Below are 288,358 nucleotides of genomic sequence, written 5' to 3'. Positions count from 1 at the left end.
CTGCCATAGTTTCATTTCTGAAGTGATGTCGCCATCCCCATCTCTCTTATCACTTAGTTGGGACAGAACATGATTTTACCTAAACTTAAAAGAGTGGGGGTCCTACAGGGCTGTAGGTGAATTTGTAACCAAACCAATTCATAGCCATGGAGAATTCGTAGACACTCCCATCTTGTAGAGAAAATTCATAATGAACTTGTAGACGAAACAGATACAGTAGAGAAATAGAACTGAATGATGATTTATTACTGATTACATATAAATATTGATATTACGCAGCAAATATATTTCAAATCTTAAATTTTAAATTAAGAAAAATACTTGATGCAAGATGACCTATGGTGATATGATGTGCTAGTTCTGCCAGTCATCTTTGTTAGAGATAGATATGGAAGTTCTAATTAATGTCCTTTTCAACTTTAATCTTGAATCGTCCTTGAATCTCTTATTCCCTGCTAGTTATCTGAAAACAAAATAACAATACAGTAATCCACCCCACTCACCATTTGTCCTCAATTGGATACACTTACCTGATGATTTATTTATAGTATTAGTCACAAAGACTCCTGCAAATCCTATCAAAACAAGATAAGAATAACACAGTAATCCACTCCACCCACAACTTACGGAATGAACCTCATGTCCATACTACTGTTGTCGAGGTACATGAAAGACTTAGATAGGAATCATTAGTAATTATCATCTTTCATTTCCAAAATAAAAAAAGTGTCTACGAATTCATTCCGGGTTTGCCAACAAATTCACCTTGAATTGTGTCTACAATGGGGAGTGGCTTCCAATTCACCCTTCCTGTTTTTGGGAGCCCCTATATCGATCTCGGTATCTACATTCCAAATTATGTCCTCGTCCGATTGTTTCAACTGTGAAAGGACAGTGGATCGTGCTTGGGCCAGCATTTGTGGCATCATGTCATTTGATCTGGACTCAAAACAGAGCCATGGTCAAGGATATGTATTATAATAGAATTGAGATTCAAAACACTTGATAATCGAGGATGGCAAATACGTCATCAGACCCTTATGACCCTTCGACGTGACCATGTGTTACCATGGTTACTGGATAAAAATAACTCAGTACAACACATTGCAGTTATTATACATCCAGTTTCAAATCATCATTCAGTGAAAAAAAGTGTTGTTCTGAAGATTATTATTTAATTATTACATTTATCGACAATAATAATGATGATAATAATAATAATATTAATAACAATAATAATATATGCATTTGTATAGCACAGCATTCACTGTGTCATAAGACATTGACACTTTTGGACATTATCAGTTTCATGGATAGAGATCAACGGTAAATAATCTATATAAGGAAACAACCTGCTAAACATGCAATATAACCACAATAACGTATCATGTGTTGCACTGTAACAGGAAATAAATGATTTATCCTTCAGGATATTTTCATATTATATTTTTGTAGTGATCATGAATAGTTTATTTTATCATGAATATATTAGGTACTTGTTTACCCACGCTTTAACAAAAAGAAGAAACCAAACATCAAAAAGTGATATCGGGCTATAATAAACTCCCCAATAAATTTCAATGGATGGAAAATTGTAAGATTGGGACAGATTTTTATTAAATGTAGGGAATTTAAGTTCTTAGTTTCCCTAATTCAGAGGTAGTTTGACATTGAATTTTAACATTTCATTCAATGCAGTGATGTCAAACTAAGCACTTTGGCTTTTATGCAAAACATGCTAAAAATGATATGTTATAACTGAAATAGTATGATATAGACCTGTGAAGACCCAGGGTAGAATAGGTCTTCAGCAACCCATGATTGCCGAATTTGCCGTCAAAGGCGACTATGCTTGTTGTGAGAAGCGACTAATGGGATTGGGTGGTCCGGCTTGCTGACTTGGTGGATACATGTCATCATATCCCAATTGCATGGATCGATGCTCATGATGTCAATCACTGGGTTGTCTGGTCCAGAATCAATTATTTAGAGACCACTGATATAACTGAAATACTGTTCAAAATTGTGTTAATCCAAACTCACTCACTAGTCTAGGCCATTAGGGGGTAGGGGTGTTATGATAATCGAAATATCGATATATTGCTATTGGTAAGCACTTAAAGTCAATACATCGATTGTTAAATCAGTTTCCGATCAATAGTATCGATTCCAGTTAGGAATGTCGATAGTTTCGATTGTTATTTACCACAGTTTTTCAGTTTCAATAAAATACATGTAAAGCTGTTCAAATTTGTTTTTCTTTTGATCATGAGTGGTAGTAATTGACACATGGTAATGTGGAAGTTTCTTTTTCTTACGTTATTAGGGTAAGGAAGAAACAAATCAGTCATATCTCAAACTTTACTTTTTATTTGTTGTTATGGTTTGTTACATTCAAAGGAAACCCCAGTTCCAAGGTTTTATTCAACTCTAAAATCCATCTTAAATGATACACTGAAAACTATCGATATTTATCGCAATAGTTGCTTGCAATATCAATAGTTATCGCAATAGTTTCTTTCAAAATCAATAGTTATGGCAAATTCCAAGATGGCCGCCAGTCTCTGTTTGATTTTGTCCTAATTTTATCACCAAAAGTCATATAATCATGAATGAAGGCTCTTTTAATAGGTTTTGGACCTCAATGATTCCAAATCTGAGCTTTGTTTTTACATAGCAGTGCATTTTGGCTAATTCAGCGGTTGAAAATGTCAGAGAGTGAAGATGGGATATTGTAGGACAGAAACATATAGGCTAGAGGGCACTGTGAATGTTATGCTATTTAGTGCCAACCTTGAAATACTACAGAATCTGTGTAAGTTGGTTCTTAAACATGTTGAACAGTTTCTATTATTATCATGTTTTTACAACAATATGACTTGAATCGTATGAAAATCAATGTTATGCCTTGTGAGCCTCGTATCGCAATACAATACTGTATTGCTGTATCGTTACACTACTGGTAGACTGTATACAAAAATCACCTTAGGCCACATTCATTTTATTTTATGTTTCACAGATTTATATCAGCTTTTCCACACAAGGTCGGTCGAAATAAAAATAAATAGCTATGTCAATCATTTATTTATTTATTTATTTATTTATTTATTTATTTATTTATTTATTTATTTATTTATTTATTTATTTATTTATTTATTTATTTATTTATTTATTTATTTATTTGAAAGTCTTTCTGTGGCGTTAAAACTGCAGCTGGCTTCTTGAAACACTGTCAGTTGTGTAGACAAGGAATATATATACACAACATTTTATAGCAGGAGATATGATAAAAAAATGTTTAATTTATTTCTTGGACTGGCTGCTTTTTAGTAGGAATGGAAGGCCCATGAATCGAAAGATAAAAAAAACGGAGGCCCTACTAGTGTGGTCAGCTGACCCTCTTCACTCAATGAAGAGAAGACAGAGTTTTTAATCCTTGGTTGAGGACAGCAATTCAGAAAGCTTCACCCTAACTCTGTATATCTTCATATTGGTGATACCACTGTGTACCCAACTGCCAGTGCCCGTAATCTGGGAATCACCTTTGATTCAACAATGGCCATGGACACTCATATTTCACTAACCAGCAGAGCATGCTACCATAGCATCTATAACACCAGTAAAGTCCGCCATCTTCTTGATACTCCAACAGTTAAATTGTTGATGCAATGTCCTGTGACCTCCAAACTGGATTACTGCAATGCATTGTATGCTAATCTTCCCATGAAAGCCATATCAAAGCTACAACGCATTCAGAACTCTGCAGCTAGATGCATCTCTAAAGTTCCAAGATCCAATCACATCAGTCCTGTCTCCTTTCGTAGTACAGTATCATCACTCACGACTGCGTCAACAATAGCGACTACTAGTATCCAGACTATCTCAAAGATCTCCAGAGCGTGCTCTGCGATCCTCAGGTGGAACTCTACTGTATCAGCCTCTGTCTACTTCTGCTATGTCTGACCGTGCCTTCTCCTTTTACAGTCCACAGTTATGGAACTCTTTGCCTTTGAATCTGAGAAACTCTACTTCTAAGGAAACATTTAAGTCTCTCCTCAAAACCCACTTCTTCACTTCAGCTTTTAAATAGATCTCCTGATTGTTGGCATATGTACATAGACATTACATTTTAACTTTGTCACAGCGCCAGTGAGCAACTGTCGATGGATATTAGGCGCTTTACAAACCAATTATTATTATCATTATAACATGTATGTTTTCTGTGTTCAGGGGGTCAATGTCTGGAGCGCTGATGCCTGCCGCTTACCTCTACCTCAATGCATTTGTCCTAGCCTTTGGTTTCTGGGCCATTGTCAACCCTGAATCTCCGGAACCAGTCATGATGGTAAAGTTTGTTGTATAACATGTTTAACGCCACACTCGGTACTGATGCTTCAGACTGTGGAAAGGAGTAAGCATATACTCCAAAAATTTATTCTCCTCATAATAAAGAAGTTGACATCCATAAGTTCTCTTCCTTTGTGTATCACTTCTAAATGCCTTTCAAAGATTTGATTAATGTTTCTCTCTTTCATAACCATGAAAAATATATAAATCAACAAAATAAATTAATTTGTAAAAGTAGAATGAGAATTTTTGTTGTTGTTGCTGATAGAATTTGAATTATGTTGTTGATGCAGATTAAGAAGCATTAATGAAATGCATTTGCGTGTTAAATTTTTGTGAAATATTCCTGATTTAATGCAGAGAGTATTTGAATGTCAGTGCTGACAGCAGCCTTTGTACGTCCCAACATCTCATTGAGGAAATGACCCAAATGATCTGAGATCTTCAGCAACCCATGCTTGCCGTGAAAGGCGAAGATGCTTGTCGTAAGAGGCGACTAACGGGATCGGGTGGTCAGGCTCGCTGACTTGGTTGATGCATGTCATCATATCCCAATTGCATGATCGATGCTCATGATGTCAATCACTTGATTTTCTGGTCCGGACTCGATTATTTACAGACCGCCGTCATATAGCTTGATTATTGCTGAGTGCGACATTAAACAAAAAAAACAAAAAAACAACCCAAACATTGGTAATTTTTAATTTCGACACAGATTCGTCTCTCTACAACATGTACAAGTAATAATCATCTGATGTTTACGGAAAACCTTTCTTTCTCCACCAGTACCTCATCATGCACGCCATCAGCGTTGTACAAGATATAGTACTGCTGGGGATATATGCACCCAGGGGATACGATTTATGTAAGTACTTCAGCAGTTGTGTCATGGTGATTTTTATATATTTTTATCCCCAGCCCAACGAAGCTGGCCATGTTGGTGGGGGATATAAAATCGGGCTCCATCTGTCACGTTTCGTTTCTGGAGCATATCTCAGAAACCGTTCAATATTTTTTCATGAAACTTTGCATGTCTGTCAGGTACATGCTGAACTGGTGCCTTTTGCTACTGAGAAATTTTAGAAATTTTTATATTTTACGTTTCCATGGCAACAAGATGGACTTAGGTTCCAAACTCATCTTTTTTTTACAATTTCCATGACAAGTTCCACCTCGGTTAAAAAAGGTAAGGGTTTGTTTAGATTCAATTATGTCAAAAATTCTGCGACAGGGGCGAGGGGATATAGCCACGTTAGTGGCAAACTCTTGTTTTTATCGTATTTGCCATGTTCTACAAATATAAGGGCGCAACAAAATAATAATTTGTTTTTCCAAATCCTCTTTTTGATTTGTTTTATTTCATCATCCAAAAGGGATGTCACTTTTCATCAATGCATATTATTAATAATATTCTCCGGTGGTATGATATGCGATAAACACTTACCTGTATTGATTGATGTTTCAATCCTGCATAATTTCACACATAGAATGTTAAATACAATTACATACATGGGTATTGTAGCTCATTTTGTTGGGCAACGTCTCTTACTTGAAACGATTAGCAATCATTTCGGACAAATTTTATCCATATTCGATATGCAGCCACATTTCAGTCTGGTTAAGCGAGTTGCAACACACTTGTTACATGCAATTTCATTGGCCAATAATTTTATGCTATCCAATCAACTATCATGTACAAGGAAGAGGAATTAAAATGTCAACCAGGAAAAGACAATGAAATATTAAAATTCACTCAAAATTGTGGTGAATTAAGTATTTCGAGTGTATCATATTGTGTATCACATCAGGAGATAATTGTATCATGACATCCCTATAGTCCAAGATTTGCCCTGACAAAGATCTATGGTGTGGCAGCACCAAATCAATGCTGGTTGTACAACATGTCTCAAATGTACAGGGGGCACGGGTGGCCCAGTCGTTTAAGGCGCCGTGATTCGCTGTGCAGAGTTGCGTCCCTTGGGCATGCCAGAAACCTATGATTGTGGGTTCGATTATAGATCTAGGTTTGTCAGCACCATACCCGTGCCTGTGGGTTTCACCGAAGTGGTAAACGTCTGAGACCTGCATGGCTTCGGGCTTTCCTCCCACATTAAGCTGACACGCCGCGATATAACTGGAATACTGTTAAAAAAGCGGCGTTAAACCCAACTCACTCACTCACTCAAATGTACGATGTGTCTCAATATCTGTAAAACCCAACAAGACAGTCGGGCAGGTGACCCGTTAATGTTGCCTGCCCATCTTCAAAGTTATCGTGGGCGGTCGGGTAGCCTTGTGGTTAGAGTGTTCGCTCGTCACGCTGAAGACCCAGCTTCGATTCCCACATGGGTACAAGGTGTGAAGCCCATTTCTGTGTCCCCTGCCGTGATATTGCTGGAATATTGCTAAAAGCGACGTAAAACCATACTCACTCACTCAAATGCTCTGTACATGCATATGGGGCCGATGTCACCTTTGTGTCGTGGTTAAAGCGTTCGCTCGTCACGCCGAAGTCCCGGGTTCGATTCCCGACATGGGTACAATGTGTGAAGCCCAAACTCACTCACTCACTCAATGTTATCTGCCTGCATTCAGACATCAGAGATATTGAAAATTCACGCAAAATAAGATTCAGTTGAAATAATGCTAACAATTACTTGAGAGTCTACCAGGAGTTATAATAGAGCTGAATACATAAGTTGGCTTAAAATTAACTCGTAGTGGAAAATTTCATGCAGCCCGACAGAAAATGTACCAGTCGCGGGCAGGTAGTTATCTCGGACACTGGTCTCCACAGAGTTTTACCTTGACTTACATTTGTGCGTCACGTAAAACCCGGCCTCCATTTTGGGTTCCCTCCCACATTAAGCCGACAAGCCGTGATATAACATCATATGACACCGTGTTAGAAGGGGCAGTAAACCAACACACTCATGGCCTTGCTTGTCATTAGCGGCGACTAACGGGATCGGGTGGTCAGGCTCACTGACCTGGTTGATGCATGTCATCGCACCCCAATTGCGTGGATCGGTGTCCATGATATCAATAACTGTATTGTCTGGTCCAGACTCGATTATTTAGAGACCACTGATATAACTGAAATACTGTTCAAAATTGTGTTAATCCAAACTCACTCACTAGTCTAGGCCATTAGGGGGTAGGGATGTTATGATAAATCGAAATATCGATATATTGCTATTGGTAAGCACTTAAAGTCAATAAATCGATTGTTAAATCAGTTTCCGATCAATAGTTTCGATTTCAGTTAGGAATATCGATAGTTTTGAATGTCCATCACCTTGCTGGAATATTGCAGAGTGTGGTGTTAAACAACAAACCCACACACTCACATTTATGACCCTGTTTCTGATCAAATATTTTGGTAAATACATTTTTATTTTATCGCAGCTGGGTGACTGTGTTGAGTTACAATGGACTGATGGACTGAGTATGGTTTTATGCCGCTTTTAGCAATATTCCAGCAATATCACGGCGGGGGACACCAGAAATGGGCTTCACACATTGTACCCATGTCGGAAATCGAACCCGGTTCTCCGGAGTTACAATGGAGTATGGCCAGAGAGATAATACTGCCCTGTCTGTTTCCTTCCACAGCACGTGCCACTCGTAATCAGGGCACCATCGACGAGTACAGATTCAGTTTGGGGTATCCTTTGCTTGGATAGGTTCTCAGGGTGTGCAGGATTTACCCAGGCCGATCACAGAAAACTCACTGACATGGCTTGTGTAGCATACACCTTCAGTGTGTCCTGAGATGGAATAGCCCCCCCAAATGTTTGTAATTTTATAAGGCCTTAGGATACATTTAACATTACCTAAACTGGTCTGGGTTTGCCGGCTAGTGCTACATTCCATTATGTGGGGATTCCCCATTAGAATAGGTCCCCAGCAACCTATGCTTGTCTATCCGTGGGGATTCCGGGTTAGAATAGGTCCCCAGCAACCTATGCTTGTATCCCTGTGGGCATTCTGGGTTAGAATAGGTCCCCAACAACCTATGCTTGTCTCCCTTTGGGCATTCTGGGTTAGAATAGGTCCCCAGCAACCTATGCTTGTCTCCCTGTGGGCATTCTGGGTTAGAATAGGTCCCCAGCAACCCATACTTGTCTCCCCTGTGGGGGTTCTGGGTTAGAATAGGTCCCCAGCAACCTATACTTGTTCCCCCTGTGGGGGTTCTAGGGCAGAATAGGTCCCCAGCAACCTATGCTTGCCTCCCCTGTGGGCATTCTAGGGCAGAATAGTCCCCAGCATCCCGTGCTTGTCTGCCTGTGGGGATTCTACGTTAGAGTAGGTCCCCAGCATCCAATTCTTGTCTCCCTGTGGGCATTCTACATTAGAGTAGGTCCCCAGCATCCCATACTTGTCTCCCTGTGGGCATTCTACGTTAGAGTAGGTCCCCAGCATCCCATACTTGTCTCCCTGTGGGGATTCCAGGTTAGAATAGGTCCCCAGCAACCTATGCTTGTCTCCCTGTGGACATTCTAGGTTAGAATTGGTCCCCAGCAACCCATACTTGCCTCCCCTGTGGGGATTCTAGGTAAGAATAGGTCCCCAGCATCCCATACTTGTCTCCCTGTGGGCATTCTACGTTAGAGTAGGTCCCCAGCATCCCATACTTGTCTCCCTGTGGGGATTCCAGGTTAGAATAGGTCCCCAGCAACCTATGCTTGTCTCCCTGTGGACATTCTAGGTTAGAATTGGTCCCCAGCAACCCATACTTGCCTCCCCTGTGGGGATTCTAGGTAAGAATAGGTCCCCAGCAACCTATGCTTGTCTCCCTGTGGACATTCTAGGTTATAATTGGTCCCCAGCAACCCATGCTTGTCTCCCTGTGGGGATTCTACGTTAGAGTAGGTCCCCAGCATCCCATACTTGTCTCCCTGTGGGGATTCTAGGTAAGAATAGGTCCCCAGCATCCCATGCTTGTCTCCCTGTGGGGATTCTAGGTAAGAATAGGTCCCCAGCAACCCATACTTGCCTCCCCTGTGGGGATTCTAGGTAAGAATAGGTCCCCAGCATCCCATGCTTGTCTCCCTGTGGGGATTCTAGGTAAGAATAGGTCCCCAGCATCCCATGCTTGTCTCCCTGTGGGGATTCTAGGTAAGAATAGGTCCCCAGCAACCCATACTTGCCTCCCCTGTGGGGATTCTAGGTAAGAATAGGTCCCCAGCATCCCATGCTTGTCTCCCTGTGGGCATTCTACGTTAGAGTAGGTCCCCAGCATCCCATACTTGTCTCCCTGTGGGGATTCCAGGTTAGAATTGGTCCCCAGCAACCTATGCTTGCCTCCCCTGTGGGCATTCTAGGTTAGAATAGGTCCCCAGCAACCTATGCTTGTCTCCCTGTGGACATTCCAGGTTAGAATTGGTCCCCAGCAACCTATGCTTGTCTCCCTGTGGACATTCTAGGTTAGAATTGGTCCCCAGCAACCCATACTTGCCTCCCCTGTGGGCATTCTAGGTTAGAATAGGTCCCCAGCAACCTATGCTTGTCTCCCCTGTGGGGATTCTAGGTAAGAATAGGTCCCCAGCAACCCATACTTGCCTCCCCTGTGGGCATTCTACGTTAGAGTAGGTCCCCAGCATCCCATACTTGTCTCCCTGTGGGGATTCTAGGGCAGAATAGGTCCCCAGCAACCCATGCTTGTCTCCCTGTGGGGATTCCAGGGCAGAATAGGTCCCCAGCATCCCATACTTGTCTGCCTGTGGGGATTAGACAATCAGTAGGTTGTCTGGGTCCGACTCAATTATTTAATGTATCTGGAAATTGGAATGTTGCCGGATGGCTATAAACACACTCACACTTCCTCCTTAACCCTCTGCAAGCATGGCCATTGTTGACTTGTTAATAAAACCAGTCACAGGATTTCTTCTCTTCCGGATTCTCCGATCACGGAGCGGAGAGTACTCCGAGTTCACCATTCCAGGAGTCAGCAATTTCCCAGGATTTGGTAAGTCCAACAGTATTCTTATATTTTTGCAGGTGTATCCCTAGTAACCAGAGTTTGAAATTCAGCATAAAAGTTGAAGGATCTTTCAGGGATTTACCTAGGATTCCAAACTAAGTGCATTTGGCAGGCAACTTTGGAAAGATAAAATTGCATTTTGACATTGCTTTCAGTATATTTATGGGAACAAGCCTGCTCCTCTCTTTTTGTTCTGAATATCAGTCCCCTTGACGAGCCATGACACTAGTTCTAGCTATATTTACGTGAATTACCCCCAGTAGATGTTTTTAATTTCCATTTTGGTATTTTTAGCAGAAATAGGTCTGAATGTCAACCTCGGATCATGTATTCATGTGGTTTGGATAAGTCCCTGTAAGAGGCAACTAACGGGATCTGGTGGTCAGGCTTGCTGACTTGGTTGATGCATGACGTTGAATCCCAATTATGTAGACTGATGCTCATGATGTCAATCACTGGATTGTCTGGTCCAGACTCATTTATTTACAGACTGCCATCATACAGCTGGAATATTGCTGAGTGTGGCGTTAAACAACAATCAATTAATCAACCAATTTCACTGAAAAATATGTCACTGAAAGTGTAATTTAATGTCCAGCAATTTCACCTATATTTTATCCTGTTGTCAGGAAACTAGGAATAAGATTAGTAGGGGACAGTGATCCATAGTGTGTTGTTCTTTTTCAGATTAGGTTTGGATGCTGTAGTAAAATCCTTGTGTTTAGATTAATACATTGCCTCTATCATATCTATGCAACAAGCTATCACTAGATCCGTGAAGATCAGGGGTAGAATAGATCTTCAGCAACCCATTCTTGCTGTAAAAGGTGACTATGCTTGTCGTAAGAGGCGACTAATGGGCGACTAATGGGATCGGGTGGTCAGGCTCGCTGACTTGGTTGAAGCATGTCATTGTATCCCAATTGCGTGGATCGATGCTCATGATGTCAATCACTGGATTGTCTGGTCCATACTCGATTATTTACAGACTGCCGTCATATAGCTGGAATATTGCTGAGTGCGACGTTAAACAACAAACCAAACAAAACCAAGAAGCTATCAATAACTGTCAAATTTAACAAATGTTATATTTGGGATAACACTTTCTTTGTAAATTACAAATTCTAGATGTAGTTCTGGTTGGGTCCCATCCTGTATTCGAACTCATGGTGAACCATGGCAACCGTGCCAATTTATGCTTATCAGAGGGGTGCACAAACTATGTGATCTAGACCACCAGTTGTCAAACTTTCATTTTGCGGAAGCCTCGGTGGCTGAGTGGGTTAGATTGCTGACTTTGTGTGCTGGCGATTAGGTGCCTCACTCTCGCAGTGTGGGTACGAATCCTGGACGGGACACAACCCCAAAAAGTAGTAGAATTTGTACTTTACTTAGAAAGTGTTATACCAAATATAACATTTGTTACATTTGACCACTCTCTAAATGGCATTGTGTATTTATAGCTTTCGGCCATGGGAGCCGTGCCAATTTACACTTGTCAGAGGGGTACACAAAGTATGTGATCTACTAGTTGTCGAACTTTCATTTTGCGGAAGCCTCGGTGGCTGTGTGGGTTAGATCGCTGACTTTGTGTGCTGGCGATTAGGTGCCTTACTCAGAGAGTGGGTTCAAATCCGGAGCTGACACAACCCCAAAAAGTACAATGTGGCATTGTGTATTCATATCTATAAATCGATATTTACCCCAGAAGTGAGTTGCCCTACAGTGGTTTAAAATGATGTTTTTGTGTATACCACAGCTGGCAATCTTGATGGAGGAACAAGTATGTATGACAGAGACTTGATTATTGATGTGGGGATAAAGTGTTTGTTTTCATTTGTTTTCTGTTAAGTTTCATTTGCTTGGTACCCTTTTTTTGTTTTTGCACAAAGAAAATGCATCACTTGTCATAATTACAGGTAGTTCAAGGGCTTCTGGTATGTATTTAGTCTATCATATATCACCTGGCAACCCATCTTGTGTCAATCATATATCATATGACAACCCATCTTGTGTCAATCATATATCACCTGGCAACCCATCTTGTGTCAATCATATATCACATGGCAACCCCATCTTGTGTCAATCATATATCACCTGGCAATCCCATCTTGTGTCAATCATATATCACCTGGAAACACCATCTTGTGTTAATCATATATCACATGACAACCCCATCTTGTGTCAATCATATATCACATGACAATCCCATCTTGTGTCAATCATATATCACATGACAACCCATTGTATGTCAATCATATATCACCTGGTAACACCATCTTGTGTCAATCATATATCACATGACAACCCATCTTGTGTTAATCATATATCACCTGGCAGCCCCATCTTGTGAATTGAATCTCATGTGACCATCCAATATGAATAGACAATCACATCTCAATTACAGTCCTGTTTCATGTAGCAATCCCATCTCACATTCTGGTCAAACAGCTTTCCTACACTACTTCTCAAGCCACCTTGTGCCTACTTCATTCTCGCTTACAAGGTTGCTGTGCTATGTACTTTCAGTGTCTGTTTTATATGCAAGTGAAGTATTAGGAGTAAGTAACAAGGTTTGAGCATAACATTCATATATACTGTGCAAAAGAAGTTAAAGAACATCTGATGACAGATTAACTACAGTCGTAAAAAACAAATTAGCTGCATACCATAATATGCAGCAACAGACTTTGTTTAAGGGCTAGTATCAGTGTTTAACATTTGCAAACTCACGCTGAGCGTTGGTTCCAAATTCAATTTAGCACGGTTAAATCTACATAGTAAAGATAAGAATGTATGGATAATGCCTATCAAAGAATTTAAATCTACAGTTAATCTAGTTCTACATTAGAAACACAGCATGGTTATCTCCTGAATAACTCTCTGGCTAGTGGCGATGAGGTAGCCTAGTGCTTAAAGCATTCCCGTGCCATTTACCTTTTCTTCATGGCTACAAAGTCCTGCAACAAAGCTACACTGCAGAATCAGAGTCCCAGGCGAATTCTGCGTTTCCGTGATCGCGGAAAGATTTGCAGAAAATGTAACTTATTGCAGAAAAATCACAGAATTTTCTTTTCTTATCAGTCAATACACTAATTTTCATTATTTTTAAGCTTTTCTATCAAATTTTCCCCTCAAATGATGCTCAAAGACTTTCTGTATAACATGTAATTCAAATATACAAAATAAGAATCGACAATTAAACGAAATTTGTAATATATAATTCTGTTTTAAGCATTTTTGTGGTATCATGACTTCATGATCTATGTTTATATCTAACGATAAATAATATCAGTAACATTATTTACTTTATTACATGTTTGTATTCATTTCTGACAGGGGAATGGTTGTTTTTGTTGCAGAATTTACTGCAGGATATGCATTTTAAGCGGCAGATTTAAAAAAATAAATTACCACAGAATTTTCGTAAAATTTACTGCAAATTTTGTCTGGGACTGGAACACAATACTTCATTTTTATTGTGCTTCCTCTGATTTAGGCTGCACTACTTGACAATAGATAAACTTTAACATGTTAGTTCAAAAATCATTTGAGTTGAGCAGTCATCACAGAATCATGACAGCAGTCAATGCTACATTTTATCCATTGTACGGGAATCAATAACTGAGGTGTTTTTTTTAGTGAAATAATTCGGTGCCATGTTAAACATTTCCAAACATATTTTTACTAAACATGATAAATTTGGTACTTTATCTGATATTTCTGATAGTTTCTAGGCTACTTTCGGTACATTATCAAATTAATTTGGATATTATTTAATTAAAAAATGAAAAGGTGTTTAGATTAGATTCTTTCAACATTAGTTCAGAAATGCAATTTGGACTTTTGACACTATCCCTCTGCTTGACTTTGCTATGCTTGCACCATCTGTTACTGTCAATCCATTGCTACATCACCTGTACAGGCGTGGAGTTGTTGCAGTTCAAACATGTTTCACTGTAGAGTAGAAAATTTGTTTTCCTTTATTGTAGTTCAATCAATCATTTTATTTCCAATACATAACGGCCACAGGCCTTTGTGTACACAAGGTGAGTACAGACAGGTTTTAAGCTTTCAGTTTCGCATTTCTCACTTCATTTGCATAATATAGATATTTTGCTAGATTTGTAATAATATATGTATCTGGTGATGACAGAAGCATATTAAATTTATGAATGTTAGGATAACAATAGAACTTTGCTTTGAGATATAGTTGCCGTAACTTGACATACGATGGACAAATAAGCAGGAAGTGGTACTCGGTTTCAACATAGTCTAATTTACAAAGTTTGCATTTTCTTAAATTTCTTGGGATTTTATAATGACGTCCATTCTCAATTTCCAAAATTGACAACTCAGTCTGAATCTCGTGAGGGTTGTTCTCATATTTTGCGAATTTAAGAATGACAGATAAGGTTCACATTTAACATAAGTTTTACAACAAGCATAAAATGACTTTTTTGAACTTGCAAGAATTTCGCTATGCCAGATCTGCTGAAAATTGTCTTTCAACCGTTGTTTAAACATATTGAGAAACACCTTTTGGTTTCCATACATTTGGAACCTCCATACATCTCCGAACCCAAGTTTACAAAGACAATTGCTTAATTCAGTTACCCAATTGACACGACCATGTTCATCATACAGGTACAACATATTGTAGCACTTTCTTGGTAAACGGAAGTCTGGCATCTTTAGTATGTTCAGCCAATATTTCAGACATCTGGTCAAAGCATATACACGAACAGGGTATCTGCCACACTCGCCCAATACAGCGTTGTTTGATGCGGATAATTTTAAACCCAAAAAGCGTTTACAAGCATATAACTGCACAGTTTCCAATTTGTCAACATTTTCAAACCCCCAGACCTCGGCACCATACAGAAGCACTGGCATGATCTTCGCATCGAAAATTTGGAAGTAGAAATTTGGTGAAAAAGGTTGTAGCGAATGTATGCCTCTGAGGATAGTTATCCATACCCTTTTCGCCTGCAGGGTATCTTATCAAGAGTTTTAGACCAGTTAAGCCTGTTATTAAAATACAAACCCAAGTAAGTATAACCGCAAGTAACTTCAACCCTTTTCCCTTTGTAAAACCACTTTTCGAAACGTGACAAACCACCACCATTTTTAAATACAACAACTTTGGTCTTGGACATATCAACTGACATATACCGAGTGTTACAAAAGTTCTCAAGGATGCTTAGTTTCTTCTGAAGGTTAGAAACACTATCACCAACGAGTATCAAATAGAAGTAATAGAAGTAATTGTTGTTCAATACTTCACAATTTACCGTGCTCTATTTGTAGAATAGGTCTTCAGCAACCCATGCTTGCCGTAAAAGGCGACTATGCATGTTGTAAAAGGCGACTAATGGGATCGGGTGGTCAGACTCGCTGACTTGTTTGATGCATGTCATCGATCCCAATTGCGTGGATCGATGCTCATAATGTCAATCACTGGATCGTCTGGTCCAGACTCGATTATTATTTACAGACCGCCGTCATATAGCTGGGATATTGCTGAGTGTGGCGTTAAACAAGAAACCAACAAACCAACCTGGCTCTATTCTATCTGCTTAAAATCAAGTACTTTATGTCTAAGGCGCCATGATTCGCTGTGCAGAGTTGCATCAATGGGGCACGCCAGAAACCTATGATTTTGGGTTCAAATCCCCGTTCGCCCCGATTATGTCTCTTGGTTTGTCGGCACCATGCCTGTGCTCGTGGGTTTCACCGAAGTGGTAAACGTCTGAGACCTGCATCACTTGGGGCTTTCCTCCCACATTAAGCTGACACGCCACGAGTCAACGTAATAAGCGCCCAGGGCACCCTCATAATTAGAAATAGGGGGCTCTTATTAGAATATAATTTTGGTGAGATAAAAAACAGAGTTGAAAGATTGTAAATTTTGTGGTTTATTCTAAAAGCCTGAATGGATAATAAAGAAGATTCTGTCCTTATTATAACGATAGATAATTTGATGAATTTGATTGCTCATCATTAAGGATAAATATAACACATGAGTGCGTATCATACATGAATAAAAAAGTCTTTGGGCTTTTGGCACTTATTAGAACAGACCGCTTATTACGTCGAATACGGTATGTGGTTTGAGGAATACAATATTATTCGATCATTAAATATGTATGGTTTGACCAAAGTATCAGCTTTGACATACATTAAAACTGTTTCACTGTGTCACATCTCCTTGAAACCTCAGCAGTGATTCCATAAGCTGCTCACTGAATGCAGATTCAAGTTTAGACATGGCCACTGGGCAGCCATATTGGAAATGTGGATTTCACACCACACCTAAAACCTGCCTCAGTTCAGGTTCCCTCCCACATCAAGTTGACATGACTAGAAAACTGAAATACCGCTCAAAGCGGTGTTAAACCTAACTCACTCACTCACTCTAAGTGTATCTTTTTGTTGCTGTAGGGGGCACGGGTGGCCCAGTCGCCTAAGGCGCCGCGATTCGCTGTGCAGAGTTGCGTCCCTTGGTCACGCAAGAAACCTATGATTGTGGGTTCGAATCCCGGTTCGCCCCGATTATAGTTCTAGGTTTGTCAGCACCATACCCGTGCTCATGGGTTTCACCGAAGTGGTAAACATCTGAGACCTGCATCACTTTGGGCTTTCCTCCCACATTAAGCTGACACGCCGCAATGTAACTGGAATACTGTTCAAAGCGGCGTTAAACTCAACTCACTCACTCACTCACTCACTCTTGTTGCTGTATTGCTAAAAGCCAAGAAGATACAAAAGACTATTGTACCATCTCTGTAGTCTATTGGTTTGAGCATCTGCTCCCCGGATGTTAAGCTAGGAATGTAGGATTCTGGAGCGTATTTTATAAACTTGATTTCATGTTGCATGAAATGAAGTGAAAATTTAATTCCAATGAAATTTAAATTTTGTCTGTTGCAGCTCCCCCTGGTGGCTATGAAAATATTGACCATCCATCACCGTACCGAAATAACGTGGAAACAGCCACTGGCCATGATACGATGGACAAACCACCGCTGCAGCAGTAGAGCATCGCCGAGGAGGATGCAGTTGGTAGACACTGACAAAACAACAGCTGTGTTTTTTGTGTGTATTTAAATCAAACAATTGTATCTGTCCAAGATTTGTGTTGAGTACGAGGTTTTAAAGGGACAGGACGTCGACCGTTCGGAAGCTTTGTTTGACTTCAATAGACGATAACGCCCTAGCTTACTCTGCTTTGCTCTGCTCTGCTCTGCTCTGCTCGCCTAATTCCATGTGTGTTCCAGTGACCGCAGGGGTGGTCGGGTAGCCTAGTGGTTCAAGCGTTCGCTCGTCGCGCTGAAGACCCGGGTTCGATTCCCGACATGGGTACAATGTGTGAAGCCCGTTTCTGGTGTCCCCCGCTGTGATATTGCTGGAATATTGCTAAAAACCATACTCACTCACCCACTCACTCCAGTGACCGCACGGGGCTTTAGGCTTTTCTCTTGTTTGATAACAAATGCATTGAAATGAGAACAGACAGGCCTAATGTAAGCCTTTCATATTGTGCTTTAACTATCGTTTTGCATAATAATATAGATATATTACTATAACCGCAACAGCGAGGTGCATGACAATATAACTTCACACATCAAAGTGTCCGTATATCGCTAGCGTTAATGACCATGATGACAGATATATATACTTAAAATGAAAACAGTTTTTCACGTTTTAGGATATTTTCTCAATGTAAGTTAAACATTTCATGACTTATGTTTATTTAGACGTGTAGACCCATCCAAAATGAAACGGATGAAAACAGATGAATGGACTGTGTAAGATGTGACAATGTGACGATGTGACAATGTGACATGTATTCAGCAAGCCTCCAAGGAACTTTGTGATTGGCTTCATACGTTTGAGGCTTTGATAAACACTGACTTCAAATCTATACAAGGTGGCAATTAGTATTTTGTAAATCAGCTGTAAGAAAAAAACATGAGCTTTCTCTTCAGTTTGCCTCTAATAAAAAACAAGACTGAAGCCAGTTTACTTTGTGCAGTGCTTGCGTTGTCGGCTACACTGTGCAGAGCTCTATTGTTTTTTGTTTCCGAATTGAATGAGGCATGTGACGGAAATTATTTCATGCATGATTTGATAACACTCAGAACTGTCAACGTGCTGTCCCTTTAAGCTAGCACACAAACTGTTCAGGATTAGGGTTTAAAGGATTACATTTCATAATGTGTGAAACTCCACAGTAGGCTTATAAAACAGCTTTGGGCTGTTTCCGTTTTTAAATATTTTGGGGGACTAACGAACATGTTTAATGTAACTGGTACTATTGAAATATACAGCTGTTGAGATAATATTGATACCACTGGTATTAGTTTTCAGTACCATTTGTAGGAATGATATGGAAATTCAGGTTTCAGGAAAACATCTTTTTAGGCAATAAATACAAATGTCATTTATTTCAAATATAAATACCGTATATATATATATATTTGAATCATTGTTTGGATGACCATTCCAATGAAGTTACCATGGTAACTGCAATATTCCACATCATTCCATCTGTCAAACTGTATTATTGTGTCACCTAGTGTGAAGTTGCAGTTAGAATATAACAATTAATATAACCACATAATTGTTCTGCGTTTTGCTTCATGTGTTCTGCGTTTACAGGTTCATGTAGATGGTGCATAAGCAGTAATGGCTTCAATTTTATTAAACACTTTTTTGTTTCCTGGTCAAGTTTAGTGTACACATGTTTGACGAAATGATAGAATCAAAGTTTCTTTTAGTCGCTCATTATCAGTACCGTATTCAACGTAATAAGCTCCCAGGGCGCTCTCAAAATTAGAAATAGGGGGCTCTTATTATAATATTATTTTGGGGAAAAAAACAGAGTTGAAAGATAAATTTTGTGGTTTATGCTGACAGCTTGAAATGTTTATGTACGACAGATGTATTTTTCCAGAATTTAATTGCCCATAATTAAGGGTGAATATAACACACGAGTGCGTATTATACTGGAATAAATAAGTCTTGTGTACATTGATCAATTGGAAGGGGTGATAATTGGGATTGTTCACTAGCCAATATATCAGCAAATGTTGCTGTGGGCGCTTATTACAGTTGGGCGCTTATTATGTCGAATACGGTAAACCTAAGGAAAACCTTTTGTAATTAGCGAGGTGAATTTTCAAAAGGGATGTTGTTTATTTTGGAATTTTATTGTTGCCAGACCGATCACATGTTATCTTCAAGATACAGGGTGGGGTTGGTTGCAGGATACAGCTAGGTTCCTGTGTTGTATTTGCTCGTGTCATCTTTAACCTTTCAAGCGATGCAGTGACTAATATGTACAAGTGCTGTCAGTGTTTGAAATCAGTTTAAGACCCAACAATACAGTGACCCATAAGTGCTGCCTGCCCCTCTTCAAAGTTACCTGCCCGTCTTCACAGTTACCTGCCCCTCTTCAAAGTTACCTGCCCGTCTTCAAAGTTACCTGCCCAACTTCAAAGTTACCTGCCCGTCTTCACAGTTACCTGCCCCTCTTCAAAGTTGCCTGCCCGTCTTCAAAGTTACCTGCCCAACTTCAAAGTTACCTGCCCGTCTTCACAGTTACCTGCCCCTCTTCAAAGTTACCTGCCCCTCTTCACAGTTACCTGCCCCTCTTCAAAGTTACCTGCCCGTCTTCACAGTTACCTGCCCGTCTTCAAAGTTACCAGCCCCTCTTCAAAGTTACCTGCCCGTCTTCAAAGTTACCTGCCCGTCTTCAAAGTTACCAGCCCCTCTTCACAGTTACCTGCCCAACTTCACAGTTACCTGCCCGTCTTCACAGTTACCTGCCCGTCTTCACAGTTACCTGCTCCTCTTCACAGTTACCTGCTCCTCTTCACAGTTACCTGCCCGTCTTCACAGTTACCTGCTCCTCTTCACAGTTACCTGCCCCTCTTCACAGTTACCTGCCCGTCTTCACAGTTACCTGCCCCTCTTCACAGTTACCTGCCCGTCTTCACAGTTACCTGCCCGTCTTCACAGTTACCTGCCCGTCTTCACAGTTACCTGCCTCTCTTCACAGTTACCTGCCCGTCTTCACAGTTACCTGCCCGTCTTCACAGTTACCTGCTCCTCTTCACAGTTACCTGCTCCTCTTCATACATTAGCACCATACCCGTGCTCGTAGGTTTCAGCGAAGTGGTAAACGTCTGAGACCTGCATCACTTCGGGCTTTCCTCCCACAATAAGCTCACTCACTCACCCATACTTTATTAATTTTGAAACATCGTCAGCCTTAGAGATATATCGTGTCTCAGCGTTAGAAATTGATACTAGTCCTATAGTCCTTACCAAACTGCCCAATAGTAAAGGTATCCTAAGGACTAGTAGAAATTGGCCCATTTTAAGGGTTTTGCTACATGTTATCATTATAAGGACTAGTGGACAAAAACTGTTAGTTTCAAACCCTGTGTCTTTATTCAGTTGAAATAATTCAAACAATTACTTCTACAATCTACAAGGAGTTACGATGAAACGAACTAAATAAGTAGTCTTAACATTATATGAAAGACAGTTGGGCAGGTGGAAGAAACTTTGCAGCCCGACAGACAAAAGAACAGCCGCGGGGAGTCCCTTATTTCGGACACTGGGTGCCGTTGTTTGTTCTCTGCATGTTAATGCATGTTTTGAATTACAGCATTTTTTTTATATGAGACCATGGATAGTTTGATGGTTGTATCTTTTGTTGACTTTTGTTAAATTACATTGGTTCATGTTGTTTGTTCGGACAGCAATCTAATCTTCTCCTGTGTTGCAGACACCATTTCTGAACGAAGGTTTTTCTGTAGCATTGGTTGCCAATGTCTCTTTTCATTTGACCTTTGCTATTACAGCATTCAAAACTGGCACTAGTCCTATATTCCTTATAATTAAGGTAATATAGTAGAAATTTGCCCTTTTGAGTGAGTGAGCGAGTGAGTTGGGTTTAACGCTGCTTTTAACAGTATTCCAGTCATATCGCAGCGTGTCAGCTTAATGTGGGAGGAAAGCCCGAAGTGATGCAGGTTATAGACGTTTACCACTTCGGTGAAACCCACGAGCACGGGTATAGTGCTGACAAACCTAGAAACATAATTGGGGCGAAACCGGGATTCGAACTCACAATCATAGGTTTCTGGTGTGCCCAAGGGATGCAACTCTGCACAGCGAATCGCGGCGCCTTAGACGACTGAGCCACCCATACCCTCTGCCCTTTTGAAGGACTAAACATTTTTCTATTGCTGCTATTTTTTACGGGTTTGTTTTTGTTTGCGATAATCTATGTATCAGTTATCCAAAAAACTGATCAATTCTATCTGACAGCATCAACATCAACGGGAACCAGTTCATTCCACTGGATAATCATTTCATGAATAAAATGAAACTCAGTACATTTATAGTGGCTTGTTTACACTGGTTTATTATGTACATGTTATGTAATGAAAATTATGGACGTGATTAACTTGGATTGGATGTTGGGACTTGTTTCGTTGTACCCTGATAGCTTGGCATGCTGCTCATGATATCAATCACTGGTTTGTATGTATCAGGTTCAGTTATGTACAGACTGCCGTCATATTGCTGGAATATTGCCGACGGTGACGTAACACAAGTATTATTATTATTATTATTATGATTGTGTAACAGTATAGACATGATTGATTCAAGATTTTCAAGATTCTACAAATTGTAGACATAAAAGTTGTGTGTTGATTTTATTAAGTTTAATATAGTTAATAACAGTTATTGCATTTGTCTCTATGTGAGTGAGTGAGTATGGTTTTACGCAGCTTTTAGCAATATTCCAGCAACATCGCGGCGGGGGACACCAGAAATGGGCTTCACACATTGTACCCATGTCGGGAATCGAACCCGGGTCTTCGGTATGGCGAGCGAACGCTTTAACCTCTTGGCTACCCGACCGCCCCTTGTCTCTATGTACGCGGTAGTACCTTTAGTGGACATCTAGATGCTGTGTACCCTGTAGTGGACATGCAGGTCTAATGTTTAGAGGAAGGCCGACTTTTTGTACCTTTGCTTCTGTAAACATGGTAAATAAATAATTAAAAAACTGGGGATATTTCCAGGTAAGGATAGGTCCCCACTATAAGAGGTAACCAAATGGATCAGTGACATGGCTGATTGCGTGTCATTGTTGTGTGGATTGTTTCTCGAAGTATTGGTCACTTGATTGTCTGGTCCAGACTAGACTATTTACAGGCCGCCATCATATAGCTGTAATATTGCGAGTGTGGTGATAAACAATAAACAAAAGTAAATAAAATGAAAAATATATGATTATCATTATTTTGACCTTCTTAAAACTGCCAATAGCTGTTATACAGTGTCTGAATCCTTTTATTCCTGTTTTTGTTTCTATTATTATTATTGATGTTTAATGGAGAACATGGTAATCCTGTTACCATGGTTTCTGGCTCTCTCAGAGCTTCTATCTTGTGTTCTCATATGCATCCATCCTGTATCACGTGCCTTCATGTTCGTGTATATATCATTTGTGATATTTTTACACCTCGTTGTCTCCTAGTGCAATATATACCAATCACCAATGTACAGCGCATTGATATATTATGTATAAATAAATATATATATATATATATATATATATATATATATATAATTGATTCCTCAATTTATCCAAAATTCATTTCATATAGTCTTGGTGATAAATTGGGAAATGTCTCTACATGATAGTCAGAAATGTCTTTGTGGTAGCATGAGCTTTGATACTTGGGGAGGGAATAAAATATAAGCAGCACATTTTGCAAAATATTCAAGGATGACTTTGTGGTCAAATTTTTAAGGAAACTTCATAAAGGTAGGTGCGAAATGTTGAAATTATTCAGTAATAATAATGGTGACTGGGTGATCGAGCTGTCTTTATATATATGCAAATACTGTTAAATTGAGGCTTCCGTCTGAAGTTAGGCCTAAGATTTGCTTAGTTGCACTTTTTCACATTTTCATTTATTCTGAGGTCAAGAGTTTCTATTTTGGTGTTTTTCATTATTTGTCAGAGCCTAATGTGTCAGCATGGGTGATGGGCGATTTTCAAGATGATTGTTATACTTTCATGTATTGATTCCAATATTTAAGATTTATTTACTCACTCAGTGCAAATTTTAGTAGAATTTTGCTAAAACTTAAACTTTCTTACAGATTGTTTGCAAGGGTATGCCTTCATTACTGAGATATGATTTCATCTGTGCATGTTTTTCATTCCATTTGTGTACATGAAGTAAATACTTTCACAACTTCAGATGTTGTCTTGTCATGCTTAGATGTATACCACTCAAAAGAAGTTAAAGAACACCCGATATGACTATCGTTATTCTGTAATGGCCTGGGTTAGAATAGGTGTTCAGCAACCCATGCTTGCCGTAAAAGGCGACTAACGGGATCGGGTGGTCAGGGTCGCTGAGTTGTTTGATACATGTCATCGATTCCATTTGCGCCGTTAGATGCTCATGATATTGATCACTGGATTGTCTGGTCCAGACTGGATTTTTTACAGACCGCTGTCATATAGCTGGAATATTGCTGAGTGCGGCGTTAAACAACAAACCAACCAACCAACTGTAATGGCCATGTAGCTAAGAGGTCTTTGTTGCAACAACTCAATCATGTTCCACTTGTCATTGGGTTTGAATCCCTTCTTTGCCAGTCTTCTGGGCACAATGTGAAGTGGTAGAAATATTCAACCTCCATCTGTTTTTAATTTTTGCGAGAATGAAGCAATATTGCAAGAAAAGGACTTCACACATTGTACCAACTTGGGACATGATGAGTGAGTGAGTGAGAAGGTTTTACGCCGCTTTTAGCAATATTCCAGAAACATCAAGACAGGGACACCAGAAATGGGCTTCACACATTGTACCCATGTCGGGAATCGAACCCGGGTTTTCGGCGTGATGAGGGAACGCTTTAACCACTAGGCTACCCGACCACCCCTGGGGCATGGAGAAGACTTTTACCACTGGGCTACCCCACTGTTGACCTGTGAAGATCTTTTAAAACAGATGTCTGTGCTTGCCGCAACTAACGGGATCGGATAGTCACGCTAGCTGACTAGGTTGAGGCGTGTCATCATATCCCAATTGCTGTGATCGATGCCCATGATGTCAATCACTGGATTGTCTGGGCAAGATTTGATTATTTACAGACAGCTGTCATATAGCTGGAATATTGCTGAGTGAGGCGTTTAACAACAAACTAACACCACTACCATCCTGAAGTGGAGTTAGTCTAAAATGGAGTTAGAAACCTCAATCCATTATTTTGTAATGAAAACAACACAATTGTTACAATTTCATTTGCATTCATTCATTTTTACATATGTACACATTCACACAGACAGAAAATTATCTGTGATATAGAGGAAATCCCACTTACGGAACCACAATACGTTCTGCTTTACAAAACCATAGAGATGTCTATGGGAAGGAATATTTTGAGAGAAGTCTTACTGCATTCCAAAACTGAAGTTAAATTCTGCTTATGTTGGTAACAAAAATCACAAGGGTCACATTATGTAACTCCGAATATAAAAAACGCACTTATATTTAGGATTACACTTTCTTAGTACACTGCAGTAAGTACAAAGCTTTTTTGGGTTGAGTCCTGTCCTGGATTGGAACCCAAACTCAAAAGTGTAATCCGAAACGTTTTACATTAGACCACTTTCTGAAAAAAGCATTGTATATTCCTAAACTTAGAAATCATTTCAATTAGGTTGTAGTCAGTGACATCGTTATACAAACAATTGTGTATTGAAACAAGAAACATTGTGTTGCCAAAATAAATAGAACAGATTCAATTGTCTTCAGGCACTTCCAGATAACAACTTGTCACATGACATCATCTTCTAAAGGTGAGCTTCAGTTCCTGGGTACTATTCTTGAAGCTTTCAATGGACAAGAAGTTCTATAGTAATCATATTAGTAATTTACTGCTGTGTTACATATTTTTAATAAACATAAATATTTGTACAAATACATGATTGGAAGCCTCAGTCGCCAGTCACATTATCACAAGTCTAATCGGCGACTAATCGGGTGGTCAGACTCGCTGACTTGGTTGATCAATGTCATCGTATCCCAATTTTGTGGATCGATGCTCATGATGTCAATCACTGGATTGTCTGGTCCAGATTCGATTTTTTACAGACTGCCGTCATATAGCTGGAATATTGCTGAGTGAGGCTTTAAACAACAAATAAACAAACAAACAAGTCTAATCGTGAGACGGGTTCGTGGATGATGAACATCCATGGCAGCAGCTTTTGATATGTCCCTTTTTCTCACATGATTACAGACAACTGTTGAGTGAGTGAGGTTTAACAGTATTCCAGTTATATCACTGTGTCAGCTCAATGTGGGAGGAAAGCCTGAAGTGATTCAGAATCTTAGACGTGAAACCCACGGGCATGGCGCTGACAGACCTAGAAACATTTTCAGGGTGAACCAGGATTCAAACCCACAGCAAAAGGTTTCGGGCATGCCAAAGGGACATAACTCTGCACAGCGAATTGTGTTGCCTTCGACTGCCTTGGCCATCCCTGCCCCCACAGACTACAGGGGCAGACACCATAGGTCATATCCACAGCTTGTTTCTGAGTAGTGGTTCCTGTAAAATACTAGATTCTTTGACCAAACAACTTAATCCTACAGACTATCACTTGCCTCTGACCAACAGACAAGTTTCTGTGTCTATCCCTGTGCCGTCTGGAATAACAGTCTGCATACATAGGTCTCAACTTTTATCAAGTAAAGCTGGTAAATCTCTATTTTGACGAAGTCGTGAGGGAGCAAGTATGTTTTTACTGTTGTTTAACGCCGCACTCAGCAATATTCCAGCTAAGACGGCGGTCTGTAAATAATCGAGTCTGGACCAGACAATCCAGTGATTGATATCATGAGCATCGATCCACACAATTGGGATCGATGACATGCATCAACCAAGTCAGCGAGCCTGACCACCCGATCCCGTTAGTCGCCTCTTACGACAAGCATAGTCGCCTTTTACGGCAAGCATGGGTTGCTGAAGACCTTTTCTATCCCGGCTCTTCACAGGCCTAATGCCAAAATAAGACAGTGAAGGCCCAGTTGCTGGACACTGCATTGCAATTCACCTTGCCAGAAACTTTGGATTCCCAGATTCACCCAGACCATGTTTCTTGCTTTGTCAGCACCACGCCCATGCTTGGTAAATGTCTAAAGCCTGCATGACTTTGGGCCGTAACATAACAATACTATTCGAAGAGGGGTTAATACCAACCCAATCACAATTGCAACAGTATCACAAGTCGTTTTTTACCAAACACAAAACAATTGCAACAGTAACAATGCCCTCCAGAGTCACCCCTTCCTTTTAGACAGAAAGGCACTATTAATCAATTCAATCAACTCGGATCGTGCATCTTCATAAACAGTGACTTTTAGCCCTTCTCTGTTTCTGACAGTTAGTTCTCCGTGGAATCATGTTCATCAGAAGTCATTAATCTCAGCAGAAGATAAGCCGAAGCACTCCTGGTAAATTATCCACATCAGAAAGTAGTTCCGGCAGTGACTGAGTTTCCTGTTCGGCAATTTGACAGTCGGTGGTAGCACTCTCCTGCAACTGTAAGTTGGGTCATGACTGCATCTTGAACTCTTTGTTCAGTGCGTCCAGACTGTTTGAGTCACAGGCGTTGTAGAGGTCAGGTCGGCCGAGCATAGAGAGGGTCATTCGAAGAGTTGACCAGATGTTGGTGGACATGACAGACTCTGGGCCGTTTGGGCCTCGACTCTGCTGCTGCATGTTCAGAGCTGTTAAAAAATGCTCAGCTGCCTCTCTGAAAAAAGAAAAAGGATTAGGAATTACCGTATTCGACAAAATAAGCGCCCTGGGAATTTCCTTGTGAATTTATAATTTTCTCGGTAATGAACAACTGGAAAATATCTCTCACTTTTAAAAGGCAACATGACCCTCCTTAATCAAGCCATCATCTGAATACACAACCCTTGTTAAAGCAGTACACTCGATAAACATGACCCTCGTTAAAGCAGGAGTACACTCGATAAACATGACCCTTGTTAAAGCGGGAGCACACTCGATAAACATGACCATTGTTACAGCAGGAGAACACTCGATAAACATGACCCTTGTTAAAGCGGGAGCACACTCGATAAACATGACCCTCGTTAAAGCAGGAGTGCACTGGATAAACATGACCCTCGTTAAAGCAGGAGTACACTCGATAAACATGACCCTCGTTAAAGCAGGAGTACACTCGATAAACATGACCCTTGTGAAAGCGGGAGTACACTGGATAAACATGACCCTCATTAAAGCGGGAGTACACTCGATAAACATGACCTTCGTTAAAGGAGGAGTACACTGGATAAACATGACCCTCGTTAAAGCAGGAGTACACTCGATAAACACAACCCTCGTAAAAGGAGGAGTACACTCGATAAACATGACCCTCGTTAAAGCAGGAGTACACTCGATAAACATGACCTTCGTTAAAGGAGGAGTACACTCGATAAACATGACCCTCGTTAAAGCAGAGTACACTCGGTAAACATGACCCTCGTTAAAGCAGGAGTACACTCGATAAACATGGCCCTCGTTAAAGCAGAAGTACACTTGATAAACATGACCCACCTTAAAGCAGGAGTACACTCGATAAACATGACCCTCGTTAAAGCGGGAGTACACTCCATAAACATGACTGTCCGAAAACAACTAATCGGCCGATATATTCTCACTTCGACAATGTCAAGGAAGGCTACAATTGAATCTAGCATAAGGATGTCTGATAATGAATAGCCATTAACGTTCAATCGTGTCAGGCAGCCACAGTGAGTGAGTGGGTATGGTTTTACGCCGCTTTTAACAATATTCCAGCAATATCACGGCGGGGGACACCAGAAATGGGCTTCACACATTGTACCCATGTCGGGAATCGAACCCGAGTCTTCAGCGTGACGAGCAAACGCTTTAACCACTAGGCTACCCGAACGCCCCCAGGCAGCCACAGAGCAATGTTTTTTGTTATTACTTCTTCCCGTGGAAGACATGCATTCCTTGTGTCAAAATCAATGACTTATCATTAGACAGTCCTGAGTATTTTTCATATCAACCTGAGCAAACAGAAAATTTGTGTTCAAACCCTTCAGACCTACCTGTGAGCACCAAGGTTTATACAGGCGATGCCAAGATTATACCGAGATCGGATAAACCCGGGTGACAGCTGCAATGCATTGTGGTACGCTTCTACCGCCTCCTCGCTCCTGTTGCCGTTAGCCAGAGTAGCCCCCAGCTTGTTCCACAGCAAGGCATCCTGGGATACAAGAGTGAGTGAAAAACACGACAGAAATCAACAAAGGGAATGTATTTACGGTTTGGAGACAACAGAGAGCTTGAAATTTAGGCGCTTTTCTATATACGACTGTGACGTCATATCTTTTGCATCACAATCAGCGATATGACGTCATAATGGTGATGTGTGATGTAGAGGGAAAGCCTTGCAAAGCTTGCTTTGTTTTCTTTAGGGATGCCCACCTCATGTTAGCTTACCATGTTGCCGTGCTTATATGCTTTCAATGCCTGTCATATGTTCGAGTGAAGTAGTACGGTGTAAACAAACTGCTTGAGTATGTACAGCACCATATTTTGTTCGGTGATTCCGTCATTCAGATCGATAACCCACTCAAAACACTGAACTCAACCCATGCCGCTTCACTCAGTATATTTGCTAACACCAAAGAGTTCGCGTTTTATTTTATCATGGTAGAATGGAGATAAACATACTGTGTTTTCAATGTAGAGCTAGGTTACCTGTAGATTTAACCGCGCTAAATTTAACATTTGAAACCTCACGCTGTGCGTTCGGTTCCAAATTCAATTTAGCGGGGTTAAATCTACAGGTAACCTAGCTCTACATTGAAAACACAGTATGTTTATCTCCTAAATATCATACCTCAAAAAGCCTGGTGTAAGCTTGGAGTAAGTATTGTGAAAATATATTAGTCTGGACCCAGTAATGGCTGAAAAATAACTCCTTGGTTACAATTACTGATATTAAGTCGTGATTGGTAAGCTAGAATTTGAGTTAATCCTGAAATTTGTTTAGCATATTTGACCAGGAATGGTTCTGTCCATTCTAAAGGGCGCCACAGTATTCTAAACTGTTATAGGGAGTGACTGAGTTGGGAAGAACGCCTGTTTGAATAGCGTCTTAGTCATAACACAGGTGTCAGCTTATTGTGGGAAGAAAACCTGAAGTGATGCCGGTCTAAGTTGTTTACCACTTTGGTGAAACCATGACAGGCACTGACAAACCAAGACACATAATCAGGGCGAATCTGGGATCTGAATTGACGAAAACATGTTCCTGGCATGTGTAAGGGATGCAACTCTGCACACAACTCTGACTGTGCTAACTGTTATAGAGAACATGGTTGTTTTATATCTGACCTTGGGTTTGACTTGCAGCGCCGCCTGGAAGCAGTCCACAGCCTTGTTGTATTCTCCACTGAGGTTGAACAGGACGCCCAAGGCACACTGGAACACGGAATACTTGGTACATGGACAGTGTGAATGTTGTAACTAGGGCTGGGACGAGTCCAACTTTACTACCCGGGTACCTGACCCTCTATTACTCGACCCTACCTGGGTACCAAAGCCCCTATCATCCAACCCTACCCGGGTACCAAAGCCCCTATCATCCAACCCTACCCGGGTACCAAAGACCCTATCATCCGACCCTGCCCTGGTACCAAAGCCCCTATCATCCGACCCTACCTGGGTACCACAGCCCCTATCATCCGACCCTACCAGGGTACCAAATCCCCTATCATCCGGCCATACCAGGGCACCAAAGCCCCTATCATTCGACCCTACCTGGGTACCAAACCCCCTATCATCCAGCCCTACCCAGGTACCAAAACCCCTATCATCTGGCCATAGCAGGGCACCAAAGCCCCTATCATCCGGCCCTACCCAGGTACCAAATCCCCTATCATCTGACCCTACCCGGGTACCAAAGCCCCTATCATCCGGCCATACCAGGGCACCAAAGCCCCTATCATCCGACCCTACCCAGGTACCAAACCCCCTATCATCCGGCCCTACCCAGGTACCAAAGCCCCTATCATCCAACCCTACCCGGGTACCAAATCCCCTATCATCCAACCCTACCCGGGTACCAAAGACCCTATCATCCGGCCATACCAGGGCACCAAAGCCCCTATCATCCGACCCTTCCTGGGTACCACAGCCCCTATCATCCGACCCTACCAGGGTACCAAATCCCCTATCATCCGGCCATACCAGGGCACCAAAGCCCCTATCATCTGACCCTACCCAGGTACCAAACCCCCTATCATCCAACCCTACCCGGGTACCCACTGCAGGCCTTAAGAGTTGGGAACAAAATGTCTGATTGGAAATTGTTTTACCGCAGTCCTGGCCAAAACTAGTTAGATACATGTATCAAACGATCAAATCATGGGTACACAGAAGTTGACTGAAGTGTTATCTTTACTCAAACAAATACAAGCCGAAAGGAATGTGTGCATCGTCAGAAAGAAATGCAAACGTTTGCGACTTGTAGTGTAACCACTGAGCTCTGATGAGTTTTTGTCATTAAACAATATATCATGTGACTAACCACGGGTCCGGGTGGTCGAGTGGGTCCCGGGGTCCTACTCACGGCCCACCTGACCCGAGTTACCCGTCCTAGCCCGAGTTGTAATGTCACAGTCAGCATTTTTTCAACAATATCATGGGATCCTGCATATAATCGAGTCTGGACAGTTACTGACAGTCTGACAGGGAGAACAAAATTGAACTTGTGTATACTTCTATCAAAACTCGACACCTAGACATGTTTGTAATCCAATATATTACTTCTCTCCAAGATTTCATTCAATTTTGTTTACATTGATTTTGGCAAAATTGTGTATGATCTGATTGGCAAATAACATCAACTGACAATGAACTCGCCTTTGAACGAACATTAGTAGTAATAGCTACGTCTTTAGTCTTACTATCAATTCCTATGAAATTTCTTTTCAGTTATAATGGCCATTTTTTAAACAGAATCACCCTTAGAGCGGGATAAAATGTGTAAACAGCTAGGAAATTGCTATTTCCGGCTTAATTCCCGAGACAAATGCACATGTAATTTAAATATCTGCATATGAAACATTGTCTGGCATCCAGAACACAATACCATTGATTTTGTAAATCATCATGTCTGGTGATGTTTTATTGTAAATTTCATGTTTTCATTGACCAAATTAGCAAACGGCAAAATAAGCACACAAACTCCTATTGCTGCCATGACGATAACATATAACACGACATGCGCAGGAAAGCAGTGTGCAGTTAAAGGGAAGTAACTGCACGCTACATTGGATAGCATTGTTTTTATGAATTTGTAGCATTTCACTGCCAGGGTGGTGTGTTCAAGACTTGGATATTTAAGGACTTTATTTTTTGGAAAACGGAAATATAAATGAAACGTGTGGCAGAGTCTTGTGCCTGAGAACCAAGACTTTCTTTTTTTTAGCCTAATCTTTATTTTAGTCAGCCTTTAAGGTGGCCTACTCTGACCTGGACTCCCCACACATGTGTATGATTTTACGTCGCTTTAGGCAATATTCCAACAATATCACGGCGGGGGACACCAGAAATAGGCTTCACACATTGTACCCATGTCAGGAATCGAACCCAGGTTTTCCGCGTGACAAGCGAACGCTTTAACCTCTAGGCTACCTGACCGCTCCTTTCTTCATCATATGTATCACATAGATGCTTGTTTCTATAAAATCAAACTCCCATATGATAAACTGGAGCAAGCCTATTCAACTAAGAATTGGCTCTCACTTTGTTAGATTTCATCAGAGTATGAACGACAGAGACAAACCATGGTAAGCCGTCACTCCAAGTGTGTTCATACTCCAGCAAACTCTCACAAAGTGAAGGTCAATTCTTACTATGGTTTGATCTTGTGATTGTGAGTAAGATAGCGTCACCTGTACATCGGCGTCTATCCTGCCGCGGTCCTCCATGCGGACAGCCTTCAGGTACAGATCCTTCACTTCCTCGTAGTCTTGGCTGCAGAGACAGGGCAGTGTGCATGAGATGAGCACCACGTCATTTCAGATTGAGATTGTACATACAAACAGTCCATGTAATGTCTGGTAGTGCTCTCTTGTTTGGGGCAAAAATTATATATCATCCACAACTAGCTCCCACAGGAGATAATCGCTTGGGTGAAATCAAGAAATGATCCACACATTGTACCCATGTCGGGAATCAAACCAGGGTCTTTGAAGTGACGAGTGAAGGCTTTAACCACGAAGCTACCCGACCGCCCCGTGTTTCCGGAGATCAGAGAAAAATCTCACCTTAACGCACCCTTGGAATGCGCATGCGATCCACAAGCATCACTCTCTTGGTTTCAACTAGATTTCGGATTGAGTGAGTATTTTTAAACGCCGCTTTTAGCAATATTCCAGCAAAGTCACGGCTTGGGACACCAGAAATCGGCTTCACACATTCTACCCATGTCAGGAATCGAACCCGGGTCTTTGGTGTGACAAGTGAACGCTTTAACCACTAGGCTACCTGACCGCCCCCATACATTTTCGAAATGAGTAGAGATAAGTAACAAGTATGAGTCAGCACTATTCCAGCTACATGACCCCGGTCTGTAAATAATTGAGTCTGGACCAGACAGTCCAGTGACTGACATTCTGAGCATCGATCCACGCAATTGGGATATGATGACATGCATCAACCAAGTTGGCGAGCCTGACCACCCACTTTAACCACTAGGCTACCCAACCGCCCCCAACTTCTTAATGACTCTACCCAGGTAGAGGTAAAAATGAACCCGGCCTACTTCCACCCTCCACCCCACCCCCCCATCCCCCCTATATGCAGGTGACTCACCTTGACATGAAGGACGAGGTGACTGGCTTCTCCCCCAGAGGCCCTGGCACCAGACTGGCATACTTGGGGCTGTGTTTCAGCCAGGACTTGAGGGCGTGGCAGGCGTAGGACCCCAGGGACTCGTTGGTGTAACTCACAGCCAGTGACAGCCAGGCGGTCAGGTTAGTGGGAGATAACTCTAAACACCTGATCAGCACAAACAGGAAGTGGGTGACATTGAGGTCAACAACTTTCACAACAGTATGTCACTCTTAACACATGTCAGATGGAGAATCAAGTCCAAAGACAAAAGTTCCCAATCTCACTAAAGTTCTAATCAGGCAGTCAGCATCAAGTCTTTGAAATTCTTATCTCATTCCTGTACCTCATTAATGAATATAAACAGTCAGTTCTGAATGCAAAAAAATATAATCGTTCTGTAATATTGTTGTGAATATTTCACACATCCTATCATTTCTGAGCACCATGGCATCCACACCCAAATGAGTGAGTGAGTGAGTGAGTTGGGTTTAACGCCGCTTTTAACAGTATTCCAGTTATTTCACGGCATGTCAGCTTAATGTGGGAGGAAAGCCCAAAGTGTTGCAGGTCTCAGACGTTTACCACTTCGGTGAAACCCACGAGCACAGGTATGGTGCTGACAAACCTAGAAACATAATTGGGGCGAACCGGGATTCGAACCCACAATCATAGGTTTCTGGCGTGTCCAAGGGACGCAACTCTGAACAGCAAATCGCGGCGCCTTAGACGACTGGGCCACCCGTGCCCCCCACACCCAAATGAGTGTACTAAGGAGGGTATAATTTTGTGTATTTATGTGTTCTCTTTTGCTAAGATCAAATTTTCAAATCAAGGTGGTAAAGAAATCAAACCAAATCATTATAGAAAGCTGACATCTGATTGGCTCAAGAACCCACACATTCATCAAATAGACTGGTCAAAGGTCAAAGTTCACTCAGGGTTAACCTGAGGTGACCTTCCATGGAGGTGTTGTCATATCTTCACACAGAAAGGTATTGTATCGGCGTAAAGGATATGAGATTGGCGCTATTCCACATAGATATGTTAGCACCATGATTCTATGTTAAAGTATGGAAGTTGAGTCTTAGTGTTGAGACTGCATTGTGAGATAGCACTATGTCTTGTACTGGGAAATACAGTAGATCCATCAATTACTGTTGATTTTGTAGCATCATCCAAGTACCATCAAGTAAGTGAGTGAGTGAGTTGGGTTAAACGTCGCTTTTAACATTATTCCAGTTATATCACGGCGTGTCAGCTTAATGTGGGAGGAAAGTCCGAAGAGATGCAGGTCTAAGACGTTAACACTTCGGTGAAACCCACGAGCACGGGTATGGTGCTGATAAACCTAGAAAGATAAGTTGGGTAACCAGGATTCAAACCCACAATCATAGGTTTCTGGTGTGCCCAAGGGACACAACTCTGCACACAGAATTAGAAGACTGGGCCACCAAGCATCAAGTATGTCAATTGGGACAGCGGCGCCCCCAACCCCTCCACACACACAAATAGTTGGCTATTCTCACCTTTTGAGAGCTGCTATGGCCGCAGGTTCATTTTCATTCTCAGCCTGTGACGTTCCCAGGTACTGCCAGGCCTGAAACACATGAACATACAGTGATGCAGGAAGCACTTGGAATGAAGCTCATTAAATGTGCCAATCTTACGTTCAGAAAATGTAACACAACATATGTGACCCACCAGGAGAAATAGGAACTTATTGGTACTGGGATCCAATTGTGCCATGACGTCATAAAGACATTTGATGTCAACTTACTTCAGTGAAGATTGATATATGTGATGTCATGTATCTCTGTAATAAATATGAATCGAAGATTGTGAGTTGCATTTTTGTGTTCGGAAGATGCAATAGTATTAAAATATAACAAGTATTTGTCACAGAGTGACGAAATATCCCCCCCCCGTACACCATAGTACCAAATATGAAGACAATCCAGCGATTAGTTCTTGAGATATTGTGGCAACACCGTTTTCCAACTCCAAAAACAGATTTGCCTGCTGTGACCTTGAAAATGGGGTCAAGGTCACCAAATCTGACAGGTGTATGCGGTGTCTGTATATACACTATAGTTCCAAATATGAAGACAATCCAGAGATTAGTTCTTGAGATATCGCGGCAACACTGTTTTCTAACTCCAAAAGCAGATTTGCCTGCTGTGACCTTGAAAATGGGATCAAGGTGACCAAAACCGACTGGTGTCTGCGGAGTCTGTATATACACCATAGTTCCAAATATGAAGACAATCCAGTGTTTAGTTCTTGAGATATCGCGGCAACACTGTTTTCTAACTCCAAAAGCAGATTTGCCTGCTGTGACCTTGAAAATGGGATCAAGGTGACCAAAACCGACTGGTGTCTGCGGAGTCTGTATATACACCATAGTTCCAAATATGAAGACAATCCAGTGTTTAGTTCTTGAGATATCGCGGCAACACCGTTTTCCAACTCTAAAAGCAGATTTGTCTGCTGTGACCTTGAAAATGGGGTCAAGGTCACCAAAACCGACTGGTGTCTGCGGAGTCTGTATATACACCATAGTTCCAAATATGAAGACATTCCAGAGATTAGTTCTTGAGATATTGCGGCAACACCGTTTTCCAACTCCAAAAGCAGATATGCCTGCTGTGACCTTGAAAATGGGGTCAAGGTCACCAAAACCGACTGGTGTCTGCAGAGTCTGTATATACACCATAGTTCCAAATATGAAGACAATCCAGTGTTTAGTTCTTGAGATATCGCGGCAACAAACAGGTGGGACGTACGGACGGACGTACGGACAGTCGTGAATACTATATCCCCCGCTTCGCGCTTTCGCGCGGCGGGGGATAATGAGTGAGTGAGTTTGATTTTACGCCACTTTTAGCAATATTCCAGCAATATCACGGCGGGGGACACCTGAAATGAGCTTCACACATTGGACACATGTCGCGAATTGAACCCGGGTCTTCAGCGTGACGAGCGAACGCTTTAACCATTAGGCTACCTGAACACCCCTAAAATAGAAAGTAAAGTCAAAATGTGATTTTTCACCCATAAGGTCCCTTATCTCATGGTTGGTCACTATATCGAATCACAGTTCAGGATCAGTAGCAGGATTATGTAAAGTTGTTAACAAATCAAAGAATGCAATGGAGAACTGAGGATTTGGCCCCCACAGATGACCCCAATGGAGGGGGATGGACCAGAGACCCTGGGTGTAACAGTGTGTCATGAGAGCTGGATGCCTGACCTTCCCGGAATACCCCAGGGGAGGGGCCAGGAACCCTGGGTGTAACTGTGTGTAAGAGAGTTAGTGTTATGAGAGCTGGCGACCTAGACTTCCATGAATACCCCCAGGGGAGGGGCCAGAGACCCTGGGTGTAACAGTGTGTCATGAGACCTGGAGACCTAGACTCCCCGGAATACCCCCAGGGGAGGGGCCAGAGACCCTGGGTGTAACAGTGTGTCATGAGAGCTGGCGACCTAGACTTCCATGAATACCCCCAGGGGAGGGGCCAGAGACCCTGGGTGTAACAGTGTGTCATGAGACCTGGAGACCTAGACTCCCCGGAATACCCCCAGGGGAGGGGCCAGGGAACATATGTGACAACAGCATGTCTCCTCTACCTCCATGTGGGAGTCATCCTTCCTGACGGCGGCTTCAAACAGCAGCACGGCGTTGGGGATGTCTCCCTGCTCCAGCTTCTCCAGCCCGGCTGTGAAGGGGTTCGGATGCTCCAGCAGAGGGTTTTCCGACTCAAAACTGTAGTTCTGGAACATTCCAATTACAGTTACAATAAAAAGGTGTTAAATGTGATTTTTTATGACCTGTTTTTCAGATCCTCATACTAAACATTATTATATGTTTTCTTATCCTAACTATTGAAAATTATTTTGACCCCAAAATTTAAAGTACATGTACATTCACATGAAAAAGGAGGTAACTATTTACCCTACATTACTTATATACCATATTTTATCCAAAGCTTATCAATCCTACTTTTTACCTGTGATGCTTTAAAGAGTGAGTGAGTCTGGTTTTACGCTGCTTTTAGCAATATTCCAGCAAAATCACGGCGGGGGACACCAGAAATGGGCTTCACACATTGTACCCATGTCGGGAATCGAACCCACGTCTTCGGCGTGACGAGCAAACGCTTTAACCACTAGGCTACCTGAACGCCCCGATGCTTTAAAGATATGACTTAACAAACATTATATTTTTATTTTCATTTTGAAAACCAATCCTGTGTAATTTTAAGTAAACATTATGTAAACCATAAATATTTTGATGTAGAATGCAAAAATAAGAACTTGAATTAACTGAAAGGATGGACAACACATACAGTGATTGCCTCAACAGCCGTATCCCCAGTAAATACAAGTATGAAATTTTAACTTCAACAAAATGTAATTTGATAATCATGCCTTCAGGATACGTAGTTTCGTAACCAAATCTTCCAGTCTCCTACCTTGTATGGCTCAGTCTGCTCAAACTCTGTCAACCAGGGCTGACTGTCATTCCTGCAACATGCAACAATGATGAGTGAGTGAGTGAGTGAGCACGGTTTTACGCCGCTTTTAGCAATATTCCAGCAATATCACGGCTTCAGAAATGGGCTTCACACACTGTACCCATGTCGGGAATCGAACCTGGGTCTTCGGCATGACGAGCGAACGCTTTAACCACTAGGCTACCCGACCGCCCCGCAACAACGATGATGATGATGATGATGATGATGATGATGATACCTACATGCATTTATAGATGCTTAGCTTGTTTAGTAACCTTCGTCAAATTCATTAAATAGTTCTGTGAAAGTAGACGAGTTAAATGTGAACGAGAGGCTCATTACCAATAATATGGCATCAGCCATTTTCAAGTTTTCAAGATGGCTGTTGTGGCATACTTGAAATGATCCAGTCTCTATATAATTTCATCTTTCACACAGGTTAATTTAAACATCAATTCACCCGCTATCATAAAATGAAATTCCTAAGAAAATAAAAATGTTGATCCCTAATGATGCTATCCATCACACAGTTAAGGGCGCCAAGTCCCTCCTCCCTTTAATCCTGAATACCATCAAGTTTTTCACTGAGTTTCAATGTCTGCCCATAAATCGAGAATACTACTTAACACCAATCTAAAAAGCATTAAGAAAAGGTGCAATATGAGGTGAGGTGAGGTGAAATGGGGTTTAACGTCGCGTCCAAGATTATTGCTCTTATATAGCGACGTGCATGTACGTGTGTGTGTTTGTGTGGCTGCTTGGACTAGTCCTGACTGATGCCGATTTATAGTGCTAGCTCACTGAGATACCATGCTGCAGTTTAACATGAATACCCCACTCAGACACAGTATACTGACTCCGAGCCGACCAGTCCTTGTTTTAGCCCCTTAATGCCGAGCGCCAGACAGGGTAACAACAAGTACCATCTTTTAACGTCTTTTGGTATGACGCGGCCAGGGATCGAACACTGGACCTTCCACTCTCCGGGCGGACGCTCTACCATTAGGCCACCTGAGGCGGTCAGGTGCAATATGAAGATAAATTAGTGAAACAATATTATTTTGGGAACTTTTATGTACTGCGTTAATTGTACCACAATAATGAGTCCTGATTACCCTGTAAAGAGAGCCCTGAATCCCCCGTACCAAAAGGGAGTTCGCAGCCTCCAGTCATTCAAGCAGCTTGTTTGCAAAAGACGTTTGGAATAAAGAGATGACTCATTTGGCAGTGATGACTGGGGTCTTACAGCGTACACTGATATGCCACTTGTTTACAAATCAAGCGCAGCCTATAACTTGCTACCTGTCAACGTCTTCCCAGTGTTTTTGAAGGTTATCCCAGAAGGCCTCAGGCTCAGCATGAGTGGCTGAAAATTCCGCAAACTCCTCGGCCCACTTGTCAGTCACTGAAGCACCTGCCTGGAGAATAGAACAGCCAATAAAAACAACTGTTGCAATCAGAACAAATATGACACCACACACTGACAAGAAGAAAACTTTGGGACATCCCGTCACCATGGTAACAGTGTAAATAGAGGATCAATAATGGTAGACACATCGTAGCAGTCAAGTATTGTGCTAGCAGAGAAAGCATGTGTAAGTCTTATCTTATCAATATCTTTATTTATTATGAAGGTAATAGGCCCACTTCAAATAACAATTTACCATGTTTACAAACCGAGGATGGTGACACATCTAAAGTCATGTTTTTTTCTTATTTCAAATGAATAGTATATGTACAATGGAAGGAGTTTGAGTTGTATTGAGTCTCTGGATGAAAGAATATGTCTACAGTTAATAACATATACATTAACAATAAATTTTGTTGCAATGTACCTGGTTCTAAATTCATTATACACAGGACACGACAACAAGAAATAAATTTAAACTCTCTTCCTAATAACATAATGGACAATTCCATTTTTTGATATTTGTCTGGGTCAGGCATGTTTTTAATTCTCTATATTCTCTACAGGCACTTCTGGCATATAGTGCCCAACTTTGGAAAGGGATATTCCTGGTATTCAACCGAACACCAAGCTGATCATTCATAATTTCAAGATTTCGCCCTCATGAGGAAATCTCTGATAAAAGACAAAATGTGCGATATGGGTACCAGAAAGTGTAAACTTTTCGGCATAATAAATTTGTTATGACGCCTCGCCCAATATTTTTCTGCTAACCTAATATGACACCGTATACGGCAACTAAAGACTCTATAACTAATAGTAAATGACTGAGTTATGGGACACAAAGACATTTTGACTTGTTTGAAATCGGCTGTGTATTCTGAGTAATCTTAAGACACAATAGCTGGGAATATTCAAGCAAAGATTCAGCATCACCACATGATTACAGGCCTTGTAGTTTCAGAGACTGCGAAATGTAAGCTTTAAAGACAGACAGACATATTATGAAATAGGCTCCCTTTGCTTTCAGTCAGGTGAGCTAAAACATAGATGGAAATTTAAATACCCGGTACTGTAAATCTTGAAAGTAACTCGAGCGTGAATTAAATGTGAAAAATGCGAGTGGTCTTGCTCTCATTAATTAACTTCGCATTTATGTCTCCAAAACGACACTCAACAATAAGACGGCCTCACTGCACACTTTGGATAGCGTAAATAGAAACTTGAATATAAACACAAACACGGTTTATTGAGCAGCAGTTGTAACAATGTCAGTCAAATAATAGGAATTACTCTCAGATTCATGCTACCTGTGAAGATCCAGGCTAGGATAGGTCTTCGAAAGTGTCAAAGGCCAAATTGTCTTTTTTGTTTTTTTCTATAATCCAAGGTAAATATTTCGTTTTTTCCAATTCCCACTTTTAGCTTTTTGTGTGTGAACCATGTGCTCCCAGCAGAAGACAACAAAACATTCAACCTTGACCATTTTCAGCGTCTTAAAGTATTCTGGAGCTGATTTCTGAACCGATGTTGAGTCCTACTTGTCTAAAGAGGTTACTAACGGGACTCGCCGACTTGGTTGACGCGTGTCATCTAATCCCAATTCGGTAGATCGATGCTCACGATGTCAATTACTGGATTGTCTGGAGCAGACTTGATTATTTACAGACCTCTGTCATATAGCTTGAATATTGATGAGTGAGGTATTAAATAACAAACAAACAAACAAACAGACTCAAGCCATTCCCAAAGTTCACATTGAGGACAAACTGAAAACAAAACATACTGTCCACATAACACCAACCCAATCCTTAACGCAGCCTAAAACCAGGAAGAGAGACTAGTCTTTCATAGACCAATCTTACAGAGACAAGCTTTACCGAGGCCAGCCCTGCCGTGACGAGACATCTCCAGCTACCACACAACAGCCAAAGAAAAGCCAGAAGCTGAACAAATACTGGGTCAATCAATGCATGTCCACTTCTTGATCTGAAACAAGCTGACAGAATTTGACCCATGGCCCCATGCTAGATCTCCCTACCTGCCCTGCTGAGAATTCTTGCGCCCAGTCATCTGACCTTTGACCTGGTGTTTTCTGTAGCACTTTATTATCCTCTATTGTAATTTCCCCATCACCAATACGCTTCACAAACTTCATGAACTGGAAGTAGATCAGTTAAACTTACAGAAAACTCAAGAATATTGGTAAAATCCTTAAAACAAGTCCTAAAAGATTCAAGGAAAATTTAAAACTTTGGTCAGTTGTGAAATCCGTCGACCTTCTTCTTTTACCACGCTGTATATTAAATAATATTCTATGTTTATTATCAAACCATCAATATGTACACAAAAATAGGACGGATCCAAACAGATAACCAAAATCCTACATTGTGTATCTTCCGATCAGAGAGTGCTTATGAATGACTGAAAGTTAATTCTGCATGTAAAAATGTCCTTCAGCGTCATTAAAAAGATTTGACCTCTTGACATGAGGTATAAAACAAGTCGCAGTGAAACAAAACACCACCAATGAAATAATAAATCAACGTGTTCCGTTCGGTTAACATGGGGCAAGTATTGACTTAGGTGAAAGGGAGATAACTCCTCACAAACATAGGCTACAAATTAGGGCTCGATAATGGTAGGAATGAGAAGTTTATAAGTGAGAAAAATGTACACATTTTTTGTTCAAGCAACCACAAAATGTTGTCCTACAACTGGTAGAGGGGTACACAAAGTATGTGATCTATAACACCAGTTGTCAGACTTTCATTCTTGTGGAAGCCTCAGTGGCTGAGTGGGTTAAATTGCTGAATTTGTGTGCTGGCGATAAGGTGCCTCAGTGAGAGCGTGGATTCGAAACCCAGATGGGACTAGAATTTGTACTTCACTAAGAAAGCGTTATCCTAAATATTACATTTGTTACATTTGACCACTTTCTAAATGGCATTGTGTATGCATAACATTCACTCACACTCTCACCAAACACTGGGGTGATTAATATGTTAGTACAATCTTTACCTCAGAGTTACTAAACTTGGGGTCATCAACAGAGCCGATCAGATCGTTGGCTGTCTTCTCTAAATCAGCGCCCTGACTGTTGGCAGACTGATACTCATCAATCCACTTGGTGTCGTCAAGCTGCTCTCGCTCGTACTGCTCCGACCTGGCCACACAACAAACAGACAGTTGGAGAACTGAATACTCGGGCTGTTACGATTCACTCGCATATTCGGTGAATCGAACCGTATCCATTCATGAATTGAATTCGTTATTTGTGACCAATAGAATTGAATATTCATGAATATGCAGTCACGTTCATTTACATACCCTGTATCTAAAAATATCCATAAGAACATATTATATTCATAGATTTCGTGAAAGACAACACTCTTATAACATTTCATTTGACAGTATTGTGGTCACTGGTCATTGTTGCATTTGAGCAGATACTAGTACCTGGATAAGTGCAGTATATGAATGTATAATATGTTAATAATTAACAAACCATGTCAAATAATTTGTGTTGCTTTTGTTTTTCTGAATATAACAAATAATACATCAACTGCTGACTTGTTATTGTATTCGCGAATTAATATTCGTATTCGTTACTCTATATTCGTGATACGAATCACATTCGCCTCATAGTGTATTCGTTGCAGCCCTACTGAATACTATAATCAGAAATCTTTACACTGTGTCATAGCAAGGGCCGGGACGAAACACCAACTGTGAGATCCGATATTTATCACGATACCTTGTGCTCTTATCTGTTGTTCCTAAGCCATCTTTTTCATAGACAGGATGGCCAAATACCTGGCACCCTGACGATTTACAGTTGGCAGTGTCATATGGCGCAATTGAGAAAATATTTCACTACTCGTTTTCACTAGTAATTAGAGTTTGATGTAACATTTCTTGAAAAATACATTTAAGGTAAGAATCGATGCTTTATACTTAGTGTGCAATTGTGATCGATACTTGTATCGAGAAATAAGAAATTGCGATGCATCGGCGTATCGACCCACTACTAATCATAGCTGACTGTAAAAAACTGTTCCACCAAACCAGGGGATGATAGAGTGAGGAGAAATCTGGGTATGATGTGAAGAGGTGGGGTTTAACAAAAATATTGTTGATATGTGTGCAGACCTTATTGACACTACTTCAGGTTTATCCCAAAGGAGGGCACAATAATGGTTAAGGGTTTGTGTTGGCAATTTTAGGACCACTTGCAGCTATGTCTGATTGAGCACATTTTCATTACCGTATTTGACGTAATAAGCGCCTCAATCTAATAAGTGCCACAGTGATATTTGCTAATATTTTGGCTGGTGAACAATCCCAATTAACACGTCTTCCAATTGATAAATGTACACAAGACTTATTTATTCGTGTATGATACACACTCGTGTGTTATATGCACCCTTAATTATGGGCAATTAAGTTCTGGAAAAATATCTGTTGTGTATAATATGCACAGAATTTTCTTTTGTATCATTTCAGGTACATAAACCTAGAAATTTACGATATTTCAACTCTGTTTTTTTTCACCAAAATTATATTCTAATAAGAGCACCGTTTTTCTAATTTTGAGAGTGCCCTGGACGCTTATTACGTTGAATACGGTATGTCAGTTTTATGTTGTTTCTTTCTTGTTCTTAAATGTCGCTGTCAGCCACTGGATTGAAGAACTGTTCATGGGTTGTGTAGTTTTAATACAAGAACAATGTCATTTACTTTGCGGACTCAACTTTACGGAGCACGTGATTTCAACGTGTATCGGAGGAATGTTTAGGATAACTGTTCAGTGACTGTTTCTAAATTAGTTTTCAGGAAATGAACTTTGTCGTGAGCGAACATTAAAATGCACATGCTTTCCCTGAATGTTTGTCCAGCTTCAACCATTGTGGTGACTAGACATTCGAACACAAGGGTAGACTGACGGTGTTCATCATTGTCGGCATGGCATCGTTGTTTGTAGTTTAACCTTCAGTCATGTTCAGACTGATTTTGAAAAGGAAATACTACTATTTTTGTGTCGTGTTCTGCCTTTAATTCAAGTATGTAACAAGAGTTTGCCACCAACGTGGCTAGATCCCCTGCCCCTGTTGCAGAATTTATGACATAATTAAATCGAAACATACCCTAACCTTTTTTAACCGAGGTGGAACTTGTCATGGAAATTGTAAAAAAAAGAAGAAATTTCTAAAATGTCTTAATAGCAAAAGGCACCAGTTCAGCATGTACTTGACAGACCTGCAAAGTTTGATGATAAAATATTGAATGGTTTCTGAGTTATTCCTCGGATACGAAAGGTGACAGACGGACGTACGGACGGACGGAGCCTGTTTCTATATCCCCCACCAACTTTGTTGGGCGGGGGATAAAAATGCAATTGTGGGATATTTAAAGGTGACTAGAAAACTTTAGCATTTATTTTCATTCCACTTTGAAACAGCCATCTTCCACCCATATGGCAGAAGCCTGTAAATAATTGAGTCTGGACCAATCCAGTTTTGATATTATTAACTGACATATTACATACATATGTTGACATTTTATCCACCAAATCACCAAGCCCAAAGATCCACTAAGTCATCGCAGATGACAAGCACGTGATGTTCGGGACCAAACCTAACCTGGAATACCCACGAGGTCAGTTTGACGTACCATGTTTTATCTTGTGTGGGTTCAAGGTACTCCTCAGCCCACTTGGTATCGGCCGCCGCCGCCGCCTGTTGCCCCGCCTGGAAGTCCCTCACCCAATCACCACCTGATGCCGCCATGTTCTCCGTCGACAGGAATTCCTCTGCCCAGTTGGCGTCAGATGCCAACTCAGCTATTCCAGGAGCTTAATGGAAATGAAAGTCAAGCTTCAACAACAACAACATGTTTGTTTGTTGTATAATGCTGCACTCAGGTATATTCCAACTATATCTCAGCGCTTTGTAAATAATCCAGTCTTTACCAGACAATCCAGTGATTGACATCATGAGCATCGATCTACCCAACTGGGATACAATGACATGCATCAACCAAGTCAGCGAACCTGACCACCGGATCCTGTTAGTCGCCTCTTACGACAAGCATGGGTTGCTGAAGACCTATTCAAACCCTACCTGCTTCATCTGATTGCTAGAGTCCTGTACTCAGCCAATATTTTTCAGCTTGTAAGGAGGCTTTAGAAGCTTGTTTCAAGTATTTATTAATGGCATAAAATGGTTTCCTTTTTTCTGCTTCACATTAAAAGAAATCATACAACTAAAATATCACATCAGTTAAGTAGCGCATCTTGTCATTCAACAACGACGTATACTATGTAGCATGTGCAGTACCTGTTTGCATTGCTTCACCTACTGTTGTGGCTCAATCTGTTCAAGATGTCAACTTGTCACAAAACAACTTTGGGAATACATATAACAAACAATAGATATTGTTGGGTACAGGGTATTCATTGCTGTGTACCGTGTTGACATTTAATAGACTTTTCCCCATTTTGAGGTATTTTGCAATACATCATTCTCATTTGGAGCCAAATGGAGGGTAGTCTTCCCTGGAATCTCCACAGGGAGACAAGCATTGGGTACAGGAGACCTAGTCTTCCCTGGAATCTCCACAGGGAGACAAGCATGGGGTACTTGGGACCTAGTCGGCCCTGGAATCCCCACAAGGAGATGAGCATGGGGTACAGGGGCCCAAGTCTGGCCTGGAATCCCCACAAGGAGACAGGCATGGGGTACTTGGGACCTAGTCTTCCCTGGAATCCCCACAAGGCTCAATCTGTTCAAGATGTCAACTTGTCACAAAACAACTTTGGGAATACATATAACAAACAATAGATAGCAGGGTCCCACAGGGAGACAAGCATTGGGTACAGGAGACCTAGTCTGCCCCGAATCCCCGTGAGTGACCTGACTCACACCTCGGGGGGACCTAGTCTGGCCCCGAATCCCTGTGAGTGACCTGACTCACACCTCGGGGGGACATAGTCTGCCCCGAATCCCTGTGAGTGACCTGACTCACACCTCGGGGGGACCTAGTCTGGCCCCGAATCCCTGTGAGTGACCTGACTCACACCTCGGGGGGACCTAGTCTGCCCCGAATCCCTGTGAGTGACCTGACTCACACCTCGGGGGGACCTAGTCTGGCCCCGAATCCCTGTGAGTGACCTGACTCACACCTCGGGGGGACATAGTCTGCCCCGAATCCCCGTGAGTGACCTGACTCTCACCTCGGGGGGACCTAGTCTGCCCCGAATCCCTGTGAGTGACCTGACTCACACCTCGGGGGGACCTAGTCTGCCCCCGAATCCCTGTGAGTGACCTGACTCACACCTCGGGGGGACCTAGTCTGGCCCCGAATCCCTGTGAGTGACCTGACTCACACCTCGGGGGGACCTAGTCTGGCCCCGAATCCCTGTGAGTGACCTGACTCACACCTCGGGGGGACCTAGTCTGGCCCCGAATCCCTGTGAGTGACCTGACTCACACCTCGGGGGGACATAGTCTGCCCCGAATCCCCGTGAGTGACCTGACTCTCACCTCGGGGGGACCTAGTCTGCCCCGAATCCCTGTGAGTGACCTGACTCACACCTCGGGGGGACCTAGTCTGCCCCGGTATCCCCGTGAGTGACCTCACCCTCACCTCTGTGTGGCATGTGCTTCATCTCCGACTCCTCGATCTCCCTCATCTCCTGCAGCAGGCTGCTCATGTGGAACGTCTGGGGGGCGATCGCCGTCTGATGCCCCATCATGAACTCATTCACCAGCTGAAACACATGACGTGCACTAGATCTACCTGCTTTTGGGGCGGTGGGGTAGCTGAGTGGTTAAAGCATTTGCTCGTCACACCGAAGACCCAGGTTCGAGTCCCGATGTGGGTACAATGTGTGAAACCCATTTCTGGCGTCCCCTGCAGTGATATTGCTGGAATATTGCTTAAATCGTCATAAGACCATACTCACTCTCTCACTCACTCACGCCACACTCAGCAATATTCCAGCTATATGGCGGCAGTTTGTAAATAATCAAGTCTGGACCAGACAATTATTATTATAAATTCATATACCACAGGTAGATAGATACTAGTATCTACTCAAATGTGGTTTTATATGTTCCCTGACCAGTGGATGCGTTCGCATTCAAGTTATCATTCTCAACTCCCTGGGGAGTATACAACCCAAACTGCCCACGGGTGCTAAAGGTCTTTTATATCCACCTCACATATCGGGTACCCATTCCCTGCTGGGTGAACAGAGGCACATTTGAACGAAGTCACTTGCCCAGGGTGACACCACACGTTTTGACACTTGTGTTTCGGGTGTATGTACGTATTCGTGTTTCCACAATCTGGTCATCTACCATTGGACAAGTGGTGCTTTTGAAAGCACAGGGTGTATGTACTGTACACTAGGGGTAGAGACAACACTGTAAAGACTTGTAAACATTGTTGGTCCCAAGGCTGAATAACAACTCAGTCACTAGGGGGATACGATTCCAGCACCTGTAAACTAATCTGAACTTAATGTCAATTACAAACCTGGAGAAGTACAGGCCTCAAAGTCAATTTTTTTTACAAAGAAGCCCTATGGCTACAAGTATTTTTTTCCAGGTAGCCAGTGGTGAAATCAAGAAGTCAAGACAATATTGTAGGTAGCCAAAAGCGTTTGAAATTACCTTTTGTCAAATAACTGTTATAATATGTACATGTCATAACACTAGTCTATCCAATGAGCTAAAATACTAATTAACATTTATTAAAATATATGTATTTCTGTATATTGTCGACTATAGGAGGTATTATACGCGAGTACAATTATCAGCAGACATGTTTTTGTGTCTTCAAATGCAAAGCAATAGAATTTTGTCGCCACTAGATATTTTTCAAGGTAGTCATTTGGCTACCTCTGAATTTTAGACAGCAGACAAATTGAAATTTAGGTCGAGTTGGCGACCGTTTTAGTCGCTTTGAAGCCTGAAGTAGCCTCATGAACATGATGTATCAGAAAATAAAATAATGCAGGCATTTAAAATCTGTCAAGCAAACAGTATTGACAGCAGTTTTAATCCAGAAGGGTCTTGAGTACATTGCTCGGTATATTCAGATTACTCACCTCATCTGGACTTATTTGAGTTAAGGGTTTCCCAGCCTGAAAACAATCACAGAATCCATGTTAGTTGTCACCACATCTCGATATATTACACAGTGGGGTGGGTTAGCATTGAGTGAGTGAGTGAGTATGGTTTTATGCCGCTTTTAGCAATATTCCAGCAATATCACAGCGGGGGACACCAGAAATGGGCTTCACACATTCTACCCATGTAGGGAATCGAACCCGGGTCTTCTGCATGACGAGTGAACGCTTTAACCACTAGGCTACCCGACCGCCTGGTTTAGCATTGATATGAGGCGAGGTGAAATGGGGTTTAACATGGCGTCCAAGATCATTACATTTATACAGCGACGTGTATGCACGTGTGAGCGAGTATAGTTTTACGCCGCTTTTAGCATTATTCCTGCAATAACACGGTTGGGGACACTGGAAAATTGGCTCCACACTATGAACCCATGTGGGGAATCGCACCCGGGTATTCGGCGTGACGAGCCAACGCCTCAACCATGAGGCTATGCTGCCTCTTTATCCACATGTGTGTTGCTGCTTGATCTAGTCTGGTCAAATACCTGTTTTACAGTGCTAGCCCACTGAGATACCATGCTGAGTTTGACATGGATACCCCACTCAGACACAGTATACTGACTACGAGGCAACTATTCCTTGTTTTAGCCCCTAAATGCCAAGTGCCAGGCAGGGTAACAACAAGTACGTCTTTTGGTATGACGTGGCTGGGTATCAAACCACTGCTGTCCAGACAGACACTCTATCCACCAGACCATGGAGGTGGTCACATTGCCTTGAACTCTGTGAGTATGGCTTCATGCCGCTTTTAGCAATATTTCAGCAATATTTCAGCAATATCACAGCAAGGGACACCAGAAATGGGCTTCACACATTAAACCCATGCAGGGAATCCAACCCGGGTCTTCGGCCGGACGAGCGAACGCTTTAACCACTAGGCTACCCGACCGCGTGATTTGAACTCCTATGTCAGTGTGTGTCAGCTTAATGAGAGGGGAACACCCAATGTGGTGCAGATCGTAGATGTTTACTGTTTGCACAAAGAATTCATGCTGTAGTCCTAGGATCATAATCAGGTTACTATGTAATTTGAAGCCGTTGGCCAGCAGATCCTGGCAACTAAGGGGCACAACTCTGCACAGCAACTTGCAGCACTACAGATCATGTGTCCCCAAATAACACAAATGATAAAAGACACATCATACATTTGATACCTGTTTCATAACCATTAACATTCCTTCTTTTATTCATAGTGAGGGCGGTCTTGTAGTCTAGCGGTTTAAGCGTTTGCTCGTCACGCTGAAAACCCGAGTTCTATTCCCAACATGGGTACAATGTGTGATGCCCATTTCTGGTGTCCCCTGCCAGGATATGGCTGGGATATTGCTAAAAGCGGCGTAAAACCAAACTCACTCACTCACTCATTCACATATTTATAGTGCCAAGAGGGAATATCAACTGGAAATATTCACATTTTGTAGGACTTTAATAAAATGAATCAAGGACCATTATTTGTTTGTTGTTTGAGCCACAGACAGCAGTATTCCTGATATATATATGACGCCATACTGTCAATAACTGGATCAGGATCACACAAACCAGTGATTGACATCATGAGCATTGATCTACGCAATTGGGATACGACTACATGCATCTACCAAATCAGCAAGCCTGACCACCCGATTCTGTTAGTCGCCTCTTATGACAAGCATAGTCGCCTTTGCTTAGAATGGTAACTAATGTTTAAAGGCGACTATTTGTCATAAGAGGTGACTAACGGGATTGGGTGGTCAGGCTTGCTGACTTGGTTGATGCATGTCATCGTATCCCAATTGGGTAGATGTCAATCACTGGATTGTCTGGTCCAGACTCGATTATGTACAGACCGCCGTCACATAGCTGGACTATTGCTGAGTGCGGCGGGAAACAACAAATAAACATAAACAAAGTGATGAAATCTGAGAATAGTACAAGACTATTTGGTATGGTTTGGGTTAACACAGCTTAGGACAATTGTTATGTTATATCACAGCATGTCAGCTAAAAGACCTAAATCCACAAACAGCACATCCTGACACTACTAAGGGACACAACTCTCAGCATCTTGTGGCACCTTAACTGGGCAATATACCTGGATTCCAACTGGAAGCCCCTGCCCTGGTGGTCGAAAGCCTTCCTGAAAAAAATAAACATATTGGGGATAGAAATAAATCATATTTTCATCAGTCTGCTACGGTGTTGCTATCTACTTAACTGTAAAGGTGGTAGTCCTCAAGGAAAATCACTAATTCAATGCTATTTATATCTTTATCCTATCTCAAAATATGCATTTCTTACTTCTTCTTTGGATCCTTATTTGGAAACGGGTTTGAACAAAGTTTCCAGCTTCTTAAAACATTTCACCTGAACACATCACAGCATCACCACACACTGTAATCCCGTACACGAACGTCTGCATAGCTTGAATAGAAATTGATTCAGCGTACAAGGCCGTAGTTAACTTTTTTCTACAGGGGGGGCAAATAAGATTATTCATTTTCTATTCAAGTTAACTTTCATAAGGTAAAAATGTTTTCTATAAAAAATCCATTGGGGGCAGCTGGTTACGGCACTGGCCTACGACTTGTAACTGATCTGGAAGGGATCTCCAGACAATCAGTCCTTCAAGACAAATCACACCACTATCTCTGATGAACAGTAGGTTGAGCTAGCTTGGCATCTCTTTTAACGCCTCGTCGAAGCTATCAACCATGCCTGAGGGATTGAAGCATGCTAGCACAAGAAAAGGAACGATCAATAATATCCACAAGAGAATCATTGCACCAATAACGTGCACAAGGCAGTGGTGAGCGGGTAAGGACTTGGGACACCACCAAAACGGCCACGCCTTGTGGCGACATAGACGTTAAAGATCAGAGTCTCCATACATGTCACTTCCTCCTCTGCTGGGTATTTAATATGGGAAGATTCCGGGGTAGAATAGGTCTTCAGCAACCCATGCTTGCCGTGAAAGGTGACTATGCTTGTCGTAAAAAGCGACTAACGGGATCAGGTGATCAGGCTCGCTGACTTGGTTGATGCATGTCATCGATCCCAATTGCGTGGGTCGATGCTCATGATATTAATCACTGGATTGTCTGGTCCAGACTCGATTATTTACAGACCGCCGTCATATAGCTGGAATATTGCTGGTTGCAGCATTAAACAACAAACCAACTCCACAGGATATTCAATCTGGGAACAAACAAAGGAGCAACAATTGCAATATTTATTCTGTACATACAGGATCCGGAGCAACGGTATCACCTATCTGCTCTGATGTGCAATTGTTGCGCTTGGACCAAGGGACCAACCTGGCAGCGGCCCTGAAATGTCATTGATGGAGATGTCATAGAGAAAGTGGGAAGCGAAGACAGAATCGGACTTTCAAAGCCTCCTTCCACGATGGCAGACAGTGTGCCTCGTCTCAGGTGGATTGGACGTCACAGGAGGAGGCAATCCAGCGATTGTGTCGGCTCGCAGGATAGTCGAACGCAGCCAAAAGGAGTCTCTTGTAGGTGTGATGAAGCGACTGCCCAGCCTTAACGTACAGTAAACTATGACAAACTCTATCTTAGTCCCGGCCATTTATATACAACACGTATGCTGAAAATATGCTCATAACGAACTATTGTTATTATGAACTAAAATTAGTTATCCCTTTGAGTTCGTTATAAACGTAGTTACTGTAGATATGAATTGTAGAACTGAATAAGGGACTGTAGCTCAGAGAGCGTGGAGACATTCGATCATGGTATTGTGGTAATGACGGAGTTGATCGTAGCGAGATTGGGAGCCACAGTAGATCCCTTAGGCTTACGAGAAGATCGCAGATGTAGCAGATACTCTAAAGCAGTCGAAGGTGGTTGGTGGACGCCACCTTCTGAATGACCTGTGGTAGAATGCCTGTCAGGGGAAATGGGTAGCCATTGAGGTGAGTGTCGGGGTCCAATGCCTGAGGATTCGGGACGGAGAGACGAACCGAGTATTGAACCTGTTTGGGAAGAAGTTGACGTCTGGGCTTTGGAAACGTTGGCAAATCCACTGGAAAATCATTGGTGGTAACGCCATTGTTGGTGACAGTTGGTCTGGTTGGGAGAGGGAGTCGGCTATAAGATTGTTGATCTGGGGAATGTGCCTAACTTGGACCTGAATTTCTGGGAGGCCATCAACGGGAAGAAGTCGAGTGTCAGCGACGGGAGCAACATCGAGTTCGCGGAGCCCATCCTATTGACATACCAGATGACCGATAGATTGTCTGACTTGATCACGAGATGTGACGTATAAAGGAGCTCGGCCCAGTGTGACACTGACAGATTGACCACCTTGAATTTCGAGGTTGTTGATATGGAGTTCCTTTCTTTGATGGACCTGTGCCCTGCCACCTGAAGATCATGGAGTGGCACATTGCCTGGAGGAGAATGGGACAAGAGACGACTGGCAGCTGACAGTCAGGAAGTGCTAGGAAGGTTGAGTTCGTCGAAGCTTGCAGTGGTGGATCTTGGAGAAAACCATGCGGAGTTCTGAGGCTGCTGGCTGCTCCAACGTAGGCTCCAACACGGGCATACCGAGTGAGGAAACTGTCCGAGACGCCATCATCTTCGACTGACAAGGAGGAGATGGCAGATGCCAGGGAGAGAACTGGTGGAAGCAGCCATACTAAGCTAAAACTTTAAATGGTAGTCAGTGTAAATGGCAGTTTTCTTGTGTACAGACACCACAGCTGTGGTGTAGAATGGTATGTATTTGCCTAGTTACCATGACAAAAATGTTTGACTATCAACATTTGAGTTTTTCTAAACACCCAGAGCGTTTATTACAGTGAATACAGTACCATAAACGACTGAAAGGACTCTACGATGCCCTAATTTCAAACACTGTATCACGTCAAAAGTGATTCCCTGGTACCTAACCTTACTTTTTGTTTTATCACATGACTACAAATGTACTTACTTGTTTAAATGCCCGATCCCGAGTGAAATGGGAGTTTAACTTCATGAGGGAGTTGCTTCCGCCACATTCCCCATCAACCAGTCCACGTCCAGCCATCTTTCTTCAGTTTGAAATTAAAAACCCTGCAATTAGAAAAAGTAATTTCTCAAATGACATGAAAAGTCAAGAAAACATAAATGGTTTCATTAATAATTCTAAACAATATTAAAATATTAGGTTAGATAATAATATTTCTTGTTGCTAATTAATTACAAAAATGAAAAATAGTAGGTTTGATTTCCAGACCAAACCGGCCTTGATACAAATTGTACTAAATGAAAACTATGATTTCAAGACTAAGGGAATTTTTTGGCCTTTATAAAGAAACATCACGAAAATGTCATTGCTGGTCGGATAAGTTACATCAAAATGTGCAAGTTCAAAAGGAAAAAGAAGTCCATACATGTGGCACCTGAGTCAAATTTGAGCATGTAAAAAAACATTGTAAAAAATATTTATGGCAGAGCCAATTTTTTTAGGGCCAGGTGAGGGTCAGGGAAATAAGAAATATTTTTATGGGGCCTCAGAGGGTTAGAGGTTAGAGATTACAAGTTATCTGCTAGATGTGTGCAATGAGTATACATGCGTGTGAAGATCCTGGGTAGAATAGGTCTTCATCAACCAATGCTTGCCATTAACGCCGCACTCAGCAATATTTCTGCGATATGACGGTGGTCTGTAAATGGAGTCTGGACCAGACAATCCAGTGATTGACATCATGAGCAACTGGGATACAATGACATGCATCTATCATGTCAGCGAGCCTGACCACCCGATCCATTAGTCGCCTCTTATGACAAACATAGTCGCCTTACATGGCAAGCAAGGGTTACCGAAGACCTATTCTACCCCGATCTTCACAGGTCCATCCATCCATTGGGATCATAAATGAGTTTTGGAATAGCAAAATAAATGGAACCACAATAATTATCGGGGACACCTTCACTGTAACATACGGCAACGTGCATGCATCGGGACAATACAATTCTGGTTACTGCTTCTCCGTTATTCTTCCACAATCCGACCAAAGCAGTCTGATCATGATCAGGCCAGTTTGTCGTGCCCTTTGGAAGAAATCGGTTTTATGACGACATTTCGTTTATTTGCTTTTCAAAACAGTTTCACTAAATCACCTACTTAAAATCAAGGTCTCGATTTCGAAAGCTATGAATGTTATGCCTTGCGTTTGGGATAATTACGTGTTTTGACGACTTTGTACCTTGTGAGTTGATGTTTGTATTTTAGCCGAAGTACATCCCTGACTTATGATGTTTACTATTTCCGGTGTCCTTCACCTTTAAATTAAAATAGTCCCAATGTTTTTTTTCTACTGTTGAAGCGCATTTGCAGTAATTACCAGAGTGGTTATTGAGTTGTCTTAAATGCTTAATTTTGATAAGTATGTTGAAGTAGCAAAGGTGTGGTCCGCCTAAAAGGTTGGCCAATTTGCAACATCATAATGAAATACTTTTTTCCATACCACTTATTTTATGATTATCGGCGTCTGCTGACATACATTTGAAATAAACCGCTGCCCTTGGATGACAAAATAGAAAATACACATGGACTTAGTGGAAAGTACATGGTTGTCAACGTGAGTCACTCCAAATTACCCTGTCGAAAATCCGGATAGAACTATATGTACCGAATATCAAATGCTTGTCGCAAGGAGAGACTTAAGATAAGAAAGTGTTCGTTCCAAGCACTGCTTATTTGACGTCGGTTGGTTTATTTACACGGAAGTCCTACCTGGTAGTTATAACACTGGTGTTGTTGGAAGGATGGGAATATCATTGGAACAGTTTAGGTCACGTGTTTCTTTCTTCAAACCTTCGGGGATCGCTGGATGTTATCTTTAGACGATGATCTGGATCACTGTGTGTTATAGCTGGCTGATTGTGCTCCTGGACTAGTATTTTTGGTTCATACTCAATTATCCACTGGCGGTCGTGATATAAATGCGGTGAAAAACAACATCCACTCACTCTCCCCAAGAAGTCATATCCCCCCCCCCCCCTCCCCTCCCCCCGGCTGGACATCTGAGGACATCCCAGTAGGGGTGACGTCAGAGCGTCCTTTCATCCGACCAATCAGAGCGTCGCTTACCAGATCATGAAATTGACAGTCGGAGCGTCGCTTACCAGATCATGAAATTGACAGTCAGAATGTGACTTCTAATCATGCAACCTCGAAAACGTTTTACACGGGGTATTCCGAACGATAGTTACGGGGTTAACGACTGAATCCATACAATCTATCATATATTAGCCATTCCAGAATGTTCTTTTGTTCAGGTTTCAATTTTATAATCGAAAATCTGTCCAAATATGTTTCGAAGCGTAGTCGCCAATTTGAAATTAGTGCCTTAAAGCACGAGAAAGCTCCCTTCTGACTGGCTAATGTCGACTTCTTGTCAGTAATTCCATTGGTCGATCAAAGTTCCCGCAAGGTCGGTCTTTCGTGACCCCTAATGGGATGTCTCCAGATCTTTGTTTAGCGATAGCGAGAACTAAGATCTGATTTAATGAGATTGTATGTTAACGAATGTTTGCACTGTCTTTCAACTACCGCTTCTAACAGGCTCAGCTTGGGTCTCAGATGTACTCATGTTCAAATAATTTCAAACTCCTGGGAAAAAAAACCCCTCTAAAATCAACCTTTTCGATCCATTTAGGGTTGTTATTCAAAACCTACATGAGTTGAAATGAACAAAGTATTGTTCTCATTCATATGAAAGTCTCTCATATTTTTTTCAACCCATTTTTTTCTTCCAAAAAAGATCATTTCTTAAATTATGTCGATCTCTGGGCCAAAAAGGAACCTTAAACATACATCGTCTTTTGTAGACTCAGCTCTGTTGAAAAAACGTCATGTTTGTATGATTTTGTATCAGAAAAAGCTAAAGCATGAGATATGTATTGCACAGTGTAATGTAATTTTCCTTCAACCACTATTTCATGTAATTGCACCTCTCCTAACTTCAGATAAAATGTGTTGTTTGTTTATCATTTCAGCTGATTACTAGGCTTGGTGATACATTCCTTAACATCGCTACCGACAACCCCAGGGCTCAGTATTACCGTGATACTCTGACAGCAGAAATCCGTCAAAATGATGTTACCGGTGATTCGAGTATGATGAGCCTCTTTATTCATCCGCAACTAAAGTTTGCCGTTTTGATTCACGTGCGTCTGAAACAACTTTACAAATGAGAGATATATAAAGTTACGTTCGTCTATCATAGTTCGCGCCGATGCTCCCCGTTTATACTTGTATGTGAGTGAATTACAAGGGGTACGCAACTGCGGTTTGTGTGAATGCGACAGACGTTCTCTCGTTTTGAGAACTAAACAAGGATTAGTCGTAGGTTAGTATTATATATGCGTATGAATATTCGTGACGTGATCGGAACTTGCCAAAACGCCATATTGGATTGTTGACTGGTTCTCTGGAAACCGATAGCCGAGGATTTCCAAGCTAACCACAACATAACAGACCCAACAACATGCCAGCTAAAGCAGAAGATATTCTCAAGGGATTCAGGCTGTATCCTTCACTGACCTTCATTAATCATCAACAATTTCATTAGTTTAAACTGACAGGAGTTTGGAAACTGCAATTAGGCCAAATTGGTCGATATACAATCGTTTTGCTGTTTTCAGTCCCTGATTCATTTCTAGCATTGACAAATACAGGTGATTTGTGGGATTATGCTTTTCCGTCTGTGTTATCACTACAATGTTAAGCGCATGTAAGAACAGTTTTATGTTGAAACTCGTGAAATACGCAAGCAAAGACTGAACTAACGTGACATCGCGTGTTAGAAAACGGTGTCTGTCATTATCATGCTGTAGCAGTAACAGCATAATTGAACGTATTAATTAGGTTGATATTCATGTTATGCTAAGATGAGGTGAGATACTGCTGCCTTTAGTGCAACCATGTGTACACTTAGGCTTAGGCAGTGAAATGTGATCAGAGTAGGGAAGATGAAATCTATTCTATTCATGTCAATATATCATGTTTGTCATTGTTTATTATGGTCACCAGGAGGTCACTGTTTTGTGTAACGTCCGAAGATATTGATCATGTTGATAATAACAGTTTCACAAAATATTCAAGTACAGACATGATAGATGATAAAGAATAAAATGGGAAAGAAGGGCTAAGTTTGTATTCCTTGTAAGAGCCATAAATGAAAGATTTCTTAAAATTCTGGAGTCATAGTGATTCATCAAACAGTTTCATTTTTTAAATTAAAATTTCTATGTAGTATATGGAGTTGGCTATGCAGTAATCTATTTCAATACAAGGTCCTTGATAAAACTACTGTACAGTGGTCCCTGACACATCAAAATTAGACATCGACTCATAAAAATTATGAATTGAAAGTATGATGCCTTACCTGTTTATTTTATTGATGTGCAGCGATTCAGTGTGTAGAGTTGCGTCCCTTGGGCATGCCAGAAACCTATGAATGTGGGTTCGAATCCCGATTCACCCTGATTATGTTTTAACGTTTGTTGGCACCATATCCGTGCTTGTTTATTTCACCGAAGTGGTAAACGTCTGAGACCTGCATCACTTCAGGCTTTCCTCCCACATTAAGCTGACAGGCCGCGATATAACTGGAATACTGTTAAAAGCATCGTTAAACCCAACTCACTCACTCTAACTGTATGACGGCGGTCTGTAAAAAATTGAGTGTGGACCAGACATCAGGTGATCGACATCATGAGCATCGTTCTACGCAATTGGGATACGATGACATACATCAGCAAAGTCGGTGAGTCAGTGAGCCTGACCACCCTATCCCATTAGTCACCTCTTACAACATGTGGGTTGCTGAAGATCAATTCTAATTCATGAGAGTGATTGCGTGCCATCGTACCATCATGGGGTGGGACATTGCTCATAATATCAGCCATTGGTTTCCTGGTCCAGATGCAGGTCATGGTGATGAGGTTGATAATGCTGACTGCTTTGTTACAACAAATAAACACTGTTGTTGGTTATGTTCATTGAGAGATCTATTTGTTCCTTAACATTCACCAGCAACTGGATGAACTTGAGAGATGCTGACAACGGGAAGATCATGTGGCAGTCAAGTGATGACCTGTAAGTTCTTTGTTGTTGTTCTCGCTAAATGTTGAATGACGTTGGCAATAGGCATTGATTGGTCGGTTGGTTGGTTGTTTAACGCCGCACTCAGCAATATTCCAGCTATATGACGGCGGTCTTTAAATAATTGAGCCTGGACCAGACAATCCAGTGATTAATATCATGAGCATCGATCCACGCAATTGGGATCAATGACGTTGGCAATAGGGGTGAAACGATAAATCGGTGCACTGGTAGGTCATATGTTTTCTTGCGACAATACAATATGCGATACTTTATCTGTGTCGATACAAGACAAAAAATTTGCTAAATTAAATAACTTGCTACTCCACCCCCACCTCAGCGTTTTTGTCAGCAATGGTCAGTCAAATATTGCAATTACATTTTCAAGTTGACTGCTAAGATAGCACAATGAACATGCGTCTACAGCCAGCTTTTCCTTTGGAACCTGCTCTGAGATATTCATAGTCAAGAAATTTCCACGCGATTTGGCGTGATTATCATGATTATACGTATCAGTTGTGACCTTGCTGAATTGTTTCACCCCTAGCTCTAGTTGGCATGATACTTATAGGCAGGGGGGGCACGGGTGACCCAGTTTTCTAAGCAGCCGCGATTTGCTGTGCAGAGTTCCGTCCCTTGGGCAAGCCAGAAACCTATGATTGTGGGTTCGAATCCCGGTTTGCCCTGATTATGTTTCTAGGTTTGTCAGCACCATACCCGTACTCGTGGGTTTCACAGAAGTGGTAAACGTCTGAGACCTGCATCACTTTGGGCTTTCTTCCGACATTAAGCTGACACGCCGCGATATAACTGGAATACTTTTAAAAGCGGCATTAAACCCATTTCACTCACTCACTGATAGGCAGACAGGAAGGATGTAAGCTGAGGTTTTCTCATTTTTAGAGGAACGGTGAAAGGGTAACAACAGTTGCCCAAATGACCAGCTTCAACATTGTTAAAGATTGTGTTTGCATTACCTGAATTACTTAACACTGTTTTACCATGTGTATCACGGCAAACTATTGCATGTGCATACATAGTGAAAATGGTTGCAGATAATATGCCCTGCAAGTCCAATGAGATGCTTAATGTTAAACATGTTAAAAGGCTGTTTGAATCATTTAATGGTTAACTAATTCAATTGTAGCATGTTTTAGAATCGAAAGATTCTTCATGTTAAAAGTTCAGACCATCCATTGGTGATTTTCTTCACTCAATCACTAACTTTCATTTCAAACAAGACAGTCCTCTTTTAGGACTACTTATCTACATGACCCGTGAAGATCCGGGGTAGAATAGGTCTTCAGCAACCCATTCTTGCCGTAAAAGGTGACTATGCTTTTCGTAAAAGGCGACTAAAGGGATCGTGTGGTCAGGTTTGCTGACTTGGTTGATGCATGTCATCAATACCAATTGTGTGGATCGATGCTCATGATATCAATCACTGGATTGTCTGGTCCAGACTCAATTATTTACAGACCTCTTTCATATAGCTGGAATATTGCTGAGTACGGCATGAAACAATAAACCGAACAACCAACCAAATAATCATTGCTAATCGACGTGACAAGTTGGTCGAGGGGGATATGTTTTATATATCTTATGTCTAAAGGCTTCAGTCAGGGAGCCCTCTTTATCCTGCTTTATGATGGTATGCAAGTATTGAATTGATTTCCATTTTGCATGTTAAGGGTGTGGTTTTGTGCTTGTCATTGAAGCACACATTCAATACCTTCTATTCTTCTCAGTGAACGTCAGATTGATTTTTGTCTGTAGTTGTTTCAGTGATTGAGGCTTTTGTGTTTTTCTAGTTGATGGAGGTGATCTAGACATTTCATTGCTAAAAAATTTACAAATCTACATGCGGATGGGTGTCTCAAGCTATCAACTGTTGGTCGTGTAAGGGGCGATTAACAGGATAATGGATTAGGTGGTCGGGCATGCTGACTTGGTTCCGTCATAGAATATTGCTGAGTGTGGCAAAAACAAACAAAACACCCAAATTATATCCATCCATCCATCCATCCATCCATCCATCCATCCGGGAAATACAAATTTCAGAAAAAATATGTTTACTCATTCAGCAGGTCCAGTGTGAAGTTATGTGCTTTTTTCTTTTTTGATAATCGTGATGTGCTTTTATAAGTTTTAAAGTTTGATATTGTTTGCATGTTTTATGAGTATTCTTTTCATATCTATGGTAAAATTGTTTTTCAGATCTGCTCCTGATTCTGAACATGAAGGTAAGAGACATGACTGTTGTGTCTGAGAATATGTCGCCTCAAGCGTGGCAGGCTAGGTTAGAAAGTAATTTTTGATCTGCTATGAAGTTGCTATCTACTTGATGCTAAAAGTTGTAGTTCCCTGGGATATCAACTGAACAATCCTTTATTAATTTTACTAGCTTTGGACTCAACCCTGATCAAGCTGACCTTGTGCACAGAATTGATGTTTAGATTTGCTGTGGTCTATTAATAATTATAGCTTTAATTCTGAAGTGTGAACAATAAAATATTCCTTGAGAGATGAAAGATCTTGAAGTTTCGTAAAGAAACAAAGATAAGATCAGTAGAATGACAACACTTCAGATCCCTCTCTTTTATTTGTCGGACAGCCACTGTATCTGTTAACAGTTCACATTGCAGTTTTTAAACATGTCTCCTATTAATATTACAGCTCGAGTCCCCAAGAAAATCCTAAAATGCAGAGCAGTGTCAAGGGAATTAAATTTCTCTTCCCAAGAAGCCATGGAGAAATTCCGACTTGAACAGAGGGTTCTCTTCAAAGGGAAATGTTTAGAAGGTACAAGTCTCCCCATGTTCCCTTGACTGTTTGCTTGTGGTAACATTGGTAGAAACAATTTTAGTCCATTAGTCCTTATAATGATATCATATGGCAAAGCCCTTCAAAATGGCAAATTTCTACTGGTCCCTCTGATACCTTAGAGGGCACAGGTGGCCCAGTTGTCTAAGGCGCCGTGATTCGCTTATCAGAGTTGCGTCCCTTGGCACGCCAGAAACCTATGATTGTGGGTTCGAATCCCAGATCGCCCCAATTATGTTTCCAGGTTTGTCAGCGCCATACCCGTGCTCATGGGTTTCACCGAAGTGGTAAACGTCTGAGAGGCGTTAAACCCAACTCACTCACTATGAAACCTGAACTATTGGGCACTTTGGCAAGGACTACAGGACTAGTGGCAATTCATAACACTGTGGTAATAGCTGGAAAGTTAAACACCATTCACTTCTCCCACTGGTCAAGCTGATAGCCTGGTTTGTTTTGTTCCAGAGTGGTATTTTGAGTTTGGTTTTGTCATCCCTGGTTCCACAAACACATGGCAGTCTGTTATAGAGGCAGCCCCGGAGAGTCAGATGATGCCAGCTAATGTACTCAAGTAAGTTGTTTATCTCGACATGGCATACTGTATTTCTTGTGTATACTGCACCCCCCTCCCCCTAAATACAGCTGTGTAGAGGGTGCACATGATATATATGCAGCAAGTAAACTGGATATACATGTCAACAAACCAATACTGAAGCCTGCAAAAGTTAATGCTGTTGTTACACTATCTTGGAATAAAACATGTTCATTGTATATTTGTAATATATTTTAATCATTTTTTCATAATTTCTTTCAATGTTGTTAACATTAATTTTGACAAAATCATCTGTGAACTGACCGGCAGATTGCACACCTCACCAATTATACACAACCTCGATCAGATTACAGCAACTATGCTTGTCATGAGAGGCGGCTAACAGGATTGGGTGGTCAGGCTCGCTGATTTGGTTGATGCCTGTAATCTTATCCCAATTGCATAGATCGATGCTCATTATCTCAGTCACTTGATTGTCTGGTCCAGGCTCAATTATTTACAGACCGCCGTCATATAGCTGGAATATTGCTGAGTGCTGTGTTAAACAACAAACAAACAAACAAACAATATCTGACTAAGACAAGAATTAAGCAATGGCCAAGGTTGTTTGCAGGTTACACACAACCCCATAGACTTTTAGTAATGTTAGAATTGTTTCAAAATAACTAAACATTCAAAAGCTAACACATATACATGTGTGCACAGTCTGGCCTTAAAGCAGCAATAAAAATATAATGGACTAGCTTAGCCAGCTTTTCTGAGTTCAGGAAGCTAAACACACCAGCCCTAGTTCCACACCTAAATGTATTCCTTGAAAGTATCTGTTGTCACATCCAGCATAAGTCATCATTTAAAAAAGGACAGCATTAAGTATAGAAAAACATGGTCAGTTTTAATTATTGAATGGATGTACATTAAAAAAACCATTAAAGCAAAATCATCCAATCACAGCTGCCATTTGAACAATCTCATTAAAATCAGATCTTAGTTCTCACTGCCGCTAAACAAAGATCTGAGGACATCCCATTACGGGTCACGTCAGACCGACCTTTCGCAAATTCTGACCGACCAATGGAATTACTGACAAGAAGTCAACATTTGCCAATCCGAAGGCAGCTTTCTCGTGCTTTATGGCACTAATTTCAAATTGGCGACTACGCTTCGAAACATATTTTGACAAATTCTCGCTTAAAAATTTGAAACCTGAACAAAAGAACATTCTGTAATGGCTAATATATGATCTAGATTGTATAGCTTCAGGCGTTAAGCCCGTAACTATCGTTCGGAATACCCCGTTTTAAAGTTTTCGAGGCTGCATGATGAGAAATCACATTCCGACTGTCACTTTCATGATCTGGTAAGAGACGCTCTGATTGGTCGGATGAAAGGTCATTCTGATGTGACCCCAAATGGGATGTCCTCAGATCTTTGTTTAGCGGTAGGGAGAACTAAGATCTGATTATAGTGAGATTGCCATATGAATCAATCTGCACTGAAGGCTTGCAACGTAAACTTGTTGGAACGACTTTTTCTGATTTGGTGTAGTTGAACCTGCTGGCCACAGCAGTAAATGGCTTGAATATTTGTGACTGTGGTTTAAAATAACATTGACCTATATGAGCCGTTTAATGGCTGGAATAATGCTGATAGGATGTAAAATATGAACTCTAAGTTTGTCATGTATGTAAGAGTATATTGATAACATTACTTTCTTGTGTTGCAGTGGCAATGTAGTCATAGAAACCAACTTCTTCGACGGCGATATGATGGTCAGCACATCAAAAGTGAGGATATTCTATGTCTAGCATTTCCATGGCGACGCTGCTGAGGGGAAATGTCTGTCATTCACTGCTTGGGGTGGGGGGTGGGGAGCTCTCAGTGTAGAAGAGGAGGAAACGCAGTCCAGATCGGCCATCTTGACATGTGAGCTTGTCAAGTGGCTACTTTTTGTTCATTGTGAGATTTTCTCATTTCCTCCGATTTCTCCTGAACAGAAAATGCTGCTTGACTGGAAACATTTCTATTCGTTTGTAAAGCATGGTTTTAACAAATATTTGTCTTGGAAAGTTGATAATTAATGAGAAACTATAAGTTACATTGTCGAATATGTCATGCACATGATGGATTATAGTATATAGTGATTATTAAGCTGTTTCTGTAACCCTGTTCTTGGACATAGGAATAAGAATTTTCCTGCATATTTAACAGTGTTTATTTTATTCCATTAAACTTAAATTGAAAATTTACAGAATGATATCCTGTCTGAAAGATCTGTGATATTTGTTGCCATGAAGGTTTTCGAAAGTTTGTATGTTTTGTCCAAACAGTACCACACTGATTTATGTAGAAGTTTTACAAGCACTTGATAAGCGACAAAGGGTAAATACCATGGCAACATGTCAACGTTTGGAGAGCTCACCCCTGGAATTTTATTTTGTTCCAACATTCTGCACCTCATCATGATATTGTGCCTAGCATTGTGTTTAGTGTGATATGCACATGTTCTATAAACATTCCATCCACCTTGTCATGGGGACTATGTCCACCTTGTCATGGGGACTGTGTCCATCTTGTCATGGGGACTGTGTCCACCTTGTCATGGGGACTGGTCCCACCTTGTCATGGGGACTGTGTCCACCTTGTCATAGGGACTGTGTCCACCTTGTCATAGGGACTGTGTCCACCTTGTCATAGGGACTGTGTCCACCTTGTCATGGTGTCCATCTTGTCATGGGGACTGTGTCCATCTTGTCATGGGGACTGTCCACCTTGTCATGGGGACTGTGTCCACCCTGTCATGGGGACTGTGTCCACCTTGTCATGGGGACTGTGTCCACCTTGTCATGGTGTCCAACTTGTCATGGGGACTGTGTCCATCTTATCATAGGGACTGTGTCCACCTTGTCATGGGGACTGTGTCCATCTTGTCATAGGGACTGTGTCCACCTTGTCATGGGGACTGTCCTACTTGTCATGGGGAATGTGTCCACCTTGTCATGGGGACTGTGTCCACCTTGTCATAGGGACTGTCTTCATTCAGAAAGTAATTATAACAATGGTAGATAATCATGCTGGACATTATTTTAAGGGTAACGCTTTTTTTCAGGGCATTATCATTTGAAGAAGCCTGAGGTCTTCTATTAACTGCCCGACGAAGGAAAGACCAAGGGCTTCTTCAAATGATAATGCCCTGAAAAATAGCGTGATATATATCTAATAACAATAAACAATATCAGTTTTGAAACATTTACTGCGATCAACACACAAGGATTGTTACTGCCCCACGTTTACAAATATGGAAACATCATAGAACAAACCAGATGACATCACTATTGAATGTCATATGACGTCGCCTGACAACGGCCGTGATAATGGCCTGTCGTCGAGCAGTGTGAGGGCATTATCAAGTCACAGTGGCCGCTCATTTCTGAAAACATGCGGGCAGTTTAGTGATAATTCTAGGTATAGTATGTTGTATTGAATGTGGTCAGGTACTGAAATAAAGCGTCACTAAAGAAATGAGACGACACCTCCTAGGATAACATTGTTATACACAGACAGGATATACATGTATATTGACGCGGTAAACGATGGTTAAACACAAATAGGTGCTTCCTTCTTTAACTGTCTTGGTGGGTTTGCCAGTTTGTAATCTCATTCACTTATGGTCAAAGGTTGTTGCAATTTGGCATCCTGAGTTGTGTCCCTTTGTCATACCAGGAATTGCTGATTTGGGGTTCAAATTTCCAGATTCACCTTGATTGTGATTCTTCGTAAGCACCCTGTTTGATTTACCAATGTGGGGAACGTCTATCACCTACATCTCTTGAGGATTTTCTACAATATGCTTGTACTCTGCGAATTAGAAAAGCTATAGAAGTTGTCATCAAAACGACATTGATGATTCCCCACACATAGAGATGAGTCGTCAGTTTGCAACGATATTTAAAACAAATATAAAATGCGGACATGTTCAACTTGTGACTTAACCTCATTGCTAGCTCATCTTCTGTCTCTAACATTCGGCACAGTCCCTTAATATGTTGTTAAATAATGTCACTTTTAGTAGAGATGTCAATCGTATTTGTCCGATTGTTGAATTATTTTTGATTTTTATATATTTTTCCTACCATATTCTCTGCCTAACTTTCACCTATATCCTATCTCCCCTTTCATTCATACACTTTGTGCTTTGATGTATTTTGTTTAATGGCACATGGTTTACATAAACCACTTTATCAGTGCATTATTTATGATTATTAATTGAAGCTACGATTGACTCTGTTATTGCCCCCCACTTAGTCACTACCCCTGCCCCTTTTGCGCCCATATCAGATTATATTTATTATATGGTATTTTTTCTTCTTTTTTTATTTTTATTTTTGTTATAAATTATGCATATTTGTCTTTTTTCACTCATTAATTACCATGGTTACTATGTGCCTTTATAAGCAAATTGTGTTGCCTTTTCCTAAAAGCTCTGGAGTCAAAATAATATGATCAAACTACTTTCAATGGTTTCTCCCCTGTTGTAGTCTGCCATTTTTGTGTGTGATATTTCCTGAAATAAGGCCTGTGTTTTTTCTAAATTTCTGCATGTATTTTATGAACACGTATTGATAAGCAAATACCTAACATTGAGTCAGGTCAATGGCCACAGAAAATAACATATAATAATGACAAAGTTTGATCTGCTTTAAGACATTGCATTGTTTTTGTAACTGCGACCGTGTTGTCATATTCCCACCCCCGACCCCCACCCCACAAAAAATTCAAATGTAATTACTAATTAATTGTAGATAGTTAAATATGAATAGAGACATGAATAGAGACATGAATTCATGCATGACCCTTTGATGATCCTGGTCTTTTGGCTCTTACCAGAGTGGGGCGGTCGGGTAGCCTAGTGGTAAAAGTGTTTGCTCATCACGCCGAAGATCCGGGTTCGATTCCTGACATGGGTACAATGTGTGAAACCCATTTCTGGTGTCCCCCGCTGTGATATTGCTGGAAAATTGCTAAAAGCGGCGTAAAACCATAGTCACTCACTCACTCTTACCAGAGTGGTGAGGGTTTAAGACCTGTGTCACGAGGGGATTCCTCTATTAATCTGATCCATGAAATAACAGATATTGTCCAAAACAACGCTATGTCAACTCAACAGTAGCCATTGTTTATCATGTTTACTTTAGTATGCTTTGGTTTGTAGCAAAGAATGTGAGAATAATATATTCACTTAGATGTCCATTAAAAAATTGTTAAAAATCTTGACATGTTCGTTACAATGTAAAAGTTGTTGCATTTATGTAAAATAGTTTACAAATTATGGTATGTAATGTTTTGTGACCATATGAACAATGGCAGTTTTCAATCTAGACTATTTCTGACTGTTGATGTTTTCTTGCTGCCCAATACTGGCTGTCATCAATCCTGTTTATCTTCATGTTCAAGGTTCAGCATTCATAACAATAGGTCATTTATGTTTGGATCTGATTCAATTTAATTGTTAAAAGTCATTGTTCCATTTGCCTGTTTCATGCAAACAACTTGTAAGTGGTACTCATTTATTGTATATAAGACTCTGAAAATCATTAACTTATTGAGAAACAAATGTACTTATTTTTCAATGTGCTGTGATGCTTGTGAAAGAAATAGTTTTGTATAGATTTATCCTCTGGGCTACATTTGTGCTTTTAGGTGGCAATTTTGTGTTGAAAATGATGAATGACTCTCATTATTGGTGTAAATGTTTGTGTTATTAACGAAATATAGCTAGTATTCTGTGTATTTCAGATGGCATTTCTTACATTTTGTAAATGTGAACTTATTCAGTCCTCATGTTAGGAAACAATTAAAATTATTTTCCTGCAAAATTTGTGGTAGGAAATCTCTAACACCGTATTAGATCTTTATAAGTAAAGATTAGCCACAATTTTCTTATATATATGTATGTAAGATGCTTTGTTTAGTGTTTTTAGTTAATTTCTATCATGTCCATAGCTTTGGTGATCAAAATGCATTAGAAATGTAGAAAGTCAGATTCAACAACAAACTTTCTCTTCAGACAAGTGGGGGCGGTCGGGTAGCCTGGTGGTTAAAGCTTTCGCTCGTCACGCCTAAGACCCGGGTTCGATTCTCGACATGGGTACAATGTGTGAAGCCCATTTCTGGTGTTCCCCGCCGTGATGTTGCTGGAATATTGCTAAAAGCGGCGTAAAAGCATACTCACTCTCTCACTCCAGATAAGTGAGTAGCGGTGAGGTATGTGAAGCATATTTCCTGTTTCACATACACCCAGCTTTGGTTTACCAGCAACATTCCTTGGGTTTCACAAAGACAAAGATTTCATTTTTCCAAAATCCTGAACTAGACCCTTAGCCACATTTTCGTGATCTGGTAGTAGTGATAGTAGTAGGCATGTTGGAAACTGTTTGTGCCAATATCTGAAACACCTTGCTCAGACACTTCAAACGTCCAGACAGATATTCAATTTGAAAACCCCTTTTCCTCCCTGATACCCTCAAACTTTGATATGAGTGGGGGTATGCATTCCATTGTAGCAACGTCATGACTACAGTCTCACCAGGTCGCTGATGTGTACATATAATGGTATGTATGTGTTCTTCAATACCTGGAGATGTCAGCTGTGACTAGAGTTTGGTGATTTATCCTTGTGATGGTGCATTGCCAATTTACATCTTCTCTATCAGCTGTGACTAGAGTTTGGTGAGTTATCCTTGTGATGGTGCATTGCCAATTTATATCTTCTCTATCAGCTGTGACTAGAGTTTGGTGATTTATCCTTGTGATGGTGCATTGCCAATTTACAACTTCTCTATCAGATGTGACTAGAGTTTGGTGATGTATCCTTGTGATGGTGCATTGCCAATTTACAACTTCTCTATCAGATGTGACTAGAGTTTGGTGATGTATCCTTGTGATGGTGCATTGCCAATTTACAACTTCTCTATCAGATGTGACTAGAGTTTGGTGATTTATCCTTGTGATGGTGCATTGCCAATTTACAACTTCTCTATCAGATGTGACTAGAGTTTGGTGATTTATCCTTGTGATGGTGCATTGCCAATTTACAACTTCTCTATCAGCTATGACTAGAGTTTGGTGATTATCCTTGTGATGGTGCATTACCAAACCGCCAATTTACAACTTCTCTAATGTACTAGTCAGAAAGTCATTTTATGGAGTAACTTTTTTCAGATATGCCAATCCTATGTTAAAGCAAATAGGAATATCTGTGATCTTGGCATCTGATATTAGAAATGTTCAGAAGAAGTTGGTGATCATTATTACCATGTCTGCATTTGTGGTTTTGATGAAAATAATTATGCTTTTGCATTATGTTTTATCACACAAACTTATCAAATCTTGTAAACCTTCACATCCCAAGGTACACACAGTTGTTTTTTTTAGCTGCTATTAATTGTTAGTAGATGTGGCCATGACTCTAGCAGGGTCAGTGTCTAGTTTAGATTATAGGCAACATTTTTGGGACAGAATTTGAAATATTTCACTTGATCATATTGATAGAATTAACTTAAAAATTTTGTAATGATTCCACCAATATCATAATGGTTGGCACCTTTTTGGTGGTAAATACAACAGAAATGTTTCTTAATTAGTTGTACATAGTCTTTACGTAGTTTGTTTTCCGGCAAAAAATGTTTTTGTCTAAAGCTTCATGCAGAATGTACAATACTGGGAAAACTTGTTCAGGTGTCATTGCTGATGAATGATCCTGATAAACTGGACTAACCCATCCAGGGTACATGGTAATGGTCATATATTTCTACAGGGAGATACCTTGGATTCCAAGATACTCCCATGGTAGGCAGATTGGGAAAACATGGTTAATTTGTTGAAATTTTTAATTCTTTGAAAATTGTATGTACCTTAATTCAGAGGTATTTTAAAGCTAGTATTTAAACATTGCATTTAATGCAATAATGTGGCACATAACAGTCTCTCTGTATATATTGGTCTTGTTATCAGTAAGGGGCAGTTGGGTAGCCTAGTGGTTAAAGCGTTCGCTTGTCACACCCAAGACCTGGGTTTGATTCCCAACATGGGTACAATGTGTAAAGCTCATTTTTGGTATCCCCCAGCCTTGATATTGCAGGAATATTGCTAAAAGTGACGTGAAACCATACTCACTTGCTCACTGTTATCAGTGAACTACAAGTTGACCAAGCCATCACTTTAGTCATAACTATAATCAGATTATAACATGAATTGGGAAATAAATGTTAAGTATCAAATTGGGAATTCTAACTGATGTTTTTTGGAGACCTAGGGCCGAGTGTCGGTCTCTGATCATTCCATTTTGTCATTATCAACAGGAATTATCCACATTGTGGGTTCCAGATGATCCAGCTTTCGTTATATCACTTTCCAGCATATGAACTCATTCCATGTTGTTTCTTTGTTGGTCTACATGAACCACTGCGTACCTCATTCAGCTGATAAACAAGACAAGTCTTCAGATGAGAAGAGATACAATTAACATGATGGTTCTGTATGTGTGTGAAGCAGCAACTACAAGCACATTGTAATCCAAGACTGAAAGGTCTGGGACTAACTTGTGTGGTAGTATTGCTGGCCTGTCTGGTGTGTCCCGAGTCCAGGGCCCACTTGCACACAGCGATCTTAGCGCTAAGATGATCGCAACTCACACACTTTAACATTGGCTTACAATAGTCGTAGCACTAAGATCGATTTGTGCAAGTGGGCCCAGGTCTGTAGTTGTACATAGTGTTGCCTATTTAGTGAGGAGTCTATTGCCAGTGTTATGTCAACTGTGTTTAAGTTTGATGTATTTGAGATCCGTCCAGCTTTCACAATGTGTCACAACGTACTTCAGGTCGTAATATCGGCTTGGGGTACACCACTATCAAAATAAACAAAACCAGATATCTTCTCCAGTTTCCTTGTTTGTTTAAGATGCTGTGGCTAGCAACTGAGGACAGCATTTGCTCGATTGGTCAAAGGGTTAGGGTTAGGTATTTCCTCCTAGAAGCATCAGGGTGCTTATTTTTTCAGCCAGGGCAAGGATGGCCCAGCTAGCCCAGTCATCTGAATATTCACTGTGCATTATTTATGTTGCATCCCTTTGGCGTGCCAGAAACTTATGATCGTGGGTTCAAATCCCAGATTCGCCCTGATTATGATTCAAGGTTTGTCAGCACCATCCCTGTGCTAGTAGTGAAGTGGTAATACCATATCTAAGACTAAACTGAATTAAATCACTTAGGATGGGCGGTGGGGTAGCCTGGTGGTTAATGCATTTGGTTGTCATGCCAAAGACCTGGGTTCGATTCCACACATGGGCACATTGTGTGAAGCCCATTTCTGGTTTTCCCCTATATTTTGCTGGAATATTGCTAAAAGCGGAGTAAAACCAAACCCACTCACCACTTCATTTAGGGCATCTGTCCACCCTCAAAGTGAACCAACCTGATTTGACTGGATTTTTTGTGAAAAAACACTCTAGCCCAGGGGAATTTGAGACATCAATTGGTCATGTCAGGGTCACAGCATAAAGAAATGTTTACTGTTGGGTCATTGGAGTTAGTTGTTTAAGGCAGCACTCAGCAATATTCCAGCTATATAACGGTGGTCTGTAATTAATCGAGTCTGGACCAGACAGCCCAGTTATTGACATCATGAGCATCGATCTCTGCAGTTGGGATACGATGACGTGCATCAACTAAGTCAGCCAGCCTGACCAACCGATCCTGTTAGTTGCCTCTAACGACAAGCATGGGTCTTCAGCAACCCTTACTTGCCGTAAAAGGTGACTATGCTTGTCGTAAAAGGCGACTAACGGGATCGGGTGGTCAGGCTCGCTGACTTGGTTGATACATGTCATCGATCCCAATTGCGTTGATTGATGCTCATGATATTAATAACTGGATTGTGTGGTCCAGACTCGATTATTTACAGACCGCCGCCATATAGCTGGAATATTGCTGAGTGCAGCGTTAAACAACAAACCAACCAACCGGATCTTTACCGGTCAATTGGAGTTGGTACCTGTCATACCTTGGGCAGGGTGTTGATCAGAAAAGTGGTAAGTTCCAATGCTAATGATATAAATCACAGTAGTGTCTAGTTCAGACTCGATTATTTACTATACATCATATAGCTGGAATATTGCTGAGAGCGGTGTAAAACAACAAACCAACCAACCGTTTGCTGCCAAATTGTACCAATGAAATGCAAATTCCAAAGCAACAACTCTTCACAGCATTAAAGTTATTTATTTGTCAAAACCAAATCATCAACATAATTTCAGACACTGTCATGAAGCAAAGAAAAAAATGAAAAATCATGTAATTGTTGGTGTTTCAATTCCTATTGTTTCAAGGGGACTGCACTGGGTTTTTTTTACATTAGCACTGGCACATAGGGAAACTAACCTCTCTACTTTTTTGGGAACATTATACAACAGATTTCGCACACTCTCAACAACTCCTACTAGCTGACCTCATTTGTATATTCAACGGCAGCAAAAAACCCAACCCAAAACCAACAAACCCGGAAGTTGTACATGAAATGCGGAAAAGGTTGAAACCATACTGATATGTAGATAGTATTAGGAATTATTAACAGAAAACGTTTGATAACAATGGGCGTTGATTGTTCGATAACAACTATCCGTTTACTGAAAAATCCCCCCGAAAACAGGGTACCCCCCCAAGCCGAAAAATGACAAGTGTCTGTCGTGTCCAACTAAAGTATGTGTGGCCGCACATCCTGTCTCATTGAGTCGACAAGTCTTTGGAAGAATGCGTGAGGAATCCAGAGTGTGGAATGCTTGGTGTTCTTTTACATGAGGTGGCTTCTAAAGTATGGACAATAAAATCCCCCCCCCCACATTGCATGTGATTTGCGCTGATTTGTTAAACAAATGCTTTTGATAACAGCCGCTTGCTTTTCGCTTCATGACCTCCTCACTTTGTATAAAGGAGACATTACACTATTTCCACGAGGTAATACGCACTTTGGGGAATGAATGTAACTCGGCTTCGGCTCAATATAAATGGGAAATAAATTGGGAATGAATATAAAATCCATGTATATTCTATGTATGAATCATTTCACATGCAACCATACCGGCTGACGTTGGAAAACTTATTTGTCTGATATTTATTTTAATTCAAAACATCCAGCCTCCCTTTCCGGCCCCAATAAGCTGCATCACACTGTGAAAAGAGAGGGGAAGTATGATATCAGTTTACATCATATTTTGAAGTGGTTATTTTCTCAAGATGGCTCTTCTCTGCAGCGACCTTTAAGGTACAAATTCAAGCGGAACAGAGTGGTGGTTGATGTCTCCAATATTGCTTCGGACATTGATGGCCTTAAATACCTGATAGAGCTATAAATGTGTTTACCGGGGATCTGTGGGTTGAACCATTGACCAATAAAAACCCAGTTTCTGTTATTAAATCTTTAATAAAAATATTTTCTCATGCAACTCTGCCAAAGATCATACGATCAGACAAACGATCAGAAAGTGAAAGCTTTCTTACAAAGTAAAGGAATTACCTAACCTAAGAAACAAACAAGTTTCTAGTCCATAACAAAACAGACGCACAATTTAGTAAGTTGATATTTTAATGTGTTTAAAAAAAACAAAAAACAATTATTCAAAAACGGTATTCGAAAATGACAAGATCAAAAAACGTGAACTGAAAGTTCTGCACACAGCTTTATCGTGCCGGGTGCACTGTTCAGTATTCGATCACACCCGCAGAATCGACGTCGATCTCTTTTAAAGTCCTGTGCTGCACACATGGCACAGTATCGGATGTGAGCCCAGCAATGATGCAGGCCCTAACACGATGTCGAACAGAGAACACGAGACTCCTGAATCCTGATTAGGGATCCGACGCCATTCTTCCTGCAGGGCAATTGCCAAGGCATTCCTCGCCAATGGCAGCTGTTGACGTTTCCGAATCCTGCGTCCATGTTGGTCCCAGAGGTGCTTTTTGGGCAACAGATCCGGTGATCTGGCTGGCCACTGTAATACGGTCACGATGTTGGCGCCAGAAAGTCGCTAGTGACTCGAGCTGTGTGAGGGGTGGCGTTGTCCTGCTGAAACAGTATCCGTGGGTGTTGTAACAGTACCACAAGCCGCAAAACCTCATCAATGTAACGACGTGCAGTGAGATTTCCGTTGATGATGACCAGATCTGTATTGTGGTCCCCGCAGATGCCACCATGACACTGCCACCTCCATAAGGCTCAACTTCTTGGACGCAACAACGTGCCGTCCGTTCACCACGTCGTCGGTAGATTTGAACCCGTCCATCAGACTTGAAGGGCTGGCACCTTCTCTCGTGGCTGAAGAGCACTCTTCGCCAATTTCTCTGCTGCCACTGCAGTACAGTCCTGGCCCATCTCAGTCTGTGACGTCGGTAATATGTTGAAAATTGACAACCAGAATTTGGTGGTGTTTCTTTTGCCCGCTAGTGTTTTCTGCGAAACCAAAACATCTCGTGCTGAGAGAGTCATACGAGCCCTCAAGACAACTATGTACAGATATTTCATCTGCAAACAAACGTATCGATATTTGGATATTTTGCCAGATCCCACCCGGGATTATAACCACAGACCTCATAGATCATTGAATGAACGATCACCCTCAGATATTAATCAAACTAAAGAACTTTAGTATGGAGAGAACAATACGTTGACACATTGATGAAACCAGTCAAATCGAAAGTTGAAACACACCCAAGTCTGTGAAAAAAAGCCTCTAAGTTTAAAGTAGGAGATCAAGTGAGACTGTCTCATTTGAGATTTACATTTGAAAGAGACTATCAAGAAAAATGGAGTGAGGAAATCTTTGTTACTAGCCGACGATACTACAGAGATGGTATAGAATCTATCCGTTGAAAGATATGGCACATGATCCGGTTCAAGGCAGTTTCTACGCAAATGAACTACAGAGAGTAGAGAAGCCTGCAGACACTATGTGGAAAGTGGAGGAGGTTTTGCAGAAAAGGAAACGAGCTGGTTGAAAGAGGTGTTTGTGAAATGGATGGTCTATCGTAAAAGGTTCAACAGTTGGATCCCAGAGGCAGACCTGGGGATTACATAAGGCTCTTCCTCTTGTCTCAAAGTCAGTTGAACGTCAATCGTCATGGAGTTTTCTACTTTGCGTCCAGAGTGTGAGAAACAGTTTTCGAGGAAAGATGCTTTGCTGACACACAGAAGGAATAAGAATACACCAAAACCACCAGCAACACCACCACAATTTACTCCACCACCACCACCACCACCACCACAATTTACTCCACCACCACCACCACCACCACCACCACAATTAACTCCACCACCACCACCACCACCTCAGGACACAGAACAGTTTACTTTGACCATTCCTGGTAATGCAGTGGTCGTAGGTCCACCCTGTTGTGGCAAGACTATGTATGGCTTTAACATACTGCAGATAGGACTAATCAATCCACCACCGAACAATATCATTACACTGAGTGGCAACCTCTCCATGACACCATCTATAAAACCATACCCTATGTTTAGTTTGTTGGAGTGATTCCACACAACCTGCAAGATGAAAACTATTTGGATGCTCGGAATAACAATATGATTGTACTGGATGACCTTATGTCAGAGGCTAAATATAATAAACGCATCTCACAAATGTTTAACCGAACCTCTCACCATAAGAATGTCATTATCTTCCTATAAATGCAAAATCTGTTTCCCAGAGGCACGTGACATTGCTCTGACACCTTTTAATTCTCCAGTCGATAGACAACAGGTTAATTTATTTGCCAGGCGCATCTATCCCAACAATACTGACCGGTTTATGTCAGTGTATAAAGAGTGAGTGAGTGAGTGAGTGAGTGAGTTGGGTTTAACGCCGCTTTTAACAGTATTCCAGTCATATCGCGGCGTGACAGCTTAATGTGGGAGGAAAGCCCGAAGTGATGCAGGTCTCAGCGAATCGCGGCGCCTCAGACGACTGGGCCACCCGTGCCCCCCCCCCCCCCCCCCCCCCCCCCCCAGTGTATAAAGAAGCTGTTGAAAAAATTATGGCAATCTGACAATCGACTTGCGTCCTACTACCTAGGAATCAGGGAGACTACAACCTAATGTCCTTGACATAGTCAACACCACACAGTCTATAAAAGAGGAGCTGACAATCGGTATCATTTTAAGCCAGTCCTTAGAACAGACCACATCTCAGAAGTAGCTGCCCAATAGGACAGTGAATCAGACGACGACACTAGTGATATATCTATGCCTTCCTGTGACGAGTGTGGTATTGTGTTTGAAAATAATCATGACCTTCAACGTCATGTGAGAACCTGGTGCCCTGAGAATGGAGGAGAGTCTTTAAGGACACGACTTAAAATGGAGACAGTTGATGCAACTTGTGACAGTAGTAGTGCGCTACAGCCTACAGTGACCTCCAAAGTCACCGAAGCAGATAAAGAGACATCTTCGCGGGGCAAGTGAGTTAACTGACTATAAAAGTCCAGTTTCCACCCTTGCTGAACTAGGCTGGTATTATGGAGTTACATTTTGGCTGGACTAACGAGTCTATGCATAGTCCAATCAAAATCGCGCACTGAAATCGAAATCCGGTTCGTAAAGTGTCTCGCAGATTTCGGTCGATTGATTATTTGCAAAGAAGGTGCACCACCAACTCGTTGTCAACAGATATTTTCCAAATCTTTTCATGTTTTTAATTAAGGTGCTCACGTGAACTGATGCACTTCTCGATGTAAGACCCGTTTTATCACAATGTAGATCTTGATTATCGATCAGATCGTCCTGACTGGGCGCCACAATTTTGTGTGAAGCAAACGCAAGTGATACGGGAGGTGAAATCTCATTGGTCCATAGGAGAGGCTAAGAGGGGACATAACTGGTAATAGCCACTGGTGGCGCTACGATCGAGCCCAGTAATTCCAGCTTAGTTCGGCAAGGGTGGGAACTGGACTTTTAAAGTCAGTTAACTCTCTTACCCCGGGAAGATGATAAAGAGAGGGAGGTGAAAGGCTTAGAATACATATGGGGAAAAAACTCTAAAATATTGTCAAGATGATGTCTTTAAGAAAAAAGAAGAGTAGGGAGATCAGGGGAAGAGTGAGAGATGGATTGAAAACAAGCTCAAGAAATGCAACACACACCCTGTATTCATCAAACCAGGTCGCACGCTATAGCGAGCGCGGGTTATTTGAAACGACGAGGCCACGTGAGTTGTCAAGCGCGCTCAATTCAAACTGGGCTGACGGGTGCGGTCTGTCTATTTAGGACAGCACGCTATACACATAGCTCTATTCATAACCCTTTACTTTTGTTTTCTTATGAATTCTTTTCTGCCTTATAAACACACCCCTTTCATTCCCCCTCACCTGTGACGCGCTGTCATCCTATCCGATCACGTGACTTGGATCAGCCAATCACCTTCCCTATTTTCCTCAACCTCCCTCAACCAAAACTACCTTCTGCTCACTTAGACTATACTACTCAAGTGTGGGTTGCTGAAGACCTATTCTACCCCGGAATCTTCACGGGTCTGACGGGGTCAGGGATGGCCCAGTCGTCTAAGGCGCCGCAATTCGCTGTGCAGAGTTGCGTCCCTTGGGAACGCCAGAAACCTATGATTGTGGGTTCGAATCCCGGTTCGCCCTGATTATGTTTCTAGGTTTGTCAGCACCAAACCCGTGCTCGTGGGTTTCACCGAAGTGGTAAACGTCTGAGACCTGCATCACTTCGGGCTTTCTTCCCACATTAAGCGGACACGCCGTGATATGACTGGAATACACAACTCACTCACGGGTCTGACCCCTATAAAGACCCGAAGGAACTCTCCATTAAAATCAGCCAGTGGATGAAACCTGTTGTCAAAGAGATTTAAGCTCACATAGATCTTTCTGAGGCTGAATATCTATAGCGTGAATGTCAGATGTTGATGATGATATAGACACTGAGCAATAACCTGCCGTGTACACTGTTGTGAGATACTATTGTCTTGAAATTTGATTCCATGTTTTTTATGAAATTAAATTTGTGTTGACAGTTTTGTGGTAAAGGAATTGATTGAGATAGCTGAGTCATAATTTAACATTGGTCAAGATCTAGAATCAACCCTTGCGGTTATGTAAACCTGTGAATGATACTGTTTCAACCTCGAGGAACTTCAAAATTGTAGGATTAAATGCACTCCCTTTCAGAAATAAATAACAGATCATGTTTAATACATTTATTGACAATAAATCATTCAAATAAATATATTTCACACATATTCAAAACAGTCGAGTACACACAGCAATAACATTGACCAATCATTAAATACAAACAAAATGTAGATCAGCTCAATTGGAAAACTAGTTTATACTTAACATCTGTTTCTGTACCCATGAGTAAAGCATTAATACACGGTATAAACTCAGTGAAAGGTATGGAATGGTTTCACCAGACTGAATGAGACTGGATTTTATAGTGACCATGAGGTAAAGGATGTATCTTATCGTCCAACACCCAACGCTTACCATCGAATGGACTCAAACTGACCTCTGTATTCCAACATTCTAGAGTTGATGATTTTGATTCTGAATTTCTTTCATGTTGTTTCTAAATTGTTTTGACAAAACAAACACTCTTTGTACATGCAATGTCTCAATTGTTTTTTTATGAAGGTTTTGCTGACCCCCTTGGCTGTTTTTCCTTTACCGCATAAGAGTGTGAATAAAGTTTGGGTTTAAGTCCTACAAAAGATTCCAAAAGACAGTCTCCTACTTATTCTTTTCAAGTACCATTGGCCTTTGAAAATAGAGGATTGCTTGTGTCAAACAAGTTCTGATAGTTCTGAGCCATATCGGCATAAAAATCAGACGTTTCAATCAGATAACACAGGGTGAGGTGAGGTGAAATGGAGTTTAACGTCGCGTCCAAGATTATTGTACTTATATAGCGACGTGCATATACGTGTGTGTGTGTGTGTGTGTATATGTGTGTGTGTGGCTGCTTGTACTAGTCCGGACTGATGCGATTTATAGTGCTATCTCACTGAGATACCATGCCACAGTTTAACATGAATACCCCACTCAGACACAGTATATTGACTTCGAGCCGACCAGTCCTTGTTTTAGCCCCTTAATGCCGAGCGCCAGACAGGGTAACAACAAGTACAATCTTTTAACGTCTTTTTGTATGACGCGGCCGGGGATCGAACTCCGGACCTGCCGTTCTCCGGGCGGACGCTCTACCACAAGACCACGGAGGCGGTCACAGTAACATTTAAAGGAATTCGGCGTTGACTGCCGTCGAGGACGAACGCATTTAGCTTCTGAGAAACTTGACCAGGGTTAAAAATAACACACTTGATTGTTTATGGTACTTCCTTTTTGGTTGCTTTTGCTTTAAAACTTTAAAAAAAATCAACCAATAAGATTAAAAAATGGGGATGCTTACCCCCGCACTCCTGGTTTGCGCATGTCATGTGACCTGTTAGTCTCTCTTATGCCCCGTGAAGATTCCGGGGTAGATTCTTCAGCAACCCATGCCGTAGAAGGCGACTATGCTTGTCGTAAGAGGCGACTAACGGGGTCGGGTGGTCAGGCTACTTAACTTGGTTGATGCATGTCATCGTATCCCAAAGAGCGTGGGACCCGTGAAGATCCGGGGTAGAAAAGGTCTGCAGCAACTCATTCTTGTCGTAAAAGGTGACTGCTTGTCCCAAGAGTCGACTAACGGGATCGGGTGGTCAGGCTCACTGACTTGATTGATGAATGTCATCGTATCCCAATTACGTGGATCGATGCTCATGATATTAATCACTGGATTGTCTGGTCCAGACTCGATTATTTACAGACCGCCGTCATATAGCTGGAATATTGCTTAGTGGCGGTAAAAAACAAACACATTTAAATCAGATATTTTACTCTGATACATATCTCTTGGATCTGAGAACAGTATGATTACCCGTGAAAGATCTTTGACCCCCTAATCTTAAAGAAGACAGCGCCACCAGTGGTTATTACGAGTTATGTCCCTTTTAAGCCTCTTCATGGACCAATCAGATTTCATCACTTGCATTTGTTTCTAACAAAACGGTGGCGCCCAGTCAAGACGATGTGATCGATAATCAAGTTCTATGTTGTGATAAAACGGGTCTTACATCGAGAAGTGCATCCGATCACGCTGGTACCTTTATTAAAAACATGTAAAAGTTTGGAAAGTATCTGTTGACAACGAGTTGGTGGTGCACCTTCTTTGCAAATAATCAATCGACCGAAATCTGCGAGACAGTTTACGAACCGGATTTCGATTTCGGTGCGCGATTTTGATTGGACTATGCATAGACTCGTTAGTCCAGCCAAAATGTAACTCCATAATACCAGCCTAGTTCGGCAAGGGTGGAAACTGGACTTTTATAGTCAGTTAACTCCCTTGCCTCGGGAGGATGACATAATACAAACGCAAACGATTTCCTTCATGCGAGTATGATTTATTCAAGAAAATAACTTTGAGATTCCTTCCCCAGCATTAAAAATATTTATGACAGAAAATAGGAACTGTGATACAAACACGTAGTTTGTACAAATATGTTGCGTAGATTTAGAAATACATCACCGTTTGTCCTCTTTTTTCACGAACGTAAAAACACACATCCGATAATCCTGACGAATTGAATAGACACCCCGCGATATAATTTGAATACTGTTAAAAGCTGCTTTAAACCCGACTCACTCACTAAACATGCAATTATCAGCTAGGTGGCTTTGGCGCAAACAAACATTTCCATTTATAGGGAAACGATATAAACCATGTTAATGGATAGCGAATCTTGAGCAAGTCTAGTGGTTTGTTAGGAATCTTCATCTTTTCGCCATATACAGTTAGCTCACCTATTGGAAATATGACGTCATAAGGTATCTCGGAAGGCATGAGGTAATTGGCTATTCTTTCAACCATGCCAAAGTGTTCGACAAACGGATACCACTTTCTTAGCATCTTTGTGCTGCCGTTTCCATATGTCTCCCATCTAAATAAATCTGCTACGCTTCCTTTATATTTGGCTTGAAAGTCGTCAATTGTTACACTGAATTGATTCAGTAGTTTCTGTGTCTCTTGAATCATGTGTGCGTCGGCTGTGATTCCTGTGAAATATCTACCAATATCTATATCTCCGTCATATCGAATTATCTCCCCTGTTTTCCAGACCCCCAACAGCGTACCAAAGTCCAACCAGTACGTCACGTTTTGCCTATTGAAAGCTGCAGTGACTTCTGTAAGGAGGTGCTTCATGTTGTTGATCTCCTCTCGACTGAGGTAACATCGGTTGTTGTAGTACCCCATGGATCGTGGTAAGACTGTAAAATGTAGGTAAAAGAGTGTGAAAATGCATAGCACTGCGAATATCTTTCGTGACCTCGCCCGTAACCATAGAAACAGCCACTTGACAGGGGTACATTGAATTCTGACGACTTGATGCTTCTTCTGTTTGACGTGTCTTAGGTACTTTAGGCATTGTCGGTACACCATTCTTATACATGCAATAGAAAAGAAAGCAAAGATACAACACACTGGAGCAACACATATTAAGGTGGAATAATAACCCTCAACAAATCAGCAATATTCCAGCTATATAACGGCTTCGTGTTAATAACTGAATCCGAACAATACAAAACCAGTGACTGATAGTATGAGCAACAGATTAGGGTGCAATATTAACCCTCAACAAATCAGCAATATTCCAGCTATATAACGGCTTCGTGTTAATAACTGAGTCCGAACAATACAAACCAGTGATTGATAGTATGAGCAACAGGTTAGGGTGCAATATTAACCCTCAACAAATCAGCAATAGTCCAGCTATATCACGGCTTCGTGTTATTAACTGAGTCCGAACAATACAAAACCAGTGATTGATAGTATGAGCAACAGGTTAGGGTGAAATATTAACCCTCAACAAATCAGCAATATTCCAGCTATATTACGGCTTCGTGTTAATAACTGAGTCCGAACAATATAAACAAGTGATTGATAGTATGAGCAACAGGTTAGGGTGGAATATTAACCCTCAACAAATCAGCAATATTCCAGCTATATAACGGCTTCGTGTTAATAACTGAATCCGAACAATACAAAACCAGTGACTGATAGTATGAGCAACAGATTAGGGTGCAATATTAACCCTCAACAAATCAGCAATATTCCAGCTACATAACGGCTTCGTGTTAATAACTGAGTCCGAACAATACAAACCAGTGATTGATAGTATGAGCAACAGGTTAGGGTGGAATAATAACCCTCAACAAATCAGCAATATTCCAGCTATATAACGGCTTCGTGTTAATAACTGAGTCCGAACAATACAAAACCAGTGACTGATAGTATGAGCAACAGATTAGGGTGGAATATTAACCCTCAACAAATCAGCAATATTCCAGCTATATAACGGCTTCGTGTTAATAACTGAGTCCGAACAATAGAAACAAGTGATTGATAGTATGAGCAACAGATTAGGGTGGAATGATAACCCTCAACAAATCAGCAATCTTCCAGCTATATAACGGCTTCGTTTTAATAACTGAGTCCGAACAATACAAAACCAGTGACTGATAGTATGAGCAACAGGTTAGGGTGCAATATTAACCCTCACAAATCAGCAATTCCAGCTATACCACGATTTCAAGTTAATAATTGAGACAAACAGGTGATTGACAACATGAACACCAAATAAAAAAACATCAATCAAATTACCCATCGCAATCACCCGACCCCCTTTCTATTTGGGTACTTTGGGCCTATTAGGAGTGAGTGAGTGAGTGAGTGAGCGAGTGAGTGAGTGTGTGATTGGGTGAATGAATTAGTGAGTGAAGACAGGTGTAGAAATGACAATAAAAATCAATCTCTTGAGATCATATGCATGCATGGCTCGTCACCTAACATGTTTCATTTAAATCGTATCATTTATGCCGTAAGAGTGAGTGGGTATGGTTTTACGCCGCTTTTAGCAATATTCAAGCAAAATCGCGGCGGGGGACACCAGAAATGGGCTCTCCACATTGTACCCATGTCGGGAATGGGACGAGTAAACGCTTTAACTACTGGGCTACCTGACCGCCCCTACTCGTAAGAGGTCGTGTCAATGTTCTTATCAGAGTCGACGCTCCTAAATTAGTGAGCGAAGCATTCGGACTAGCATATCTCGACAAAAAAAACGTGAAAACGACCAGTTCCGAATATAAATAGTTAAGGCCGGGAGATCTAAAAATAGAGAAAGGTTGGTTCTTTACTCTTTCAAGTCTATATTTATTACATCAATCCCCCACACCGTACCATCATTCTTCGCCAGCTCTACCATTCCTTAGTTTAGAGGCTCTCGTGTTGCTTTTTGAACCTTATATATACTGAACAAGAAAAATAGGGATCGTAAATATGTCTGGGTATATTTTTATAAAATTATGTGCTCAATCTTCACTACCAAAACAATAAAAATATCCCAAAACAAATCCATGATCCCTAACTATTTTTGTGCAGTATATGTACCCAACTTTATTTCAAGACTATATGTTAGTCTAAACCCGCCACTTTCTTCGATGTTTCCCGGAAAAGGAATGCGACATTGTCATATGATGTGATAGTCACTTGAACTAGAAAAACTAGAAAGTGAACACAGTTTCAATATGGATTTTTTCCCAATGCATACCGAGATAATCTGGAGGTTTTAGTTGGGATGAGTGGTTTGGGCCATCATGATAAGCCCAACAACATGCAAACAGGTCTGTTGTGCTAGCAATGTACAAAGTATTATTTACAGTGAACCATGATCCCGGTATATACGCCCAAGACATACCCACAAAGCAAACACAGCGATGAGAAGACAAGCGCACATCTTGTGGATACATGTATGAAAATGTATCTTGAATTCATTGATTTTGACAGTTGATATTAACACTATATTGAATGGTAATGCTAATTTTACAAAAACTAATAATCTAGATATCTTAAAATCAGTACATTCATACATACTTCAGTCCAAACGATTTAAGCTAACGTGAGGCTATAAATCCCACTTATTTATTATTTTTCTACTCATTACACCAAACTGTTGTCCATGACCACTTGCGTTTATTAACATATTTTGTTTATCATCATGTATTGTTTTATACAATGCCTCCATGAACGTAACTTGTACTGGAGAGGTATTAACAGTCATAAGCATTCTTGATTTGTTTAGATTCATTGAATAAAAATATGTTTTAATCAGATGATCGTAACTCCCATACTTTAACGTAGGCTTAGTTGTAGCGCTAAGGTCGCTTTGTTTGTTTGTTTATTTGTTTGTTGTTTAACGCCGCACTCGGCAATATTCCAACAATATGACGCCAGTCTATAAATAGTTGGGATACGATGACATGCATCAACCAAGTCAGCGAGCCTGACATCCGATCTCCCTACAGTCGTATCTTGCGACAAGCATGGGTAGGTCACACTTTGGAAGGGACCCAAGCAACATTTCCGGATTCTGACCTTCGTACACTCAGGCTGGTTCCCTGGGTATGCTGCGCTGGCGCTATACCCTGACCCAGGTAATGACTGCACAATGACCTCCACCAGACGAACAAACATGGCTGACACGATATGTTTTTACTGTAAAAAAATGCTTCAGTGATATGTGCGGTATTATGTCGTGTCATCTCATTGCTGTCGCGAAACTGTACGCATAATACATGGAATTTAACGACCATGTAAGTGAAATACCGTTAGCATCTTTATTTTAGTAAATTTGATGACGCATATGTCGCCGATTTCCCCCCGTTTTCTTCCATGATTGTAAAATGGTGGGTTTAACGGAATTATTGAACGCCCAGTATAATAAAGATAAAAAACAAACACTTTTGATCCATAATAATGGTATTTAATGACAGTGTCTGTCATTAGTTCTGATATTTTATGCATAATGTGTACAATTTCGTGACAACAGTGAGCTGACACGACATATCAACGCTTATATCACTGTTGAAAATGGGTTGTGTGTCATTGTCTATCGTGCATTGAAGAATTTCCCAACCAAGACGTTGAGAAACAAGAACGAATCGGTTCAAATGAAGGAAAACAAAATGTAAATACCATAATTGCAACCTACCAAATTTATGTGTATAAATATTAGGAGCTTCCTTGTTCGAGGAATGTATCCGTGAATATCCACTCAAAGGAACAATATCCCACTCGTCAGCAGCTGTACAAAGAAACTTATTCGATGTCACGTGTCTCTGTAACAATCAAATATTTTAAAAGATATATATCGTTTCCGGATATTATAACCCGTGTTCGTTTCTCAACTGATCACTTGGATTGTTTCAGGCGTTCACATAGGTGTCAGGTCTCAAGGGTCGGCTGAGAAAGCCCACGTGACAACTATTTTCATAACGTCCACGATTCCTAAAAAATCCATTGAGTGATAGATAACAATGATCAATCAATCAACGTATTATCAGTTATACAAATAGTACTTACCCGAATGGTTATGTTTCGAAGTGACGGGACTCGGCCGCATTAAGATGATCTCACTGTATGTTTTACCCCAAGTACACTTTGCCCACTCTGTATTTCAAGGACATTTGTCATTGACTGAAACACCCTGTTCACATGTATGGGGACTCGGGTATCAAGATCGGATCAGTTAGATAATACGGGCCACGTAATCTGTAAATATTTCCTTTGAAAAATGCTGTTCTCAGACATTGGATCATTAATACAAGAATACTGTGAAGCCACTCTCTGTTGCTTCAATTATCTGTCATGGTGGCATTTTACTGACAAACCGGGTTTGATTAAATGCAAAACCGTTACCCGTGTTGCTATGGAAATGATCACAACTCGCGTGGGGCGAAAACACGTCCTTCTATATCGCAGGCAAGTTGTCAAAGGACGTTGATACGTGTGTTTTTTTATTTTTGTGTGGCATCAACAACCTGTCTCTAGTAGTAATCAATACAACATACGATCGTTCTTATTTCAACCTCGTTTTGCCTTATCCGTGCGCATACGAGGGCAGCCTAGATTCTAAGGTGTGATATCCTTCTTATGGCGCTGATAGCGGTCTGAGTGTTAATACAGCTCACTTCATGTCATTTCGGGTCACAAAACTTAGGTTTTAGCCTGATTCGACTGATACGATGCTAAATATAGCCATCCAATCAAGTTTAACTCAAGGGCGAGAGACATTTTGTGCTGAATTTGTCATAGGTGAGATTGGATGGTGACGTCACGTCCCAAATGAAAATCCAGGGTATTATAGATAATGTAGATTTAATACACTGGACAACCGAGGATGTGACTCGTCATTGCGAAAACATATTTCAGTAAAATTACAACTACCTAAGCATTCTCAGTGATACAAATCGTACTTAAAATTGTATTGACTTGATACAAAAATCTAATTTGTATGTAGTTAGTGCTAGCTACAGCCTTAGCAATACGAGACAGCCTCCGTGGTCTAGTGGTAGAGCGTCCGCCCGGACAGCGGAAGGTCCGGGGTTCGATCCCCGACCGCGTCATACCAAAAGACGTTAAAAGATGGTACTTGTTGTTACCTTGTCTGGCGCTCGGCATTATGGGGCTAAAACAAGGACTGGTTTGGCTCGGAGTCAGTATACTGTGTCTGAGTGGGGTATTCATGTTAAACTGCGTCATGGTATCTCAGTGGGCTAGCATATAAATCGGCATCAGTCCGGACTAGTCGGACTTGTCGATTTCAGTCATGTGATCACGCAGACACCAGCCAGCGTGACCGTGATGCACGTGTAAAGAGTAGCAGCTGTCGCTTTTGTTGGAATTACAGCAAAGAAACTATCTTCAGAGACAATTTGCTATCGACAGACTCGTCATCTATGTTTGAGAAATGGGTTGAATTTCTGTACACTAGTGAAATTGATAATGCTGTCGACGTGTTAACAAATATTTTATGGAAACCTGCAGAATGTATGAAACAAACAAAATACTATATTGCTTGTAATCAACCTTGGTTTGATAAGATATGCCGTTTTTATCGGTCTGAGCAATTACGTTTACTTAAGGTTTTCAGGCATTGTAAAACCCAGTTTAATTTGAATAATTACATAAAAGCAAGAAATTTGTACACCTCTGTCATACGGGAGAAACGGTTGTCATATCAAGAGGAGATTCGCAGGGTTATTATTGATAAAATTGATAACAGTAAAAAAATTTGGTCATCACTAAAGCGTTTGTCCAGCAGGTCTGTTGTGTCTAGACATACAATTGGTATGGAAAGTGGTTCAGTTACTTCAAGGACATATTCAGTTCTTTTGATGATGATGATGATGATGATGATGATGATGATGATACTGCAGCTGATAATTTCGATTCATTGTCTCAGACTATTCTTAATGCCCCTATTCAACAACAAGAGATCATTGACGCTATTGCTGGTTTGAAAATGGGTAAGTCTTCCGGTAATGATGGTCTGATGTCTGAAATGTTTATGACTCTATTGTTTAATGTTATGTTCGATTCAGCTTACTTTCCTTCTAGTTGGTCTCAAGGTGTGATAGTTCCCTTGTACAAGAAAGGTGATATGGACACCCCATCCAACTATAGAGGCATAACGATTTGGAGTATTTTCAGAAGAGCTTACATTTCCATTCTAAATACAAGATTACGGTTTTGGACCGAGGCGTATGATAAATTAGTTGAATCACAGGCATGGTTTCGCACTGGTTACTCTACAACAGATAATATGTTTATCCTCCAGTCAGTTGTTCAACGATACTTGGGTAAGAAAAGGGGTAAGATCTATGTTTTATTTGTAGACTTCGCCAAAGCATTTGATAGTATTAACAGATCTAAACTATGGAATGTTCTATATGAAAATGGAGTTTCACCTACAATGTTTAATAGTATTCGGTCTATCAATAAATGTTGTTTTTTCTTGTGTCAAATATGATAACCATTTATCAGAATGTTTTGAATGTAAGCGTGGTGTCCGTCAGGGATGTATCCTCAGTCCTTTCTATTTAATCTATTCATAATGACTTAGCAAAAGAAATTGACTCAGGCTGTTTACCAGGAGTTCAGTTCCATCCAGGGTTGTTTCAGTTGTTGCTCTTGTTGTTTGCTGATGACGTCACTCTTATTGCTGATACTGTCTATGGTTTACAGAAACATTAATTTTCTCAAAGATTATTGTAATAGGTATTCATTAACTGTAAATCTTGATAAAAAAAATTGTTGTGTTTAAAAAGGCTGGAGTTTTGTCTAAATATGAAAAATGGTATTGTGGAGATAGTCCTATAGAATGTCTATCTTCTTCTAAATATTTAGGTGTTACGTTTACTAAGAATGTAAATTGGACTAAACATGTATCTAATGCATCATTACAGGCTATAAAAGTGTTGTTTTGTGTGTTAAAATCACTAAGGAATGTGAAACCCTATGATTATAATGTATTTTTTAGGATATTTGATGCTAAAGTGGCCCCGATTCTGTTATATGGATCAGAAACTTGGGGAGTAGATAATTACAAGGAAATTGAACCATTTGTTAGCCTGTTAACAGTTTTTAGGTGTTAAAGCTTCCACATCAGACCATACTGTCCGTGGTGAATGTGGACGATATCCTTTATATATCTCAATTTATCAACGCTGCATTTCATATTGGTGTAAGATTTCAAATGTGCCCGATTCCCGTTACTCTAAAAAGAGCTACAATATGTTGTTTCTTGAAGCCTCTAATGGTAAATGTAATTGGGTGTCTAAAATCAAGTTGCTCTTGTATAAATTTGGGTTTGGTTATGTTTGCTAAAATCAGGGTGTTGATTTCCCAAACTTGTTTATTACTGAATTTGTATCACGTCTAAAATGTATTTATGAACAGGATTGGCATTCATCAATTTTCGGAAGCTCTAAAATATATCATTATTCATTATTTCAAATGTTGGTGAACCATACATATCTGCTGTAACTATTGGTAAATTTAGATCGGCAATAGCTCGTTTTCGTTGCAGTTCGCATTCCTTATATATTGAAACGGGAAGATATAACAATGTACCTAGAAACTTGAGGATTTGTAAATTATGTAATATTGGTTATTTGGAAAATGAATACCATTGCAAAGCCAATGATAATTTAAGACAACAATTTAATCCATGAAAAGTTTGATGTCCATCTTACCCTGGATAAATTTAACATGTGAATGTCTGACTGTAACCAAACTACAATTCTAAATACCGCAATGTATTTTTATTATGCCTTTATCTACCGTGAGTCAATAATTGATACTGTGGACCAGTATATGTACAATGGCCTAAACAAGTACGAAATAAAGAAACTTGAAACAACTCAAATGTTATACTTTAAGGCTGCTTGGGTTGTTTGTTTGAAAGTCAAAGTGTTACTTCCTTTCTCATTCGGAACAGATATTTAGGACGTATGTGTGGAACACCGAGTGAAGCTATTTATAATATACAATAACGTGAGCCTCGTTTTGGGGACTAAACAGGGCCCGCTGGCCACCATTAACGAGCTCTGCTTACAGATTTAATTTTGATATTGTATCAGAAAGTGATTGATTTCGGCCTTAAACGTAAACCTCTGATTAATGGAGAAGAATGGTTGCCCCTGGTAACTGCCTCTTACTCTCTGAAGTATTTTTTCTGAGAAAGCAAAAATTCCCGAAACTATTTAGAAAGGTAAAATAAACTATATCGACATAGGTTGACAGACGGATAGACAAAAGAATAAAGACGGACAGTCACTATTAGGCAGTGAGTGAGTGAGTATGGTTTTACGCCGCTTTTAGCAATATTCCAGCAATATCATGTCGGGGGACACCAGAAATGGGCTTCACACATTGTACCCATGTCGGGAATCGAACCCGGGTCTTCGGCGTGACGAGCGAACGCTTTAACCACTAGGCTACCCGACCGCCCCTACACTATTAGGCGGGGGATAGACAGACAGATAGACAATGGTAGACAGGAGGACAAACGGGCGGACAGACAAAAGGCGAAAGACAGGTGAGACAGACAATGGTAATTGTTTGGACAGTCAATTGTAGATAGATAGATATATACAGAATCTAACCTGGGTGTCTTTTGATATCAAATATATCAACACGAGTTGATAAAAGTGGGAAAACTCCGAGGCTTGCCGAGGATTTTTTCCACTTTTATCAACGAGTGTTGATATATTTGATATCAATAGACACAAGGGTGAGATTTTATTTATCATCCAACATAATTCTTCCAACTTTTTCAGCTTCTAGACAGTAATAAGCAGTGTCTGAAGTGTAAAAAGTACTGCTAACAGCTTTAGTAGTAGAGCAATTAGTGATGTCATTTGATTGTGAAATCATGGTAACCAATGACGCCACAATGGTCTGCAGGAACTGTAGATCTCGCACAAGCGATATCTCCTGTAGGAACCAGTTTTGGATGATTAATAGTGATTTAAAAAGCAGACGGAGAACAGTAGACAGTAGACAGGCAGACTTTGTACTTTGTTTGTTTAACGCCGCACTCAACAATATTCCAGCTATAATATGTGACGACGGTTGAAATCATCGAGTCTCGACCAGACAATTTTATCAACAAATAAACAGATAGACAACAGACAAAAGTAGGCGTTAACAAGTAAACAGACAACAGTTGTACTGACATCCGGGACGCTGTTGAATAAACAGACACACCCCTAAGCACATAGGAACATAGAAGACAGACAGACATTGTTCAGCAAAATCATTTTGATTTTATTTTTTGTATTTTGAAGATATATATTTTTTGATTTGATAAATTTATTGCTTGGACGTAATGTCGCATAACCTTGACCAACAACGTTAAAGTCCTGTGCAATACTCACAGCACTGCAGGCATTTTGAATCTGTTCCATTAGGCCTAGATGGCATTAGACTATATTTGGCTAAAGGCTTTGTCAGTCACGGCACGGGTGAAGTGTTTACTATCCATAATCTTTCCCTGCCCTACTAACAGGGCCTAGATTTTTGAAACTATCGTAGCCCTGAGATATCTTAAGTTTGCCGTAAATCTAAGATAGATGTCCACAACAAGACCTATTCTACCCCGGATCTTCACGGGTTTGTAAGTCTGTCTTACAGACCCTGATACAAATATATATCAAATACAGCCCATGCAAGTCTATAATGTTTGGCCAGTCTAGATTACTGCAGTGTCCGAAAATGAAGAGAGTCACGGGGCTCCTCTTTTATATTTTTATTAAGATAACTGAACAACTGTTTGTTTTAATGTACGATATGTTCATTTCAGAGACTAGATGTTAAACTACGGGTTTGTCTCTTGTCGGTAAATAATAGTCTGGTATAGGTAAACATGTACAAGACTCCACGCTGTCGAGTCACGATGACATGCAATCAGGTAAGTCCAACCACTTGACTAACTGATCCAATCTAGTCGCCTATTTCCACCGTAGTGCAGCAGGTAGTGCATCTCCTCGGAGAGCGGAAGGTCGGTGGTTCGATCCCCGGTGGAGTTATACCAAAAGAAGTTAAAATGATATTGTGGTACTGGCTGTTACCCTATCATTAAGGGGATACAACTAGGATAAGTCTCCTCGGTGTTCTGTGTCTGAGTGAGGTACCCTGGTAAAAAGTGCGGCAAGGTACTTCGGTTTGCTGGCACTATCGCACCGACTTCAGCACTCATGCTTGCCGTAAAAGGTGACTATGCTTGCCGTAAAAGGCGACTAACGGGATCGGGTGGTCAGGCTCGCTGAATTGGTTAATACATGTCATCGATCCCAATAGCGTGGATCGATGCTCATATCAATCACTTGTTTGTCTGGTCCAGACTCGATTATTTACAGACCGCTATCATAGAGCTGGAACATTGCTGAGTGTGGTGTAAAACAACCAACCAACATCGACATTAATCAGGACTAGTACAAGCAGTCGACGCGTGAAGATTCCGGGGTAGAATAGGTCTTCAGTAACCCATGCTTGCCGTAAAAGGTGACTATGCTTGTCGTAAAAGGTGACTATTCTTGTCGTAAAAGGCGACTAACGGGATCGGGTGGTCAGGCTCGCTGAATTGGTTGATACATGTCATCGCCCGCATGTATGCAGCCCACCTATTACGACCAGAAATAGAGGTTAAAACCCTAAGAACGCGGTTTATATTACTCAGTTGCACTAGTGTGCACATCAAATAAGCGTGGTGTATGAAGAGAATCGACACAATATTAAATTTATTTCAACGTCTAATTTCAAGTCAGTGAGTATGGTTTTACGCGGCGTCTAGCAATATTCCAGATTTAGCAGTGGGAATAACAAGAATGGCTCAACACATTGAACTCACGGAGAATCGATACTGGGCGTATTGCGTTACGAGTGAAAGATCTGACCATTGTGCTACCACACCCCACCACACCTAATCTATGTTAACGTTACGAAACCTATTGCAACGTCCTGTTGAATTGTTTGAAGACATTGCACATGTGAAAGTATGTCATAAATATTATTATGTGAATAAGAATTATGAGCACAAATCATCCACGAAACTATTAACGTCAAGGTTTATAAGAGCCCTGAATTATGTTGTGGTAATAAAATCCAAATTTTGAATGCTAGATAATAACAAGCGTTTAGAAGATTGAAATGATATCGGTATAGATATCTTTTATATCATGCCGTTATTTTGGCAAAAATAAATATACACGACATGAGGGAGTTCTGCTTACACGTATAGTAATATCGATCACATGTAGAATTCGCTGAAGCGTCCATGATTAATCACTGCATTGGAAACTGGAAAAATGATTCGGGGCTATACCCTTGTTGGTTTCAACCTCTAGTTCGGGTGAATTTGTGTACCGACTAGTTCTAAAAATCTACACATTCGAAAAAGTATCAATGGTACATTACTGTGAAAATTAACCTTGTATATATATACTATTCTTACCTTGCAGACACATATCTTTGGCAATGTATTTGAAATACTAGATCTTTGACGATAGTATCATAACTGTATACAGAATACGCATGTATGTATTGCCAGTTGTCATGCCTACGTTGAAACTCCGAACACTGCATTGCGCGTCCCTTTCCTGGCCTCAATGCCTACTCTCACGCGAAGTCGGAAGTATTGATCGTTACAAACAACATCGATCACTGCAGCTGTCTCATAGCCAGGTACTGTGTGCTCAGTATGTATATTTATTAGTGCTTGTGAATTTAACATCTCCAGATGTGACGTCGTCCTTTTTATAAATTCTGGCACTGAATAACTTATGTCACCATTAGAGACGTATCGATCTTAAACTATAGGTATTGTGTGATGGACGTTGACACGCCATCACCCTTGACAACACATCATCGAGCGAGAGAGAGAGAGAAAGAGAGAGAGAGAGAGAGAGAGGGGGGAGGTAGAGAGAGAGGTAGAGAGAGCGGTAGAGGTAGATATATATAGATAGAGTGAGAGATAGATAGATAGAGAGATAAAGAGGTGTGAGTGGGTCTTTCTCAAATTCTGTAGTCTGTCCCCTTAAACTCATACTGACACTCAGCACTATAACCACAGTGTCTATACATGCACTAAAAAACATTCAAAAGGAGACATGTCAACCAGGTAGCAACAACACCGACGGGGAACGCCATCTGTGGACAAATAGCTACAACGCACGACCCCGTGACGGTGACTACCACAGCAAGCGAATTCAGAAATTAGAACATGTGACAGATAATAGATCAACTCAGTAATAAGGTAACATACCTACTGGCAGGGGTATCGCCAACTGCGTGATGTTTCGAAGTATTTCGCGATGTTACTGAGTATACGGGATTCGTCACTATAGTACTTCTGTCGCGTGTTCACACCGCCCGACCTTAATATGCCTCGACATGTTCCGGTGGAGGAAGCGTCATGTTTACTGAACCGTGGCCTATCGCCTAAAATAGAACTGTGTCATAAAGACCCGACATTGGATATGACTTTGTTATCAAACAATACTTCAAGCTTCATTCGTGTGTGAGACATTGTCATCCGAAGGATAACACTGCTTGGACTTTTACATACATCTGTATAGGGTGTCGCCTGTCAAAATAGGCCCTCAGTATCCAGTGGTCCGTGAGGTGAGTGAGTGAGAGTGAGTGAGTGAGTGGGTGGGTGGGTGGGTGAGTGAGTGAGTGAGTGAGTGAGTGAGTGAGTGAGTGAGTGGGTGGGTGAGTGAGTGAGTAAGTGAGTGAGTGAGTGGGTGGGTGTGTGAGCGAGTGAGTGAGTGGGTGGGTGGGTGAGTGAGTGAGTGAGTGGGTGGGTGGGTGTGTGAGCGAGTGAGTGAGTGAGTGAGTGAGTAAGTGAGTGAGTGGGTGGGTGGGTGGGTGGGTGGGTGGGTGGGTGAGTGAGTGAGTGAGTGAGTGAGTGAGTGGGTGGGTGGGTGGGTGGGTGGGTGAGTGAGTGAGTGAGTGGGTGAGTGAGTTTTCTACGGCTTTAAACTGCATTCCAGTTATATCATGGCATGTCATCTTAATGTTGGCGAAAAGCCTGAGGTGGTGCAGGTCTCGGACGTTTACCACTTCAGCGAAATCCCCGAGCATGGTGCTGACAAACCTGGAAACATAATCAGGGTGAACTGGGATCATAGGTTTCTGGTGTGCCCAAGGGACGCAACTCTGTACATCGTATTGCGGCGCCTTAGACGACTGTGCCACCCGTGTTTCCCCTGTTATAAGAGCAGAGTGAACATTTCGAACACAAATAAAACTTTCAATAACTACTTGCACTACTTGTCTCGTATGTCTTTGGTAGAGTCTCGGAGTTACGTAACGCTAAGACCGCTTTGTGCAAATGAAACCAGGTCACCCCCCCATGACTATTTCACTGCACACACACACATTATTCACAACGGCACTCCTACACAATGTTTTCAGTCGATTATGCTGAATAAAATCTTTTATCCAATGTTTTTGAATAAGTGCACAAAAGGCCCCTCTCGGTGTTAGAAAGAGCATTGAAAAAGAGATATTCAAATCTTGCTGATAAACACGACTGAATTTATTATAATATTCAATCAAACGCAGATCGCCCATAGTTCTGGTCCGTATTATATTACGAATCCATAACATTATTGATATTGTGAGTGAGCTAGTGGGGTTTAACTTAGGACAGTATTTCAGGCATATTTCGAGTGTCAGTTTGGTGTGGGGGGAAATCCAAGTTATGTGAAAGTGATGTAGGTCTTGGACGTTAACAATGAAGACAGAAATTAAGCCCAAACATCCAACAAATCGTTGTCCACTTGACCCGACGTTCAGGTTACTGTTCAGGGCGCCCTTGGTCAACAACCCAAGTTGCTGTTCAATGTGTCCCAGTCTGTGATTTGCAGACTTTGGAACAGGTTTCTGCAGACACGAAATGTTAAAGATCGGCCCCGCACAGGGCGCCCTTGATCAACAACCCAAGTTGCTGTTCAGTGTGTCCCAGTCTGTGATTTGCAGACTTTGGAACAGGTTTCTGCAGACACAAAATGTTAAAGATCGGCCCCGCACAGGACGCCCTTGGTCAACAACCCAAGTCCATGATCCATTAATCAAGCCCAAACAGTAAATTACTGCTCATTTGCGCCGGACCATCGGAGTCCGAGTTACTGACCGGACGACTAGAAATCATCTACATGCAGTTAAACCCGTGATGATCCGGGTTAGAATAGGTCTTCAGCAACCCATGCTTGCCGTAACAGGGATCCTTTGCGTGGATCGATGTCAATCACTAGATTGTCTGGTCTAAACTCGATCATTGACAGACCGCCGTCATATATTGCTGAGTACGGCGTTAAACAAGAGAAAAGTTTGGTCACGTGATATGCAAATTAGCCTATGATAGTGGTGTTAAGCTGTAACCACTTCGACACCCCCCCCCCCCCCCCCCCCCCCCCCCCTAAGGGAAAGGATTGTTGTTTCAATCGTGTCTTACCAACTACCGAGAAGAGGTAGTGAGGTGAGGTGAAATGGGTTAACGTCGCGTTCAAGATTATTACACTTATATAACCGTTGCATCAGATAGATCATCAACATCTACATCAGATATCTCATCGTATTTCTGTAATCATCTGTTATCTTCGAATACCCACTTCCATTTAGAGAGTATATATCATCACCCGGCACAACGGAGTCAGAATCAGCGTCGGGGCGTCGAATCCAGCGGATTCTGGCACGATCAAGGGACACAACTCTGTATGGCGCTTTTCATGAGTGCGCCACCCATGCCCAGCAGAAACTAAATATGGGATTTTCAGTTGCTCTTGTCTAAGGAGTAGGTGAGTAAATGTTCTTTTGTGCCACAGTCAAGTCAACTGTTGCTATAGCATGACAACCGTTAAATCGTCTGTTTTTAAACACCCCTCACCCCCCACCCCCCCCCCCCCCCAACGGGCGCGCGCACGCGCATACACACACACACACACACACACACACACACACACACACACACACACACACACACACACACACAGAGTCAAGTCAACTCTATTGTTGCTATAGCATGACAACCGCGTGCTGAGTGCGGCGTTAAACAACAGCTAAACCAAAACATGATAACCATATTTTAATGGCGTTTCTAGACCTCCGTAGCGTTTAGTCCCACGTTCAAAAGCAAACGAGTGCACAAACGGGTTTCTTACCTCGCACAGCCGAATTTCTCCGCTGTCACTCTGCGTGCGTCGGTCGAGTAAAAGAGTTCAGGGTGTAATCCAATATACGTGTCAATTTGAGGCTGTTAATCACGTTCACTGGAACATGTACACATTATGTGGAATTCTACTTCCGTTGGTGACATTCTAGTTCCTCGATGAGAACAATGCTGTCGACGGTAGAGACCACTTTGAACGGGATTCTATCTTTTTGATACGGTATGTAAACACTGACTCAGGTGAATAGGTAACCTCTACCTGGCCGACTGCTTCTAGCCTAGACATGAGGCAAGGCTTATTTTGGTGATTTAAGCGAATCCCTCAAGAGTAACTGTTCTTCCGGGTGCACGGGTGGCCCAGTGTCCCGGAGGCACGGGTAGCCCAGTCTTTCGGGGACACGTGTGGCCCAGTCTTTAGGGGACACGGGTGGCCAAGTCTTTCGGGGACACGGGTGGTCCAGTCTTTAGGGGACACGGGTGGCCAAGTCTTTAGGGGACACGGGTGGTCCAGTCTTTAGGGGACACGGGTGGCCAAGTCTTTAGGGGACACGGGTGGTCCAGTCTTTCGGGGACACGGGTGGCCCAGTCTTTCGGGGACACGGGTGGTCCAGTCTTTCGGGGACACGGGTGGTCCAGTCTTTCGGGGACACGGGTGGCCCAGGCTTTCGGGGCAACGGGTGGCCAAGTCTTTCAGGGACACGGGTGGCCCAGTCTTCCGGGGAACGGGTATCCATTATTGTCCTCGTCACCTGAAATAGAATCACCAAATATCGCAATGGTTACTTAATTAATATAGCTTGTGCTTGTAAAGTGAAATATGCAGGATTCATGATTGAAGCACCCTACGTCGTTGTTGGGTGACGTTAAATCGTCTGTTTTTAAACAAAGTACTTCGAATGATGTTGTCTGACGTACCCTCTCAAGGGGACAGCTGTTTTACGATACTTCAACCCCCTTGGAGAATACAGCCACTAACAATCATAGCTATTAATAGAAGCCAGGTATTTAATCGTGTTGAACAATAAGTTGCAATAGCAGTGTGAAGGGAGAACAACCGAGTGCGCGTTACATGCTTGATCTGAATTCCTCCCTGGAACCATTTTAACTGGCTGCCTGAATAGCATAAGTTACATTGCAAAGGTGGTGCGCAGTAGAGCTATTCGGGTAAGGCAGATAATCACCCACTTTCAGTGATACAGCTTGAATAAGATACGATGTACAGCAATTGCAAGGTCACGCGTGATAAAGCTCTATACTATGCATATAGCTAAAGGAGATAATCGCTCAATGCCCAATAGTTTATTCTTACAAAAAATAGACCGGTCAACTTTAGCGAAAGAAGATATGAACAGGTAGATTTGTAGTAAATTTATTGTACCTAATAAAGTCGATATATTTAATTGAATATCATAGATGCAAATATGAAATTTTGGAGTCCGATAGTCACATGTTGTCGTTGTACAAAGGCATTGAACTGTCTATTGTCATGTCACATAAGTCCACAAAGGTGCGCTGTAAGGCAGTTTCAGGGAACAGGATAAAAAACTTTTTACAAGATGTGCAGGCTGGTCATCATCGAACTCTAGTCTCACCAGTCTAAGATGTATTGAAAAAAACCACAATTAATTCTCAACCTTATCTAATGTTAATTCGACAATTTATTATATACTTAGCAGTGGGATATTCTGTTATAAATCTCTCATAATTCTATTGAATGGTTCTGTACATTCTATCAATGTTTATTTGTACAAAGCTGTTTTATGCATGTACAGAAGTGAGACGCTAATGAATTATTATCTGTCTGTCTACAATGTATGCCGTACAATTAAACCGATTACACACAGATGCTTCACTCTGAACTCCTTGTTTTCCTTAAATATCGCAATCTGAGACACTATAAAGTGGTATTTAGGTAGATATAATACTAGTGGCGACTAGTTAAAAAATATCTTCAAACGTCAAGAAAACGTAGTCGCCAGTACCCCCCCCCCCCCCCCCCCCCCCCTCCCCCTCCATAGAACAGGACAGAGTGCTACATGAGGACGATCTTGATAAAGCTAATGTTCCTAATGATTATTTCGTAGAGCAAGCATCAGTTCCAGACTTAGATGACGTCATTGATGATAACGCATTTTCCGTTAATGTTTTTCCCCCTACAGCAAATATGTTCATCTCAGAAAGAAATAGAGGATGTATTATTGTCCCTTGACACATCGAAATCTACTGGTCCTGATATGATAAGTAATCGTATATCAAAGACCTTGGCTATTGTTTTATCGAAACCAGTTGTAAAGTTATTTAATTTATCCCTGTCCCAACATATATTTCCTATGCCGTGGAAACAGTCGTCAGTAATTCCAATTTATAAAAAATGACATCCATGCTTGTTGTAATTACAGACCAATCGCGCTCACAAGTTGCCCATCGAAAGTATTTGAAAAGTGTGTTCTTAAACATGTGCACAAACATTTTCTGAATAATCAAGTTATTTCTTGTTAGCAATCAGGGTTTACCGAGGATGACTCAACTGTTTACCAACTGACCAATCTTTATGGTTTCATAGGCAAAGCCTTAGATGATGGAAAGAAAGTAAAGGCAATATTCTCTGACATTAGTAAAGCTGTCGATCGTATTTGGCACAAAGGATTGTTACATAAATTAAGCAAGTGTGGGATAAAAGGGACTCTCTTAAAATGGTTCCAAAGTAAATTAACTGATAGAAAGCAACATACAGTTATTAATGGACACAAATCGAATGTTAAACCTGTACCTGCTGGTGTTCCTCAAGGTTCAGTGTTAGGACCCTTGTTACTTTTAGTATTCATTAATGATATCGTCTGTGACATCCAATGTAATGTAAAATTGTTTGCTGACGATACTTCACTATATGTCATTGTTGATGATCCATTACCAACACGTATTTCAATTAATCATGACTTATTTCTCAATGGGCTAAAACTTGGAAAGTAAAATTTAATCCCGATAAAACAGAAGCAATTCAATTTTCAAGAAAACGTAACGTCACTGTCCTGCCTGATCTGTTCGTGAATAATGTAAAAGTAAGGAATATTCATAGCCACAAACACCTCGGGCTAACTTAACAAAGGGATGGGCGTTGGTATAGCCATATTGAAAATCTAACTGCCAAGGTTAGCCCATTGATAAATTGCTCTTGTAGTCTGAATTATCGTTTGAACAGACACAGTTTACATACGCTCTAGTGTACACTCATATTACCCCTGTTTGATGACTGTGACCATATATGGAATAATTGCACCAAGGGTCAAGAATTGTCCCTAGAAATGTTACAGCTGGATGCACTCAGGACAATATGTGGTGCCGTGAGGGGCATACAAAAATATATAACGAAACCGGACTATCCTCCTTTGCTGAAAGACGACACTTTAAAAAATTATGCATTTTTTTTATAAAACGAAAATTGGGACAGCGCCAAGTAATTTATGTGATATGGTACCTATAAAAACCTTGGATCTCCCACACTATGAAACACGTAACACTAACGGATATTATGAGCCTAACTGCCGAACTGTGCTAGATTCTACTTTGGGAGAAGCCGCTTCATTATCTCAGTTTAAAAAAACTTTATAACAGTAGTAAATCAAAAGTGCCTGACATATTTAAAAATATTGGTTCACGCGTTAATCAGATAATCCACTGTAAGTTAAGACTGGGATGTAGTGATCTAAAATCAGAAACCGTAATTATTGATACCCACCGGATGTAACATCTAAAAGCAGGGTCAGAAGTGGCGCACAGATTTGTTGAGTGCTGCCGTTGCAGCAGCATCGGCCGTTGTGTTACCAATGATTCCAACCTGGCTGGGTAACCAACAGAAAAAGATGTCGTAATGGCCAGTAGCTTGATGATTATGCACTTGAACAATGCAGACACGTCATAGTTTTGATAGCCTGAAGACACGAAAAAGTCTGAAAATATTATGAACAGATTATGCCTAGATTGATGATTGATGTATCTGAGAGCTGTGAAAATGACATTTGATTGTGCAGTGTAAATTGAACTACTAGTATCATCTGGATATCTGGACGATGTGGTTCTGGATTCAATGATAGTAGCGCTAGCAACTGCGTCACCACCCTTGGATCCATCTGTAATATAGTTTGTATGTATCACATCCATCCTTGGATCCATCTGTAATATAGTTTGTATGTATCACATCCATCCTTGGATCCATCTGTAATATAGTTTGTATGTATCACATCCATCCTTGGATCCTTCTGTAATATAGTTTGTATGTATCACATCCATCCTTGGATCCTTCTGTAATATAGTTTGTATGTATCACATCCATCCTTGGATCCATCTGTAATATAGTTTGTATGTATCACATCCATCCTTTGATCCATCTGTAATATAGTTTGTATGTATCACATCCATCCTTGGATCCATCTGTAATATAGTTTGTATGTATCATATTTATTTTTCAGTTGATTATATTCCTGTTGATATATTAGTTTGATATCTGATTTCTTTAGTTTTGTCAGGTCTACCTCTTGCTTTACCAGTTGCCAAGAAGGTGAATATAAAAGGCGGAAAAGAGAAATATTTTCAAGGTTTATATTTGCAACAGAAATATTAGTTTTTTATCCTTATTCCAAGAGGGTAAAAAAAGAGAAGATTCGTTTAGGTAACGTTCCCCATAAAAGGGATTAAAACGCTGTTGTAGACAGGATAAGATTGATTTGAAGAAAATGTGGTGATGTAATGTAAAGATAATGTCATATACGTATACTCCCCGGGGAGTTGAGAATGATAAAGGAACGAAGGATTCTGAACGTAGTAAATGATCGATTGTACTTCTATTTCCAGGGAAACCACATTGGATATTTGTATTAGATTATAGATTATAAGTACCAAGCTAGTCGATTATTGATCATACGTTCCATGGCGTTGCAAACGCAACTAGTCTCTGAAATTTGAAGGTTCAGTATGATCACGTCCAGGTTTAGGTAATGAAACAACTTTAGCATGGAAAGATGGAAAATTTACTGACGACCACATTTCATCAAAAATATTCAACAGTGTTTCTAAACATGATTCAGAAGTTGATAATGTATGTTATCAGCCCCTGCTGCAGTACCCTGAGCTTGGCCCAAGGGCAGTATGGAGCTTATGAATGGAAAATATTTGATTATAATCTTCCCCATTATCTGAATTAAAATGAATAATTTTCTTGCTGTTTTCAGAATTTGGTATTTAATTTGAAGAGGAAGAATGTTTAGCCAAAGTGTTTATGGGCAATATCCGATTTATCAGTCAATAGTTCAACCCCGTTTGTAAGATGGTGGATGCTGGATTTTGAACCCTTACCTTCAAATTTCTGAATCATGTTCCATACTTTAGACGTGGGCGTGCGTGAATATATTTTTGAAAAAAATAACATTTAAAATCATGAATCTCGAGATTCAGATTATATACCATTGGATAGTGACGGAAATGATTTCCATGATTGACATTTGTAGTACAAAATTAGTTCCAAAACGTTTATCTTGCACAAGGCTTGGGTTGACCAGCCAACTGACCAGCAAACAGGTTGCCCAAGTCTGCAGCCATTTTACGACCAGCAATGGGGTGCTACGGACACATTCAACTCGGACACATTCTAACTTGGACACATTCTAACTCGGACACATTCTAACTCGGACACATTCTAACTCGGTCACATTCTAACTCGGACACATTCTAACTCGAGTCACCGCGGGTTATTCGAACATGAAATATTACAAAACTGACATTTCTTGTTAGGTTAATGATTATTATTTGATAATGACCGACTTTCGCCGCGTGATTGTGTATTTAATGGAAAATAATTGTGGAAAAACAGGGTGCCAAAATGAGGGTTGAGGGACTTCAGAACACGGGTATTCAATATTCGAATATGCGTATTAGTTTTCCACGCCAAACTGTCTATGTTATTTAGCTGAATATCACACTGATCTAAATATTAAAATAGGTAGTTATTACTCTGTGTGGAAACAAATGCGCCTAACAATTATGCAATCATGATCAGTAAACACTGAAATGAATTCGCTGGTATAGTCGCTCATACTGACTGATTTTCAAAAAGCTCTGCGTCACCCCGGCGCATTCGTCACCACTCGCCCCTTTCCGTAACTGCTGTTCGGCTTGTCCCGGAATAACACGAGTTGGTCACGTGACCCGGGGCATTCGTCACCACTCGCCCCTTTCCGTAACCTGCAAGAAGACTCGTCTCCCTATCGATGAATGTTATGTGTGATAATACGACAAACCAATCAGATTGTGCGTATGATTTCAAGTTCGTCAAAGAATCCCTCAGAAATAACTTTTGATTTTACATATGTCTTGCATCTAAAAATATACCCAAGTCACAGTTAAATGTGTTCAATCATACTGTATAATTCCGCACGTCCAGATGTGGTTTAAATTGGGGGGTGTCCGGAAGCGTCCGGGAGAATGAAGTGTATTCTACATAATTGTGTTCTTGTATTAATCATAAAAATAGCATATAGCTAGAAAATAAATTACATACACCACTATTATTTTTAAATGGTGAATCTGCGACGCAAATACGATTTCATTTTATTCGAATTGACGTAGTGGTCGTTAATTAGTCTTTGAAAGATATAGAGTAATTTGCTTATGGAACAAAAATAATGCACATTTAAAGAGGCATATTCTGTATGCTATTTCATAAGTAATATTGAAAGACAAACGTTTTCAAACGTTCAAAATGTACAGGGTGAATCTGGACTTATCTGAAAGCATTTCATGTCACAATCAGCGATTATTCCGGTTTCTAAGCTCTAAACATGATTGAGGTCTGGCTAGAATGCTTCGAGTTGTTAGCGGTGGTACGAAACCTGGTCGCTGAGCATCAACTGAATTCAGGCCATTTCTTATCGGCTGGTCAGAAACTTGAACTCATGTGGCCTAGCGCAAGTGAGCAGCGATTTGATTGGCTGTCTGGGCTAGATTACTTAAAGCATGGTTTCTGAATAATCGATCCTGGACCTACTGGCTACTGAGATCGACCAGTTTGAAGCATGCCAATGGATCTTACACGTTCATCGCATAGGCGACACAAATGCTGCATTAAAGCAAGAAGGGCTGTGTTCCCTTCCCTGTGGGTAATGAAAATTAACAATAGTAATGGCTCAGAACGTGCCAAAATCATGACTGTCCTCTACCCACGTGCACGGAGGAGGTGGTGAGTGAGTGAGTTGGGTTTAACACCGCTTTTAACATTATTCCAGTTATATCGCGGCGTGTCAGCTTAATGTGGGAGGAAAGCCCGAAGTGATGCAGGTCTCAGACGTTTACCACTTCGGTAAAACCCACGAGCACGGGTATGGTGCTGACACACCCAGAAACATAATCGGGGCGAACCGGGATTCGAACCCACAATCATAGGTTTCTGGCGTGCCCAAGGGACGCAACTCTGCACAGCGAATCGTGGCGCCTTAGACGGCTGGGTCCCCCGTGCCCCCGTGCACAGAGGAATGACATCGTCCACAATGTTTCAGTTGTGTTGGTGTGTTTGGTTCCGAAGCCTTTTAATCTCTGGCAGTCATTTTCCAAGCTGATTTTTCTCCTTATGATCGATCATAACATTAATATTTCATGATCCACTACTTAATTTTGTATATGGTTATATTTGAGTATATATCTGAAATGGAACACGGTCAGAGAAACTTGATATAAAAATTATGCTTTACCAATGATATGCTAGTCAACACTAAAAACTATGGGAAAATAATAATATCTTATTTAAAGACGTGTTTACGAAGAAAACAATATACATCGTGAATAAGAAGCTGGTCATTAAAGGTTCTTTGCCTGCGGGTTCAAAGCACACAATTTATTTCTCTAAAAGTGGAAGTCAAACCAAACCAAACTCGGATCAATAGAACATTAGTTTTGAAAACATTCAGGACGATTTTTTTTCTTTCTATAACCTGAGACCTGTGAAGATCCGGGGTAGAATAGGTCTTCAACAACCCATGCTTGCCGTAAAAGGCGAGTAACGGGATCGGTAGTCAGGCTCGCTGACTTGGTTAAAGCGTGTCATCGATCCGAATTGCGTGGATAGATGCTCATGATATTAATCACAGGATTGTCTGGTCCAGACTGGATTGTTTACAGACCGCCGTCATATAGCTGGAATATTGCTGAGTGCGGCGTTAAAGAACAAACAAACAAAATCTATAACCTGAGGGCAATTTTTTTATGCAGCGTTTTCATGAAAATATGAGAATAAATAATATTTTGTTTTCAACTAAAAAATAAATATAACTACGATACCCAAATTTCGAGTTACAAAAAGCATTTCTACAGAGGAATGAAAACAGGTGTTTATTTAAAAACTCGCATTATGATATTGTACCCAAACTAGGTCAAACCTCTATGCTGTGGTGAGGAATTTCCTTCCCATTCACTTACACAGCTGAGCAAATTTACCTTGTGCAGCAGTTGACACCCACCCCGTCTCGTTATTCAAACGCTATGTTAGTTTCCATAGCAACGTTCAATATGTTGGTGTATTTGTTTGTGTTTAGGTATCATGTGCTTGATGCATTGAGTGAGTGAGTGAGTGAGCTGGGTTTAACGCCGCTTTTAACAGTATTACAGTTATATCACGGTAGTGGAAAGCCCGAAGTGATACAGGTATCAGAAAGTTACCACTTCGGTAAAACCACGAGCACGGGAATGGTGCTGACAAACCTAGAAACATAATCGGGGCGAACCGGGATTCGAACCCACAAATCATAGGTTTCTGGCATGCCCAAGGGACGCAACTCTGCACAGCGAATCGCGGCGCCTTAGACGACTGGGCCACCCGTGCCCCCGCTTGATGCATTGAACGTCCCTCGATTATCCAGAATATTCTATCCCCGTCATATTATACAGGGACAGTTAACACCCATAGCTTTGTTTTAAGCCCGATTCGCATAGGACGACGCTAAAAATAGCCATCCAATAAAATTACTCACACGAGCGAGAGAAATTCTCTGCAAGGACAGACACAGCGATGAAAACATCCGAAACGAGGCTATGACAGTGAATGGTTCTAGGACATATTATCAAGCTAGATTTGAGATACAATGCACAGGACAATCGAGGTTATATTTAGTTTTAATCAGTGGGTGTGTGATTAAAATTGTTTAACCTTGCAGGCACAAATACTCCAGTATATACCACAAAGACCTTTGATAGAGTCTCGGCCAGATAAACCCAACACCACCTTCATGTCAGGCCTTGTCACCCTTAATTGTTTGTTGTTTCTGTTTCGGTTCATTTCTTTACAGGGGGCACGGGTGGCCAAGCCGTCTAAGGCGCCGCGACTCGCTGTGCAGAGTTGCGTCCCTTGGGCACACCAGAAACCTATGATTGTGGTTTGTCATACTTTACCCGTGCCCGTGGGTTTCACCGAAGTGGTAAACGTCTGAGAGCTGCACCACTTCGGGCTTTCCTCCCACATTAAGCTGACACGCCGTGATATAACTGGAATACTGTTAAAAGCGGCGTTAAACCCGACTCACTCACTCATCTCTTTATATGTAATTCTTATTAAGCTATATAACTATGCCCTACTCAGTTGTTGATCGCTTCATGAAGGTAGCAATTGTACAGAAGCGTCTCGCATGTGTTGAATAAAGAAGTTGAAATTTATGAAAAAAAGGAAACAAAAGTGATTCATTTCTGTCAGCTCAGTTGACAAGCGCTGAATGCTGGGGAACTGATATGAATACCTTTGGCACTGTCAAGTGAAATGTTTGATGTTCCTTGACAAAAGTTTTGACATATATTGTCTATGATGTATTTTTTCAAAGTTATTCAGTACCTGTCACAACGTAGTGAAGTACGAGTAAACAAAATTCATTGACTGAAAACCAAACAGAATAAACTTGGACATGTACGAAAATTGCTTTATCACGAAGAATGTATATACATTGACCAAAAATCACTATATTTACGGGCTGGGAATTTGTTGAAAAGAACAATTTCAATCAGAACAAAATGAAAACAAATATACTTGAAAAAAATAATGAGTTGTGAATTTAATTTTTTTTTATTTCTCCACCCCCCTCCTTTCACTGAACAAAATGCGTGTTTTGAAGCACTGTACGAGCAAATATCCCGTCTCTAACAAAAGGCGAGGCTTCAACCCCCACCCCACCCCATGTGGGCCCCTTAAGACAATTTTGTGTATGTAAATAGAGGTATCAAATCAAAATAAATAAGGTTTGTTGCCCGACTCTCCAGAGAAGTGTTAGCTTGGTTTACACACACTGTTGATCTGTGCATTGCCAAATAGAGTTGCCATGGCGTTGAGACACTACAGTGTTTGCAGGGTTCTCAAGTTCCATACACGCATTCAAATGTGTGTGTGTTTTGTGGTTTGAAACTTATTTTTTAAATCGTAAGTAAAGACAAATCACCAGAACAGCATATGTCAAGTTGGTGACGTTTTACTGTAGAAACTTGGTTCTTTGTTTACATGACAAACACCCTTTAAACATGACACGGTTGTATTCCTGTAAAGCGAGTCATCGGGTACAGACTTCTGGATGGAAAAAAATGACGCGAAACTATATGTCCTATCCTCCCAAGTTTGTGAGTGAGTGAATACTGTTTTACGCCACAATAAGCAGCGTTACAGCCACCATACAGCCTCGTTTCGGAAGTGTCTTCAGCCCGCCATCGCTCCTATCAGTAGCTGAGCACATTTTTCCTCTCGCTCTTGACAGTAACTTGATTGGGTGGACAATTTAACCATGGTGTCATTCGTAATCAGGCTTAAAAACGAAGCTATGGTAGCTATTGGGTCGCTATCAAAATAGAGCGGAGATATACTACCGTGACTGGATAATCGAGGGTGCATCACGTCCAACTGTAAGTCATAGAGTCTAGGCAGGGCAAGGGAGTGGTTGATAGCAAGAACACCGATCCGGGGTACGGTGTAAGTCAATCATCCAGGTCACACATTGTGATCAGCCGATTCCCAGTGACACCCTCTGTGGTATAGAGGATAGAACGTCTGCCCGGCGAGCGGTGGTTCGATCCCCTGGCCACGTCATACCAAAAGACATTAAGGATGGTACTTGTTATTACCCTGCCTGGCGCTCGGCATAAGGGCGTAGAACAATAACTGGTTGGCTCGGAGTCGGTATACTGTCTGAGTGGGGTATTTATGTTAAACTGCGGAATTTTGTCTTAGTGGGCTGGCACTTATTATCCGGAATAAGTCCGGACGGGTGAAAAATAACCACACACACACGTGCATGTACGTCGCTATATTATAAGGGTAACGCTATTTTTCAGGGCATTATCATTTGCAGAAGCCCGAGGTCTTCCATTAACTGCCCGACGAAGGAGGGCAGTTGAAAAGACCGAGGGCTTCTGCAAATGATAATGCCCTGAAAAATAGCGTTACCGTTATTATAGCTAAAATGGATGGAATTTGTTATCAAATAAAAAGAAACAACAATGTCGATTTTGAAACATTTACTGCAATCAACACGAATGTCACTGACTCACTTTCACAAATATGGAAACGTCATAGAACAAACCAGATGACGTCACTATTGAACGTTACGTCACCTATCCCTATCCTATGACGTCACCTAACAACGGGCGTGATAATGGCCTGTCGTCAAGTTATATGAGGGCATTATCAAGTTATAATGGCCCGCTCATTTCTGATAACATGCGGGCGTTTTATCCATTCTATCCATTTTAGCTATAAAAAAAATACTGTTGAACGCGACGTTAAACCGCATTTCACCTCTCCTCACTCCTTATTCTCGGTAGTCGGTAGGACAAGATTGGGGTTCAAGGGTCCGACGCATTGTGCTCGTGGGTTTCCCCTACGTCGTTAAGGCCTCTGACATCTCCTCGGGGGTCCTTCAAGCCTAAAGCTGATACATCGTCATATGACTGAAATATTAAACCCAACTCACTCACTCACTCACTCACTCATTGATGGGTTTTGTTTGCAAGTCGTTGAACGCCACACTCCACACTAAGGCGGTCCTTAAATAAGTGAATCTAAACCCGACAATCCGGTGATTGTGTATAGACGCCCGATCCACGCAACTGGGTTACGATGACATGTAATTGTCAAAGTCATTCAGCAGGACCTCCCGGTTCATTTGGTTGCGTCTCACGACCAAGATAGGTTTCCACGCCTATATGCTAATGCCTACTTGAATCGTCTAAAAGTTATATACATCTTATTAAAAAAACTTGTAAATGCCTAATTATTCACCCTTACAAGAACTAGCGTTATTTATATAAGACAAACAACCCATTTGACAATGCCGAGATTTTATGGCAGCTTCTGAGCTCGACTCGACATAATGCAAGCATTTTTTTTTATCAAAAACAATTTTATTATTAAAACTAATTTGTTGTGAACTTATAGTACACGTGCACTGACGGTAACATTAAGTGAAGCGTTCGGACCCGAGAAGATCCGGGTTGGAATGGGTCTTCAGCAACCCATGTTGGCCGTAAAAGGCGACTGTGCTTGTCGTCAGAGGCAACTAACGAGATCAGGTGGTCAGACTCGCTGACTTGGTTGATGTATGTCATTATATCCTAATTGCGTAGATAGATGATTATGATGTCAATCACTGGATTGTCTGGTACAGACTTAATTATTGACAGACCACCGTCATATAGCTGTAATATTGCTGAGTGAATGAATATGATTTTACGCCGCTTTTAGCAATATTCCAGCAATATCACAGCGGTGGACAGCAGATATGAGCTTCACATATTGTACCCATGTCGGGAATCGAACCCGGGCTTTCAGCCTTAACCACAAGGCTACCCGACCGCCCCTACTATTGCTGAGTGCGGCGTTAAACAAGAAACAAACAAAGAAACAAAGAAACAAACAAATCTCGGAAGAAAAAAAGTAATTAAGTGGCATTTTGTGCTGTGCTGCCAACATTATTCCCGCTTTGTAAATATCCGACTTTAAGCCAAAGAAAGCAGTGGTCGATAGCATGAACCACAAACCACGCCCGCTGTAAAAGGTAATGTGTCACTTTTCACTGTTCCGGCCAGTATACGTTTGTGGTAATAGTCCAAAGTTGATGCCGAGCTTAAGTCATTTACAGATGTGCCTTACATGTAGCCTTGGAATGTACGTATATACACTGCACAACTCAGAGTTCGATAAGATTTGGAGTCAGTTATCAACATTTCACATGAAAAAGTTATAAATGTTATTTCTATGAATGCTCCCTGTCAGCCTATTCGAATTCGACTGTCTGTGCAAGAATTGTACGTGTAAGCATTTACGTTGAAAGCGTAGTGTGTGATGTGGATTTTGTGATACAGGCTAATTTGAGTGAGTGAGTGAATGAGTGAGTGAGTGAGTGAGATAGAGCACTTATGCACAGTGAATGCTGCGCTATACAAATTCATATATTATTATCGTCATCATCATTATGATGATGATGATGAGTATTCTTATCTACGCCGCTTTTAGCAATATTCCAGCAATATCACAGCGGGTGACACCAGAAATGGACTTCACACATTGTACCCATGTCGGGAATCGAACCCGGGTCTTCGGCGTGACTATCCGACCACCCCTGAGGCTAATTTGAACGTTGTTATAACTTTATCTAATACATTTATAAATCTCCCAATAGATAGTAATATGTAGAGGAAATCGATATGACATCATTGTTTCTAACATTAAAATCATTAGAATTTCAACGGAACAGGTCACATGTTGGTTTGGGCGTTTTGATATTTTTTATCAAGCTAATACTTTCACTTTAGTGTTATTTCTCAGAAGATTTAGCTACAGGGTAATTTAATAAACATTTCGTAAGTGACTTTCTAATATGTAACGCTTCTCTCGCATTCGGGCACATGGGTCTTCACCCGTTTATCACATGATGAGTGTCGCACATTGAACAGCGCAACGACGTGAGCTGCATGTAAGGGGGCATAACTCTGTTGAGCTTATTGTTATTTGACTTTGGCCCTGCTTCGTAGCACTGAGACGATCGTATCTCCCATACTTTAACATAAACGTACGATCGCTTTCTGAAACGGATCAGCCCTGCTCTTTAATCTCGGTATTTTAACTCGACGCATATTTATCGATATAGAGTCCTGGTGTTATTCCTCATGAAAATTCGATGGCAGGATATGCCCTCATTGAGTGAGTTGTGTTTTACGTTTTTAGCAATATTCCAGCAGTATCCCGGTGGGGGACACCAGAAATGGGCTTCTCGCATTGTACCCATGTGGGGAATCGAACCCGGCTTTTGGCGTGACGAATGCTTTTACCCCACCGCCCCATAGGCCCCCAGGACTACTAATGAGGATCGGATGTCACCATGCCCCGATTGTTTGCATCGTAGCTCATCCTTTCAATCACCGGTTGCCACATCCAGAGTTATCATATACAGGTTGTCGTGAGTGACACCAACGGAATATTACTGAATATTAAGCGGCGGCTTAAAGCAGCATTCACTCACTCCATTCGTGACCAACTCGTGTTATTCCGGGACAATCCGAATAGCGACTCGTGCCTCTCTCGTGGCCATTTTTGCGACCGGGTTCCGTCTTAGCGCAAACGGGCATACCCAACACAATAGTCAACTCGTTGCGTAATGGTTCACATATATTTCCCATACATTATATATATTTCAGATGCAATTTAAAGCACATCGGAACATGCGGAAATACACAGTATGATTGAACACATTTAACTGTGTCTTGGGTATATTTTTAAACGCAAGACATAAGTAAAATCAAAAAATATTTCTGAGGGATTCTTTGACGAAGAACTTGAAATTATACGCGCATTCTGATTGGTTTGTCGTATTTTCGCACATAACATGCATAGATAGGGAGACGAGTCTTCTTGCAGGTGACGGAAAGGCGCGAGTGGTGACGAATGACGAAATAGAAAATAAGGGGGGCATTGAGTATACATTTTTAAAATAAGGAAGGTAGGTATTTTGGGTATTATATTTGATAATAAAGATTTCGTTTTTTTCTTCTGTTTAGCATACAACTAATTTGCCGTGGAATTAAATATAAAAAGTTTTCTTTTTTCGCCCCTTTTAGCAATATTCCAGCAATATCACGGCGGGGAACACCACAAATTTAACATAATGATGTTGGGAATCGAACTCGGAACTTCAGCGTGAACCACTTGGCTACTCCAGCGACCCCCGATGTTTTGAAACATATCAATGTCAAATGCATGGGTATTAAGTTCTATTATTGAGTCTTATTTGTGAAGACACTTCAGACACCATTCTCGGTCATTGCATAACAATGGAAGGAATGACACAAAATGAGTCTCGTTTCAGCAATAATGAAGTGGATATTGACCTGTTATCGATCTGCAAACAGCCAAAAGGCTATACAATCATCTAATTACTTCGTCTGATAGAGTCGACAGGGCCCGACGTTGATTTGGCTTCCATAACATAAGGGTCTTCATAGAACCACGACAACGAAAACAACGAGGGTACTTGTCAAAATTTCAATTGCGCTTTCCTTGCCTTTTCAGAAATCATCAATGTAAAAGGTTATTCGGTTAACAATTTGATATAGCGTTTGGGTTATTGATATAATAATCGTAATACAAATATATGGGTGTTTATGCCCCAGAAACGAATTATGAAAAAAAAAAAATTAACGCTTTACTTTTGACACCTGCCACGGCTATCGCGCGTGGAATTCTAGCTTGTGTTACCCGCGCGTACATATTCCACCGATTTTTCGCGCCATATATATGACCCTGACTTCGGCAGGGCTTATGGCTATGGCTTATAATCTATAGGTGAAAGTGAACACCACGTAAGCGAGGCTGGAATGGCTATGCTATAGTTGGTGATCGGTTGTCAAGGAAACGTATATTTATACTTCTAAACAGTGTTGTTTGCATTAGGAGTTCGCGATCACTTTGCATCTACATGCTTTCATTTGCCCTTCGAATGCCCCGTCTAATGCGTCGCGAGTTCGAATCAAGGGGAATTCTTGTAAATTCCAATGCAGACCGTTGAAACTCAGGAACAGGAATAGTTCACATAAATGTACAACTTGCGTTATATCAGATCCACGTCAAACTGATTAGGTTGGTTGGTTGGTTGTTTTACGCCGCGCTCTCAGCAATATTCCAGCTATATGACGGCAGTCTGTAAATAATCGAGTCTGGACCAGACAATCCAATGATTGATATCATGAGCATCGGTCAACAAAATTGGGATCGATAACATGTATCAACCAAGTCAACGAGCCTGACCACCCGATCCCGTTAGTCGCCTCTTACGACAAGCATAGTCGCCTTTTACGGCAAGCATGGGTTGCTGAAGACTATTCTACCCTGGATCCTCACGGGTCAAACTTATCAGGATACACTGGGCTCGCTGCTTGGAATTCGCTGTGCAGAGTTGCGTCCCTTGGGCGAACCAGAAACCTATGATCATCAGTTCGAATCCTGATTCGACCAGATTTCGACGCCTCTTTTTCACAAGGTCGTGATTTAGTCATTCAGTGTAAAAACTGAAAATAAATGTTGTTTTAAAAAATTGGAATAACATATTCAGAAACATATATCAAATACATGTGTGCAATTTTGTGTCAAGTGAAAGAACATATATAAACACTATATGATATAAGAACGGCAACAGTGTCTCAGTCATAAATACGCCAGCAGCCATAGGTCAACATACAATTTGTCATAAGCAGTGATCTAAAACCTTACTTGAATAATATCAGGTCATTCAAAACAACAACACAAAAAAAAATGTTTCATTATCGTACAAGATTGCATATTGCTGACGTTTTCTCTGGGGTGAGAAAAGAAAAGTACAGAAAGCACTGTTACAGGTAGAAAAGAAAAGTACAGAGAGCACTGTTACAGGTTAGGAATGAAAAGTATAGAGAGAACTGCTATAGGTTAGAAAAGAAAAGTACAGAGAGCACTGTTACAAGTAGAAAAGAAAAGTACAGAAAGCACTGTTACAGGTAGAAAAGAAAAGTACAGAGAGCACTGTTACAGGTTAGAAAAGAAAAGTACAGAGACCACTGTTACAGGTTAGAAATGAAAAGTACAGAGAAGACTGTTACAGGTTGGAAATGAAAAGTACAGAGAAGACTGTTACAAGTAGAAAAAAGTACAGCGAACACTATTACAGGTTAGAAAAGAAAAGTACAGAGAGCACTATTACAGGTTGGAAAAGAAAAGTACAGAAAGCACTGTTATAGGTTATAAAAGAAAAGTACAGAAAGCACTGTTAAAGGTTAGAAAAGAAAAGTACAGAGACCACTGTTACAGGTTAGAAAAGAAAAGTACAGAGAGCACTGTTACAGGTTAGAAAAGAAAAGTACAGAGAGCACTGTTACAGGTTAGAAAGGAAAAGTACAGAGACCACTGTTACAGGTTAGAAAAGAAAAGTACAGAAAGCACTGTTACAGGTAGAAAAGAAAAGAGCAGAAACCACTGTCACATCAAGATAACATACTGCTTGTCTGAGACAGTTCAGTGTCTTGGGGCCAACTTTAGCTGATAGGGATACCTGCTTATGCAAAACATAAGCTAATAGACTGTTCTGTCATTGACTTTTGAAAACCAAAGATGTAATGAAGCTGGCTCAAGGTATGGGTTGCTCAGTGCACGACAAATCATGCATGTTCCGGGAATGCAACCATTGGGACTCAAAGTTTCTGGCGTGCCCAAGGAACGCAACTCTGCACAGCGAATTGCGGCGCCTTAGACGACTGGGCCACCCGTGCCCCCTGTGACTCAAAGACACTAACATCAAATACATACAATGAAGGATCTCTCTCTCTCTCTCTCTCTCTCTCTCTCTCTCTCTCTCTCTCTCTCTCTCTCTCTCTCTCTATATATATATATATATATATATACACACCAATTTTCAGCTGTGCGGAAGCTAAAGAAGAATCGCAAGAAAATATATTCCTGCTGAATTTTGACTTTTCAGAAAACTATAGCTGTAAGTATTCTACAGAAAGTTAAAGTGTACGTGTCCGGTTGCCGTTTTACAAAGTGATCTTAGCGCTAAGGTGGTTGTAACTCCCATACCTTAACATAGACTTACGACCATCGTAGCGCTAAGGTTGTTTTGTACAACGGCACCCAGGGCATCAAACCAGCAAGTGTCTCTGCAAACAAGAGATATGTATACCTATGAAAACAAATCTTACTTTTCTACATTCTACTGGCAAAAAAAGATGTTTACTCTGTGAAACTCGCTCTATGAAACTGCAGTAGTCATGACCAGTACATCCATATACATGAATGAAAAGATTGTATTTCCGTCACAGCTAGTCACTACCGTCACTGCTTATCAATTTTCAAAATGATAAAATTATTAAGTGATAAAATCAAATTAACCAAGACACAAATGTTAACAGGATGCTCAAATAAATATTCAGTGCAAAATGATGCATTTTTTAAAAATAATTTGAAGAAGGGACCGATTAAATCTTTTTTCGAATATTTGCTAATTTTTTTGCTTTTAAAATGTAAATGCGATATTTTGTTGTTCCAGTAAATGAATATGTATGTGTTTGGGCTGAATTGTCATCCACGCATTTTCGTGGAAAATATTTTTGTTGTGTGACGGTAATGACAATAAAGAACCTACCTGAATGTGAATTTTATCAGAAATCAACAAAACTACAAAGTTAGATGTGCTCATTGGTCTTTTTCGAACAATGACACCCCATTCTATCAATTCCCTAAGCAGAACAACCTGTTCAACCTTATTTGTGCCTCTAGTTGTGAGACCTCCGCATGTCCTTCATTCATCCCAGCTTCAGCGAGGAGGAAGGTCATGTCACAGTGATCCCACAACAGAATAAATTAACTCTTCCAGCGGACGCAGAGGGCATACATGTTTAGAGTCACGAAGCGGGGACGCAAGATGGAGACCCATTCGCTGCAAGCTATCGAACGCTAATTGAATAGTGGATCAATTTCATCATCTCCAGCAACGCCTTGTCTGATCGATGCTTCCCAAGCTGTTGACAAATTCGCGCTTCTGCGTCTGTATACTATTTGTCTGTTTTACCATGTTATTCTCGATTGGGGCTTTAAAGAAAACCCATACGGCCCCAGACGGAGATATGTATATTGGTATAGGTCTGCTGTATATACTCTACAAGAAAAAAGAAACGCTAAAGTGATTTTAGTGAGGGAGCGAGTTTGGTTTTACGCCGCTTAAATTTTAGCAATATTCCAGCAATATCACGGCCAGGGGACACCAGAAATGTATATTTTCTATATCATATAAATAATCAACAGATGGTAATCGATTGGTCAAAATTGTACACATCCTTATCATCGACCGAGGATCCATATGGCACACATGGAACAGTAGATCTTCAAGGTGAAGGGGGCGGTTGGGTAGCCTAGTGGTTCAAGCGTTAGCTCTTCACGCCGAAGACCCGGGTTCGATTCCCGACATGGGTACAATGTGTGAAGCCCATTTCTGGTGTCCCCCGCCGTGATATTGCTGGAATATTGCTAAAAGCGGCGTAAAACCATACTCACTTCACTTCAAGGTGAAGGTCATCTTAAATGGCCTCCAAACGGACTGGCACCGTCGTCCCATGGACGCAATCAGATCCCGAATTGAGGCTTGGGGAATGTTCACCCAGTCTGTCTGCAGTGCTTGTGCCAACTGTCGCAGGTTCTGTGGTTCTTGCTGATGTGCTAGCAGTCATTGATCCAGCGCATCCCATAAATTTTCAATTGGGTTCAGATCTGACCTGGAGGGCCATAGCAGTACATGGATGTTGTTATTCCTGAAAAAGGCTGTTGTCAGTCTTGCTGTGTGACGTAGGGTGTTGTCATGTTGGAAACTGGCGTTCACTTGTTGCATAGTGGGAAGGACGTGTGGTCGAAGAACCTAATCCGTGTAACGTGGTGCCGTTAAATTCGCAAGCACTTTCACCAAGTCTGTTCTATCAGTGTAGGAGATGGCTGCCCACATCATCACACTGCCACCACCAAATCTGTCCACTTCCTGCATGCAGTTCCCCGCGAAGTTCCACGGCGAAGCATAAAACTTGACTGGTCACTAAATCAAACTTAAACTTGTCTCCATCGGAGTTGTAGCCATACTCTGTAATCTTGACACCACTGCCTCAGTGTCTGGGTTGATATCCTAAGCAATCCTGATATTGCTGTAGTTGTGGAGGTAGCCATGTTGGTTCTTTCAATTAAGTGAGTGAGTGAGTTGGGTTTAAAGCCGCTTTTAACAGTATTCCAGTTATATCACAGCGTGTCAGCTTAATGTGGAAGGAATGCCCGAAGTGATGCAGGCCTCAGACGTTTACCACTTCGGTGAAACCCACGAGTACGGGTATGTTGCTGACAAATCTAGAAACATAATCGGGGCGAACCGGGATTCGAACCCACAATCATAGGCCTCTTGCGTGCCCAAGGGACGCAACTCTGGACAGCGAATCGCGGCGCCTTAGACGACTGGGCCAGCAGTGCCCCCAAAACATCTGAAATGGCACGTGACATTAATAACGTGTTTGACCGCCCCTGCATCAAGACACGCAAAAGCCCTCCGGCGCACAGAAAAAGGCAGTCGTCTGATGACGACATGTGAGCTTCGTCGCCTTTCTTCTTTTAGACCCTGGATCAGTTCTGGTCGGTTGGCTGAAGGATGTGGTGGCTGTCGAACAGGACGACCCATAACATCCCAGAAGTGTTCTATTAGGGACATGTCTTGGGAGCCACAGCAACACGTTGACGTTGTTGGCTGCACGGACGTCCTGTGCGATTCTGGCTGCATGGGGTTCACGTACCACGTGACAGTTGTTGTACAAAAAGTAGGACACTCGAACGAAGAATGTCATCCATGTGACGCTTATCTGTCAGATTTCGTTAACGATGACCAGTGGTGTTCCCTCCTCCCCACACCATAACGCTCCCTCCATCATACGGCACGACCTTCTGAAAGCAACATGCCACTGCTCGTTCTCCCCTTCGATGGTAAACGCGCTGTCTTCCATCAGATCTGAACAGACAGAACCGGCTTTCAATAGTAAAGACGACCCACTGTCAGTCACGTCGCTGCCAACGACGTACAGTCCGGGCCCATCTCGATGCCTGACGTGCCAGAAACCTTTGGTCGTTGTTTCGAATGCCGATTATATCTCAAGGCTTGTCAGCACCATACCAGAGCTCGTGGGTTTCACCAAAGTGGTAAGACGCACATCACTTCGAGCATTCCTCCCACATCAGGCTGGAAGGCCGTGATAAAACTGAACATGTTTACATCATCCTGGCCACTATTCTTTTGTTTCGCCTTCCCGCGTTTTTAGGCTCTGACCCCCCCCCAAAATACGACCTACATAATGCATAACCGGATCTTTTAGAACAATTGAAGTGGATATGAATTGCAACACCCGTGACGTAAGTTTCAAGCGTTGCAATAATCATGTAGAAAAATAATAGCATTATGTGAAAGGAAACACATTAACAGAGCTTGTTTTAGGGTTAAGATTTACGTCAGAAGTGTTTATCTCATAGCCACCTCATATATCATGACCTTGTCGAGATCCGTGTCGAACGTTTATTGTTTCCCTTGAATAGTATCTCATTGAAACCTGGATCACATGGGGAGAATATGTCTGTGAATAGCATGACGTCTTGTATCGCGAGAGGTGATTAAAATGAGCACCTGGAGCTCTGATCCCCCGAAGACGTTCCTGTCTCTCGAACACGCCCCAGACAGTGTCGAAGTGTTCAACCATGTACGCCGATTTATCGTCTAAATCTTAAAGGCTCATTTCCTTGACGTGCTTCCTACCTGGTCGTAACATCGAATTCCAAAAACAGCAAACACAGTTCAATAACAGTTCACCATTACCATCACTTGCCTTGTCGCATTTGTGATATACGTATGGCGCAGGTCAAGGTCGTTGACTTGCGTCCCAGAAGACGCACATCGCTAGCTTGTTTTTGATTGGCAGAATAATACACACAGGTAACCTCGGGAGTGTAAATAACGGCCTTGACATTTATAGATACATGTGACGGTACTGTAAAACAAACTAGTGTTGGTTGCACTTTATTTATTAGTAATTTGGCGAAAGAGTCACATCCCGGAAATTCGAACCCTTTTGGATATTAATGATACCTAAATAATAAATAAACTGTTGGAATACCCAACAAGTGAGTGAGTGAGTTTTGTTTCTGACATCTTTTGAACAGTATAACAGTTTTGGGAGGAAAGCCCGAAGTGATGCAAGTCTCAGACGTTTACCACTTCGGCGAAACCAACGAGCACTGGTGTGGTGCTGACAAACCTAGAAACATTAGGTCGAACCGGGATTCGAATCCACAATCATAGGTTTCTAGCGTTCCTAAGGGACGCAACTCTGCTCAGCGAATTGCGGCGCTTTAGACGACTGGTCCAACCGTTACCCACGAGCAGGGGCATATGCTTCCACAATCCAGATATAATTATCAGCACGAAAACTGAGTTCGATCACACAATCAGCGGATCCTGACTAGGAGCGTGTTGGCGTACCTGTGCCCTATCACTCTCTTTAAGGTATTGACCGCCTACGTGGTCTGGTGGTAGAGCGTCCGCCCGGAGAGCGGAAGGTCAGGGGTTCGATCCCGGGCCGCGTCATACCAAAAGACATTTAAAGATGGTACTTGCTGTTACCCTGTCTGGCGCTCGGCATCAAGGGGCTAGAACAAGGACTGGTCGGATCGGAGTCAGTATACTGTGTCTGAGTGGGGTATTCATGTTAAACTTCGGCATGGTATCTCAGTGAGCTAGCACTATAAATCGGCATCAGTCCGGACTAGCACACACACACACACACACACACACACACACACACACACACTCATGGATGCACGTCGCTATATAAGTGCAATAATCTTGGACTCGACGTTAAACCCAATTTCACCTCACCTCACCTCACCTCACCTTTAAGGTAAAAGTAGAAACTGAATGAGACAGAATAAAAAATATGTGCCATTATTGAATCGAAGAATCTTACAAGTGAAATTCCGATCTCGTAAACAACCGTTGTTATTTATTGTATGCAGAGACCCTAAAGTTGAAGCGTTATTTCATGTGTCGCTGTCCGTGATAAACTCGACGCAAAGAACATCCTTATCTAATCTATCTGGGCATTCACATGATTTTGAGAGAGACGTCCACCTACACTCTCATCTATCCTTCATTGATCGACACACAACTGTTCCGGAGAACCATGGCTGGCCGGGCGGGAGAGGTTTATTAATAGCTTCACCTGAAGTAAACAGAACACTTTGGATATTGCGTCCGCTGTGAAGGTCAGTCATGTTACGGACAATGTACTTGCTGTGACCTTGCTTCAAGGTCGAATTGTCGTCTGCTTCAAAACCGGTAGGTAAGTGTCGTCTGCTCGCTTCTCACTGGTTTATTTTGATTGGGACTAGGTCAACTGTGATGTGATATGGCTATACCAATGTACCCATGTCTAAAGCCGTGTCTGTCACGTGATCCCCTTTTTTGTAATGAGACGGCGTCGTTTGTAGACGCAGCACACAGCGATGATGCGATAAAAAATGTGTGTAACCAAATCCTCGTGGTTCCCAAGTCGTTGCGTCATCAAACCCCATGCAGGTGACGATTCAGTGAACTTGTATGTGCATGTCTTGTCTCTGTGTAGCTGATTGATATACTGACGTAAAGCTTGTAAACTTATATTGAAGAATATGACACTTGTGCTGATGCACTGGTGTTTGGACTGTTGTCTTTGGGTGAGAGTGTATTGTTTTACGCCTGTTTTAGAAATGTTCCAGCAATATCACGGCGGTGGGGATGGGGTTGGGTTGGGGTTTGGGTTGGGGGTGTGGGGGTTGGGGGTTGTGGGGGGGGGGGGGGGGGGGGGGGGGGGCACCAGAAATGGGCTTCAGACATTGAACCCTTGTTGGAAATTGAACAAAGGTCTTCGGCGTGACGAGCGAACACTTTAACTTCTAGGCTACATGTTGTCTTTGAAGAGCAGGAACGTAAAACCTTACCTACTCATTAAAGAGAGCACATGTACAACAGTATGCTGCCTTATTAACTCGCGTGTTCATTAATATACATTCCGAAACAAGATTTAGGCTGGTAAGCTCTGTTTCCGCTCTACGTGATGGGGTATATATTTTAGTGCCCTCAACTAGTTCGGTACTTTAGTTATCTAAATTTATTATCCCTCACACAGACGTAGACAAAATATCAGGAGGGTCCCTTACACACATAAATATCGAAATAGGAAATATGCTTTTGTTAGCGGCACTAGTATTACCTTTTTTTTCTAGTAAGCGCTCGGGGACGTGACTTACTTGACAAAAGAGGTGAGGTGAAATTGGTTTTAACGTCGCGTACAAGATTCTTGCAGTTATATATAGCGACGTGCATGTACGCGTGTGTGTGTGTGTGTGTGTGTGTGTGTGTGGCTGCTTGTACTAGTCCGGACTGATGCCGATTTATAGTGCTAGCTCACTTAGATACCATGCCGCAGTTTAACATGAATACCCCACTCAGACACAGTATACTGACTCCTAGCCGACCAGTCCTTTTTTTGGCCCTAAATGCCGAGCGCCAGACAGGGTAACAACAAGTACCATCTTTTAACGTCTTTTGGTATGACGCGGCCGGGGATCGAACCTCGGACCTTCCGCTCTCCGGGCGGACGCTCTACCACTAGACCAGGTAGGCGGTCATAAGAGGACAACAATATATTTCCATAATCAATGCACTGTATCAACGTTATCCCAGTCACGGTGTGGCAGCTTGATGTGGTTGGGAAGTGATGTAGGTCTCACACGTTTACCCACGAGACGGATATGGTGCAGACAAACCTTAAAACACAATCGGGGCGAACCGGGATTCGAACCCATGACTTTGGTTTCTGACGTGTCCAAGGGACGCAACTCTGTATAACGGATTGCTGCGCCTTTGACGACTGGGTCACCCGTACCTCCTGACTGGGTCACCCGTCGGCGCTCTTGCCTTGCCAGGGACACGGGTGGCCCACTGTCGTCTGAGGCGCCGCGATTCGCTGTGCAGAGTTACGTCCCTTGGGCACGCCAGAAACCTATGATTGTGGGTTCGAATCCCGGTTCGCCCAGATTATGTTTCTAGGTTTGTAAGCACCATACCCGTGCTCGTGGGTTTCACCGAAGTGATAAACGTCTGAGGCCTGCATCACTTGGGGCTTTGCTCCCACATTAAGCTGACACGCCGCGTTATAATTGGATAAACTGTTAAAAAGCGGCGTTAAACCCAGCTCACTCACTCACTCGATCTTGCATTGCCATGTCCCACGACAGGAACCCCTACCGTCACTTGCTTCCATCGGCTCGGCTCAACCCAAGGGCTCAGCAAGAAACCTTTCTGTAACTAGTTTCGTGAACTTGACTATCACATGATTAGACACAATCTGGCGGCAACCGTGACTGGTGAAGATGATATAACCGTTCACAATATTCCGTTACTTTAATTTTCAAATCTAGGTGTACCTAATTTCTGTTATACAGAGGATAACCTGTCTTCAAAAACGGCCGTTATGTGATCATGATATACAATCACTGACAGACCGCCGTCACGTAGCTGGAATATGGCTGAGAACGGCGTTAAGCAATAATCACACAAACAAACATTGTACGAATTATGTGGAGTTACTCGCTTTATATAGTGAAGTTAGTGAAGCTGTGTGGGAGTAAGACGCGGACCTTTAGTCCAGTCAATGTGGCATCATTTGCCCTGTGAATGCGGCATCTGTAGCCCTGTCAAGGCGGCATCTGTAGCCCTGTCAATGCGGCATCTGTATCCCTGTCAATGTGGCATCTGTACCCGTCAATGCGGCATCTCTATCCCTGTCAAGGCGGCATCTGTATCCCTGTCAATGCGGCATCTGTATCCCTGTCATCGCGGCATCATTTCCTGTCAATGCGGCATCTGTATCCCTGTCAAGGCGGCATCTGTATCCCTGTGAATGCGGCATCTGTATCCCTGTCAATGTGGCATCTGTACCCGTCAATGCGGCATCTGTAGCCCTGTCAAGGCGGCGTCTGTAGCCCTGTCAAGGCGGCATCTGTATCCCTGTCAATGCGGCATCTGTACCCGTCAATGCGGCATCTGTATCCCTGTCAAGGCGGCATCTGTATCCCTGTCAATGCGGCATCTGTATCCCTGTCATCGCGGCATCATTTGCCCTGTCAATGCGGCATCTGTATCCCTGTCAATGCGGCATCTGTATCCCTGTCATCGCGGCATCATTTGCCCTGTCAATGCGGTATCTGTATCCCTGTCAAGGCGGCATCTCTATCCCTGTCAAGGCGGCATCTGTATCCCTGTCAATGCGGCATCTGTAGTCCAGTCAATGCGGCATCATTTGCCCTGTGAATGCAGCATCTGTAGTCCAGTCAATGCGGCATCATTTGCCCTGTGAATGCGGGCATCTGTAGCCCTGTCAAGGCGGCATCTGTAGCCCTGTCAATGCGGCATCTGTATCCCTGTCAATGTGGCATCTGTACCCGTCAATGCGGCATCTCTATCCCTGTCAAGGCAGCATCTGTATCCCTGTGAATGCGGCATCTGTAGTCCAGTCAATGCGGCATCATTTGCCCTGTGAATGCGGTATCTGTAGTCCAGTCAATGCAGCATCATTTGCCCTGTGAATGCGGCATCTGTAGCCCTGTCAATGCGGCATCTGTATCCCTGTCAGTGTGGCATCTGTACCCGTCAATGCGGCATCTCTATCCCTGTCAAGGCAGCATCTGTATCCCTGTGAATGCGGCATCTGTAGTCCAGTCAATTGCGGCATCATTTGCCCTGTGAATGCGGCATCTGTAGTCCAGTCAATGCGGCATCATTGCCCTGTGAATGCGGCATCTGTAGCCCTGTCAAGGCGGCATCTGTAGCCCGTCAATGCGGCATCTCTATCCCTGTCAAGGCGGGCATCTGTATCCCTGTCAATGTGGCATCTGTAGCCTGTCAATGCGGCATCTGTAGCCTGTCACTGCGGCATCTGTAGCCTGTCAATGCGGCATCTGTGGCCTGTCAATGTGGCATCTGTGGCCTGTCAATGCGGCATCTGTAGCCTGTCAATGCGGCATCTGTAGCCTGTCAATGCGGCATCTGTAGCCTGTCAATGCGGCATCTGTAGCCTGTCAATGTGGCATCTGTAGCCTGTCAATGCGGCATCTGTAGCCTGTCAATGTGGCATCTGTAGCCTGTCAATGCGGCATCTGTAGCCTGTCAATGTGGCATCTGTAGCCTGTCAATGTGGCATCTGTAGCCTGTCAATGCGGCATCTGTAGCCTGTCAATGTGGCATCTGTAGCCTGTCAATGTGGCATCTGTAGCCTGTCAATGTGGCATCTGTAGCCCTTCAATGTGGCATCTGTACCCGTCAATGCGGCATCTGTATCCCTGTCAATGCAGCATCTGTATCCCTGTCAATGTGGCATCTGTACCCGTCAATGCGGCATCTGTAGCCCTGTCAATGCGGCATCTGTAGCCCTGTCAATGCGGCATCTGTAGCCCTGTCAAGGCGGCATCTGTACCCCTGTCAATGCGGCATCTGTACCCTGTCAATGCGGCATCTGTAGCCTGTCAATGCGGCATCTGTAGCCTGTCACTGCGGCATCTGTATCCCTGTCACTGCAGCGTCTGTAACCCTGTCAAGGCGGCATCTGTACCCCTGTCAATGCGGCATCTGTAGCCTGTCAATGTGGCATCTGTAGCCTGTCAATGTGGCATCTGTAGCCTGTCAATGTTGCATCTGTAGCCTGTCAATGTGGCATCTGTAGCCTGTCAATGCGGCATCTGTATCCCTGTCAATGCGGCATCTGTAGCCCTGTCAAGGCGGCATCTGTATCCCTGTCAATGTGGCATCTGTAGCCTGTCAATGTGGCAAATGTAGCCTGTCACTGCGGCATCTGTAGCCTGTCAATGTGGCATCTGTAGCCTGTCAATGTGGCATCTGTAGCCTGTCAATGTGGCATCTGTAGCCTGTCAATGTGGCATCTGTAGCCTGTCAATGTTGCATCTGTAGCCTGTCAATGTGGCATCTGTAGCCTGTCACTGCGGCATCTGTAGCCTGTCAATGTGGCATCTGTAGCCTGTCAATGTGGCATCTGTAGCCTGTCAATGCGGCGTCTGTAGCCTGTCAATGTGGCATCTGTAGCCTGTCAATGTGGCACCTGTAGCCTGTCAGTGCGGCATCTGTAGCCTGTCAATGTGGCATCTGTACTCCTGTCAATGCGGCATCTGTACTCCTGTCAATGTGGCATCTGTAGCCTGTCAATGTGGCATCTGTAGCCTGTCAATGTGGCACCTGTAGCCTGTCAATGCGGCGTCTGTAGCCTGTCAATGTGGCATCTGTAGCCTGTCAATGTGGCACCTGTAGCCTGTCAGTGCGGCATCTGTAGCCTGTCAATGTGGCATCTGTAGCCTGTCAATGTGGCACCTGTAGCCTGTCAATGCGGCGTCTGTACTCCTGTCAATGTGGCATCTGTACTCCTGTCAATGTGGCATCTGTACTCCTGTCAATGTGGCATCTGTAGACCTGTCAATGCGGCATCTGTAGCCTGTCAATGTGGCACCTGTAGCCTGTCAATGCGGCATCTGTACTCCTGTGAATGCAGCATCTGTAGCCCTGTGAATGCGGCATCTGTAGCCCTGTCAATGCAGCATCTGTAGCCTGTCAATGCAGCATCTGTAGCCTGTCAATGTGGCACCTGTACTCCTGTCAATGCAGCATCTGTAGCCCTGTCAATACGGCATCTGTAGCCCTGTCAATGCAGCATCTGTAGCCCTGTCAATGCGGCATCTGTACCCGTCAATGCGGCATCTGTAGCCTGTCAATGCGGCATCTGTACCCCTGTCTATGCGTCATCTGTAGCCTGTCAATGTAGCATCTTTAGCTGAAACAGATCTGGTAATTTGGGACAGAAAACATCACTGGATAGCGATACATTGACCAGTCTCTCTACTCTGCAGTACTACATGTCTTGCAGCAGGATCCCAGTACCCTAGTTCAGCAAGATAGCACAACGAGGCCCCATACACCATCTCGTAACATCACCAGGTTTTTCTATACATAACCTCCAGATAGTAGTGATAACACTGTTGTCGGATGCAGATAGGGGATATTACCCTTGACGTGTGAGGTCCAATGTTACATTACCTTTCGATGATTTCTTTTAACATCAGTGAAGTACGAGCCACATCTGGCCGTCGATGAGCTTGTCTTTTAAGAGACCGCCTCCGTGGTCTAATAGGAGAGCGTCCGCCCGGAGAGCGGAAGGTCCGGGGTTCGATCCCCAGCCGCATCATACCAAAAAGACGTTAAAAGATGGTACTTGTTGTTACCCTGTCTGGCGCTCGGCATTAAGGGGCTAGAACAAGGACTGGTCGGCTCGGAGTCAGTATACTGTGTCTGAGTGGGGTATTCATGTTAAACTGCGGCATGGTATCTCAGAGTGCTAGCACTATAAATCGGCATCAGTCCGGACTAGTACAAGCAGCCACACACACACATATACACGTGCATGCACGTCGCTATATAAGTGCAATAATCTTAGACGCGATGTGGTTGGGAAGTGATGTAGGTCTCACACGTTTACCCACGAGACGGATATGGTGCAGACAAACCTTAAAACACAATCGGGGCGAACCGGGATTCGAACCTACGACTTTGGTTTCTGACGTGTCCAATGACGCAACTCTGTATAACGGATTGCTGCGCCTTTGATGACTGGGTCACCCGTACCCCCTGACTGGGTCATCCGTCGGCGCCCTTGCCTTGCCAGGGACACGGGTGGCCCACGGTCGTCTGAGGCGCTGCGATTCGCTGTGCAGAGTTACGTCCCTTGGGCACGCCAGAAACCTATGATTGTGGGTTCGAATCCCGGTTTGTAAGCACCGGGGTTCGATCCCCAGCCGCATCATACCAAAAAGACGTTAAAAGATGGTACTTGTTGTTACCCTGTCTGGCGCTCGGCATTAAGGGGCTTAAACAAGGACTGGTCGGCTCGGAGTCACTATACTGTGTCTGAGTGGGGTATTCATGTTAAACTGCGGCATGGTATCTCAGAGTGCTAGCACTATAAATCGGCATCAGTCCGGACTAGTACAAGCAGCCACACACACACATATACACGTGCATGCACGTCGCTATATAAGTGCAATAATCTTAGACGCGACGTTAAACCCCATTTCACCTCACCTCACCTTGTCTTTAAAGAGGCCCGATGCGTAGGACGTCCGGCGCTTATTAGATGAAACACGGTGATAGGCGCCTGTATAAGTACGGCAATGCCACCATTCTGTCCTGACATCAAACACCGTTCTACTGTTGACCCGGCAGGGATAATCCCGTTGATAAGCTCTATCAGCTGACTTTGTGGTAGATTGTGACACGCACATACCATACTCCATACAATGAAGATCCTTAATGTTCCAAGCCGTGAACAATTGAGATGCGCATCTGATAGGTAAGACCATACTGAATTAATTCCGATTCCGATCGATATTTGTCACGCGCTAAGGGTTCCTGTGGGGAGGTTTTAGTAATACCTTTGGCAAATTGATTCTTGGTCGTTTTTGCTTCGACGTAACCTTTTGAGCTATGACAGAATCGCGGCGGAAAATATTAACTGAATGTGTAAAGACACACAGCTCATCACAGGATAAACATCCCTGAAACAAACATCCCTGAAACAAGACATATGACCAAATAAAGACATGAGCAACTACAAAAGCAACAACAAAGAAACAAAACATCTACGACGAAAACACATACAAAGTAACTCATACGAAAATAATTCAAAAACATAAACCCTAAACAAAGTGCAACAAAAATACTTGATGGTTTCTTCTTAGAATTATTTTTATTTGACCTTTAAACATAATTTTATTTCTTGGACTATACGTTTGTCAAGTAGGCATATACGCGATGCATGTACATTGAAATGCAAAATGTGCTATTTCACTCGTGATTATCGGGTCTTCAATGTACGGCCGCACACAAGACCATTTTTCATCGTCTGTGTAGACGGGTTTAGAATACAGGATAGATTTTCCACGATGGCGTCATTTTGTTTGTTTGTTGTTTAGCGCCGTATGGACCAGGCACCCAGTGGTTGATATTATGAGTTACGACGCAAGCCGTCGGATTACGATGACATGCATTCAAATAAGTCAGCGTGTTTGACTACCAGGGCCTAATTCACAAAGCGAACGTAGCTACGACCTCTCCCATACTTTAACATATGCTTACGACAGTCGTAGCGCTACGATCGCTTTGTGAAACGGCCCCTGTTACATGAAGTCGCCTCTGGTGGCAAGTGACCGCCTCCGTGGTGTAGTGGATAGAGCCGGAGGGCGGGGGGTCGGGGTTCGATCCTCTGGTCGCATCATACCATATGACGTTAAAATTGGGTATTTGTTGTTACCCTGTCTGACGTTTTGCATGTAGGCAATAACAAGGACTGGGCATGGTATTTTAGTGTGCTGGGACTTTTAAACTGGCACAAGTCCGGCACGTCGATATATAACTGCAATTACAGTAATCTACGGTTATAACGAACTCAAAGGGACTACTAATTTTAGTTCGTTATAACCGTAATTCGTTATAAGCACATATACAGTATAACTACAGCAAATAGTCGGGACTAAAAAGTTAGTTCGTTATATCCGTTAGTTCGTTATAAGCGTGTTCGTTATAACCGTAGTTTACTGTACTTTGAACGCGACGTTAACCCCCATTTCACCTCTCCCCACCTTACGGCAAATAAAGGTTGCCGGGGGGACCTAGTACGACCCGGAATCGCTACGGTTCGCTCCTCTTGTCTGGAACCCGCCCTAAAATAAACGTTTCAGAAGAAGTGAGTGAGTGAGTTGGGTTTAACGCCGCTTTTAACAGTAGTCCAGTTATATCGCGGCGTGTCAGTTTAATGTGGGAGGAAAGCCCGAAGTGATGCAGGTCTCAGACGTTTACCACTTCGGTGAAACCCACGAGCACGGGTATGGTGCTGACAAACCTAGAAACATAATCGAGCCGAACCGGGATTCGAACCCACAATCATAGGTTTCTGGCGCATCCAAGGGACGCAACTCTGCACAGCGAATCGCGTCGCCTTAGACGACCGTTGGCCACCCGTGCCCCCTTCAGAAGAAGTGATGAATGACTTAGACAAGTACACTCCTGACAGACCAGAGATGATAATCGTTATGAATGTTGGTCTCGAAGCAATGACTAGAAGATCCCTATCAGGTAAGGGAAACAACCCTGTACAGTAGCCGTGGCGCTGTACACAAAAGAGCACCTGGTGTCTCCCAAATTTGTACTTGCGTATGAACTTAACAAACAGTTTATAAAATAAATACTAATAAAATAATAACTAAGTATCCAAGTTGTATTCTTCTAAATGACTTCTTACAGACAGTAAGGTGTCTTGTTAGAGCAATGTGAAATTGTTCCCTAATATGCGTAATAGAAGGCTGATGCCTGGGGGTGAAATGCTCAGTTGAAATTTTATGGGAAAGTGGGCGTGCATGAGTGAACGGCGACAATTCCAAAGCAGATTTTATGAGTTGAAAAACTTGATAATTATCTTCCTTGTCGGAACATAGCAGAGTGTGTGGGTGGGTGTGTTTTATGTGTGTTGAGGGGAGAGCTGGGTGGTGGGAGTGGGGGGTGGTGGGGGTATATATCGCCTAAGTGTAAATTTTATGGTTGGAAGCCAAATGGGGATTCGGGGTAATAATAATACTCAACTTTGGTCTCCGAACATATCCCCCCCCCCCCCCATGAGCTTTGAGTGATTGTAGGTCACCGAAACCCAATGTTCACGACTGGGGAAATGAATAAACAGCATTTGGAATGACTTGTTTGTTGCTAACACCCACTCGGCGATATTTCAGCTATATGACGGCGGCCTGTAAATAATCGAGTCTGGACTACGAAATCTAGTGATTCATAGCATGCGCATCGATCTACGCAACTGGGATACGATGACATGCATCAACCAAGTCCTGTAGCCTGACCACCCGATCCCGTCAGTCGCCTTTTACGACCAGCACAGTCGCCTTTTGCGCAAGCTTTGGCTGCTGAAGACCTATTCTAACCTTGTCATTAATAGCCAAATGTGTAAAGGTAATAGAATGAAAAGGCAGCTGTCCTGACCACCTGATCGCCTTTAACGACAAGAATGGGTTGCTGAAGACAAATTCTAACCCGGATCTTCACGGATCTCATTTGGATTGAGCTTTTGATGGAAACCTCTATAAATGTGGCGTGTAAATAATTTTGGCAGCATTTGTGTCAAGTATATAAACAATATTAAAAAACGACCATGAAAAATCAAATTCACTCCAATATGAACAGGAAATGAACAAAACGACCTCGCAAAATAAAATAATTTGAAGACAATATGACTTTGGTGACCTGACGGAGGACATTAAGCTTTAAGGGCCAAATGTCACGTCGTTTAACTTTGAACGGCTGCACGCGATTACGTCGCGACGCGATCGGTAATCTGTCTGTTTTGCATGCCTGGGTTGTCCAGAATTGTAGTATTAGGCGCAACGTCTATTTAACTGTCGGTGACATGCACATCCCTCGACTAAACAAAGCAATAACTGTCCTTGACATTTCTAGTGCTCCCGCTTTACCGTGCGAAGTCTCACGGGACGCCACCCGTGACCTTCACCTTGGTATGTGGTGACCACGTGTTCTTGAACAATTGCAGGAAATACATTTCTTGTAGGATGAGTTTACTGTTGGGTTAAGTTTAAACGTATGTGGTTAGGCTGGTAACATTGAGTCATTGTTATACATGATGTGGGACTTGAAATTGAGCCGCGTGGTAGGGTTCCCACTGTAGTGACAAAATTCAAAGATGATATTTTCTCATGAGCAAGTTTTCGCTTATTTTTTCTATTTTATGGTCTCTGTTCTCGATTTTTCATAGCAGTTATCTTCATTCTATCATGATAAATACCATGGGAAACAAAGTAAGTCAAATATAAACCAGTATTGAAAGATCACGAATGAACAAGGCTTAGGAAATGGATGTGGTGTTTTGTGAGGGCACTGCCAGGAGTCATGAGTGAGTGAGTGAGTTGGGTTTAGCACTGCTTTTAACAGTATTCCAGCTTATGTGGGAGGAAAGCCCGAAGTGATGCAGGTCTCAGACGTTTACCACTTCGGTGAAACCCACGAGCATGGGTATGGTGCTGACAAACCTAGACACAATCGGGGCGAATCGGGATTCGAACCCACAATCGTTGCTTTCTGTGCCTAAGTGGCGCAACTCTGCACAGCGCCAAGAGCCATGACGAGGAGCCATATGTAGGCTTCGCACTACACCATCGACCCCCCCCCCCTCATCCCCTATCCCCCCTCCGCATATTACTTCATGGACTACCCCATCCCACCCCACCCCACCCCCCAAAAAACACACACACACACACACACACACACACACACACACACACACACACACACACACACACACACACACACACACACACACACACACACTGGATCCGATGTTACATTGCGCTGATACGTGTGCAGTTCTGTGAATGCGAATAGCGCTAAAAGCGGAATTAATCCAAATTCACACAAATTGCGCATATGTTTTGGTGCTGCTTCCAAACTCCGAAAGTCCAAGTTTCACTGAAAACTCTTCAGCTATGTTGACCAAAGTGTTTTGGCCAAGCCCTGTGTGCCATCGAACAGCACATTTGCCTGCCGCTAGTCCTGTGGCTCTATAAATCCAGACCGCCTCCGCGGTCTAGTGGTAGAGCGTCCGAAAAGGAGAGCGGAAGGTCCGGGGTTCGATCCCCGGCCGCGTCATACCAAAAGACGTTAAAAGATGTTACCCTGTCTGGCGCTCGACATTAAGAACCTAAAACAAGGACTGGTCGGCTCGGAGTCAGTATACTGTGTCTGAGTGGGGTGTTCATGTTAAACTTCGGCATGGTATCTCAGTGTGCTAACACTATAAATCGGCATCAGTCCGGACTAGTACAAGCAGCCACACACACACACACACACACACACACACACCATTTCACCTCACCTCACCTCACCTCTATAAATCCCTACGCCTGACAAGGAAGTCGTAGGCAGCCCATCTTAGGCGGTTGTACGGCTTTTATTTCTGGAAATAACAGAACTGAGAAATCGCCCAGTGTACTTAAATTAAATTTGGATAAATAGGCTTGTTTACATAGGTTAAGTTGTTTATATAAAAACCAAGGTCACATTCTTGATTAACTATATTTTATTCTTTACTTTAAGGTTTTATTTGTCTACGGTTATATCGAACTCAAAGGGACCTCTTATTTTAGTTCGTTATAACCGTAGTTCGTTATAAGCATATATATAGCAAATGGACGGGTCCAAAAAGCATTTCGTAATATCCTCAGTTCGTAATAAGCGCGTTCGTTATGTATGTATGTACTCAAATCGTGAAATGCTATATAGATATTTGAGAACAATATTCTAAACATGTTATGAATTTAATGTTTTTAATTGAATGCTATTAAGTCAATGCTTCTTTTATGTGTATTGTGTTTTGCTTTAGCCAAGATGGCGAACGTGTCCGAGCGAAACGTATATAACGAACAACGTATATAACGAACTGATTTCTCCCGTCCCATGTAGTTCGTTGTATCCATATTCTACTGTATTCTTTAAAATATGCAGATTGCACGTTTTGTTTTCATTGAATGACGTTAGGGTTACTTTTTTTATCCTGTCGTGCATCGCTATTCCAGCTTGCCTGTACATTATCGAGCTTTGGGAGGACAGCCCAGTGGTTGATATCACGAACAAACGGCCCATCAGCCAGATGAAACATTGTAACCACCCGACCTTCAATGTATCGACACTTGGTGGCACGTGGTCCTGTGCACAGCGCACAAGTCACAAATCAGGTGCAGTTAAGCACCGTTGGTCTCGGACAGTAGTTGGATGGGTGACCGCGTTCGGCAGCTCGACTCCTCAGAGTTTCTAGGGCTTCGGTCCTGCCCCACACTGAAGCTCGTGTACCACATGTGATGTCTCCTTAGGCAAACGACTTTGTTCGAAATGCACCTCTGTTCACCCAGCAGTGAGTGGGTACCCGGTTGGATGAGATGGTAATGTGTCTGTTAACCTTCACAGACAGATTGTGTTGTATACTTCCCAGGGAGCTGAGAATTATCATTATTATTATTGGTAATACCGCAAGTATGGGATACTGGGTACTTATTCTACCCCGACATCTTCAGAGGGAGAGTTCTTATCACATGACAGTGCGGTTAACAGGACAAACCCCATTAATATGTAAGGCACATTATTTGAAACTGAATATATATATTACGATCCATAACGGGGCGGTCGGGTAGCCCAGTTGCTAAAGCGTTCGCTCGTCACGCTGAAGACCCGGGTTCAATTCCCGACATGGGTACTATGTGTGGAGCCCATTTCTGGTGTCCCCCGCCGTGATATTGCTGTAATATTGCTAAAAGCGGCGTAAAACCATACTCACTCACTACGATACATAACTGCTACAGTCATATAATGGGAGACTACATTCCGCGGTCTGGGGGCCTTTTTCTGCCGAGGCCTTGACAATGTAATAATTTCATGTGTTTTAGTAAAATGTCGCTTTTCCAGCCAAAGTGGTAAAGGTAGAACAATATGAACGAGCATGCTTAGAAAACTCATTGAGGTAGGCCTGGCAATTAACCGAACCGACTACCCCTTAAAAGTAGTTATTGTGTTGTTGAATATATAGAATTAAACTCAATTATTTAAAAGCACCAGGTTTATCTGATTGGCTCATTGCATCTGAACTGTATCATGTGATACAGTTTGTACATCGATAGCCAGTTCGAGTTGAAGAGTCGCATCCTTTAGACTTGTCAAGATCCTATAATCGCGTGTTGAAATCAGTTACGTTCTCACCAAAGTGGTAAACAATAATGACCTGCGTCACTTCAGGCTACCCTCCCACGTTAAGCTGACACGAGGGGCGGTCGGGTAGCCTAGTGGTTAAAGCGTTCGCTCGTCACGCTGAAGACCCGGGTTCGATTCCCGACATGGGTCCAATTTGTGAAGCCAATTTCTGGTGTCCCCCGGCGTGATATTGCTGGAATATTGGTAAAAGCGGGGTAAAAGCATACTCACTCACTCACAGGCTGACACGACGGGATTTAACTGACATACTGGTGAAACCCGTGTTTTAATTTGCGCCCTTGTTGGGATCCAACCCGCGCCTGTTTTGTGACGAGCGAATGTTTTAACCACTCGGCTACCTCACCGCCCTGAACACTCTGGTAAACATTAGGAGAATATAGTATGTATGTCGTAAGAACCGCCTAAACAGATGGCTATATTTTTTTGACTTGGATGATTTTATGTCATCGTGGTGAGGTGAGATGAGGTAAGGTTTAACGGGGTTTACGTCGTCGATTGTTGCACTTATATAGCGACGTGCACGTGTGTGTGTGTGTGTGTGTGTGTGTGTGTTGCTGCTTGTACTAGTCCGGACTGATGCCTATTTTATAGTGCTAGCCCACTGAGATACCATGCCGCAGTTTAAAATGATTACCCCACTCAGACACAGTATACTGACTCCGAGCCGACCAGTCCTTGTTTTAGCCCCTTAATGCCGAGCGCCAGACAGGGTAACAACAAGTACCATCTTTTAACGTCTTTTCGTATGACGCGGTCGGGATAGAACCCCGGACCTTCCTCTCTCCAGGCAGACGCTCTCCCACTAGACCACCGAGAGCGATAGGACACATATAGGTTCTACTACACCAAATCAGAACCAGTTGGGACAGTGCGGTTTTCGTAGGATATCTGCAGGCTGTGATTAGAGGATATTGTGTAAGATTTTTATGTCTTTCAAATATACATCCATCCAGGTATTAAAACTTGCCATATTTTTCTTGATTTTGTACTGTCTTTTTCAACATGATGATTTATGCTGAATGTGACCACAGATATTTTCAAGTAGGTGATATTTGGTGTGAAACTGGGGGCAGTAATTTTGTTGTTGTTGTTGTTGTTATTGCTGCTCTAAGGCCCGACTATGCACACACGTACAGGTAATAGCTGTTGAATGCTTAGTTATTTAAAATATATATATATATAACGTTACTATAGAAGTTTATGGGAAAACATTTGGTTGAGTGTAACCTGTACGCCCAACACGCCCACTTTGCAGTGCAGAGTTGCGTCCCCTAGTCTACCACACGACCACAGAGGATGTCACGTGTCAGCGTACCCCGAGGACTTGAACTGTTGACCATGATACCAGTCTCATCATGGCAGAAAGTATCGTAGATGTACCGAGACTTTGGTTAGTCGTTGCAGCCCTAGTCTGAACTAATTTGTGAACCAGACAAAACATGTGACCGGAAGTCCACTCGCGCTCCTGTTGTTATATCAGATTACACCCAAGTACCATTGAGTAAATGGAACAAACAAAGTTTTGGAGCTTCACCCACACCTCCATTTTCACGCCATGCAAGGGAGGTTTGCGAACTGAAACCATCTAGCTTTAATTTAATCTCGTTCAAAGTCGACCCAACCTCGAGTTTTGACTGATATCGACATTGTTAACTGCTCTGTAACTTAAGTCAAGTCACTTGATGGGCGGGAAAAGGGACCGGAAGCCTAGCCTCCTTAAGTAGACAGCACACATCCTTCCGTTCAGTCTCTCATAGACTAACATCTAGTCTCTGAAATGAACATATCGTACAGAAAAAAAACCCAGTTGTTCAATTATCTAAAATGGGAGCCCAGAGACTCTCTTCATTTTTGATACTGCAGTAATCTAGACTTGCCAAACATTATTGACTAGCATGGGCTGTGTTGGATATATTTGTATCAGGGTGTGTGTGTGTGTGTTTGTGTGCGTGCGTGCGTGTGTGTGTGTGTGTGTGCTTGTACTAGTCCGGACTGATGCCGATTTACAGTGCTAGCACACTGAGATACCATACCGCAGTTTAACATGGATACCCCGCTCTGACACAGTATACTGACTCCGATCCGACCAGTCCTTGTTTAAGCCCCTATGCCGAGCGCCAGACAGGGAATCAACAAGTACCATCTTTTAACGTCTTTTGGTATGACGCGACCGGGATCGAACCTCGAACCTTCCGCTCTCCGGGGGGACGCTTTACCACTAGACCACGGAGGCGGTCTGAGGTTAACAAAAGAGTTCTATTATTTAGATCAAGAAATAATTTTGCACGTCTAGAGTTCTCAAGTAAATGAAGATTCTCTGGGAACGTTTCTAGTATATGAATATAAAAAAATAACGTAAACATTTGAAACATTTTCATTTCTGAAACTAAATGCTAGTCTATTTACTGTTTCTGTTCATTGTGGCCATTGACAAACACGCGGGTATAGACAAAGCGTAAGTGAGTGAGTGAGTTGGGTTTAACGACGCTTTTAACATTATAACAGTTATATCACGGCGATGCAGGTGTCAGACGTTTACCACTTCGGGGAAACCCAAGAGCACGGGTATGGTGCTGACAAACCTAGAAACCGGGGCGAACCGGGATTCGAACCCACAAACATAGGTGTCTGGCGTGCCCAAGGGACATAACTCCGCACAGCGAATTGCAACCCGTGCCCCTGACAAAGTGTACGACAACAGATGGCGGCAGGCTCCCCGTGATGTGAATGGAAGCCCTTTTTCCACTTCCCATGGAGCTGAGAATACGATTTGAACGGAGGACCGAAAGTTACTTTCACATGATCTATATTAAAAATACAGTCTCCAAGAGAAAGAGACATTGTTCATCAACATAATTATTTCAAACAATTAATGTCTCCGCTTTTTATACGTACACATTAAGCAAGTATGGATATACTAAAAATCTTGAAATTAACTCTAGCGTGAATTAAATGCGAGTAATGCGAGTGATCTTTGTTCGTATTGATGAAAGTTCGCATTTATGTCTCCAAAATAACTATCAAGAATAAGACGGCCTCATTGCACACTTAGGTCAACATAAGATATGATATGGGGTGTCTGTGATGATATATCTCGGTACATGTCGAGTCAACGTGACAGGGTTTAAAGCCCCAGTCGATGTCTTGCTAGATACGACCTGTAAATTCCTAAGCTGAATGCGGACAAGCAACTTACTTTCTCGAGATTTTGTAATGATAGTTGCCAAGTTTGATAGTCCTCTGTAGGAAAACGTATTGAAATGCATGTAAATTGACTATGGCAGCCGAGTGCTTCGTCCCCGTGATCAAAGCCACCGCGTGCCACTGCCGAACCTCACGAACTGCTAGTATAACCCAGGGGCGTGACGCTATCAGGTGGTAACACAGATTTATATTACAAGGTCAATAGTAGTGTCGGTAGGTGGGAGGTAATTGGTCCTCAGGTTGCAAGTCCCAGACCACAGGGTTTGAATAGAACCAAACTCTAGCTACCTCAGTCGACAAGGGACGAATTCTATCCCGGAATTCCCCCCAGGATCAGGTAATAAAAGAAAGGTGTGTTTTAAAATCCTCCTTGAAATTTTGCATTATCTGAAATTGGTTTTGAGCTGCTCTTGATGACGAGTGAACTTAAAGGGGGACTTGGTTCAAGCAAATTGGCAGTCCCGGCAAGTTTGATTCAAGTCCTCTTGTGTTATGATGCTTAATCTGACTTCTGTTATTTACTCTAGGTATACAGTAAGAATGTCTAAGCACAACACACCTATTACACGTCTAGACTTGAAATGACCACCAGATATATGTGCATAGTCCCCCTTTAAATAAGAACTTATTGGCTGATTGACTCTTGGTCAGAGTGATTGTTGTAGTACGGATGTACGGAAGCTTTTTAGGGCCATTTGTTTTTAAAATTATGTTGTTGAAATTGCAAGATGCTAAGTTCAAATTTCAAGGTAATAAGTTGAAATTTCAAGTTATAATCTTAATCTTTCAACTTATTTTATTGAAATTTCAACTTAGTTTGTATCTTGAAAAATTTCAACAGATCATCCTGAAGTTTCAAGAAAATTAAAAAAGCAAACCAAATGGCCCTAAAAGGCTTCCGTACGGATGCCACTTCTTGTCATTCCTTTCTCATATGTACGGCATGAAATGACCTCTCTTGACGGAATGGGGAGCGGTCGGGTAGCCTAGTGGTTAAAGCGTTCGCTCGTCACGCCGAAGACCCGGGTTCGATTCCCGACGTGGGTACAATGTGTGAAGCCCATTTCTGGTGTCCCCCGCCGTGATATTGCTGAAATATTGCGAAAAGCGGCGTAAAACAATACTGACTCACTCACTCACTTGACGGAATGTCAAACTACCAGACATCGTTCTTCAGTGGACGACCCCCAGGGAACACACAATTCGGTTTTCGGCAGCTGGTGTATGTGGATACGTTCTCAAAACAAAAAAACATGTTAACACATACACCAGGACGGCCAGCCAGGGACCAGTTCAACAAAGCGATCTGAACAACCGTAAGCCTTTGTTAAACTATGGGAGTTACGATATCCTTAGCGCTGAGAAAGCTTTGTGCAACGGGTCCCTGTTCGTCTTCCGTGATAGCCAATCGTGTAATGTACCCCTTTAACTACTTTAAAGGCATTGTCTCATTGTCGCGCCACAAATCCTGGGGTTTTAATGCAGGGCACAATTATATTACACTTGAAATTCGATTTGAACAAATATTACAAACCTTAACATATTTTACTAGGCTGAAAACAATCGCCGAAACACTGCAACCTTAAGGTCCAAAACACAAAACACGAATTCCTTATGACGTCATCAGGCAGTTGACGTCATCCATGAGACGGTGAGTCTGGACGTGCGGTGGTGCTCGTGGTGGTCATATTCGCTGTAGGGAATGTCTGGTATCTGTGGCACCGCCTCCGTGGTCTAATGGTAAAGCGTCCGCCCGGAGAGCGGAAGGTCAGGGGTTCGATCCCCGGCCGCGTCATACCAAAAGACGTCAAAAGATGGTACTTGTTGTCACCCTGTCTGGCGCTCGGCATTAAGGGGCTTAAACAAGGACTGGTCGGCTCGGAGTCAGTATACTGTGTCTGAGTGGGGTATTCATGTTAAACTGCGGCATGGTATCTCAGTGTTCTAGCACTATAAATCGGCATCAGTCCGGACTAGTACAAGCAGCCACACACACATACACGTGCATGCACGTCGTTATATAAGTGCAATAATCTTAGACGCGACGTTAAACACCATTTCACCTCACCTCCGGTATCCGTGAACAAACTCACACTGATCTGACAAGACCCGCTTCACCCTGCTCATGACCGTGTACCGTGAAATTGCCACCCCTGTGTTCCTTAAGACGTCATGTGTACGTCACCTGTCACCTGTCACCTCTATTGATGATACAGTAAACTACGGTTATAACGAACACGCTTATAACGAACTGACGGATATAACGAACATACTTTTTTGGTCCCGACTATTTGCTGTAGTTATGCTGCATATGTGCTTACAACGAACTACGGTTATAACGAACTAAAATTAGCAGTCCCTTTGAGTTCGTTATAACCGTACTTTACTGTGCTCTTATTGCCTATGCTACCCTTATCAAATACATTCCGGTCGAATAACAGTTGCTTGTTTGTTTCACTTCTAGCCATGATCAAACATCTATGTATACCTTCTTTTGCCCAGCAGTATATATTGCTTAGTTGGCTGCTTGTTCAATGGGTCAAATGAGAGAAGGCCTTGAACTAAAGATGGTTAGTTTATGACAGTACGTATCTTTGTCATTCCCACCTCGACTGTGCTAAGGTCATGTTCGTGGCGAGGAAAGAACTCGGTAACATTGTTGATAAGGGAGCGGGTCAAGACCATCTTGGTTTACTGTCACGCATCCAATCCTTCCGTGTTCATGTTGTGGAGTGGGAATGCATCAGCTGAGAGTTGAAAGTCTACGGGTGTTTGCGAGTGCATACCTTGGTATATGCGTGTGGTTTACAGAACGTGTGGGCATGGCGTAGGTAAGTGTATGCCTTGATATATGCGTGGGGTTTACAGAACGTGTAGGCATGGCGTACGTAAGTGTATACTTTGATATGTTAGCGTACTGACATCTGAAATGGGCTTCACACATTGTACCATGTGTGGATTTGAACCCGGGTCTTCGGCGTGACGAGCAAACGCCTTATCCACTTGACTACCCCACCATTGGATAGACACTTAAACAGATATATCCAATACAGCACATGCAAGTCTATAATAGTTAGAAAGTCTTGACCACTGTAGTTTCAGAAAAAGAAGAGAGTCTCCGCGATCCTTTTTATTCTATTGTATTTAGATAATATAACAACGTTTTTCCATGTAATTAGCAAGCGCCAGGGTTCACACAAGTCACTAAATAGTCAGATGATCGGAGATAGTCTCTCTAAACTGTTTCACAGTCTTGTCATTCTTTCAAACATCTGTACGATGACCTTATCAATGCGAAATCGATTTCCAAGGGCAGCAATCAAATTAGGGTTTCATTGATTCTGTAGAAATCACAATTGTCTCTCCACTCACACCAATATTCATCCAGCCCCGATAGACTGGTCGGGGTTAAGACAGCATGAATTACGGTTTGTTTGTTTGTTTGTTTGTTTGTTTGTTGTTTAACGCCACACTCAGCAATATTCCAGCTGTATGACGGTGGTCTGTAAATAATCGAGTCTGGACCAGACAATCCAGTAATTAATATCATGAGCATCGATCCACGCGATTGGGATCAATGGCATGCATCAACCAAGTCACCGAGCCTGACCACCCGATCCCGTTAGTCGCTCTTACGACATTGTTGCCTTTTACAGCAAGTATGGGTTGCTGAAGATCTACTGTACCCCGGATCTATGAATTACGGTAAAATGCAAGCCAGACGTTAAGGTGCCCGTTGTTTCAATATGTTTAATACTGCTTCTCTGTTCGTTTAAACATGTTTACTGTTTTAGTTAATGTTGCGCTGTGATGTCTCGAGACCCGCCTCTGCACCTCCTTTACCCTATGCTTGCTGTGTTCATCAAACTGACAGACAGACGGACGGACATACAGACAGATTATACAGTAAAAAGGCCATAGGCCCATAATGCAGAGAGTGTTTGATTGCATGAACTATAGATGCCAATGAAGGAGTCGAAAAAGCTTCTCTCAGCCGTTGGACTTTATAAAATGCGTTATATCAAAAGTAAATTTCAGTAAAAGGTATTACAATTCTAGACTTAATATGCTGTTTACGAAACATACTTCTTAGAACTGATGACACATACAAACAATACAAGGAATTCATCTTCAATAAACGATCTACAATGTTCTATACACTATTAACATAATCGGTTAAACGATTATCTTAATCACCTTGGCTTCTTTTTTATAGACAAAAAACTTATTTTTGTCATGAAAATACAAGTTGGGGACAAGTGATACTTGTACAAAAATTTGCCCCCACCCCCCACCCCCTGTCAAAAAAAGGTTAACTACGGCCTTGGATTGACATCAGCAGCAGCGTTCTTCGCAACTGGGATACGATGACATGCATTAGACAGCTGGAATATTACTGAGTGCGGTGTTAAGCAACGAACAACAACGTTTAATGTCAGTTTTTTTGTATATCAGTACTCTAACTGACTACTCTAGAACAGTTACAAAAATGGACCTTCTTTGTACTATTCATATACTGAAAAAGCAAGCTCCGCAGACTATTGGATCAGACACTGTAATTCCAGCTATGTATGACTCATACTCGTTGTCTGTAACTGAATATATGTAACAAGGTTAATCATACACTGACAGATTGCAAGATAGCATTACATTTCATTGCTTAAAACTTGCTGGGACTGCCAAATTCCTTGAACCTTTACCCTTTAAAGAAGGGGATCGGAAACTTAAGCACCAAACCTCCCCCCCCCCCCCCCCCCACCCCCGACCCCCGACCTTCCCTCCACCCACACCCGACAACAAGTTCCCCCTGTAATTAATGACCAGTTTCCAGTTCCATTTTTCAAACAAGTCACAGACGAGAGAACATGGTCTTAAAGTCGACCCTGCCGTTATTTACGTCGGAGGGTACCTTTAAGTACACAGCCAACTATGAACCCCACACCAAGCACTTGTAGTATTCATGCCGGGTGCATGCGTCTGGGTGGGGAGGGGGTGACGTATCAAGGTCATGTCGAGCTACTCACGTGCTTGTCACTGCCAGAACACTCATTGTAGTTGTAGTAGACTCACAGAGGTCAGGGTGACACCCGACAGACAAGAGTGCACGATCACATATATCTAACGACCGGATTTGTACAGAAAATACTTGTGTCGAATCAGCAAGTTTCACGTGCAGATATTAAATACATAATATTGAATGTCCAATAATAATTTAGAGGGCACGGGTGCCCCAGTCGTCTAAGGCGCCGCAATTCGCTCTGCGGGGTTGCGTCTCTTGGGCACGCCAGAAACCTATGATTGTGGGTTCGAATCCCGGTTCGCCCTAATTATGTTTCTAGGTTTGTCAGCACCATACCCGTGCTCTTGGGTTTCACCGTAGTGGTAAACGTCTGAGACCTGCATGGCTTCGGGCTTTCCTCCCACATTAAGCTGACACGCCGCGATATAACTGGAATACTGTTAAAAGCGGCTTTAAACCCAACTCACTCACTCACTGACTCCAATAATATATCTTCACACACATAACACAACGGGGGAACATCACAGAACTAATTATGCCTAATCAGCATTACTACGCCGCAATAGCTGATATTTATACACATACAAAATTCAATATTCTTCAGATCAGATCATATTTGTATCCATATGTATAACAGTAAGTTATGCAATATGTTTAACTACAGCTGAATTACCATTCGTCACCACTCGCCTCTTCCCGTAACCTGCAAGAAGACTCGTCCCCGTATCGATGAATGTTATGTGCGAAAATACGACAAACCAATCAGAATGCGCGCATGATTTCAAGTTCTTCGTCAAAGAATCCCTCAGAAATAATTTTTGATTTTACATATGTCTTGCATCTAAAAATATACCCAAGACACAGTTACATGTGTTCACTCATACTGTATAATTCCGCATGACCCGATGTGCTTTAAATTGCATTTGAAATATATATAATATATGGGGAAATATATGTTAACCATTTGGCAACGAGATGACAATTATTTTAGGTATGCCCGTTTGCGCTAAGACAGAACCCGGTCGCAAGAATGGCCATGAGAGGGACACGAGTCGCTATTCGGCTTGTCCCGGAATAACACGAGTTGGTCACGAATGCTGAATTACATACCAGCTGATTGTGCCATGTAAGCATTTTGTACTCCGCATTTCGTAATATCATTACATTCACATATTTCAAAATTTTATATTCTCAAGATTCAGCAATATTTATCAACTTACTTTTTCCGACATTCAACAGTTAAATTACAAAATCGTGTCCCATCAAATCCTGACTTTGTTTGAGATATGTTATCTGTAAAAAAAAAAATCAGAACTCTGTGAATGGTTGAATTATCATAATTATTGATTTGCAGGTGCGAGGATTCTTGAACGTAATACCGAGTTATCGATGAAGACAGGCAGAATTTGCCGGGAATAACACTCATTAATCTCTCTGCTTGGCGCTCGTGTCAGCTGATCACTGCCCCAGTTTTAATCGGGAAGTCGGTCAAGCTCAGCAGCAGTGTGCAGTGTAAGGACTTAGGTGAGGAGTTACCTCTACCCTCCAGCTGCGACTTATTCGGGAAGAAAGGTAGGCGGCGCACCTCATGTTATAATTTGTGTATTTAAATGAATTCCATACTATAATATTCATTTCAGGGTATTATAATTAGACGGTATGTCTTTTTAGCTTATCGTGTGGCGTGGGGACAAAGTGCAGTCTTTTTCGTATAACACGTGTTGTGTTGAGTGAAACCGTTCCTTGACGGCATTGTATCCTCGGACAGGGCTTACTTACCAAACTCTTGAGCCCTGATGATGCACAATTATTGTTTAGGTCTGATAGTGTATTATTCCTGTTGGCTACATTTATAATTTTTCATTTATATTTTGCATCAGTTGGATAAATGTCATCATATTTGGATTATTGAGATAATAATGTATTTTATACATTACTTCTCAAAAGATAATAACAAATATAGATTGTTATATGTGTAATCTTGACTAAACACGTCGTGACTTATGATAATGACGGTACAAAGATACAAATAACACTATTACCTTAGAAGATAATTAGGCCTAGATGGCATTAGACTATATTTGGATAAAGGCTTTGTCGGCACAGGTGAAGCGTTTGCTATCCCTAATCTTTCCCTGCCCTACTAACAGGGCCTAGATTTTTGAAACTATCGTAGCCCTGAGATATCTTAAGTTGCCGTAAATCTAAGATAGATATCACCATGTAATGTCCACAATAAAACAGACCGTCTCCGTGGTCTAGTGGGAGAGCGTCCGCCCGGAGAGCGGAAGGTCAGGGGTTCGATCCCCGGCCGCGTCATACCAAAAGACGTCAAAAGATGGTACTTGTTTGTTACCCTGTCTGGCGCTCGGCATTAAGGGGCTAAAACAAGGACTGGTCGGCTCGGAGTCAGTATACTGTGTCTGAGTGGGGTATTCATGTAAACTGCAGCATGGTATCTCAGTGTTCTAGCACTATAAATCGGCATCAGTCCGGACTAGTACAAGCAGCCACACAAACACACACACGTACGTGCACGTCGCTATATAAGTGCAATAATCTTGGACGCGACGTTAAACCCAATTTACTCCACACACCTCACCTCACCTATTACCTTAGAAGGAAAGTGGACATTAACTGGAAGATCTCTTTCTACCGTTGACATGGTAACAGAAAAAACAGGTAGTAAACAACTAATAAATCACATTTCCTCCAAAATAGATGCTTCAAGTACGACGTCTTCCAATCATTCTGAGTAATGCACGACTCGTCTCCAAATTCCGTATTGTGTGTTAACGTGAGCCCCCCTGTGACGTAGATATTACACGAGGGACAGATAAGATACGGTAACCGCAGAAAATGTGACCAAAGCGGAAACGGAAATGAGATTCGACCAATCAAATTCCATCTCTCAGACGCAAAGTCTGTAGGTCACTGCAGCATGGTAACGAATTTGTTCAGTTGGTAAACGGACATTTTTCAGTGAAAAAATTAACCGATCAGAACAGAGTTATTTTGCAAACTTAGTGGGCTATCAATACATGACACTCTTTTATAGATAACAACTTCTGTCTTTCTACTTCTTGCCTCTTTATCAGGGGAAGGATGTGGGCTATCACTGTCTCTGTCCACAATCAGGTTCGCATTTACATTTATGCGAAACCCAACCTGATAACACGCGCCGTGGTATGGCTATAGTAAGTACATGTCGTGTCCGCAATGTTTGTTCGTCTAGTGGAGGCGGCCATTGTGCAGTCATCGCCTGGGTCAGTGTAGCGCCAGCGCAGTATACCTAGGGAACCAGGCTGAATTACAAGGGACTGTAACATTGCTTCAATCAGAGACCATATACCGATATGGTCTCTGCTTCAATGGTGCATTTACATTCATATATTCTAAAACCACGATGCACCATAATAGTTTCAGCAAACCCGTTTTTTGAATTTACCGATATCCCGATTACATTATGTGCTGTTCTATCACGTGACCTATTTTACATGTGTCACGTGGCTATCACTTACCTGTTTAACATTGTCGTGCCACAGTTGGCACCCTAGATCAGAGATAGGTGCAGGAATTATAAATGACAAACGCGAATATTGCAAAGGTCGGTTTGACTATTGCCTGACGCGTCACGTCACTTCACGAGAAGTGTGTAAGAGTTGACGTTGTAATTGGCCTGCAGAAAAGACCCCCCCCCCCCCCCCCAAAAAAAAAAAGGAAAAAAAAGAAAAGAAAAAATATATTAAAAAAAGGAAAAAAAATAAGAAAATGAAACAAAACAAATATTAACAAATAAAAAACAAGACAAACTCATTAATAAATGAAAATAACAGAATCATAAAACCCAGCAAACCATTGATTTATATCGTGAGGGGCAGCGATCGACAGGACCATACAACAAAGTTACACATTGCGTCAACCCGATCCTAACATTATTCCCCAGCAGACAAAAACAAATAAACAACAAACAAACAAACAAACAAATTCCACAAAATAAATCCCGACCAAAACTGGACAGAAGCAAAGGAGTCAGAAAGTAGTAGCCCTTCCCTGCATAAACAAGACACTATCCAAAAACGCAACAAGAAGTCTCCACCACTCCAGTAAGTCTGGATCTCTGCAATTTAAACAATCCTGTTTATAATATATTCCAATAATTATTCAACTAAAAACGAATCTTAATATATTGTCATATCAGCGATGAATGTAAGTCAAACGCTTAGTAGAAGTCTTGGTGATATTTAATCTAACTTAGCCTAATTTTGACCATATGTAACCGTGCCTTTTTTTTCGTGAACAATTGACTTACCTTTGCGTGTGTTTGTGACGGGTGCCCCTGGTGGAGCAGGATACGCTTACCGTTTCGCGACCACCTGATGTCGTCACTATTTGATATTGACTCTTATAGACACATGCTCGTGATAAAGTTGGAATCTTTAAATCAACTCTGCTTTTAGCAGAGATTTCTTAAGAATATGGAAAGGGTTTTGTCGCTTTTATTTACGGATTGCCCTCCCTTGTCTATTTCCCGTCCAGCTCTTGACGTTGTAATTGGCGTGACGATGTCCTGTCACATTTGAAGATACAGGTATTGCTACCACCAACTAGATTGCTGCTGTCGACATCAGTCTCCACTTAAAAACACTTCTAGGACAGATGTCGTGATATCAAATTCGTTGCCTTGGATGGGTCAAACTAGTCAAACAATAACTAGATGATACTTCTTGTTACCAAGCCTGGCGCCCGACATTAAGTGAGTGAGTGAATGAGTGAGTGAGAGGGCATGGTTTTACGCCTTTTTAGTAATATTCCAGCAATATCACGACGGGGGACACCAGAAATAGGCTTGACACATTGTACCCATGTGGGGAGTGAAACCCAGTTTTTCGGCATGACGAGCGAACGCTTTAACCACTAGGCTACCCACCGCCCGCGACGAGACGCGGCTAAAAGACGGAAACAAGACACGGGTTCATTATAGCTTGTCTGAGTGGGGTATCCATGTTAAACTGCGGCATGGTATCTCAGTGAGCCATAAAACCGGCATTAGTTTCTACTAGTACTAGCGCGCGCACACGCACACGCAACCGCACTCGGACACACACACCGTGGCATCTGAATAATTTAGTCAACCACCACCACCACACGTCTACAAAACTCACTCATTCATGTGACCCGTGTAGATCCGGTTTAGAACTGATCTTCAGCAACCCACGCTTGTCGTAGGAGGCGACTAACGGGATCGGGTGGTCAGGCTCGCAGACTCGGTTGATGCATGTCATCGTATCCCAATTGAGTAGATCGATGCTCATGATGTCAATCACTGGATTGTCAGGCCCAGACTCGATTATTTGCTGACCGCCGTCATAGAGCAGGAATATTGCTGAGTGCGGCGTTGAACAACAAACATACAAACAAACAAACAAACATGTTAATAACTGTAATAAAACACTTATCAAGTACATCTTCTATGTAACGAGGCACTGAATGACGTCACTGCGCTGACCAACACTCCTCGCATAGGCCTAGGTGACGGGTACGTACTGCTGAGCAAATGTAGAAAACTCGGCGTGAACACCATTTTTTGGAACAGTAGGCGTTCCGCGTGCAAGGGTACAAACCAATTCCATTGAACAGGGGAATGATGTAGAGTGTGACACGGTGCACGTGGAGATATTACTCAATTAGACTAACATCTTGTCTCTGAAATGAGTGAGTGAGTGAGTATGGTTTGACGCCGCTTTTAGCAATATTCCAGCAATATCACCTGGGGACACCAGAAATGGGCTTCACGCATTGTACCCATGTCGGGAATCGAACCCGGGTCTTCGGCGTGACGAGCGAACGCTTTAACCACTGGGCTACCAGACCGCCCCTCACTGAAATGAACATACCTTACAGAAAAAACAGTTGTTCAATTATCTTACTTAAAGTATAATTAAAAGGAGCCCAGAGACTCTCTTCATTTTCAGACTGCAGTAATGTAGACGTGCCCACTATTATAGACTTGCATGGGCTTTGTTGGATATATTTGTTTCAGGGTCAGTATGCCAGTATGCTCTATGTGTATTCGTCATTGGGCCCACGAGCCAACCTTCCACCCCTGCTGTTGTTATCGACTGAACGGATTATGCAGATCCGCGGGTTCACGTAGTAGGTCGTGACCTTTCTCCATGTGTGACAGTTCAGAGTCCGCGTGGTCCAAGCATGACCTGTCACTCTACACGTAACCGGGCCACCTACAGTGAACATCTGTCTGTCATGCCATGATACTGACGTGTTTGTTTAGAGGACTTAAATGTCGACCACCCCAAAAAAAACAACAACAAAAAAAACACACACACACCCACACCCACACACACACACACCCACACCCACACACACCTCTCAATCTGGATCAGCCTATGATGTATCTCACCTTGAACGTCAGTACATTTGGTCATGGGCAAGTTATTTTGAATATTGATATCGTTTTCGAATGACATTATGTTTATGAGACTAGCTACGACAAAGTGAATTTTTAAGTGAAAATTCAAGAAAAATGGTAGACTATCATTTAGTCTCTGAAATCTTATATGTATTACACAATATCCTTCTTGACTCTAAAAAACCCAAACAGAATTCCCTATTCTGATTTCAGAGACTATGGAATAGAGCTAGCTTGAGCTGACTAGACTTGCTTTTGTATGCATTTCTAGATTATTTTCTTTTTCATGAAATAAATATATTCCACGGTCACGGTGCAGGACTAGAAAAAAGGCTGTGACGGCAATCATCAAAAATAGTAAGTGTATTAGCACCTTCTATCACACGTGTATATTTCATGTCAGACGGGGCGGTCGGGTAGCCTAAAGGTTAAAGCGTACGCTCGTCACGCCGAAGACCCGGGTTCGATTCCCGACTTGGGTACAATGTGTGAAGCCCATTTCTGGTGTACCCCGCCGTGATGTTGCTGGAATATTGCTAAAAACGGCGTAAAACCATACTCACTCACTCACTCATATGTCAGACAAACCTGTTTATTTCTAATGTCGGACGTTTGGTAGCCCACTGATGAAAAACGTTCGCGTCATGCTGAAGCCCTGGCCTCGAATTCCCACGTGGTTAACACGTGAGACGCTGTGTTGACACTGGGATATCTTAGAGCGGCGTAAAACAATTTCGTTTATCAGTCAGTATATATGTTTCGTAAGTAAATTACATTCAGTGGTGACTTATAGCTCTAGTTATCAAGTAGTTTGTTATTTAGTCAATATAAATTTTGAAATATACATGTAGTGTCTCATTTAAAAAATATATATTCACCAAATATAAAAGAAATCCAAATGGAGCCCCGGACAATCCTTAATTGTGGGTCTGGGGGTCATCTAGACTTGCCAAATCATTCTTGACTTGAGTTGGACTCTTTTTTAATTTATTCTCTAGGGAGTTATTACCATGGAAACATGTTTGTTATGTAGAACACTAGCAGATTGGATTTATCACAAACGTCGATTTCGTTTAATGTTTAAGCAGATGCTTTTTATTCGAGCTCAAATCAATACGTTAATGCCCCGAAATGATTATCGATCACCTATTTCGATTTTTGTGCAATACCGGGATTAACCTGACAATTGAAGTATGTCACTGTGTGTACTGTGTTACAAAACATCGCTAGAATAGTTACCAGAATATCCAAGTGGTCACACTTTAAGACGCCATGATCCACTTTCAGCTGGTCTTGCACAGTCATACCTTAGTGAACCTACTTTACTTACAGACCTCGGCGACCCGTGAAGATTCCGGGGTAGAATAGGTCTTCAGCAATCCATGCTTGCCGTAAAAGGCGACTATGCTTGTCGTAAAAGGCGACTAACGGGATCGGGTGGTCAGGCTCGCTGACTTGGTTGATGCATGTCATCGATCCCAATTGCCTGGATCGATGCTCATGATATTAATCACTGGATTGTCTGGTCCAGACTCGATCACTTTACAGACCGCCGTCATATAGCTGGAATTTTGCTGAGTGCGGCGTTAAACAACAAACCAACCAACCAAGCAACAGACCTCGGCCCCGTTCAACAAAGTGAGCGTAACCCCAAGATGATCGTAACTCCCATATCTTACAACAGACTTACGACAGTCGTTGCGCTAAGGTCGTTGTTATTATTACAAAACAACCTTAGCGCTACGACTGTCGCAAGTCTATATTACGGTATGGGAGTTACGAACACCTTAGCGCAACGACTGTCGCAAGTCTATATTACGGTATGGGAGTTACGAACACCTTAGCGCAACGACTGTCGCAAGTCTATATTACGGTATGGGAGTTACGAACACCTTAGCGCAACGACTGTCGCAAGTCTATATTACGGTATGGGAGTTACGATCATCTTAGCGCTACGACTGTCGCAAGTCTATATTACGGTATGGGAGTTACGATCACCATAGCGCTACGACTGTCGCAAGTCTATATTACGGTATGGGAGTTACGATCACCTTAGCGCTACGACTGTCGCAAGTCTATATTACGGTATGGGAGTAACGATCACCTTAGCGCTACGACTGTCGCAAGTCTATATTACGGTATGGGAGTTGCGATCACCTTAGCGCTGCGACTGTCGCAAGTCTATATTGCGGAATGGGAGTTGCGATCACCTTAGCGCTACGACTGTCGCAAGTCTTTATTACGATATGGGAGTTACGATCACCTTAGCGCTACGACTGTCGCAAGTCTATATTACGGTATGGGAGTTACGAACACCTTAGCGCAACGACTGTCGCAAGTCTATATTACGGTATGGGAGTTACGATCATCTTAGCGCTAACATCGCTTTGTACAACATCATCCGGGTCGCAGCATCGGATCTAAAAACCTTAACATTTTGTCTGTCCCTCGAGCCAAGCTCAAACAGTTTGGTCAAAGATCTTTTGGTGTTGCGGCGCTCACATTGTGGACCAGGCCACCGACTCTCTTAAGGAATGCTCCATCCTTGGACTCCTTTCAACAGATCCATGATGCGGCGATTTTTTTCAGCCTAGTTATGATAACGTTTTTGATTTTTTGGTCAAACAGAATTTTCAGCTGTGTACTTTCTCTTGCCCGGGTCAAATTATTTCAAAGAAAGACAGAGAAACAAAGCAAATAAAAATATAAATTACCCAAAAAACGTTGACTTTAGTCTACCAAATTATCTATGAAAAGGGTGCATTAAATATTTCGGTGTCGGTTTTGTCTGTAAGCCACGTGACATTGTGATAACCTAGCCTCACTAGAGAGAGCCGAGAAACATACGAAACATGTCACAGAATATGAATATTTGAAATGATATACGTTATGTAAACGCTATTTATGCATAATTATGATATATGAGACAAATGCATAATACTGTTATAATAACATGGACAAATAGGCTCACGCTGGCAGTTGTCGACCTCGATGAACAAAACATTCAGGAGGAAAATGGTCGCCATGAGTTATCAACGTACCTTGAAGGTGACAGTGTGCCACTTGAACTATCTTCAGCAATACCAGGGAGGGGACTTCATAATGGGTTCATAACTCATACCTGTATGGGGCGCAAACCCAGGCGTCCCCCATGACGAACGAACGCTACTACTACTACTACTACTACTTCTACAACAACAATAGCAGCACCACCAACAACTACTAATACTGCTACTGGTACTACTACTACCACTACTATTACTATTACTGCTACCACTGCCACTACTACTACTACTGCTTCTACTACTGCTGCTACTGCTACTACTCTTCCCACAACAAGCTGACGGGTGTTGATTTAAGTGGAGTTGTTGAGAGCTGCGTTAAACCCAACTCACTCACCCTACTACTACTACTACTACTACTACTACTACTACTACTACTAGTAGTAGTACTACTACCACTACTGCTGCCGCTGCTGCTACTACTACTACTGCTACTACTATATTATACTGCTACCACTGCTTCTACTACTGCTTCTACCACTACAGCTACTGCTACTGCTACAGCTACTACCACTACAACTACATGCTACAGCTACTACTGCTACAACTACTGCTATTACTACTACAGCTACTGCGTATACTACTACTACTGCTGCTGCTACTACTACTACTGCTACTACTTTTACTATACTACTACGACTACTTCTACTACTGCTACTACGACTACTACTACACAGCTACTACAGCTACTGCGTATACTACTACTACTGCTGCTCCTACTACTACTACTATTACCACTATTATATACTATTACCACTGCTTCTACTACGACTAGGTTCCAATCCCGGTTCGCCCTGATTATGTTTCTAGGTTTGTCAGCACCATATCCGTGCTCGTGGGTTTCACAGAAGTGGTAAACGTCTAAGACCTGCATCACTTGGGGCTTTCCCCCACATTAAACTGACACGCCGTGATATAACTGGAATACAGTTAAAAGCGGCGTTAAACCCAACTCACTCACTCGCTCTTCTCTTAACATAACCACTACAGGTACGACGACAAGGATGACGATGACGATGTTGGAGATGATGACGCCATACCGTGTATGGTAGTACCAAGACGAAAGACGTGGAACCCTATCTGACATACATATTTGTATTATGTTTGACGGAATACACCAGAAAACAAACCATCCGCGACCCTTGTACTCTTGTACCGTAGTGTATATTTCCCCTGCTTTCAATAACACATGGCCGGGGATAAACTAACCATCAACAGCCACTAGAGGCAACAGGGGGAATGAATAAGATATATTGTACCACTGAGGGTGGGCGTGCAAGTAGTGATCACATTTGTGGGTCAAGGTCACTGGGTCAAGGACGTCGGGTCAAGGTCGTCCATACAACGTTATGAGGGAGGGTTATCAGAATCGTTTGTTTTGAATACACCGGGCAAGGAGCTCAGGACGATGTACGATGTGTGTGGATTTCTTAAAATACATTTTGCAATGTTCGTTTAAGAGACTATTGGCGTCTCATGCAATGTTTGATGCCATATAACATAATGTTATAACGTAGTGGTCATAACGTACGGATGCCTTACTGTTGGGTATGCTATGTAAGGTGTGAGGGTATAAGTCATTGCGTGACATGTGGAATTATTTGAGCTGTCTATGGGTTATGCCATGCGGTCAGTGACCTTTATTTCGTCCTTCACCTGATGGAATCACCAAGAATTCTTGTAAATCAGATACTATTTTCAAGTAAAACTTGTAATTTCGATAAGGATAGTTGGATTGTATATACACTCAACAGGGTTCTCATGAACATTTAAAAAGACATCTTGATCAAAAAGACTTAATGCAACTTTCCATGGACTCGGTGTTATAAACAGTTATGCATATAATCGAAATTAGCAGCTGGCGGGTGAGCAAGAGGAGATGAATGTATTACGTGTGAAACATATAGTTGACAAAATATCTTTGAGCAAGGTTTCATCATGTCAGACCGGGGTCATCACCTTGTGACAGCTGTTGGCGACAGCAGGCGCCCTGAATGCCGTCTTTGTGGAGAGCGTACACTTAGTATTATCTAGGTAAAATCTATTTCTGTATGTGCGTATAATTACGGGGTAAGGTTGCCTGGTCAGTGTGGTGGTATGCGGTGTTGGGTTACAGTTTGTGATCGGTGTGAAAGCCGCCTTGACCGCCATGTCAGTTACTCATCATTCCAATAGTGAGTGAGTGAGTGAGTTAAAATTTAACGTCACATTGGCATTATTTCAGCCATATAGCGACCATCATTCCAATAAACTGGTCAGGAAAGCCTGAAGTGATGCATGTCTTAGATGGTACAAAACTGGAGAGCGTGTGTATGGGTGTTATGCTGGAATAACTGGCGAATAGATCCTGGCACAACCAAGGGACGCAACTCTCCGTAGTGAATTTTGGGGCGTCAGCCCACGTATTGGACCATCAGTTACAAATTCAGTCACAAATCCAATTAACAATCTAACGGTTTCAAACGATCGGTAGTGTTGCTAGATAATATTTAATTTAGTCACGGTTCGCCAGCTGACACCGCTTATCGAGGGCGCATGTTGCTTCAGCAACCCTTGGATTGTTTGACCAGCAGGCGGATATTGTATAGTCGATATGCACACAAGTACATATTGACAATTTTATGAATAACGTCCAAGTGTACACATGGAGACATGGTTGCAGGGATCAGTTACTGCGTAAACGTGCAACAAATGCGGCAAATCTATGCAATCTTAGGATGTCACGAACGTCTCCAGTAGATAGTGGAGGTCAATGTCAAGGTCACCCGTCGGTGTAAAGAACACGCGTCCTTGGGACCAGCATGCGTAAGCGTATCAGCTGCTGATCGTAAATCCTTCACACATGCGCAAAACATAGTTTGTCTATAGGCTTATGATGGGCCGTGGTATGTGCTTGTTGGTGGTTTGAGTGGGAAAGGGTAGAGGTTGTGTTAAAACGCACAACAGCATAAATAGATGCATTGTGCCGAGGTTGTTATATTTCTTATGCGAGTCCTTCTCCAACATATCCGATCCCTCCATCAAAGCTTTCCGTCAGTCCCATCCCTATTTCGAGCCTTAATCCTGCAGATCCTATCCCATCTTGGAGCTTTAATCCTGCAGATTCTATCCCATCTTGGAGTCTTAATCTTTCAGATTATATCCCATCTAGGAGCCTTAATCCTTCAGATCATATCCCATCCTCGAGCCTTACTCCTTCAGATCATATCCATCTTGGAGCCTTAATCCTGCAGATCCTACCCCATCTGGAGCTTTAATCCTGCAGATTCTATCCCATCTTGGAGCTTTAATCTGCAGATTCTATCCGTTGTCGACCCTTAATACTACAAATCATATACCATCTTTGAGCCTTAATCTTTCAGATCATATCCCATTTTGGAGCCTTAATCCTTCAGATCATATCCCATCTTCGAGCCTTAATCCTTCAGCTTATATCTCATCTTGGAGCCTTAATCCTGCAGATAATACCCCATTCTTCAAGCTCTATCCTTCAGCTAATATCGACATTCTGTCGTGGTACAGATTTCCCTTCTCACCTGTATCGTTGGATATAGTGTTCCCGAGGGTGAGTTTGCGTCACCTCTTGACTCAGTTCCAGCTGTCACAACGGTGACACGTGTGCAGATAGCACGAAGAAGAAGATAGTGATGGATAGGGACAGACGGGCAGGGACAGGTGCAGGGCCGGAACAACAGCTGGAGTGGATCAGCTGGGGGAAGCAAAGGGGGTGGGGGGGGTGGGGGTGTTGGGGGGTGTTGGGGGGGGGGGGGGGGGGAAGTGGGTGGTTCGTCAATTTGAAGATAAGATTTAGTATTTCAGTCACGACATTTGAATGTATGCGAGAAGCGATGTTAATAACGAGGATGGGTTTCAGTGAGTGAGTGAGTGAGTGAGTGAATGAGTGAGTGAGTTGTGGTTCAGGCCGCTCTTGCGATATTCCAGCAGCGTCAAACAGACGTGGGTTTCGCGCATTGTAGTGAGTGAGGGAGTGAGTGAGTTGGGTTAACGCCGCTTTTAACAGTGTTCCAGTTATATCGCGGCGTGTCAGCTTAATGTGGGAGGAAAGCCCGAAGTGATGCAGGTCTCAGACATTGACCCTTCGGTGAAACCCACAAGCACGGGTATGGTGTTGACAAACCTAGAAACATCATTGGGGCGAACCGGGATTCGAACCCACAATCATAGGCTCCTGGCGTGCCCAAGGGCCGCAATTCAGCACAGCACGGCGCCTTAGGGGACTGGGCTACCCGTGCCCCCTTCACGCAGTGTACCCGTGATGGACTCGAACGCTTACCTCCGGCATGACGCGAACGCTTAGCCACAGACCGATCCACCACCCGCAAGGTTTTCGAGGTTTAATGGTATTGTACGTGTTAATGGTATAAATCTCGCTATTGCCTATGGTACTACAAGTGTCTAAGGCTATTTCAGGACAGAAACATCTTGAAGCACCGCCGCTGTCAGATAGCAATTTCCGTGGTACACAAGATTGAGTTCAGTCGTCTATCACAGCAAGCAGAAGGAGAGCAATGTCCACACTCTGTCCTCTGAAAGTGGACAGATTCAACTGGTTACCAGTATCGCTGTGTTTGCTTAGACACCCCGATTGTAACAATGGCGCAGGTTGCCATGGCGATTAATTCATTCCGAATACGCGTGACAACAATCCGAGCGCCCCTTACCACCCCCGCCCCAACCAAATACTTCCCTTCTCGTAAATATTGACCGGAACTACACGAGTGAGTGCGTGGGTGAAATGCTGAATGAGTGAGTAGTGTGCCCATGTGGGGAATCGAACCCGGGTCTTCGGCGTAAGGAGCGAACGCTTTAACCACAAGCCTACCCGACCGCCCCCCCCCCCCCCCCCCCCCCCCCCCCCCGGACCTACACGAATCCTCGCCAATGAATTACCATGGTAAACTGTCAGAAAGCCCATCTCCTACTTATCAGTGTACTACCGGTCTTGTGTTTGTCATTATTGATAATCCACATCTCACTTCCTATTATACAGAGAGCGGAAGGTCCCGGGTTCGATCCCCGGCCGCGTTGTACCAAAAGACGTTAAAAGATGATACTTGTTGTTACCTTGTCTGGCGCTCTGCACAAAGGGGCTAAAACAAGGACTGGTCGACTTGGAGTCGGCATACTGTGTCTGAGTAGGGTATTCATGTTAACTGCGGCAAGGTATCTCAGTGGGCTATAAAATCGGCATCAGTCCGGACTAGTACAAGCAGCCACACACACACCGATACACAGACGCGCGCACACAGACGCACGCACCGCTCTCTCTCTCCTCTCTCTCTCTCCTCTCTCTCTCTCTCTCTCTCTCTCTCTCTCTCTCTCTCTCTCTCTCACACACACACACGCGCGCGCGCGCGTTCATGCATGTCGCTATGTAAGTGCAATAATATTGGACTCAACGTTAAACAAACCCCTTTTGGGGGCACGGGTGGCCCAGGCGTCTAAGCGCCGCGATTCGCTGTGCAGAGTTGCGTCCCTTGGGGATGCCAGAAAACCTATGATTGTGGGTTCGAATCCCGGTTCGCCCAGATTATGTTTCTAGGTTTGTCAGGCACCATACCCGTGCTCGTGGGTTTCACCGAAGTGGTAAACGTCTAAAACCTGCATCACTTCGGGCTTTCCTCCCACATTAGCTGACACGCCCCCGCGATATAACTGGAATACTGATAAAAGCGGCGTTAAAACCCAACTCACTCACTCACTCACTCAATTAAACCCCTTTTCACCTCAACTACTATCTTACATCGGGCAGTGGGGTAGCTTTGTGCTTAAAGCTTTGGCTCATCACGCCGAAAACCCGGGTTCGCGGATCGATTCCCCACAATGTGCGAAGCCGATTTCTTGTGTCCCCTGCCCTGATATGGCTGGAATATTGATAAAATCGTGTAAAATTTTTCTCACTCACACGCCATGGTTGTCTCTCAGTAGTAATTGTGTTATTCTTCACCAGAAGCGCTCATAATATAATCTCACAGCCTGTCAATCTGGTCAATAATTACTTGCGGTCAGGGAAGAACAGTGGGTTTGGGTGATATAGAAGTTATAACGCCAGCTGCGTGATGAAAGCTACACGTTTACCACGTGTATCTTGTGCAAACAAGCCAGGAGCCATAGTCGATGCGAATGTTGGATCCCAGTGTTGTAAGAGAGCAAACAGAGCAAACCCACTCAACACAAACCCCCAACATCGCCTAAAGGAAACAGACACCCCCCTCTCACCCCCACCGGTCACCAAACCAAACCAAACAACAACAACAAAACAAACCCAAGCAAACAAAACAAAAACACCCCCCCCCAAAAAAAAACAAAAAACAAAAGACAAAAAAAACAACCCAAAAACAAAAAAACAACAAAAAAACAAGAAAATAAAAATAAAGAAAATAACAAAACAAATAAAATACAAAACAAAAATCATCAAACTTAATGAATGAACGTTTGTCATAAATAGATATGTACCTGTACCCACAAAAATAGAAAAAAATGAATGCAAAAAAATAAACTGCGAGACATAAGAAAGCATACACTTGAAAATTTGATTTAACCTAAAAATGATACAAAACACAACTCTATGATACTCGTATAAAACACGTGGGTTTATACTCTCTTTTGCCCGGCGTTAACCATACAAACAACGAAAGAACTTGTTATTTACCAAACATTTCTTGTAAACTAAAATATTTCACCAACCGCAAACGTACTAATCTATGCCATCTCGGAAACAGATATATTAAGCTTTGTGAAAAGACATGTGACGTAATATCACCACAGCTGTCGCCACCAGGTGGCGCGGCGGGAATGTTTGATGTAGTGGCTAGACAAGTGGTTTATGATATAACGAATGTCTAATGTCCTTCGGAATTGGAACTCGATCCTTCAGTAATTGCAGCTGTCCTGTATGGTAGACAAAAAGCTGATTACATAAACGACAAAACCATCTGGTGGAGCCAGACTTGTATATGTTTATGGTTGCCGGTCATAATACTCCGAGGTAGCAGAACACGCCATCAGTTAATCCGATTTAATAATCGGAATGACTGCTTCCGGTTGTGCCATTTCGTCATAAATTCGACCAGTAGAAATGAATTGATATTAAAGAAATTGAAAGCACCGGGCAACGAAGACATGGTGTTAATTGACCTGGGTGCGTCATTCATTCTGTGTGCACCACGGACATGTAGCCAATACCCGTTAAGATTAGGGTATGAATAGGTCTACAGCAAACCATGCTTGCAAACAAATAAAAAAACAGGTAGCCGAGTTTTGCGTAGCCTCTTTGTATGGGACACGAAGTCATTTTGGGGTAGGTTCAGTTCGTAAAGCGTCGATCATTTCAACTCGCGCAGACCCTGGAGAAGTTGAAATTGGGGAACCTAAATGGAGACAATCATGGGATACTGGGGACCTTTCTGTCCCGGATCACCACGAGAGACAACCATGGGATACTGGGGACCTTTTTTGACCCGGATCACCACGAGAGACAACCATGGGATATTGGGGACCTTTTCTGTCCCGGATCACCACGCGAGACAACCATGGGATTTGGGGACCTTTCTGTCCCGGATCACCACGAGAGACAACCATGGGATACTGGGGACCTTTCTGTCCCGGATCACCACGAGAGACAACCATGGGATACAGGGACCTTTTCTGACCCGGATCACCAAGGGAGACAACCATGGGATATTGGGGACCTTTTTTTGACCCGGATCACCACGAGAGACAACCATGGGATACTGGGGACCTATTCTTCCCCGGAATCTCCAAAGACATTTTAGCACTAAGACGATCGTAACTCCCATAGTTATAACATGGTGGCACCTGTCAAGACAATAAAACGTCCGAATGATAAATGGATCTGGCAGTGGAGAGACAACGTCATACTAAATGTTCTATTATTTAAGTGTGACAAAGTTTTTAAGACACATACAATGCATTAGTCGCATGAAAGGAGAAGAGACGTCATTTCCGAATCAAAGCATTTTGTTGAATCTTTAATGGAATCCACGAAAGGCATTGAAAGATTTAATTATGGTCGGTCATAGAATCCATAAGACGCCGACTTGCCCGTTGATGTTCTAAGCTCAACTAGAATAGCCTTATAAAGTGCATCAAGGGTCCTAAAGTCTGAAATAGAACCAATAGTCTGTTGCTATAGTAACGAGTGTGTCTTACCTTCAAAATCGATTTTCACATTTGATGGCAGGTATCAGTCTGCTTTTGACGTCACGAAATTGAGTGCGGTGTAAAGTTGTCTATTCAAAGAAAATATATCGAGATATCAGTAATTCGAGACAAGCGAAGTATCGATATTTGACCTTAGGCCCAATAGAGAGTTTACAATACAATAAGATAGCCTGTCTCTCAGTCCCTGAACCATATTAGTTTCCCTTCCGCCCAACCTTTAGTTTATGTTATAGCCCTAAATGAAGCAAGTCTAGGCGTTCAACAGGTTCCGAAGCTCCCATCTGACTGGGCTCCTTTTCACTTAAATTGCAGTACGTTATCTGTTTCTATCAATTGTAGGTATTTTCAGAGACTAAGCGTTAGTCTATATCATAAAGTTACTTCGGGGAATTTGAGAGTGATGGGGTTCGTGGAGTTTCACTTAATTGCATGTTCATTCACATACACAGAAACCTCGTTAATCCGAACGGTGATTTTTGTCTTGATTATCGGAACATAGTTTAGTTGTAATGTCCCTTTATTTCTGTTGTGTCGCTCCCCCCAGTGGTTCTCCGAAATGTGTGTTTTCCGGACTAACGGGGGTCGTACTGACGAGGTTTCACGTAAACGTCTTTGATGTGTCAAGGAAGATTTGGTTTGCGTTTCATACATAGTGTAGTTTGTTGTGAAGGAGAAGTTGCGAGGTGAGGTGAGGTGAGGTGAGGTGAGGTGAGGCGAGGTGAGGTGAGGTGAGGTGAGGTGAGGTGAGGTGAGGTGAGGCGAGGTTAAAAGGGGTTTTAACGTCGCGTTCAAAATTATTGCACTTATTTACCGACGTGCATGCACGTGTGTGTGATTGGCTACTTGTACTAGCCCGGGTTAATGCGGGTTTTTAGCCCACTGAGATACCATGCCGCATTTTAACATGAATACCCTACTTAGACGTAGTATAATGACTCTGAGCCGAGTAAGTCCTTGTTTTAGCCCCTAAATGCCGACCGCCAGGCAGGGTAACAATAAGTACCATCTCCGGGCGGACGCTCTACCACTGGACTATATGACGGCGGTCTGTAAATAATCGAGTCTGGACCAGACAAACCAGCCATTGACATCATGAGCATCGATCTACACAGTTGGGAAACGATGACATGCATCAACCAAGTCAGCAAGTCTGACCACCCGATCCTGTTGGTCGCCTGTTACGACAAGCATAGTCGCCTTTTACGGCAAGAATGGGTTGCTGAAGACCAATTCTAACCCGGAATCATCACGGGACTGCAGCCTTATGCAAAACAAATTACCAAGACTTTAGGCTGTATACGGGTAAAGATTAACATTGCTTAAAGTAGTGGAACACACGACCAACTCCCGATGCGTGGGGTTCTAACAAAGGGTTCTTAGCGTTACGGCTGCCATACTTTAACACTTACGCCAGTCGTATCGTTACGATAGCTTTGTGAACCCGACCTTCGTCGACATTCAGTGAATCATCGTGCCTTTATGTTTAGACATATGTTAAATTTGACATCAAACATTAGGGAAAGCATTAAAATATTGTATTTCAGACTTCTACCATTGGAAATGATTCATACCGGCGTGAAACTGCATAATGTCCCGTGAAAAATAATCAGTTCTAGTTTTGGCATGCTTGCAGTGTGTGTTTAAAAGTACTCAATTCAGAAGCATGGTACTTAAGACGCCCTTTTTACCATTGTTGATGGTATCACGTTCTAGGAAAGAGCCCTTGAATTTTTTCAGTATTATTCAAAAGTCAGTTAACGACTATATTGAGTATCAGGATATCATCTTTGGGGAACAGGATATCGTTTTTTATAGTTTTTGAAGTAGCTGTTATGTTACACTTAATCGCAGCTTGTTGCTTAAAGGCATGTCGGCAAAAACTGTGTGATGCGCGTTACTGATTGTGCATGTGGCGTTATAATGAGGTAAGTAAAGCTTCTTATGGGTAAGTAGTTGTTTGTTACATGTGGCGTTATAACGAGTTGAGTAAAACCTCATACGGGGTGAGTGGTTGTTCGAACATTTGGCGTTATAACGAAATAAGTAAAGCTTCATATGGGTTAGTAGTTGTTGGAACATGTGGCGTTATAACGAATTAAGCAAAGCTTCATATGGGTAAGTGGTTGCTGGAACATGTGGCATTATAACGAGTTGAGTAAAACCTTATACGGGGTGAGTGGTTGTTCGAACATTTGGCGTTATAACGAATTAAGCAAAGCTTCATATGGGTAAGTGGTTGTTGGAACATGTGGCGTTATAACGAGAAATAAAATATACCTAGTTTCGAAATATGTATATATTTAGTATGTAAAGGAGGAGAATCATCAGTGTGCCAACCATCACTATAACTCAATAAAATAATGACAACAAAACAATAAAATTTAGTGACAAGTGTTCGGAATAAAAGTAAAAGGTATATTTATTTGGATGGACGAAACCCATGCGATCAAGTGAATAATTAGAAGCACTCAACTTCAAACGTGACTGGTTTTATGAGCTCCACGCGATTTTAGCTCGGTGATTTCCAGCGTGATCGTCACACAGTAATAGCCGTAGCTTGTCAATACACGTTGGGCAATCACACGTTACCGTCAGATAAACGTGATAAGCCGAGTCATACAACTAATAATATCAAGATAGCGTCTCCGTCTGGTCATATCCTTATGTAAATATAGAGCAGCGTCAAATGTATTCATACACCTTCGTCACAAAAAGGAATAATCAATTACAGTCACTGCATGATTTATTGTTTTTTTTTTTAGCGATCCTTCATAAGATTCAGTGTACCCAAGTCGCCCGATAATATCAAGCCTCACACGACAGATCTAATTACGTTGTCTTGTTTTTTATAAGGTGGACATTTTAATTTCGTTTTTCTTTTCGCTTTAGTTTTTTGGTCACCTGACTGAAAGTTAAGTGTCCGTTGTCGTTAACGTTTGCGTCTTCGACATGCCCTCTGGGATAACAAGGTTTGAGATGCTGAGATTTGTATGAAAGAGTGAGTGAGTATGGGTTGACGCCGCTTTTAGCAATATTCCAGCAATATCACGGCGGGGGACACCAGAAATGGGCTTCAAACATTGTACCCATGTCGGGAATCGAACCCGGGTCTTCGGCGTGACGAGCGAACGCTTTAACCACTAGGCAACCCGACCTCCCTTTGTATGAATGATCCCAGATCCGGTGTCACTAAAACTGCTCACAGTATTCCGATCCGATATTCAATATGTCGGTCATTTGTCTGTTACTCAGCCAATTCGGCATGTATCATTATGGAAGTTGTGGTTTGTGAGGTGAGGTGAAATGGGGTTTAACTTCGCGTCCAAGATTATTGCACTTATATAGCGACGTGCATGCACTTGTGTGTGTACGGCTGCTTGTACAAGCCCACTGAGATACAATGCCGCAGTTTAACAGGAATACCCCACTCAGCCCCTTAATGCCGAGCGCAAGACAGGGTAACAACAAGTACCATCTTTTAACGTCTTTTGGTATGACGGGGCCGGGGATCGAACCCCAGACCTTCCGCTCTCCGGTCGGACGCTCTACCACTAGACCACAGAGGCGGTCTGTGGTATGTCGTATAACATATGATACGCTTTGTGGTATTTTTTATTTTTGATCAACTATGACTATGATTGTCTCAGAGGTGACTGACGGGATCGGGTGGTCAGGTTCGCTGACTTGATTGATGCATGTCATCGGATCCCGATTGTGTGGATCGATGCTCATGATATCAATCACTGGATTGTGTGGCCCAGACTCGATTCTTTACAGACCGCCATCATAGAGCTGGAATATTACTGAGTGCGGCGTTAAACAACAGCCAAACATGGTGAGGGACATTGTCAACCTTGAGTCTAGCGTTGTCAACTATTGATATCTCACTCATCAATGCAATCGGGGCCAGAACAATCGCAATGCACAGTTCGATCAGTCGTAACACCACCCGCCATGATAACAATTCGTCGGGGATTTAATCATGACGCGTAACTGAGAAAAAACTTTCCATACCAAATTCCTTCCTGATTAGTTTACTAATAACATGATGAGAACACATAATGGTCGTTGTGCTGTTTGACGTGGCGATATAATGTCTCGGTATGCTGGCGTGTTGTTTTGTCATGCTTGGAACATTTAGTTTTTGTATTGATGGCCTTCAAATAGATTTATGGTCTATCACGTAAGTCTAAAGGATTAATCGCCAAATCGTGTTTCCAGGAATATTAACTTGGCAAAGTTTCAGACATTTTCTTGTATATATATCAACAGCCGACATGTGTTCACGTGTCGTGTTAATCTGTAATACCGTGATGATATTCAATGGCCTTTACACTCCATACACGCAAATATGTCTTTGAAGTAGGCATGACTGAAACATTATTCTTAGTTGCGTCTATTATATTAGCGTCATGGTTTCGGGATCTGCGGTGACAGTTCTCTCACGAATGCCATAAATTCAGTAACACTATGTCGTGGAAAGTTGTCTCTACCATGCTGATATATGTGGCCCCTTGATGTCTCGCGGTGACCCAACCGTGATGTCTCACTGACCTAACCGTGATGTCTCGCTGTGACCCAACCGTGATGTCTCACTGACCTAACCGTGATGTCTCGCTGTGACCCAACCGTGATGTCTCACTGTGACCTAACCGTGATGTCTAGCTGTGACCTAACCGTGATGTCTAGCTGTGACCTAACCGTGATGTCTCGCTGTGACCAACAGTGCCCCCCCGCACCAGTCTCTGTAGATATGGAGCGCTGTTAGTTCCGTCTCTGTTAATGTGGGACACTGTTTGTCCCGTCTCTGTAAATGTGGGACACTGTTGGTCCAGTTTCTGTAAATATGGGACGCTGTTGGTCCCGTCTCTGTAAATATGGGGCACTGTTGGTCCCGTCTCTTTAAATATGGGGCACTGTTGGTCACGTCTCTGTAAATATGGGGCACTGTTGGTCCCGTCTCTGTAAATATGGGGCACTGTTGGTCCCGTCTCTGTAAATATGGGGCACTGTTGGTCACGTCTCTGTAAATGTGGGGAACTGTTGGTCCCGTCTCTGTAAATATGGGGAACTGTTGGTCACGTCTCTGTAAATGTGGGAGACTGTTGGTCCAGTCTCTGTAAATATGGGGCACTGTTGGTCTAGTCTCTGTAAATATGGGACGCTGTTGATCCAGTCTCTGTAAATGTGGGACGCTGTTGATCCAGTCTCTGTAAATGTGGGACGCTGTTGGTCCAGTCTCTGTAAATATGGGACGCTGTTGGTCCAGTCTCTGTAAATATGGGACACTGTTGGTCCCGTCTCTGTAAATATGGGGCACTGTTGGTCCCGTCTCTGTAAATATGGGGCACTGTTGGTCTAGTCTCTGTAAATATGGGGCACTGTTGGTCCCGTCTCTGTAAATATGGGGCACTGTTGGTCCCGTCTCTGTAAATATGGGACGCTGTTGATCCAGTCTCTGTAAATGTGGGACGCTGTTGATCCAGTCTCTGTAAATATGGGACGCTGTTGGTCCAGTCTCTGTAAATATTGGACACTGTTGGTCCCGTCTCTGTAAATATGGGGCACTGTTGGTCCCGTCTCTGTAAATATGGGGCACTGTTGGTCACGTCTCTGTAAATATGGGGCACTGTTGGTCCCGTCTCTGTAAATATGGGGCACTGTTGGTCCCGTCTCTGTAAATATGGGGCACTGTTGGTCACGTCTCTGTAAATGTGGGGAACTGTTGGTCCCGTCTCTGTAAATATGGGGAACTGTTGGTCACGTCTCTGTAAATATGGGGCACTGTTGGTCCCGTCTCTGTAAATATGGGGAACTGTTGGTCACGTCTCTGTAAATGTGGGAGACTGTTGGTCCAGTCTCTGTAGATATGGGGCACTGTTGGTCTAGTCTCTGTAAATATGGGGCACTGTTGGTCCCGTCTCTGTAAATATGGGGAACTGTTGGTCACGTCTCTGTAAATGTGGGAGACTGTTGGTCCAGTCTCTGTAAATATGGGGCACTGTTGGTCTAGTCTCTGTAAATATGGGGAACTGTTGGTCACGTCTCTGTAAATGTGGGAGACTGTTGGTCCAGTCTCTGTAAATATGTCCTACCAGAAACCTGTGAATGTGGGTTCGAATCCCGGTTCGCCACGATTATGATTCTAGGTTTGTCAGCGCCATGCCCGTGCTCGTATGTTTCACCGAAGTGGTAAACGTCTAAGACCTGCATCACTTCGGGCTTTCCTCCCACATTAAGCTGACACGCCGCGATATTCTGAGGGAAAGGAATAAGGGAAAACTTAGTTTTAGACACAGTAAAGTGATAAACTACCATAGATTCCCAGCCATGGCGTTCAAATACGCGTTAGAAACAATGCACACAAACACATCTCAACATTTGATTCTGACAAGTGTTGAATTTGTATGCGCGCTATTTCAAATGTACTAACAGTAAAGCTTATGTCAATATATTTTCATTGTTCCCTTACTGTTTCTATCAGTATATAAATAAATACTGTTGAAATCGGATTTCAACAGACTCACTCAATGCGGCCAACTGACAGCGCGGTATATCTCCAGTGACACCTAAACCTGCGTCAATCATAGCACATATATCACATATCACCTAATGTTATTACACGTAAAAATCCTTTGATTTCGGCTAACCACCTGAACGTGAGGATCGAGCTTCACGGTGAGCGTGGTATGATTATGAATCATCGCCATATGTACATTACCTCACTGTGAACCTCACAAAGTCATCTTCATCTTCTTATTTATTCCGAACTGGCATGTGAGTGAGTGAGTATGGTTTTACGCCGCTTTTAGCAATATTCCAGCAATATCGCGGCGGGGGACACCAGAAATGGGCTTCACACATTGTACCCATGTCGGGAATCGAACCCGGGTCTTCGGCGTGACGAGCCAACGCTTTAACCACTAGGCAATCCGACCGCCCCCCGAATTGGCATGTGGAAATAAGAGATAAATATCTTTGTGTAAGACTGTACCTTCCCATATTTCTCGTACGTCTCACGAAATATAATACATGTGTACACGTGTTTATGGAATAAAAAAAGGTTTGAAAATTGACTGCATCCTCTAACAATTCAACCAGCCATTCCTGCATTATGTCTAGACAAAGCTAATAGTTTACATACAGGAGCACTGTGACTTGACACTGTTGAAAGGGGCGATATCCCAGTTTGTTTGTTTGTTTGTTGTTTAACGCCGCACACAGTAATATTACAGCTATGTGACGGCGGTCTGTGAAGAATCAAGTCTGGACTAGGCAATCCAGTGATTAACATTGTGAGCATCGATCCACACAGCTGGGATACTATGACGTACTGTAAACTACGGTTAAAACGAACTCAAAGGGACCACTAATTTTAGTTTGTAATAACCGCAGTGTAACTACCACAAATAGTCGGGACAATAAAGTAAGTTCATTATATCCGTCAGTTCGTTATAAGCGTGTTCGTTATAAACGTAGTTTATTGTACATACATCAACCAAGTCAGCGAGCCTGACAACCCGATCCCATTAGTCGTTTCTTTCGACAAACATGGGCTGCAGAAGACCAATTCTTACCCGGACCTTCACGGATCTATCCGAGACACTGTAGGCCTTCAGTTCAGCAATGTGGGATTGTCAACACATCCTAGAATGATCTATATTACGATCCACTCTGACCTATAACGCTTACGTACGTCCGGCAACCATTCAAACATCCTGTGGTTTCGGATTCCATCCTTGCCGACGGAATATGTCGTGTATGACATCGCAAACACATGGAGGCCAGCACGTAGGATAAGTCTACTCACAGGAACTCGTAACTGTACACAAACAAACATATATTTATTGACCCGTGTATATTACAAGGCCTAGGGATACATGGGTCAATACAAATATGTATGTATGTACAGCTACGAATTCCTGTGGTCTACCGAGTGGTTAATGTGTTTACTCTTCACGACGCAAGTCCGGGTTTGATTCCCGACATGGCTCCTATGCATGAAACTAATTTCTGAAAATTGAATAGACTTTCTGGCACCTCTCTATAATAAAAACAAAAAATGGGAAACTGTCACAAAAGTGTCTTTAAATATTTTCATTTAGGACAATAAATGTTAGTCTAACACGAACCGTATCGTAAACACCACCATCTCCGCCGACACAGTTCACTAATGGCGTTGATGTCATGCTCAATATTCAGCTACATATTGAACAACCTTGCCATCCATGACCACAGATACACCGCCAAATGTTACCGATTCAAAGGCATCCTCGTGGCCGTGTTTTAGCTATGAGAGAGTAATTGATTTTCATGTCCACGCATGATGAATAGTGTGGTTAACATGAGACACATACATAATGTATGCATGTATGAAAACGTGGCGGGGTCACATCACCGTGTCTGTTGTACATACATCACAACGCACTGGGTCACATCACCGTGTCTGTTGTACATACATCACAACGTGTTGGGATCACATCACCGTGTCTGTTGTACATCTATACATTCATCACAACGTGTTGGGATCACATCACCGTGTCTGCTGTACATCTGTCTATACATGCATCACAACGCGTTTGGATCACATCACCGTGTCTGTTGTACATCTATACATGCATCACAACGTGTTGAGATCACATCACCGTGTCTGTTGTACATCTATACATGCATCACAACGTGTTGGGATCACATCACTGTGTCTGTTGTACATCTATACATGCATCACAACGTGTTGGGGTCACATCACCGTGTCTGTTGTACATCTATACGTACATCACAACGTGTTGGGATCACATCACCGTGTCTGTTGTACATCTATACATACATCACAACGTGTTGTGATCACATCACCGTGTCTGTTGTACATCTATGCATTCATCACAACGTGTCGGGATCACATCACTGTGTCTGTTGTACATCTATGAATACATCACAACGTGTTGGGATCACATCACCGTGTCTGTTGTACATCTATACATACATCACAACGTGTTGGGATCACATCACCGTGTCTGTTGTACATCTATACATGCATCACAACGTGTTGGGATCACATCACCGTGTCTGTTGTACATCTATACATGCATCACAACGTGTTGGGATCACATCACCGTGTCTGTTGTACATACATCACAACGCGCTGGGATCACATCACCGTGTCTGTTGTACATATATACATGCATCACAACGTGTTGGGATCACATCACCGTGTCTGTTGTACATACATCACAACGTGTCGGGATCACATCACCGTGTCTGTTGTACATCTATACATGCATCACAACGTGTTGGGATCACATCACCGTGTCTGTTGTACATACATCACAACGTGTTGGGATCACATCACCGTGTCTGTTGTACATCTATACATGCATCACAACGTGTTGGGATCACATCACCGTGTCTGTTGTACATCTATACATACATCACAACGTGTTGGGATCACATCACCGTGTCTGTTGTACATCTATACATGCATCACAACGCACTGGGTCACATCACCGTGTCTGTTGTACATACATCACAACGCGCTGGGATCACATCACCGTGTCTGTTGTACATACATCACAACGCACTGGGTCACATCACCGTGTCTGTTGTACATATATACAGTAAACTACGGTTATAACGAACTCAAAGGGACTACTAATTTTAGTACGTTATAACCGTAATTCGTTACAAGCATATATACATCATACTACATACTACAGCACATGGTCGGGACTATAAAGTTAGTTCGTTATAAGCGTGTTCGTTATAACCGTAGTTTACTGTACATGCATCACAACGTGTCGGGATCACATCACTGTGTCTCTTGTACATCTATACATACATCACAACGTGTTGGGATCACATCACCGTGTCTGTTGTACATCTATACATACATCACAACGTGCTGGGATCACATCACCTTGTCTGTTGTACATATATACATGCATCACAACGTGCTGGGATCGCATTACCGTGTCTGTTGTACATATATACATACATCACAACGTGTTGAGATCACATCACCGTGTCTGTTGTACATATATACATGCATCACAACGTGCTGGGATCGCATTACCGTGTCTGTTGTACATATATACATACATCACAACGTGCTGGGATCACATCACCGTGTCTGTTGTACATATATACATACATCACAACGTGTTGAGATCACATCACCGTGTCTGTTGTACATATATACATGCATCGCAACGTGCTGGGATCGCATTACCGTGTCTGTTGTACATATATACATACATCACAACGTGTTGGGATCACATCACTGTGTCTGTTGTACATCTATACATTCATCACAACGTGTTGGGATCACATCACCGTGTCTGTTGTACATCTATACATTCATCACAACGTGTTGGGATCACATCACTGTGTCTGTTGTACATCTATACATTCATCACAACGTGCCGGAATCGCATCACCGTGTCTGTTGTACATCTATACATTCATCACAACGTGTTGGGATCACATCACCGTGTCTGTTGTACATCTATACATACATCACAACGTGTTGGGATCACATCACCGTGTCTGTTGTACATCTTTATACATACATCACAACGTGTTGGGATCACATCACCGTGTCTGTTGTACATCTATACATACATCACAACGTGTCGGGATCACATCACCGTGTCTGTTGTACATCTATACATTCATCACAACGTGTTAGGATCACATCACCGTGTCTGTTGTACATCTATACATGTATCACAACGTGTCGGGATCACATCACCGTGTCTGTTGTACATCTATACATACATCACAACGTGTTGGGATCACATCACCGTGTCTGTTGTACATCTATACAAGCATCACAACGTGCTGGGATCACATCACCGTGTCTGTTGTACATCTTTATACATACATCACAACGTGTTGGGATCACATCACTGTGTCTGTTGTACATCTATACATTCATCACAACGTGTTGGGATCACATCACCGTGTCTGTTGTACATCTATACATTCATCACAACGTGTTGGGATCACATCACTGTGTCTGTTGTACATCTATACATTCATCACAACGTGCCGGAATCGCATCACCGTGTCTGTTGTACATCTATACATGCATCACAACGTGTTGGGATCACATCACCGTGTCTGTTGTACATCTATACATACATCACAACGTGTTGGGATCACATCACCGTGTCTGTTGTACATCTTTATACATACATCACAACGTGTTGGGATCACATCACCGTGTCTGTTGTACATCTATACATGCATCACAACGTGTTGGGATCACATCACCGTGTCTGTTGTACATCTTTATACATACATCACAACGTGTTGAGATCACATCACCGTGTCTGTTGTACATCTATACATACATCACAACGTGGCAGGATCACATCGATGTGTCTGTTGTACATCTATACATGCATCACAACGTGTTGGGATCACATCACCGTGTCTGTTGTACATCTATACATACATCACAACGTGTTGGAATCACATCGATGTGTCTGTTGTACATCTATACATGCATCACAACGTGTTGGGATCACATCACCGTGTCTGTTGTACATCTATACATGCATCACAACGTGTTGGGATCACATCGATGTGTCTGTTGTACATCTATACATGCATCACAACGTGTTGGGATCACATCACCGTGTCTGTTGTACATCTGTCTATACATACATCACAACGTGTTGGGATCACATCGATGTGTCTGTTGTACATCTATACATGCATCACAACGTGCCGGAATCACATCACCGTGTATGTTGTACATCTATACATACATCACAACGTGCTGGGATCACATCACCGTGTCTGTTGTACATCTATACATACATCACAACGTGTTGGGATCACATCGATGTGTCTGTTGTACATCTATACATGCATCACAACGTGCCGGAATCACATCACCGTGTCTGTTGTACATCTATACATTCATCACAACGTGTTGGGATCACATCACCGTGTCTGTTGTACATCTATACAAGCATCACAACGTGTTGGGATCACATCACCGTGTCTGTTGTACATCTATACATGCATCACAACGTGTTGGGATCACATCACCGTGTCTGTTGTACATCTATACAAGCATCACAACGTGTTGAGATCACATCACCGTGTCTGTTGTACATCTATACATGCATCACAACGCGCTGGGGTATAGAGACTACAGCTTTTGTTTGCAAACCACCAGATAATGTATCAAGTTGAAATTATGAGCCTAAACTGCATTTCTCAGTAATCTCCCGAACCCCCATCCCCGAATACCAAAAGGTCGGTGTAATCCATTTTACCCTTCCCTACCGTAACTAATAGCATTCGGCTCACCCTGTATTGACATTGCTGGTAACAAATTTAACATAAACTTTTTATTGTTCAATCAACCTGACAAGACTGCTTGCATATCAGCATCTTTTGTTAGTTTGTTCAAATGTGACTTGTGTTTTCCAAATTCCTGGAATGCCACAGTTGACATGCGCATGCCCGAGTCACATATTCACACAATGTGTGACCCATGCTTAGTCTTAAACGATATGTCATAACATATGTATATCCCATCTGTCTGGGAGATCACGTGACCGAGGTCAAAGGTCAAGGTAAATGATTGTTAGTGCTAGTAGTTTGTATGGAGAACACATGTGGTTTGTTTTCATAACCAGCGCGTACTGGTTGAACCGACTTGATAAAGTGAGCTGCAACTCAGAGAATAATCACATGATGTCGAACGGTTCCCTAACTGTTTGGTAGTAATTCTCCGGTTATAAATGATTCTGACTTTCTACATCTAGATAGTTTATCTACACCCGCAAACTCAGAAACAATATAATGTCCTTTTTAAAAAAAATCAGAAATAAAACGAAACGAATAAATAGATAATAAATATTTTAAAATTTGAATAAATTAAAACAAATAATACAAAATCAATACAAAGTTAATCAATTTACTCAATTAAAAAATAAACACATATACATACACATTGATTATGAAAACAAAACAACAACTAACAATGATATGGATAAGAAGGAAAGACAGTCATTACGAAACTATAACCAACAGTAATTAATCATTTGAAATAATGAACGGACATTCTCGGGCAAAAAGCGCCCCCTATTTCTAGCATAGCTTTCTCATGTCACGAATAATCCCATGAAATCTGATTATTCTAGCGCTCAATATCGCCAGTTAGGTCACTGACCTCATGCGTTGTTTTTTTCGAACCTACTAAACGGACAGAGCAATTTCCACTCCACAACCTTCGAAACTTCATCTGACATATAAATGGCGACTGTACCTGAAAACGCGAGGTAAAAATGTTTCAGAATGTATGATGAATGACACCCAAGAGGATTTTGACGTGTCTGTCACATTAAGTCACAACATAAACACGCCTTTCCAGACAGTGTCAAGGTTGAATGAGAGCGTGGCAACGTTCTGGAATTACCGCGCATGTCTCAGTAGCCAGGTGCTTTGTTACCTTTTCATGCTTGACTTACAGCAGAGTTCTTGCGGTTGAACGCATTGTCTCACAGGCCACAGAGGACATATTATTATAAAACAACCACCCCTTTTCCATTCTACCCTTCTCAACTCTAGCAGCCTTTACTGAACCCCTTCTCAGATCTGGCAATATATACTCAACCCCTTCTCCTTCTCAGATCTAGCAATCTATACTCAACCCCTTCTCAGACCTAGCAATCTATACTCAACCCCTTCTCAGCTCTAGCAGCCTATACTCAACCCCTTCTCAGATCTAGCAATCTTTACTCAACCCCTTCTCAGATCAAGCAATCTGCGTTAAACGTCTCTCCTGCTTTCAACTACCGATTTGATTCGCCCTCTTGTTTGTTTTTTTGTTTGTTGTTTAAAGCCGCACTCAGCAATATTCCAGCTGTACGACGGCGGACTGTAAATAATCGAGTCGGGACCAGACAATCCAGTGATTGACATCATGAGCATCGATCTACGCATTTGGATACAATGACATGCACCAACAAGGTCAGTGAGCCTGACCACCCGATCCCGTTAGTCGCCTCTTACGACAAGCCTAGTCGCCTTTTACGGCAAGCATGGGTTGCTGAAGACCTATTCTAACCCGGATCTTCACGGGTCTGCTTGGTCCTGATTTGATTAGTTTTACAGATCGCGTCATGCAGGTAGGACATTGCCGACCGCGGCCTAAACAAACTTCACTTACTCACCTCGTACAAACATTATATGTACTTCATTAACCCGGGAGCAAACATATGTTACACAATATTATTCTTCGGGATTCGGCACCAATCGATCTATTCCGTTATCCGTTCCCGAATGTTCGTGGTCACGAGTTGGACGCATTCGTCACCACTAGCCCCTTTCCGTTACCTGCATGAAGACTCGTCCCCCTATCTATGAATGTTATGCGCGAAAATACGACAAACCAATCAGAATGCGCGTATGATTTCAAGTTCTTCGTCACAGAATCCCTCAGAAATAATTTTTGATTTACATATGTCTTGCATCTTAAAATATAACAAAGACACAGTTAAATGTGTTTCATCATACTGCATATTTCCGCACACTACGAACAACACGCAACGAGGTGACAATTGTTTTAGGTATGCCCGTTTAGGATAAGACGGAACCCGGTCGCTAAAATGGCCACGAGATAGGCACGAGTCGTTATTCGGCTTGTCCCGGAATAACACGAGTTGGTCACGAATGTAGTTGGACGCATTGTACCAAGCGGATTGATGAATACTCAATACTGACGTGCCTCTGAACATATCCCACCCCTTGGACACGCCACATACAATTACATGGTCATCTGTTGCATAATTCATAATGTGACCTATCGATTGTTTTGTTGATTGCATGTCAGCCATTTGAAGACCCCACAAAGAAATACATCGTGTGCTCACGTGCCACTTGAGTGCATTGTGCAACATGTCCTGATTCTTGATTTATTTTGTGTAAGTTTATATTGGGTTGATTGTTGTTTTCGACGCGCTTTTCCAAAAGGGTCGATTGGTTGCGACTGACCTTGACGTTAGAAGGTCAAACTCAGTGCATTTCTATTTCGAACCCCTAGGCAGACCTACGTTGATCTGATATCTCGTACATTTATGATGTTTAGTTTAACACGACCCCACGCCATTGCACGTTTCCCACGCTATCAGCCGCTTGTTTTCCATATGCAGATTTAATGATTAGGTTTGGTTTGGTTTGTTGTTTTACGCCGCACTCAGCAATATTACAGCTATATGACGGCGGTCTGTAAATAATCGAGTCTGGACCAGACAATCCAGTGATCTACATCATGAACATCGATCCACGCAATTGGGACCGATGATATCCATCAACCAAGTCAGCGAGCCTGACCACCCGATCCCGTTAGTCGCCTTTTACGACAAGCATAGTCGCCTTTTATGGCAAGGTTTGGTTGCTGAAGATCTATTCTACCCCGGAATCTTCACGGGTCCCAGATTTAATGAAGCTCCGGGATATAATTATTGGTTTTTAGCAACCCATGCTTGTAAGAGGCGACTATGCTTGTCATTAGAGGCGACTAACGGGATCGGGTGGTCAGGCTCGCTGACATGGTTGATACATGTCATCGTATCACGATTGCGTGGATCGATGCTCTTGATATCAATCACTGGATTATGTGGTCCAGACTCGATTCTTTACAGACCGCCATCATATAGCTGTAATATTACTGAGTGCAGCGTTAAACAACAAACAAACAAACATGACGGGGAACATAGCCTAGACTAACATATAGTCTCTGAAATGAACATATCATACAGAAAATAAAAATCTAATAAAAAGGGAGCCCAGTGATCCTCTTCATTTACTGCAGTAATCTAGACTTGCCAAACATTATAGACTTGCATGGGCTGTAGTTGATATAAATGTATCAGGGTCTGTAAGACAGACTAAACATAGCCATGCGGAGATCAATCCGATTGCTCAATCACTGGATTGTCTGTTCGAGACTTGATTATTTACTGAGCGTCGTCATAAACCACAAAATTATTCGCTTAATAACGGATGAAGTGATATTGCTGAAATATTGGTGGCATCGGAGTACAATACTCCTTTACGCAATTGATGAGCAGATTAAACGATGCTGTTGTTAGTTAACGGTATTAACTTAAAAATGGCAGTATTTTGTCAACGAATATATAAGCCATGTAATATCACGGCCCCTTATGAGTATAGTGTGGACGATCCCTTGTGCCCAAGGACCCGTGAAGATCCGGAGCAACCCATGCTTGCCGTAAAAGGTGGCTAAGCTTGTGGTAAGAGACGACTAACGGGATCAGGTGGTCAGGCTCGCTGACTTGGTTGATGCGTGGATCGATGCTCATGATATTATTCACTGGATTGCCTGGTCCACACGCGATTATTTACAGACCGCTGTCATATAGCTGGACTATTGCTGAGTGCGGCGTTTAACAACCAACCAACCAAGGAGAACGTCTAAGACCTGCATTGTTTCAGGCTTCCTCCCACATCAAGTGATATAATTGTTACAAACGGTTCAAAGCGGCGGACCGCCTCCGTGGTCTAGTGGTAGAGCGTCCGCCCGGAGAGCGGAAGGTCCGGAGTTCCATCCCCGGCCGCGTCATACCAAAAGACGTTAAAAGATGGTACTTGTTGTTACCCTGTCTGGGGCTCGGCATTAAGGGGCTAAAACAAGGACTGGTCGGCTCGGAGTCAGTACACTGTGTCTGAGTGGGGTATTCATGTTAAACTGCGGCATGGTATCTCAGTGAGCTAGCACTATAAATCGGCACCAGTCCGGACTAGTACAAGCAGCCACACAAACACAAACACGTACATGCACGTCGCTATATAAGTGCAATAATCTTGGACGCGACGTTAAACCCCATTTCACCTCACCACCTTTAAAGCGGCGTCAAAAACAAACTCATTCAAATTCGTCCGAAGAACGAGTAAATATTGATATAACTTCGAGTCTGAAATATTTCTCCCGTGTCAAGACTGGTTTAATATCGGAAGAACATTCCATGCCTAAGGGACGGAACACGACGGAAGTGCTCGCTGAAGCTGGCGGAAGTAGAAATAGCCGACTCACGAGTTGACTCTCGCCCGAATGCCTCCATATCTGCAAATACATTATAATGCCTTATTTGGTAGCGACATCTCCGTGTCTACAGTTTAAACATAGTTTATTCAGCGTAATAGCAAGGGATCAGTAAACAGGTCTAAATGGCTTATGTAAATACCACTCCTTGTTACATAATTACATTTATACGGTCATATTGCTGGAATATTGCTAAAAGCGGCGTAAAACCATATTCACTCACTCACTTAAAATATATTTATACTGAACGACAAACCTACCACTATTTTCTATAAAATGGTCAGGCATAAGTTCGTTGTGGTTTAAATCTCTTGTTAAATTCTTGTTACCATACTATGATGTTTTCAGATCAAAAGCCTTTGTGTAATAGTGCATAGCGCTTCTAATGTTATGACAGGTAGGACATGCGTATGCCCACTCCCAAGCCATTAGGACATGAATGACACCTGCCGTATAATATTGTTCACACCGACATAACACTTAACCACACTCTCACACACGCTCCGTATGTAATACTAAAACAACGATAGGTCCCAGCGATTGCTAGCGTTGACAGCATGTGGCGGGCGTGAATCGGCACATTGTTCACGAGATGGGTGTGTATGAACTGATATCGGCCGCATTCCGGGAAATAATGAAGATCTGTAGTCCACCGACCTCTTATAGTTGTTTGTTTGTTTGTTTTTTGTTAAACGCACATTCAGCAATATTCCAGCTGTACGACGGCGGTCTGTAAATAATCGAGTCCGGACCAGACAATCCAGTGAAGAACGTCATGAGCATCGATCTTCGCAGTTGGGATACGAGTAAGCGAGCCTGACCACCCGATCCCTTTTGTCGCCTCTTACGACCTCTAATACGCTCAGGTGATACAACCGACCTCAATTAAACACAGGTAGTGCAACTGACCTGGAATAAACATAGGTAGTGCAACTGACCTGGAATAAACATAGGTAGTGCAACTGACCTGGAATAAACATAGGTAGTGCAACTGACCTGGAATAAACATAGGTAGTGCAACTGACCTGGAATAAACATAGGTAGTGCAACTGACCTCTAATAAACATAGGTAGTGCAACTGACCTGGAATAAACATGGAGTACACCTGACTTCTAGTAAACATATAATACAACCTCCCTATAATTAACAACCGACTTCGGATATCCTCCGGTAATACAATCGACTTCTTTAAACACACATTTTATTGACATTTGATAGAAGCGGGTCTGAGAGGGGTTTTAAAGAATAAACAGAGGGGCGTTTAATAATAGAAAAAAACCCTTTTCCTTGAAAACCGACACTCGCTGTTGTCTGCACCTCTGGATAATGAAGTTTAAAAAAGGCATGTCAAGCACCTGCATAAGCTGAGAGGAAACAGGTAGTAAATCTCAACGCTATAACAAGCAACGAAACAACCTCTAAACTTGCATGTACTTGAAATGTGCTTGATGTCACGTGTAAAATACAACAGCAATCTGTATCACATGGGGGCACTGGGTGGTAGCTGTAAATCTAATTTGAGTGAGTAAGTGAGTATGGTTTTACGCCGTTTTTAGCAAAATCCCAGCAATATCACGGTGCGGGACACCTGACATTGTACTCATGCGAGGAATCGAACCCGGTAGTTCGGCGTGATGAGAGGACGCTTTATCCACTGAGCTACCCCACCCCTCCTTAATCTAATTTGAAACCTTAAGAAATGACATTTGCTTATTTTTAGGTATTAGTTGCTAATTGAATGACTATGGCAAGACGTGGATCTATGTTATCTTGAGATGTCCTCACGCATGTACCAAACAGCTGTAATATATACGACCTGGCAAATGAAAGTATATATATGTGTGTGTGTGTGTGTGTGTGTGTGTGTGTGTGTGTGTGTGTGTGTGTGTGTGTGTGTGTGTGTGTGTGTGTGAGAGAGAGAGAGAGAGAGAGAGAGAGAGAGAGAGAGGGGAGAGAGAGAGAGAGAGATTGTTTGATAGGCATTACTTAGAAGTTGACGGATGACAAGATAGACACAATTTTTTATGGATAACAACTTCTTTAATACTGTAAAAGGCACAGTAATTACAGTATTAAAGAAGTTGTTATCCATAAAAAATTGTGTCTATCTTGGAGAGAGAGAGAGATTCTTTATTTCCTCCCGAAGTTAATCCGAAGATAATACATAGTCAATCAAACGTATTCACACAAATTCATATTACCTGTACATATATACAATACAAGACAGTAGCACCAGTGCCATGCCATTCACTCAGTACAAAAGGTTAGATCAGGTGACATAAACAAAGTATGGCTTTAGTGTAAGTACATTAGCAGAAAATATCAGTATAACAGATTCCCTGTAACATAAACGACCTGGCAAATGAGTGTGAGTGAGTATGGTTTTACGCCGCTTTTAGCAATATTCCAGCAATATGACGGCGGGGGACAACAGAAATGGGCTTCACTCATTGTACCCATGTCGGGAATCGAACCTGGGTCTTCGGCGTGACGAGCGAACGCTTTAACCACTAGGCCACCCGACCGCCCCTCCCCCTGGCAAATGAAAGTATAAACACTTGTAAACTGGATTTGACAAGAAGAATATAAAAGTTACCAAAACGTCGCCGAAACACTGCAATTAAGGTAAAAAACACAACTGTTATACCCGTATCAAATACATCACCATCGAATAACTATTTCTTGTTTGTTTCATATTTAGCCACCATCAAACATGGGGGTATACTTTCTTTTGTCCGATAGTTCGGTTGAAATAATGTTGAAGCGGCTTTAAACCTATTTTAAACTTTCTGTTTCATTGTTAACTCGTTAGGAGATGATCTAAATATAAATTTTATTAAATGTTTAAATGTATGGTTACAAATGGATTCACACCCATACCAAACGTGTATTATGAAAAACATCCTTAACTCATAACGCAAGAAATGAAATCAATCGGAGTTGTGAACGCCCAAAAGTTGTGAAAGCAATCACTGTATGGCTTGTGAAGGAGTGGTTTTAACAACCGACGCGTGTACTGGAAGGTCCGTGTCAATGTTAAACAAACCAGCATCCTGTAAGAAACGCCTCAATGGGATAGTATAAGTACGTCCTGGTAAATCACTCTCTCGTTGCACCCCACAGGTAACCGGTACCGGTTTGAAGTGTGGTACATTCAGGATCATTGATCAGGCTCGTCCCAAACACGAGTTGTCTCCCCTTGGTGTGACCTTCACCACAAAGTTACGGAACCACAGACAGGATCTGTCGGAATGTATATAACTGTCACATACATATCTCGAACAGGAATTACGGATCCGAAGCCTGGGTTCCGGTGGTGAAAGGTGTATGCTCACATGCCGGAACTAAATAGGGGTTGTCCTGAAGTCCCCCACCTATGTTTCCAAGAAAGGTGTTATTCTGTGGCTTTTGAGCCTGAAGTTTTGATACATTGAAAGACAGACTTCAGCGGAGCAAATTTGGTTCAAGTCTCCCAGCAATGCTTTGTGTGTCTGCTAACTCATATTTGAAGGGGTGTGTTTGATGGTGTAAAGTGTTTATGCAAAGTTGATCACATTTGCGTGATTTTCTCAGTTTTACAGGCGGCACAGCTGCCACCCCCTTTTCCGCATTCCGGATGCCGGGCCCTGTAAAGTGGTATTCCTGATACAGCAATGTAGTACGCTTGATGCCGGGCCCTGTGAAGTGGTATTCCTGATACAGCAATGTAGTACGCTAGATGCCGGGCCCTGTAAAGTGGTATTGCCCTGGAAAGTGGTATTCCTGATACAGCAATGTAGTACGATTGATGCCGGGCCCTGTGAAGTGATATTCCTGCTACAGCAATGCAGTACGCTAGATGCCGGGCCCTGTGAAGTGGTATTGCCCTGTAAAGTGGTATTCCTGATACAGCAATGCAGTACGCTGGATGCCGGACCCTGTAAAGTGGTAGTCCTGATACAGCAATGCAGTACGCTGGATGCCGGGCCCTGTAAAGTGGTAGTCCTGATACAGCAATGTAGTACGCTGGATGCCGGGCCCTGTAAAGTGGTATTCCTGATACAGCAATGCAGTACGCTGGTTGCCGGGCCCTGTAAAGTGGTATTCCCGATACAGCAATGTAGTACGCTGGATGCCGGGCCCTGAAGTGGTATTCCTGATACAGCAATGCAGTACGCTGGATGCCGGACCCTGTAAAGTGGTATTCCTTATACAGCAATGCAGTACGCTGGATGCCGGACCCTGTAAAGTGGTATTCCTGATATAGCAATGCAGTACGCTGGATGCCGAGCCCTGTAAAGTGGTATTCCTGATACAGCAATGCAGTACGCTGGATGCCGGGCCCTGTAAAGTGGTAGTCCTGATACAGCAATGCAGTACGCTGGGTGCCGGGCCCTGTAAAGTGGTAGTCCTGATACAGCAATGTAGTACGCTGGTTGCCGGGCCCTGTAAAGTGGTATTCCCGATACAGCAATGTAGTACGCTGGATGCCGGGCCCTGAAGTGGTATTCCTGATACAGCAATGCAGTACGCTGGATGCCGGACCCTGTAAAGTGGTATTCCTTATACAGCAATGCAGTACGCTGGATGCCGGACCCTGTAAAGTGGTATTCCTGATATAGCAATGCAGTACGCTGGATGCCGAGCCCTGTAAAGTGGTATTCCTGATACAGCAATGCAGTACGCTGGATGCCGGGCCCTGTAAAGTGGTATTCCTTATACAGCAATGCAGTACGCTGGATGCCGGACCCTGTAAAGTGGTATTCCTGATATAGCAATGCAGTACGCTGGATGCCGAGCCCTGTAAAGTGGTATTCCTGATACAGCAATGCAGTACGCTGGATGCCGGGCCCTGAAGTGGTATTCCTGATACAGCAATGCAGTACGCTGGATGCCGAGCCCTGTAAAGTGGTATTCCTGATACAGCAATGCAGTACGCTGGATGCCGGACCCTGTAAAGTGGTATTCCTTATACAGCAATGCAGTACGCTGGATGCCGGACCCTGTAAAGTGGTATTCCTGATATAGCAATGCAGTACGCTGGATGCCGAGCCCTGTAAAGTGGTATTCCTGATACAGCAATGCAGTACGCTGGATGCCGAGCCCTGTAAAGTGGTATTCCTGATACAGCAATGCAGTACGCTGGATGCACTGGTTTATCAAGGGACGTCTTGCTTAACAACGATCTATGTATCTATACCGAAAAGTCACTATTACAGTATTATTAAGAAGTTATCCATACATTCTGTGTCAACTTTGTCAACTCATATAACATCAACAGAAATATATCATATTCACAATGTAAATATACACAGTTCATAACATCAGTCACCATCTATTCGAACTGACCCGAACTGACACAATTCCAACAAAGCTGTCTAGCTATCCTGACACTGGAATAGTTTTGTTTGTTATTATCCATAGATATACTTCGTAACTCGAATGCATTTATTATTGTATGGGAACTATATTCTGTAAACTTATTGTTTGTGTACTTCAAAAAGAAATAAAAAATATTTTATAAGATCTTTGTCATCCGTCAACTTCTAAGAAATGCCTTTCAAACAATTTACGTAGTACCGAATCGGAAAATACAACCCTACGGTAACTATATTTCAGAGTACCCGGAAGTTAAACACTTTATCAGTCTGTACTGACTGAATGAATGACTAATGCTTTAATAGGCCTAGGATATTATTATCAAATGGAGATCGAAAAGGAATGCTGTGTGTCGTGTCGATTCAAAAACCATCCCAGGCAAATATAGTAACATCACAGGGAATGATAATTAAACTCACCGAAAGAAACACTTATACAACTGAATTCCCTCACGCTATCTACGGTTACTTAACCATGCGTCGGGTTTCAAGCAGAACAGCGGTTTGAATGTCAGCTTGAACTTAGTTTATCATCAATGGTTGGTGGACTATTAAATATCGCTGAGGCTGGTCATGATCTGATGGTCTGTTAAACCAGGCCAGTGTACTGTTTAACATTAACGCTATGACAGTCGTAATTCCTATACTCCAAGTTAGACTTACGACAGACGAAGATCAACGACCATCGTAGCCCACAAACGTAAACACAGACTTACGACATACAGTCAACTACGGTTATAACGAACTCAAAGGGACTACTAATTTTAGTTCGTTATAACCGTAGTTCGTTATAAGCATATATACAGCATAACTACAGCAAAAAGTCGGGACCAAAAAAAGTAGTTTCGTTATATCCGTCAGTTTGTTATAAGCGTGTTCGTTATAACCGTAGTTTACTGTATGTAGGTTTGATACTTTAAGATATACTTACGACAGTCGTAGCACGGCGACTATCGTAATTCCCCAACTTTAACATAAACCTGACAGTCTTAGCACTTCGAATGTCGTAACTCCCATACTTCAGCTTAAAGTGGGGGCGGAGGGTTAGGCCACTGGTAAAAGTGTTCTCTCATCACGCCGAAGACCGGGTTCGATTCCCGACATGGGTACAATGTGTGAAGCCCATTTCTGGTGTCCCCCGCCGTGATATTGCTGGAATGTTGCTATAAGTGTCGCGAAACCATACTCACTCACTCACTCACTCACTCAACTTAACGTGTATATTTCATGGATGTCTCCTCTACAGATGCATGACGGGACATTCCCACGGCTAATGTAAAATGATGACAAGAACATTGACCTCTACAATAGCCCCACTTACACGCTGAACTGCGTTGTGCACTAGACGACTGCACAGTGCAGTTATTCATCATAGTAATACCTAGGTACACTAACCCCACGAATAACAGGTGTGGCAGTGGCAGACACCTTGTTATTAAGGCCACATATGTTTCACGCATAAAAAATAAAAATAAATGGTGACGTCAATCATTTATTTTTTTATATGAACGTTATTCTGCTGTGGAGTTTAAACTGCAGCTGCTTCTGGGTTGAATGGCATTGAATGGCATTGAATGGCATTGAATTTATATATAACATTTAAAATTGTATAAGCAGGTCTATATATTACTCGCAGGAGATAAATAACAATAAATATTTTTATGTTTAATTTATTTCTCTCACAGCTGCTTTTTAGTAGGGGCGGCGGGTCTTTGAAACGAAAAATAAAAACTGAGGCCCAATTAAGGTGCAGCTATTGTATGATGAGTGTATGACCCCATACTTCACAGTAACACGCCTTTGGTAACTCAGGTGGGTCCCAGTAACATAAGATTTAAGAGGCGACTTAATAGGTTTATTGCATGCCATCGTACCCAACGACTCATGTTTGCTATCACTTGATTGTCTGGTTCAGACTTGATAATTTTCAGGCCGCCCCCATGTTACACGGGCATTGTCCAGTGTGTCGTTAAACAAAAACAAACAATCATTGTAACTAGTCGCTACAATTAAGGAGACAAATCCCTTTTCATACTCAAAAGAAAACAACGTCCATTGTACGATTCCAACTGTATGATAAACTTGTATTTATGAATCACTATCAGACAGCCATGATACCAGGAGTTCACGAAATGGTCAGCGTATCCTGCTCCTCTGGTAAAACCCGTCACAAACACATGCGAAGGCAAGTCAGCTGTTCGCCTGAAAAACGGGAACATATGGGGCATGTCAAATAGGGAATTAAAGCATATTGGTCATATTGCGTTAGAAATGTCATCCACATGTCGCGACAATGGCTGTGAGATCACCATGTACAGCCTTAGTATAAACATGGCGTCTCAGTCACCAATGTGGGCATCATTGTCATGGAAACCCAGATTGTCTGTTCGTTAGAAAACTGGACCCGGATGAAGCTAAGAATAGTCCAATCAGAACTGCCCTCTTATCTAACACGTGGAAGAAAGTGAAAATTTCCGCCATTTTATTATTTTTGTCGACTCGAGTCAAAGCAAATTCATATAAAATCATCAGTTGTTTCAAAAAGTCAAAACCCGATGAAATATATTTCACACGGTACAGATTGTTTATGAAAATAGTACGGAAATATAACATCGCGGATGACGGCACTTCTGTCCAGTCTCATTTATTAGAATAAAATGACCAAAATATATTTGAAACAAAGATTGACATGATTTTCTGTTTAAACATTTATTTTTGTCAAAAGACAAATGGAACGGAAACTAAGATGATCGTCCCCAAACTCCGGGTTCACAAGTTTAACATGGCAGACTCAGAGGACACAGAGAGTATAAACAAACAGAGCATCAGACTTGAAAATTAGGATGACAATAAACTGAAGAAAATCTGTCACCTACCAGCGTTCGAAATACCTGCCTGCCCGACCGTCCGAGACGGGTTGATTTCAACTCGGGCTGAGAGATTTTCAAATCCCCCTGCCCGACGGTCGGGTTATATTTCATAGGTGAAAATATTCTAAATATTTCCCAATGATAAGCATTAATTCAGATGTAAAGATGAATGATAAAATGTAACCAAAAAGAAACCCTGTTAGCTTTTAGACAACCTAACATTTTGCGACGCGCTTATGCTACAAGCAATCCGTTTTCATATTTTTAATTAAATTATCCTGAGAAACATATGATTATAGTGGGCAGGCAGGTTTTGGTCAGGGCTGGCAAGTATTTCAGCTAGCCAGTCCTGTGGTCTGGCTGAAATTTTTGTGAGTTTCATACCCTGCACTTAGTCAAATACAAAAATATACAAACATGGCGCGATTAGATTTTAAACATACAATTTCACTTTCCTTTAAAAATGCATACCATATGATACCATAAGTAAAACACTCAAGGAAGTAATGGTACATCTGTAGTTGCGTCCAAGTGAATAGTTACTAGACTGACGTAAAGTAAACAATCAGAGAGACAAGCGACAACAAATTATACAAATCTTTCAATAAACTGCTTCCATAAACTTTAATCCATTTGTTTAGAAAACACTCATGATAATAAAATATACCTAGTATTGGCCGAGCCTGCTTCAAGTTGATATCCCCATTTCCGCCTTTTATATCCATTACCCTAGTCTGTTATAAAACTCTGAAACAAATGCAGTAAACTACGGTTATAACGAACACACTAATAACGAACTGACAGAAATAACGAACTGACAGATATAACGAACTATTTTTTTTGTCCTGTCTATTTGCTGAATATATTACGTACATTTGCTTATAACGAACTACGGTTATAACGAATTATAACAAGTGGTCCCTTTGGATCGTTATAACCGTAGTTTACTATCGAATACAGCCCATGCAAGTCTATGTTTGGCAAGTCTAGATTACTGCAGAATCGGAAAATGAAGAAAGTCTCTGGGCTCCTTTTTATATTTTATAGCTATAATTTTAGAACTGTTTCTTTTCTGTAGAATATGTTCATTTCAGAAACTAGATGTTAGTTTACTATTAACCCTACATTCACCTTTCTCCTTCGCTGATTATCATCAACTTTGCACTGGAGTTTCCGCTTCTTTCACGGATCGTCCTCCCTCCTCGTTGGAGATGTTTTGTCGAGGCACAATGAAGGTTGTTACGAATCTTTTGAATGAATATTTCATTGGCCTAGTACGGTTGGTGGGCATGGGTAGCCAGTCGTCTGAGGCGCCGCGATTCGCTGTGCAGGGTTGCGTCCCTTGGGCACGCCCAAAATGATTGCGGGTTCGAATCCCGGTTCGCCCAGATTGTGGTTCTAGGTTTGTCAGCACCATACCTGTGCTCGTGGGTTTCACCGAAGTGGTAGACGTCTACAGCCTGCATCACTTCGGGCTTTCCTCCCACAGAAAGCTGATACGCCGTGATTTAGCTGGAATACTGTTAAAAACGGCGTTAAACCCAACCCACTCAGTAACTCACTCATTGTGTTAAGGACATTAGGAATCGCATGGCTCCTCTTAGTTCCATGATAACATTGCACACTTAATCGTATTTCACCCTCGATTGCTCGGCCCTGCTAGATCTCAATTTTATTTTGATCAAATACTCTGCGCTCATTCACCACATAAACTTCATCTCGGAGGAGACTCCGCAATGTGTCTTACCTCTTAAGACTAAGAACATAATTTATCTCGCTAGGGTGGTGAATGGGTATTTATCATAATATAACCGAGATATACTACCCTAGATCATTGTACATATATATGTCTGAGTCTTACCCGCCGCGAATTGCTGCAATATCGCTGATGCGTCATTTTGCAATATTCACTCTCACTTGAGTCTGTGGGCGACAACATCAGCAGCGACCCTCGCCGGTGTTTGTCTGTGCCTAATCAGGGGCAGTCGGGTAGCCTAGCGGTTAAAGCGTTCGCTCGTCACACCGAAGACCCGGGTTAGACTCCCGACATGGGTACAACGTGTGAAACCCACAGTGTTTGTCTGTGCCTTACCTGTCAGCCCTGATAATGTCTCTAGGTTTGTCAGCCCTGATTATGTCTCTAGATTTCTCAGCCCTGGTTATGTCTCTAGGTTTGTCAGCCCTGATTATGTCTCTATGTATGTCTTATGTCTCGAGGTTTGTCAGCCCTGATTATGTCTCTAGGTTTGTCAGCCCTGATTATGTCTCCAGGTTTGACAGCCCTGATTATGTCTCTAGGTTTGTCAGCCCTGATTATGTCTCTAGGTATGTCTTATGTCTCTAGGTTTGTCAGCCCTGATTATGTCTCTAGGTTTGTCAGCCCCTATTATGTCTCTAGGTTTGTCAGCCCTGATTATGTCTCTAGGTTTGTCAGCCCTGATTATGTCTCTAGGTTGTCAGCCCTGATTATGTCTCTAGGTTTGTCAGCCCTGATTATGTCTCCAGGTTTGTCAGCCCTGATTATGTCTCTAGGTTTGTCAGCCCTGATTATGTCTCCAGGTTTGTCAGCCCTGATTATGTCTTTAGGTTTGTCAGCCCCGATTATGTCTCTAGATTTCTCAGCCCTGATTATGTCTCTAGGTTTGTCAGCCCTGATTATGTCTCTAGGTTTGTCAGCCCTGATTATGTCTCTAGGTTTGTCAGCCCTGATTATGTCTCTAGGTGTGTCAGCCCTGATTATGTTTCTAGTTTTGTCAGCACCATACCTGTACATGTGTGTCATCAAGGTGGTAAAAGTCAAAGACCTGCATTACTTCCGGCTTTCATCTCACATCAATCTGACACGCCGTGATATAACTGGAATACTGTTCAAGAGGAGTAAAACCAAACACACTCAACTTACTATAGAAGACTGCAGTGGAGCTGGTAAATGCCAAAGACACCAAAGACCAAAATATCCACCGTTATCACTATGATTAACCTAACAACCCTGCGCTCGATTATTTCCACAAGGAGTCGTGCCGTGTGATGGAATCAGGCGGCTGGGCATTCCAAGAGAAGAACCAGTTTATAGATATTTTCATCGCATCCGTAGGCGTCAGTCGTGAAGCCATTCTTATTACCATAGCGCATCGCGTCATCTGGTGAAAAGCGGGGTAAAGGAGAGTTTATATTGCTAGCTCATCACGCCATGTGTTCGCCAGACTCGGTATTGCACTACTGCGGATATTTTGACTGTTCGTTTAACACTTGTGAGACTCGCATGGAATGGCGTGGTATACAGACCGGTATAGGTGTCGATAGCTCCATACATGATGTGGTGCTTTGGAGTTTCGTAGGTCACGTCCTGATCTTTTCACGGTTATCTGTCGGCATCATTCTACGGAAACCAACCAGGACCATAAATTTTTGTCTTAAAAAATCAGGATAGCATGTTGAAAATTAAACATACTTATTTGAAATTGCGAGATAATATGTTGAAATTTATTCATGATATCGTGTAGAAATTATGTCTTAACTTTATTATTGCAATGAAATTTCAAATTAGTATCTTTAATATAAATATTGATATGGCCCAAAATATGCGCTTCCGTAGATTTGCATACTTAAAAGGACTTCCACGTCATATTAATATCCGAAAGATCATAAAAAGGTGTTTATTGAGGAATGTTTAACTGCCACGTGAAACCTGCTTGTTAAAATATATGCGTCTCATAAGGCTAGCGATACACGTGTTGTACATTAAACATATGCGTTTACTCCCCGAGATTTGCGGAAATATGGTGTTTACTACCCAAATGTGTGATAAACAATGGAATATTTGTTTACAAACTGACCAACTATTTTCTTTAGAAAGCATGCCTTTTTAGCAAATTAGTTGTATTTGTTGGAATGAAATAATTATGTTGTTTTCTTTCAGTTGTAATAAAGAAAGGGTTATCTGTCAAGTTGACGACAATACCTCAACTGGTTATACTCGACACCAACAATTTAAAATGAGTATATGATTAAGTCCCGTGTCGATTCAGATTTAGAACTGGTCCTAAGAAACCATGCTGCTCGTAAAAGGCGGCTTAAGGGATTGGTTGGTCAAGTTCGGCGACTTGGATGATTGCGTGTCACCCTGCCCAGACGGTGTGTATCGGTGCTCATAATATCAGTCACTGGTTTGTTTACAGACCCTCGTCATACAGCTGGCATACTGCTGAGGGTGGGGTTAAACAACACAAACAAAGCATATAAGATGATGTCTTTATTGATTAATGGCACGAATGGCCCCTGTTCCGTCGGCGTTGCCGCCACAATTCGGTGTGTGGAGTTATGTCCCTTGCCTGACCCGCTGATCGTGAGTTCGAATCCTCCGGTTGTGATCCCTTGATATCCATCGGTTGCACATTAGGCTGACACACCGTGATATAACTGAGATACCGTATAAGACGATGTTAATAACCTTACTAGGGCGGACGGGTAGCCCCGTGGTTAAAGCGTTCGCTCGTCACGCCGAAGACCCGGATTCGATGTCGACATGGGTACAATGTGTGAAGCCCATTTCTGGTGTCCACCGCCGTGATATTGCTTGAATATTGCTAAAAGCGGCGTAAAACCAACGTCACGCACCCACTCACTCACTAATAACCTTACTCCAAATTAACTATGTATTGAAAATGTGATAATATGATGTTGATTATATCGACATTTAGCGAAAAAGAAAATGATTCTTTGTTGTGCATGGAGTTGTTATTCATGGTGGTTATAATATGAATGAGTGAGTATTGTTTTACGCCGCTTTTAGTAAAATTTCAGCAATATCTCACCATGGGACACCAGAAATGGGCTTCACACATTGTATCTATGAGGGGAATCGAACCCGGGTCTTCGGCGTGACGAGCGAACGCTTTAACCACTGGACTACCCCATCACCCGATATGATGACACGCCTTGTTTTTCATGACGGTAACGATATGTCGTATTGTCATACACGGAGTCAGCAGTTTAACGCATTCAGATCAGATACTGCTTTTAGTATTTCAGGTCATACGTAGCATAGTACCGGATATGAGTTACTTCGTCACGTAAATTTGTGAAACAGTTTTACCTTATAGAAAATACATGAAAATAGTGAGTGAATGAGTATGGTTTTACGCCGCTTTTAGCAATATTCTAGCAATATCCCGGCGGGGGACACCAGAAATGGGTTTCACACATTGTACCCATGTCGGGAATCGAACCCGGGTCTTCAGCGTGACGAGCGAACAATTCAACCACTAGGCTATCCGACCGCCTCTACATGGAAATAGTAATAGATTCTATTACATCAATGTTTCCTCAATCTTTAGATTTTTAAACAAGAGAATATGTTCTTCTGTGATGCTGACAATTCCCGCGGGTGTTACTATAACGTACATATATTACACACGGAGTTAACAATATGAGGTTGACACATCACAGAGACTCACATGTAACACCAGTGAGGCGCTATCGCGGTTATATAACTAAACATTTCTCACAGGGCAAAGTAATAGGCTGAAAATAAGAAACACGCGTTGAGGAACTCTGAGAAATGCCGTATTGCTGAAGAAAGCATATTGGAATGTACTTGCGTCTTTTACAGTTGACAGCGATGGAAATAGTGAGCGGGGAGGCGCGGAGGCTGAACTTGTGGATACTGACTGGAATCAGATGTGTGTGATGTGATGTCTAGATATAGGCAAATGAATGTGTGTGATGAGATGTGTCCACAAATAAGGAGTTGGATGTTCGTGATAAGATGTCAACAGATAGGCAGTTGGATGTGTGATGACATGTCCATAGATAGGCAATTGGAGGTGTGTGATGTCCACAGATAGGCAATTGGATGTGTGTGATGAGATGTCCACAGAGAGGCAATTGGAGTTGTGCGATGTCCACAGATAGGCAATTGGATGTGTGTGATGTGATGTCCACAGATAGGCAAATGGGTGAGTGAGAGATGAGATGTCCACAGATAGGCAATTGGGTGTGTGTGATGTGATGTCCACAGATAGGCAAATGGGTGTGTGAGATGAGATGTCCACAGATAGGCAATCGGATGTGTGTGATGTGATGTTCACAGATAGACATTTGGATGTGTGTAATGAGATGTTCATAGATAGGAAGTTGGATGTGTGTGATGAGATGTCCACAGATAGGCAGTTGGATGTGTGTGACGAAATGTTTTTCTTCTGAAAGGGAATGTGGTGTGATGGAATGTCCTCAAATGTGGAATGTGTGTGAAGAGAAATTCTCTGATGGGAAGTGTCAGGGATGTTTTCAGATTGATATGTGAAGAAATGTGTGTCCCCAGAAAGGGAATGTGTGTGATGAAATGTGTGTCCCCAGAAAGGGAATGTGTGTGCTGAAATGTGTGTCCCCAGAAAGGGAATGTGTGTGCTGAAATGTGTGTCCCCAGAAAGGACATGCGTGATGAAATAACGACAGACAGGGAGAGGGTCGGTGTTGTTGACGGTCCTCAGTCTCAGACAGGAGAATGACAAGAGTGAGTGGTGACTAAGATAGTCATCGAATCATACTCCAAGGCTAGAAGACTTAAAGTAACACGTGGTCTCAGTGCCCCACCAGGAAATATCTTTCTACATACGTCAGAACACAACATAATGAGTATACGAATCGCTTGTATTGTGTCCTATTTGATGAGTATGACATGGTATAGTGTCCGATGTTCAGTGTCACACAAAGACTACAGACTGCAGTGTGAACTGTGCAAGGACCAAAGTTTCACCAGCATACTGTATTCGAACCTTTACGTAAGAAACTGTCGTTCTCATAGTAACCTTACAATAGAACACAAACCAGGGCTCTTGGATTCCAACAACAATAAAAAAAGATATGTAATATCACACTGAATGCAAAAAATATGTTCAAATTTGGGGACATGAGGTAAAAAAAACACAACTAGCCTATCCATTGGACAAGAGTACATTTGCTGTATGAAATAGAGGATTAGGAGGGTCGTATTCCTTATTCCAATGGGGGTACGTATTCCATATTCCAATGGGGGTACGTATTCCTTATTCCAATGGAGGTACGTATTCCTTATTCCAATGGAGGTACGTAATTCTTATTCCAATGGAGGTACGTATTCCTTATTCCAATTTGAGGTACATATTCCTTAATCCAATGGGGGTACGTATTCCTTATTCCAATGGGGGTACGTATGCCTTATTTAAATGGAGGTACGTATTCCTTATTCCAATCGAGATACGTATTCCTTATTCCAATGGAGGTACGTACTCCTTATTCCAATGGAGTACGTATTCCTTATTCCAATTTGAGGTACATATTCTTTATTCCAATGGGGGTACGTATTCCTTATTCCAATGGAGGTACATATTCCTTATTCCAATGGATATACGTATTCCTTATTCAAATGGGGGTACGTATTCCTTATTCCAATGGGGGTACGTATTCCTTATTCCAAAGGAGGTACGTATTCCTTATTCCAATGGGGGTATGTATTCCTTATTCCAAAGGAGGTACGTATTCCTTATTCCAATGGAGGTACGTATACCTTATTCCAATGGAGTACGTATTCCTTATTCCAAGTGGGGTACGTATTCCTTATTCCAATGGGAGTACGTATTCCTTAATCCAATGGAGATACGTATTCCTTATTCCAATGGAGGTACGTACTCCTTATTCCAATGGAGTACGTATTCCTTATTCCAATGGGGGTACGTATTCCTTATTCCAATGGGGGTACGTATTCCTTATTCCAAGGGATGAGATTGTAGTACAAAAAGGGTGGTAAAGCCGGGAACGCTGGCGCGACAGAACAAGCCTTTAATGGCTATATGTCTTGACAGAGATATGTAGGTCGCTCCTGCCTCAAGCCTGTTGATATATATATATATATATAAATATGTTAAACCAACCTCCTGCTCCACTGCCTCCACTCACCTTGGCGTGTTTTACCTGGCAGAATAACGCTCAGGTGAGAACAGGGGATAGCTTCGTGGGAGAGCATCTGGCACCCTTACAAGACAGGCATTTGTACGAGCTGTAACACATGTTTCAGCGTTGTAGGCGTGAGGCAGGGTTTGGGGCGCGAAAAACATTCCGATATAACCAAGGATGGTTCATTGTTTGTAGACATTGTATTTTAAACGCCCCTTACATATTTACACCTGCAATCACAGCATATGAAGAAGCTACGAAGATGAAAATGTGAAAGAATTATTAATTCGTCCTTTTTGCATTTAAATTGACGGAAGCTGAAGAAAACAATGACTAACGTTTGTCGATTTGCAGGTAAATCGTAAATTTCCGAAGAGAAACATATGTGTGTGTGCGTGCGTGCGTGCGTGCGTGCGTGTAAAAGAAAGTTTAGCTATTTTAACGAATTTGCTGACGCCGGGCATCTTAGAGTTATTTCCCCTTGTTACGCCAACAAAGTTACTGTTGCTCTGTTACCGAAGACCTTTAATTTGCTGTAACGTCTCAATGTGGAAATGAAACGATACGTTTTGACGTCAATGCGCAATATCACGGAAGCAAGAAACCAGATTTAGAGAGTAAATATTGATTTTCGCAGCATCAACAGTAAAACGAGTGAAGATTGGAGTCACGTATTTGATCAAAAACGACATTTAACACTTGTTTTGTTTCGATGATTGTTCTTGAACTCGCGTGTTACACTGGGAACCAAATATAGTATTACTACGGTTATAACGAACTCAAAGGGACTACTAATTTTAGTTCGTTATAACCGTAGTTCGTTATAAGCATATATACAGTATAACAACAGCAAATAGTCGGGACCGAAAAAGTAAGTTCGTTATATCCGTCAGTTCGTTATAAGCGTGTTCGTTATAACCGTAGTTTACTGTATAGAATTACTACCTATTTCGCCACCTAAAATTGATCTATATCATCGTGAAATGTATCTTATCGGGAAGCGTTTTGTTTTGTTTGTTTGTTGTTTAATGCCGCCCTCAGCAATATTCTAGCTGTATGACGGCGGTCTGTAAATAATCGAGTCTGAACCAGACAATCAAGTGATTGACATCATGAGCATTGATCCACGCAACTGGGATACGATGACATGCATCAACCAAGACAGCGAGCCTGACCACCCGATCCTGTTAGTCGCCTCTTACGACAAGCATAGTCCCCTCTTACGGCAAGCATGGGTTGCAAAAGACCTATTCGACCCCGGATCTTCACGGGTCGGGAACCGTTTGGGGATTTGGGGGAACAAAACGGTACGGTACCCAATACTTTTTGTAAAAGCCGCACTTTGACTTCGTGTCACCGTACCCCGATCCTGTGCATTGTTGCTCATGCCATCAAACACTGGTTTGTCTTTTGACTCGATTATATACGGGCCGAACAAGTCTGAACATTCTCATTTCATTATGTTATCTTGCTTTTACCGGGACAGGGTTTTTCCCCGAAAGAATCCCAAGCTTACTGAAACAAGGAAACATGTCAGGTTGTTTCAGTGCATGTTGATAAAGCACATCCATATTTGTGTGATAATGCGTGTTTTTGAAAACAGGAAAGCGTGAATCGCAATATAGTTTCTTTGGGGCTTTGAATTCAATAAGGAAATATTACCTCATTTCGGTCACGTAGCGCTTACACGTAGCGCTTACAGGGAAATTTATTTACAAATACCTTTCAGTAGATTATGTTCTCATACACGGAAGAAGGAATTGCAATTCTGGTTGTGTGCGTGATAATTGTTGTAGAATCACGTGGTGTGGGTGTGTTGTAGCAGAAGTAGCAGATGTAGTAATTGTGGTAGCAGTAGTAGCAGAAAAAGGCAGCAGTAGTTTGCTTGTCTCTTATTTAACGCCGCACTCAGCAATATTATAGGTTTATGACGGTGGTCTTTAAATAATCGAATCTGGACCAGACAATCCAGTGATTGATATCAGGAGCATCATTTCCACGTAGTCGGGATACGATGACATGCATCATCCAAGTCAGCGAGCCTGACCACTTGATCCCGCATGGGTCGCTGAAGACCTACTCTACCCCGGATCTTCACGGGTGAGCAGCAGCAGCAGCAGTAGCAGCAGTAGCTGTAGTAGTAGTAGTAGTAGTAGTAGTAGTAGCGGCAGCAGCAGCAGCAGTAGTAGTAGTAGTAGTAGTAGTAGTAGTAGTATATAACGGCGAGGAAGGCATACGTGCTATCCATGGGGAATCGAACCCGTGTGACGAGCAGGCGCTTTAGCAGCTGGTTTATCCCTTCGCCCAGTGGCAGAAAAGAAACAGTGTTTAAGATGTCTGACAAAGTCGTGACAAGCCACACTTTTCAACCAATAGATTACCCCAGAAGTAGTGTACGCAGTAGACGTAGTATTAGACGCAGTAGTAGTAGTAGTAGTAGACGTAGTAGTAGACGTAGTAGTAGTAGTAGTAGTAGTAGTAGTAGTTAGTAGTACTAACCCAATAACGAATAACAATTATAATTTCTATAACACGGATACTTATAGCCGAATTGTGTCTATATTATAAAAACTGCTGGAAAGCTATTGATGCGGTTGATAATTCAACGTAAAAGTAGTAGTAGTAGTAGTAGTAGTAGTAGTAGTAGTAACAGTAGTATTAGTAGTATTAATAGTATTAGTATTAGTAGTAGTAGTAGCTGTAGTAGTAGTAGTAGTAGTAGTAGAAGTAGTAGTAGTAGTAGTAGTAGTAGTAGTAGTAATAGTAGTAGTTGTAGATATGACTTGAAATTTATCTTCAATATATAAATGATTATTGTGTTTACAAAATGGGCAAATATTCAATATTTGTGTCTCTACCAGTTTCAACAGCTAACCCAAAGTTACTATATCTCCACATTGTCAAGGAAGACTTTAAGTAAGCAGGGATATTTGATGAAAGGTACAATTCAACATTTAAAAGAGTACATTTAAAGGCAGCCAAACGAATAATCTGGAAGACCTCAACTACCACGTGACCCATACGTCACCGGGGAATTCTTTTTCTGCACACGTCAGAAGCACAATTTTTTTTAACGCCTTAAATAAACGTATCTCGAAGACTAAATTGATTAAGTAAACATTTTGCTGGCCATTGTTTTGCTTCATGAAGCCTTCGGTTATGGAATGGCCGCTCAATGGAGACATTTAATTAACAATCGTGCACGAAGGGCGACAACTGCTGGGGACAAAGCCTAGATGTAGTTGTTTGTGAGTGAGTTGGGTTTGACATGTGGGAGGAAAGCCCGAAGTGATGCAGGTCTCAGACGTTTACCACTTCGGTGAAACCAACGATCACGGGTATGGTGCTGAAAAACCTGGAAACATGGTCGGGGCGAACCAGGATTCGAACCGACAATCATAGGTTTCTGGCGTGTCCAAGGGACGCAACTCTGCGCAGCGAATCGCGGCGCCTTATACGACTGGGCCACCCGTGTTGAGTTGTAGTATACATCTAAACAATATAGTAATTATATAATAACAATATTGAATGGTGGGGAAAATGACGATCATAGTAATTATTATGTGTTAAGAGAACTACTGATGATGATGATGATGATGATGATGATGATGATAGGTGATGATATTATTGACGATGAAGGTGATGATAGTAATGTTAAAAGTGATAATGATGAAAACAATAACGATGAAGGTGATGATAGTAATGTTAAAAGTGATGATGATGATGAAAACAATAACGATGAAGGTGATGATAGTAATGTTAAAAGTGATGATGATGAAAACAATAACGATGAAGGTGATGGCAGTAATGTTAAAAGTGATGATGATGAAAACAATAACGAGAACCAATAATCACAAGTAAACAGCCACCATTGTGTAGTTCATGTCATTAACGAGAACACAAACTGACAATGTTGTTTGTTCATTAATCTAATGTTCGTCCAGTATGACGAGTAACACCTGTTCCTGATTATGTTCAGACAGAGAACACAAAATGAAAACTGAATTATTAATACAAAACACGAGAACATGCCATGTGCACCATGTTGAACAGGCGTTGATAATGTATAGACTGCTGGTACACTTTAGCAACACAGATGCCAGTATACAAATACACTTCTCGCACAGCTGTCTTAGCTCACCTTACTGAATACAAATCCATGTGGTGGTAAACGTCTGAGACCTGCATCACTTCGAGCTTTCTTCCCACATTAAGCTGACACGGCGTGATATAACTAATACTGTTAAAAGCAGCGTTAAACCCAACTCACTCACTTACTCTAGCTTCACAGTTGCTTTAACTCACCTTACTGTATAAAAATGCAGGCCTAACTTCACCGCTGTCTTAGCTCACCTTATTGTTTACATGTAACATCTGTCAAACCACGTTGTATCTGTCCGTGCTGAAAGGAAAATCGTTACTGTCTTCGTGCGGGACCAGTGCAGGCGTGTAGTGGAAATATGAAAAAAGAGTTGAATATGAAAAACGCCGTTTTAATTACGACTGCAGCTCCATCGAGCGTAGACGCGAGCGTACTATCCACCCCCCCCCTGAGTTGGTTGTCAACTGTCTTTGCTCATGGTCCGAGCGTGAAGGTTATCGATTCACAAGTTATCTGATGTCATGTCGGATACCCGTTGTGTTTGACAAACCCATTGATATCTCATGACCATGGGCCTATTATCTCCGGAGGATTAAGGGATCAAGACAAAACGGAGGGCTTATTGGATTAGCTTATCAAAGTAATATCCCTGAGGCCTTGCGCGTTTATTACGTGGAATTGTGTTAGTGCTTGAGGTCAGGTGTATTGTTTTGATAGCCAGGTAAACATCATTACTTGATATAATTTCTGCGTGTCGAGAAATCAATATAGCAATGCTTCTCAGAGAATGTAAATCAGTGGACGAGCATTTTCACCGATAGAAAGCAGATGACAGAATAGGTTTGGACAGGTTTGGATCAGACAGACCACTGGTCAGTACAAGTCAGATAAACTCACAAGCAAAAGAAACCATACCATATTGATTTAACATATGTTTGATGTCAAGTTGAAAATATGTTAAGTTAACGATGCTTTATCCAATGAAAGTGAACTATACTGGAACTTAAGCGGGGCGGTGGGGTAGCCTTGTGGTTAAAGTGTTCGCTCGTCACGCCGAAGACCCGGGTTCGATTCCCCACATGGGTACATATGTGAAGCCAATTTCTGTTGTCCTGACTTAGTACTCCAACTTCTAAATGCCTCTCAAACAAGTTATAACTACTCCAGGGGCGGTCGGTTAGCATAGTGGTTAAAGCGTTTGCTCGTCACGCTGAAGACCAGGGTTCGAATCCCGACAATCTGTGAAGCCCATTTGTGGTGTCCCCCGACGTGATATATTGGAATATTGCTAAAACGGCGCAAAACAATAGTCACTCAAAGGAGCACTCAGAGGATACTTGTAAATGGTTTTACTTACTTAAAGAATAATCTGATTTAAAACTTTTAAAAATTAAAAAATGAAATCTTTCGCATAATACACACCTGCTGGTGGGTATCATGAGACATCTTATCTTTGAAAATCAATCAATTTGCATTTTTCGGCCCACATTTACAATATTTCAAACATGACAGGGGTCATGTGGTTGCAAATTCATTTCTTACCCCAGACTTCATTGAGCCAATATGTTTTGACACAAACTTACCCAGCTACAGATTACATTTTACAAACTGTTGCAGGAATGAATGATTGTTTAATAGACAATTAATGTTTTATGTTTGAAAGAATGAGTAAACTAAAACATACATAAACAGGACACACACACACCCCAAAAAAAACCCAAAACAAAAAACAAAAACAAACAACAGCAAAAACTAAAACCAAAACAAAACAAACAAAAACAACAACAAACAAACAAAAAACAAATACCCCCCCACCCAAAAAAAAAAAAAACCAAAAAAAAAAACCAAACCAACCCAAAACAAACAAACAAAACAACTTGAGTCAACTTGTTATTATTATTTACACAAACACACAAGTTGAAATACACCGAGGAGTAACAGGGGCGATAACTCTCAGTTGATGCTATCATATTTACAATAGAAAGTATCTTAAGTTATTGTATATTTCCAAAAATAATGAACTGCACACTGTTACGTCAGCACTCAACGCATACTTCTAAATGGTTTTACTTTTAACATATAATTTGATTTAAAACTTTTAAAAATTAAAAATAAATATCGCATAATACACAACTGCCGGTATCTAGGACATCTTGTCAACAAAGCGGCGTTTTTTTCCAACATGGATGGGGTCATGTGGTAGCAAATTCATTTCTTACCCAAGTCTTCAAGCGCTCGTGATTTCATCACAGTTGTCAATTTGTGTGTCAAACAAAAAAATCAATGTTAACGAAATACGAGGGCAATATGTGTTATTCACAATGACAATTAAAAAAATAACAAATAACTCCATTATCTAAATAATTCGAACTTAGAGAGATAATAAATAGTTCACGACTGCATATAATAAAGCAAGGAATGCATGTTTAAGCTGTTTTCGAATTACCATAGTCTGAGCTCTGTCTACGACGAGGATTATATGGTGCACAATGTCACACCACGCGTGACTGGAGCCTCGCTTTCAAGTCCGTCGTGACGTCATCACATCTGGTTGTCTTGGCATCACGTGCTTCTCGTGGAGTTGCAGTTTGGTGTTAACTGGGAGAGCGACCCGGTGACAAGTCTGTGTATACTTACCATGCTAGCGTTGTCAGACATCGGGACCCTGCTTACCAAATAAGAAACTTCATTTAAGAGCACCGCAAGTAAAACAGAGCGAAGCCGAAAATTGGACACACATTAAATGTGTGCCATCGTAATCCGAAAGCATGGCTGGTTTCTCGTGATTTCAATCACGGGTTTGTCTGAACCAGACTCGATTTACAGGTCGTTTTAATCAATCAACGACCGGCCCTTGCGACAGGCATGCGTCTGGGAGATGCATTCTGACCCGAAATAGCTACGAAATAGCTGTTTCGTGATCAAAACATGGATCAAAGTAGCGGTAGAACTCAAACCCAAATATAAACCCCGGTATGCCAGTCCACGTGGCAATGTACAGGGCCATGTAAAATCGTGGACAATTAACATGAATAAATGATGTCAAAAAAAACCAACACCCCCCCCCCCCCAAAAAAAAAAAAACCAAACAAACAACACACCCAACAACAAACAAAACAACAACAACAACAACAACAACAAACCACCACCCCCCCCAAAAAAAACACAAAACAACAACAAACAAAACAAAACAAACCCAACTATAAAAACAAGTAGCGATAGCAATGTACACACACGGCAGCATCAGACCGAAATATAGCTTGTGGACTTGGATAACGAATCAGATCAGTTGAACGTTTATGGAATAATTTATATTGATTTATACACTGAATAATCTCTCCCTGCATAGATATTGCCCATTTGAGCCTGCATTTGGGAAGTGGATACCTGCTTGTCGTATCTTAAATATAAATATTATTTCATATTCACGCCATGATATGAGCATATTAACCCGAACACAACAAGCAAATAGAGTCGCAACTGGTAAATATATTAGGAATATTATCCTGTTGGATGATAAATGAAACGAGAGCTCCCTCAATGAAACAGTGATATACGTTGTAGTGCGTTGCTTCACTCGCTAGATTGAGTAAATATTGTTTAATGCTGCCGTCAGCAATGATCCGGTTATGAATGATGACGACCTCTAAAATATCGAGTCTGTACCAGGCACACCAGTGACTAAATTAGGAGTAACGATCTATGCCCATATGACACGCAATCAGCAAGGTCACAAGAGCCTGACCCCCATCTTCCCAAGGCAAGGGAGTTAACTCTTCCGAAGGCAAGGGCGTTAACTCTTCCCGGGGAAAGGGAGTTGAATCTTCCCAAGACAATTGAGTTAACCCTTCCCAAACGAGGGAGTTAACTCTTCCCAAGACAAGGAAGTTAACTCTTCCTAAGACAAGGGAGTTAACTCTTCCCAAGGCAAGGAAGTTAACTGACTGACTGACTTTTGTAGTTAGTTAACGTCCTTGTCTCGGGAACATGCATGACCCCCCGATTCCTAGTGCTGTCCGTTCTTATACTGCAAACTTGGAACAGTCATTTGTTAACGTTGAAAAAGACAGTGTGTGAGTGAGTGAATGTGGTTTTACGCCGTGTTTAGCAATATTCCAGCTATATTACTGTTGGGGACACCAGAAATGGGCTTAACACATTTTACCAACGTTGGGAATCGAAGCCTGTCCTTCGGTGTGACGAATAAAAGCTTTTCGGACAAGACTACCCCTCCGCCTCAAGGACAAGTAGTTTATAAGCGTGCGTTCATGCGTGCGTGCGTTCGAGCGTGCGTAAGCGTTTTGTTACATGTAATGTTGAATCGGATATTGGGAGATAACTCTTGTCAGTGATTCTCATGAACACTTGTCTGGACATGAAATCGTCCGGATAAGCGGGGTTCCATTGTAAACTGTGGTAACTGCTTCTTCGCACTGTTGTAACTGGCTGTGGTGTTCAAAATGACGTCTTCAGCAGATACCTGTACGTACTACCGTCCCGTGTCTCCACTGGGAGTCCGAGTTCTAAAATCTGTATTTGATTAATGAAACTTTAGGAGAGTTTACCTACTTCCAAATCATTAACTGTAAGACCCGTGAAGATCCGGGGTAGAATAGGTCTTCAGCAACCCATACTTGCCGAAAAAGGCGACTATGCTTGTCGTAAGAGGCGACCAACCGGACCGGGTGGTCAGGCTAGCTGACTTGGTTGATGCATGTCATCGTATCCCATCGCGTGGATCGATGCTAATGATGTCAATCACTGGATTGTCTGGTCCAGACTCGATTAGTTACAGACCGCTCGAATATTGCTGAGTGCGGCGTTAAATAATAAACAAGCAAGACAAGACATTAACTATAAATGCGGTCTCTTCTTTACGCCGTCTGCCTATTTGTCATATAGCTGGAATATTGCTGAGTGCGGCGTTTTACAAACAAACAAACAAACAAACAGAGAGGACACATAAACACACACGCCCACGCGCTATGTGGCGTATCGACCAACAGGCGACAGCAAATCTAATTTGATGCAATTTAATGTTCACTTTTGTTAATAACGCTGATGACATGATACTTTCAATAACACGACGCGTAGGTTGGCAAAGAGCAGTGACACGTGGCTTGCACTTATCGACCTACAGAATAGTGTAGATGGGAGGATGTTGCGTGCATGAATAGTATATAAAAGTCGGATTCGAAATAAACTTCAAGTTAATCCGGAATGGAAATGCAAGAATCTGTGTTTTTTGACATTATATAAGTTTCTTACATGATATCAATATCTCCCCTTGCACAACACGTACAGTATTTTCATCGGTGTTTGTTTCAGTGTTCAATGGCAATATTCCAGCAATATCACGGCGGGGGACACCAGAAATGGGTTTCACACATTGTACCCATGTCGGGAATCGAGCGAACGCTTTAACCACTAGCTGTGGGGGTAGAATAGGTCTTCAGCAACCCATGCTTGTCATAAATGGCGACTATGCTTGTCGTAAGAGGTGACTAACGGGATCGGGTGGTCAGGCTCGCTGAGTTGGTTGATGCATGTCAGCGATCCCAATTGCGTGGATCGATGCTCATGATGTAAATCACTGGGTTGTGGACCAGACTCGATTATTTACAGACCGCCGTCATATGGCTTGAATATTGTTGAGTGCGGCGTTAAACAACAAGAAAAGAGGAAAGAAAGATCGATATTGTGAGCAACGATTCACGCATAGGACGACAGGCAATCATACAAGTCAGAGTTTAACCACCCGATCCACTGGGCCGTCTCTTACGACCCCATAGGTTTCTTGGGACCTATTCCAACCAAGAGTTCCATCAGGTTGTCACGGGGGCACGGGTGGCCCAGTCGTCTAAGGCGCCGCGATTCGCTGTGCAGAGTTGCGTCCCTTGGGCACACCAGAAACCAATGATTGTGGGTTCGAATCCCGGTTCGCCCCGATTATGTTTCCAGGTTTGTCAGCACCATACCCGTGCTCGTCAGGGGTAAACGCCTTAGACCTGCATCACTTCGGGCTTTCCTCCTACATTAAGATGACACGCCGCGATATAACTGGAAAACTGTTTAAAGCAGCGTTCAACCCAACTCACTCACTCACTCAGTTGTCACAGTCAAGGCAGCTCTGCACCTGACCGTCATCTTCAAGAACTGGGGACACTGGTAGCCCAGTCATCAAAGGCGCCGCAATTCGCTGTGCAGAGTTGCGTCCCCTGGACACGCCAGAAACCTATGATCGTGGGATCGGGGGTTTGTCCCTGTCTATATATATATATATATATATATATATATATATATATATATATATATATATATATATATATATATATAGGACATACAGTATATACTAGTTTCTGTCCATCCATCTATCTAGGGTATCTATATATCTGTCTATCTATCTACCTATCTATGATGTTCTTCACATTCACCGAACCTTACTATTAATCATACGTATTCTACATTTATCGGTATGTTATAAGAGTTACTTTGATCCATGTAAACCTGTAAACATGTTTCCCTAAAGGTGGATACATCATAGCGGAGTTATTCAGATAATATAGTCAACATCTGGTGTATTGTAGTATAGAGTGTATACGTCATCTGAATAACTTCCACACACGTCAGATCATCAACTGTACCAGTCGGAAACAGGGAACGTGCCAAAATGCTGTTATTTCCGCGTTGCTGTGGTGACAGTATTCGCACGTGACAATAGACATTCACTCTGGGTTGGTGCATGCGTTGTCGAACATGTTTAGGGACAGTGTGGTGTCGATTCCTGATTTTTGTCCATATGATGCGCAATATCATGCATATACGACTTAGCAAGTGCAAATTTGTTTTTTAAAGAAATATGTCAATAGACATATTTATTAGTAATACCCTAAAACAACGGCGGTAAACGCCTGACGTGTCAAGGTGACTTCGCTTCCTTTGTACGTGGGAACGTTACACTCGCCTCGGTTTAAAGGATTAGATATAGGACAGTTGATCAGAAATACCATTCATTATATCAACATTTTCCAATCGGTTTGAGATTTTGTTTGTTAGTTACGAAACTGCTTGAATCATTTCGAAGGGCTTGCTCGATAAAGATAAAATTGAGATACAATAAACAGGCTAATCGAGGAATTTCGGACGTAGTTCTTAATCGTGTATAGTTTTCTTTATCGCCATTAATTCGGTTTTTGAGCTCGGATTGTACACCCATTTTATTTGTTGGAAATTAGAAAAAAATGCTTGTGATCGTAGTAATGTCCGGAATAAAAGAAATGTGAAACGGCAGTGTAAGAGAATGTTTTGTATACAATGAATTCGCCGAAACAGATTTCATTTGGCTGTGACATTTTTATGACTGGACCATTGGAATTCAGTGGTGACGTTATATAATAGGCGGTTGTGTAACGAGAATGCTTCGTCATATAAAACGTGGACTATATACAGCGAATGTAAACATGTGAATATATTAATACCAACTCTTGATTGTTATACGACAGGGAAAAGAGCAGAGTTAACGGTACTTCATGCGTACCAGGATCCGCTGCTCATGGCCTCAAATTTCATATTCGCACCTTGTTTTTTCAGCACCATAGGGACGTAGAATTCGCCAAAATAGTAAACGTCTATCACCTGTGCAACTTCAGGACCTTCCTCCGACATCAAGATGACACGACGTGATAGCATTGGCCAAAGTATTGGCTACACTGGTCTGATCGGGATATAACATGGGTTCATCTCGTAGTATTTTACAGGTCTTTTGTTAAAAACAAAATGAATATTGAACGTTTTTGAAAATAAGCAATTCGACTTTGTATTCGTCGACACACTGCTATCTATCTATCTATCTATCTATCTATCTATCTATCTAAAAGGGGCCGACGGGTAGCCTAGTGGTTAAAGCGAAGACCATGGTTCGATTCCCGACATGGGTACAATGTGCGAAGCCCATTTCTGGTGTCCCGTGCCGTGATATTGCTGGAATATTGCTAAAAGCGGTGTAAAACCATACTCACTCACTCACTCATCCAACTAAAAATATCAACAGCACCTACCATATAATTCTATTACATCATGTCCATATTAACAATACATTACAATTACATTGTTATGTTTTTTCCACTTCCCATACAGACCAGGGGGTATATATACCGGACTTCTTCGTGTGTAAATTTAGGTGTACATAAACCGATGTTCCTGCTCGGTAGATTTATAAAGAGGTGTTCAGAAAGCCTTGTATCAGGATTTGGAGTGCTCTCTTTGTTAACTGTGTCCTGTTTCCAAGAACTCGGATTGTGGGTGTATATATATAAAGCTAAACGGATCATTGTTGCTTAAACAGTGTCACGTTTGAATCTGCCGTACGTTTAGGATCAAATGCAAGATAAACTACAATAGTCTGGTGAGATTTCTTATCATTATTATTACTATTATTATTATTATCATTATATTGATTTTATTATTATTATTATTAGCCTGATGATGACGATGATTATTATTATCATCATCGCTGGTCGCTTTCCAGCAGTGCATATACTATAGACATAATTCGGCTTTTAGTACCCTTGTAATAAAAAAATAGTGTTGTTATTCGTTATTGGGTGAGTATCACCGTGGCATCCCAACCCGCTTCATAAGACGACTGGTCGGACTCTGAAGATGAACATAATCTGCTTCATTGTTGCTGCGCTCTAAAATCTTGTACCCAGATTTAGGGTTTACAATTCATCCACGCTACTTCAGTGTTAATACGTGTAGGACATTGAATTATTTTTATAATTCATATAACATTGACAGTGGCTTCGTGGGAATGTCTGCAAAGACTAAAAACAATGATTTTTTAAATTAATATATGTCATGTTCAGTTGCATTTAAATACCATGTGTTCGATCAACAAACTGTGTGGCAGGGGGTGGGGTGGGGGGTGGGGGGGGGGGGGGGCCTCTCACAATCGCCATCGTCAGATGTGTGACCTTCATTATCACTCATATTTCACGACCAGTTTCAATAAATTCAGAGGTCAGTAGTGTCTCGCGGGAGCGGTAGCTAACAATCTGATTTAATTAAATTGATTTCACTACTGACACATTTTCGAGTCAATGATAATTAAAAACCTGCATGTGATCACTTTCATAGCGGCGCTATTTCATGGAAGAATATGTTCATGATGTTTTTAATTATTGAACATTACGGGGCGTTGTTGTTATTATAATGTATTTTTAACTGATCATCATTTCAATTGTCTTCAAGTGTTTGTATATATATTTTCAAAGTTAATATAATCATTTTGGTCAGTGAAGCATGCAAAGTGACTTCTACAACAACGTGCTACTCCTTCAACAACAACAACAACAACTACTACTACTGCTACTACTACTATACTACTACTACAACTACTACTACTGCTACTACTACTGCTACTACTACTACTACTACTATACTACTACTACAACTACTACTACTACTACTACTACTACAACTACTACTATTACTACTACTACTACTACTACTCCTACCCCCGTACAAATATCTTCCTACTGAAATATCATTCACCGCTTTCGTAATCTAGTTTTGTGCCCTCTTAAAAATTAAATTGCCTAACCCATTTCATTGTAAACTTGCAATTTGAAGCGCCCTTTGCATGTTGTTTTCAGGGAAATTTACTGCGTCATAGAGGATATACGCATTCATTCATCAGTTCTTCAACCAATCAAATTTCGCTTCAGGTTTTGACGTCACCCTTTCCAGTGAAGCGCGAGTTACTTGTCTGATCGAACCGACAACACATCACCTCGTTCGTATTCGTCGTGTTTTGGACTAAACCACAGCCACAGAGATGGAAGAGGTGAGTAAATTCTACTGTTTACATCTTTTAAACATTTATATTGATCGAAACATATTCAGAAATCTTGATATTACTGCAACAGCGAAGTATTTCTATATGACATCTCTTACCACGTTGGGCCTCGTCACACATGGGAAAAACAGCCAATGGATTGACGGCGAAACGACACACCTTCGTTCAACAAGCCAAACATTTACGTCTGCCACCATGTTCTCTAAATGAATTTGAGCAACCTTACTGAATATAAGTAAACATGGTACTTTAATTAACCGCATACCTTTGATATATATACCGTTATGATTAGTTTTGTACCACTAAGTAAATCCGATTTCGTTTGCCATTCCGCATTTTTAACGGTGAAGGTCATTTAGCTGATACATTCTCGCATATATTGTCTCGAACACAGAATGGCCATGCACATCGTCAGATATCTGTTTTAGATATCACCGAGTTTATTTATCGTCCTGGTTCCCAAACTAGGGAGAAACAGACACTGATCAGATCGCCGACAGTGAATGTTCCGATACAATGGCGGGCAATGCATCTTGTCAAAGCGCCAGTCACATAGAGTGCTGGTTTGTAAACACGGGTTTCTCGCCTACAGACATGAATGCGATTCTGTATGAGAATAGTGTTACAACTTTGTCTAAGTGTATAGTAAACATTAGAAACATATTTTTTGTAAACAGCACAAACCACACATCTCGTCTATGTTGTAAATGTTTAAATCGCATATTTCTCGTGACAGTGCTCGAAATGTATGCTCTGATCTGCTAGGCCTGGTGCACTGTCTTAAAATTTGTTCAAAATAGCCTAGCATCTCCTTTTAATTTTATGATGTTCAGAGGACTGGAAATGAACATATTACCACATATTTGCCTAACACCATCATCCCTAAATTCGTTTAGATCATTAACATGTTTAATGTGTATTTTGAATATGAAAATATTCTTATAAATAATCGCTTCATTGAATTTTCTAAATTCGAACTTTTAAGCGAATTTGATCAATTCGAAATTGTGGTTGTTTACAAAGTTGACAGATTGAACAATTTTCACTGATGTAAAGTGTTAAAACGCCATATTGGGTTCTTTTATGGTGAGACCAATGCATGTATGTTTGTATTGATTAGTATGTCTAAGAATATTTGACATTCAGTGCCCTTGGGTGTGCGTTTCTTGTCGAACCAATGAGCTGTTTTCATTGAGAACACACCTCTACAGGTTGTGGTAATATTGCGTTCAAAGCCCCTGTGACACGCCTGGCTCACTCCAGTCAACCAAACGATTCAACAACACACAATTTTATCAAATGGTAGCCGCCATAAGACTTCATACGTTTCTATTATACTTATATACGGCTTTGAAGTGATAATAGTATATAACGAGCGCTGTGGCTCTTAAAAAGGAACCCCTCGCTCGGCCCCAGAATACCATCAACAACAACGCCAGCGCCTAGTGATGATGATGAAATAGCTTGGCGCAGAGCCAAGTTTTAAGCCCACCACGTGTCAGCTGCTGCGGGAATCGATTTCCTTGCAACAAAGGGTATGGACTTATTCTCGGGGTTCATTGGTTGAAATTGACACACCCTCATGTGCACACCCATGAGGGAAATGGGTGCATGTCAACCAGTGTGACATTGACGCAAGCAAAATTAAAAATAAGCTTTTCTGAAGCCAGTCGGCCATTCAACTATTGACGCACTATGTTGTACCGATACGGCTCTGTGAAAATGTATGTATGACTCTAATACGTCAGTGGGGACAATGAGAACGGCAACCTTCTAACTTTAATATCACCGTGTGTCAGCATAATTTTACCGACGTGAAATTGTGAAGTATTGACCGACCCCTCTCTCCTCAAACAACTTCAACTTAAAATGGAAGTAGTAAAACAAAACCACTTCACCTATGATGTATAGCAATGTGTGTCCCCCTCTTGGTCTCTCCTGTAACAAATGGGCTGATATTATTTGTTGCGTATACACAGAGCTTAATAAAGACCAATTGAATGCATTACACTATACATCTTAAACAATGAATGTATTGTTAGTGTTTACAACAAGGAAGTGAGCTGTGACAAGGAACTGATGCCTAATAATAAACCAGTAATGGCCCCCAAAGGAAAATTCTGTCTCTGTAATGTACATAATCAGTTGGTCTTGTCTGTCGCACAGACCCTGGAGAATGTATTAAACTTGAATCCAACAAGAATAATTTGGCAAGTCTAGATTGCCCGTTTCAGTTAAAAATTAATGTGGTTCCGTTTGTATTTTAGTTTCTATTTTGTATATCTATACTTGTTTATATTATTGAAGAAATTTATTTTTCTGGGACTTAAAGATAGTCTTTAGGTGGTGTGCCGTAGATATGTATCGGTTTGAGATGAAACGTTATTGATGAAGATGTTTCTGTGTTTGCATTGTCATCCGGGGATTCAGCCATTGTTGTCGTGCTGTGAATCATTGAGTTGACATTGCATCAGCGAGAAGAGGACGTAGTCACATTCACGCACATATCCCCAGGAAATGAGTCGATAAACCGATGAAGTGTGTGTGTGTGTGTGTGTGTGTGTGTGTGTTACAGTCACAGTCACAGTCACATTTTACCATTGACTCCGGTCATCATTCATGGAGTTATTGGTCCTGTTTTAGTGAGTGAGTTTAGTGTAACGCCGCACTTTAACAGTATTCCAGTTACATCACGGCGTGTCAGCTTCATGTCGGTGGAAAGACCGAAGTCATGCAGGTCTCAGACGTTTACCACGTCGGTGAAACCCACGAGCACGGGTATGGTGCTGACAAACCTAGAAACATAATCGGGGCGAACCGGGATTCGAACCCACAATCACAGGTTCCTGTTTTAACAGTAGATATTTAGCTATATATCTTAATGTAAAAAATGTTGAAAGTGTTTTGAACGCCTAGTTCGCATTTCTTTAGTTCTATGTTGAGTTTGTTGTTTAACACCGCACTCAGCAATATGCTGAAGACCTATTCTACCCCATGTCTTCACCCCTTTTTAGTTCTTTGTGGTTTGTATGATGTGTCTAAATATTCGACTGGTTTTTCTTTCGCAAAACAATTTTTAAAGTTACTCTTTCAAACGAATATAGGCTATAGCTAGTTTAGATTAATGATTTTAGTTCTTTTAGACTTTGTTATGCGATGTAGTGGTCAGATTTATTTGCATTTTGTGTATCCATTACGAAATAGAAGTCGTTAGGCAGCAAAGTGACATTATTCGTTTGTGCCAAAGGGTTCGATTTCCTTATTTTGTGGGCCCAAATCTGGGGGCACATTCTTGTTGCCGCCGACACGCTCTGTAGCAGGAATATTGTTTGGTGCGGATAAAAACGTAGGAATTAAGTTAAGGTGAGTATTGACGCAACGCAGGCATTTTCAACTATCCGCGAGTCACCGTCATTTCTCAAACGAGTCTTGTGTCAATACGACGATTGCGCCCTGCTTTTTGCAACTGTCCCTGTGTGTTACGACGTGGCGTTGTAAGTCTACTCCAGCAGACTCGACAGCTACGTGTAGAAGGGGGATGCTGTGAGGGGGGGTTGGGGGTCAGTCACAATGTGTTCAGCGTCTTGTGTGCACGTCCCAGCAGAGGTCGTCCAACAAACAAACGCTGGGATGGATGTATTTACACGACACATTTCTTGAATGCCGGCCGTGGTTCTGCTCTCAAACCTGCTGTTTACACACAAGGTCACTGTCACCGAAAACGGCGCGTTTTGGCGACAAGATTCCTGGTGAGGCAATGTATCTTGTCAGCTTCTTTCTACAAGGGTGTTCCACGCTTTCGTTTATTCTATTTTTCGCGCAGCTTCAGGTGATCTTGTCGTCTGTAAGGCCCCGAATTTGGCTATGCAGAGTTACGCCCCTTGGTCGTGGCAGAATCCTATGATCGTTGGTTCGAAATTCAGATTCGTCCTGATTATGATTTTCTCCACATCTGCTCGTGGTTCTCAACAAGTTGTATACGTCTTATACCTCTCCATCCTACATTAAATGGACTCGCTTGAGTTGATCCTATGGTATGCTTGTTACCAGTGAAGATGCGGGTTAGAATTGGTCTGCAGCAACCCATGCATGGCATAAGAGGCGTATAACGGAATCGGGTAGTCATGCTCGCTGACTTGGCTGATACATGTCATCGATTGCGTAGATCGATGCTCACTGTATCAATGACTGGATGTTTTGGTCCAGACTCGATTATCTGCTGGCCGCCGTCATATGGCTGGAATATTGCTGAGAGGGGCGTTAGTTTTTGGGTTTGGTTTGGTTTGGTTTGTTGTTTAACTCTGCACTCAGCAATATTCTAGCTATATGACGGCGGTCTTTAAATAATCGAGTCTGGACCAGACAATCCAGTGATTAATATCACGAGCATCGATCCACGCAATTGGAGCGATGACATGCATCAACCAAGTCAGCGACTCTGACCATCCGATGACCAGCGTTAAACAACAAACAAACAATGATTTGTCTGGTCTAAAGTTCTAAACTGGATGAATACAGGCCGCCGTGGAATAACTGGGATATCGCTGAGTTTTTAGCCTTATATCACAAACAAAAACCAACAAAAACTGTCCAGTTTTAATGTTAGCAATTTCAAGTCCGTCACAACTGGTCGAAATACACCAGGTCTACAAGGAGTGGAGAGTATGTCTCGCTTATATACTTAAATATACATGGTTCAAAGCACTTGGATACAGAAAATACCACAAACGGCCGTGATGTGTGCGGATACATTGTAAACAGTTCTCAAGTTGTAACATCTGGCAGACGGCGTGATGGTTTTAGAAAGCACTCAATGCAGTCGGAGAACCAAAACATCTTTAGCATTCGTGCCGTTCCTTCTTTACGAGGACCGTCTTGTAGTGTTCGCAAGGGCGAGTAGCGAGGAAAACTAACGCCGAATATTAATTAGCATATATGTTCCATGACGTTCATGGGAGCATATATTAAGTGCAGTTTTATGCGATTGCACCCTAAGACAGCTAATTGGAACCATTAGCTGTAAATCTCGTCAACGGCGATATTTATAGACAACCTCGTCTGGCTGAAGGTTATTTTCGTTGAAGGTCGTTTGGGAAATACGTTGGAATGTACACTCGTTCAGTAGAACTTGTTATTGGCGGGTTGATGTAATAATTTAAATGTAAATTATACAATTTAATTCAGTTGATGGACGATCAGACACTAGATGGTACTGTTTAACCTTCCCGGTTTGTCCTTGTCCGCCATTACCAGAAATCAATATTACTTCACTGTGTGTACAGCCTATTGATTTTGAGCAACGAGACATCTGCCTGTAATGCACTATTACGACCTTTACAAATGGGTGAATGATTAAACCTCGACAATTTTAACATGTAAGTATCATTGATACAAACCAAAATCAATTACTTGATAACCAACTGGAAGCGCATGACTTCAGTCGTGGAAACAAAGGCTGGATATCAATCAAAGACAATCAACATCAAATTCGAACAAATATCGAATTATTAACACTGAACACTAGGTTAAGAATCCTGAGAAATTTACTGGGACGGAATGTAAACTGGTCAGTCGTTAACTGACTGACAATGTCCTGAGTAATGTCACTTCAACACTGATTTCGGCTCGTTGTATGAATTAGAATGCTTGCCAGCATTTACTCTCGGAGACCGAGGCAGCAGTGGTGGTTTGAGGGATAACATCAACAGTCTGTAACACCCCTTGGAAGTACACACACGTCAAAGTCGCCATCGTCGCCGGAAGAAAGGCTCTCGATATCACCAAAACCATCATTATCAGAATCCATAAGGGTCTCAAAAGTGTTATCTAGCTTGGTGGGCAGTTGCTGATACTGACCTCGGACCACACGGAGAGACCGACGATTCACAGTTCTCGTATCACCATATCCATCAGCTGGTCCAACCACATGGACACCAGAATCAAGTCTCTCTACAACTTTATAGACACGACTGTCCCAAGCATCTTGAATCTTGTTCCGACCTGCTGGATGATTCCGCAACCACACTCTTTGACCAACAGACAGAGGTAATTCCTTGGCAAGATAATCATGAGCATCTTTCCTTACAGGAGCCTCTGCCCTCTGATCCCCTACTTGTTGATAAGCCAGGCGAAGACGCCGTACTTGTTGATAAGCCAGGCGAAGACGCCGTACTTGTTGATAAGCCAGGCGAAGACCCCCTACTTGTTGATAAGCCAGGCGAAGACCCCCTACTTGTTGATAAGCCAGGCAAAAACAAGGTTGATGATGTAAGCTGGCACCTTCCTTTAACCCATGGCCCAAAACCCCTGTTGTGAACTACCGTCCTTACCTATCCTACCTGTGTTGCAACTGTCCTATTCGCAGAGCCAGCTTATCCTTATAGTTAAAACACGCACATCACTCCCATTTAATGTCTGTTTATTCGTAGAATAAAGATGAGAAGGGTTGGTGAATTACAGGGTTAGGTAAGGGCCCAGTACACCAAGCCTGCCTCTGACTAGAAAACCTGAAAACACAAAAACAAGTTGACAATGCCTTAGCATCAAATAACTGACAAATAAATTCTGACATAGTACTCTGATACTCAATACAACAATACTGATTATATTTATCAATGGTGTTACCGTTATCTCCATGAAGTAACAATTAATACTGACACAACAAACCACATCTGAAAGTATCAACTTGATGCAATGATAAACAATAGTGTATTAGTGTATAATGGCTAGGTAGACCTACATTAAATGAAAACAGAGCAATGTGAAATACCTATGTATAAGGTCCCCAAAAATAATTATTTAGCAGGGGAATAACTAATAAATACTTACTTGGAATATATTTGAGGCGGAATGTAACAAAGTTAGACAGCGTGCATTGTGATGGGTGTTCATGCAAAACTGGGCCAGGGAATAAAAACCGAAATGCGCAACTTAGTTTGTGCGGAAATGGATTGAGGAAAATATTATTATGATATAGATTGCGCATGCTCACATGAGGATAAGTTGATGTGACATTTCTTTTTGAATTAAAGTTCGACTTATTACAAAGTCAGTGATGTAGGCAAACTTATAGAAAAAGCTACTAAAGCACACTTCATGTGTCGAAAAGCAGATGCCCGCTTCATGTGTATATTATACGGCGCTTCGTACAATGTTTATTCTCCCATGAATTTGGAATTTACTCCATTCTGATTGGTCAATCAGAGGCTATTAAATCACAATAAACCTCCTCTTATTGAAACAGCTGGTTTGACGGCCGCATCACCGCAGAAGCTAATATTCATAGAATAGTACTATTTTCAGTCATTGTCGGTAGGCATATTTAAATAACTATACAATTACAGGTTACAAAATGCACGGATGCGGTTAATACAATATTCAAAGGATGTGTGGCAATACATTTCGTGCAGAAAAACACGAGAGAAATCAACAAAGGGAATGTATTTACGTTTTGGAGACAACAGCGAGCTTGGATTTTTGGCGCTTTTCTATATACGACTGTGACGTCATATCTTTAGCGTCACAATGAGCGTTATGACGTCATAATGGTGACGTGCGATGTTGAGCGAAAGCCTTGCAAAGCTTGCTTTGGTTTCTTTAGGGATGCCCACCTCATGTTAGCTTACCAAGTTGTCGTGCTTATATGCTTTCAATGCCTGTCATATGTTTGAGTGAAGTATTACGGTGTAAACGAACTGCTTGAGTATATACAGCACCATATCTGTTCGGTGATTCCGTAATTCAGATCGATAACCCACTCAAAATACTGATCTCAACCCATGCCGCTTCACTCAGTATATTTGCTAACACCAAAGAGTTCGCGTTTTATTTTGTCATGGTAGAATGGAGATAAGCATACTGTGTTTTCAATGTTGAGCTAGGTTACCTGTAGATTTAACCGCGCTAAATTTAACATTTGAAACCTCACGCTGCGCTCTACATTGAAAACACAGTATGTTTATCTCCTAATTATTTCGTCTTCACAACTATATTAAACACAATACAATTAACGACGTTTCTGTTTCTGGAATGACACGGTCATGTGAGGTCTAAGGGAGATAACTCTAAATTTTCGCCGACATTAAAATTGACAGAATTTGCTTGTCAGCAAAACGACCCTTCCCATGAAAGTAATCGTATACTGATACGTTAATTTAAACAGCACGCTTTGAATGTTTTAAACAAAGAACTTAAGCTAAAGATTTATTTGTTTTTGTTTCAGAGAGAAATCAATTACACGTTCAGCCTTATCTTCAGTATTACCATCGCCGTGTTTGGAAACTCCTTCCTTTATGGGTATCAGATAGGCGTTGTCAACACACCTTCACACGTGAGTCTTTCATTATCGTCAGTTTTACTTAGATAACACATGTTATTTTCTTTTAAGAATTAGAAAGAGTTTAATATAACAAATGACTATCAATGCCTGATGTGTCAATACGTTGGTTGGTTTGTTGTTTTACGCCGCACGCAGCAATATTCCAGCTATATGACGGCGGTCTGTAAATAATCGAGTCGGGACCAGACAATCCTGTGATCAATATCATGAGCATCGATCCACGCGATTGGGATTGATGACATGCATCAACCAAGTCAGCGAGCCTGACCACCCGATCCCGTTAGTCGCCTTTTACGAAAAGCATAGTCGCCTTTTACGGCATGTATGGGTTGCTGAAGACGTCGTAATAAGCGCCGTGAATGAAACTGACACATTATGTCTCAGACTGTATAGTTCAATTAATCACGAACAGCCAGATTGCCGTGTTCGATTCCTGACATGGGTACAATGTGTGAAGCCCATTTCTGGTGTCCCCCGCCGTGATATTGCTGGAATATTGCTAAAAGCGGCGTAAAACATTACTCACTCACTCACACGTCTACATTACAAGAGCCGATGGTTTAGCCTTGTTGGTAAAGCGTTCGCTTCTCATGCTGAAGGCCCGGGTTCGAATCTTGACATGGGCGCATTTCTGGGTTCCATGCAGACCGCCTCCGTGGTCTAGTGGTAAAGAGTCCGCCCGGAGAGCGGAAGGTCCGGGGTTTGATCCCCGGCCGCATCATACCAAAAGATGTTAAAAGATGGTACTTGTTGTAACCCTGTCTGGCACTCGGCATTAAGGGGTTAAAGCAAGGACTGGTCAGCTCGGAGTCAGTATACTGTGTCTGAGTGGGCTATTCATGTTAAACTGCGGCATGGTATCTCAGTGGGCTAGCACTATAAATCGGCATCAGTCCGGTCTATTACAAGCAGCCACACACACACACACACACACACACACACACACACGAGCATGCACGTCGCTATATAAGTGCAATAATCTTGGACACGACGTTAAACCCAATTTCACCTCACCTCACCTCACCTGGGTTCCATGCAGTGATATAGGTTGAATATTGCTAAATGCAACGTAAACCCATAGTCACTAACTCTACATCACACAGTTTCTTCCTTTATTGGTAATGTGGAGCAGTGTATTGTGGAATTTCTTCATACTTTTCATGATTAATCTCATCTGCAGTGATAGATGATGCTTCCATTTTCAATTTTCAGATAATTACAGATTTTTATAATTCCACGTATTACGAGAGAAGGGGAGGTAACTGGAGCAATGTACAGGCGTATGCTTCATATCTTGAAGGCCTGAATAAAACAATATCAGACAGCAATGCATCAACAACCCAAGGTCCAGCTGAAAAAACGCCTGCAGATTTTGGGGTCGACGAGTCGCTGCTGCTTGAGAAATGGGAGCTGGAACTACTGTGGTCTTCAACTGTGGCTGCCTTTGTCTTGTTTGGAATGGTTGGCGCTTTCCTGGCACTTAAAGTTGCTGATACTGTTGGAAGGTATGTGTGAATTGTCCAGGGATTTATCATGGGTTCATCTAGGATTCAAAACAAAGTTGGGGGCAAATAATATTAGTTAAGCACCAGAGCTCCAGATAACTTTTTGAGCAATTGAATTTTTACTCTAGGATTTCTATTTTAATTTGGTTATTACATTTTTCATTGGGTAACCAATATTTTTTCACTCATCAATTCATCACTCTGTTGGGTTTTTTCCCCAAATTAGTTAACATTTTAAGATTTTAAAAAAATGAAATAATGTTTTAGATTTATGTAACTGTTCTAAATATATAGACTTGACTCGGAAAGATAATTAGCTCGTAATTGAGTTTTGGAAATTAGCTCCTATGTACGCATGCTGAAAAAGCTTCATTGGGTATTTATGCCAGCTGTTTTTATAATTTGAGGTTTGTGCGTTTCAGTGTGCAAGGTAATTGAAGGTATTTGGGTTTTTGAATATTTTGGGGGGGTATTTTACGCAAATACGCAGCTTATCTGTAGCTCTGAACACTGTTTTAGATATGTCAACACAGTATTTTAGCATTGCATATTAATGCAATTATGCAAAGTTAAAGCCTCTTTCTCATTGTCGGTCCTGTAGTAAGTGAATTTAGTTTTGTGTCTTCAAATGTGAAGCAATAGAATTTAGTTGCCACAACATATTTTCCAAGGTAGTCATTTGGTTACCTCGGAATTTTAGACAGTAGACAAATTGAAATTTAGGTCGAATTGGCAACCGTTTTAGTCTCAACTTTAAGGCCTGAAAATACATTAAAGCACTGGACGTGCTATAGAAGGCTACAAATACAAAAGGTTGAGTTAATATTTGACATAAGAGTTGGTAGTTATGAGTTGAATTGAATTCAACATTATGTGAAGATTTTATGAGATGTTGAACAGCAAAATGGATACCAAGAAACTGCCACTGCGTATCATCCAGCAATTTGTCATGTTAATTTAACAAACATGATAGAATTCACACGCCAAGGACACTGCTCCATTTCCATGCATATGCAAGAATGTACGTCCTGACTATGATATCGACCGTGGTTACGCAGCTCAGCTGTAACAATTTGACACAAATACTATGAGCTTGAACAACCAGCACTAGCAAATATTGCTAGCTCAATAGTCAGTACTAGGTACATTTTCAAAGGGATTTGAAAAGCTACCTATTGATGAGGTCAATCCAACAGAAAACTTGAAATTTTAATCTCCTCCAATGTCAAAGGTTTTCTTGTGAAAAAATGCATGGTTTTATTCAGTTCATATTTATGCTAAATTTAAACACTGAGAAATGGTTCTGAATTATAGCCCTACAGGAGATTAAAATTTCAAAGGGGACGCGTGATTGGTTTTTTTTTTGCGTCCTATTTTTTTCAGTGCATTTTTTTGTAAATGGGACGCCTTAAACGCAAACACTGAACTGTCAGTGAGAACTACGATCAGAATGTTTTGTTTGCCCACAACACAAATTAGTAGTCTCTGGTTGGCGTGAATTTCGAAGGCTGTGATATTGAAACTGTATCAGACTAATATGCATGATATAGAGAGGTTAAACAATACGCAAGGCTAAAAAATATGACTCTTAGTGAGATAGGGCAGTGACCTGTCAGTTATACTTTAACTTTTAGATCTCATTTCGAACCTGTCACTTAAACTCATTAGCATAATATTTGTTTTTTTATTTTGTTTATGGTTTAATGCCGCACTCAGCAATATTTCAGCTATATGACCGCGGTCTGTAAATAATCAAGTCAGGACCAGACAATCCAGTGATTGACATCATGAGCATCGATCCACGCAGTTGGGATCGATGACATGCATCAACCAAGTCAGCGAGCCTGACCACCCGATCCCGTTAGTCGCCTCTTACGACAAGCATAGTCGCCTTTTACGGCAAGCATGGTCGCCTCTTACGACAAGCATGGTCGCCTCTTATGACAAGCATGGTCGCCTCTTACGGCAAGCGTGGGTTGCTGAAGACCTATTCTCGCAGATACTGTGCATTTACTTGGAGACCAATTGAACAGAGCACCATAATAACCAATAATAACCCACAGTATGTCATATTCCAACTTCCGAGGAGCTTGAGGTTTCTCATAGCTGTCTAGTTAAAACTTAAAACATTATTATTAACACCATTACTTTTTTCTGTTACAGAAAGCGTGGCATGGTAGTCATCACATTTATCATGTTCTTGGCTGCGATTCTCGGTGGAATAACAGTCATCGCCAAGTCTCCAGAGTGTCTCATTTTGTCTCGAGTCCTGGTGGGATTGCATTCGGGGTTAAATATAACTTTGGTGCCTCTGTATCTCACAGAGATAGCGCCAAAGAAAATCCGTGGAGCTGTTGGTACTTGTCATCAATTGGCCATCACAGTGGGGATTCTGTTTTCTCAGATCCTGGGAATGACTGAACTTTTAGGTAATATTATAAATAATGGAAAATTATCATAAACAAATCGAGTTGCAGCAAATTTTTTATTTCTTCTTTTTATTTTCTGATCAGAAATGGCTCGATAACTTTACTGTACTGTTCCGTACCGTTTTGAAACTAGACTTTAATATGGGCTAGTGGACACACTACCTCAGGAATATGCACCAAACCACACCATACCGTTATGTCAGCTTGCCCAAGCTGTGATTTTGCATCCTTTTTGGTAGATTTTGGTTTCGATATGGACTAGTTTGAGCTGACGTTCACTTGACAAAGAATTTGACTGAGATTCTATTCTGTTTATCTGGAACCCCCATTACAATGATCTTGTTTGGAATCTCTTTATATAAAAAATGATTACTCTTTTCACAGGATTTAATTTTCCAAAAAAAAGTTGATCATGTATATGTGTCATCTAACTTTATAAGGTTTCATATTTTAACTGTTATTACCAATCTTGTCTAGAAATGTTAGAATCATTTTTGGCCCTCGATTGCTATAGATATATACCTCCCGGCTTCACCTATCAAAGACTATATTATTTTCTTTTTCCAGTTTATTTTTATTTCGTTCATTCTCATAATGTGGTGTTCATTTCTGTTTCAGGCACTGTTGACTTGTGGCCCCTATTGTTTGCCTTCAATGCTATTCCCTCCCTTGTCTGTCTCTTTGTATTACCCTTCTGCCCGGAGAGTCCAAGATGGATGCTCATCGCCAAAAACAGGGAAGAAGAAGCCAAAACAGGTGAGTTAGTCCTGTGGACATCGATTAAATTGTGATGATTTCATTGAATGCTTCAGACTTTTTCATTACCCTAGATTAAGATGTTATAGTCGTCAACCTAAGAAGCAAGTCTCAATCTCTGTTGATTAAATCCTAACAATCATGGAATATTATATCAAATTTAATATTTGTTTCTAATTTCAACAGCCATGCAGAAGCTGCGAGGTTATGATAATGTAGAAGATGAGATGGAAGAGATGAGGTTGGAAGCGATTCAAGCGAAGAAGTCCGATAAGGCAAACTTCACCCTGAAGGACCTCCTGACCACACCGGAACTCAGGATGCCAACATTGATAGCCTGTGTGGGCCAGATCAGCCAACAGTGGTCTGGCATCAATGCTGTAAGTCAAGTGGAAAAAATCGTATCCCAATAGGGACTGACCCGTGAAGATTCTGGGGTAGAATAGGCAGGGTTAGAAATTAACACTAGCCCGCTAGCCCAAGGCTAGTTCAAATTCATTCGGGCTAGTACAAATTTCCAAACTTTCACATTGTTTTAACATTACAAAGCCATTTTATCTTTACCGGGGCTAGTGAAGCTTTTGAGTTTAGTTCTAACCCTGATAGGTCTTCAACAACCCATGCTTGCCGTAAAAGGTGACTATGCTTGTTGTTAAAGGCGACTAACGGGATCGGGTGCTCAGGCTCGCTGACTTGGTTGATGCATGTCATCGATCCCAATTGCCTGGATCGATGCTCATGATATCAATCACTGGATTGTCTGGTCCAGACTCGATTATTTACAGACCGCCGTCATATAGCTGGAATATTGCTGAGTGCGGCGTAAAACAACAAACCAACCAACAACCCAATAGGGACTCCAGGGTAGAAATGGTAGAGGGAGGGAGGATATCAATGTCATAAGTCAATATCATAGCTAAAATGGATAGAATTTTCATTAAACTGCCTGTATGTCATCAGAAATCAGCGGGCCACTGTAACTTGATAATGCCAATAAAACCGATATTTCTTTTTATTTGATAACAAATTCCATCCATTTTAGCTATAATAATGGTAACACTATTTTCCAGGGCATTATCAATTGCAGAAGCCCTCGGTCTTTTCAACTGCCCTCTTTTGTTTGGCAGTTAATGAAAGACCTCGGGCTTCTGCAAATGATAATTCAAATCAGACACATAAACTAATGGCATTGTGCTTCCAGTTGAGATATCGGTCATGACTGATTTCCGTGTTTTTCACATTTCACTTTACCTGCAGGTGATGTCATACTCTGCCTTCATCTTTGCACAAGCAAATGTTTCTGCAACAAATATCCCATACGTTATTGTCGGCACCGGATTCGTCAATGTTGTTGCAACCATCATCGCTGTAAGTTACATTCATACTTACTACATGACCTGAAAAGAACTTTTTTAGTGGTGGTCTCAAAATCAGGTTACTGAATTATCTCCCTTTCCTTATGTTGACTCCAGCTCCTTCCCAGCGCGTGACACCTTCGTTACACTCTCGGTATAGAGAGCTCCACGAGCGGACTATCGCTGTGAGGAGCTTGATGATGGCTTAGTAAAATGAGAGAAAGCACCCCCCAAAAAATCCTGTAAAATATCCAAAAAAATCATGGATATTTTCATAAGAAAATATTGTCTTTCAATCTTGGAAGTCGTGTTTGTTTAAGTAATTTCTGTATCATCTCAAGGTGGAGGTAATTGATTTGTAAGGCATTAACATTCTTTGATTGCGTTCCTTGTGAGGATAACTCTAACAGTTTGTGACTTGGTGGTGTGACAGGTTCCTCTGATGGAGAAGCTAGGACGTCGGCCTCTGTTGCTGTGGCCGATGTGTGTCATGGCTGGGTCCTTCGTGCTCATGACTATCTTCCTGCAGCTGCAGTTCGACCCTTCCCTGAAGGTACGTCTTTGTCGTGTAATGTCAAGGTGTGATGTCAGTTAAACAGCCTTGAAATTAAAGATTGTCAATTAGCCATGAGGACAAGTACAAACCCTTCACTGAAGGTACGTCTTTGTCGTGTAAAGTCAAGTGTGATGTCAGTTAATCAGCATTCGAAATTCACACAAGTCTGCTTGCCCAAAATTTCCAAGTTGTGCTGAGGAATAGGTTTTTGGTTTTGTTTGTTTGTTTAATGCCACACTCAGCAATATTCCAGATATATGACGGTGGTCTGTAAATAATCGAATTCGGGCCAGACAATCAAGTGATTGACATCATGATCATCCACGCAATTGGGATACGATGACAGGCATCAACCAAGTCAACGAGCCTGACCACCCGATCCCATTAGTCTCCTCTTACGACAAGCATAGTCACCTTTTACGGCAAGCATGGGTTGCTGAAGACCTATTCTATCCCAGATCTTCATGGGTCTGAGGAATAGCGAAAATCAATTGATGGTATTACTCATTGACAAGTAGCCTATGAGGGATATATTTGTTAAATAATAAACCAGTTCTCAATGCTCCAGTTTTGATACAAAATGAATACAAAGCTTTAAACAATTGTTTCTGGCTTTCAACCAGCGAAGGTTGATCAGTAATGTCTCTCTTAAAAGTTTCACAAGATACAAATGATCTTCTTTCAGGCCAGCCATTCAACGCTTGCTATGATCTGCATCATTCTCATGCATCTGTACATCGTGGGATTCGCCCTTGGCCTAGGTAAGTTTGTGTGTGTGCCTGGCACTTGAACACGATATCTGCTGTGTTTACTGCACAGCTCCAGCTGTATCCTGAGTCCTTTTGCAACATAATTAAGTCGTATGTCTCCAGTATGAAGATGTACAGTTGGAAGTCATTAACTAAATGTCCCATTGTCCAAGATTCAATGTTGTATAAAAAGAAAAAGTGACTTAATTCTAATTTTTTTGACTGTGCATATTGCTTTTGTCAAAAGTGTAGCATCAGAAGGCTTTCTAAACTGTGCCATTGAAACACTACATTGTAACATTCAAATTTAAAGATGTGGTAAAATATTATTTGACCCATCCCATTCTTCTCAGGACATGACAAATTTGTAATCCATGAAACTGTTTGTGATTAACCGACATATTCTTGTGTTGTATTCTTAACATCACCCTACAGTTGTAACCCTCCTCCCTAGCTATAAGCTATAACCTTGCAATGTTCCAGGCCCCATCCCATTCACCATCGTCGCCGAGATCTTCAGACAGGAATCTCGTGCTGCCGCCATGAGTCTGTCTGTTGCCTGCAACTGGATCTGCAACTTCATCCTCATGTGGACCTTTCCATTCTTAAGGGTATGTAGCAGGGATTGTGACAATGTGGAATATAATAATTCCAAGAATAGACCTGCCAATGAAAAAATCTAAGAGATGTCCGAAAAGATAAATGATGTGTCCCATATTCTTCATGTAGATTGGGGGGACACGGGTGGCCCAGTCGTCTAAGGCACTGCGATTCGCTGTGCAGAGTTGCGTCCCCTGGACACGCCAGAAACCTATGATTGTGGGTTCGAATCCTGGTTCGCCCCGATTATGTTTCTAGGTTTGTCAGCACCATACACGTGCCCCTGGGTTTCACCGAAGTGGTAAACGTCTGAGACCTGCATCACTTCGGGCTTTCCTCCCACATTAAGCTGACACGCCGTGATATAACTGGAATAATGTTTAAAGTGGCGTTAAACCCAACTCACTCACACACTCATGTAGATTGGACTTGGTGTTTGGATTGTCAAATCTTCACACACAGAGGTATCATGTGGCATGGAAAGATCTTATTTTAATGACAATGTTTTAAACGGAGACTACTCTCTGGTCTACCAACAGTCCTGACAAATTTCATTCAAGTCATTCAAATGGTCAATTTGCTTTCAATTCCTATTTCATGGTGTATTCCTCTTGCAGCTGATGAACTCAATAATTACACTCAGAAAAATTTAGACAATGTTCCAAATTGGCACAAGTCAGTTATTAAGACACAAAGACCGAAAATGGAACCAAAATTGCAGAGCATGGTCTCTCGTCATTTTAAATTTTACCCTATGAACTGAACTGATTTTCCAAAAATATTTTTTCAGTAATATTTGTCCTTTTATGTTATGTGTTTGCTGCAGGATGGACTTGAGGCCTACACCTACCTGCTGTTTGTGGTCATTCTGGTCGCTGCCATCATCTTCATATTCTTCTTCGTACCTGAGACGAAGGACAAGACAATTGAAGAAATTGTTAGCTCCATCTCACTTGGTGGAAGAGCTCATGGAAAGAGAGATGGCTTGAAAATCAATGAAGATGACACTCTAATGGGCAACACGAAAGTTTGAGAATGTGAGAGTATAGATCATTGGACTATATATAGGATAGTTAGTATGTCAAACTGTAGGGAGATGAAAGGAAGAGCAAGTGTGGTTTGGGGAGGGTAAAGGAACAGCTTCAAGTTATGCTGAGAAGATTGCTGTTTCTTAAAATGTGAGAATATTGCCAGGGGTAGAAGGTTGCTGGTGGGTACAAATTAATTTGGTACATATAAATAAGCTATGTATATTTATTTGTTTGATTTTTGTTTGACTGGAAATATTTTCAAAATATAATATTTTCAAAGGGGAGCATTTTGACAGGAATCCAACTTGGTTTCTTTGTGTGTTCTGATGTTGACCCAGCTCTCTGAGAAAGTTTGTGTGTAAAATTCACATTAAATTGTCATGTGAAGTTCAGAAGGTTTGACCATGTAATGTTATGTCATGTCACGCAATTCACCAGAGCCATGTCACATCAAATTGGTTACATATTGCTGGAAAATGGCAACCAAAAGCAGACAATACTCATTGACTGAGTGTTTAGTTTTACTTGTGTACATTGTCATGCTCCTCCATTGCAACGTGTCGCATTTACAAATTGCTGTACATACAACAGTCTTCGATAGTATGGGCATTGACTTTCTGCAACAACGTCCATCCAGCTGATGACCGGAAAATTATTATTATGATTGCATTTCACTGAACCCGGGTCAGGCATTATTCATCATAGACAATATTACAGGGTATTTATGGAAGTCAGAATGACCTATCTATGGGTGTCTACTGTTTAGTCAAGCCAGGTGACAAAGGTTCCCCCTGTCTAAGCGCTTCTGCAATGAGTGCTTAAACTAGATGAGAACTGAAACTAGAAGACTTAATAAGGGACTAGTCTGGGAGCTTGATGCTTTTGGTTCAGGTGGTGTATGGGAGATTTACATGACATCTGGACATATTGTGCCTCATACTTGAAAGGGCCATTACTGGGGGATGCTTGGGTGAGTTGGTACCAGGGCTGTTACTACATGACCTGAAAAGAACTTTTTAGTGGTGGTCTCAAAATCAGGTTACTGAATTATCTCCCTTTCCTTATGATGACTCCAGCTCCTTCCCAGCGCGTGACACCTTCGTTACATTCTCGGTATAGAGAGATAGGTGCCAAGGTGAACATCGACAACTTGGCCTAAAATTGATGTCCATTCTGCTGCTGTTACTGAGCTACGGTCAGGGAGCAGGCAAACCAGAAGAGCCCATCTTCTGACATCCAGGAAGGCAGATGTTTGGAGAAGTGACCACAATCGCAAGGGCAAGATGTCACTAAGATTGCTGTTGCCTCGCTCAAAAACTGAGACCAGGTCACTTGGTCAAGATATTCACAAAACTGAGACCAGGTGACTTGGTCAAGATATTCACAAAACTGAGACCAGGGCTCCATCTTAACGCTATGATGATCTTAACCCCCATACCTTAACATAGGCCTACGATAGTCTTAGCGCTAAGATTGCATTGTGCAGAGGTCACTTGGCCAAGATGTTCACAGTTACAAGACCAGGTTGTTCATGGAGTTGGTTGTCTCGATCTAGATAACAGGAGAATCATGCGATCACAAAGAACATTGTCTTCATCTCGATAACTAACTGTGAACCAGTCACAAGGGCATGGTGTTAAACAACGGCGGTCGTCTTCTATTTGTAAGACTTGTCAACAATACCAAAGCATTTATTTAACTTTACCAAACGGAAGGCCTGATCAGTAGTTGCCATCCTTGTTCAGCGTAGGTACACCCAAGTTTCTATGGGTTACACTCGGATCCATGACAGAAAGAACTGGGATATGAAACAAGCCGTTAATTGTCAGTATATAGATCAAAATATCCTGCAATCCAGTCAATCATCGGGGGATATTTATTCACATCAAACATGAAAATCGTTTTCAGATCGTTACTATTGGGAGTATTATGTATCCAGTAGGCTACTGAATCTTAGCAACGTCATAACATCAACATGCACCGATATGTATATTTATGACCTTACATGACAGTACTCAACCTTCCTTGGTGTACTGATAACCTACATTTTTGAGGGAATATATCAAATACATTGCCTATTCAGAGTATTGTATGATGGAGTTACTGTTTTCAAATGTTATCACTGAAAAGTGTAAGAGCAGCTTTATTTTTTCTATTGCCTGTCTGTTTTTGCAGATTCTATTGAGTAAATATATTTATCTCAGATCACAAAGAATGTTTTATCTAAACTTAATACATCAGGTAATTTCTTGAACCTGTATTATTTTGGTGTACCACTGATCATGATCTCATTTTAAACTGAGAGCCTTTTGAACGATATAGACTGGTGTGAGGTTGTATTTGTGCTGCATCACCTTCAAGGTGATTCAGTATTTCAGTGTGCAATCTTTTCGGAAGAAAAATCTATTGTAGCCAGATGGCATGTTTGGATTGGTCCCTTTCTTTACCAAAGAAGTGAAACGAAGACCATATATGGAAGTTTTCGAATGTTTAAGAAATTTGTGAAAATTACAAATGCCTAAAAGCTTATAGCTTGCACTTTATAAAACTGTCAAATCATCATCTGATTTACTCAAGACACTTACTTCATCTGCGCATCAGTTTGTTTTATTAACATCCTCTATACTTTAAATCATTTTGGCCAGACAAATTCTACATTTCGTAGACAACATAATAACATGTGTCTCTGACGATTCAGGTTTGAATAGTGATCATTTACAAAGAAAAATTCAGCGTAAAGGCATATATTGTTTTGAGAATACTTGTTGATTTTATTTGTATTTGTAAAAAAACATATTTCTTTGAAATATGAAGGGCTGGAAATTCATTTTCAGCTAACTTAATTTTAATTTGTTGTTTTGTTTTAGTATGTTGAAAAAGAGCTTATTGTGATGGAGATGTTAGAAGTGTGTCTCTCGTGTACCAAATTGTTGTCATCAATGTAAATAATACAAACATGACTTTGTTGCATGTGTATGTCATGTGAAACAGTTTTTAAGTCAGAACATGAATAAATATTATAAATAATAACGTGTGTTTTAACTGAACTGAAGATAGCATGTTTCCATGTGCCTAACCTACATACTGAGAATTGAAAAATGGAAGTACTCTAAAACTTGCCTTTACATATATATTTCCCTTAAAGTATTACGATGTATGTTAAAACTTTATTTGGTAATGTTGAGATATTATCAAAGTGACCCAAAAAGTTAACTTACTTTATGATCTCTATAAATGTTCGACATGATGGTGCCTCATACCGAGTACCCAGCATACACCATTTTTATGGCCTCGGCTCCCATGATTGATCACTATGTTCGGGGGCCCATCACACTGAAAATCTTGTATACTTTATCAAGTGAAAATCTATCTTCTAGCATCATATCATATCAATTGTTCAAAGAATGTCGAAAGGTTCAAATTCCATTTGACTTTAGAATCCATCACCCTTTCTTAGATTAAACTTAGTTGAAGATGGAGACTTTTGATGAGCAATTTGTATACTCTTTTGTTGTTGCGAATTGTTTTAAGGTTTTTACACAGTCATACTTTTAGCTTACATCTGCCAAGAGTTCATCTGTCAAATTTTGTGCGAAATATATTTTAACCCAGGGAAAATAATGGTTTGGCAGGTACACAGACATGTGGTGATTTATATCATACATGTATACGAGTAATGAGGGCATTTAGATTTCACCTGTTTCATTACAGCAATTATTTGTTGCCAATTCATACCAAACTGCTTTTGTGTAACCTGTAGAAGACCTGCTTATTGTTTCTATGTATTGCGTGAGTATGGTTTTACGCCGCTTTTAGCAATATTCCAGGAATATCACGGTGGGGCACACCAGAAATGGGCTTCACACATTGTACCCATGTCGGGAATCGAACCTGGGCCTTCGGTGTGACGAGCGAACATTTTAACCACTAGGCTACTCGACTGCCCGTGTTTGTATGTAACAACATTTATGTGAATACATTTCAAATGAAAGACCGAACATCGTGCCCTTTTTGCTGCAATTTGTTGGAAAGCAGTTCCATTAAATTAATTTTTTTAGAAGACAAATCATGTGTATTGCTATCATGTGTCATGCTGTGTGTTTAAGATTGATTATTTATTCTAATTAGTTTGTGATACATGTATAAAGGTTATGTGCAGCTATTGGTATCATTAGGGGCACACCTCAAACGTTTGATTGAAAATGTCCTATGTGAACAACAAATGTTAGTTTGTAATTTTTTACGAGTTTTATTTCAAGGGTATCTTTACGTAATTTACCTTATTGTATGGTCATGTTTTATGTATCTCATCACATAGACTGAGGCAATCCATGAAACAATCTTAGTATGGCCTTATTTATTGCCAGTTTGGGTAACAGTAAATTTCAGAGGCATGCTGAATCGTGATCCAGATATCAACACTGACCTTTAGCAGTTGATAATATTTCTCATAATATTGTGAGCCACCCAATGATGATCCGATATTAGAATTGGTCTTTAGCAACCCATGCTTGTCGTAAGAGGCGACTGATGGGATTGGTGGGCAGAATTGCTGACTTGTTATTGATGCATGTCATCGTATCACAATTACGAGATTGATGCTCATGATATGAATCACGGGATTGTCTGGTCCAGACTTGATTAATTACAGACTGCCGTTATGTACTTGAGTACGGCTTTAAATCACAAAATAAGATAAGGTAATCCTAATACTGTAATTTCCCCACCATCAATCAAGAGATATGATTATTTTGGATGTTTTATCAACTTCAAATATCTAACTTTGTGATGTATTTTCATGGTGTAGTATTTGTTCAATTTCTGGCTACATCTGGTTAAATGTTGAAGGATGTATATGTTAAAACGTTCCCTGTAGCTGAAATGCTTCATATTATTGTTCTAGTGAGGCTGTAGTGGACCTAGACTAAATGTAGCTTGTGTAGCTGCATACTGGTCAGTGCAGGCCCTTAACATGGATGATTATGGCTGTGTCATAACACCAGAATGCTTGTTCATATTATTCCCAATAAGATGTAAATATACATAATATGGGCCAAGTGACCTACCACGGTAGCCCTGAACATGTGTTTATGTCTTCAGTGCTATTGTACCCCCCAACAAAAAAGAAAAAAAAGAAAAAAGGTGTATGTTGTGGTTTGCAACTCAAAACCTATTGCTTGTTCACGGGCCTCTAGCACAAAGCGCTCAGCACTATTATTGTAAATCTATGTTAAAGCATGTGAGTAGCGATAAGAGCTGTTTGTGCTAGTGGACCAAGGGCCATGTATATGACAGCCTAGAGATGTGGATTTTCAACAGACTTGCCCTTGATCTTTCTCAAATGTACCCCATTTTGTGAGGTTGTTTTGACTGCTTTATGTAGATGCATGGTGTTTTAAAGGTTTTGTTATATGGTTTTCGATGTTAAGTTGTTTTATTAAATTGTAAATAAATGGATCTGACGTATATCTTTATCTTTTCCCTCTCATCCAGAACATCCATGAATATTTCGTTTAGAAGAAATAATGTTTTTGAAGAATCAGTAAAGTCAACACTTTTCAGGGGGCTTTTTTTGTTTCCAGACGAATAAGAAGAGATGTTTTATATTAAGTGACACATCTTCTTTTTCCCCACAATACATCAACAATCCCATTTTGTGCTGATATCATATTTCATCTTAAAGTGAAGCAAAATTTATTTCCTTTGTCAGGGTTCTTTCCCCCTGGAAAATCCATGGCTTCTTGGTCGAGGACTCTCTCTTAAACAGGTTTAAAATGGGCCAAATTTAGAAGGCTAATGAGGGTGTCAAATGTCTGGTGAGTTCAAAATGTTGTTGATAATATTTTAGTAATTCATAAGTTTAAAAAAATAAGCCTTCACTTTGCATATTGGAAGGGAAACCCATGGTTACCCAGTACTTGTTTTTCAAAAGTGTTCTGTCTTTGGACTAATGATTTTATAAGACCAAGTAATTAATTTAGTGGGACTCAAATGAATATTAGTTGCATTTACCTTGAGCTTGAACTCAGTAACTGTTGCTTGAATCAAGTGTAAAAAATGTAGCTTACTATTAAGCTCATATACGATGTCTCTTTTACTGAAAAGGTAAAACACCAATCAATTATACCAAGTGAGAATTCGCTTTTAGGCTTCAGGTTTGTTGTTGATAGTTGTGAGATATGTAGCATGTCCTTATGGTATGTATCATCAGTATGCATGTACAGGTTTAGCATAAGGCCAGATATATTTTATTTTCTAGCACGTAGTTAAATAAATTGTAATTTTAGAAACAAATATTTAGTACCCCCCTTCTAAAGAAAACACTAAAAACAAACACACCCTTCAATGATTACATATTTTTTTGTATTTTATTAATCAAAATTTGGTTTAGGCTAATCAATAAAACAAGCGGGCCTCAGATTGTTTTCTAGATACATGTAGTATGTTGGTGTAAGACTGCAGTGTACTGTTCATGTTTAGTAGGAGCCAGTGTTACCAATGTTGCTGTAGAGTACCAATGATGGATTATATATTATATTACACATACACAAGATTGTTGATACCCTCAAACTGTGATGTTAGTTGCTGTTATGTTGTGTTGATCTCCGGTAAGGGACAGTCCATTTAGTAGTGTGGGGGTGCCTGGGATACTGCTTCAAAACATTAAGGTTTTTCTCAGAAAAAGATCAGCCAAACAATTTTGATCTTCCCGAGGCAAGGGAGATAACTAACATAAAAGACCAGTATCCACTTTTAGAGCCAGTTAACTCCCGTGCCTCGGAAAGATGAACAATTTCATTTTCTTAACAACAAAGTGTTTTTTTCAGAATGCGCTGTCCATATTTATTTTTGTGTGTAAAACTTTATAATGTTTCTCAGCCCCCCTTGCCGGATAATCAGATGGTCAGTCCCTTATGTTGCAAAGAAACCTAATAAAGTGAAAATAAAGGAAAAATGGCTTTTTTTTTTCACTGAAAATATATGGCAGTAACTGCTGGTAACCAACCTCTACAGAAACAATACAGTTGCCATGCAACTGCTGGTTTGGCGGCGAGGAAGTGAGGGATTGTAAGATAGCCATGTACTTTAGATTAATTATCTGAGTTTCAATCCCCACAAGTTCAACTTAGTAAAGGATCCTGGTCAGACATGTTACCCAATGCATCTTGCTTCGGAGGAGTCTACACTTAAATTAGAATTGGGCGATAACTTTGTGTTAACCCTGGTATTGGATTGTTGTTCATGCTATCCTGAAAACCACGTGTTTTCTTGGACAGTACTTGATTATGTAATTGTGAGTGAGTGAGTTGAGTTACTTTGAACAGTATTTCAGCTTGCTGGTTTGATGAGGGGCGAAAGTCCACGTTGAAGTCTCAAGTCAACTTATGGGCTGTAGACCTGGTTCTCTGTTAACTATGTTTTGGTGACTTAATTTTTGTACCAAAATAATACCGTATGCGACGTAATAAGCGCCCCGCTCAAATAAGCTCCCACGGCGATATTTGCTAATATATTGGCCAATGAACAATCCTAATTAACACATTATCAATGTACACAAGACTTATTTATTCGCGTATTATACGCACTCATGTGTTATATGCACACTTAAATATGGGCAACTAAATTCTGGAAAAAATATATCTGTCGTACATAAACATTTCAGGCTGTCAGCATAAACCACAAAATTTATCTTATAACTCTATTTTTTTCACTAAAATAATATTCTGATAAGAGCCCCCTATTTCCAATTTTGAGAGCGCCCTGAGCGCTTATTACGTCGGATACGGTAATCATTGTTCGGATAGATTGACACCCTTGCACTGTATCTGCTGTCTGCAGGTCCAGGAAGCACGAATCACCAATTATGTAAGTGGTTAAACTCTGTTTGAACTTTGGTCTGTTAACACCACATATGCCATACACGTCAGTGAGCACAATTCTATGACTGGCAAATTGTCTGTCTGAAAGGCTGTTGTATAGCTGAAATGCTGTTCAAAGCGGCGTCAGCCCAAATCACCCAGAAACGTGCACACACAGGCCGAACTGAAATCCCTGATCATGTGCACTTAGGCACCTTAGTCCTATCGTCCTTGCCAAACTACCCAATGGTTAAGGTATCCTGGAGACTAGCGGAAATTTGCGCTTTTTAACGGTTTTGTATATGTTATCATTATAAGGACTATTTGGCTAAACCTGTCGGTTACTATCGCTGCAACATGCGTGGATGGATTACCTCCCCTGTGTTCCGGTTTATTGATCGCGACATGCCCACGCTCGCAACACGTTCAACTTTCCTGCATATGCAGGCCGTCGTGCTTCAGTAGGTAAGTGGAAATCCGACTGTCCCGGCCTCACGTGCACTGGACAGAAACCCTGCATAAAAAAACAAGAACATAATTGAGGTTTGGTGAAATAATGATGTCTTATTTTGTCATATTTTGTGATGGCCCTCCTACTACAGTCTTTCCATGACCTCCCTGAAATGACAAATGCCCCCCCCCCCCCCCCCCCCCCCCCCCCGCCCCCCACCACGCGCGCGCGCACACACACACACACACACACACACCACACCACATCCCGTAATGAATTAATAAATGAGCCGTCCCTTAATAATATTTTTTTTATGTAGATTTTTACTTTATGCTCTGATTCCGGGCGAAATTAGTTTGTGTATATACTATGGGGAACAGGTAGAGATTTGCTCGGCTCGGTTTATTTGAACTCGGCTGGAGAGCATTCCACTGTCCGGATGATTGGCAGATGGCTCTAGCTGGGCTAGCAGACGACACACTATTCTAAGATGCATTGATAAAGACAACACTTGAAAGCTTACTTCTAAGCATAAGGGCTATACATTGTATTAAGACTTTATGTCTCTGTTACAATTTTTCAAAATAATGCAGATTAATTAATACAAATTTAATAATACAAACTAATTATAAATTTGTGCATGTTGTAATATCCTACAGAATTAAGAATCGTATTAACAATGCCAATGTTAGAAAAAATCTCCATAAACTCCCTACCCCTCTCTATGAAATAATTAGCAAACTGTTATTTGTAATAATCTGAAGGTATAATAATGACAGTAATATCATAATTAAGTTTATATTACTAATCCTAAACTGAAGTAGTCCTTCGACACTATACATTCTAGGAAGAAACATATGAATCTATTTTTTTAACATACTGTAACATTTCATTATAAATAATTATTTTGCAACCAATACTGGAAACAGTGGAGTACACCAAGTACCTCATAATTACATCTACTTGGGACACTGGTTACTACTCCCAGCAGAGACCTGTAAAGGTCTTCAGCAAACCATGCTTACCGTAAAAGGCGACTATGCTTGTCGCAAGAGGCGACAAATGGGATCGGTGGTCAGGCTCGCTAACTTAGTTGATGCATGTCATCGTATCCCAATTGCGTGGATCGATGCTCATGATGTCAATCACTGGATTGTCTGGCCCAGACTCGATTATTTACAGACCGCCGCCATATAGCTGGAATATTGCTGAGTGCGGCGTTACACAACAAACAAACAAACAAAACTTCCCGTAGAGAGAAGATTCACCTAAATGACAAGTAAAAGTGTCACATTGTCAAGCACATTTCCATTCAATGCACGTACATGTTGCTCTTTCATGTTTTATTTCCCGATAAACTTTCCTGCTTTTGACTTCATAGACGTTAGGTAAACAGTTGAAGTTAATTTTTGAAGATAACAAATGATATTTTTAATCGAATTTTCATCCAGCCAAGCACCTCATGGAATTCTAAGTCTACAGCCTTGGTATTTTCGTTTGCTGGTTAGCTTTTACTGATCAAAGACAGGGCTGGTCGCATTGTTTTAATGACGTATTTTAGACCAGTGGTCTACATTCGCATTAGTCTGGAGACAAAGTTCATGATTTGTAGTATTCTAGAAGAATATTTAATGTAGGATCAGTGAGTGAGTGAGTGAGTTGGGTTTAACGCCGCTTTTAACAGTATTCCAGTCATATCGCGGCGTGTCAGCTTAATGTGGGAGGAAAGCCCGAAGTGATGCAGGTTTTAGACGTTTACCACTTCGGTGAAACCCACGAGCACGGATATGGTGCTCACAAACCTAGAAACATAATTGGGGCGAACCGGGATTCGAACCCACAATCATAGGTTTCTGGCGTGCCCAAGGGACGCAACTCTGCACAGCGAATCGCGGCGCCTTAGACGACTGGGCCACCCGTACCCCCTAATGTAGGATCAACCGCATGGGGGAGTAGGACTGAAGGGGGCGTTGTCGTCACGGGTACTCCCGATATGTACCCCAGGTACGTTTCAGTATACGGAAATGTACCCTAGCCCAAACCAGAGCCTTCAGTGGGAGTAGAAGGAATTATTATAAGTATTTTATGATAACATGCCAGCTCAAAAATACTTTGATCCATTCTTATAGTATCCCAAAAGAAGTAATGATATATTAAGATGACATAAAACTGAATTATATTTGCTGTTTACATATAACAGTTTGTTACGTTGTTTAAAAAATGTTTCAAAGTTATAGCTTTCTCATTCTCAATATGCTAGGCACAACATAGCTGGAGAGAGCTATCCCTTACCAGTAACCAAATGGCTTCTTGTGGGGACAGTCTGGGCACGGCCGGATCGTGGGAAAACTTCTGAGGCTGAGGGCAATAAGCTGATGGTACAGGTAGATAAGAGAGATCATTTTACAAGGGCAAATCCTAATAATCTGAAGTATATAATCCATTGTTAGTTCGCTAGTATATATAAAAGGGTCAGAACCAAAAGGGGCCTAATACCCAAATTTTGTGATTGGGTGTCAACCATCGGAATGGAAACAGTGCGGTCCTTTCAATATAATAATACAGATGTCATGGCCAAATTCACTTCCTAATTGGCCCCAAATAAGCATTAAAGTTAGAATGTCAGGAAAAAGGGCCAAGTGGCCACGAGGTACCTTATGGTCCTCGTTTTAAAAGCAGTAGTAGCACTAGGCCTTTTTATTTTAACATGCAGCCAAAATGGGTGGCGTACAAGTCATATATCAAAGCTTTACAGGAATAGTTCGACAATCTGTTTAGCAATTTGATGACATTAACACAGTTTAATGCGATGCTACACATGAACCATATGATAATGCTTGGTCACTCTTAAAACTTGACGGGGAATGGATGGCCCAGTCGTATATGGCGCCGCGATTCTCTGTGCAGAGTTGCGTCCCTTCGGGCCCGCCAGAAACCTATGATTGTGGAGTTCCAACACACGAGACCTACTTATCATGTGAAGTGGTGCGTCACAAACGGAGCTGAAACATTAGAGACCAACTGATTTTATGAAGTGGTGCGTCAATATTGGAGCTGAAACATTAGGGACCAACTCATTGTATGAAGAGGCGCATCACAACTGGAGCTGAAACATTAGAGACCAACTCATTGTATGTAGTGACGCGTCCCAATTGGAGCTGAAACATAAGAGACGAACTCATTTTATGAAGTGGCGCGTCCCAACTGGAGCTGAAACATGAGAGACCAACTCATTGTATGAAGAGGCGCATCACAATGGGAGCTACAACACTAGAGATCAGACAGGAGTTGTACAAAGCGACATTAGCGCTAAGGTGATCGTAACTCCCATGCAATAACATAGACTTACGACAGTGTAAGGGCTAAGGTTGATTTGTACAACGGCAGCATGGTCAAATGGCGCTTCTCTTCAATGGTTCTGAAACATTGAAAGACCGAATCATCAAAATTGGATTTTGCACGTCTAAACTGGATCGAAAACAAAAAAATCTAAATCATCGTTACTGGAGGTGGTACATTTCAGTATAGACTGTAGTCGTGGTTTTGTTTTCGAATTGATCCTTGGGTAGGGATACGCAAATCCTTATAAAATTTAACAAAAGGTACTTGCCGGAACGGGTTTGCACAACCCGAAATCTTTGCATTGACTATTGTGCTAAATAATGGCCAAACGGAGTCAATGTATCTGCTCTTTTGAACCTGAAGCTGTGAGCTTTTTAATATCTATTAGTAAATGTTCTATATAGAACCGACTTCCAGACGACCTCAGCTTCCACTACAACTGCCTTTCTACGGTAACTGGGGTATCATTGGGTGTGGACAGCACCCGCAACTCATTCTTACACTTCACCATGGATGCGGAAGGTTATACTTTCTCCACTACTCGGAACATTCGGACCAGCAAAATACACCCCTATATCTACTGACCACATTCTTCACAGAGAAAGTCCAGCATACCATGGCTTTCTCAGAATGGAGCCCACGTGACCACGGACAGTTGCGATGTGTAACCCATGTCCAGGCACCTTGGTCGTCTAGGTATAACCTTCAACTGTAGAAGGACATGTTTACATTTAGTAAAGGTCACTGTGACTATAGAAACTATTTGGAGTTCAAGTAGCGCCGAGCTTAAACCATAATATTGAAAAAATGATTCTGTCTGGAAAAATAATCTGCTTCGTCTATGTCATGCGTCTCAACTGGATATGAATCATAAAAGTCAGTTCATAACAGTAGGATGTGATGCATCACAACTGGATCTGAAACATTAGAGACCAACTCATCATATGAAGTGACACGTCACAACTGCAACTGAAACATTAGAGACCAACTCATTATATGAAGTGGTGCATCATAACTGAAGCTGAAACATTAGGGACTAACTCATTGTATGAAGTGGTGCGTCACAATTGGAGCTGAAACATTTGAGACCAATTCATAATTTGTAGTGCGCCTCACAACTGGAGCTGAAACATTAGAGACCAACTCACTATATGAAGTGGTGAGTCAATATTGGAGCTGAAACATTAAGGACTAACTCATTATATGAAGTGGTGCTTACAACTTGAGCTGAAACATTTGAGACCAATTCATTATTTGAAGTGGTGCGTCACAATTAGAGCTGAAACATAAGAGACCAACTCACTATATGAAGCAGTGCTTACAACTAGAGCTGAAACATTAGAGACCGACTCATATGTAGTGGTGAGTCAATATTGGAGCTGAAACATTAGGGACTAACTCATTATATGAAGTTGCTTACAACTGGAGCTGAAACATTTGAGACCAATTCATAATTTGAAGTGGCCAAATCACAACTGGAGCTGAAACATTAGGGGCCAACTCATTGTATGTATTGGTGCTCACAAATGGAGCTGAAACATTTGAAATCAGCTCATTATTTGAAGTGGTTCGTCACAATTGGAGCTGAGACAAAAGAGACAAATTCATTATATGAAGCAGTGCTTACAACTGGAGCTGAAACATTAGAGACCAACTCATTATATGAAGTGGTGAGTCAATATTGGAGCTGAAACATTAGGGACTAACTCATTATATGAAGTTATTAACACCTGGAGCTGAAACATTTGAGACCAATTCATAATTTGAAGTGCGCATCACAACTGGAGCTGAAACATTAGGGACCAACTCATTGTATGTAGTGGTGCTCACAAATGGAGCTGAAACGTTTGAGATCAGCTCATTATTTGAAGTGGTGCGTCACAATTGGAGCTGAAACAAAAGAGACCAACTCACTATATGAAGCAGTGCTTACAACTGGATCTGAAACATTAGAGACCAACTGATTATATGAAGTGGTGAGTCAATATTGGAGCTGAAACATTAGGGACTAACTCATTATATGAAGTTGCTTACAACTGGAGCTGAAACATTTGAGACCAATTCATAATTTGAAGTGGTGCGTCACAATTGGAGCTGAAACAAAAGAGACAAATTCATTATATGAAGCAGTGCTTACAACTGGAGCTGAAACATTAGAGACCAACTCATTATATGAAGTGGTGAGTCAATATTGGAGCTGAAACATTAGGGACTAACTCATTATATGAAGTGTTGCTTACAACTGGAGCTGAAACATTTGAGACCAATTCATAATTTGAAGTGCGCATCACAACTGGAGCTGAAACATTAGAGACCAACTCATTATGTAAAGTGGCACATCACAACTGGAGCTGAAACATTAGAGACCAACTGATTGTATGTAGTGACGCGTCACAATTGGAGCTGAAACATAAGAGACGAACTCATTTTATGAAGTGGCGCGTCCCAACTGGAGCTGAAACATGAGAGACCAACTCATTGTATGAAGAGGCGCATCACAATGGGAGCTACAACACTAGAGATCAGACAGGAGTTGTACAAAGCGACATTAGCGCTAAGGTGATCGTAACTCCCATGCAATAACATAGACTTACGACAGTGTAAGGGCTAAGGTTGATTTGTACAACGGCAGCATGGTCAAATGGCGCTTCTCCAATGGTTCTGAAACATTGAAAGACCGAATCATTAAAATTGGATTTTGCACGTCTAAACTGGATCGAAAACATAAAAAATCTAAATCATCGTTACTGGAGGTGGTACATTTCAGTATAGACTATAGTCGTGGTTTTGTTATCGAATTGATCCTTGGGTAGGGATACGCAAATCCTTATAAAATTTAACAAAAGGTACTTGCTGGAACGGGTTTGCACAACAGAGTTCCACAACCCGAAATCTTTGCATTGACTATTGTGCTAAATAATGGCCAAACGGAGTCAATGTATCTGCTCTTTTGAACCTGAAGCTGAGAGCTTTTTAATATCTATTAGTAAATGTTCTATATAGAACCGACTTCCAGACGACCTCAGCTTCCACTACAACTGCCTTTCTACGGTAACTGGGGTATCATTGGGTGTGGACAGCACCCGCAACTCATTCTTACACTTCACCATGGATGCGGAAGGTTATACTTTCTCCACTACTCGGAACATTCGGACCAGCAAAATACACCCCTATATCTACTGACCACATTCTTCACAGAGAAAGTCCAGCATACCATGGCTTTCTCAGAATGGAGCCCACGTGACCACGGACAGTTGCAATGTGTAACCCATGTCCAGGCACCTTGGTCGTCTAGGTATAACCTTCAACTGTAGAAGGACATGTTTACATTTAGTAAAGGTCACTGTGACTATAGAAACTATTTGGAGTTCAAGTAGCGCCGAGCTTAAACCATAATATTGAAAAAATGATTCTGTCTGGAAAAATAATCTGCTTCGTCTATGTCATGCGTCTCAACTGGATATGAATCCTAAAAAGTCAGTTCATAACAGTAGGATGTGGTGCATCACAACTGGATCTGAAACATTAGAGACCAACTCATCATATGAAGTGACACGTCACAACTGCAACTGAAACATTAGAGACCAACTCATTATATGAAGTGACACGTCACAACTGCAACTGAAACATTAGAGACCAACTCATCATATGAAGTGACACGTCACAACTGCAACTGAAACATTAGAGACCAACTCATTATATGAAGTGACACGTCACAACTGCAACTGAAACATTAGAAACCAACTCATCATATGAAGTGACACGTCACAACTGCAACTGAAACATTAGAGACCAACTCATCATATGAAGTGACACGTCACAACTGCAACTGAAACATTAGAGACCAACTCATCATATGAATGGACACGTCACAACTGCAACTGAAACATTAGAGACCAACTCATCATATGAAGTGACACGTCACAACTGGATCTGAAACATTAGAGACCAACTCATCATATGAAGTGACACGTCATAACTGCAACTGAAACATTAGAAACTCATCATATGAAGTGACACGTCACAACTGCAACTCATTGTATGAAGTGGTGCTTACAATTTGAGCTGAAACATTTGAGACCAACTTACTATATGAAGTGGTGAGTCAATATTGGAGCTGAAACATTAGGGACTAACTCATTATATGAAGTTGCTTACAACTGGAGCTGAAACATTTGAGACCAATTCATAATTTGAAGTGGTGCGTCACAATTGGAGCTGAAACAAAAGAGACAAATTCATTATATGAAGCAGTGCTTACAACTGGAGCTGAAACATTAGAGACCAACTCATTATATGAAGTGGTGAGTCAATATTGGAGCTGAAACATTAGGGACTAACTCATCATATGAAGTGGTGCTTACAACTTGAGCTGAAACATTTGAGACCAATTCATTATTTGAAGTGGTGCGACACAATTAGAGCTGAAACATAAGAGACCAACTCACCATATGAAGCAGTGCTTACAACTGGAGCTGAAACATTAGAGACCAACTCATTATATGAAGTGACGCGTCACAATTGGATCTTGTTCGTCTATGTCATGCGTCTCAACTAGATATGAATCCTAAAAAATCAGTTCATAACAGTAGGATGTGGTGCATCACAACTGGATCTGAAACATTAGAGACCAACTCATCATATGAAGTGACACGTCATAACTGCAACTGAAACATTAGAGACCAATTCAATATATGAAGTGGTGCGTCAATATTGGAGCTGTAACATAAGAGACCTACTGATTATATGAAATGACACGTCACAACTGCAACTGAAACATTCGAGACCAACTCATTATATGAAGTAGTGCTTACAACTGGAGCTGAAACATTAGGGACCAACTCATTGTATGAAATGGCGTGTCACAACTGGTGCTGAAACATTAGAGACCAATTCAATATAAGAAGTGGTGCGTCAATATTGGAGCTGTAACATAAGAGACCTACTGATTATATGAAATGACACGTCACAACTGCAACTGAAACATTCGAGACCCACTCATTATATGAAGTAGTGCTTACAACTGGAGCTGAAACATTAGAGACAAACTCATTGTATGAAGTGGTGCTCACAACTAGAGCTGACACATTAGAGACCAACTAATTGTTTGAAGTGGCGCATAGCAACTGGAGCTGTCACATTAAAAATCAACTCATGATATGAAGTGGTGCATCGCAACTGGAGATGAAACATAAGAGACCAACTCATTATATGAAGTGGCGCGTCACAACTGGTGCTGAATCATATGAGACCAACTGATAATGTGTAGTGACACATCACAACGGTAGGTGAAGCATTAGAGACCAACACATTTAATACACAGCAATATTCCAGATATATGACCGCAGTCTGTAAATAATCGAGTTTGGACCAGACAATCGAGTGATTGACATCATGAGCACCGATCCACGCAATTGGGATACGATGACATGCATGAGCTTGACCACCCGATCCCGTGAGAAAAAGAGTAATGCTTGAGTCAAGGTGACATATTTCCAAACTTAATTGGAAGGTCTGCTAGCGCTCTTACCTGGCGTTGCATTGTTTCCTCTGCTGCTGCTTACTTGGCTGTCTGCTGACTGTCTTGGACGAAAGGAACTGAAGTAGGGACACCATGTCCTGTACACTCTAAACCTAAGTGTTCTACTTACACTAGACAGAACACATGGATGTAACACTTTTAGAACGCGTCCATGTGTTCTAAAGATATTCTGAAAGTTGATGTTCTCAACCCAGAACAGGAGTGTTCTACAAACATATTTAGAACGTTTCAACGTGTTCTGACGATTTAACACTTTTCGAACAATGTAAAGTGTTCTAGACCGAGATTCAGAACTCTATGGGTTTCAAGGGGTAGAATTCAAACCATAGCCACGCACCCATGCAAATTCTCTGGCATAAAACCACACGTACGAAACCATAAATTCTTTATTATCTTTGTCATGATCATGTGGATATTCAAGTCACATAAATATGTGTGTGTGTGAGTTCTTCATGAAACATTACAAGCTGTCGTGTAGCATTGTGAAGCAACCGATCCATACTTAAGATTAAATGACCATTGCATGCTTCAGGAAACTTCATGTCAATTATGACTCCGCAACATCATATATTCATCAAACCCGTACATATTATATTCGATATTATTCTAACAAATGTTCATCAGTAAACGCAAGATTACTGTGACAATCACATCTGTTTCATTATTTACAGGTTGCAAAATGTTTTGCCAAAAATGTCATTTACTGACAAAGTAACTTACTTGGATAAGGACTACAGCAAAATATACACAAGTACCTTCTTAATTGACAACGTGAAACTGTTTCTTTAAACTATTTCCAAAAAGAGACAAAAGAATGTCCTGTATCTCAGCATATCATTTTATCGCCAAAATACTACACAATTTTAGGTAAGAATTAGATATGAAACGAAAGTATTCCTAGATGGATACTTGCCACAGATACTCCTCAGATGATAAGAAATTGTAGCGCCAAATAAATGCGACGTGCTACGTCACGTCATTGTTCTCACATAACGAATGTGGTTCACAGGACATGGGCACTTTGAATGCTAGTTAGAAAAACAGAACCCCAATGGTCTGTTAGTTGAACACGAGGAAAGAACGCATGTGTTCAGCAAATAGGCCGTATATGTTCCATAGCACACATAAATGCTCCAGGTAGCCAACAGAATGCAGGCAGGTTATTTCCATCATTATGTATAACCAATGAGTTGTATTTCAATAACGTTTCTTGTTATATTTAGTCAGGCTACATATGATGTATTATTAGCACAAAGTTTATAAACAATTTATTATTCATCAAATTCAAAATATTTCCTTTCTTATACACATTTTCTGTTTTACCAATCTGTCAGCCTCTCTCCGAAATTCCGAAAACACAAATATATGGTCGAATTTAAATTTATCTTACACTATTCAGCACATTATCTCTGCTAATGTGCATAGACTTCTCCCAGCAGAGGAGACACGCGTTCTACAACAGATCATAGACGTTCAGCAATAGGACACGTGTTGTCGGAAACAGAACATTCGTATTCTAGACGCATCCAGTGTTCTATATTAGAACACATAGATTAAGAGTGTAGCATGGCACCTAGAACACTTGTGAGGGAATACACAAGCCCGCCGCATGCATCTAGACCGGTTGAAATCCCAACATACGAAGCTGTCCTTGTTGTTGACGTTGTTAGCTTTGTTGGGGAAGGCCTGACGGGATTTACCTGCTTACCTGGTAACATTAAACGCAGCCAGAGGTCCCCGTCCGTAACTTCCCAAGACCGGGTCGGGTCACGAGCCATCTTTGTGCGAAAATGGTAGTCATACAACGGCCAGGAGTCACCACCATACCTGATATCCGATCCCCGGGTAGTTTCGACATAGGACAGTCGCTACTGTACCCGTTCCCGATGTTTGGTAACGTATATTCCCCTGACGATGTGAAAAGTCGTCGTCCACGCACTTACGCTGAGATATGTTTGTGCTTGTGATTAAAATGGTTAAAATATAACCTAGCCTGAACTGTTCGATACTAACCTCAACGGAATTTGATCATCAAGCGGTTGGTTATCTGACGTCAACAGTGAACGGAAATCGACATGCTCACCATTAATGATCTTTTGTCGAAGGGCGTCGTTGCCCTCTTGGTGCGACAGGACCATATATGGTCACTGCTACGGATTGCGCAATATGGCGAGATTAATAAAGTGGTTACCGCGCGTCTTCATGCGAATGACGGCAATTTAACCCATGTCACATACACGTAACTATTATTATAACAGACAGCCAATTTGAAAAAGAAATATATCAAACTGACCAGAAAGATTTACTGTTCCCCACTGTACAGTAGACTACAAACTTTTAGTCCGCAGCGGAAGTTATCGACTGTCTCATGGCGATTTATCACGGCGCTAGAGATGAAACGACAGTGCAGATTGTCTTTCTTATGATGCTTATTGACAGTTAACATGCAAACCTAAGATATGGAATGCTAGTTATGATCGTTTATATTACGGTCGTATAGTGTATGTATATGGACAGCAAGTCCATGATCAAAACGTAATGATTGAATGACCGCTTGGTGATCGGCAGGACACGTTCGCATCCTAGCAGTTCCGCGATTTCTTGCCTACCAGTTGTCCTACATGCTCGCCCGTTTCTACAAATAACTGCCGTTTTTCATGTGTTATTGCTCAAACTACCTGGCCGTGTTAATTAATTGCCCTAACCGTTTTACATTTTGTCGCAAAAGGCCACGACATCGACCGTTAGTCGACGCTATATTATAAACAAATTGTGTCAAGGTCGGTTTCACATGTGGTAACTCGGCCCTCGTTTCTGTCGTCGGTACACGCGACACAAACATAAATCAACTATACAATACATCGACATAACTTCTAAAATGATGACAGCAATACCTTTTTTGCATTTGAGTTAACCGCTTATGGATACGATGTGCTGTAAAGTTCGATTTCGATTTGTTTTTCTACAGATGTAGACTGTATACTCTCGATTGACGTATGATAAACTGTTGCAAGTCTTCAACTCTTATTTGATATGTTATCTGAAAAGTCAGCAGTGAGTAAACGCTTTATTTATTTTCGTTCAATGACGTGACAATCTTCAATGTTATTTGTGTAGGCCAAATAGACGGTCGGTGATTTCCCGCCGCTGTGATTTTGACCTCGCGTGTTGTGACGTGGATGACGTCAAGTCAAACAACTGATCTAATGTTGTAGTCGTATAATGGATACACGTGGTTTCAGTTTTTAAATGATAATATATTCTCTTTGAGTAGACTAGTACATCACGAATGGGAAGATTACCACGGTGACCTACGAGTGAATGAGACCGTTTATCACTATACTAACACCGTTAAAATATTTGGGGCCGTTTTCTAATTTTGGTATGTTGACGTATGTGCTTTTCATATCTGATTAAAGGTTTGATATTCCAAGAAAACAATGTGCATTTAGATGAGTAAATGAATGGAATGTTTTACAGTGAGAAAGCTGTCAAAATTGACCCAATATTAAACAACCTTTTTTGTTTGCCTCAGAATTTCTCATGGTTCAATTTATAACAAACAGTAAATATAATGAGCGATCTTTTTGTTGAAAAGGGCAATAACTTTTCTTTTGAAATGATATATAAACGACGGTCCAACCTGTCGCTTCCGGTCTGGTTTTCGGATCTATGCGCTGCGACAACTTGTAACATGAAGAGACGAAGCAAGCTAAAGCGTTACCCGGTTGCACCTTCAATTAAAACTGTCGTTTACAACTGAATATATTTAACTAGCACATACTTTGTAGTGATTAGTAGTTTAGAATATCAACATTTGTTGAGTCTTTAACTAAAAGACGAATTGTCACGATGGAAGATAGCTAGGAAATCGCCACGGTATTTTCAACGTCAATAAACGGCGAGGCATTCTGTCAGTCTGGGCTAACATATATGGCATCGATGAAATAATGGAAACACATTTTATTCATCAACCTTTGTGTTACTTCCCACGACAATTCCAAGCATTCAAGCATACTAATCTTAAATGATTAAAATACTACCATGGACTTCAATGGAATGAAATTGGAGATAAGCCTACATTTGCATCACACATCTTTGACAGTCCTTCACAACTGATAAAGAAATAACATTCAGAATAAAACAACTGATTTTAAATGTTACTTTTATGTCAAAATTAAAGTTACACCTGACTTCTATTTTTTCTAATTCTGACGTTTATTTTAGAAAATTAATATGCCAAATGGAAATCTACCATGCATCTATCAAGCAATAAGACTTATTTAAGAAAATTAATATGCCAAATGGAAATCTACCATGCATCTATCCAGCAATCAGTTGCAATTGATAAACATACCAGTTATTATACACTTTGAAATAAGAGGTTTATTCTGCCCCTTTCAAAATGTGACCCACCATAAGTGGTCATCACACGTGTTAATTCATTGATCCATCATTTCTTACAGAATTCTGATAATCATGCTCTTAAAATAGTGGCAAATTACAGAGATTTGTCCAAACAAACAACGCATCATACTGACTACCCCACTAGACGTGTATGATACATAAATAAATGTAAATCATAGTTTTATCTTTTTGTCTTAGTAACATACAATTTATCATTATGTTGACAAGTTATTTCCCGTACAACCCATACACTATCCTGCTGTAGCTATGTATCCTGATTTTCATTCAACAGTACTTCAAGACACCTGTAGTATTAAGTCTATTCATTAGATATTATTATCAAATGGCAAATGTGATTTCAGAAAGTTTTTAATCAAATATTCTGATGATGACATACATGCAAATTTAACCCCACAAGCATTCCATGTAGATGCATTTATTTATGTTATTTGTTTTTGCATATAACAGATTATACTTAAATATGTTACACTCAGTGCCTATAATCAGGCATATGTATATTGACTGAATCACTCAGGCAATGTATATATTGTCTTATACTTTCAGTCAGTATATATTTTACTGAAATGACTCCTTCATTTATCCTCATTTTAATTTGGATCTATTTTGATCTTACGAAGATGTAAGTGTGAGTGAGTGAGTTAGAATTTAAAGTCACATCGGCAATATTTCAGCCATATCGTGACTATTAAGGGTTAAACATATAAATACAGAACTACTTGCCTAAAAACCTGCCAACGAGGGGCAGTAAAATAACTAGATTTATCACAGACATTTATTTAAAACTAGTATGTAATTTAAAATCAATAGCACTATACATAACATTACATTATAAAAACGGGCCAGAGATCGCCAGCAACTGAAGGTAGATCACCATACTAGGGACCATGGGGACTTACAGCACCTTTGCTACCTGCATGGACCCCGAAGGTGTAAGTAACTTATGTAAGTAATGACATATGTTCCCACAGTGAATTGATTGGTTCTTCAAACATGAACGTATACTTGGCGCCTTTTTTATGTTACTTATCTTTATTGACATAATAGCAGTTCAGAAACGGATGATGACTGATACAACACCATACATGTGTAATCTAATACTAGTATACATGCACAAGCAGACCAAGATGTCAATTAAAATAGTAAAAGTAATCTGTTGGTGTAAAGAGAGAAAAAATAACACCGAGACATTTTCGATAACAGACAATATGTGTGCCAAAGGTATTCTCATATTCGTATGTCATTACCAAATAAATAATTATGGGAGCATGTTTACCTGATTGATATTATATGGATATGTCACATTGACTTTATTTTGAATGGACCTCTTTCTGCTTCTAAATATTTACTTCAATCCTCAAGTTGTTGCACACATGTAGGAATGAAGAAGACCAACATTTTAACAGTTGATGCAAATATGTTTAAAGGGAGACAACTCAAGTATGGCCTTAACTACTATAAGAAAACAGCCCATTATATGAACTAGTGCCACACACCTAGAGCTAGAGTATTAGAGACCAGCCCATTATATGAACTAGCGCCACACACCTGGAGCTAAAGTATTAGAAACCAGCCCATTATATTATCTAGTACCACACACCTGGAGCTAAAGTATTAGAAACAAGTTCATTATATAAACTAGTGCCACACACCTGGAGCTAAAGTATTAGAGACAAGTTCATTATATGAACTAGTGCCACACACATAGAGCTAAAATATTAAAGACCAGTCCATTGTATTAACTGGTACCAAACATCTGGAGCTAGAGTATTAGAGACCAGTCCATTATTTGAACTAGTGCCACACACCTGGAGCTATAAAGTATTAGAGACCAGCCCATTATAAGGATTAGTGCCACACACCTGAGATAAAGTATGAGAGACAAGCCCATTAAATGAACTAGTGCCACACACCTGAACTAAAGTATTAGAGACCGGCACATTATATGAACTGGTACCAAACACCTGGAGCTAGAGTATTAGAGACCAGCCCATTATATGAACTAGTGCCACACACCTGAGCTAAAGTATTAGAGACCAGCCCATTATATGAACTAGTGCCACACACCTGAGCTAAAGTATTAGAGCCCAGCCCATTATATGAACTAGTGCCACACACCTGGAGGTAACGTATTAGAGACCAGCCCATTGTATGAACTGGTACCAAACACCTGGAGCAAGAGTATTAGAGACCAGCTCATTGTATGAACTGGTATCAAACACCTGGAGCTAGAGTATTAGAGACCAGCTCATTGTATGAACTGGTACCAAACACCTGGAGCAAGAGTATTAGAGACCAGCTCATTGTATGAACTGGTACCAAACACCTGGAGCAAGAGTATTAGAGACCAGCTCATTGTATGAACTGGTACCAAACACCTGGAGCAAGAGTATTAGAGACCAGCTCATTGTATGAACTGGTACCAAACATCTGGAGCTAGAGTATTAGAGACCAGCTCATTGTATGAACTGGTACCAAACATCTGGAGCTAGAGTATTAGAGACCAGCTCATTGTATGAACTGGTACCAAACATCTGGAGCTAGAGTATTAGAGACCAGCTCATTGTATGAACTGGTACCAAACATCTGGAGCTAGAGTATTAGAGACCAGCTCATTGTATGAACTGGTACCAAACACCTGGAGCTAGAGTATTAGAGACCAGCTCATTGTATGAACTGGTACCAAACATCTGGAGCTAGAGTATTAGAGACCAGCTCATTGTATGAACTGGTACCAAACATCTGGAGCTAGAGTATTAGAGACCAGCTCATTGTATGAACTGGTACCAAACACCTGGAGCTAGAGTATTAGAGACCAGCTCATTGTATGAACTGGTACCAAACACCTGGAGCTAGAGTATTAGAGACCAGCTCATTGTATGAACTGGTACCAAACACCTGGAGCTAGAGTATTAGAGACCAGCTCATTGTATGAACTGGTACCACACACCTTGAGCTAGAGTATTAGAGCCCAGCCCATTATATGAACTGGTACCAAACACCTGGAGCTAGAGTATTAGAGACCAGCCCATTATATGAACTAGTGGCAAACACTTTATTAACTGTTCATTTGAAACAACACGGGATCATACCCCATTCAGCCACCATACCAGCCGCCATCGCTGGCGCCAGTCGAGCCCCGAGGTTCATTTAGTTTGGACCTTCAATGAACTCACAGAAAGTGAAAGTCCATTCTTAAGTAATCCCTGAAGGTAGCCCTGAGGGCAAGAACTGGAACCTTCCTCAACACATTACTTATATTATATGACCTATTATCTACCCACGCCAACTCTAAAACTCTTAAACTTAGCAAAAGGATTAGAACATTAATATAAAATATAATTTATATTCCAAATTGTAAATATATATGGACATAAATCCCTTCACACTGAACTGCACGAATTTTTTTCTAACTCGACCAATTTAGACAAAATAAGTTCAAGAATTTACAGAGCCATGGCAGAGCTAAACTCTGCAACTCAATACCACAGTGATCAATGTACAAACTGCAAAACAACCGATGAACTGGACCTTGACAACTAACAAACTTCTGTTCGAGCTCTTTACCATCAAAATAAAACAAAAACAAACACGCTTTACTCCTCAGGCCATTTAAGGCATCGACAGTATTCTCGGCAATTTCAAATAACATTATAATATACAGCAAATATTTTAGATTATTCTTTGACAAAACAAAATTCGAAACAAACCGATTGCTATATATAATGAATCTTAATTAGTTTCAAAGAAAATCTTTGTATGCATGTAGATGTCGGTCAGTGGGTGCAGGGGTTTAGCAAAGTCTCACCTTGTGAAAATCTGTTGATAAAATTTCGGAATGAAAAAGTGACACCTAACCGCCATATTTAGACACTGGTACGAAGTTTGCGGTTGCTTACGGGACCAAACAACTACCCTCGTCAGAGTATGACTGCCTAATAGACGGGGCTAAGCTCGTTTTTATTCAAATGTCATTATAATATACAGCAAATATTTTAGATTATTCTTTGACAAAACAAAATTCGAAACAAACCGATTGCTATATATAATGAAAAAAATCTTTGTATGCATGTAGATGTCGGTCAGTGGGTGCAGGGGTTTAGCAAAGTCTCACCTTGTGAAGATCTGTTGATAAAATTTCGGAATGAAAAAGTGACATCTAACCGCCATATTTAGACACTGGTACGAAGTTTGCGGTTGCTTACGGGACCAAACAACTACCCTCGTCAGAGTATGACTGCCTAATCGACGGGGCTAAGCTCCTTTTTATTGCAATTCATGTTAAGTTTTATTGATATTATACCAATAGTTTGCAGGTTTCACAAAGAAAACAGCATGTATTGATGTCATTACACCTTTCATAGTGGAGTTGGACAAGATAGAGCTGCAGTGAATGGTTAAAACGGCCATTTATGTTCTTACACCTATGTCGTTGGTGTTTTCAACTTAACCAATTACACAATTATAATTATATTTCAGCCGCATTACGACGGGAAGACCGGATGACAGGAGCGAACGTTTTTACATGGTTTCTCCACACAACACCAGTCACGTATTCAAGAGGAAACAGTTTCATTGCCGTCATAACGGCTTCCTCAACACAATTATGCAGTGTTAATATACCATTTCTTAACTCCACCCGTACGAACAAGTGGTATATCATTTATCAGTTACTTTAGGTAATGAATGAATGAGTATGGTGTTTAAGCAGCTTTTAGCAATATTCCAGCAATATCACGTCGGGGGACACCAGGAATGGGCTTCACACATTGTACCCATGTCGAACCCGGGCGTGCACACTATTATAGTACATACACCGAATTATTTAGTTCAGTAAATTTTGTCCACCGAAATAATTTGTTCAATGGATTTTCGTCCAACGCCTCCACACATTGGCCAACATCTAATGCATACATACAGAGTATTTGCTGCGAAACAGAATTTAGAATAAATATGGTTTATGTATTCTTATACACGCACATGCATGCAAACACGCACATGCATGCACGCACGCGCACACACACAGCGACAGAGAAACGCTCTTCCCGGCCTGGGACCAAGGTGCTGTTTTAGCGATTATTCCTTTACGTAATTATATGTTCACCGACTGATAGTTTAATTACATATTGCTGCACTTACCATGTCGTTTTGTTCAACGTCCTATCCAGAGTAAAAACATACGGGAGGGCAGGAAATCACGCTCTTCGTGAAAAAAGGCTTCATTATGCACATGACATACCAAAGTTTTAGTCGCAGCGTTCGAAGTAAGCGTCGTCTGCTTCGATCCAAAGTGTCTGGACTACGCGCAGGAAAAACTCGTGCAACGGAAGTGGTTCCCGATTGGCTAAACTCGTAACCATGAGATCACGTGACTATTCTGGTGAACACCTGCATGAAATATACAACACTTCTGACCTGATTTGACATTTGTTTATATAAATAATCTTAACCGACAAGGCCATTGGCGGTGGGGTTTGTCCAGCGATGTTAAAGCGTTACTCGTCACACCAAATCACCACATGGGTACACCATTTAGAGCCGATTTTGACGCCCCTCCTCATAATATGGCTTGGATTTTGTTCCAAATTTCGCAAATAATTTTGTAATTATATATGGTCATTTATAGCAGTGTTCGTCATAATAGAATGGAGATGTAATACAGTGGATGGTCGACCATGAGTTGCCAAGCGCCTTAACATTTTAATGCATTTTATCTATATGATGATTGCGAAAAGAACATTATCAAAGAATGATGAACAATATGTATAATGTACCCCACGAGCAAAAACTGAGGGTCAGAGGAGAGCATACCGAGTTTTTCTTATGTAATGGAAAATAAGTGAAAGAACTTTTGTTAAATTTGTTTGTGAAAAGTAATCTGTGGCTGGATTATTGTGAGTAAAATAATATTGGTTCAATGAAAACTAGGGTAGGAAATGAACTTGCAACCACATGACCCCTAACATGTTTGATATGTAATTGATTTATACCGAAAAGAAGAAATTTATTGATTTTCAAGATGTGACATCGAAGATAACCATCAACGAACTCCATATAGTCGGTCCCTTATAATGTATATATTGTGAGCCAATTTTAATTTTATTGCTGCTCATGATGTCAATCACTGGATTGTCTGGTCCAGACTCGATTACTTACAGACCGTCGTCATATAGCTGGAATATTGCTGAGTGCGGCGTTAAAAGCAAACAAAGGTATGATAACATTTGGAACCAACAAAGGTCAGAATGTCTAAAATTTACAATTTCATATATTTTTATTAATTTTCAACATGTGTCTTAATTTTGAATATTGAAATTTGTAATGCATATAAATATCTGGGACTTTGGCTCCAGAAACACCTAGATTTAAATTTCATAGCTTAACAAATAGCTAAATCGGCCGGAAGAGCCCTCAGTGTAATTATAAGTAGATTTAAACCTGTTGGCGGAATGACCTATGATGTTTGATAGTATCTGTGTGATAATTTTGTACAACCAATCTTAACGTATGGTGTGGCAGTTTGGGGAACCAGAGAATTTAGTTGCATAAATGCCATCTAGAATAGAGCCAGGGTCTTCGGCGTGACGAGCGAACGCCTTCAACCACTAGGCTACCCGACCGCCCCGCTTGTATCAGAAACCAAGTCAACGAGCCTGACCATCCGATGCCGTTAGTCGCCTTTTCCGACAAGCAACGTCATCTTTTACGGCAAGCATGGGTTGCTGAAGACCTATTAGAAAAGAGGCCGTTACACACGCCCGAAAACTCCTGTTTCTGAACGCGTCTGTAAATTATGTAATGGCCAAACTATTGAAGATTAAGTTCACCTTTTGGTAACGTGTGATTGTTATACAGACCTAAGAATCAATCTTTGGCAGAAAGTAGTGCTCGTTTATTACCACGTCTCCTGCAGACCAAACCGTATTCTTAATGCAGTGCGACGTTCTGGTTGAACCACTTGCCATATTAAGCTTCTCAGTGTTTCAGAGAAAAAAGTATCATATAAAATAATAAATAGGGTAGTTGTATACATGTGATAATTCCTATCATTGTTTTGGTGTGTTGTATCGTTGTTGTGGGGAGGTGCTGCGAGTTGTGTTGAGTGACTGGCCTGTAAGGTTATGCGGTATGCGTGTTTCGTATTGTCGGGTTTAATTGTATGTGTGTTGTTTCGTTGGGAGTGTGTATATGTGACAGTGGATTGTTACTTTGTCAGTGTCTTTGTACGTGGTTGATACTTTTTTTGTGGAAGTGGGAAAGGATGCGGTTGCGAGTGAGGGCGGGGATGAGGACGTGGTTGATAATGCCGATAAGGGAGTTAGTATGGATGCGGGAACGGGTACAGATGAGGGTATGTTTGTGAAATAGGGTGTGGGTGAGGGTACTGTGTGACGGTGTGGGTGAGGGTTCGGATGTGATTGAGCGGTTGTCAATGAAGGTTTGGGGCGGTCGGGTAGCCCCGTGGTTAAAGCGTTCGCTCGTCACGCCGAAGACCAGGGTTCGATTCCCGACATGGGTACAATGTGTGAAGCCCATTTCTGGTGTCCCCCGCCGTGATATTGCTGGCATATTGCTCAAAGCGGCGTAAAACCTCACTCACTCACTCACTCAATGAGGGTTTGGGTGTGTTTGAATGAGCGGGTGTGTTTGAGTGGTTTGAGTAAGCTGCTGTGAGTGATGGACTGGATGTGGGAACGGATGTGGTTGTGTGTATATAGCATGTTTGTACGGGGTATGATGTGAATGTTATTTCTAATAATTATTATCAAGTGTGGTGTGTATATATATATACAATATTGTTTTTATTAGTCTTTAATGTCTCGTAGGCGATATTCTTCTTCTTCTACTTCGCTAACGTCCAGAAATCGGCCATAGCTGGAACTACTGCCATCATTGAGTGCATGGAGCATGTCCTCACGTCACAAAAACAAGACGTCAATGTTTTTGTCCCCAAACTTTCGGACGCAGTGGCGTTGTTGGGTCACTATGACATTTCATGAGGTGTCATGAAATACTGCGGCCTAGCATTCCGGAACTGCATCGGGCCTACTATTGGCCATTATGTGGTGACAATTTGTGAGTTACCAAGTTTTTATTGGGTGACGATTTGCAGAAAGAAATGAAAGAGGTTCGTTTGACAAGCATTACCAAGTGGTCAAGGGGAGGCAACTCTTACCGGGGTGGTAGCTTTAGAGGAAATTACCCAAGTCAAAGTCACCGAGCTTTTTGACAGGTCGCGGCAAGAGGTTGGTTGGTTGGTTGGTTTGTTGTTTAACGCCGCACTCAGCAATATTCAAGCTATATGACGGCGGTCTGTAAATAATCGAGTCTGGACCAGACAATCCAGTGATTGATATCATGAACATCAATCCACGCATTTGGGATCGATGACATGCATCAACCAAGTCAGCGAGCATGACCACCCGATCCCGTTAGTCGCCTTTTACGACAAGCATAGTCACCTTTTACGGCAAGCATGGGTTGCTGAAGACCCATTCTATCCCTGACCTTGACGGGTCGCGGCAAGAGGAACTAACAGAAAGGGACCTACGTTTATAAAACACAAACATTTTCAAACACGTCACAATACCCTATGAGGCAAATTTGTGTTGCCAGACACTCCGGTAAACTTGCAAATAGTTCGGGTCAAAATGAATTTATTTCCCAGATTTTCATAAGAGAGAAGAAGGAGGGTCTCACAGAGTTATTTAAATCTGAAATCATTGAATGAACATGTTTTTTTACTTGGCATTGAAATAGGTTAAACGTTTTTGTTAGATGGCCTCAATTGATCTCACTGATTACAACTCATGCCAAATAGCAACAGCCAACAGAACCTAGAAACAAGTGCTTTGAATTGGCATGGGCGGGTAATTTGTATCAATTTCGAGCTATGCCAAATGGGTCTTGCATGTGCCCTACGGAAATTCATTCAACTCTTATAGCCAGTTCTGGATCAGTTGTCAGTGCCTTACATTGACGACAGTTTCCAAATAGGATACCCCAGTGGTGAGTACCAAGATAATTTGGGTGGTACTGTCAAGCTATTCCGTTCACAAGGGTTTACCAGTCATCTCGGGTTTCAGTCCTTCAAGAATTCCGAGGACCTGTTATCAATTCAGAGTGTATGACAGTCAAACCCACTGAGGACAAAATTAACCATATCCATGAGGCCTGTGTTGACATTTTACACACAGAAAGTGAGTGAGTTAGATTTTACGCCGCTTTTAGCATCGTTCCAGCAATATCATGGCGGGGGACACCCAAAATGGGCTTCACACATTGAACCCATGTGGGGAATCGAACCCGGGTCTTCAACGTGACGAGCGAACGCTTTAACCGCTAGACTACCCCACCGTCCCTTTTACACGGAGATCAAATACTATCAGAGACGTGTCACGAGTCCAATGTTTGATGGTATCTAGCTTCCCAGGGGTTATGTATGGGTCACTGCGTTATCGCAAACTTGAAAAAGAAAAGCGCAGAGCACCAAAATTAAGCAGAGGAAACTTGGAGGCTTCTATCACACTTTCGGATAAAGCAAAACAAGATTATCAATTCTATCCGTTCTGTCTTCAATGAAATAAACCATACTCCCTAGACAAGGCTGGGGGTAAGGGTGTATTGTGGGGACTGTTTGGCGAGAGCAAGGTTGGGGATAGCAGGACCCCCTCAGAGGCTAGGGGGCATATCAGTTGCTTTGAAACCCCAGCTGTGTATTTAACATTGAGATCATTTTAATGGGATTATTAAGATTATTCTCAAGTTAGGGGCAAACATGACAACACTACTACTATTGTGTGTATAAACCACATTGGGAATAGTCACTCTGACAGATGTGACGTGAGTGAGTGAGTATGGTTTTACATCGCTTTTAGCAATATTCCAGCAATATCACGGCGGGGGACACCAGAAATGGGCTTCACACATTGTACCCATGTCGGGAATCGAACCTGGGTCGACCGCCCCAAATAATGTGACTAGATAACAAGTGTGACTAGTTAGGGACGTTAGGGACTAGTTAGGGACGAGTGTATAAACCTCAGTCAGTGTTTGGCTGTCAGCAGCTCACACACCTGGTTCACAGAATACATCAGCTGACATTGGTTGGTTGGTTTGTTGTTAAACGCCACACTCCGCAATATTCCAGCTATATGACGGCAGTCTGTAAATAATCGAGTCTGTACCAGACAATCCAGTGATTGATATCATGAACTTCGATCCACGCATTTGGGATCGATGCATGCATCAACCAAGTCAGCGAGCCTGACCACCCGATCCCGTTAGTCACCTTTTACGACAAGCATAGCTGCCTTTTACGGCAAACATGGGTTGCTGAAGACCACTTCTATGCCGGATCTTCATTGTGTTTCTACCCAAAGGCAAGTAGTCTTTTCCTTCCTCAGCTACCGGGGCGGTGGGGTAGCCTAGTGGTTAAGGCGTTCGCTCGTCACGCCGATGACCCAGGTTCGATTCCCGACATGGGCACAATGTGTGAAGCCCATTTCCGGTGTCCCCCCACCTTGATATTGCAGGAATATTGCTAAAAGCGGCGTAAAACAATGTTCACATACTCCTCAGCTACCGGACGAGATTCCTCCGATGTCTCCAACTCATGGTGTGCTTCTTACCAGGAGATAACTCTCTCACAGAGTGAGTGAGTATGTTTTTACGCCGCTTTTAGCAATATTCCAGCAATATCACTGCGGGGGACACCAGATATAGGCTTCACACACTGTACCCGTGTCGGGAATCGAACCCAGGTCTTTGGCGTGACGAGCGAACGCTTTAACCACTAGGCTACCCGACCGCCCCCTCTCTCACAGAAGCCTATCGGAGACTATTATAGACATCGTACTCAAGTGTTGGAGAAAGAGTACTGCTAAACAATACAAGATTTACCTTGACAGATGGGAACTTTACTGGGAAACTGACCCCTTTACGCGCCCTTTAGAGCCAGGTATAAACACTCTGGCTGATCTTGCACTTAAGGGTCTTGGATACATCGCAGTACTTTGTCAACAGTTGTTAGCCTACCAGATGGCATTTCATTCGGAGAACACTACTTGGTGAAAAAACTGTTAAAGGCGGTGTTTGAGATTAAGCCTTCATTTACGAAGCAGCCTGAGATATGGGACACTAATTTGGTATTAAACTATTTATGCAAACAGTCACCACTAGAGATGTTGAGTTTAAGAGAGCTTTCTCTTAAAGTATGAACTATATTAGCTGTCCTTATTGGTCAGAGATGTCAGACTCTACGGTGTCGTGGGCACGGGTGGCCCAGTCGTCTAAGGCGCCGCGATTCGCTGTGAAGAGTTGCGTCCCTTGGTTACGTCAGAAACCTATGATTGTGGGTTCGAGTCCCGGTTCGCCCCGATTATGTTTCTAGGTTTGTCAGCACCAAACCCGTGCTCGTGGGTTTCACCGAAGTGGTAAACGTCTGAGACCTGCATCACTTCGGGCTTTTCTCCCACATTAAGCTGACACGCCCTGATATAACTGGAATAATGTTCAAAGCGGCGTTAAACCCAACTCACTCACTCACCCATAAATTGATCACATGAAGTTTACAAGTTTGTGTATTTATAATGTACAGAAAGTTCTCAAGCAGTCTAAGCCTGGCAGTCATTTAGAGTCTTGAGACCGGAGGCTTTGTATTGTGACTTACTTACAGCACTGAGAGGGCAGCACAAGCACAATCACAAGATATGGGTCTCCGACCGAGCGACCGCCTCCGTGGTCTAGTGGTAGAGCGGAAAGTCCGGTGTTCGATCCCCGGCTGCGTCATACCAAAAGACGTTAAAAGATGCTACTTGTTGTTACCCTGTCTGACGCTCGGCATTAAAAGGCTAAAACAAGGACTGGTCGGCTCGGAGTCAGTCTACTGTGTCTGAGTGGGGTATCTATGTTAAACTGAGGCATGATATCTCAGTGTGCTAGCAGTATAAATCGGCATCAGTCCGGACTAGTACAAGCAGCCACACACACACATACACACACACACACACACGTGCATGCACGTCGCTATATAAGCGCAATAATCTTGGACGCGACGTTAAACCCAATTTCACCTCACCGCACCTTCGACCAACCGGTCTCAAACACAGTGCCAACAGCTCCCGGCAACGCTCGTTCCTTCAACTGCATACGTGTACTGCAATCAGATGTGGAGAAAAAGAGTAGATGATCTCGCACCTGCGTACTCTAACCTACTCTGTCCGGGCTGAGAAGTGTCCAACATGGGTAGCACAGGTTAACGCCAGGCTAACGGTTTCCTGTCGCGTGTAGCCGTACACGATGTCGCTCGTGATCTTGAGATGGTCAACAAGGACGGACTTTTCTTCTGGAACTTCAATATTCCAGCAATATCGATATCACGGCGGGGACAGCAGAAATGGGTGACACCACTTACGTGGGGAATCGAACCCGGACCTTCGGCGTGACAAGCGAACGCTCTAGCCACTAGGCTACCCCACCACTCCTCTTTTGGTTTGAGCAGTGTTGTTTCCCAGACTTGATGGTGTCAGTGTCAGCACTCCCTCAAACGCGGTCCTTGAGTGATGTGATGGGAACGACCCAACGTTTGGCTGCACGTTGTACCGATACGTCTTCGTTGTTAACCAAATTCTATGCACTGGTTAAATCGTTTGGCCTTTGCCGCGCAGTGGGCGCCTCTACTTGATATACATTGCAATTAAAATAAAAACCATTTATGTCAATAAAACTATTATTTATCAGCTCTAAATTTAAACCAAAACCGACCGTTCCACGCGATGACTATACAACGACATATGAAATTCAAATAATTATGGCCCCAAAAGGTTTCCGTAAATCTTTAAGCGCGCAACAGGCCGTCACAATGGACCTAAATACATTATTTAGGTCCGTGGCGTTACCAGTGTTGACTGCAGTCTATTTTTCTATTTTTAGAATTGAGCTGCGACGACCGATGTTTATGATGATTTGATTTCTAGTTCTTAAAATCATCATTTATGACCCATCAAGTTTGGTATTATGAATATAATATGTATTTTAACCCCGTACTGATATCATATTTTTCCTGTCACCCTGAAATGCGGAAATTCAGAAGAGGCTTGGTGTGGATCCAGCGTCTGTGCATTTTAGGAGTGGGGGTAGTGGAGTCATAAAAAATGTTACTTTTATTTAGGGGGTGGCGGCATGAAAAAGTGTCACATACAATGGGTAGTGGTGGGTGGGGAGTTATGAGAGACCGAAGACCGATTTTAGCTCTCCCTATCCATCCCTTCTCCCACCCAGCCCACCTTATAATAAATGACGAGTCTTGCATTGTCTTTTGTTTCTTCTTGTCATGATCTTCTTTCCTAACATTCGTGAAGGATGAAGCAACATGTGCCTAGTAAGGTGAGCTACAGATATCCTTGGCACATAATAATAGCATATTTTCTATGGTTATCATTACCATATGGTGAAATCTAGGGTGGTCTGCTGCCAGTGCCACATGAGTTAATGATGTATTGGTGTAAAACGTAACAGCTTCATGTGCACATAGTGTTGAAGTACCCACAGTTTGATGTCGTCAAACCCAAGAAAGCATGACAAACTACACATAACACAGGGATTGGTGATGTAGTCTTGCAAATAGTACTTAGAGGAAGTATTTTCATACACTTAGTATATGTAGACATCAATATTAGGTTTCAGTTTTCAATAATAGGTTGCACTGGTGCATATTTTTTTATAAAGCTTAATCGAGCCCTGATATCATGAGATAACAACACTTTTGTCAACAGGTGGGTTATGATACATCGCTCATATTTTGTACTATCGTGTAGTCATACCCCATTTGTTATAAATGGCAACAGGTGGGGTAGTATCATGCGTTTTGTAATAATGTTTCATGTTTAAAACTAAATCAACTTCAGAAACTGGTAGTTCATTAAATATACATAAATACATAAAGTATTGAAACAAAATGGCATTGTATAGTTTTAAATATTAAACCATTAATACATTGTCACATGAACCAAAGCATTTAATAGTTATCTCCAATGAAACCATGCATAATCTAAACGCCTTAACTATGACTTAAGTTGTGTTGTCTAAGTCTTAGTATCAATGTAGTCCATATAACCCAACTATAAAAAAACAACAACAAAAAGTAACATTGTCGACACCACGTAATCCCCCCTGAGTCTGGACAGCGCCCTAATTACCCAGGGCTAATAATCTAATCATAGATATCCACATAATTATTATCTCTTTTTATTAGATAATTTTGAAAGGAAACGCCGAAATTTATTATTTTCCTACGGTCATATAGCTGAAATATTGCTGAGTGCGGCGTTATACAACAAACCAACCAACCAACCAACATAAATGTTAATTCCTAATATGATTGGATCCCTCAATCTAAACTTGTTGTGATTCGTCAACTAACCCAAACCGATGGTTTTAACGCGTATACACGTAGGTTGGTGTGAATATTTGTCAGCGAAGTACAGACTTGATCTCGCCTTCCTCGCAACATGCTCGGCCAATGGGATTAGGGATTAAGGTTTGTTTACATTGATAGTTAGACACCACAAATAAAGTCATAGCTTACATGGCATTATTACAAAACTCATGTTCATATTTAATGCCCATGATATCATGATATATCGCTTAAATTTAGCATAGATATGTATTCATACCCCATGTGTTGTCATGAGATAACATCAGGTGGGTTGTGATACATCACTGATATTTAGTAATAGTGTTTAGTCATATCCCATGTGTTTTCATACATGAGATAACATCAGGTGGGGTATGATACATCACTAATATTTAGTAATAGTGTTTAGTCATATACCTTGTGTTGTCATGCATGAGATAACATCAGATGGGGTGTGATACATCACTAATATTTAGTTATAGTGTGTAGTCATATCCCATGTGTTGTCATAAATGAGATAACATCAGGTGGGGTGTGATACATCACTAGTATTTAGTAATATAAGGGTAACGCTATTTTTCAGGGCATTATCATTTGCAGAAGCCCGAGGTCTTCCATAAACTGCCAGATGAGAGGGACTTCTCCCAAGAAGCGCTGCCTTGTTGAACCCACGTAGAACAACACTGCATTACCAAGATTGTCAGAAGGGCTGTATTCCTGACAGCAAACCCGGGAACTCTCCCAATGTCAGTCAACAGATTGGGAGGTACCAAGAACAATGGGAAGTCGGACAACGTTGTACCTGGGATGGATGCGTGACACTTCGAAAGCGAGGTCCGCATATTTGCCATGTTTTTCTTGAATCACATTAGTGTCAAACAGGACGAAAAATTCAATAATATAAATGATTTCATTGAATTTATAAAAAAAGGGACAAGGTCGGGTTTGTTGGCCTGGATAGGATTAAGGCTATAAACGGTCTATTCCAAAGGATTTTGTTTCTATCATTTCCATGACGCCTTCTGGGTCGTACAATGGATGGACCTCTGTGTCAAAACCACAATCATGGCGAAGACAGTAATTACATGATTGAGACACTCCACCATGTCGCTTAAGATACTGTGTTTGTGCCAAACCTGGGCATCCACTGACAATGTGTTGGGCAGTCTCATTAAATTCATTGCAGATCTACATTTCATATTTACATTTCGATGCAACCAATGCTGCTTCAACAATTTGCCATTTATTCCTGGTATTTCTAGCCACCTTGTTGCTTTCTCACACTCAAAAGGTGTGGACTTAATTTGTTTCGTCCAAGATATTCATGAACGGGTTCTGCGCCTCTCCCTTGGGTAAGCCCATCACCAGTTTGGTTGGTTCATATACCGGAGGTAGGCTTAATGGGCTGTGGAGTTGAAAGTGTTGGCTTATTGTGACCAAGTGTTAACCAGCTTTCCTTTCGTGTGTGTGTGTGTGTGTGTGTGTGTGTGTGTGTGTGTGTGTGTGTGTGTGTGTGTGTGTGTGTGTGTTTGTGTGTGTTAGCCCTAAGTGGGTGATGTACGTTTGGTTCAGGGGGATAAATCCCCCCTATGTAGACTCACCACGGATAGGCGTACATCCTCAGGCCATTATTATTATTATTATTATTATTATTATTATTATTATTATTATAGTCCTTCGTGTATGATTGTATTTAATTATCGCATCATCACTATCAACATACCATCAGTCAACATTCAAATACCCACCTGAAGTCAGAGTGAAGTGACCTGTGAAACCACTCCATCTGGTTCATATTCAGATCTATGCCTAAAGATCCAGTGTGTCAACTGAATAAAGTGTTCTCTTTATGTCAAGACATATTCTAGCACCTCCAGCCTTGGGTATCCACAATTCATGTTACACTCGCGCACTCAATGTTTACTGAAGTTATTTCCGGTCTGTCCCATTCGTTTACAATAGCAAGCTGAGAAGTGTACCCTTAGCAGTTATCCTTTCAGTCAACTGCCAAAGTAGGACACGCAGCGATTCAATTCTCAAATTACTCGTGCTTGCAGCATGCGTGACCTCGTGTGTGTTCGTCTTGTTGTGACTAGACCGCAGCCACAAAGATGGGGGAGGTACGTATGCAACAAATAACATCAAAATGTCTTCATATTGGGAAATCTTGATATTCATGCAACAGCGCGCATTGCTATATATGACACCCTTACCACGTTGGGCCTCTCCACACGAGGGACAAGCATCCTGAATGGATTGGGCGAAACGACCTGGGCCCTGAACGTTGTTCCCTGTCTGTATGTTATACGGCGCTTCGTACAATGTGTGATTTCGACTGTGACGCTGATGTTGGTCGTTGTTACAACTCTGTTTCGCCCAACATAAAACAAGGTTTTCATTTCCATTTTTATTTTCTGGTATGTCATGACGATCGTTTGTCGGATAGGTAAGACTTCCGCCCGTACCCCCACTCTCAAAAATGTATATAATTAAAAGGATTGAGAGGCAATGCATACATATATAACTTTTGAGGGGGAGTACGGGGGGAAGTTTTTCCGGATATACACCATATGGGAATGGATCATGCCACTGACAGGCACGTATGCCAGTAGAAAGTGTCGTCGGTGAGCTGACCCACGTCGCTGTGTTTATGATGATCTCGGCTTTGTTGTGGCGAGAATATTCTTTATGTGCTAAAACCGAGGCTCAGGAGACATAGACTTACACAGGCTGTCCCATAGAATACGTTTCTCTTTTATTATTGATAATAATAGTCCATTAATATGGCGCTCTACTTTATGTATAAGCATGCTCTAAGCGCTTAGAAATTTATCACCCCGGTCAATGGATCAGTATGCACTCAACAATCATTCTCAGCTCCCTGGAGAGTATACAACCCAAGCTGCCTGTTTGTTTGTTGTTTAACGCCGCACTTAGCAATATTCAGACTATATATCGGCGGTCTGTAAATAATCGAGTCTGGACCAGACAATCCAGTGATTGATATCATGAGCATCGATCATCCACGCATTTGGGATACGATGACATGCATCAACCAAGTCAGCGAGCCTGACTACCCGGTCCCGTTAGTCGCCTCTTACGAAAAGCATAGTCGCCTTTTTACGGCAAGCAATGTCTCTCTCTCTCTCTCTCTCTCTCTCTCTCTCTCTCTCTCTCTCTCTCTCCCTCTCTCTCTCTATTTGTAAATACCAGGGAGAGGGCATTCTAAGTTGGAAGAACTTGTCGCCCAATCCCGTTCACTCCTTGTGAATAAATATGTTTAAATCAAAATTATGACATACCTCAACCAAGTCAGCGAGCCTGACCACCCGATCCCGTTGGTCGCCTCTTACGACAAGCATAGTCGCTTTTAAGTATGGGTTTATGAAGAGCTATTCTACGCCGGCTCTTCACGGGTCCAAACTGCCTGTTATTTGCTAGACGGTTACAAACCACATTGCCACCTCATCCTACTCTACATTCAATGCTGGGTGAACAGTGAGTGAGTGAGTTTGGTTTAACGCCGCTTTTAACAGTATTCCAGCTTAATGTGGGAGGAAAGCCCGAAACGATGCAGGTCTCAGACGTTTACCACTTCGGTGAAACCCACGAGCACGGGTATGGTGCTGACAAACCTAGAAACATAATAGGGGCGAACCGGGATTCGAACCCACAATCATAGATTTCTGGCGTGCCCAAGGGACGCAACTCTGCACAGCGAATCGCGGCGCCTAAGACGACTGGGCCACCCGTGCCCCCGCTGGGTGAACAGAGGCACAATTCGAACAAAGGCACTTGCCCAAGGAGACACCACAATTGCTTCAGTGTGGGACAGGACCGAAGCCCAAGAAACTCTCAGGAGCCAAGCTACCGAACACGGGCACCCATCCAACGACTCTCCGCCACCGATGTTGCTTAACTTCACCTGATGTGTGACGTGCGCTGTGCATAGCTGTGGTGACATAGGCCACGCGCCACCATTATTATTATACTTATTTTCATGTAGTCTGTCATACAGACCCTGAAACAAATATATCCAATACTGCCCATACAAGTCTATTATAGATGAGGAATTAGGCCAAGAACGTCTTCACTGTGAGGGTTTCGCCACCAACAGGCTGGTATTTCCCCTACACCACCCCTCTCTCCACCCTCTCTCTCCACCCTCTCTTCACCCTCTCTCTCCCCCTCTCTCTCGCCCCCCTCTCTCGCCCCCCTCTCTCACCCTCTCTCTCCACCCCCTCTCTCCACCCTCTCTCCACCCCTCTCTCTCCACCCCCTCTCTCCACCCCCTCTCCACCCCCTCTCCACCCCCTCTCTCACCCTCTCTCTCGCCCCCTCTCTCGCCCCTCTCTCCAACCTCTCTCTCGCCCCCTCTCTCTCCACCCCCTCTCTCCTCCCTCTCTCTCCACCCTCTCTCTCCACCCCCTCTCTCCACCCTCCCTCTCCACCCCTCTCTCCACCCCCTCTCTCCACCCCTCTCTCCACCCCTCTCTCCACCCCCTCTCTCCACCCCCTCTATCACCCCTCTCTCCACCCCTCTCTCACCCCTCTCTCCACCCCCTCTCTCCACCCCCTCTATCACCCCTCTCTCCACCCCCTCTCTCACCCCTCTCTCCACCCCCTCTCTCCCCCCTCTCTCTCCACCCCCTCTCTCCACCCTCTCTCTCCACCCCCTCTCTCCACCCCCCTCTCACCCCTCTCTCACCCCTCTCTCCACCCCCTCTCTCCACCCCCTCTATCACCCCTCTCTCCACCCCCTCTCTCACCCCTCTCTCACCCCTCTCTCCACCCCCTCTCTCCTCCCTCTCTCTCCAACCTCTCTCTCCACCCCCTCTCTCCACCCCTCTCTCACCCCTCTCTCCACCCCCTCTCTCCACCCCCTCTCTCACCCCTCTCTTCACCCTCTCTCTCCCCCTCTCTCTCGCCCCCTCTCTCACCCCCTCTCTCCCCCTCTCTCCACCCCTCTCTCCACCCCTCTCTCACCCCTCTCTCCACCCCCTCTCTCACCCCTCTCTCCACCCCCTCTCTCACCCCTCTCTTCACCCTCTCTCTCCCCCTCTCTCTCGCCCCCTCTCTCCACCCTCTCTTCACCCTCTCTCTCCCCCCCTCTCTCGCCCCCTCTCTCCCCCCCTCTCTCTCCACCCCCTCTCTCCACCCTCTCTCCACCCTCTCTCTCCCCCTCTCTCTCGCCCCCTCTCTCGCCCCCTCTCTCCTCTCTCTCTCTCCACCCCCTCTCTCCATCCCCTCTCTCCACCCTTTCTCCACCCCTCTCTCCACCCCTCTCTCCACCCCCTCTCTCCACCCCCCTCTCTCGCCCCCCCCTCCCCACCCTCTCTCTCCACCTCTCTCTCCACCCCCTCTCTCCACCCCCTCTCTCGCCCCCTCTCTCCACCCCCTCTCGCCAGCTATATTTTAGTACACTTCTTCCCAACGCGCACACCCGGTGACTGCGGAGGTCTAAGGGAGATAACTCTGATACTTCCCCTACATATATTAATATCGGCAGAATTTGTCGCAGCAGCTAAGTCAAAATGATCCTTTCATTACAAACACACAAATACTTTAAATGCAATCGTATCAGCGACTGATATTTAAATTCAAACAGCATTTCAAAGAACAATAGCCAACGAGTCCTTTGTTTTTGTTTCAGAGAGAAGTCAATTACACGTTCACTCTCATCTTGAGTATCACCATTGCCGTGTTTGGAAACTCGTTTCTATATGGGTATCAGATAGGCGTTGTCAACACACCTTCACACGTGAGTATTTAATCCCCGTCAGTTTTATATGCATTAAACACCCTAACTCTTCTCGTCAGTTTTATATCCATAAAACATCTTCACTCTTAACTTTTTAATGACTAAGAATTATTTTAGTTTAAAAAATGATTATAATTGACGTCTCTATACGTTGTGATTGGAGTGAGTGAGTGAGTGAGTTGGGTTTAACGCCGCTTTTAACAGTATTCCAGTTATATCACGGCGTGTCAGCTTAATGTGGGAGGAAAGACCGAAGTGTTGCAGGTCTCTGACGTTTACCACTTCGGTGAAACCCACGAGCACGGGTATGGTGCTGACAAACCTAAAAACATAATCGGGGCGAACCGGGACTCGAACCCACAATCATAGGTTTCTAGCGTGTCCAAGGGACGCAACTCTTCACAGCGAATCGCGGCGCCTTAGACGACTGGGCCACCCGTGCCCCCGTTGTGATTGGAGCCTGGGTGAACCAGAGACATTCCATCTGTGTAGTTAGAGTAATCACGAACAGCTGGACTGATATCCAGTAACACTGTAACAGTATAGCATTTGAGTTAGCAACTTGCCGTCTCATATGTAACGATGTTTATCATTATTTATGTAACATGTAAATAAGTAGACCAATTGCACAAAGGCCACATGTCTACAACACAAGGGCCGATAGGGTAGCCTTGTGGTTAAAGCGTTCGTTTGTCACGCTGAACGTCCGGGTTTCACGTGTGGTTATTGTTTAGCTTCTAAAGAAACTGATTCACATCTATTTTCAGATTGTAGCAAGGTAAAATCTATCTGTGAAGAACTTCAAAGATGGTTTCAAGATAAAATCGAATTAAGAATTAACAAATTCTTCCTGGCCTTTGTCACGATCCAATAAATGTAATTCTAATTCTTCTGTAATATATCATATTCAAGTATAAATATACTAAGCGTATACCAACTTTTCGGTTCTTGCAGCAGGAACTCCATAAATACTTTGTCCTTTCAAAATGTTCAGCCATCTTAAGTTGTAGAATTGATTACTTCTATAATTTTTGGTCATTGTGTCATAACCTATTTATTATCTAATGTCATGTTAAAGATCTATATTATCTTTGCAACTGTAATATATATGTGAAACCCATTTCTAGTCCCCCCGTCCTGATATTGCTGGAATATTCCTAAAACGGCATAAATTGCTAAAACTTATCGACTTGGCTCATTTGAATAGTCAACCTGAATTGAGATATACAACAGTCATATTTAGAACCTCATCTGCAGTGACAAATCATGCTTCCATTTTCAATTTTCAGATAATTAAAGATTTTTATAATGCCACGTATTACGAGAGAAGGGGAGGTAACTTGAGCAGTATACAGGCGTATGCTTCATATCTGGAAGGCCTGAATAAAACAATATCAGACAGCAATGCATCAACAACCCCAGGTCCAGCCGAAAAAACGCCTTCAGATTTTGGGGCCGACGAGTCGCTGCTGCTTGAGAAATGGGAGCTGGAACTACTGTGGTCTTCAACTGTGGCTGCCTTTGTTTTGTTTGGAATGGTTGGCGCTTTCCTGGCACTTAAAGTTGCTGACACTGTTGGAAGGTATGTGTGAATTGTCAAGTGTTTTGTATACCCCTACCTATAAGGGCGGAGTTATATATTGCTTTCGATGAAATTCCGCCTGTCCTTCCGAGGACAGTTTTTGTGTACGACCTATAACTTGAAAACTACTGTGTAGATTCTTTCCGAACTTTATGAAGACTTTCTAAACTGGGAGAATAGGAGAGGTGCAGTGCGAAGTTTGATTTCAATGATTGGATTTTCTAAAAATACCATACAGCTATCTTTCTTTTTTTGTAATAACTTGAGAACTACTCCATAGATTCTCTTCCAATTTTGGGTCCAGTTTCTATACCAATAGGAGAGGTGCAGTGCAAAGTTTGGTTTGGTATGTTATTTTCAGAAAAAAATATGATTGTTTTCATGTTTTATTAATACAACATTTGTACCACATATAACTTGAAAATTACTTCATGGATTCTCTTCCAATTTGGGGCACAGTTTCTATACCAATAGGAAAGATGCAGTACAAGTGCAATCGATAAGTTGATTTTTAGATAAAGCTTGCCGATGATGCAGCAGTGCCTCCTCTAATCATGCCGTTACTATGTCATGTTATTGTGCTTTTTAAGAGAAACCGGCTCAGATCTTAAGGCAATATCTCCAAAACAAAAACTGTTCTTCAACTGATGTTGGAGTCGAGGTGGAGGAATTTGTGAGCACTCAGATTCACACTCAGATGCCCTTAAAATAGATATGGTGTCTTCCCAACTGAAACGAATCTATGTTGTTTTGAATTGTTTGATAGGCATTACTTAGAAGTTGATGGGTGACAAGTAGACACAATTTATGGATAACAACTTCTTTATTTACTGTGACGGACTCCTTGACTTACCATAAATAAAGAAGTTTTCCATTTATTTTGTCTACTTATTCTATGTATTTTCGTCTTTAAATCACAACGTACAACAATTAATTCTGTTGCAACCGTTTACAATATTTATGGGGATAGTATGCAGGATTTATCATCCTGTAAATCCCTGTGCTTTTCATGAGAGGTGACACAAGGACCCCTTGATTTTCATGCTGAATGAGACCCGGGAAGATGCGGGGTAGAATAGATCTTCAGCAACCCATGCTTGCCGCAAAAGGCGACTATGCTTGTCGTAAAAGGCGACTAACGGGATCGGGTGGTCAGGCTCGCTGATTTGGTTGAAGCATGTGATCATATCCAAATTTCGTGGATCGATGCTCATGATATTTATCACTGGATTGCCTGGTCCAGACTCGATTATTTAAAGACCGCCGTCATATTGCTGGAATATTGCTGAGTGCGGCATAACAACCAACCTACCAACCAACCAAGCATGCTTAATGTTGTACTCTGCGTGATGTCAGCTTCAACCTTATGTGAAGATTTTATGAGATGTCGAACATCAAAATGGATACCAAGAAACTGCCACAGCAATTTGTTATATTCATTTAACAAGCATGATGGAATGCACACGACCAGGCATTGTCTGAATCTCTGCAGAGTGGACTGAGAGCCTTAAGGGCCAGCGGAAAAACTGTAAGCCCAAACATTTTAGCTGAAGCAGGAGGACTCTTGCAATATAAATTACAAAACATACCAGTCGACCAGAAGCTTTTGCTGCTATCACACCGAGTTCCCAGAGACTCTGTGGTAATAGATGAAGCCTTTTTTTATAAAGGAAATTATCACCTTTTATAAACCTATTCATTGGGATCTCTATTAAGTAAGAGAGTTCCTTCTATAGGGATTAAAACCTATTGTGAGGTTTTACTTTCAAAGTAAAACCGTTGAAGAGATTTTTTCTTTCAAAGTAAAACCTATTATGAGGTTTTATTTTCGTTCATTCGGTTTTACTTTGAATGTAAAACCTCAAATCCCAGGTTTAAGCAAGTAACTGAAAAAAATGACAACAAGTAGCAATTCAAAATTTTAATTCAATTAAAATTGAATGTCATGTGTACAGTTTCGCGTGGACACTTAAAAGCGATATCACTTCAGAGTCTCTGGTGAAAGGACAGCGAGGTTTCAAAACACGTTCTTTTAAACAATGCCACAATTTGCACGTGCAGTAACTGCTAGCCGTTACGTCACAACTACCTCTATATAACAGTTGGATTGTTTAAAGTCGAAAATCTTGTAAAGCAAAAAACACCTTTAAAATTTGAATTTCGTTTTGAAAAGTTTAAAAGAAGTGGAATATTGCAACACAAACATTTAGCAACCGAAGATTTCACTTTCATTTAACAGTAAGTATTTTAGTTGTGTTTTGTTGTTGACACATCCAAGTGCTCTTGACCGCCTGGCAAGGCAGCGAATTTCACGTGCAAGTTATGATATCACGTCTTCAAGGAAGCGCTATAATGAAGCGCCTCATAGATGCTCGTTATAACATTTAATCAATTAAGACGCCTCCTTGGTTTTTCCCTCTCCCAAGAGCATGTTCTGTCTACCAAAACCCCGTAAGCGCGATTTCTCCAATACGTCAAAAACATCTTTGCTACGACATGTCAAACACCAATTGATAGGTCTTATCCTACTGTATATGAATATGAAAGTTATGTTAAACACCTTATTTAAAAGATGCATTTATAACTTAACTACGTTCGCTTTTAATAAAAAAATAAACTAACATTAATAACGTCCAGATTAAGCACTAAGGAAGCAGCGAAAATTATGGCGATTGTCAGCAACATTAAGATTTCATAATAGAGCTATCCGCTAACTTATTTAAAAAAAATAATTTCACCATTTAAGTGGTGATAAAAGGAATTTAAAGTGCGATCTATCATCAAATATTTCCCGATAATAGTGGCTTTCCGCTCAGTGACATGAGAATATACCGGGGACCGGAATACCTCCGTTTTCGAAACTTTTTATTAATAACTCGTGCGAAGAGGCGTTCGATGTTTGGAATCGTTAGAAAGTTCTAAACATAAATAATTTTACAGTAACCTCGCCAGGAGTATTTTCGTAGTTGTAACATGTGATTTTATTGGATAGAAATTGTTTTCTAATGACGTTTTTGCCGTAATCTAATCTATATCCAAACAAAGCACACGACCTAAGATAGCCAAACAAATTAGAGCATGGCACGCCGTCCTCGTGTATGACATATTTCAGTTTTTGACGAAAGTCTTTGGATAAAATCGTGCTTTTTTGAATATTTTAAGTGGGAAATCGCGCCCTGTTGTTAAAGTGGGGAACTTCGTGGACATTTCGTGCTAGGTTACGACCTGTGACAAAGATTTCTCATGCATGTAGTTTGGCATTAAACATGGCGTCCGAGGCTAAAAGTCGGGATACAAATGCCGAGATGTCAATTACATTACACGATCGCACGAAAAGATGGAAAAAGTATTAACTTAGATATAAGTTTGACAAGTTTTAGAAACATGTTTGTTGTTTTTATTTATTACTGTTTATATATTTTTTTACGATTTGCTTGAAACGTCTTTTTATTGCTTTTTGACATTTTCGATATAGGCATCTTGTCGAAGCATGTGTCCCAGATTATTTTTTTATAATAACATTGCGGGAAATAGCTCATAATCTATTGATATAATATGATAAATTTAAATGAAAAACATATTTTCTGACATGTGAAAAGTATTATGATTCATTTACCATGTTTACAGCCTAAAAATGAACTGCAGGCCATCAGGACCTGCTGAGTGAGTGAGTTGGGTTTAACGCCGCTTTTAACATTATTCCAGTTATATCACGGCGTGTCAGTTTAATGTGGGAGGAAAGCCCGAAGTGATGCAGGTCTCGGACGTTTACCAGGAGCATGGGTATGGTGCTGACAAACCTAGAAACATAATTAGGGCGAACCGGGATTCGAACCCACAATCATAGGTTCCTGGCGTGCCCAAGGGACGCAACTCTTCACAGCGAATCGCGGCACCTTAGACGACTGGGCCACCTGTGCCCCCCAGGGCCTCCTGATATTAGCACCTATAACCCCGAGAACAAATTTGTCGGCCTCGGGCCTAGGGGCCGATGTCTATTTCGAACACTGCGACCAGGACGCATTGCTCCAGTTGTATGGATATGTGCATGCATATGTAAGAATATAGGCCCTGGCCGTGATAGCCGATCTGGGTTAGGCGGCTCAGCTGTAACAATAGGATATGCACACAGTGAGATATGCACACAGTGAGACATGAATAGTCAGCGATCGCAATACTGCTGACTCAATAGCCCACACCAGATATATATACAGTCTCATAAAAAAAGGATCTTTGTTCTCGCAACCGCAAAACAAAGATCTAAGGACATCCCATTACAGGTCAGGTCAGTACGACCCTCACAAACCGACCAATGAAATAACAACACAAGTCGACATAAGCCATATTTAGTGCGGTATACACATGAAGACCCCAACACGTTTGTTAAGTTGTTAATCACAATCCTAAACATGTCAAAATTATGGGACAAGGAACGTGTGTAAATTAGTGTTTAGGGTCTAAACACATGTTCTACAGTATATTTCTGCTAATTGCTTTGTGCAGTTATTTGTTTAACACATAGCCCTGAATGAATACTCACTCTCGAATTCTGAATATCAAGCTGAGATATTCCTTTTTAGAACAAAGGGTATTTAGGGATTTTTAGGGTACTACTCGAGGTTTAATGCTACAGTAAGTGAGTAATTATTGTTTTGCGCCGTATCAGCAGTTTGGTGCTATAGTATCTGAATCTGATCTGTTTGATTGGTTGGTTGGTTTGTTGAACGCCGCACTCGGCATTATTCCAGCTATATGACGGATGTCTGTATATAATCGAGTCGGGACCAGACAATCCAGTGATTAATATCATGAGCATCGATCCACACAATTGGAATCGATGACATGCATCAACCAAGTCAGCGAACCTGACCACACGATCCCGTTAGTCGTCTCTTACGACAAGCATGGGTTTCTGAAGACTAATTCTTGCCCGGATCTTCACGGGTCCTGATCTGTTTGAATACATTGATTATTGAAGATGATGAAAGTTTCAATTGATCTTCCACAAATTGCTTTTGTCTGCCACAGTCAATTTTGACTTCTAATATCTGTCCAGGGTCATTACTTACTCATTTTTTTACACTATCATATTTTTCTGTTGCAGAAAGCGTGGCATGGTAGTCATCACATTTATCATGTTCTTGGCTGCGATTCTCGGTGGAATAACAGTCATTGCCAAGTCTCCAGAGTGTCTCATTTTGTCTCGAGTCCTGGTGGGATTGCATTCGGGGTTAAATATAACTTTGGTGCCTCTGTATCTCACAGAGATAGCGCCAAAGAAAATCCGTGGCGCTGTTGGCACTTGTCATCAACTAGCCGTCACGCTAGGGATTCTTTCTTCTCAGATCCTGGGAATGACTGAACTTTTTGGTAATGATATTAATAATCGGAAATAATTATCATCAATAATCAAGCCACAGCAACATGTATATTTTTCATAAGAATAACCATACCATTCCATACTGCACCATATTTATATATCATACAATATTTTAATACCATACCATACTGCACCATTGCGTTTACTTGCCAAACGGCCGAAACTGTAATTTTGCATCGGTAGGGACTATCACCAGACAAAGACATTTTGTGAGATTGTGGACTGTTGTATACTGAAACTTCCTCAGCCCAGATCCTGTTTATCTGGAAACCCTGTTTACATTGATCTTGTTTGGAATGTCTAAACATTCAAAAATGTCAAAAGAAAGAAAGATTTATTATTAATCGAGAAAATTGATAATCATGTTAATCCGAAGTCTGTAGTCTCGATTTGCAAGGTTTCATTTTTTATGGCTACTTCTTACTACTCATGCCTCAATATGGCTTGTTAGAATCCTATTGGGCCAAAGAAAGAGAAAAGGAATATATCGAGAATAAGCAACATGTAATTCAAGTTCCATAGCTGGAGATATATAAATCACTTCAATATGTCTATGACAAGGTCAGTGCCCCCACGGCTATAGATATATACCCCACTTCAATATTTCTGTGTCACGTTCAGTGCCCTCCGTTGTTATAGATATATACCCCACTTCAATATTTCTGTGTCACGTTCAGTGCCCTCCGTTGTTATAGATATATACCCCACTTCAATATGTCTGTGTCAAGTTCACTGCCCTCCGTTGTTATAGATATATACCCCACTTCAATATGTCTGTGTCAAGTTCACTGCCCTCCGTTGTTATAGATATATACCCCACTTCAATATTTCTGTGTCACGTTCAGTGCCCTCCGTTGTTATAGATATATACCCCACTTCAATATGTCTGTGTCAAGTTCAGTGCCCTCCGTTGTTATAGATATATACCCCACTTCAATATGGCTGTGTCACGTTCAGTGCCCTCCGTTGTTATAGATATATACCCCACTTCAATATGTCTGTGTCAAGTTCACTGCCCTCCGTTGTTATAGATATATACCCCACTTCAATATTTCTGTGTCACGTTCAGTGCCCTCCGTTGTTATAGATATATACCCCACTTCAATATGTCTGTGTCAAGTTCAGTGTCCTCCATCGTTATAGATATATACCTCACTTCAATATGTCTGTGTCAAGTTCAGTGTCCTCCATTGTTATAGATATATACCCCACTTCAATATGTCTGTGTCAAGTTCAGTGTCCTCCATTGTTATAGATATATACCTTACTTCAATATGGCTATGTCAAGTTCACTGCCATCCACAGCTATAGATAAAAACCTCACTTCAATATGTCTGTGTCAAGTTCAGAGCCCTCCATGGTTATAGATACTGGTATATACCTCACTTCAATATGTCTGTGTCAAGTTCATTTCCATCCACGGCTATAGATATATACCTCACTTCAATATGGCTATGTCAAGTTCTGTGCCCTCCATTGTTATAGATATATACCTCACTTCAATATGTCTGTGTCAAGTTCTGTGCCCTCGATTGCTATAGATATATATCTCACGCCTTCACATATCAAAGACTATATTATTTTCTTTTTCCAGTTTATTTTTATTTCGTTCATTCTCATAATGTGGTGTTCATTTCTGTTTCAGGCACTGTTGACTTGTGGCCCCTATTGTTTGCCTTCAATGCTATTCCCTCCCTTGTCTGTCTCTTTGTATTACCCTTCTGCCCGGAGAGTCCAAGATGGATGCTCATCGCCAAAAACAGGGAAGAAGAAGCCCAAAAAGGTGAGTTAGTCAGGTGGACATCGATTAAATTGTTAATTTTCAAACCCTAATGTTAACGATAAAGGGGATCCCTAGATTCAACTACAATGGTCAAAAACCTCAAGTTCCCCTACATTTTGTCCAGTGCTTGTGTTGTTGTTGTTGTTGGTTTGTTGTTTAACGCCACACTCAGCAATATTCCAGCTATATGACGGCGGTCTGTAAATAATCGAGTCTGGACCAGACAATCCAGTGATTACTATCATGAGCATCGATCCACACAATTGGGATCGATGACATGCATCAACCAAGTCAGCGAGCCTGACCACCCGATCCCGTTAGTCGTCTTTTACGACAAGCATAGTCGCCTTTTACGGCAAGCATGGGTTGCTGAAGACCTATTCTACCCCGGATCTTCACGGGTCCCCTGTGCTCGTGCCAAAGAAGGATTATCCTCCTGACCATGTTCATGCCTCCAGGGTGTCTGCCATATTACTTTTCTTATCATGTGACAGATAAAAACAACAATGGGTGCTGAATGTCATTGAATTCATTCTTATCACTACCCGTGAAGATCCGGGGTGGAATAGGTCTTCAGCAACCCATGCTTGCCGTAAATGTAATATGGCAGACATCCTGGCGGCATCTGTGTATATATCATGAAGTTAAAACATGCATTTACTCGCACAGCGGATGATGCAATAAAATGCATCTATTTACTATTTGACAGAAGATTTACTGATTTGGGATCACACTTATTGTTTTGTTTCTGCTACATATTTCCGGAAGGGTCAAGTTATTATGTTGACAGAGAAGAGACAAACAGTACAGAACTTGAAAATACAAAGCTGAAGATTCCGGGGTAGAATAGATCTTCAGCAACCCATGCTTGCCGTAAAAGGTGACTATGCTTGTCGTAAAAGGCGACTAACGGGATCGGGTGGTCAGTCTCGCTGACTTGGTTGATGCATGTCATCGTATGCCAATTGCGTGGATCGATGCTCATTATGTCAATCACTGGATTGTCTGGTCCAGACTCGATTTAACCCGAAAAGCTACATTTGCGTTTTAAAATTTATCCGCAAATATAGAATATATGTCTAAATGTCACACTTTCCATTGACAAGATCGTGGAACCTATTTAACATCATGGAACTGAAAGATGGGATTTCTAAATATAGAAAGAGCATGTTGAGAGAGTTCAGTTTCACTAACAAATTTCGAGCGTTGGAAGCCTAACTAGTAATGAGGCAGTGTTGGGAGAGTTGAGTGACTTACATGAAAAAGTGCATCACATTTTGGACAAAGTTATTATTTATGCCAGATTCAAGCATCCCAAATGTACCTATCAAATGCTTATCTCCCTTGGCAATGCTGGTCATAGGACCTAGGCTGGTGGTATACGTAAATTATTATTTTTCTTTAGGATTTGGATACACTTGATTTGCTCATGATGTTGGCTGTGTCAATACGTTTATCTCAGCTTTTCATCAACCACTCAGAGATTTGCGACTTCAGGAAAGGAATTCTAATATTCGTGATAATCATAAAAAAAGAAGTCTATAGTTAACTTAAACGATCCATAAATTATAGAATTTTTTTCTCTCGCACATAAAATACTTCAAATTCAAAAAGGCACTCAGCAGATTTAGATGTGGATATCATAATGTGCACATAGAGCTAGGGAGATGAGGAAATATTCAAAGAGAAGAGCGACTCTGTCGTTATTGTCATTCCACAGAAGATAGCTCCGTTGTGGAAGATGAAAAAACATATTCTGTTTGTTTGTCCAATGGATAACAGTTACACAGGCGAATATACACTGCCATCTAATATTCATTTATGTATCAATACTATATTAAACATGTGTAACAGAGAAAAGGAAGCTTGGAGAGTAGGAGCCTTTTCATATTTCAGTCTAATCCAAAGAAAGAATTAGATACCAGGTAAACGTTTTTGAATATATTTACTGAGACTAAATTCGTTTTATATTTATGAATGCTATTTTAAACATGGCATGTTTCTTTAAGCCGTTTGAACTTGTATTTGTATCAATAAATGTAAACATTACGAAATAAAAGCACTCGGGACAGGCTTCTGCCGAGAGATTAGCAGTATGTTGTATTATATTTTACTCATTTGTATTAGCAATTACGATAATGGATAATTATTTTTCACATAAACTGTTTGTAATGAGAATTATAGGCTGAGAGGCCTACATTCTAAATAGATTATATATTGATAATGAATTATATATTGACGTGGCAAAATGTATTTTAATGCGTCCATACTTCGATGATGTTACCTTGACACACCGATGTGCACCAAGGTAAAAAGAAAGTTAAATAATCTTAAGCTTAGCTGATTAAATCATTGAAAAACAATGGAAAAAAATAGATTTCATATTTGTGTTAAATTTCAACAGCCATGCAGAAGCTACGAGGTTATGATAATGTAGAAGACGAGATGGGTGAGATGAGGGCGGAAGCGAAGAAGTCGAGAAACGCAAGGAACTTCACCCTGAAGGATCTCCTGACCACCCCGGAACTCAGGATGCCAACAGTGATAGCCTGTGTGGGCCAGATCAGCCAACAGTGGTCTGGCATCAATGTTGTAAGTCGAAGTAGAAAAATAGGTACCCGTGTAGGCATTCTAGGGTAGAATTTGTGTACGGTGACCTGTGTGAGTTGTGAGTGTGTTTTTGCGTGTGCGTGTGCGTGTGCGTGTGCGTGTGCGTGTACCCTGTTTTCTACCAAACAGTGAGGCAATTTATGACACATGAGAAATATACGCAAGCAAGCTCATGGTGTATTCAGTTCATCTTTATTCTTCCAATTGAGGTAAGAGTCGTAACTGAAGTAAGTGTTTTGGATATTTCACTTTACCTGCAGGTGATGTCTTACTCTTCCTTCATTTTTGCACAAGCAAATGTTTCGGCAACAAAAATCCCATACGTCATTGTCGGCACCGGATTCGTCAATGTTGTTGCAGCAACCGTCGCGGTAAGGTACATTCTAACTCGCCACATGATCTGAAATATTTGTCCTTTTTATTTTAGTGGTGGTAATTGTCCGATCAGGATCAGGTCACTGAATTATCTTTAAATGGTGACATGGTAAAAATTGGAGAAAGCACACACATAACCCTTCAAACAAAGACCGAAGATGTTTATAAGAATATATGCAAAATATTTGCAAAAAGGGTCTTTTTTCTTTGCTTGAACAACTTAAGGAGAAAGACATTGATTGTGTAAAGAAGTTTATCCTCTTTATTAGCGTTCCTTGTACGGATAACTCTAACAGTTTGTGACTTGGTGGTGTGACAGGTTCCTCTGATGGAGAAGCTAGGACGTCGGCCTCTGTTGCTGTGGCCGATGTGTGTCATGGCTGGGTCCTTCGTGCTCATGACCATCTTCCTGCAGCTGCAGTTTGACCTGTCCCTGAAGGTACATCTTTGTCGTGTAATGTCAAGTGTGATGTCAGTTAAACAGCCTTCGAAATTAAAGATCGTCAATTAGCCATGAGGACATGTACAGATCCTTCACTGAAGGTACGTCTTTGTCGTGTAATGTCAAGTGTGATGTCAGTTAAACAGCCTTCGGAATTAAAGATCGTCAATTAGCCTTGAGGACATGTACAGATCCTTCACTGAAGGTACGTCTTTGTCGTGTAATTTCAAGTGTTTTGTCAGTTAAACAGCCTTCGGAATTCACAAAAGTCAGGATGTGAGTTATGTCGTGTCAAATGCAGCCCAAGACAACCAGATTGTGCTGAGGACAAGTAAAAAACATTTGAGTGATATAATTCAGAACTGTCACACTCGGAGAGTTTAACAAGACAAAGTGAACTCATTTCAGGCCAGCCATTCAACGTTTGCTATGATCTGCATCGTTCTTATGCATCTGTACATCGTGGGATTCGCCCTTGGTCTCGGTAAGTTTATGTGTATGCCTGGCACTTTAACACCATAATGTGCACAGCTCCAACTGTCCTCCATTGGGAGTCCTTTGTGACCTATTTCAAGTCATCAATTTGAAGTTGAAAATAATCGATTCAAAGTCCAACTGTCAAAGATACAGTGTTGCACAACAAACAATAAGTGACTTATTTCAAATTTTATGAGAATTTGCATATTACTTATGGCTAAAGTCAATGGGGTTTGCGCCACACACCCACATTGGATGATGACACCATTGCATTGACACATAGTTGCTATTTTGTGAAACATTCAATATATTCTTTTCCCAAATCATTGTAAACATGTGTGGTAACAATATCAGTTGATAGCTGTAGAAAGTGTGCATATTCTACACAGGACCTTACTGATTTGTAAGCCATGAAACCGTTTCTGACACGGGCTTTCCTTTGAACCATCTTTAACATCACCCTACAGTTGTAACCTTCACCCCTATCTATAACCTTGCAATGTTCCAGGACCCATCCCATTCACCATCGTCGCCGAGATCTTCAGACAGGAATCTCGTGCTGCCGCCATGAGTCTGTCCGTTGCCTGCAACTGGATCTGCAACTTCATCCTTATGTGGACCTTTCCATTCCTCAGGGTATGTAGCAGGGATTGTGACAATGTGGAATATAATAATTCGAAGAATATCAATGAGAAAATCAATGATATGACCAAAAAGATAAATAATATGTCCGAGTTCCATCATGGAGATTGGACACAGTGTTTAGATTTTAAAATCTTCATACAGAGAGGTATCTTTAGGAGGGGGCATTCCCCCGCAAACTCTTGAAAAAAATAATTCACATGCTTCCGACTGTTGAAAAGAAATTACCTGCCACAAAAAGACATTTTTGCAAGGTGATTTCCTAAAACATCAGGCTCATTGTTTAAAAAAAATATATATCTGGTTTTGTAGCTGAAGCTGACAAATTATCTAGTCTCGATACTCAATCCCAGTTTTTAATGTTAAATGTTATCACATAGGACTCATCTACATCTCATGTGTTTGCTGCAGGATGGACTTGAGGCTTACACCTACCTGCTGTTTGTGGTCATTCTGGTCGCTGCCATCATCTTCATCTTCTTCTTCGTACCCGAGACGAAGAACAAGACATTTGACGAAATTGTTAGCTCCATCTCACTTGGTGGAAGAGCTCATGGAAAGAGAGATGGCTTGAAAATCAATGAAGATGTCGGTCTAATGGCCAACACGAATGTCTGAGAATGGGAGAGTATAGATCATTTGACTATATATAGGATAGTTAGTATGTCAAACTGTAGGGAGATGAACGGAACAGCGTGTGTGGTTTGGGTTGGGCAAGGTAAAGAACGGCAACAGTTTTGTCGTGAAGACATAAAAATGTGAGAATATTGCAAGGGATCGAAGGTTGCTGGAGTTTTTTCTTGGGTACAAACTTTTGATTGTGGTATATATGAATAAAGTATGTGTATTCATTTTAACAATAATCAAACCTGTCTGAGAAACTGTGTATGTAAAATACTCATCATATTGTCCTGTGTTAGACCATGTAATGTCATGTCATGTCCTTTACCAAAACTATCAACCACATCGATATGGCAATATAACAAGCTTAAAGGAAATGAGTTTCTAGCAATCTATGCGAAACTCATTGTGACGGTGCGGGTCACCAACATGTTCTTCCACGGTAGCAAAGTTTAACTTTTCTGAGCTTTTCTAACCTACACACACTAACACTTCTACTCTACCAGTATCTACTCGGAGCAGCTATAGATAATATCACTGCGCAGGTAAATGCCATGTTAGACTCATTCGTCACCGCTCGCCCCCTTCCGTCTGTACTTCATTTGCACCAATCAGATCGCAGTACACGCTGTCAGCCTACCACAGGGGTCCGTTAGGTTTTAATTAGTTTTTGTGATCACAACTAACATTCTTGGTCGTGGAAACTTCATTACAATCGTGAGATTTTTGTTTTACTTATGTATATTGTCATGCTCCTCCTTTGCAGCATGTTGCATTTACAAATTGTTGTACATACAACAGTCTTCGATAGTATTGGCATTAGCTGATGACAGGGGAATTATTATGATTGCATTTCACTGAACCCGGGTCAGGCATTATTCATAACATTGCAAGGTATTTAAGTCAAAATGTCCTATCCAACTGTAAGACTCTGTGCTAGACCAGATCAGAATTGCACCAAACAGACTTTATAAGGGACTGCTCGGGGAGCTCTATGCTTTTGGTTCAGGTGTTTTTTGGAGATTTCTCACACGGCATCTACACACATTCTGCTTCATACTTAAATAGGCCATGATTCTTGGATGGGTTGGTTCTGTTTGAGACAAGGATTGCTATTAAACGAACATCTAGTATCTGTGAGGGGTGGTCGAATGATTCCGTCTAGTTGGCAAGATGAACTGGAAGGGAGAGATTCGACAACTTGGTCTTGACATACTATCTAATACATTCGTCACCACTCGTCCCTTTCCGTAACCTGCAAGAAGACTCGTCCCCCTATCGATGAATGTTATGTGCGAAAATACGACAAACCAATCAGAATGCGCGTACGATTTCGAGTTCTTTGTCAAATAATCCCCCAGAAATTTTTTTACATATGTCTTGCACCTAAAAATATACCCAAGAATCGGCTTAGGAAATGATCAACCCTCCATATTGGAGAACTGTATACTAATTCTGAGTTTGGACATCAACAAATGTCCTTATGACCGTTTCCCGAAAACATGAGTGTGATGTTTGTTCAATGACAGAATCCACATATTCAGAATATACATTTCAACAGATCATCCACATATTCACAATACTATTATGCATATCAATATTCACTAGGTGATATTTGTTGAATAACAAAAAGGTCACATAATTATTCAGAATATACATGTCCATATTCACTCGGTGATATTTGTTGAATAACTGAACGTCCACATATTCGGAATATACATGTCAATATTCACTTGGTTGAATAACAAAACGGACACATATTAAGAATATAAATGTCAATATTCACTTGGTTGAATAACAAAACGGACACATATTAAGAATATAAATGTCAATATTCACTTGGTTGAATAACAAAACGGACACATATTAAGAATATACATGGCCATATTCACTTGGTGATATTTGATGAATAACAAAACTGCGACATATTCGGAATACACATTTCAATATTAACTGTGTGATATTTGTTGAATAACAGAACGTCCACATCTGAAAAAAATCTATTTTAGCCAGATGCCATGTTTGGATTGACTATTTGTTTACCAAACAAAAGCGACAAAACCCTTACGATATTCATAATAAATTCTCTGCCAGAGTCGATTGTACGATTCCGACAATAATTATCATGAACATGCGCTTATGAATCACTATCAAATAGTTATGATACCAGGTGTTCGCAAAAAGGTGAGCGTATCCTACCTCAGCGGTGGCATCCGTCACAAACACATGCAAAGGCTAGTCGTTTGTTCATCTGAAAAGAAAACAAAAAAACACGGGCATATATGTTACAAGTTAGAATGGGGAATTGCATCGGAAATCATTTTGACCATGATGCGTCGAATTTAGAATGTCCTCCACGTGTGACCCATACAGCTTCATTGGGTAGAAAGGGCACACACGCTTGTACTGCAAAAGTTATGATATGTAAACACCAAAGGCTGGAGCTGCAGGAATATTTTGATGTGTACCATAGGTGAACACTTGACTTGCCTTTGCATGTGTTTGTGACGAGGATCAGAATACGCACACCTTCCGCGAAAACCTGGCATCTTGACAATTGGCCAGTGATTCATAAACACAAAACTAATGATATAGTTGGAATTACTTAGTATACAATCCATTTTACTTTTGGCAGAGGTTTTAGAAAGGGCTTTGTCGCTGTTTTTTAGAATGTTGAATGGATGAAGAAAACAGAGCTTTATGGTGATGGAGATGTTGGAGCTGTGTCTCGCATATTCCAGATTGGTGTCATCAATGCAAATAATACAAACATGACTCAGTAATATGTGTATGTCATGTAATGGATGTACGTCAGAAATTGAATAAATGTTATGAATATATATTACCATGTATTTCAACTAAACTTCGGTCATGACGTCAATCACTGGATTATCAACAACAACAACAACATCATCAACTGAACTTCGGAATAAAGCATGTTCCATGTACCCAACCAATAAACCAATATACTGAGAATTAAAAAATAGAAGTACTCTAAAGCTATTCCACATATATTTTCCTTAAAGTACCCTTTATTTGGTTTTAATGTTCCCTTAATGTTTAAGATGAGATATGATGAATATGACATGAAAAGTTCATGATCTTCTTGACACAGAGTGAGTGAGTTGGGTTTAACGCCGCTTTTAACAGTATTCCAGTTATATCACGGTGTGTCAGCTTGATGTGGGAGGAAAGCCCGGAGTGATGCAGGTCTCGGACGTTTACCACTTCGGTGAAACCCACGAACACGGGTATGTTGCTGACAAACCTAGAAACATTATCGGGGCGAACCGGGATTCGAACCCACAATCATAGGTTTCTGGCGTGCCCAAGGGACGCAACTCTGCACAGCGAATCGCGGCGCCTTAGACGACTGGGCCACCCGCGTCCCCTCTTGACACAGATCTAAATATAGGTAAGATATAATTTTGCGTCCTGCCGCGTACCCATCTTACATCCATTTTATTGCCTCGACTCTAACAATTGATCCAAATGTATGTTCAGACATAGTAGAAGGCGATGGGGAAGCATAGTGGTTAAAGTATGTGCCCGTCACTCTGATTGGGGGAGCCTGGTGGTAAAAGCGTTCGCTCGTCACGCCGAAGACCCGGTTTCGATTCCTCATATAGGTATAAAATGTGAAACCCATTTTTGGTGTACCCCGCCGTGATATTGCTGGAATATTGCTAATAGCGGAGTAAAACCATTCTCACAATTAAATAAACCCGGGAAAATTCATGGTAGAATAGGTCTTCAGCAACCCATGTTTGCAGTAAAAGGCGACTATGCTTGTCGTAAGAGGCGACTAACGGGATAGGGTGGTCAGTCTTGCTGCCTGGGTTGATGCATGTCATCGATACTAATTGCGTGGATCGACGCTCATGATATCAATCACTGGATTGTCTGGTCCAGCCAGTAAATATCTATCTTGTAGTATCCTGTATCTGGTCAGTTGTTCAATTGGTGTGAAAAGGTTTAAATTTCTTTTCCTTAGTTCTTTTGATGTGAATTGTCTCTTAAGGTCTGGTAAGTCTTGAAATATATATTTAATCTATATTTTTATGGCTTTAAAAGGTTCAGTCTTTGTAAACACTGTCATACCTAGAGTCCATCTTCTGTGAAGTTGGCACGGATAGCCCAGTCGTCGAAGGCGCCACAATTCGCTATGCATAGTTCGGCCCGATTGTAAGCTCACTCACTCTGTGAAATTGAGTTTTAAATACATTTTAAGCAAGAAAAAAAACTGTTTTGGCAGGTACATAGATTTGTACATCTAAGTCGGGTTTACAGTATTCCAGTTTTAATCAGTGCGTTTCAGGTGAGGTGAGGTGAAATTGGGTGTAACGTCGCGTCCAAGATTATTGCACTTATATAGCGACGTGCATGCACGTGTGTGTGTGTGTGTGTGTGGCTGCTTGTACTAGTCCGGACTGATGCCGATTTATAGTGCTAGCACACTGAGATACCATACCCCACTCAGACACAGAATACTAACTCCGACCCGACCAGTCCTTGTTTTAGCCCCTTAATGCCGAGCGCCAGGCAGGGTAACAACAAGTACCATCTTTTAACGACTTTTGGTATGACGCGGACGGGAATCGAACCCCGGACCTTCCGCTCTCCGGGCGGACTCTCTACCGCTAGACCACGGGGGCGGTCAGTGCGTGTCAGGTTGATGTGGGTAGGAAGCCCGAAGTGATGCACGTCTTAGACATGTATGGCTTTAGTGAAACCCAAGAGCACGGGCAGGTTGATGACAAACGTAGAAACATAGTCGGGGCGATGTGTTAACTCTGTTATTAGATCGTTGTTCATGCCATCAACCACTGTTTTCCATGGCCAATCCTTGATTATGTAATTGCTACAGTGAGTGAATGAGTTGGGTCTGATGTCACTTTAAACAGTATTTCAGCTTGTTGGTTTAATGATGAAGGACAGTCCGTTTAAAAGTAGATTTTAAAAGTTACCATGTGGGTGTAGAGTTTGTCCTCAGTAAATTATTCTTGGCGACTTGTTCAGTTTCGTTCACATGTACCAAGATAATATTTATCGTTTAGATAGATTAACGAATAATCAGTTATATAAGCGGCTCCATTCTGTTTGAAGATGTTCGGTCAAAACCTCATGTACTTATCAGTGCACACAATTCTCATTCGTCACCACTCGCCTCTTTCCGTAACCTACAAGAAGACTCGTCCCCCTATCGATGAATGTTATCTGTGAAAATACGACAAACCAATCAGAATACGCGTATGATTTCAAGTTCTTCGTCAAAGAATCTCTCAGAAATATTTTTTTTATTTTTCATATGTCTTGCATCTAAAAATATACCCTAGACACAGTTAAATGTGTTCAATCATACTGTATAATTCCGCATGTCCCGATGTGCTTTAAATTGCATCTGAAATATATATAATATATGGGGAAATATATGTGAACCATTACGCAACGAATTGACAATTGTTTGAGGTACATGTATGCCCGTTTGCGCTAAGACCCAGTCGCAAAAATGGCCACGATAGGGGCACGAGTCGCTATTCGGCTTGTCCTGGAATAACACGAGTTGGTCACGAATGCACAATTCTATGACTGACAAAGTGTCTCTCCCGCGGCTGACGTGCAGAACGTATAGCTGAAATACCAACCCAAATCATGAGCGGCGTCCAACCCAAATCCTATAGAAGCAAGTGTACACACATGCTTTTCAAGACACCCGGGTCATATGCACAACGTACACCTGCAATATGCTGGGATGGATTACTCCCCTTGTGTTCTGGTTGAGTGATCTCGTCAAACCCACGCGTGGCGTGTTCCACTTTCCTGCATATGTAGGTGGCCCTTGGTTGATGCATGTCATCGTATCTTCATTGCATGGATCGATGCTCATGATGCCAGTCACTGGATTGTCTGGTCCAGGCTCGATTATATAACTGGAATATTGCTGAGTGTGGCGTTAAACAACAAACCAGCCAACCAATCATATGAAGCATTTCAAGACTCATGATTAAACAAACAAACAATCAATCAAAGCATATTTTGGTCGTCGTGCTTCAGTAGATACAGTCGAACCTCGCTTGTCGGAAACCCTCACTGGACGAAAAAAACCTGCCGACCCGAAGACCTTTAAGGAGAACGAAAACATGACTATATGAAATACTTAGTTTATTAGGAAAGGCTGTTCCCGGAACCGGACGTTGAATTTCACTGACCAATAAAACAACTAAAACGCGCAAGTGTCCGGATAAGCGAGTGTCCTGATACAAGAGGGTTTCACTGAACACAAATTTCCGCATGCAATAAGATTTTGGTTTCGGAACATAAATACTCCTACGTATTTGAGAGCGAAATGTCGGGCTTAAACATACACAAGAACACTCTGCTTAAACGATCACACCATCATATCCGGAACATAGGTCTGACCAGGAGGAGTTTAGACGAACATACCATCGTAGACGAAACAAAGGTCTGATCAGGAGGTGCTTGGACAATCATACCATCATATCCGAAACGTAGGTTTGATCAGGAGGTGCCTAGACGAACATACAGCTTCGTCTTTAGTGCAAGCCTATGCCACATCACTTCTATTTAGCTACTCAAATCAGTTGTTGAACAAAGTGCAGAGGGAGCAAAATACAGCATCAACACATGTGAGTAAAATGGGAAAACACGACCATATCATTCCAGTTCTACAACAACTACACTGGCTGCCTGTGAAATACATAATACAATACAATACAATACAAAATCCCCTTCCTTGGACAAGTTCCTGAATATCTCCCCTGCATGGTTCATCAGCATCGGGGGCACTGGTGGCCCAGTCGTCTAGGGCGCCGCGATTCGTTGTGCAGAGTTGCGTCCCTTGGCCACGCCAGAAACCTATGATTGTGGGTTCGAATGTTTCTAGGTTTGTCAGCTCCATACCCGTGCTCGTGAGTTTCGCCGAAGTGGTAAACGTCTGAGACCTACATCACTTCGGGCTTTCCTCCCACATTCAGCTGACACGCCGCGATATAACTGTATAACTGTTTCAAAGCAGCGTTGAGCTCAACTCACCCACTCACTCACTCACTCACTCATCAGTATCAACCTACTTGCTCGTTGAAGTGTGGCGGTCAGCAACTGCTTCAAGTTCCGTCATTCATGTACGAAAACGTATGGCGATCGTTTTTTTTAAAGAGATGGACCCTACCTGTGGAACAGACTCCCCTTTCACATCAGATCACCGAAACAGTTATTTACTTTTATGTCTCTGAAGAAGACATACTTCTTCAAGACTGCCTTGTGTGGTCATTGTCCGGATTGTATGGAACCCGAGACAATACAAGTGACCATAAACATAATTGCTGTTTCAATAATTTACAGGCACAAAGGTGAGGTGAGATGAAGTGGGGTTCAGCGTCGCGTTCAAGATTTTTGCACGATTATTTTGCGACGTGCATGTACGTGAGTGAGTGAGTGAGTGAGTGAGTGAGTGGGCGAGAGTGTGTCTGTGTATCAGTCCGGACTAGGGCCGATGTTACAGGGCTAGCCCCCTGAGTAAGTTTAACATGAATACCACACTCAGACACAGTATACTGACTCCAAGCTGACCAGTCCTTATTTTAGCTCGTTTTGTGTCGAACGTCAGACAGGGTAACAACAAGTACCATCTTTTAACGTCTTTTGGTATGACTCGGCCGGGGATCGAATCCCCGAAGTTCCGCTCTTTAGGCAAACGCTCTACCACTAGACTATGCATTTGGGATACGATGACATGCATCAACCAAGTCAGCGAGCCTGACCACCCGATCACATAAGTCGTCTCTTACAACAATCATAGCCGCTGAAGACCTATTCTCCCCCGGATATTGACTAAAATGAATGCCTATAATAACTGTGATATGTTTTTAATAGAATGGAATTCAAATAGGAAAGCTGGGTCGAATCGATCCAAGAACAAACCTTGTGCTGTGGCGTTTTTTATATGTCGGACAACGTTAAGGAAGGCCAGCAACTGTTTTAACCCCGACTAAAGAAAACATTTTCATTTTTTTCCCCGAGGGTTGTCTGAGATTACGAAAGCATGAGGCGGTTTTCAGGCATGAGGCGGCACAACGACCTATGTTTCAGCTTGACCTAAGTTCATTATGAGTGGTTGGTGACTTGTTAAATATTGTTGAAGCAGTGTCAAGTCAGGCAGCCTTTTAAATCTCAATGAAAGGGCACCCCGTTCACAAAGCGATGTTAGAGTTGAGAATTTAACGAAGGCTTCAATGCGACAGCTGAAGCGCTGTGGAACGATTCCCCGAGCATCGTCTACTTTAGGCTAGATTTACGACAGACTTAGCTCTACAACCGTCGTGACTCCCGTACATTAACATAGACTTACGAAGTCGTAACTCTATGCCTGTCTTAGTCCCCATACTTAAACATACACGTGCGACAGTCGTAGCGCTACGTATGTCGTAACACCCACACTTCAACTAAACCTGACGGTCACAGCACTACGTATGTCTTAATTAACATACTTCAACCTGACAGTCCTCACTATATATGTTGTAATTCCAATACTTTACCT

The 288,358-nt window shown here is 41.7% G+C and overlaps 6 protein-coding genes across 13 annotated transcripts in view; 4 read left to right on the top strand and 2 right to left on the bottom strand.

Moving 5' to 3' along the window:
* The window catches only part of LOC139471134 (type-1 angiotensin II receptor-associated protein-like), a 19,866-nt gene extending 1,030 nt beyond the window's left edge, over positions 1-18,836 (top strand). Inside the window, exons 3-8 of one of the 3 annotated variants that reach the window (XM_071253392.1) lie at positions 4,231-4,345; positions 5,134-5,212; positions 7,963-8,014; positions 10,194-10,318; positions 12,253-12,270; positions 17,267-18,836. In XM_071253392.1, the coding sequence (XP_071109493.1) occupies positions 4,231-4,345; positions 5,134-5,212; positions 7,963-8,014; positions 10,194-10,318; positions 12,253-12,270; positions 17,267-17,373 (496 nt within the window). In that variant the 3' untranslated portion in view covers positions 17,374-18,836. Of the gene's footprint in view, positions 1-4,230; positions 4,346-5,133; positions 5,213-7,962; positions 8,015-10,193; positions 10,319-12,092; positions 12,117-12,252; positions 12,271-17,266 lie in introns of all 3 variants that reach the window. The other 2 variants (XM_071253391.1, XM_071253393.1) reach the window with 2 other exon arrangements.
* A 5,861-nt stretch (positions 18,837-24,697) lies between these two features.
* Positions 24,698-54,711, bottom strand: LOC139471175 (peroxisomal targeting signal 1 receptor-like). Of its 2 annotated transcripts, none has more exons than XM_071253451.1 (17): positions 54,655-54,711; positions 53,397-53,518; positions 50,536-50,580; positions 48,381-48,416; positions 46,913-47,036; positions 44,939-45,119; positions 42,287-42,431; positions 41,307-41,426; positions 39,160-39,275; positions 37,816-37,867; positions 36,971-37,114; positions 34,870-34,940; positions 33,323-33,508; positions 32,401-32,482; positions 29,837-29,923; positions 28,543-28,700; positions 24,698-27,206 (listed from the first exon to the last, which is right to left on the bottom strand). In XM_071253451.1, the coding sequence occupies exons 2-17, from the start codon at positions 53,490-53,492 to the stop codon at positions 27,005-27,007; spliced, it is 1,845 nt and encodes a 614-aa protein (XP_071109552.1). In that variant the 5' UTR covers positions 53,493-53,518; positions 54,655-54,711; the 3' UTR covers positions 24,698-27,004. The 2 variants fall into 2 exon arrangements, with proteins under 2 accessions (XP_071109552.1, XP_071109553.1); XM_071253452.1 differs by having other exon boundaries at positions 54,635-54,690.
* A 2,146-nt stretch (positions 54,712-56,857) lies between these two features.
* Positions 56,858-63,794, top strand: LOC139471278 (retinal rod rhodopsin-sensitive cGMP 3',5'-cyclic phosphodiesterase subunit delta-like). The gene is made up of 6 exons (XM_071253577.1): positions 56,858-56,981; positions 58,491-58,553; positions 60,777-60,802; positions 61,236-61,361; positions 61,848-61,953; positions 63,659-63,794. The coding sequence occupies exons 1-6, from the start codon at positions 56,941-56,943 to the stop codon at positions 63,738-63,740; spliced, it is 444 nt and encodes a 147-aa protein (XP_071109678.1). The 5' UTR covers positions 56,858-56,940; the 3' UTR covers positions 63,741-63,794.
* A 16,647-nt stretch (positions 63,795-80,441) lies between these two features.
* On the bottom strand, positions 80,442-96,877 carry LOC139471176 (uncharacterized). Of its 5 annotated transcripts, none has more exons than XM_071253456.1 (2): positions 96,612-96,877; positions 80,442-81,484 (listed from the first exon to the last, which is right to left on the bottom strand). In XM_071253456.1, the coding sequence occupies exon 2, from the start codon at positions 81,481-81,483 to the stop codon at positions 80,707-80,709; it is 777 nt and encodes a 258-aa protein (XP_071109557.1). In that variant the 5' UTR covers position 81,484; positions 96,612-96,877; the 3' UTR covers positions 80,442-80,706. The 5 variants fall into 5 exon arrangements, with proteins under 5 accessions (XP_071109557.1, XP_071109556.1, XP_071109558.1 ...); XM_071253455.1 differs by lacking the exon at positions 96,612-96,877 and adding an exon at positions 93,710-93,837; XM_071253457.1 differs by lacking the exon at positions 96,612-96,877 and adding an exon at positions 93,714-93,837.
* A 46,357-nt stretch (positions 96,878-143,234) lies between these two features.
* LOC139471205 (solute carrier family 2, facilitated glucose transporter member 1-like) lies at positions 143,235-229,559 on the top strand. The gene is made up of 13 exons (XM_071253491.1): positions 143,235-143,446; positions 206,644-206,762; positions 212,862-213,008; positions 214,996-215,103; positions 216,325-216,617; positions 218,781-219,046; positions 219,665-219,802; positions 219,989-220,182; positions 221,060-221,170; positions 221,591-221,710; positions 222,399-222,474; positions 222,946-223,073; positions 223,889-229,559. Exons 2-13 carry the CDS (start codon positions 206,754-206,756, stop codon positions 224,093-224,095), a joined length of 1,797 nt encoding a protein of 598 aa, XP_071109592.1. The 5' UTR covers positions 143,235-143,446; positions 206,644-206,753; the 3' UTR covers positions 224,096-229,559.
* Positions 229,560-262,210: 32,651 nt separating this feature from the next.
* On the top strand, positions 262,211-282,579 carry LOC139471329 (solute carrier family 2, facilitated glucose transporter member 4-like). The gene is made up of 11 exons (XM_071253648.1): positions 262,211-262,248; positions 265,782-265,889; positions 267,179-267,471; positions 272,576-272,841; positions 274,497-274,634; positions 277,039-277,226; positions 277,505-277,615; positions 277,939-278,058; positions 278,470-278,545; positions 279,047-279,174; positions 279,592-282,579. The coding sequence occupies exons 1-11, from the start codon at positions 262,240-262,242 to the stop codon at positions 279,796-279,798; spliced, it is 1,644 nt and encodes a 547-aa protein (XP_071109749.1). The 5' UTR covers positions 262,211-262,239; the 3' UTR covers positions 279,799-282,579.
* Positions 282,580-288,358: the final 5,779 nt, after the last annotated feature.

This window comes from Haliotis cracherodii, unplaced genomic scaffold (assembly GCF_022045235.1).
Source record: "Haliotis cracherodii isolate W230 unplaced genomic scaffold, xgHalCrac1.p SCAF_22, whole genome shotgun sequence".
NCBI lineage: Eukaryota > Metazoa > Mollusca > Gastropoda > Lepetellida > Haliotidae > Haliotis > Haliotis cracherodii.
The sequence above is the reverse complement of the archived record's forward strand: the minus strand, read 5'-3'. Positions and strand labels throughout refer to the sequence as shown.

Coding starts and splice junctions, on each gene's coding strand:
- LOC139471175 (XM_071253451.1), bottom strand. CDS start 53,492: ATGGCTGGACGTGGACTGGTTGATGGGGAATGTGGCGGAAGCAACTCC. Junction 34,941..36,970: donor AGGATGACTCCCACATGGAG/GTAGAGGAGACA, acceptor CATGTGTTTCAG/GCCTGGCAGTACCTGGGAAC. Junction 32,483..33,322: donor ACCTCGTCCTTCATGTCAAG/GTGAGTCACCTG, acceptor CTGTCTCTGCAG/CCAAGACTACGAGGAAGTGA.
- LOC139471278 (XM_071253577.1), top strand. CDS start 56,941: ATGCCAGCTAAAGCAGAAGATATTCTCAAGGGATTCAGGCT. Junction 58,554..60,776: donor TGGCAGTCAAGTGATGACCT/GTAAGTTCTTTG, acceptor ATTGTTTTTCAG/ATCTGCTCCTGATTCTGAAC. Junction 60,803..61,235: donor TCCTGATTCTGAACATGAAG/GTAAGAGACATG, acceptor TTAATATTACAG/CTCGAGTCCCCAAGAAAATC.
- LOC139471176 (XM_071253453.1), bottom strand. CDS start 93,030: ATGCAGTGTTCGGAGTTTCAACGTAGGCATGACAACTGGCAATACATA. Junction 81,485..92,899: donor CAAAGATATGTGTCTGCAAG/GTAAGAATAGTA, acceptor TGCATGTATAAG/AATGGTGTACCGACAATGCC.
- LOC139471205 (XM_071253491.1), top strand. Junction 215,104..216,324: donor TTGTCAACACACCTTCACAC/GTGAGTCTTTCA, acceptor TTCAATTTTCAG/ATAATTACAGATTTTTATAA. Junction 221,711..222,398: donor AGTTCGACCCTTCCCTGAAG/GTACGTCTTTGT, acceptor ATCTTCTTTCAG/GCCAGCCATTCAACGCTTGC.
- LOC139471329 (XM_071253648.1), top strand. Junction 278,546..279,046: donor GGGATTCGCCCTTGGTCTCG/GTAAGTTTATGT, acceptor GCAATGTTCCAG/GACCCATCCCATTCACCATC. Junction 279,175..279,591: donor GGACCTTTCCATTCCTCAGG/GTATGTAGCAGG, acceptor TGTTTGCTGCAG/GATGGACTTGAGGCTTACAC.